The sequence below is a fragment of the Leptosomus discolor genome, chromosome 6, assembly GCF_034619465.1.
Source record: "Leptosomus discolor isolate bLepDis1 chromosome 6, bLepDis1.hap2, whole genome shotgun sequence".
NCBI classification, from domain to species: domain Eukaryota; kingdom Metazoa; phylum Chordata; class Aves; order Leptosomiformes; family Leptosomidae; genus Leptosomus; species Leptosomus discolor.
This window is the reverse complement of record NC_141396.1, coordinates 33,259,043-33,519,232: the sequence shown is the minus strand read 5'-3', so window position 1 is coordinate 33,519,232 and position 260,190 is coordinate 33,259,043. Positions and strand designations below refer to the sequence as shown.

Here is a 260,190-nt window from a genome sequence, read left to right as displayed (position 1 = left end):
TCAGAGAAAGATATGTGTGTGTCTATTTTTGCTGTCTTTGATTCTAGTTGGGCCATTCCTGGTATTTTCACTTAAATGGCTGAGTGGGGAATCTGGGGATTATCGTATTTGCATAATAGAGTTTGCATAGGAGGTGCTCCTTGCTTTGGATTAGGTGAATATTCAAAGTGTAATCATTCATGCTTGACTCCATCAGTTTTGCTTCCATCTTGGAAGAATGCAGCTATATTTCTTGAGCTATTATTGTGGGAAAATTCCAGAATATCTTTTTCCCCCTGAATTGGACATGTATGTTTAACCTTTTACAGCTGCCTTCTAGTGAGAGTTCGGGCCTTTTTTTGCTACAGCAAGAACTGCAGTATCTTTTGATCTTAGTAGGCCTGCTTACCTCAAGGGTACTTTCTGATGATTGGGGGGTAGAACAACAGTGTTTAATCTTTTTTCCAGTTTTTTTAAGCTCATAGGGACAGAGATGTATATTTGTACAAAGTTACAGGAAAACTCAAGTGTTTTGAGTTGAAAGCAGTGTACAGCAGTACAGCTACTTTTCTAATCTGATATTAAGTATGAAAGGAAGAGAAAGGGAAAAAAAAATGTTTCCTTGCCTGCGTTGAGGGGTGTGCTGTATATTTTGTAGTTCAAAAAAGAGTGCTTTTGCTGTTTCTTTGTCGTAGTAAAGGCTATGGTATCTGGTGGTCTACTTTAGCTTTTCTTGATTTTCTTGTAATCAAACTTGATTACAGTTAAGTAGTTCTACTATTGATGGATTCAGTCATTTTCTAATGGAGATTTGTTTAAAGAATCCATCATGATTTCTACTTTTTTGTCATGTTTTCTTATTAAAACATTAATTACTATATTTAATGTTCAATATTAAAGCATTAACCAATTCAAATTTATTGATGTCTTTGTTAATTGTAGTGAGTACTTTCTTGATACTGGGACATCACATTAACTGTCTTTGGACAGAAACAGAGAGTACAAAAGCAGGCGTAGTGTACTGTAACTGCAGTGTTATAGCTGAATTGTGAACTTTATATTTACAGTTGAATTGTGAACTTTAGATATCTGAAGATGATTGTATGCGTTTGTGAAAATTCTGTGCGTACTTGTTGTCATCCGTTGTGAAATCGGTTTTTGTCACCTTTTTATTGCATGCGTTCATTCGTTAACTTAGCACAGAGCTCACCTGTGTGGCACACTCAATAGCTTTTGTAAGTACTATTTGCTGTATCTGGCTGTATTGCCAAGTTTCTGGGCTTATATCTTAAAGTCTCAGTAGCACTTATCTATGCTTATACTGGGTTCAGTGTCGCTGAGTCTTGCTAAACTTATTGGTTGAATTCCCTTGTCTCTGTCTTGTTGTTCAGCTGCTATTCAGGCATATCTCTGCAACTGCATACTCCGCTCTAGTCAGCGCAGGCCTCTGCATGCAATATAAAGCATGCCATTCCATTTTTAACTAGTAAAATCCCTGTGTTATGATGGCTGTAAGTTCTTGGGCACTCGGCCGTGGAAGTACTTCAGTGAATGCTAGTCTCGCTGATCCATGTTACACTCTGTTCGTAGAGCCCATGCAGTATTTCTTAAAATGCCTTTGTTCTCTTCTCTCCACTGCTGCAAATGCTGAGCAATCAGTAGTTCTGCCTGTCTTCTTGTGAGTACCCTGCCTGGCACTGACACAGCTGGTGGGTCTGTGAACTGGATGAATGAGCTGTGTTGATGCTATCTGTCTTTGTGCATGTTGTTTGTTTTCTCTCTGGCATTCATCTGGACAGAAATGAGTCACTTGAATACTTTGGAAGACCAGATGAAAAGGGAAAGATGATGCATGTGATTGGTTTAATTTCAGGTTGCCTTGTCCAGATGGTATCCCCTTTAGATGGTTCTTTTGTATTTCTTCTGGTGCTTTATAAAAGAAAGCAAGTTCCCAGCATTGCAGGAGTTAACTTAGAAATTCTGGTAAACTGCTGAGAGCAGGAGAAAGAATAATGCATTGCAAAGCAAGCAATTTTAATAAGCCTAATCCTTCCTGTATGTAGAGATGCTGGCTTGGATATCAGTCTGTTTCACGTGCTTTTGAGGCCATTCCATGCCTTTCAAAGTATATAGTGTATCCTTCAGCTCAGAAGCAAGAAGAGGTTGAAGTCAGTTCTACATTTCCCAGATGGAGACTGAAGGTACGTATAAAGACCTGCGTGCAGGTTCACTTGAATGCAGAAAACACTAAACACAAGTATTGGGGGACTGAGATGGGGCAAAGTCTCTTCATTCTAGCCAGTGACCTGGTGGTAATGCCTGCCATGACAAACTGGGGGATTTTTGGGTGATATGGAGCAGAGTTGGAGTATTTACAGTGAAGAGTAAGAAGTGGAAGCTAGATATGGCTTGTGTTTGCAGAGTGGAACAGGATTAATTCCAAATTATTTATATTGGTAAAAATGCTGTGCAGTATGCCTCATTTATTATTTTTTTTTTTCCTTAAGGCTTGAACAAAATCTGGCATGTGGATTTAATGAAACCAGAACAGAAATCTGTGGGAGTCTCAAGTACCTGTTCTGTGACCATCTCCATCCTTTCTAACAAGGAGGGAAACACTGATGTCTAGTGGGACTGATTTAAACTTCACAGCATGAGTGCTTTTCTTTGTCATACTGGAAAAGAGTTGGAGAAATTACAGGATCCTCATAGAACATCTGAGTGTAGCCAGCTGTGTTCAGGGGTCACAGTATGGTAGAGAGCACTTCCGTAGCTTGAGATCCCCGTTATAATATATTACATGGAGTTTTATTTTGCCGAGTCACAGCGGGAAATGTATTTTTGGGGCTGACCTTCAGAAGTATACTGCTTCTACCTCATTTCTTCCTCAGTCCCTATAGTCACACTCTGGCTTTTCTCCTGTAGCTGAAAGCCCCTTCAATCCAGTGTGAATAAGCATTGTTGCAAACTGGGCTCTTACCATTCTGGATCTGAGTGCATTTTGACAGTTACTGCTGAATGAAACAGGTTGTTACTCTGTAGTCAATCTTAACGCTGTCTTGGTTGTCAACAGCAAAAAGTAGGTAAGAGATGAGATCAATAATGGGTACTTTATCTCTCTGCCTGGAGACGGGAATTTAAGATCTGTTGTGACCTGTCTTTTTTTTCATGCTTCCTAAAAATTGTCTTGATTTTTCTCTGCCTTTTCAACATATGCTCTCTACTTTTGCTTATTTTCTAGTGAGGGAAAGAAGGAATGTTAGTAATATGAAGTAATTTTGCAGTTCAGCTGAGATTAGTACCTGACTTTCTTTGGAATATGCAGATTTGTTAATCTGCATCATCAAAGGAGGCAAATTGGTTTGAATCACTTGTATGTGAATTTTTGCGGTCGTGGTATGAAAAGGGTTGGAGCATTACTTTTATTTTTTTAATAACTGCTCTCTTGGTGTTGTTATTCCCCTTTCTGTATACCTGCCTGCACAGGGACAGCCGCACCATGCATAGTTACCCTAAGGCAGCTTGATGTCCTCAGGACCTTCTGAGCCTTCAGGTGTCTCGTGTCCCATGGGGTGCATCCACAGCTGCGGACACTGTTGGGAGAGCCTTCCTCCACCCTTGGACCCTTGGAGCTAAGTGCGGAATAAGGTAGAAACTGGAGTGTGCAGGAAGCACAGGGTGAGGTCGCCTGAAACAGCAGGAATTTGCAGATGAAAAGGCTGGCTCAGCAGCCCTTTCCTGTGGGCTGTACTCTGCAGTGCTCTGCCGCAGCACAGTCTTGCCTGATTATCCTAAAAACTAAAACCAAACCAAAGTGCCATAACGGCCGAAGAAAGCGCCCGTTGATTTGAAAAAGGCACTGGACCAAACCCTAGATCTAAAAGTGTGTCTAATACAGATGTGTGACACTGATAAGTGACTGAAGGAGGATGTTAGGATGTCATGCTGCCATGATGAGCAGAAGGAGAATAGATGGACCTGGTTGAAAGGGAAGAGTGGTTTTTGAGGCTAATAGAGGGGCAGAGAGAAAATAGGACAGGTACTCAAATATCTTTTGACTAGCCCTTTCTGCCTAACTAGGACTACAAAAACAGGTCCCTACTGGTTGTGAACAGCCCTAAGCTGAATAACAGTAATAGAATTTGTTTCTCGTGCAGCAGTGCTGGCACCAGAAGGTATCAAAGCAAATTCCAGTTAGATCAGAGAACTGAGAGCTGGATGAACTTTGAAAAAACTGACTTGCTATAAAGCTAGAAGCAGACAGGAAAGTAGAGGGCAGTGCCAGATGGAGAAGTGAAGTACTTGCCAGTAGGGAAAGAAGAGGGGAGGAGTCCTGTGGGAATTGCTGGGATGGTCGGTTACCCCAAAGGACTGAAAGCTCCTGGAATTGGTGGTATGGAAGCCAGGACATCATTTCTGAGGCTGCATATGACCTTTGGCAATGAAGCACTCTTCTTTACTGAAATAGGTTATAATTTATGTATCAGTGTATACTTGAGCAAATGGAGGGAAGAAATTATTGGCAGTGAGTTTTGGGGTTACTCTCCTGCTGTTTCATATCTTGTAGATCTAGATCTGCAACTCTTGAACTAATCTATCAATTATCTAGGCCCCAATGTAAGTAAAAAATACAGCACAGCCTTGGCAGTAGAGAAACTGAAGTTCCTAAATATGATCAAATCCGCAGCTGCAGAGTTACATATCTACAAAATCTTAATTTTCACAGAAACCATAGGTAGAAATTAGTTTCTGTGAATAGGTGATTAAAATGATTAAAGTGTTTAAAAACAATACACTCTTGTGTTGCTTTTGCTTGTCAGGACATATTTCTGTGTAATTTTGAAATCATCCATTCACTTTTCCTGCACAGAGATTTGTGCAGCAGATTTAGTGAACTGTAACTGTCATAAGTTTTGTTTAAATTTATTTTCCTGGGTTTTCTTTCCAAAACAAGTGTTAGCCATGACAACATACTAAGGAATTAAACCTGTTATAATTTACTACATTCCTCACGCTATTAAGGAACTCTAGGGTTAGTCTGTCTGTTTTCTTGAGTGTTTAATTAAGGACGATTTTAATGCTGTTAGGTCCTGAAGATAATTAAGAGTTTGCAAGTTAACTGTTTCACATTGTGAGACTAAACCATCTCCTACTATTGAGTGTATATGTATTGACTCTGTGTAAATAAATTGACTCTGTGAAATAAATGTCTGAATTAAGAGGGGAACCCATCTTTTTGGCTGAAACACCCCAGAGCTTCCTAGAGATGTTCTGGGAATGCTGTGCCCTTGTTCCAGCAGTCTCCTTGATTTAAGGGATGATGTATTGCAAGAACAATTTATATAAGTCAAGATTGCACAGTAAAGCTTTGGCTTTTATGGTATATTATAGGAAACCACCTAACTGAAATGATAGCCCTTTGCACTAGAATTTATGTTAACTATAATTTCAGCCCAAATCCTACCTAGATTTTTTGGAAATCATGGTTCTTGACAGCAATAACCCTGCTAAGCTTTTCTGGAGCATAATACTTTTTTCTTTTTCTTTTCTTTTTTTTTTTTTTTTGAGAGAGAGAGAGAGATGTTACTAGGGAAATCTCCATGCTTGTGCAAATGTCATTACAGATATCAGTAATGTCCTGCCAGTTTTACCACTTAGCTCTACCCATCTGCCTAATCTGCAAGAGAAAAGCAAAACCAAACCCATTTTGGATTGAATACTATAGCACATTTTTAGCACTGCCAGCATGCAAGCTGGAGACCAGTGTGGAGACTGCTTGCGATAGGCTCTCATTTCAGAGTTAAATTGTTTCGTGCTTATTCCTATCTTTGTGTGCAAAAGGTCTGAGGGGGGAGACATACAGAAGCAAAATGGAAAGGAAAACATGAAGGAAATAATCAGTTTCTGTGAACACTGTCTCCCATGTCTACTGAGAGCAAGAACCCCTGAAGGGGTTTTACAGTTTGAACTTTTAATGTTCAATATGGACCACTTGTTTCTAGGGCAGGACCATCAGGCAAGGAAAGCAAGACTTTGTTTCTGTTCTGGTGTTTAACAGCTTGACTTAACCACCCTCCATTTTACAGAATGTTGATTTGAATAATGAAACAAATAATTATGAGCAATACCTGAAAACAGTTCAGATGCGCTAGGGGAATAACAAGGGCAAAGAGGGGACAATGTGAACAGAATACTTGTCTTTGCATTGCCTAATAACTGAGTGAGGGGGAAATCCAGCTTGTTTTCTAACGGAAAATGGTCCAGATTTCGGCACTTTTGCTAGAGTTAAATAGCTTGTTTTTTCCAAATGCTTTCACTTTACTTGGTCTTTACAAAACTGTTGTTTTGAAATACTTGGAATGTTGATTCTGAAACTTTTTCTCAGTTTCAGGTTCCTGTTAAATGTAAGAAGGTATCTCCGTTTTCATGGGTTACCTGTTTGAATGAAACTATAAAAGTAAGCTACTTTTTTTCCCAAAGAGTCCTAATCTTTAATTGATCAGAGTCAGGATGCCTCATGATAGTAATCAAATTTGTTCAAGATTTGCTAAAGATTTACTAGGGCAAGCCATTAAATGTTGAATAAACTATACAATGTTAGAACTTACTGTGACTGAGATAGTCTTTCAGGCTACAAAATTCACATCTTGAATAGTTTATACTGGCACAAGCAGCCAAAATTGTAGCCTGGTGGGTTTTGGTGTGTGTGCGTGCAGTATAATGAAAATATAATTAAAGTTCTTGCCTTCATTGTTTGGTTTGGGTGTTTTTGGTTTGGGTTGTTTGTTTGTTTGTTTGTTTTGGGGTGGTTTTTTTTTTTGTTAACATGCTGCCAGGTTTATTTGCTTGCTACTTCCTTCTTTTGCAAATCATGTTCTTTTGTCCATGCTGCTTTTTTAGCCATCTCCTATAATTGCTGGAGCAGCTTTCCTTTACCACTACAGAACTATGTTTTAGAGTTTTTCTTTGATATGAATGTCCTGTAATTTACAGGTGATAATGAACCTTATCCAAGCTTGGCTGTCATGCTATAGTAGTTTCATCTGCTGCTGACAGTACAACTTCTATATTCTCACATACTTTTCAGTAATTTTCTATCTTCCAAATTCCTGGTTTTAAAACTGTTCTCAAAAGAAGAGTTTGTAATGACTTGCCTTTTTTACAGCACTGCCACTTGCATTTATGAATTGCCACCTCTTACTTAAAATATATTAATGCAAGGAATCTTTCAAGATGTAATTCAGCAAACATCCATGAACCTTTGATCAGTTCCCCAACATACTTGGATTTGTTGAGGGCTAAGATTGGCACCCGCCTAGATCTTGTGGGTCAGCTGTTGTTTTTGTTGACATGAAATGAAGAAGTGAGGTTATTTCAGACTTAGGCAAGCAGAAGTGAGAACTGAGTTTGGTTGCAAATTCCAAATGGATGAGCGGGCTTCAAAATTAGCTTTGACATCTTCCGTGCCTTCCTGAAAATTTTACAATAGTTTCTAAACTGTATGGTCCCTCCAAGCCTCAGATCCCAGAGTTCAATGAAAGGCACAGCAACATTATTCCCACAGCGATGAAAGGAGGCAGGGCACTATTCTTTCCACATTTATACCCCGATATTAAAGTTGCCCACATGATGCTCAGGCTTTACTTTCTTCCTTCACAACAAATCCCAAAAAATAGAGCAGACAATAAAAGCCTGACACTTGCTACAGCTTTGCCATCCAAGTTGGCCTAAAGCTGAGGTGGGGGGAAGTCTCAGCAAAGAGCAGGGATTCAGCGAAGGCTTTTTGTTTGTTTTCTCCTCCCAAGTGCTGTGCTCAGAGGCAGGGTTCCTGGCTGTGCCTCTTCTGTTTCCAGAGCAGTTACATAATTACTACAGGACTTCAAAGATAGGTTAACAGAAGCCATTAAGGATGTTTTCCATCTCTGGACTTGAGAAACTTAAGGTGGTTGGTCAGCCTAACCCAAAGCAGAAAACTTCCCTTTAAGGAAAATAATTATTTTCTGTAAATGCAGCTTTAATTCACTGTTGACCTATTCAAATTTAAAATTAATCTCTCTTTGCCTGTTTTACTTCAGCTCTTTTTAACTAGGGCAAATCTGCTCTAACATTATTCTCCTTAGTGGTAGATGTATAAAATAATACTAAAAAAAAAAATACGTCTGCAACTTGGAGCAATGTCATTTTCTATGAGGACCCTGGCCCTGTATTTAAGATGCCATCTGGTTGTATACGAAGTCTATGCCAATTGGCCTCTTGAGCAAATTACAAAGACTTCTTTTAACAGCAATACAGGGCGGGGAAACAGCAATGAGGAGGAATATGGAAGAGGAAATTCGTGTGTCAGTTCACATACCTGTTAACTGTATAGGAATGCTTTGTGTGTTACGAATAAATTCCAAGCCTGTGTAGAGATATTTTAAAACAAACTTTCTCCAATGTCTCAACTATTTCCAAAATGAAAATTAAGTGTAGCCAAATAAGGATAGTTATTTTTTGTCAAATAAACACTTTTTTCTTTGACCTTCAAATCCTTTTAATATCCTTACAGATATTATGCCTCTTCTGAGGGACTTCTCATTACCTAAAAGTAAGCCCCATGAATCAATGGAGAAATAATCTTTCTCTGAGGCAAGACTCATCCCTAACAGTGCAGAAGAATCTGAAGAGCTCACTCCAAGCCCGGCCCACCCCTACCTAAATTGCACCCCACTGCAGAACCTTGGCTTGACCCTCAGTCTCATGTCGTAGTTGTGGGTCTGACTTGTGCAATCCCCCACTTCAAGGTAGGACTGCTTTCTTCTTTCAGGAATCGTTCTAGATTCCTGCTGAATGTGGTCATTCTTTCTCTTTAATACATGAGTTTGCTTTGGGGGGAAAAAAAACCCTAACCTTCTCCAAAACCTTGTGAATTCAAGGTAGAGGCTTCACTCTGTATCTTAGATGTGAGATGTAGTCTAATTTCTAACTGTTCAGGCAAAAGCTTTTCAGGTTTTAATAACTATTGTAAGGGGCAAGAGGATCAAAGCAATCTCTAGCCAGAAACTCTCCAAATCAGTTTAGACTAGACATGAACATGCTATGAGATTTCCAAGGCAAGACCCATTTATGCCTACTAGCGTGTACTTCAGTGTTCTCCAGTGACATTGTCTGACTGTCATCTAAATCAATCGCTTGGAGCTCTTTTTATGTATGTAGTAGCATTGGGTTTTCTAAGATTGAGGTCAGTGGGCTGGTGGTTTAGCCTCTTGCTCCTGATCACACTGTAAAGGTGGGATTGTCTGGTCTGAAACACACCGATAGACAATTTGCCGTTTGATGCTTTGCTCATATGCATGTTGCACAGGCTGTTTCATCCACTGTTTCTGAGACAGAAATTCCTTAGGTTAAAGGAAACTGATGCACAGTAGATACACTCTGTGCTTTGTATCCTTGGGGTGTGGGTGTTCTCTTGTGCCTCATTCAAATGTATCTTTTTGGCCTATCATACCAGTAAGTCTTATGAGCATCCCTTGTGAAATAAGGATAACGGCAACTGTCTGAAACTCAAGTGCTATAAAGAAACTTTCTCTGCCTTGTTCAAAAGTGAATGAATGTTTCTAAACATTGACTGCAGTTGTGGGGAGCTGATCATCTGAATGATTATGGCATGCCCATGGGATTCTAGCTGCTGCTAACAGTAAGCATCTGGTGCCTGATTTGTAGTGGGCAGCAGGTGTTCTGTAAGACTGTTAAGATGCCCCAGCCTGACCATGTTGTGTAAGAAGCGTTACTTGTGACAGATGTCTGGATGTCTGGTGTCTTCCTCCAGTGGCAAAAAGCCACAAGAGAATCGAAAGTAAACAAAATCCTGATGCTCACAAAATGATAGAGGAGTGCTGTAGGGCTTTGGACAGGACTTGCTATGTGGGTATGTTGCATTGGAAGTATCATTTGTAGCACTGAGAAGAAGAAACCTTCCTTGGCCTGTTTTCAGGACAGGGATGAGTATGTAACATGCACATATTCTCACGACCGTTTGTTTTTCTAATTTTTCTGTTTGTTCCACCACTTGCTGTACTGATTACTGGACAAGTTGGAATACTTCACTTCAAAGGAGACTGCGAAGGCTTCAAAGATGGATCTAGCTACATAATTGAGTTGGTAGATGATGTATGTCAGCGATGAAAGTCCCTCTAGGCTCAGCTATTACACTGAGGTTTGGAACCATACCAAATGCTGACCTGCACAACTCTGACTCCAGGTCAGTGCGAAAGCACAGCACTAGCAGATCTTGGGCTGCTAGCCTACTGAAATTCAGCACCCTGATCCTTTCATCCAGCGATCTTTGCCATATACTCTTTAAGTAGCAAAGCACAAAATCCAAATAAAGTTTAACACAGGTACAGCTAACATGCTTATGTCTAGTTTGCAAGGAAGTTACCAAGGAGTCCCCGAATTGGTTCAGTAAAGACATACTTTTCTGTGTTTGTACTTTTTTTGGTAAGGAGGCTCAAAGGTTCAGTAAACAGACAATGGTTTCCAATTCTCCTCACAGTCACTGGGGGGATGATTCACATAAACTTGGAGAGAGTATCACATTGCAGTGGCAGAACACACCAGATATGTTTACATTGTAGTTGTCAGAGCAAGTATATTTTAAGCTAATTTATTGATGGTAAATTGTCCAGGCTCTTTGCAGATGCGGTGAGATTACAAGTACATGAGACAGACGGTTGCAGTATAGTGCAGTATTTGTGCTGCAGAATACAAGGATTGATGATTTGGAGGCAGAGCAAGCATTAACAAGTGGAGGACAGGAGTTAGCAGGAAACCATGGTATGGATGCCAGGATTTCTGAGGGGTACAACAATGACCCACACCTGCCCAGCGCAGGCTGTTTCCTGCCTTGTCACATGTGAGCCGCTGCAGAAGCCTGAGGAACATGTCTGCGCAGCCCCTGCTTGCCTGTCCTTTGCAAACTATGGCGAGTTGAAGAGCTGGGCCTGAAAGCTGCAGCCCCATGTTGGACTTGTTTCTTGTCTTGACATCTTACATGACAGAGGTGTGATGCCAACTGGAGGAGGTAAGCTTTTCTTGGTTAATGTTTCCCTTTGGACGCAAAAGCCCACTTACAAACCATTTCTTCAGGAATCGGTTATGATTGAGAGTTATTGTGGGCCTGGGTATGAATGTAAGGCCTGGGTGTGAATGTAAAGCCTGCTTGCCATTGCTGAGTAACTCCGTGAGTGTCTGCACTAAATGCAGACTAAGGGTGTTTACAGTGGACAAATCTATATTTAGATGAGCCCTGGTGGCAGCTTAACATAGGCTTAAAATAAACCTCTTTTATTGGGGCAGCTTCCTTTCCCTTTTGTCCCTCTGCTAACTGAGTTTGTCTTGGCAGTACAAAATTAAAATATATAGGCTATCTGGGAGATTTTACAGGCATTTGGATATAAATCGCATCTCTCTTGGAGCACTTTTAGCATGTGCTGTATTGCCAACAGATCAATGCATAACTACAAAAATGCAGTATAATTCGGAATCGCGGTCTCAGCCTGTGAAGACCCAAGACCAGGCTAAGGGCAGTACTGGAAATAAAGCCACATCTTAACTGGCAGAATTACATTACACAGAAAAAAATGACAGCATTTGTGTTGAAATGAGAATGCACTGAGATGAATTTAGGTCACTGGCTGTTTCATACTGCTACTATTAGCCTCTCCATTTAATTGACAGAAAATAAATGCCTTCCATGTAGTTAAATAAGTGAGGGAAAAGCTAACTCAACTCATTTAATAGAGTTTAATACTCGAGAAGCAAGATGAAAAGTGTACGCCTGTACTCTGCAGAGTCTCGCAGGAATGCATTATGCCACTTCCTGCCCTGATAAATGCATGCTATTAAATTTCAGTAGTCGCTACTGGCAAGAAGTAGATGAATTGTCAGCGGGGAATAAGCAAACACCACTTCTGAGGAGCCGTCTCCAGTATTCATGCTCTACCCGGTGACTACTTCAACAAAAATACTTGCCTTTGATATGCTGAGATTGTCATCATTTTGTTCTGGTACTGAAGTAATCTAGTTGGCCCCTGTTTGCAAAGGCTATTTTACATAGTCCTTGCAAATTCTAAAAGCTGTCTGCAGGAGGGGAACTGAGGACTTCTAGAGCATCCGACTGACACAGTATTGTACGATTTGAGTCCCACTGGAAAACCAGTGGGTGTGTGATGTGGTTGGTAACGGCCCTCTCCGTGTTGTGTGCTCAACAGGCTGAAGCTGGTTCTGTGTAACAAATGAGTCATTATTTTCTTAAAGGACGTTCTTTAATGTATTTTTGTTACCTTATCATGCCCTCTGCCATTGCTCCGATTACTGCAGCCATCACCCGAGATTTTATAGCATGGGACGAGAAGGGACTTTCTGGTACTTGCTTTGTTCTAGTTCGTGCTGCTTTTCAGCAATACTAAGGATCCAGTTCTCTATTTTATGTCCATCCACTGCTGAAAGTACAAATGTGTCTAACCAATTTGCATCATATTCTTTAATAGATTGTTATCTAGCCTTTTAAGGCATGAAGCTAATACAAAGTAAAACTTAGAAAAGAGATCTGATATTCCTGTTTAAAAACAAAAAAGCAGAGGTAGCACGAACCACTCTGCCTCCCTGTAGTTAAGCAAGCACTTTATGTGCTCTATAATAGCACAGCAAGAGGTGCAACATTTAGAAAGGGGAAAGCTATTATTAAGTTATTTTCTGCAAAAGTTACTTGATTATTTATCTAGTGTGATTATTTTTTTTAAATGCTGGTATTTTCTCTAATGGTTCTCTAATGCAACCATATGTATTTGCGTATACAAGATTCACTCCTATATGAGATGGCTCTGACCCTTGCCTTTCTTCTGTAAGGAGTCTTCTGATCTATAAAGAAAATTGAATCCTTTCCCTAATGCAATGAGTGCATTCTGAGCTATCCTAATATAACATGCACCATCTTAACTGGGTTTTAGCTTTACTGTGAGGGACACTTAAGATCCATGCTACATGGGAAGATGGGGTTGAACAACAGAAAATTTATATCTCACTAAAAATAGTACTTCTGGTCTGTACTGGCATTGGTCTTGGTGAATTTATGGCAAGCCTAGAGGTCATGAGACCTATGCTGTAATAAAAGTATTGCTTTATATTCCCTGAAAGTGGATGGTCTAGAACAATGGAACTGATAAATTTCTTTGCTTGGAGATGCAGCACTAATTTTATTTCCATTTCACACTCTTAGCAGATGTGCCTTTTTCTGCCAGCACTTCTTTGTCATTTTATGTGCACTATTGTATTTTAGTTGAAGTATATGTGATTTTTAAAATAGCCTTAAATTATTGTTATTTTTCCTTAATGTTGCAATACATAAAACATTATTATTTAAGAAACCCAAATAGTTCCTTTATCATTTTAGAGAATGCAAATATGTGCGGCAGATCACATTACGTGAAAATTGTCATAGTTCCCTAGTTTGTTACAACAAACTTTTACTAAGCAGGTATACTTCTGAAATCGTCAAGAACATTCCTTGAAACTACATTAGTTGATTGTATTGCACAGCAAAAGTATTTAAGTGAGAATCAAGATATAAATAGTTTTCTTAAATAACTTTTTCCTGCAATCTTTCCATGTCCTTTTTACCTATATGGGTAGTGTAACAACAACAAAAAAATCCTTTCAGTCATGTAAAAGTAAAAAAAGAGATTATAGATCACAATTTTTCAAGGTAAATGACTGGTACATTTCTTTTGTTACAAGTTTTGCAGAAGGTTTGCTTGTAATGTTTATTTCGCGTGTATGTATAGATTTGAAGACTAACATAGAAAACTGATTTACAAGTCAGCATTTGGAAGTACGCAGCCCAACAGTTTTTGAGAAGGTGGTCAGACTGGTGGTGCAGTTCATCTGGACACTTGCTTCAGGTCTTGCCCGTGTTATGGGACCTCTTCAGAAGAGATTGCATTGCGTGTTGGCAGTGGGAGACAGACCTGGGGGGTGGGGGGCAGTTCTGCCGCTAGAGCTGCATGTCCCCAGATGAAGTAGGCCAAGTTCCCTATCAGCATAGCCAAGATGGCACCAGGGGTGTTTGTAGTGCTGTATTGGCATCTTGAGGGAAATCTGTATACCTTGCAGCTTAAGCAATCTTACTCCCTTTCACACAATTCTGAGAGAAGGTATGATGACCCTGCTTAATGTGGTCAAACAGCACTTGACAGGCCTATTCTGCCTCTCACATGAAGGGTTAAATTATAACTACTGAAATATTGCCTTTTAAGGCTGATGAAGACAAACGAGTGTCCTTTAGACTCTGTAAGTGCACAGGTATTTAATACATCTGCTTAAATTAAACTTTAGTCGAACTACTGATTGCTTTCCTCACCTTTTTTCCCCTTCAATCATTAATGGACATTTTCCACAGGCAAGTTGACAAAACACGTAAAACAACAAAGAACTTTGGACCTACTAGCTTGGCCCTTTCATTCCAGAGTCTCTGCTCCTACACAGATTGTGTAAAGACTGCATATGTACAAAAGGATGCTTCCCAATCTGGACCACAGGTTACAGGACAGTAGTTGATCAAATATTTAGAGCTGTTTCATGTTTTGAGATGTTCCTCCATTGCAGATTATGTACCTTCTTTTTTTTAAAAAAAAAACAACCCAAACCCCAGAAAAAACCAACAAAACAAAAAAAAACCCATAAAACCAAACTACTACAACAAAATAAAAACCAAACCAACCAAAAAATCCCAAACATCTCCCACTTTGCCCAGGGTGATAATTTCTTTTTCGTCAGTTTTGCGGTGTTCAGCACACCAACTGCACTCCTTGCCAGCAAGGACCTCTATTATATTTCTTCTCTGTACCCTCAGGAGCTGCTGCTGCAATGTCTGCAGAGTAGAGAACATTTCCAGATCATCTGCGTGCCGATACAGCTGCTCGTGACCTAGAACTACACACTCCGCAACCATTGCTTACCAAAAATAAGGTAACTCTTTAACTAGGTGCTGCTCTCGTCCCTGGCCATGCTATGTGAGTGCCTTTATCCTTTGGATTCTTAAACCCCAGAGGCTGGGGGAGGGAGGGGTTTATAGGCATTATTCAATGTTTTACTTAATTTTCTACTTTAAGTGAGGATTTAAGAATTCTTCTGGTGATGTGTGGGACAAAAGCATGGTTATGAAAGGTATGGTTATAGCACTGTTATAGTTCACTTGCCTTTGAAGACCCTGTAGGAAGGGTTTCTGAAGTGAAGAAATGAGAAGATTAATCAGTGATTTGAAATCTAAGCCAAATGGCAGTTGCCAAAATATTGTAGGCCAAGTAAGCAAAAACCCAGAGTTGGAGGGAGCTGCATTGCTTCTTACAAAACCAAGGACAAAGGAGACATGGAGGAGGGACTCTAGCCTCTTGTTTCTGTGGCTTGTTTTCACAGGTTTGTCTCGTGCCAGCAAGGTTGCCCTCTCAAGATTATGGTATGTGCTTGACTGGCATGTTCATATGAAAAGCGGAGTTAATTAAAAGCAGAGGTCTTGTCATCAGGAGGGCATCCATAGAAGTCAAAGCAATTAGGATCAATATGTATTCATTTAAAGTGCATTTTTACTCTCAAGTGGGGTTTCTCATTTAAGTCCAAAGCTGCCTGTGAGCTAAAGTCGATTTGCATCTACTAGGATGGCTTCCTCTGCATAAAGATCTAGTGTATTTCAGTGTACACTGTTAACTGATATGCCTTAACTCTTTTGAATGTTTCTGTGCAGATTAACCATTATGGATGCCAAGCTTCTTGTATGCAGTAGTCTAATGACTACACTCCTAACACACAAATATTCTTTACCATTTTTTCAGATGCTCATAACCAATTTTGCTAGAGTGAAATGTCCTGTGCTTAATTTTAGCTTACAACATTGGTTTTTAAGCTTCTGTAGAATTCAAAAAGCAAAATACATCAGGCACTGTAATGGGAACAGGAGCTTTATATGCACTCGTATGCAAAGAGGTTTTATTGTATTTATTAGTTCTGTATTGAAGTGTAGGAGACAGCACATCTTGAGTGGTTGTTTCAGAATGTTTTCACAACCATTTCAAAACTGTTGTTGTTTTCCAGCCATCTCTTGTGTGACTATGGAAAGATTTCAGTTATCCTTTCGATTTCAGCATGTGTCCTGGAGCCCAAGAAATGATCGAAGTAAACAGAGGCTGTTTACTATCTGGGCAGCTGTCTTCAGTCATTTGTTTCGGCAACCCAGTGCACGTGTGTTCCCAAAATACATGCTCTCTCAAAGAAATCTCTACCAGTACCAAGCTAGCCTTGCTTTTCCTAATATCTAAAGCAGTATTTCTTGATAGAGTTTAAGCCTACTCACCTCTGTTACTTGTCTAATGTGTATGCAGAACAATTAATTCCATTCTCTTTACAATAGCTTCTTAGAGTTCTTGAAGAATGTTACTGTGTTTCCCCTCTTCGTTCTCTCTAGGTTAAATGGCCATTTATTTCAGTTCTCCTCCTGGGACCAGTTTTCCGGAGCTCTGATAGCTGCTGTTCTCCCTTCCCTGCCCTTTTCAGTTGGCTGCCCTTTTTGACATAAGATACCCCAAATCGAACCATGTGCCAGCTGAGGCCTTCTCACTTCAGGGATGTCTTGGAAGTGAGTCTTGAGTTTTATTTCATTCTTAATCAGTCCTTCCAGTAGCAGGTATTAATTTTGATTTTTAAGTGAGCACTGTGAGGTGGATCTAGGCACTTTAAATGATACTTGAAGATCATGAACCTTTGTAAATATTGCATGGAGGAGTAAATCTGGACTGCATGTCTGAAAGGGGAGCTATGCCATACCTGTAGGAACTGCACAGGCTGTAAACATCTGTGATTGCTTCAGAGTTTTAGCTCTAGAAATATTTCAGCTCTCAGAATTTCACTCAACTCTGGGAATGTTCTTATTTCCACCTGCAGTTTCTGTGGGTACCTGAGCTGACCTAATTGGGCAGAGGTAGGAGCAGAGCTGTCATGGAACACACAGCCAGCGATAGAGCTTGGAACTTGCTGCGTGTTCAGTCAGCTTCTGCAACAGATTTTGCAGTCTGGAGGGTGAAAGCTACAGGTGGCTGAACTTGCGTGAGTTGGCAGCTACCTAGTCCTATGTCTAACGGCGCTGTACGTGCCGTGCACACTGATTTGGGCTAGGGCTGTAATGAGGCTGCCTCTAAAGGCAGCGGCTACGCGGCTCCCAAAGTGAGTTGCCTCTTACGTGAGCTAGCAGGCTGAGGCGGCAGTGCTGTACGTAGGCTGCCTGCATCGCTGCCGGCAGGGCGAGTTTGCGGCCTTTGGGCAGCGATGCTGGCGAGGAGCCAGCGCCCATCCCCGTCCTGCAGCGGTTGCGCTGCCTGTGGTGCCCGAGCAGGTCCAAAGCCTCTGCGGATGCCTGCGGGAGCTGCGGTCCTGCTCCGGCCGGTCGGGCTTCGCCCAGGCTTGCGAATAAAAGGAGCCAGGGGATGGTGGTAGGGGGCTTTACCCTGGCCAGGAGCCGGGCCCTCACCAAGGGCGGTGAGGGGGGGGGCATTCGGCGGGCGGAGCGGCGGGACGCCACGGTGAGCGCCGCGGCCCCGCCGCGGCGCGGGGAACGAGGGCGGCTCCCGCCCCGGCTCCGCTGGGCCCGCCCGGCCTCAGGCTGTCCGCCTCCCCCCGGCGAGAGCGGGGCGGAGGGAGGCGGCGAGGCCGGTTTCTGCCCGCGGAGCAGGAGGAGGGCAGGGGTCCGCGATGGAGGTGAGGCCGAGGGAGGAGCGGACGCCCCACGCCTGCCCGGAGGGGCGGGTGCCGGCCCAGCTGCCCGGGCAGCCCCCCCCCGCCCCGGCCCGGGGCTGAGGGCGGAGGCGGTGGCGGCCCCCGGCGGCTCCTCCCCGCCGCCCGAGTTACAACCGGTTCGTGCCGGCACCGGCCGCGGCCGCGCCCCGCCCCGCCGCGCCGGGGATGCGGGGCTGCCCCGGCTCGCCGGGGGCGGCTCCTGCCCCCCGCCCGGCCGCCCCCGCCCCACGGGCCGCTCGCTGCTGCCGGCGCGGGGCCCAGGTAACGGGGACGGAGGCGCCTCGGGGGGGCCGGGGCGGAGGGGGGCCGCGGGACGCCCGCGTCGGGTGCCGCCGTGCTGCTGGTGCGGGGAGCGAGGGGACCGGGCTGGCGGGAGCCGCGGGGTGTGGCCAGGCAGGGCCACCATCGGAGCTGCCGCCACCCATGTCGGCCTGGCCCGTGTCTCCGGCGGGAGGCCCTGCGGGGCTGTCCCGGCCCAGGGTGTCGGTGCGGGGGTCGGCCGGGCCAGGCCGGTGGCCCTGAGAGGACTCCGCAGGGGCCTCCACAACGCCCAGGCTTCGGGGAGAGGAGCTGGCTCAGGACCTACTGTCGCCCCTGGGTGCCGGCCGGGGCGACCGTGTCCTTTGCGGTGCCCATCGACGTGCAGCCCCTCGGTGCCTGCTATGAGCACGCTTGGGTGTTGGCTGCGGTACCTCCTGGTGCCTCTTGTGGGTCCCTCTTGGCAGCTGGTGGGCACCCAGAGGTGTCGTGGTATCAGCGCCCGCTGTGGGCACATGGCAGCGGCCACCTGTTGGCATCGGAGGCCGTGGCTGCCCGGAAGCGGGGCAGCATGGCGTGACCCTGTTTCGCCATGTGCGTGGCATCGCGGGGGTGATGGTGACCTTCAGTCACCTCTTGGCGTGTGTCACTGCGCGGGTGAGCACTTCCCGTCGAAACGGGTCTGGAGGTGGAAGGCGTCAATGTGTAACGCAGTCCACTGGAGCGGGGGTGTGGGCTGGCCCCCGAAGGCGTGGGGAGAGGCGAGGCAAGTCGGGGGCTATAAGAGCCCATCCGTCCCCACAGAGGACCTGGCCAAGGGGCACGGACCGGCTGAGAAAGCGGACACCCAGAGGAGCCCTCACAGGTTGTGATGTGTAAGGCGATGCATGCCGTGCTCTCGTTTTGCAGAGGAGTTCTTCTCTGGTAAATCAAGTTGGCTGGTAGTTCATAGCAGCACTGGCTTGTGTCTGCATGGATGCGTGCTAGCGTCTGATAGACAGTTAGGCTTGCGGGGGGGGGGGGGGGGGGGGGAGGGTCTGGAAACAGGTAGGACTGGTTTTGCTGAGCTGACAGATTTGTACAAAGGTGGCTGGTTTGTGTGCTGACCTGGTTGATGCTTCTTTATGTGAACTTTGTACAATGGAAAAACATTATTATGTCGTCGGTAAATTTTGTTCTGGTATTTGTTTTATTTTAAACCCCACACTTCACTCCTCAGGCAGAAATGGACGGAAATATTTATGTTGATCAGCCTCTTGCATGACATACGAAAGGGAAAGTAGAGGAGCATGAGAAATAGGTAGCCATGAATGCTGAGAACTGAGAGGGAAATATAAACAGCGTGAAAGAATTTAAAGACAAATGTTTAAACGTGGGGAGCTACTGTAGTTACACCATCAGTTAAAGTCTGATATCATCAAAGTACAGATGCATCTTTTTCAGTGCTTTTAATACAATGGCTACACTGTCATGTCAGTACGTATGCAGGTGCTTGGATAACAATGAATATGTTAAAAACAACTAATTCATCACTGGCACACTAGGTGTTTGTTACTTGCAAGCTAAGGGTAGCAGAAGCTTCAGATGATAATTGCAAGAACGTTGCCTGAAAAATAAATAGAAATTTACATGAAATCTAATTCGACGTAAAATGAAGGATATTAACATTCTGGCTGGTACCATCTTAATACGTACCAGTGCCTTGCAAAACTGGAATAGCTGAGTGTTAATCACACAGTGATTCTGCTGACATCGTCTTTCTTTATAGCTGCAGCACAGTTAGCCAGACTCCACTTACACAAATAACAAACTGGAAACAGTCGTATTGCTACTGTCTTTCTCAAGATTCCCTTTGCCACAGATTAATACAACTTTCTGTGCTGAGGGATAGCGTTTCAGTCGTACTTGTGTTCTTTAGACCAATCCTGGGTTTTTGTGCTTCTCTGTCATCTTTAAGCCAAATTTTAAGATTTATAGAAAAATAGATCAATATTGTGATAAAGCTGCTTAGATAAAAGAAAATAGTTGCAGCCAGACCCTTCTCTCTTTTCACATTAAAACTGCTGTTGTTCTGTTCCTTCTCTAGGGTTTCTCTTTGTTGTTGTTGGTAAAGGCTTTCATCAAGCAGCTCTCGTCCTCTGATTCTCATTCTCAGTGAGTACAGCTCACTGAAAAGGTTTTTCTGACCAAACTTCAAGTTACTGTTTAATTCTTTATGCTTCATTTCTTCATTTCAGTATTTTTGATGTAACTAGGTTTCCTGGAGTCTGAAACAACATTCTTAGGTTTTGTGAGCAGTAAGGTTTGTGAAATCATTCCCACCTGGATCTTAAACCCATGGTTGTTCATCCATTTCCAGGATCACACAAGTGTTCCTGGTTGGTCCCAAGAGAAAACAGAAGCTATTGAGCACTCTCTTCTGTGTGGGCTTCTGCTTCTTTATTTTTGATGATTGCATTTATCTGTACAGTCTGTGTCCTCATTCCACGCAGACAGAAAATAGTAAAAGGCACTTTGGGTCCCTCCCAACTTGATGCACAGATTTGATGCCTGTGCAGCCAGTGTTGGGAGTAGCAAAGTTCCTACTGTCAACTATTGTCTGTATTTATACTACAACTTGTCGTTTTCAGGGAAGCGTTAAATAATGTACCAATAAAAGGTGTATTGATATCCACCATCCCACCAGCAGCTTGGTTGGCTGTGATGTCTTTGACTGTGTATTGTAGCAGAGTGCTCTGGGGAATGAGCTTCTCGCACTGGGCTCTCAGCTCACAGCTCTCTTCAGGAGGACTTCATGCGTTCAAGGATGTTAGAACATACACTTTATTTTAGCTAATAGGCACAGAGCGGTGTGAGGTGAGGGAGCAACCTGCAAGAAGGAGAAGGAAAAGCCAGGACACACTGTCTCTTAAAATCAAGCTCTGGGACTTGGTAGATCTGTTTTCGCTTTGAGGATGATTTCTGGGTATAAAAATGACGGTGTTTTTCACTTTTTGCTTGACAATTGCAGACTGCAAATGGCTTGAAGTGTTTAGAATATAGAGGTGGTTTTGCTACTGAAAATTCTGTTACTTAGCTAAAAGATGCAAAAGAGATGTGTGGTGCAGAATAGGAGGCGTCAGGATGTAGAAGGTCAGCTCTTTTGCTGCCGTAAGCTGGGAGCAGTCAAAAAATCTGTGCAGACTTGCAGCAGATGAGGAACTGATCCAGAGATTTTTTTTTTAGACTTCCTATTAGAAAAGACTACATGACCTAAGACTATGAAAACTTTTTTTTGAACACCTCCAGGGATGGTGACTCTGCTATCTCCCTGGATAGCCTGTTCCAATTTCCACTATTTTTACTCCAGTCAGGGACAAAACAAGCCAATGATACTAATTTAATGCACAGAGAGATGCATATGTCAACTCTTTTGGTGACTGCATGCAGTTTAAATATTTTGTGTAGAAATACAGGGATACCCTTTTGTATAAAGGTGGTTGTTGTAGGAAAGTACCTATAAGCAGCTTTTTAATGCTTTGATACCTTACAGTATGGTATGATTTCTGTCTATCCCAGCTGTCACCGTTGCATCTCATGTAATAAAGGGACACTTACCAGACATTTGAGGAAATAAATCAGAGCTTACATTTATAACTGCAACATATAACTTTGTAATTGGAAATACTGTATCTTGAAGGACTGTCAGTATGTTAAAACTGTAAATCACTCCTCAAGGACCTAGAATGTCAACATTTCTTTTACGTTAGTAGACAATGTTTTTGCTATTTTGGGGCTCAAGGCTGCTGTCAGCTATAATTAATTGAGGGGGATCAGTGTTTCTCCCCTGAGATAACCTGGTTACTTCTGAAGTTCCTCTGAAAAGTCATTAAAAAGAACAAATTTAATGTGAAGACACTAGTTTTTCAGAGTTGTGTTCACTGTTGCAGTGATACTTTTGGTGCTCTTTTTCTGCAGGTAGAGTTGCCACGTGAAGTTACATTTGTAGGAAGCTGAAGGGCTTTTTTGTCAGCATCTGTAAGTATCTACCCTCAACGTAACATTTAAGTGCGTCTGTAAACTAGAACTGGCCTTTTTTATGTCTCTATAGTAATTATTTCTCAAAATTTTATACTGTAGCTTTTTTATGTTTTCCATGCAAATTCTTAAAAATTGCCCGAGCAAAGAGTACAAGGAGCTTGAATAACAGTTCTGTTATTGTCTGCTTGTTTACACTGTTGCTTTCATACAGCAGTAATTTTTTTTTCCATCTCTTGTGGCTTGTAAGTCAAAAAGGCAGTGCGACACTTTTATTTTCTGCTTTGCCTCTTGGAGGTCTCCCAGAGCAGAACTGTTACTGCAGCAGCCTTAATGCATAAGATGCAGTGTGAAGGTGGTGCTTGAGAATATTTTGTGAAGAAAACAGGGTAAGATCTTATCTGTTTTATTTCCTTTACCCTGTAAGATAGAAATTGTTGAGAATCACACGTCAGGTTAGTGACAGAGGCAGGAACAGAACATGGGTTTTGTAATCATCACTTCGGCAGATTGTTCCCTGTAGAGAGGGAGGGCAGGTTAGTTGTGTGCACAGGGACTCGCAAGATCATTGGGGTCATCCAAACTCTAAAGCAATTTAGGCTGGAAAGCTTCTAAATTCTTTACTGGATTTTAGAGGTGTTGGTCCCTACATTTACAAACTAGTCTTGAGAAGATGTGAGGACAGTAAGTTCTTTAAAGCCATAGATGCGTAGGTGATTGATCTTGGCATGCAAAGGAGTAAGGTGATACTTTCGCAGTCCAAAAGTGATTGCCAGGGAAGGGTGGTGAGTGCAAACTGTGCAGAGGGCAGACACTGTAACAGGTTATAGCAGATTTTTGTGTGTGTGTTTAATACTGTCATGTCTTGGCATATAAGCCACACCTGCACACAGTTTTAGAACTCACTTCAGTTACTAATATGTACAAAGCGATTTTTGGATGCATCTTTCCTCTTTGCATCACCGTGTTGACAGAGCAGAGTACTGAACTGTTACTATTTCCAGAACATCAGTCTTCCTCTTGCCCTGCCTCTCCCAGGGTACGCTATGGTGTCAAACACCTTGCTAAACTGCAAGGTTCTATGCTGAGATTACAACTAAGTAGAGATTTTTAAGGTGGGGTGTTTTTTTTGACATTGGACTAATATTTTTATACTTGTGAATTATTTTAAGCCCTAAATTATATATTGGGATTTTATTTATACTTGTAGCTTTTCTTGTTCTTCAAGCCTATATGCTTCATTCAGGATATCTGAGGTCTTAACAGCAGGTGACCATGTGGTTCTCTTGTTAAACTGTGGCAGATATTAACACCTGAGGTCTTCATGAAGCCTGTTTAACACTCCGAAAATGAAACATTCCCCCTTTCTGTAATACAGTGCTGATGTGTGTATGACTTACTAATACTTTGTGTACTGTTCCTGTGTTACACAGAAGAGGTGAAAGTACCAAATGGTAACTTAATTTTCATTGCCTGTATGCTGTGTTGCCTATATTTCTTGAAAGATTGTTGAAATAAGCCTCTGCTTGAATGTGTACTTCTCTGTACACATTCTGTTGCTTGGGTTAGCAAACCTAGGTCAGTCAAAGTTCTCATGCTCTGTTCTGTTTGTTTTCTGTTTGTTTTAACAGGTTCTGCCTGAACATCTGCACTCATCTGACAAGATGGTATTTCGGAAACCACCAGATGGTGGCTGGGGCTGGGTGATTGTTGTCGTTTCCTTCTTTACTCAGTTCTTGTGTTACGGATCACCGCTGGCGGTGGGAGTCTTGTATTTAGAATGGCTGGATACTTTTGGAGAAGGGAAAGGCAAGACTGCTTGGGTTGGATCACTAGCAAATGGAATCGGACTGCTTGCCAGTAAGTGTGGAAGCACTTTCTAATGGAAACGGTTCTTTCTAATAGATGCTTTCATCTGTGTGTGTTACTGGAATGATATTAAAAACAGCTGAAAATGATAGAATGAGGATGCTGCATTTTTGTTTTAGGTCAAGACAGGTAAAAAGATTGCATTTATAGTTCCACTATACATAAACCAAAATGATATAATGGTATAATGGTAAAAGAACAATAAAAATGTTACCCTTAGAAAAATCAAAATTATTGTATTTTAAACTCTGGGAAACTGAATGGTAATTTTGTTGATGGGATTTTTTTTTTTTTTTTTTTTTTTCAAATGAGGCTTTAAGACTAACGTTTGCATTAGTATCTTCAAAATCAGAGCAAACCGTTAGTCTGAAATGGTTCAAATGCTTTAAGAAAAAAAAGTCAATAAACCAGTTACTCATTTTTCAGCTGTAGAAGTAAACCCACCAGTTAGGGTGGGTGAGGGCTCTTTTCTACTGTTTGTTTGAGAAAAAAAACTCCCTTTGAAGCCTGGAAAGTTATGGATAACGGCATTAAATAAAACAACTTTACCGGAAGCTTTTCTTTAGTAAGACATTTTCATTTGGAGAGTAACAGCAGGGTTTTAGGGAAATAAAACACCGCTTTGAAAGTCCATATGACCATCTTGTTGTTTTAACATTCTGGGTGATATCACTGACTTCTGCTTTTCAAAGATTCACCATGGAAACTATTATCTTTTTGCTGAATCTGGAAGAAATTGTGTGTCAGCAAAGCAATTGCTACAGGCAAAAGCAATTATATAGCTTAATGGACAAAATGCAGCTCAGGATTCTGAAGAAATCTCACCTTAAAAGAAAGTTGATATTCAAATAGTGGTACAGACCTGAATAAAGACCACTGCTTTGTGCTATAACTGGCCAAATGCTGGTGTCACACTTGTGTTAGGGTTTTATATCTCTAGGCAGAACAGAAATGGGCAAAGGCAGGTGGATCAACCACAAGAAGACTATATTCAATCTCAGGGTGTAAGTGGGTGAAGGACTGTAGACTGCTCTTCCATCATACTTCTTTATTTTTCTGTTTTAAGGGCATTAACTCCTATTATTAATGGATCAAGACCTAAATAAACTTGAGTAAGGGAATGAAGTGTGTGGGGGGAAGGATTAATTAGATAGTTACTGGAAAAAAACTAGGCAGAAGGGGATTGTAAGAGAAGAGGTGAAGAAAAACCCTCTCCCTGGAGACCAGAAGTCGCTGGCTCACTCCTCTGACAAGAGCCTCTGCCTCCTTTCGCTCGCCCAACACCACTCTAGTTTCCAGATTTCTTAGTCCCCTCTGTCTTGCCACTGTGAGCAATTGTCAGTAGTGTGCTTCATAGCAAATAAAACCCCCTGTGACTAAATAATACAACAAATAAAAGCTACTATTGTAATTAATTTTGGTATGGACTCATGAAATTACTTGAAAGTTTGACAGGTTAGGAGGAACATTGTCTGCCAGTGTACTTTAATTCTTTCAGTTTGGGATCTGGAAGCTTAATAATCATTCAAATTTTTAATGCCTTCAAGGAAAAGTACCTTAAAAGAAAGGGCCTTTTAATTGCATTGATGTTATCAGAGTTGACTGAAAACAAAATAAATGTTCCCTGCTTTACCTGAATTGGAAGATCACACTGTCTTATCAAGCTGGGATCTGACCTTAATTGTAACTCTACTTAAACTTGTTGAAGGGGCACTCTTAAGTATCATAACCTCTACCTAAAACTAGTTGACAAGTTACAAGTTTTCATAGCAGGCCTTTTTCAGACCTAGTGTAAAGAACATATGTGTTTTCAGTGCAAAACCACTGATGTCACACATTTCAAAGTTAGGCCCTTTTCATGAATATAGGAAAAGAGTACTTGCTTCTGTTGCTATTTCTGCTACTGTAGGTTCCAGTATTACAGGCCAAGTGGGACCATTGTGTGTTGTAGCCTATGTTAAGTAGACAATCGCTAATTGAATTTTTCTAAATAAGCATATTTTCATGTATGTGAAAAGATATTATCTGTAGCTTAATAACTTAACAAACTCCTCAAGCAAGCTGATTTCAGCAGCAATATTGCATGTGTGAATGATAGCAACAGCACAGCTTTACCCCAAAGCCTTTGGTAGTCCCCTTGCCTTTTAGTGTTCCTACCTTGACTCTTCTTGTATTTGTTGTTCTTTGCTTTCTCCTCCTTTATTTTGGTTTCAAGTCTCTGATCGAGTTATCCAAAGACATATTTTCAAGTATTGGTGCTCTTAAAGCAATCCATATTGCATGCAGAAAATATTGTCATTCTCATTTGATTTAGAACATGTTTGTTTAGAGCATTCTCCATCTCTTATAACTTTTCTCAGTAGTTAATTCCCTCCTTAAAATTATGTAATCGTATGATACAGGTTGCTTAGTTTTAGTTTTCAGCTGATGAATAGTGTTATCTTTAAGTGGTATATTTTGAAGTGCCCTTGAATTACTGTGGTGTACATCTAGAGACTGCAATCAAATTACTTCTGAATTTTTCTTTTAAGCCTCTACCTTGATACAGTCTTTTTGCCATTTATACAAGAGACTTCCACGCTTTTAATGAAGGCTTTTCTGGTGAGCCATTAAGACACTTCTGTGAGCCCCCTCAAACTTAACATCACGTTTCTGAAGCTGTAGGTGCCAGACTGGAAGCAGAACGGCAGTTACAGTAGATTTGGAGCTACATACAGGAAATAAGTTAGCATCTATTTTCTTAAGGAAGATTTTTCTCACTGATGGCACTGAAAATCATATTAGCTAGCTTCTAACAGTGGAAGGTAGATCCAGTAGCTTTGCTATATTAGTACTGCAATTTCACTGAAAAGAAGAAAATGTCCTTATATGTATGCCAGCTGGCACAGAAAAAGGTTCTGTGTGTCTTCTCCCCTTCCCTCTGTACATGTAGTTGTAAACATTTTTTGAGGTAGCTGATGCTGATGAGTCCTTTCGCATTTGCTGTGTTGGTATCCTTCCTACAATGTTTACTTCTGACTTGGGTGAGAGCTAAACTTAGACTCGAGACATAGAAACCCAGTACAGCACTTCTGTCCTCTCACTCACAGCACAGATAGTGTTGCTAAGGCCAGTGTTCATCCCTGAGCTGGACTGTTCAGCTCATCAGCTGGAAAAGGCACCTGGTTGATCTCCTCCTTGCAAGATGACTTGAGTTATAACTTTCTGTGATGCAACCTTACAGTGTATTAAAAGAAATGTGCTTGAAAGAGTGAAAGAAAAGCATCAGGGTTATTGTACAGGGTAGCGATGAGACCTCCTTTACAGTATTAGGTGTCATAATGCTGATCAGGCTATAGTAGATGCGGCACATGACTCCATGGATGATGTAGGGCTTGCTGCTTAGAAAGAAATTGAAAGAACTTAGCGTGTTTCGCCTAATAAAACACACTAGAGGAGGACATTTATTATTTATTAAGTGGTCTTAATTTTGCATCCATTTGGAGCCTGAAATTAAATTTAGTCTGTGTTACACTTGTTAAAAGCAAAACAACAACCTTGGGGCCTGTAATTGGCGCTACAGCTGTTTATAATGAGAGTTGACTTCATGGTATTTGGCATAACAGGAGACACCAGCAATATGTCTCCCATTCCCACTTCCCTTTATTAATGGAGAAAGAACAAAGGGATGATTCTCCCTTTAAAGGCATCTCTTGTTAAATTAATGAGGTGTTTCTGCTGGTCTGAGGCATTCAGTATTAGATGTTTGAAAAGCTTAATTTTGTGTTTTCAAGCAGTAATTTTACAACTCTCAAAAAAAGCTTTGCAGCATCTACGTATTTTTTTGACAAAAGCCTTCCGCATAGGTAATCCCCACTATAAACTATGGAAGCTATAGATAGTTTGTGGGGAGGGGAAAGAGTGCCCCAAAGATTCCCCTGAAGAGGAGCCCAGTTCATTTAATAACTTTATTGGAAAGGAGCAGTCTTTTCAATCAGTTGGCAGTAGGTTGCTGTCCAGTGTAAAAAGCCTTTTTCTTATCTATACACATGTCCAAAGTGCAAACATTTGGAGAATATTGTATTTATTTTGATCAGGTTTTAGCAATGCATTTAATATGCAAAAAATATTCTTGGGTTCTGTCCAGTGGATTTTACATACAGTCTGTGAGCATTGCTTCTACTCTACAGTTTCAACAGGCCTGGGCAGATACTGACAAGTAGAGTGGGTCAGATTAATGCAGGTGATAAGAAAAAGAGCTCAGTTGTCCAGTATTGTTTGTTTAGCAAAAGGTTTTGTGTGTGTATGAGGTGAAGAAGGGAGGACACTTGAGACGAGTGAGTGGAGGAAGGGAGTGTTAGTTTGCAGAATTTTTCCCTTCATGTGAGAAGATTCAGGAAGAGAGTGTTAGTTCTTGATGTCCATTAAACAAGACAGCTTTGTACTTGTCAGGAGGTCAGAAGATCGTGGTAGTTATAAAGTTCCTGTGTGAGCTGCAGATGGCTTGTTTTCACATCTCAGGAAGGACTCACTGTCACATCTGGGTCTCACTGGGGCTAAAGTCTTTTATGCAAAAAATCCTTAATGAAATTATCGATATACAATTAATTCCTCCTAGGAATTCTTCTTCTTTGGTCTCCCTGCATGAAGATCTACTGTGGGAGCCCATCTTCTTTTTGCTGCTTCTTCCCATTTTGTCTAGGGATCTTCTTGACTGCTCCCCTCAGAGCCTGAAAATTGTATTACTGGCTGCCAAGCTCTCACAGGTCATGTGCAGAAAAGCAGCGGCTGTCCCTGTGCTGGCTTCTAGGTCTTTCTTCTTAAGAGTTAGCTGTCATTCTTATAAACTGGGCTGGTATCTTCTTTTGATAGAATTTTATCTAGTTTTAAGGTACATCACTTGGAAGGAAAAAAGCCCCAGCTTTTTATTTGTAAAAGAGGTAAATATTTATCAATGTCTTCAAATATTATTCTAACACCAGTGCTAACACCTAGAGTTGCTTGGCAAACTGAACAAAATGCTGGCTTAAAAGCTGTTTTCCATGCTTACTATTGAGGATTGCCACTGGGATTTTATTTTTATGTTCACATTATGGTGAGAAATACGTTATCAGTGGAAGAATATTTCTGAAAGACAGTCAGCTGATGAAAACCCTTATGTTGCCTGAAAAGCTGTTTCCTATGTGGCTGTATGTAGACTCCTGCGTTCTTCAAAACGGCCACTTTGAACGAAATCCACAGGGCAAGAGTTCACAGAGCAAGTCCATCCCACTCTGGGAAAGTTGGATGTTTGACTAGAATTAAATGCCTTGAACCCATTGTGCTTGAATTACTTGTAGAGAATGACATGTTTGTGTACAATGAACTCCTGTGCAAATACCATGGTGATAACCAAAGGTACTGTGCCTGGTGGAAAAAAAAAATGCCAGCTCTTTGGGAAACAGAGAAAGACGAGGAAAGCAAGGAGGCAGGGAAAGGCAGGGAAAGGAACAAAGATGCTGGCTGTCATGGGGGTTTTCACTTGTGACTTTTATTTTCTAGCAGTATGGTGAGAGGAGTGAAGGGAAAGATGGGGCTGTTTTTCTTCTCGTCCCAGAGACCTATAGTAACTATTTTAATACTTATACTGGTGCTCCTTCTTATAAACAGGGTCGCTGCTGAGCTGCCAGATCTCTTGCTGTGTGAGATGACACGTTAATACTGAGCTTATTAGAGCAGGTTCTTCAGTTTTGTGCAGGTTGTTTTCCATGTCAGAGCAAAAAGATCTCTGTACTTTCTGTTCTCCTTTGGGATTATTTTTTGTAAGTGGGATAAACTGGAAGACCATCTCCTTGGACCCTGTCAGAGATGCTTTTGATGGTGTTCTAGAGGAGAGTGTCCTCATGAGATTACAAAGACATGTTTTTCAGCTCTGTGTCTCCCTTGTTCTGGCTTGGGGTCAGAGGGTCCAACTTCACCTCAGATCCTCTAGTAGCAATCAGTGCGGCCTGTACCAATACCACCACCCCAGGCTGGACAGAGACCTTCTGAAAGTAGCTGTGTTGAAATATAGAGAGCAGGTGGAAGGGAAATAATGTTTGTTTTAGCAAGGTAGTGGGTCAGAAATAAAGAATAGAAAGAGTGCAAATTCCTCTGCTTAATTGAATTATGTTATCACTACCTAATGTTCTTTTAGTGTAGAAGAATTTTGTACATAATACGGATTCAATCCTTTGTTTATTTTTAAATCCCTTGGGTTTAGGAAACATACCAATTGCCAGTTCTAGTAATTAGTTCTAGGAATCAGCAACAATCTAACACTCTCAGCTTTTGTTCTCTGCGAGTTACTCTGCCCAAGTTATTCTGGCTGGATTTCATTCCCACAGCATGCTGACTCTTGAGAAGCAGCAAGCACTTATATCTTCCCTTTTTATAGTTTCCAAAATCCAAATAAACCCTACTACCCCAGGAGATTATTCTTCTTTAACACTGACTCTTTGCCTGGATAAGCCCCAATTCAGACTTGCTTCCCTTTATGTTCCCTAGGCAGATAGCTCTTACGTAGGGCAAAAGTTCTGACCTGCCTTGCCTTTGAGGATCATTTCACCTGCTAATGAAACTGTGCTCCTGCCTGCCAGAACTGCTTGTCCCATGGCTGGTAACCACACGAAAACCTTGCCTGCATTCCCAGCTGCTAGCTCCTGTCTGCAAACCTAGGCAAGCACCGTCCTCAGTTCCAACTGTTGTTCACCTCATATCACCTCTATGGGCTCACCTCCCATCTACTGGGAATCTGAGTTATGTGTGAATCAGGGAGCACCAACCTTAACAAATGGCAGACTCCAAAGTTACTGCTTTTGCAGATTGTATCAACCATGGAGTGTCTTTATATTGCTGCTAATGAGATACAAAGGTGGTGAGGGTTTTTTTTGTTGTTGTTGTTTAAATAATGTCATTCATCTGTGTATCTGACTTCTAATCTCAGGGTTGCTGAGTTTAGGATCTTGGGGCTAATATATAAATCTATGTATGAAAGTTTAGGACTGCAGGGTTTCAGTTGAGGGATTGTCTTTGCAAGCCAACTCCTTGGCTGGTTGCTTATTTATGCAGGGCACCAAGCGTGCATGCTGCTTCAGACTAAAAGATGTATTCCAGGTCACACAACTGAAAATAAGTGCTTGTTCTACAACTTCTTTGAGGGGAGAACTGGCTGAGTAGAGTCAGAGTATGAACGTTGCCTGCACTTTGATCTTGTTTTGAAGAACAAATCAACCAAGAAACACTAAGGGGGTAAAGAGAAGGAGAAACCTCTCCTGAACTTCATGAATGTTGCTCTGGACATTCTCAATAAAAACCTTTTATTTTCCGTAGCTCTACAGTAGAAACCAAGATAGGTAGTAAACAGTTATTTGGTAAAGTACCGACTAGCAGGTATTTAATTCCCTAGAAAATCAGGGAAGAGTAGTATTTGTCTTTATCTGGTATATAGAATCATAGAATCATTTTGGTTGGAAAATGACTTGAAGATCATCAAGTCCAACCATTATCCTAACAAGGCCAAGCCCATCACTAAACCGTGTCCCTAAACACCACATCGATACGTCTTTTGAACACCTCCAGGGATGGTGACTCCACCACCTCCCTGGGCAGCCTGTTCCAATGCCTGACTGCTCTTTCAGTAAAGAAATCTTTCCTAATATCCAATCTAAATCTCCCCTGGTGCAGCTTGAGGCCATTTCCTCTTGTCCTGTCATTAGTTACTTGGGCGAAGAGACCAACACTGGCCTCACTACAACTTCCTTTTAGTAGTTGTACAGAGCAATAAGGTCTCCTCTCAGCTTCCTCTTCACTAGGCTAAACAACGCCAGTTCCCTCAGCCGCTCCTCATAAGACCTGTTTTCCAGACCCCTCACCAGCTTTGTTGCTCTTCTCTGGAGCTGCTCCAGCACCTCAGTGTCTTTCCTGTACTGTGGTGCCCAAAACTGCACACAGTACTCAAGGTGTGGTCTCACCAGTGCTGAGTACAGGGGCACGATCACCTCCCTACTCCTGCTGGCCACACTATTTCTGATACAGCCGAGGATGCTGTTGGCCTTCTTGGCCACCTGGGCACACTGCCGGCGCATGCTCAGCCGGCTGTCGACCAGCACCCCCAGGTCCTTTTCCGCCAGACAGCTTTCCAGCCACTCACCCCAGCTACTCACTGTAGCGCTGCGTGGGGTTGTTGTGACCCAAGTGCAGGACCTGGCACTTGGCCTTGTTAAGCCTCATACAATTGGCCTCAGCCCATTGATCCACCCTGTCCAGATCCCTCTGCAGACCCTCTCTACCCTCCAGCAGATCAACACTCCCACTTAATTTTGTGTCATCTGCAAACTTACTGAGGGTGCACTTGATCCCCTCATCCAGGTTGTTGATAAAGATATTCAACAAGACTGGCTCCAAAACTGAGGCCTGGGGAACACCACTTGTGACTGGTCACCAACTGGATTTAACTCCATTTACCACGACTCTCTGGGCTCTGCCATCCAGACAGTTTCTAATCCAGCGAAGAGTGCACCTGTCTAGGCCATGAGCTGCCAGCTTGTCCAATAGGATGCTGTGGGAGACTGTGTCAATGCCAGCAGCTATTTCCTCTATGTAAGCGTCAGGTGGCATTCTTACCATGATTATGATCAGAAGTTACTATTTTCCATTTCAGCTTTACAAATCGAGATTAGTACAGATATTGACTTTCTGAAACACAGTTTTTGGACTCTGTCAAAAAATACCTGCTTGGTTAAAGCCTGGCTGATGGTCTAACTTGTTTTGGTACCTAAAGATGAAGCTTCTTTTCAGAACCTTTGTACAAGTTCTTAGGTGTGCAGTGACAGTGTTATAGTCTAGTATGTAGATATCATCTTGCATTTAAAGAATGTTTTGCTCACACTCTGCCTCCCAGCCCTGGTACTATTTTGTGGTCTTGATGTCAGTTTCTCCTTGAGCAAAAACCTTGCAAGCCTGATCTTGTATGTTTTTATAACCAGCTCTTTCAAAGAATCCTGTAAAAATAAATTGTTTAATGTAATTATATATTTAAATAATTATTGTAAGAAACATTTCCATACACTGATATTTTTTAGAAGTTCTTCCCGGTGCTGGTATTTACTAGGAATGTTTTTCCTGCTTTTTCTCTAGGTCCTGTCTGCAGTATATGTGTATCATCTTTTGGAGCAAGACCAGTAGCAATCTTCAGTGGCTTTATGGTGGCTGGGGGCCTCATGATGAGCAGTTTTGCACCTAACATATACTTTCTATATATTTCGTATGGGATTATTGTTGGTAAGAAACACCTTGCCTTCATATGGGGACTTAATCTTTATTATTTTGCATCTTGATTTATGAATCTGAAATGGGAAGCTGACTCATAGAGGCCATAGTAGTCTGGGAATTGACTTCCCAAGGAATACTTTGGGGCAGGGAGGGGTGTCGCACAGGCAGGCTGTTACCATGTAGTGCATGATAAAAGCAGTGTATATGTTCATCAAGGCTTGAAAACAGTTTGTCCCCTGTTGACACGATTTTTAGAGATGGAGAAGCTGAGGTTTTACCTAAGAGGTGGAATCAAGCAGGTCTTCTGCAGGTGTGAAGTGCCAGTCTTAAAGGAATAACAGCTCTTCTGGAGTTTTGCCATGAACTCATTGTAATTCGATAAATTAGAGATCCTTAGGGAGCAATGCTGTTCTTCCCATAACCTAAAATGCTGTGCTAGAGGAATGAAAGTGCTGTTCTCCTAGCAGGTGGTGACCTGCCCCTCTGTGCTGCAGAGGGCTGCTGTGGGTGGTTTATCAAATTAACTGTGTCAGGAATCCGGGCGCCTGGCTGACCAGCGGGGACCTAGCAGTGTGCTGGCTCAGGCACAGTGCCATGTGGATGCAGCTCTGCTGTTTTCTGGGGCCAGCCCCTGGACTGAAAGCTATGTAACCCTTCCGTGTAGCCTGAGCTGGTGAATTCCTCAACCCCAGCCTGCTCCATGCAGGTTCTGCAGCCAGGGATGGTCAGGGGAGAGTGAGATGGGACAGTGCAGGCGGCCTGATGGCCCTGTCAGGGTGAGGCCAGTGTGGCTGGCACTGAGACAGAGTTAAAAGGCACCTCTGTGCCCAGGATATGCTATTGTATTATCTGGGCAATAAAAAGGGGCATTCGTTTCTCAAAGTATGTTGCATGCTTTATTTCTAACTCTTTTTCCCAAGGGCTTGGATGTGGCCTTTTGTATACTGCAACAGTCACCATCACTTGCCACTATTTTGACAAACGCAGAGGCCTTGCACTTGGTCTGATTTCAACAGGTAGGACTTTTAGTTGTCGTTCTCTCTAACTTTTCAACTCTGATACAGCTACCATTACTGTGGCAATAAAAATGAGCCGATTATGTTTTTCTCAGTTATTTCCTGAAGTACTCCTTAAGTCAAAACATCAGTAGCAATGAACAGGTAAAATCAGGCTTCATTAAAAACAGCAACTACACTTGCAGGTGTGTGGTATGGGTTATCCTTATAGATGAGAAAAGGACATTCACTAAAATGAAAGCAGAATCATGAGTAGCTTGGGCTGTAAGCAATGGGTAATAAGAGGGGAAACTTTCCATAGAGTTCTCTTTTCTCTCTTCTTCCTTATACAGGATCAGAGGTAAGAAAGAGATTGGAGATGCAGGATATAAATGCTGGATGACCATAACCTCACATTAGCTGTATCTTTAAAGGAGTAGCTGAAGTTTGGGCTTATATTTTTAATGTTTTCCCCTTTCCAGTGTAAAAGGAGACTAAATTCTGAAATCTTCCAAAAGTTTATCCCAGCTTTTTGTCCATGTATGTTAAAGGGATCCTAGAGAAACAAACTTCTAATAATACAAGGAAAATTCTTTGAAGGATGCTAAGCAGTCTTTGTCATCTTCTCTCTGGGTCTTTAGGTTGTTTGATGTTGTCCTTTACACCAATAGGAATTGCTAATTAATGGACCAAGTAGGAAGTGTTAAAGAAGGCTGTTGTCCCATGCTTTGTTTTCTGTGTTGTATGGAGTCTCTCCTCTGATCTGTTTTCTCAAGTAGCTCTTAGTGAGGAGAGGCCTGGTCAATACACTCAGTGCTGTGAGGTATTAATGCCAAATCCATGCCACTGGAGTAAAGGGGAACTTCTGCAGAAATATTCCTTGGAATAATTTTCAGTGTTTTTTGTTGAGTTTCTGGGTAGTTTGCCTTAAAGCCTGATGTTATTAAGCCCTGGTTAATTTTAGTACCTGGAAGACAAAACAAGTCTGAATTTTATAATTATTTTTTCCTGAGTTTAGCACTAAATTATATAAATGGCTGTAATATAACCTAGAGACAGTCTTCAGCAAATAGTTTTTATTTAAAGATTGCCTTTAAATTGACTTGAAAAAACAATGCTCTGTATTTGTGAGTGGGCATCCATTGATAACAATCGACCTATGCTCACCAAGAGTTTTATCTTTAAATTGGTAGGATTGTATTATGTTCACAGTAATTGCTTATTCTTCAGTGTTTTGTTATCAATAGCCAAATTTCTCAAATGCATATTTGGCCCTGCAGAGCTTCAGAAATACCTTTGGAGTAAACTCACACCGTGTGAGCCCCCCTCCTTAAACACCCAGCAGTTAAGGGCTGTTTCTAGGAGGGCTCTTGATCTTTTCCTGACTTAGAGGAGGAAGGTGGCAGCAAGGAGGAGAAAGGGGAAACTGTTGGTGCGTGAAATTCTAACTGTGCTAACTCAAAATGGTACCTGAAGGGATATATGTGTCTGAGCACATGGCAGAAGGACGTCTGAATAGTTTTTTTGATGCTTTTCATCGGATATACTTGTTTCTAGATAGAAACTACTTGTTTCTAAAGTGTCTGCTAGTGTTAATTGTCATAAATTGTTCAGATATTTTGAAAGGGTTTTATTTTGTGGATATTCAACAGAGAGACCGTAACTTCAAGAGGGATTATAACTTACCAGTTCATTAGACTGGGGAGAGAGGGGCACAAACGACTTACCATTCCTGTGACAGTATATTTGTAGCTGAGGAAATGTAGAAGTTTGTTAATGTTGAAGAATGTTCTCAGTTCTTCAGTTTAAACTGATCTTATTTTCCTTTATAGGCTCAAGTGTTGGACTCTTTATATATGCAGCATTGCAAAGAGAGCTTATTGATCTATATGGACTGGATGGTTGTCTGCTAATAGTTGGCGCACTGTCTCTGAATATATTAGCGTGTGGCAGCCTAATGAGACCATTGGAGTCATCCAATTCCCCTCCATCAGAAAAAGCGTGTGTAGACAAAGTCCCAGATCAATATTTTGTTTACCATGAAAAAGAAAAGACTGTTGAAGAAAATATAAGCATCCTTGAAAAGGGCTACATTGATGAAAAATGTGCGAATATGCCTGATTACAAACAGGACAGCATTTTAAATAAGAATGTATTAAGCTCAATAAATGTAAATGAGAAAGACACTTATAAAAAGAAAGTTGTAGAACAGACAAACTTCTGCAAGCAACTTGCCAAAAGGAAGTGGCAGCTCTATTTGAACTACTGGGAAGAAACTGTGATTCTTTTTAAGAACAAAGTATTTTCAGCTCTCTTTGTTGCCATCTTGCTCTTTGATATTGGTGGATTTCCTCCTTCTCTGCTCATGGAAGATGTAGCAAGAAGTGCAAACATTAATGAAGATGACTATCATGTGCCCCTTATTTCCATTATAGGCATTATGACTGCTGTTGGCAAACTTACTTTAGGAATACTGGCAGATTTTAAGTGGGTTAACACTTTATATCTATATGTAACTACCTTACTAATGACAGGGGCGGCCTTGTTTGCAATTCCGTTTGCCAAAAGTTACCTTACATTAGCGATGCTTTCTGGGATTTTGGGTTTTCTGACTGGGAACTGGTCGATTTTTCCATATGTAACCACAAAGACTGTTGGAATTGAGAAACTGACTCATGCGTATGGGATATTGATGTTCTTTGCTGGACTTGGAAATAGCCTTGGACCACCAATTGTAGGTAAGGTCAAGGTAGATATTATAAAATATCTGTGTTCCACTGTGAGGGTGACAGAGCACTGGAACTGGCTGCCCAGAGAGGCTGTGGAGTCTCTTTCTCTGGAGATACTCAAAACCCGCCTGGACGCATTCCTGTGTGACCTACTCTAGGTGGTCCTGCTCTGGCAGGGGAATTGGACTAGATGATCTTTCGAGGTCCCTTCCAACCCCTAACATTCTGTGTGATTCTGTGAAAATGAACATGAGCTTGTCAGGACCAGACAGAATTAATTTGCATGCAAATAGTTCTAGTTGCTCGTAATAACAATGGAAAGATGAAATAAAAATCTTCAACAAAAATTAAAGCTTGTTTCGCTTGAGCTGGCCAAGATGATTGTTTTTTGGTTTTGGTTTTGATGAAAAGCACATTTCATGTCTAAGTGGTCAAACTGCATTTTAGATTTGGTCTTTTTTGGTGGGATTGCAGGGTGGGGCGGGGTTTATGATGTTTCTCTAACTTACAGTGCTGTGTTAAATTTAACTCCTCACAGATGCGCTTCTCTGTTATTTTCACCCTCAGGTTGGTTTTACGACTGGACGCAGGAGTATGACACTGCATTCTATTTCAGTGGCTTTTGTGTCTTACTGGGTGGATTTCTTCTGCTGTTGGCAGTGTTACCCTGCTGGAATGCGTGTACCAATCAGAGCTCAAAGTTGCCTCCAAATACTTACTCCTACAAAGTTGCATCTTGTGCTTAGGTGACAACTGAAAAACACTTTGTGCTTTTTTTATATTATATAGCAAAGTATTTTAGTAATTTTCCACTTATTTATGAATCCCAAAAATCCTCTTCCACTAGAAAAATTCTATTGTTTCATGTTGTTCAGTTCCTTTTTCTTCTTTTATTTCTTTTTTATTTTTAAGGACAGTCTTATTTTGTCTACTATGCACTGTATTTTCAGCCTTTGTCTACTGTAATTTCTTTTCACCCTGTAAGGGATATATTTTGCTGTATTATCAGCCATACTTTTTTTTTTTTTTAAGAGGGGTGGTGCGGAGGGGTGGAAACTTTGAAGCAAAAATTAAGACCTGTTCCTTGTAAGAGAAGGCTGGCATTTCTGTCACCTTTTGTATGTCTCCAAGTTGCACAGACTTTACAAAACAAAAATTTGCCTTATTAGAATGTAATACAGTGGCAAGATGCTTATAACATCACACTTAGATTAACTTTTTGTCTTTTTAAAGTTTCTCCAGTTTACAATGAAGTGCCAACTGGGGGAGGGAGAAGAGGGGGAACAAAACCAACCTTATGTTGCATAACTGAAGTGAACTTTATGACGAAAGTAAAGATTCTTACTATCACTGCAACTAAGAATTGTTTATAAATATTGCTCATTTTGTGAAGTCTCTTTATAAAACTGTTGAACCAAAACCTTTTAAACCAAGGAATAAATATGATTGTTGAAACCATGAAAAGAAATGCTGACTTGGTTATGCAAGTCCATAATCTTTAGATCAGAGTTGGAGATGTTCTTACAGAAGCCCGCAGGTGAGTGTTTCTAAGTAAGTCACCCGCAGTCTGGCAGTAGTGGGGGCATCTCTTGTTGCACAACTACAGTTTAGTAGGTTGAACTTGCTGTGGAGACCTTAGTAGTAGAGCTTTCAACAAGGTGGACCTGATGGAAAAAAAAAAGGAAAAAATCTGACAGCAGTGTCATCGTTGCTCTGTCATTTTTGGAATGGACACAGCAAGGCCAAAAGTTAGTAACAGGGAGCAAGAAAAAGCCTGGAGGAGGGGTAACAGAAGCGTTACAGGGGAAGCTGAGGTGGAAAGAGTTTGAACACCAAACAGGCCAATGAAGAGAGAGCCCCTGAAACCCACTGCCTGGATACTCTGTAGCTGCAGGCTATCTCTGTATATGTGTTAGCTTTTTGCTTTTGTTTAATCCAAAGCCCAAGGCTGGTGGGACTGAGGGGAGCGCTGTGTGAGGCTGAAGTCTTTTCTGAGCCAGGCTACCGCAAAGGCAGGGTGACTCAGCTAGCTCTGCACTGCCCTGCATGCCCTGTGCAATAGCTTTTACTTCCGTACCTGCTTCTGTGCCAAAGATGTGTCTGGTTGCTCTTGTGTAGTAGTCACAGAAGTTTTCTATCACGTGCTGTGTGCTTTGGCGTCTTGATGTAGGTTTAAAGTTTAGTGGAGCATGTTGGGAAGCCTTGGGTGAGGTAGAAGTTGTTAGTCCTGAGTTACATCCTGTATGGTTGCCTGCAAATACCCAAGTAGTTCTCAGCCATACTATGTGCCTCAAATATCTGCTGTGATTCTGGCTCATAAATAATCCTGAAGATAAAAAACAGGCATGTAATAAGCAACCTTTATTGTCAAAGTGCCATGCACAGAGTTACTGTGTTTGCACACCTCATTAAGCAAGAGCGATGTAATCTCTAAGTGGGGCAGACAGTGCAAGTAATGTTCCCTCTTCTGAGCCAAGGTGGGAGGATCCAGCTTGGATTCATCAATTTTTGCTGACTTCCTGGGATTCAGTTATAGTTGTTTGTATCAAAACTTGACAAAAATAAAGATGTTTAGTTTGTGTCTCTATATTTTTTTCCTCCATTTGTCAGCTGAGTATAACTACTGTGTGGGTTTTTTCCCTAGATTGCTTATTCAGTGCATGGGGAAAAAATTACTGAGTATTCGATATAGACATAAATGCAACTCCAGTTCCAAATTGAAGTCCTGAGTATCTGATGTGGATTTGCATCCATTTTGTTTGCTGTATGGCAGCTGTAGTCAGATTTCACTGCATACATATAATAGTAGTACGATGTTTTACACATCTCAAAGAAACTGGTGATACACTGATATAATCAGGGTATGTGTGCCTTCTTAATATCTTTTAAAGTCTCTCACTTCCTGCCAACAATACATTCCGAGTACTTTAAATGTGAAACTGATGTTAAGTTACTTCTCAGTCAGATTGAAAAAAAAAAATCAGCTGCAATTACTGTTAATGATTGGGCAATATGTAGAACACTCTTGAAATGGAAATGGAGTCTATTATTAGGCAGCTTAATATGTTTGGAAATATGACTAATGATCTGTGATAGTTTCCTGATGTAACCCTACCCATCAGTGAGGAAAGAGCCCTGGCTGTTGAAGAATTTTATATTGCCTCTGCAGGTAACGTGTTAGAACTCCTAGCCCTAGCTGAGCACTGTGACAATTCTAATCTTGACTTTAATTGATAAACAAGACCTAAGATTTAATGTTTTGCTTTTACTTGTCTAGTTTTGCAGGGTTTCTTTCCAAGAAGAGATTTCCAGAGATGTTGCAACTTGAGCATTATCTGAGAGCCTTTCCTTCTGTCTGCCACACTTCATTCAAATTGGCCCATAGGTTCAAATGTTTCTTGGAAGATGACAGGAGAGGTACATGATTTTCTATGCCACTTTTGCTTGAAAAGTAGGTCATCAGCATTGACAGCATGGTAGAGGTAGGTAGATGCACAGTTCTGCCATGTAGAATTAAATTCTGCATCCTCTTGAGTTTTGTAGTCCCTAACAAATAGATCTGGAACAGAAGGAATGAGATGCTTAAATAATTACTCTTTATTGGTCATATTTTATTCTTTTTTATAAATATTCTAGTATTTATTGTTTATTGTGGAGTCAGTCATTAATAGAACATTTATCTTATTGTTTGCAGATCTTGAAAAAATCTATTGTGGTTACCAAAACACAAGACAAATGAAATTGCTAACTTTTATTAGATTTAAAGTCTATTCTGTGCCTTGCTCAATTGGTGGTCTTTATGGTTAGCTGCAAAAGCAGATTACATTGCTTTGGGAGGTGTTAATTTGTCTATGTTGTGCTGATACTGGATTCCTACATCACATACTGACATTGGACAGTGTGCTCAGTAAGGGCTACAGATCATATACTATAAAAGTTGATCAAGATGTTTGCATAGCATTGAAACTGAGGTGGTTTTTTTATTGGAAAAGAATTTCACTTAAGGCCTTTCACAAGGACCTTTCACATATATATGAGAATATGTTGGTCAGAGCATGATACTGGTCAGATTAAAAATGGCAAAATGATAAATGATACAGAAATTAGATATGTCAAAGGAAATGTCAAAAGCTGCTTTCTCCTAGGAAAGAGAATTCCTCAGATTCAGAGGACCTATTTCAGTGATGTTTTGCCACAGACTCAATTATGCTTAAGAGCAAAGTTGAAGACTTGTCAGTCTTCTTACAGTAGTCTTTAGAAACATGTCAGGTTTCAAATCATAGAATAATTTGAGTTGGAAGGGACCTTTAAAGATCACGTAGTTTAACCCCACTGCCATGACACAGTAATTTCAAGTTTCTCTGAATAGCTCGTCTGTTTCTGCTTTGTTAGCTCTTTCATGGCTCTGTGGGGAAGGATTGGCTCCTTTCCTTTATGTCCTCATATACAGGCCTTACATTTTCTGCAATAGCTTCTTATGTTATTTTTTCTTTAGGGTGTCCATAGTTTTTTGCAACAACATTGTTGGTCAGCTTTAGCTATCTTTGTTTGATGTGTGGAGAATTTGCTTGCTTGGGTTTTTCTCATTAGTATTAAATAATCATGTCAGTCCAAATTGACTTTATTAGCCCTAAAATAGTTTCATGTTGCCAGAGCCTAAAGGCCGAGATGTCTAAAATGAGCAACTTGATGTAATTGTTGGCCAGAGCTATAGAAAGAGAATAAAATATGACCAATACGAATGCAGATCTCTCAACTTCTCTGCCTGCAGATGCTTGAGACTTCATTTAATGAGGAATGGGAGTCTTGAGCACGTGTGATGAGGAAGAGTGAAGGCAGGACAAATCTTTTGGCTACAGGGTCTCCCTGCAGTGTTTGCTTCTCTTTGGATATCCTGTGTCAGGTGCGGCTTTCGTGCTGTGTGTACTGCAGTAAGGTGAGAGGTGGGACCATCATGTGCCTGGAGCGCGAGATTTAACATGTAGGTACCTCCAGTCTCTTCACTTAGCGTGCGACAAGGAGGATCATGTATTGTTCATCATCGAAAATATACATTGGGAGTCTTCAAGGAAGCATCCCTGCACCCGTTCCTTGCTGAACCCCAGTGCTGCTGCAGAGGGATTAAGTACAGTGAGTTTTCCAGGACATCATTTAAAGTTGTGTTTTCTGCCAGTGGAAGTACTTGCTTAAGACATCCAACAGTGCATCACTGTGGGTGCTGCCTTGTAAACCTGCTCAGGGAACACCTGGAAATGCCTTTTTTTTTTTTTTTTTTTTTTTTTTTTTTTGTAACTGAGATCAGTTGTTTTTACATTGCAGGCTCACATGTAACTGCTAGCACAACACACTGTAGTGCACCACAGCACACGGGTGGGAAGGAGCTTGGAGCAATTCCTTTGTAAGCTGTCCTTGTGGTCATGCCCCTGTGTGGTGAGACTGCAGCAAACATTGTTCCCAGCTGCCTTTGGCTCCAAGCTTAATCTTACTTGGTCATGGTTAAACTTGCAAAAACATTTTCTTTTAGCTCAAATTAATGTTGGTTTTTTCCCCCCCTTGTTTCTCTCATTGCAGGATGAAAATCATCCGACTAAACTCTCTATCCTCCTTTCCTGGTGTCACAGCTCATGTTGAAAAGTAAACATGTTTTCAGTGATTAACAGAAATTAATAGGAGATATTGCTAAGTAACAAGATGAATACCCCTGTTTTGTAAATGGGCAGTGCTCTGACCAACTCTATATTTACAGATCGTATCTGAATTGTGTGGGTTTTTTGTGGTTATAACTTTAAAATTTTATATATGACTTGCATATCAAGTTGTGTTAGGTCACATTGTCTTCTGTTGGAATCAAATTACTTGACTGTTTAATTAAAATGTCCGTGGGTTAGAGTGGCTGTCTCCCTGCTTTGCATTACTTAGGGGACCATCTTTGCAAATCAGGATACCTGAAATCATCTGATGTGTCTTACCGTACAAATACTGTGTATGACGTTATGCAAGGGTTCATAAAAATCCTTCAATTAATTAATATTTGCTTGAAATAAAACAGGGTTATGAGGAGGTGCTGTCAGGGAGTAAGGAACAAAAAAAAAATACATTTATGAGACTGGGCTTGACAATCTGTTATCTTCCCAGGTATCAGTTACAGGTAACAATTGAATAGTCACTGTTTTGTGTGTGTGGATGACCATTTTGGCTACCAGAAAGATTCTTGTGAGAGAGAGATAGGGAAGAGGGAAGTCGCACTGACCACACCACTTACCTTGTTGCTTAAGAAGTAGGAGACTTGAATTGTATATGACAGACTGAATTACTGAAAACAGGGTTTTGTCATCTCACCTGGAACTGGAAAGGTTGATGGAACTCCTCCTGCCATCTCAGTTTCTCTGGAGGGAAGATCTCCCTTTTGAGCATCTTCCACCTTTTCTGAGTTTTCTATAATTTTTCTCAAGAAGTAGTATCACAAGACTGCAGAAGGCAGAGTTAATTTAACATAATAGACAGGAGCAACTAATTTGAAACAATGTTTGAATCAGTAAGGACCAAAGCTATTGAAGTTCTATGCCATTGGAGAAGTACAAATAAAAACCTGCCTCTGCCTAACTTACATGGGTTAGGGCAGTGTCCATGGTGCAAGAGGATGATGAAGCCTCCACTTACCATATTCCTTCTTTTTCCTTTTTTCATCCCTACCTCAGGTGCTGTGCAAGCTAGAGGCGGAAAGGAGGCAAGGACTAATCATGTTTTATTTCTTTGCAGAAAGATTTCTTCAAAGAGGTAATATTGTGTTGGAACTGTATTGTTTGTGCAAAATGGCAGTGTATGGTGCCAAAGATAATCAATTCAGCTAGAGATTCATAGGCCATGTCTACAGCTGAAGCTGGAAGATAAGTTTCCATCAGCTGTGGGAAACAGGTGACCAGCTTGTGGATGGAGCCTCATGGGACATCTGTTTTCCTGGGAGGATGATTTGGGCTGCAGAAACTAGCCTCGTACTCACAGCTTTTGCTAAAACTAGGCCAACAATTCAAATTCCTTATGAAAATGAGCAGATAGGGAACAAAGCATGATTAACAAAATTTTGTGTTGCTTTGTGTTTTGCTTTTCAGCTTCCCGTTTCTTGGAGAAATAAACCTGGGATCAGCCAAACTGAAAGAAAATTCTCCTTAGTTATTATTTCCCGATGACACTTAAATACGTGTTCAGTAATTGCCAGTCAATCAACTGAGTCGTGTTGCTTAACTATTGCTGTAATGCCTCAGCAGAAGATCCAAGTGCCTTTAACCACGTATGAAAACACCTGCGGCAGAGGCCGAAGATTCTCTGAGTCTGCACTCCAGTGCAATTGCAATGTTAAGAATACTGAGTTCTAGTGCTGTAACCCACTTTGAAGGGGAGAAGTTGCTGCGTAAGAGATGTAAATAGAGGATTTTTCTGATCTTTCTCCTTCAGACTGAAGAAAGTGAGATGAAGTGACCAGCAGCAAATGGCAAGGAAATCTGCATGGAAAGAAGAATAAATTCTCTTCTCTTGCAAATACAAGTTTTTGGCCCAAACTGCTATTCCCATTACTTCCTTTTTTTGTGCAAACTGCACCAAAAAGCAGATTGAATATTTGACTTTCTGGCAGGGATGATAAGAGTCTGGGGAGGAAGGATAGTTTTTCTTCCCATAATGTATTGCTTCATCTGTTTTTTCCAGTAAGCAATGCTGTGTACACTGGCATATGAACTCAAATAAGAAACAGTGGTCAGACTGCCTAGTTGCAGAACAGCCCTTATGCTTGTGCTTAGTTTTTCCCAGACAGAACCTTTACTGAGTTCAACTATACCTTCAGCTACTTTGGATATATTTTTTTTCCTCTCAAATTTACCATACGTGTCAAAGTTTGGGATTTGCTTTCAGTCAATTCCTTGAACAAGACAGTTCAGTAAATCAGCCTTATTCATGTGTGGTTTTGACTTCATGATATAGAGTGACATGGATTTTGAATAATTTGTAAGGCCTGAAAAAGAGCTTGACTTGCTTCATTACAATAGTTTTCAGCCCACAGCTATTTTTGCTGATGGTTCTGCTCTTTAGCAGCCACAGCAAGATAGTACCTTTAGATAATGAAGCAGTACTCAATTTTGAATGCTGACTTGTTTTCCCTGGAACAGCATCAAGAAAATGAAGATATTTAGGTGCCAGGTGGAGATTAGAGGAAGAAAATGAAATTCAAAACAGGAAGCAGAGAGAGGCAAGCTCCAATTCAACCTCTGTGACGTTTTACTCCAAGAGGAGAAGAGTATTGACAATTACTGACCTGTCACTTGCTGGTTACTTTCAGTTCTGCAAAACTGCCAAGGAAGACTGCAGCTTTCTGCACACTTTTCTAAAGCTTTTAAAAGAAAAATTATGCTAAAGAGTTTAATAGGCTGGGGGAAAAAAAATAAAAAATGGCAAGCAAGCAAGCAGTCTGAACATGTGCCTCCCACTGTTTCGTTGGGCAGTTCTCCACATGCCTGTAATTCAGCTGCCTGGAAATAGGCTCTGCTGAGCCACTGCAGGACACCAACGCATCCTTTGCCAGAGATGGGTGCAGATAGAGGGAAGCAAATCCAAGCTTGCCGGGTGGATTAATGTAGTGCTGCGTCTACAGTAACAAAGAGCCTTGCTGTGACTCAGGAGATATTTGCTCAGGCACAGCACTGGACTAATGTGTGCCTGGCTGATGGAGAAGGGGGCAGTTCCCTTGTGCCTGCCTGGTGCTGGCTGTGCAGACATACCTGTCTTTGCCCCTGGGCATCCACATCCTGAGGAGACCACTCAGTCAGCTGTGAGCAGAAATAAAACAAAATTAGAGGGGATGCTGCGGGCAGCTGACAAGAGCTTGCCTGGCAGGAGGGATTGTGGCCTGTGTACTCCCTCCATAAGCACAGTGAAGAGCCATGCATGTAGTAGCAGGGCAGAGCTGCTTTCTTGTCAGGACAGCAACTCTTCCTTTCTGATTATTTAGCTTGGTGAGTAGACATGGTTGGCAGTCAAAATATTGTGATGAGGGATATGTGGCAACCGTTCTGTAAGTCTGTACTATTGGCTTTTAGCAGCTAAGCTGTAGGAAAATATATATTGATACAGTAGCAATTAAAATAGAAATACTATTTTTTGTGCCTGATTTCTTGCCAATGATTACTTAATACTAGATGCATTTCTCCCTGTCTGTACTTCTGTCTTGGTTGTAGCTCATATTTCCATTTTTTCCTTTTGTTTGAGACTCACTATAGTTTCTCTACCAGCTCCACATACTTTAAAATGTGCAATTTTTCAGAACTTACTCATTTTTCAGTTTAAAGTGGCTCATGATGAATTGGAATAAAATATAAAAATGCCATGTGTCTAGGGTGGCAATGAAAACCTGCTTCAAAAGCCAGTAAGACAGGTTTGTCTGATGGAAACTCATCTGCTTGTATCTGGCCTTGACTGTTTTCTATGATAATTCAGGGATGCTTTTATGGGGAAAGCCGCACAAGGGTTGTAAAGGCTGAGATGGTGCAACCGATGCATCATAGTGCATTTAGCAAATGATCATGCTGTTCCCAAAATGATTACATAGAGAAAGAAAAAAAATGGGATAGTTTTGAGCAGTTTGAGCCAAGGAGTAGACAACATAATTCTTGTTTCCCTTCTGTTCAGACAAATCACTAGGGCTTTTTAGCATTTCCAGTCCTACTTGCTGAAGCTGTCAGCTCTGAAGTGTAAGAGGTCAGCACATACTCACTTGGCATGGGTTCATGGGCTTGTTGTGGTTTATCCTTTTTTAAAAAAAGTCATATAAATTGCAAAGTCAGAGCAATAGTGTTCCTACTTATGCCAGTGACTTTTCTCTGTGCTCCCCACCCAAAACAAACTGCTTTTCAAAACAGTTCTGAATAGTGCATTGGAGTCCTATATCCCCTGCTCCAACATTAGCTGCTTATGCTCATCTCAGTGCCTTCTCCTCCTCCCTCGGCTCCCACAGAGTCTGTCTGGCATGTTTTACCCCATGCTGTCCCCAGGCCCAGGGGTGGGGTGGGCAAGAGATGGCATACTACGCCATGGGTCTTGCAGCTGGGGGCTGCTGATTTGCCTGGCGGTGAGCTGCAAAAAGCAACACCATTAGCTGTGAGGTCCTGTGGGATGCTACCCCATGGCTGCCTCCTCCACCATGATGGCATTTATTTTGATATATGGGAAGAAAAGTCTTTTAAAGCAGCTGAAATTACCTAGACGTTGATTACATAAACTTGTTATGTCCAATGTTCTGGATACAACAGTTAGTTCGTAATCTTCCTGTGTCACCAGCATAATTTAGCAACTCCAGCAGAGCAATGCAGAGGGTCTGGAGTGTTTACTACAGATGAGACAAATTTAGTGATGTTTTCACAAGCTGATTAATTTGTATCTATGGTGTTCTCTGACCTTCTGCTGCACAGGAAGGGTTTTTCTTCTCTGCAGTTATACACTTGACAAAACAAGAAAAAAAAAGACCTAAACACTCTAAATACATCAAAGCATCAACACAATTAAAATCAAGGCATCACAATTTCTGTTTTAGGGTGACATTAAATACCAGAAGACAAACAGTGTGATTGAAACGCAGCATTTATGGTGGACAATGCTTTAAATGAAAAACATATTGATTTTTTTAATCAGCATTGTATGCCCGCGTGCCCTTGAAAACCTGCTTTTGAAGTTGTCACTGGATAATGAGGATCATGTCATGGAGCAGCTGGCTAGCAGTTGCAATTGTATTCCATTTCTTTGCTTCAGATCAAGCTTTATGTGTTTATTTATGAACCTCACAGTTCTACTCTGGTCCTGAGCATCCAGAGCTCAAAGGCTGCAGCTGGGATCAGTGGGGCTGCTTTCCCCATTGTTTACTTCTAATCCAGAGCCACTGCAGCCTCTCCAGCTGGATCTGGGCCATGGCAGGACTGCCCACACTGCATCCCCACTGCGGCCTCGCCGCGGGGCATGCGCCCCAGCTGCTTGGCTCTTACCCGCGGAGAAGTGCTTGTTTTCCTATTTGGCTGGATGCTTGGAAAGTCACGAAGCTGAGACACAGATCACTAGGTTAGCAGAACATGCTGCTTGCAGCTTTGAAGGAAAATGGAAATGAACCGTGAAGCCTCAGTTAATTATTTTTCTTGCTGCAATTCTTTTTTAACTGCTGCTGACAGTGGATTTACCTCTGCCCTCTCTCACAGGGATCCTGTGTTCCTGTTGTTCATAATGCTTCTGTAAAAAACCTTGTTTTCTAAGGAAGAAAACTAAACTTGTATGTTTTCCTTTCATGTTTGTCCTTTCTCTATCTTTTTGAGACATCAGCAACTCTTTCAGTAGCTGGAGGCCATGCCCCCAGTGAAGAAAGTACAAAAGCAATGCCCCATGCTCCCCCAGCCCCTCACACCACCCAGCCCAGGGCACTGCCTTTCCTCCCAAGCCTTTCCCTGGGTAGCAGGGCGTTGGGAGACCAAAAATTTTGATTCTAATTTAGGCACAGCCTTGAAGTCAGGGTGGCTGCTCTAAGTACCACACATTCTATTCAAATAGCTGAAGTCCTGCAGGGACTGACTTTGATCCAGAGGTTGTGAACGAAGGGTTTGAATTGCAGCTCCACAGTATGAGCAGCTATATGTTTAATTTGTGCTGCCTGCAGCCTTTTGCTCTTTGAACAACAGTAATGCGAGGAGAGATCATCTCTCTGAAGTGTGTTACTTTGTACAAAAGCAAAATCCTGCCCAGGGCTTAGGACTCCTTGCTGTGTCTGATGTTTGCAGGACCACCTCTCTGGCAAGCCTCTTGTGCCCTCTAGCTGTTGTAGGCTTTCTGGGGAACTGAAATGTCTTCATTTTCTGTAAGCCTTGATGAAGGCAGGTCTTGAAAACAAATTCTTCAATAATTGCAGTTAGAGGAGCAGTAGAGACCAAGAGGCTGATTGCAGTTGCTGCTCCCTTGTTTACCCTGTGATGATCTAACAGGAAAAAAAAATTACGCTTGCCGCTCAGGTAGAGGATTTGTTGCTTTAAAAGTATATTTGCCTAGAGTTTACATGTTCTGCTGAAGCAGGGAAGAGTGACATGTGAGCAGGATGATTCCTATGACATCCAGTAAGTTGGAGGGTGGAAATGTGTTATAGGGTGGGGAGCAGAGGGTTAGAGAGTTGTGGGGTTTTTTTGCACAGGCCTTTTTGTGAGATGTTTCTCTGCAGAGAGCAAGTTGCTGCCAGCCTACAAGCTCTGAGTGCCTTGTCTGTCCCAAAGGGACTAAGAGAAGGTGGGGGAGCTGCTCCAGCTGCCTTGGAAACACAGCAATAAAGTATGTGAGGGCAATGGAGGGTGGGAAAGCACCGTTTATGGTTGTTGGAGGTCAGTGGCAGGGCAGGGGATTTGAATGCAGAAGGGAAGGGATGTCACACACCAAAGTGTCCCCTGTATCCTCTCAGGTATGAGCACTGGACACCATACTTCTGTGACAGGGGGCAGTCACACCGTGGGATATGGGAGGACCAACACATTTTCTTCTCTTTTTTAGCAGTCACTTTTGTATGGAGCAGTGTTGAGGGGACAGCACTATCAGCCTCAGCACTGCCTGTGGGCCCGACAGCTTTGAACAGCCGTAGCTGGGAAGTGGCTTGGGTGGGAGGGATCAGGGCAGGAACAGGGCCCCTCAGGCAGCTGCAGCCGCAGCTGTGGTGATGGGCCCAGGTGGAGCACGTCTGCAGTGGTGAGGCCAGGCTGCCCCTGCCCGGGGTGGTGGGGAGGGCTACTGGGCAGGCACCAGCAGGTAGTCCGTGGGGTGGGCAGAGTCCTCTCTCTTGTTCTTGGGGGAGGCTGGACTGCTGGGCAAGGTGGCGTCTGCCCCCAGTTCAGCCCATGGGGAGAGCAGGCGAGAGGGCCATGGGGAACGGTGGTGCTGAATAGAGGGCTGAGCTCTGCGTGCCACTGGCCAAAATGGGCTTGGGGGGAGCTAGTCGTACTGTGGGAATGGTCCGTGCGCCATGGAGTAAAGGGCTTAAATGCCTGTTGGGCTGGCTGGCTAAGTCAGCCAGCCACTTCTGGTGTACAGCAGGATAAATGTGCAATTTTCTGAGGGCTGGAAAGCACAGATCTGGAGCTAGCAAAGGCAGCAGTGAGGAATTTTTGTCCAGACATGAACCCTACTCACTAGGGATTTAGCCATGTCCTGGCTGCACCTGGATGGTGGGGGTTGGCATGCCCTAATGTAAAAGCAACGATGTCCCCTCTGTGAGGTCTATTTTGTGACAGGGGGGCAGGAAAGCCTCAAATTGCAGGACAAGAAAGCCTTATACCTTAGCATCTCCAGACCTCATTGTGGGATGCTGTGGAAAGGTGAGTGGACTAAAAATCTGCACTAATTTTTAGGCGGTGTTCCACTTAAAGCCTGCTACTAAGGAAGAGGGAATTATCTCTGAGGGAATCTGTGCTGAACCAGAAGTCCAGCGTGTTGACAGATTAACTCCTGCTTTTCTAGTACTCCACCGAGGGAGTCTGACTCGATGCCTGTATTTCTTTTTTTGCCTTGTGTGTTTTGGTTTTGTTTTGTATGTACCTACAAAATTTGTATGAAGAATTTTGCCCAGTTAGATTTAACTACAACATTACTTGCTTTTTTGTGGCTTGTTTCCTAGGAGAGACTTTGTATCTGAAAGAATTGTAATAGAAGATGTTTGGCTTAACAGCATCTGCGTCTTCTATATTTCAAAAGCTGGATGGATCCTTGCTCATATGCTTGTGCAGGTGTTATATAAATATGTATCTATAATATGTATACACTGCCAGCCATCTCAAAATATTTTACTTACTGCTGCTAGCAGGCAGAATGGACAGCAGGTAGTATGAATATCTGCAAACCAGCATTGAAAAAACCCTACTCAAAAGTAAATATCAAGCATGCAATCAGCGTGCTTCAGGAAGCTGTGCTATTGTGTGTGTTAGGTGCTATGGAAACATCTCATGATGGTAACAGATCCGTCAGCTTGTGCAATGTGCCTCTGGAGGCAAGCGTTGGCTACAGGCAATCCCCTTCTACTAGCAGTTAATTTCTAACTTCGAGAAAATCTGGAGTTAAACTACTGATTAAGATGATGCCTAGCAATTATGCTATGACAAGTTAATTACAGAGGAACAGTTCGATGGCTGCAGTTAGCTTTGGCCAGACTGCATGGATTTGTGAGGGGAAGAAAGGTGATGTCTTCCGAGCAGCACAGCTGAAATACTGACCCTCTTTTGCAGTCTAATATGGGAGCAAGTGCCTCCCTTTCAATTTGCGTAAGTGAACTTAAATCTCGCTTCTTGAGTCCTTTCTTACATTCTTTCTTCTTTCTAACAAGGATGTGCTGCTTCCCCCAACCCAGCTGCTACATCTAAAGAGGGAAAGAGGAAGCATTTAGAGTAACATATCATAGATACTGTAGAGGCTTTTTTAACACCTTGTGGCTTATATATAAAAATGCTGTAAAATATGTTTGGTACATGCTAATATCTATTCCTTTTAGCTAATTATTAACACTTAAACATTAACATCACATTCTAAGCTTGCGTAGGTACTGAAAGAGTGAAACGGGGTCTAGGTATTTCAAGGCATGTTTATATGTGTTTGCCACGGTGGCGCAGCTGGATGTGGCCTCCTCGAGCTTGAACTTGCGGCTTTACTGAAGGCATGTGCTTTATGAGCTGAAAAAAGAGATTTTTTTATAGTGACTCAGCTACAACTTTGTAGGAATTTTTTTCCTTTTTCCTTCTGAAAATTTAGTAATAAAAATGTTTAAGAGGAGGCTGGTTTTAGAATGTGTTGGGATAATGCTGCAAAAAATTAAAGCCCCACTTTAAAACGAAATGCAGATACTGTTTAAATATTATTGACGCAGAGCTGGTAAATCTGAGTGTTCCCAGTCTGGACTTCTGCTCTCATTGGGTGGTGGAAATGGGGGCCCCCCCTTTCGCGACTGCCAGTGCAGCCTGCCTGATAGGGAAAGGAGGACAAACCAAAATGTAGCACCATGGGTAATGCCCCCTGTCGATAAGGCACAGCAGGAGGCAGAAGAGGAGGGAAAGAGGATGAGGGAACAAGGGCTCCTTGGCCAGGCAGTGTTTCTCCCTTTCTTAAATACGTCCCCCTGAGGCGCCACGCATGGGACTGAGGGTCTCAGCGGGCCTGGCTGCGGAACCTTCCAGAACCAACCGGAACCAGTTGTGTCCAGCGTGGGGCAGCCCTGGCCTCTGTTCACAGAGACCCCTCAGCCCTGCTGCAGCCTCTGGGCCCAGGCGCCCCATGCGATATCCCACATATTTTCGGCCTGCATACAAGGCACCTTCTCTGTCCTAATGAGATGTAAAAGCAGCTCACGAGTTCAGGTTGTTTGTGAATTCTCACGCATGTTTTTGCATCAGTTATTGGGGTAAGAAATTTGGAATAATGGGGTAGGCAGACAGGAACCCTTTACCAGGCTTGTGCCATGGCTGCTGCTTAAATTCATCTTCTGGTTCCTCCATGAATCTTGCATTTTCTATCTGCACGAGTTGGGTAGAAATTCACAAATTTCACAGGGTTGGAAGGCTGTGCACCAGCCCTGGACCAGCCTTTTTCCTGACTGTTTGGGCTCTTCTTGAGGAATGGGTTTAGCAACACCTCCCTGTCCTAAACAGGGCATCTGCCCTGACCTGGAGCACTGTTTTCTCTGAACATAGATGTGAAAGGGTTTACTAGGATTTATCCCATCACGGATCCTGTCTCAGGTCTACAGAGGAATCGTATTTGTATTTTAAGAACATGCAGAAGTAAAATCTGTACTAAGATGCTGTAATGAGGACAATAATTTTACCTAAGGCGTAGACCCTTGGACCTTAAAATAATCAAAACCAGTTTCTGCTTATCACTTGCCTGTTTTTATTCCCCAGAAATCATTATCTTCTATTCAAGTCAGGCATACAACAAATAAAGTCTCACCAGATCTACAGCTCAGCAGAGAAAGAAGGACATTTGGTGTTCCTCTGGAAACCCTCATACAGGGTGCAACACAATGTGGAGTTCCTTTTCTTGTGACACAGATGGTGGAGTACCTAGAAGTATTTGGTAAGTTCATGGGTTTTTCTGTTTGGTCTCTGAAAACTGTTATTCTTTGTTTCAGCTGTACTTTCCATCTGTAACTGCTGAAAAGACTATTTTTACAGTTATTATCTTAGAGGAGCTCGTGCTTTTTTTATTGAGATCCGGTTCTCATCACACAGGCATGGTAATGTAACCATTGCTTACTGTTCTGTGTTTCTTCTTGAACAAGTCTGGAGCGTGTCGGTATATTTCAAATCAGTGGCTCAGTAAATAAAATCAAGGAATTGAAGCAGAAATACAATCAAGGAGAAAAAATAGACCTTATTAATGATGGAGATGTTGATTCTGTGGCCAGTCTCCTGAAACTCTTTCTGAAAGAACTCCCGGTAGCTGTTTTTCCAGACAACTTCTGTTCTGACTTGCTAAAAACTTTTCAAGGTACAAAACAGACACCTTCCAAGCTTCTGTCCTTTCTCTGACAGTGACAGATAGTGTATTCATTGCACCTTCTTATAAGTAAGGATTTGTTTCCTTAACCCAAGACTGATGTTTAATTGCTTTTGACAGACTAGTCTTCCATTAACTTGTCTACAGTCTTTTTTTTTTTTTTTTTTTTAAAATTCATTAAGGTTTTTGGACTCCCCAACATCCTGTAGCAAGGCATTCTGCAAGCCATTCCCATATTCTTTGAGGAAGTACCTCTTCTGCATGCTTTCTTTTTAAATTGGATACCTTACTCATTACTGAAATAACATTTTTATTTTTAATCTGATCACCATCATAATGCGGCTTGTGCCTTTATATAGCCACTGTCTCACTTCTCTCTTTTCCAAGCTGAAGCCTCTTTCTCTATTTAGCCTTCCCTTGTACAAGAGCCTTTTTGTACATCCCTGTTCCTATTTAGTACTTTTTACCGGTTTTCTTATAGTCTTCTTGGACAGCAGTGTGTGGAGCAGCATGAAGCATTCAAAATGCAAAGCCCAGGATGAGTACGTACAGCAGTACACTGTCTAGTTCCCTATGCATGTCTATAATGGTGGAGCTAATGCGTTCAGACAATTCTGCCCAGTGATTTTGAGTGATAACTAATTCAGGCATTTGCATACAAATAAGTGGGTTTTGTGGGTTAGATTGCAGGTTGCTTTTGTTCAAACTTCATCTGCTAAGTGCCAAGTTATGCACGTGGTTTACAAAAAAATAAAATTACAAAAAAATAAAAAAAAAAAGGAAAAAAGAGAAAGGGGTCACTTGCATGAACTATGAAAGTCTGTGCTGAAAGATCTGCGTTTTTTTGCGAGCACCTTGTTTTGACAATCCTGAACAGTCTTGCTGTTTTTTGATTTGTTTTTTTTTTAATTTTTTTTTTCCCTCTCCGTTCCCTTTTCCATATCTGTCATTAATAGGTTGAGCGCCATGGGTCTTGGCCTTTATGACATTTATTTTTTAGGGCTAAAATGGCCCTTCAGGGCATGATTTGCTATTCACAATGTCAAAGCTATGCAGGTATGTCCTGGTGATCTATGGCAAATTTGAGCATCAGCTGCCAGTTATTGAACAGTACTGTAATTTCAGTTCTAATAACCAGGAGACTTTCTCATACTAATTTTGATCAAATAGAGTTGTTTGTGAATGCATTTTCTGCCTTGTAACTCTTCTTTGCAGAATGAGAACCAAGATAATGCTGAGTATCCCCAATTTAGATTTTTAAGCATCTCTTGTGTAACTACAGTTGCATATTTATAGAGCAAAAATGTTTTGACACTGAGAGCAACCAATTAGGAAATTAAGATGATGTGGGGCTGAAAGGGTACAATTTCTTATTCCTCTAAATGAGAATCATACAGCATATGTGAAATCTCTGGGGACAGCCAGGGCTGACAATCTTGTATTGTCCTTAAAGGCAGCTTTAAGGATTCAGGTATATAACTGTAATTCCGTTTAAAAAGCAGCATGTGCTAGATGACTGTCATAACAGGAAGACCAACAGAAACATTATATATAAAACTCAGTATCTGGAAAATCCAGGATCCTTAAATACTAATATGTGAAAATTGTTGTCAAAATGCAGTGTACAAATTCTTTGTTTAGGACATATTTATTCTTTACATTGCTCTAATATATTTTAAAACTTCCCTCTTTCTCAGATCTATAGTAATATCTATGATGAAATTGTGTTATTATTAGGAATATCTATGTAATAACTCTTTTTTTTTTTTTTTCTTTCCCCAGAGCACAAAAATCCACACAACAGAATGCATGGAGAACCTGAGACAGTTGCTCAGCTGCCTGCCCGAAGCCCATCAAAGACTTCTTCAGTTCCTGTCTGCTTTCCTATTAAAGGTTGCAACATAGAGTACAGTGAATTTCATGACTTTGGAAAACTTAGCTGTTGTGTTTGGACCTGCTCTGTTCAGGTGAGTACTCTCCATTTAGCTACTTTAAACAATACTTCTAGATCATACTTTACAATGATGCTTTCTGTCATAGCTATATGTCTAATAGTGGAGCATTTTGAAAGTTAAATGTTTATATAGTATATTATGGGCAGATGTGACAGATTCTGAGCTGGCAGACCACCACTTCTATCCTGTTAGGCACTGACTGTACAGGTCCAGCCTCAAGTAAGAAACCATCTGAAGAGAAGAGGCATGAGTGATGGAGAGCTGTTCAATGAGAACTACTCTTCTTAGCCAAGCTAAGTGCTGGCTGTGGAGGCTACTTAGTTGTTTGCCTTGATTCTGAAAAGCTAAGGCTGACTTTGCCCTTCTAATAGCATTTGATGTCAGAGAAAGGAATCTCTTCTATCAAGAAAGAAGTAACTCATTCTGCCCTTGCTACTAAAATGCAAGTTGACATCTGAGCAGAGGCCAGCTGATCTTGCAAGCAGTTAATGCTTGGCTGAAGCTAGAGAAGGTATGTTTGGGATGATGGTAAGAGAATGTGTAACTGGATGCTAAACAAGAAAAGTGGAAGGGCATATGTTATGCAAGTCAAGGTGGTGAGAAGGAACAGCCTAGAGTGATCTGATAATGGAGGATTTTCCAGTGAAGCTGGAACAATTTAGCTCTTTATCTTATCCTTCATGTTGACACTAGAGGATGTTAAAAAGTTTATACTTGTCTTATGATTTGTAAACCTCTGTTTTAGTGGATCATAGCCATTCCAGCTTAATGTGAACTGTAAGTCAATGCTGCTTTGCAAAATGTGTATGTGTCAAGGGCTGAGGCTGGACCGGCCCCTAACAAATGACGGACGCTCTCCATTAACCCCTCTCCCCTTCCAGAAGGGAAAAGGAGAGAGAACAAGGGAGAGAGACTTTATGGTTTGGAAAAGAAAACTAAAACAGTTTAATGAAGACAGTAACAATAAAGTATAATAATCAAAATAAGAAAATAATAAAATATATACAAATAAATATAAACCCAAAACTGAACCCAACCCCACTGATGATAATAGGTCAACACTGACGCTGCAGGGCTGGCACTGGGACAGTCCCAGGCTGGACTCAGCCGCAGACAGGAATCGGACACAGGGGCTGGATTCAGGAACTGGATTCGGGAACACATGGTTTGGGATCACAGACAGAAAAAAAGATGAAGTCCTCCTTGGATGTTGGCCATTGAAGAAGAGCGCTTAACCCTCGTGATCTCTCAGCTTTATACTGAGTATGACGTGTATGGGATGGAATACTCTGTTAGTCAGGTTTGGGTCACTCATCCGGTTCAGCCCTCCCTGCAGGTGTGACCTTTTTTGTGCTTGCGACCCTTTTCACTCCCAGCACCCCAACACGGAGTACAAGATTTAGCATTGACTTTGGTTGGTACAAGAACAAGTGTAAGCAAGGGCCTCTCTGCATCCCGTTCCTTGGTACGAACTATAAACATCAGGCCTTATCACTGCTAGGAGCAGTCACTGTGTGGAAAAACATGCTGCTGTTTCAGAAAGTGCAGTTACTTAGAAGAGACTTAACTGAAAAGTAAAATCACTGAACAGAATTAGTTCTGGTTTAGCTCAAATCAGGACAATATGTTAACAATCAGTATTTTCTATGCAGTGAAAAAAGGCCTTGTTATTTTTCACTTTTTTAGTACGGCAAGCCAAGTAAGTTATTAAAAATATATATTCAGCAAAATTGGTACCAAGCATATTAGAAATTAATGATAGGCTTTGTTTTGGGGAACTGCGTTCTTGAACCTTGCTGCTTGTTTCCATAGGTCTGTATGTTTGTGTCTGTTTACCTGCTCTGTGAGCTTGATGATGATACACCAGATATACCAGCATATAACTTTGCAGGTGATACAAATAAAAGGACTCTTTAGCAAAAGCACAGCTAGGGAGAAGAATCTAACAACATGTAGTGTGGCAGGAGTTATGCCACTCACTTGTGTTAGAATAGGCTTCACCATGGAGGATAGAAAGCAGTTGTGCAACCAGACTCCAAGTTCCTTAATATCTGCATGCTAAAATTAGTAAATAATTGTAGCCAATGAGGTTTACTTCCCAGTGTTTAGATTAGTTTTGTGGTGATACTTATAGCATAAACAAGTAAAAGGCTGATGCCAAAAGGCCTTCACCAAAAATCTCTCCCTTGACCCCCACACTAACTCAACAAGGACTGCACGGACTGTTACTCTTCTGCCGTCAGGCCCCCTTCACTATCTCATTGGGCTTCTGTGCATGCACAAACATGCAAGAATACTTTATTTTATTCCTTTATCTCCGTTCCCAAATTGTCTGAATGTGTGCCCACTGATTTCTGTATCTGAAGAATCCAGTAGGCTCCCTTATTGATTGATGAGCTGTTTCAGCTTTTAAGCATCCCACACTGTTTTGGGAGATGGTCCAGCTACTTCTGAACATGCCACTCTGTCTGGTTTTTAAAGTACACTTAGTGCTAAACTAAATGCTTGTGGCAATGACCTGTCTGAGAAGCCTTGAAAATGATCAACACCACATTTCCCTGCCAGTGACTTGTCACGACGACACGGCTACCATAAATAGGAGTATATGTGCCCTATGAACTTTAACTCCAGCTTTTTACAGTCATTCTGATCTCACCAGCTCTGGGATTAAAACCAGTAAGTCTGGAGTTCTTTTTTTATAAAGTGTATGACTAGTACTGTCCTTGGAGAGTTACCTCCTAGGATTATGAAAAATCACCTTTTTGGTAGTTGGGCAGAGAGGGGAAAACCTTGCAACTGGCATTTTCTCTCGGTGAGATTGCCGTACCACTTCCTGCTGATTGACCTGAGGTCTCAAATAATTCAGAATAAACCATTTGTATTGACCTGTACAGCAGCAAAATTCAGGGCAGTCTAATGTGGCAAACCATATCTGCTGACACTGGGAATAAAGTCATAAATATCCTTTAGGTCTTTCAGAGCAAGAATTAGTGCAATTAGCTGCCACGTTATGAGGTATGTGGCAGCCCGAGTGTAGGTTCATTGGAAAGTGAAACACATTGGGTAGTACTTGCTGTAGTTGTTCAGTCAGAACATGAAGGTTATGGAAAAAACAACTCTAGATCTAATCTGAAGAAATGTATACCTCGTGCAATTGTTGTAAATAACCTTCTGGATGTAATGTCAGCTCCACTTATGGCACTAATTCATTGCAGGCGTTAAAACTGTTCTGCACACATTCTGGCAATCTGCATTTCTGTGCAATTATTTCTTCATTCTTTGACATTAAACAAGTAAACTAGGTTGTTTGTAAGCCTTTTAACTTTAATTTTTTGATCTATTTCTATTCAAGTGTAAGTTCTGTCTATGATTATCATCTGTCTCAATCTGTTGACGCTTTTGTTTGTGGAGACCTATCATGCTTGTAGTTTCACTGAAGTGATTGAGTTGGAATATTCAGTAGTTGGAGTATGGAACACATATGGGCCTTGGGGACACAAAATTAAAATATAAAACTCACTGCTCATTATAACTTGCAAGCCTAAACTGCATATACTTCACAATTAGTAACTATAGTAATTGCAACACAAAAAATACAAGCCTTAGCACAGGTATTATATTGGAAGTCTAGTTACAGGGTCAAGAATACTCCTATTATTGTGAATTTTAAATGCTAGGAAACTAATATCACTGTTCCTGTGAAAACTGGATGTTAAATAAGGTGTCACTTCTCTATTTTTAATGTTGCAGCCCCTTACTTTAATGCTGCTTATATTGAATATTTGACTAAAATCATCTTCATATTGGAAAAATTCTGTTATATTATTGAGTATATATGCTTCCTGTCCCTGTTCAAGGTGGTGGGACCAAAGTGGGATATAGATATGTTATATCTGATATATCCATATGAAAATAAGGTATGTTTCACAAAAAGCATAATTGAATAAAATGTTTAATTTTACCTTAGTCTCCTTTGCAAATGAGTTCCTTCTGATTTTGTCTACTGGCCTTCCTCCCTCATGCTATTTTTTTGCCCATGAGACTGATCTAAGCTATCTTATCTCCACCAGTACCTTTCACATTGCTTTTCTTGTAGATTTTTGACCCTGGCATCTGCTTCTTATGAGAATTCAGTCTTAACATCTGCATGATGCAGCTTTCATGTCCTCCTTGTACGTAAGGGAACATACCTGTTAGGTCAGTTATCAGGCTGGCTACTCCCTAGATTTTCTAAGGTCCACTCTTCTGTTGGCTTCTACTGTTGATTTCTTTCTGTTCATCCTCTGACCTATTTATTTCTGTTGCCATTCATCTTTTATTTCTGTGCCATTCATCCTGTGACCTGTTCCATGTCCTGCTAGTCTCTGTAAATGCTGAGGAGAATGTGTTGCTTTGCTTTCGTCAGAGATCAGCTGATGTTACTTAAATTTCTATGGGTGCTTTGTTATGCCTCATTTTGGTAAGGAGATTTTTGCTACTAACCTCAGTAAGTAGTTCTTGCATGAGTCCACAAGGATACTGGCAAACCAGCTGCTTACTTCTACTCACTTTGACTCATTCTTTCTGTAAATTTGCAGCAAGCCTCTGCCAGGAGGGAACCTGGGCAACTTTGAAAGGTTTAGACTCTAGGAGACCAGTAGCTGATTCCTGATGATCAAGTTTTAATTGTTTCTTATTTGTAGTGAGTGTTCTCCTGTGTTAGATTTGTGCAGCAACTGATTACAGGGCTGTTATGGTGAAGTGCAGAATATACTTCAGTAGTTGTGCTCTTCCTAGAAAGATGTTCCTGGATTTAGTGTTGTATGAACATGGTTCACCTATTGTCAGCCTGGTAATATAGCTTCTGGTAGCAGCAGAAGTATCTGAAAAGGCAGGAAGTGGTTATTTTACAAAATTAATTGAAAGAAGGTGGCTGCAGAGAAAAATAAAAATGTATTTTCTGTATTTGGAATACAAGTCTGTTGCCACCTGTGAATATCAGTGGATAACCAGGCATTGATACTTGGAGTTGGCTGTAGGGACACATCCCAGAGTATAGTTGTCCTGGTTTGAGCTAAACCAGAACTAATTCTATTCAGGGATTTTACTTTTCAATTAAGTCTCTTCTAAGTAAGTGCACTTTCTGCAATCAACAGCATATTTTTCCAGACAGTGCCCGCTTCTGGTAGCGATAGCGCTTCATGTTTATAGTTCGTACCAAGGAATGGCATGCAGAGAGGCCCTTGCAGAGTTGGCCCAGGCCCCAAGTCCGTGTTGGGATGCCTGGAGTGAAAAGGGTCACAAGCACGTAAAAGGTTGTACCTGCAGGGAGGGCTGAACCGGACGGGTGACCCAAACCTGACCAAGAGAGTATTCTATCCCATACACGTCATATTCAGTATAAAGCTGAGAGATCACGAGGGTCAAGTGCTCTTCTTCGATGGCCGTCGTCTGAGGAGGACTCTCTCTGTTCTTCTGTCTGTGATCCCGATCTGTGCAGTCCTGAATCCAGCCCCTGTGTCTGGTTCCTGTCTGCCACTGAGTCCAGCCTGGGACTGCCCCAGTGCCAGCCCTGCAGTGTGGTGGTGACGTATTGTCATCAGGCAGGGGGGAGTTGGGTTCGATATTGGTTTTGTATATATTTATTTTCTTACTTTTAGTATTATACTTTCTTTTATTGTTACTGTTTCATCAAATCAGTTTTAGTTTTATTTTCCAACCCATAAGTCTGTTTCCCTTGTTCTCTCTCCCTTCCCCTTCTGGGAGGGAGAGGGGTTAATAGAGAGTGTCTGTCATTTGTTAGTGGCCGGCCAACCTCAACCCTTCACAATAGTTTAGATTTTTTTTTGAGATGAAATGAGAACTGGGCACCGTAGGCTGCTAGTAAGGGAAAGTGTGACGCAATGAGTAGGACAAGAGCTGTTTGTCTTCATGAACAACTTGTGGAGTGCTCCTCGCTTGTAAGGAGTTAACAGCTGGTAGAGATGGATTTGGGAACATATGTCTAAGTTAAAGAAAGAAGCTGAAAAAGAAGGCAAGGGACTAAAAATATTGCTTATATGGCCTGTGAGTTGAGGGTGTTAATGTTTGGGTGAGCGATGAAGAATCTCTTAGGATTGTAGTGTGCAGGAAAGGCTGTTGCTTGGTTGACTAGGTTTTACATGCAGGCTTGCTTTCTGTGGAGAAACTGAGTCTGTTCTGAGAAGAGTAGGAATGCAAGAAGGAGAACTGCTAGCCAGTCCTAAAGAAAGAAGGATGACACAGTAGCTTATGCTGTAAATCTGTCTACATTGCACCTGGCTATAACTCTGCTCAAACCACCTTCTTTCAAAAAGAGCCCAAGCTTAAGTTGGTACAGTAAGGTTACAAAAAAGAATGTGATTTAAATCAATTGGACTGGTGTGTATATGTCTCCTCATTAGTCTCCAGAGTTTATGACTTTTTTGTTTAAGTATTAATATTGTGCTGGGTAGAACTGAGTTGATGCAGCATGGCTAGAGAAGCTGGATTAAGGCAACAGTATTTATACAAATGTTCTCCAAGCTTCCAAATGGTTCACAGCTGGGAGTGGGTGGGTGGGGAATACACAGTTCCTTCTGGAAATGAGATTAGAATCCTATATAAAGAATCCTTCAACTTGAATTAAATTATTCCAACTTAGTTGACTTGCATGGATATTACAAGTTCAAATACTATTTACTAAAAAAAAACCCAACCCAATAAAACAAACAGACAAAGCAAGAAAGAAAGAGAAATAAAACAACCAAAACCCAACCTCTTAATGGGAGCATCTGAAAGTTCCACTGTATGATGTGTCACATGTCTCTGAATTTATAAACTATCACGCTGAAACAGTTTCTTACCTATGTTTTTTTTCCAGACAGTTCTGGTAATAAGACATTCTAGCCATCAAAGTTCACCTTCATAAACTGAGCTAGAATTAAACTACTCTTTTCCAGCCCCAGTGCCATGAGCGATGGCAGATTTCTGGGGCTTTTTTTGTCCTCTTCATCCTTAATTTTATGAACTTCATGTCTGAGTTATTGTCAGGTTCTACCTGTTTTGCTGTGCTGCCTCAAGGATTCATTGTGCTGTGAACCATTGCGTCAAACTGGAGCTCTGTCACTGTGAGGCTCCTAATGCTGTGAACCCACCAAATTAAGTTGGTCCCTGTGCCAAAAATTGCTGGTTGGAAGTGAGGCTGGAACTCTATTTTGTCTACTTGCCCAGCTGGCTGCTTTGCTGAATTATTGGGGGGAGGGGCTCCCTATGTGACTCATCATTAACCCCTGATCTGAGAGCTCTTAAACTTAATCCATCTCCTCTTCCCTTAGGATCCCTGTCAGTCCCTTGGCTTGTGAAGTACAAAGGCTTTACAATGGCCTTCTGCTGTATTTGCCCCAACACCATGAGATGCTTTTTGTTGACCTGAACTCTTGTTTCTCACAGAGACAAGCAGATGGCCTTCAGGTAAGAAAGTTACATTAATTGATTCAGCAAGTAATCAAAAGTGCTTCATTAGGTTGGAAACTACAAATGGAAATATATTTGCTTATACATAGTGTAATTAATGACTGTAGTTTGTTGCTATCAATATAAATATTCATTATATGCCTAAGCTAGAAGGGAAACACAAGTGTTTAAAATTCTGATTTTGAAAAAATTGCAAGTGCAAAAGTAAAAGGTCAAGAATAAAATCCCAAGTTGTTCTACTTTAAATATCTTAATGCCAGGCTTTGTTAGATCAAAGCCACTGGATTTTTCTTCGAGTGAAGCACTTTTTATTTTCTGTGTGTGTGTTTGGCTATACATTGGCAATGCAGGAAAGCAAGACCAGAAGGATGAACCCCCTCTCACCTTTCCAGAACTCACTGTGTATGTTTCAGCCTCTCCTTGGGCATATTATTTTCTAAAACACTGTTAGTACTTTAATTCCTTTTTTTGTCAAAAATATCCTGGTGGAAGAAATATGATAGACAAATGCTGGTTTAGGGACAGGGTCAATATAAGTCTTGTTTTCAGTTTGTGATGTGATGTATCATTGCTACTTAACTTGAAATTGACTTTTAGAAAAAGACATGAGGGGAATGTTGTAGCAAAACCTACAGTTTTATACTGCATCATGCAGTTATGACACATCCTTGTGGTTCATGGCTAGATTGATAGCAGTGTGCCAGATCAGGTGAAGGATCATGAAAGAGATTTGCATTGCATGTAATTGTAGATCATGCTGTTCATGTTTGTGACTCCTTGATTTCCTGGCTTCTTTCTGCAAGTATCCCTGTTAAAGAAAACCAGCAGACTTCTAATACAAAGTCAAATTCAGTATTTAGAGCATATTATATATCCCAAAATTAATGTTGAGACTGTAATGTTCCTCGGCACCGAACCTCTCTTTTAAAATAAATCCTGTACAGCTGTAGGTACAGAAAACAGAATACACTGATACAAGAATGTTTGTCAAATATTCCTGCTATGTCACAGGACATGCCCCCAAATCTAAAGCCAGGATTGTTTCACATAAAGGCAGTGTCGGAGCCTACGCCTCCAGGTCCTCTTGCCCTCTGAAGATGTCCTGTGTCACTACCACCTTTGAGAATTCCTGCAACTTATACTCATACAAGCATGCAAGATCAAAACATTAACTATCCTATTATATTTGTTTCTGCTTGCAAAACTAGAAGTGTCAGCAGCTAAAGGAAATTGGAAAGGTATTAGAGAAGCCAAGAAACCTGGCTTTCTATGGCAGTGGTTTTGTTTTAAAAGTGACTTCACTCTCTGTAATTCTGCAAAATGTCATAGTCTGTCTGGGATTGTGGTGATGTGGGAAAGAATTCTGCTGAAAAGATCCTTTCAAGTTCTTCAATAAAACCTCAGACAAGGCATAGCCATGAGGCACTCTCCTGCTCTGAGGTAAGCTTATGAAAGAAATCCCATCTGTGGGTGAGAAGGGAATTCAGTATTCTGTGGTTGATCTTGTTTCTGTAATTTCTGGCAGGAAACCAAATACACTGGATAGGTACCCTTCATCTTTCATAATATAACAATTTCTCAAAGTACATGAAACTGGAAACATCTAAGTTAGGTTTACAAACTAAGCACATGAAAAGTGCATGTTCTGATTCCAGCAAAGCAAGTAAAAAGTGAAATGGCAAACCTGACTTGGATCCCTTGTTCCTTCCTGGAAATGAAACTTGCTTTTATTGGCTGTTTCTCCATTATGAAATAACTTAAAGCATTTACACAGATACTTGCATTTGGAGTACTTAATTTCTGTGATTTTTGTTGTTGTTGTTGGGATGCCTTTTTTTTTTTCCCACTTCAACATTGTGTGTTACCCTAATTAATTGAGCTTTAATGAATTAAAACCATACCAATCTGGAAGGCATGCCATACAGCTGCCATAGGCTTAACCTTCAGTTGTGTTGTTTGTAGGCTGAGATGGGCAAGACTGATTGTTCCTGAGCAGAGCTCTTAGTGTCTTGAAGTGCCAGGAGTCATCCCACTTGCTCTACATCTGCAGGCTGATTCAGACTGACAGACTGGGAGAAGAATTTGCAAGTTTTTGAAAGGCACAAGTCTAATAGTTCAGAACTATTACCCTGGTCTGGACAGTAGACTATTCGCAGCCACCTATTCCATCTAAAGATAGTGGTTTAAAAGATGTATCCAAGCTACTATGTATTTTAGCTTGTCCTTTTTCCTGGTGATTGGATGTTGTACTTTTTTTTTTTTTTTTTCCTTTAAAATAGAGTTAGAATGTTGTAAAATCCTGCCAGGTTTTTGTGAGGTTATTTATGTTTGGTTTTTTGTTTGCTTGTTTATTTTTTATTTTTCCCACTAGCATTTAAGGTTGTATTATAAACTTCTGTCCTAGCTCACAAACTGCACCAGTACTCAACTGTTTTTCCTGTTTGGCATAAATCATTCTTTAAAAAGAGGTTAGACATTGTGGTGTTTGTTTTGACCTGAGGCGCCTCTAGACAACTGTGTTTAACCTGAACCGTATCACTGGCTGTGTTGGAGGTGTACAAGATTAGCTTAACTTCTATAGTATAATTAAATTATGAATCAAACTTTGCTGATAGCAATTTGTCATGCTGTTTGCCCTCATCATTTCTGAATCTTATGTTCTAGATAATAGTTGACTTTGGAATTTTTTTTGCATCTAGTCCAAGAGTGTTTTTTCATGTCTCCTTTTTGTACAGAATTCATAGATAAATCGTTCCTGAATTATGCACACTACCTTTGTCTTGCAAACAAACAGAAGCATGACATTTTGGGTGTGTACAAGCCACTGCATGTATCTCCTTTAAAGCATGGGATTCATTAGAAGAAAAGCCTACACCCTGAGGAAATTAGTCTCATTTCTTGTTTTCTTTTCCTCCTTTGTCCTTTCATGCATGCTTCACTATATATTAGCAAGGCTGCAGGGACTGCCTATGGATTGGATCCCATGTAGCTGTTCCCTACAGTCATGGAGCCCCATTATAAAGGGATTGCAGAGATCCAGGGGGCTGGGGAAGTGGGTCTGAACAGTATCCTGGACCTGCAGGTTGACCACAGACACGTCAGAGTGAATGTCTGAAACTGCAGTGTGGTTTGGGGTTGGTCGGAGCAGTACAACTAAATACTTCATGGGGACTTTATCTACCGAAATTATGGTTTTGTTGGGAAGGCCTTTGTGGTCTGGAGAGCTTTGATAATCTCAGATTTTTAGTCTTTTTCAAAGAGGAAAACGGATATTTCAGCATTAAACCTGTTCTGTCAGAAAATGTGGTGCCTTACTCTCATCTGAAGTTACCATAAAAAAGAATTGTGGCCTTCCAAATGGACTGTCTTCAGTTTGGAGGACAGCAATAATTTAACTGATGTTTTCCTTTGCTAGTCCCATGACAATGCTTGTGGAATTGGCTGAAACCTTTCAGAACGAACAACCAACCAACCAACCAACCAGACATTATCTCATGATCGAGTAAACTGAAATTTCTAGGTTAGACTAAATTGTCAAAATAATTTTTCTTGGGTAGGGGAACATAGTTCCAATTCTTATTTGTGGTTCTTAACCATTTTTCCTAAATTTAAACTGGTACAGGTCTTGATTACTTTCTTTCATTTAAGTTCTTTGCTTAGCAATAATAACTTTTAGTTAGGTTTAGATGTGAACGTAGCAAATCCTGGGTGTACAATGTGAACTGCAAGTTTCTGTAGGAATTGCTGTTACGTTGTGGAAAGATTTCTTCATATTATTTCCCATTCCACTGAAAAACTGTTTTCCCTTACCTTTTTAAATTTAGCAAAACATGGATTCATTAAACATTAAGTTTTTAATTTTGTATTTGAGTACTGACCAAACCAGAAGTCTGGATAAAAAAATACCATACATTGAAGATCAAAGTAGGACCTAGATCTTCACAAAAATTGTGGCCCATGGTTTGTAAGGATGTCTTTTTTTTTTTTTTCTTCTAGATAAACAGTGCAGAATATTTTACTGGCTGTAGGCATAACGATTTGATAAAAACTGCTGTAGCATGGGCAAGTGTGACTTAAAACAAGCGAAGAAGATGTGGCTGCAGTACCCATTACTCTTTCTAGGTCTTCAGTGCCAGAGACTTTCTGCTTGTCAGTGGGGGGAGCATGGCATGGAAAGAGTGAGGTCTGTGCCTGCAATCTGCAGCAGACTATCCTCTATACTGGAGATCTGTAACTCGGAAATGACAAGCTTGCCTGGTCTCCATTTTTAGGAAACTGCAGGGTGTGGAGGGAATGTCACTGATTTAACGTTTGCTCCAGCATTGCTGGGGGTTTCTCTTGACTTGCTGTACAAGTGCTCTGGGGCACCGCTGTCATACTTCAACCCCTTTCTATGACTTAGCAGATTTTGCTGCATTCTACTTTTCTCTCTTGCCCTTCCCCCTCATATGTAGACATTTATTTTTTTTTTTCTTTTTTTGTCTGGGGAAGGCTGCACTAGGACACAATATTGGCAGGAAAAGGTGTGCTCCGTGTGACATGAAGCGCACTGTAGGCTGTGCTTTACCATAGTAAGTAGCTTTAGCACAGAAGAGGGAAGCTGGTGAAACTGAAATCCTGAGATTCTTCACTGCAATCAATAATACAAGAACAGAGCTCAGGCAATCGCACGAGCTTATTACACTGATCACTGTCTGTCATTCAATAATGATGTAAAGTGTATGAGAGGGGAAAGTCTTTCTAAAACTGATCACTGATAGAGGCCTTTCCTGGCTTGGAAGATACATTTTGAAGGCAGTATGTATACAGAAACCAGCTCAGTGTAGACTTGTCTTTGTTATTCATCACTCTGTGAATGCCCATTTTCAGTTTTGCTGTGAACAGAGCGTATCAAAAGCTCCTACCATAGTCAGGCTTACAGAATTTATGTAGATTACAGGTTAAGGAGTTTGATCTGCAATTTGTGGAGGAGAGTAATACCTGATGTGTTCAGAGCAGCAACTGGTTGCTTTGCTCACTAAGATCAGCTACACTACAAGGAAAAGAATTGTAATTAATCAGCTAGTGTATACATTAGGATAACACAGATTTCTGCTTTCAGAGGATCTGGATGGTCTTCCTCTGATGTTTAAAAAATTTACCGCAACACCTAAACCTAAGACTTGCGGTTCTGAGAGTTTCAGGCATCTCAAGGTTGCAATAGAAGATGGAGCTGGCAGTGTATTCTTCCACTTGGTGTCAGCCTTGTTCTCTCTCACTCCAGAGCTGTTTGCTTTGAGCATAACCCTTTGATATGTCCTCAGTACCTTTCTTAAAACTAGGTATTACATTTCTATTTTTGTCATGTATCAGAACATCAGCCTGTTCCTTCCTCAGATAATTAACTGATATCAGAGAGGCATGAAGGAAGGGTATGAATTCACCTCCAAACCATTATGAAGTGCAAGCCTTTTTTATTTTATGCTCATATCACCTTCCTTACCTCAGCAGGACTACCAATAAAATCTCTTACCACTTTGGTACTCCTTTTCTTTGGTGTACAGGAGCAATTTGATTTATTTGCTGATGATCAGGGCTTTTTGAAAAAAACAATGTCAGAAGTGAAGCCTTTGATAAGAAAATCATCCCTTGGGAAATTAACAGTGTTTTTACTGAAAGGCTTGTGATATGTAACCACCAAAATATTTCATCCTTTTTACTTGTCATTGACTGTAATAATAAGGGGAAAAAAGGACATTATTTCAGACCTTAGTGGCTTTTCATTTCATGCAAGGTTAGGGATGGGAGTGGGAAATGTTTTCAGAAAAGCAGACAAGAAATATAGAGTAAAATACAAACCTGAAAAAAAATTTCGGTCAGAAAAAAAAATCGAAATAAGAAAATCCCATTTTTTCTTTAACTGTAGTTAATTGTAGTTCATTTAATTGTAGTTAGCTGCAGAGCTGTGCAACAGTGAATTTAATAGGCATATTCTGAATGCACAGATTCCCCTCAAGCTATGCCGCCGCCCCCGCCCCCAGCATTCCCAGACTGCTTAGTTCCTCTTTAATTAGTTTATTTCACCTATATTCTAGCAAATATGCAAACATGCTTAAGTGCTTAAACAACACAAATTGAGAGAAGAACAGGGCTAGCTAGCACTTATTGTAGTTGCATGCAGAAAGGTTTGGCTGAATCTTGAAGGCATATTAGCATGTTGTAGCCTAATACAGATTCACTCTCAGTTTATTTGGGATTTTGCTGTAAAGCAGAGACTGCAGTATTTAATTTCTTTGCTTCAAGTGAAAAAGGGAATGCATGTTCATGAGTCAGCATTTCTGCTAAATAGTTTCCAAAACTATCAAACTGAACACTGAATACTTTTTATTTTGCTATGAAAAAGGGATGAAATATGCCTGTAATAAAAATACAAATGCAATTGAGCCAAAAATATGAGAAACAAAAGGAAATGTATGGCGAAGTTGCATGCCACACCTGTTCCCCAGGGTGCATGGCTAGAAAACTTAGTCCAAGTAATCCTGATTTACTGATACACGTGGGGGGGTGGGTGTGTGTAGAGATATTTTGGAAAAAGTGGGAGGAATAAGTGGAAAAAGCCTGTAAGAATATTATGCAAAAGCCAATGTGATGCTTCAGAAAGTTTTAATAAGAGCAAATAAACACAACACCTCCATATGTGCTTTTTTTTCCAAATGCGTTTCTACTCAGTTCAAAGACCGTTTTTAATTTAAACAAACATTAAAGCAGTTTGGCGTTGCACACAGGTGTTGGCCTGTGCAGCTGATAATTTAGATGGACGATTGAAGCTGAGATTCTGTCAACAACCGTAATTCCGACCTTTGAATTTTCACTGACCATCTGCTGTAATGAGATGCTGCCCTATTCCCCGAGGACTGCAGATATGCGTACAAGGATCCTGGCTAGTAAAGAAATAATAGTGTGGGCCTTAGGCTGTTCTGCCAAGTGGTGGGGTAGTCAGCTGTGCCTGGAGATGGTCACATTAAAGGGTGCTGCTCAGGACTGAATTTTTCTACAAGATGTTAGGACAAGGAAATACTTGAAGGTCTGCTGCTGTTTGATCCAGCATTGCTTCCAGTATGCAACTGCAGCTTTGCCTGGGAGTTACTGGTGTCACTGGTCTTCATGCGAGAGCAGCTGTAGGAGCTCAGCTTTTGATTACTTTGGGAGACTCCTTCTGCCAACATCCATGCATGGGGAGCTGGGCAGAGTGGGGAGCCAAATCCACAGGTTAAAACCGACCTCCCCCCCATCTTGCCGATGGGGTGGCTGAAAGATGCAAAAATTTGCCAAAATAAGGGCAGCTGGGATCTCTGCCTGACATAGGCAGGAGAGGGACCATGCAGCAATAATAAACAGTGGGCTGAATTTGGATATATGCAGCACACTGTAACTCAAAACCATACAATACTTCTGAAAATATGTTTGTCTTGCACATTTTCACTAGGAAAGTATAGCAAGAAATCTACTCCTTAATTGCAAGGAATGATAGATGAACAGACTATTTCCTTGATTAAATATCTGATCTGCTGCTTTACTTTTCTTCCAACTCTTGCTTTCATGTCCTTAATGTTTAGTCTAAGCAAATTCCTAGCTATTTTGCTAGTCATTTATATTCCATAATGCTTTCCATGCTTAACCAAAATGCTGATTGGGGTGGGAGGTGGGAGAAGAGGAAGATAAGCTGTGTTCAAAATTTATATTAAATGGGCTGTGGAACAGTAGGGAGATGTATCTATTTAATTACCCTTTGCAACCACTAAGCACGGTTCGTGTTAGAAGCCTAAGCAACTTGTGAAAATTGATGTTGACAGACCAGCAAACTGCTGTATTCTAGATAATCAGTGAGCTCTGCATACCTTTCTTTTCACCTGTCCTTAGTAATTTGTTTGTTACAAAGAAAATAGTACCTTCTTTTTGCAAGCTGTAGAATAAAGACGCTTCTAGCAACTTTGTAGTTGCAAGTAAACTTGTCAACTAAAACAAAATCTCCCGAATCTACCTGGAGCATGAGTTATTTATTAGCAGCAGCAAGCAGTGTTGATTTTTTTCCCAGTATTCCTTATGCCCTGTATTCACATGGTAACGTCATTGTGCTCTGTGACCAGAGAGGGCCTCTGTATATGAAATCTGAATCCAGATCCGTGTAAATGTCATTCCTTATAAAGTCTATTTGTTTCTAATATCTATAGTAAATCCAGATCCTTGTAACGGTTATTCTTTATGAAGTCTGTTTCTAAAGTCTATAGCACAACAGGAAGAAGATTAATTCGGTTTTATTCTTAAAATACAGAAATACACTCTTTCTGAAAAGTATGCTCAGGGATCTCCTAAACCATGATTAAAAAAAACCCCAAACAACTTTGCAAAGCTTGGCTCTGATTTCTGTTTTTAAACCCTTTGCTAATACTGAGATGCATATTTCTAAATGTGAGTGCTGCATTTTCCTCCAGTGAAGCCTACTTTATTTCTTTAAAGGAGAGAAGTTCGTATTGAGTCAAAATCAAAGAAAAAAAAAATTAAAACCCTTATGTGCAGAAGAGAAGGGCAGCGTTTTTTATATTCTTATTAAGCTATCCCTCTTGAGAAGCTTGGCACTGCCACAGCCACTCTAGAAAAGGAAAAGAAACTCTTCAAAGTAGGATGTGGTAACTTCAATTACAAGACAGGTCAGCTCCTAAGAATACTAAGGGGAATGATGGATTTCTTCAACTTCTTCTTGCTTAATAGATTCTACAACACGTAATGTTCCCTTCTTTGAAATTTTTATATAGCATGGGATTTCTTTTTTTAATCAAAATTAACTGTAGAGTTGAAGGACTGCTGCTGTCCCTGCTTGGTCTTCAATTGTGGCTTCTCAATTAGTTGAAAGGGAGAGAAAAAAATTAGTAGAGGAAAATAGAAGAATAAATTAATTCTTTGGCATCAACTTACAAATGAAGAAGTCAAGAGTGGTGTCCTCACCTCACCCTGTTGCAGCTCTTCCACTCAGGACAAAATATTAGTTCTGGAAACTGCTATGAGGTCTTTAGGTATTCCCTTTTCCCCCTCTCTGCTAAGTTTTTTTTCTTAAAAGTGAAATGGTGTTATGTACTTCTTTGAAACTGTTGCTGTTACAAAGTAGAACAAACACTTGGCATTAGAGAGATTCTTTGTTTTTATTTCTTGTTGCTTGTTAAAACCAACAGGAAAAAAATTTCACTACTCTGATCCACTTCACACCTGGTAAACTATTGGCTTTTTGTCTAATATGACCCTTAAGCAAGAAGAGGTCATCTGTCTACAAACTTTATTGTATTGATGGAGGTGATGTAAATTGCTTCTCATAGAGAGGGATGGCAAGGTTTCTTCCTTAACTCCATGCATTTCAGCCTGGTTCTGTAGCTCTTGTTGCAGAGATATTTTTTTTTCCTAGCAAGGGAAGTTGTTGGAGAACATCCTAGTGTATTTCATGCTGTCCTTTCATGGGCTGTCAGTTGCTTTGGATAGAGATTGAAGGCCTTAGTCCAAATGTTAGAAGCCCTCAATGGGTCAGTGCCAAGCTATGCCACTGAAAGTGTTATTCCTGTATCACCTGTACTCTGATTTTTGTAGCTGATGTGGTGGAGCTCCCTGGGTAAAGGGATGCTGGAATGATCTTGTGGAGAAGAGAATACTATTCCTGAACCAGAGTTCTTTCAAGGCATTTTACAAGATGAAACATTTTACTTATGGCAGAGAATGTGGTATGCTCTTGACAAAAAATATCAGCTTATTGTTTTTTTTGTGCTCTGCGCATGCAACAGGCAACCTCCCACCATAACAGAAGCAGAGAATATATTCCATTGTGAATAATGCTATGCCAGTCTCATTACTCTAGGTGGTGCTTAGATATCATGGGCAGGTTGGAATCTCTTCAGTGAAGTGGAACAAACGTTTTGAATTGCATAACAGTGACTTCTTGACATTTTCACAGGGTATCTGCATTTTTTTGTCAAATACGCCCGAGTTGACAAATTCCATCCAAAAATGCTCGCCATGCGAGTAAAACCACATGAAGGTTTGGAGGCATGGTTGGGTCAGCCCAAGAAGCTTGTGTTGTCTGAGGCAGGTGTTCCACAGTAATCCTTGGAACACATTGTGAATTAGCCATGCACTTGGTTAATTCACTAACTAGTGGTGAAGTAAGGTTAATGCTATTTTGTTTTTATTAGTCTGATGCTAACAGATATTGTGCAGGACAACCCAGTGCTGTGCAGAGGTGCTAGTGCTAGCTCTACCTTACTTGGCAGGCTGGATGTGTGTGTGTGTGTGTGTGTCTGTGTGTATATATATATATAAAAATAGTAAATTAGCTGTTTGGCTGATGTAACTGCTTTCAGCACCTGTGCTGCTGTTGTCACTATGTGTTTGTTTCCTGGATACATACGTGTTCCTGAGTGTCTTATGCATGTATCAATTGTTTTTAAATGATAAGGTAAAACAAGTTCAGAGCAATTGGTTGCACTAGGGATGTGGCCAGGGAATCTCTTTCATGTACTTTTTTTTTATTTGTATATAAAGTGGAGAGGAGTTCAAAAGGGTGACTGCAGTCTCAACTGAATCTTTGAATAAAAGCTCTTAAGTGCCAGGAAAAATATTGGTTGAGGTTTCTTCTATATTGTCTTTCTTACTGAAGAAAGTATTAAAAACCCCCAGCGTCTGTAGTGCTTACAAAAATTCTTCTTTATCTTGCCCTTGCTGTTTTGAAGACTTAAAACCTGATCCAAAGTGTAATCCAGAAAAATATGTCAAGAGGATTTATTCATGAGCATACACTGCATTGACATCAGCAAATTTTTATTATGACTATCAGGTTCCCCATCTTGAAGCCTCATGCTAATCTTCTGGCAGCATTAAAGTTCACTGCTTTCCACTTTGAATGAATGAATTAGTGAAGTTTGGATGATTCCCTGATTTTGAAATTGTCAGAATTTTTTTAACAGGATGTTTTCAAAGGTTATTTTTGCCCTAGTTAGTAACAAATAGGACATTTGACTGCATTTCTGTGTTGTTTAAATTGAAAAAACATTGCCCATTTGGAAGCAGAGAAAATGGTAAATGAGAGCTATATTTATGTACTTATCTTGCCTTTTAGTTAATCTCCCGTTACTAGTGTTGAGCCTTTCAGGTTGCTATAGAAACTGCCACAGCCTCCAACTGTGCTTCCTTCAAGACTTAATTGCATTCTGAGTTTCATACACTCTCTACTAACCGCAGCCCTGGCAGACATGAGCACATTGCAGAATGAGTTGAATTAGTGGTTCAATATGATGTATGCATTTTTTAATGTTATGTTTCCAAATCCCTTTTCAAATTTTCCTTTGTCAGATGGTTAAACTCTTCTGTAACCTGTAGTGATACCACAGGGATGGATTCTCTGTTTGCTGCCGCTACATTTGATGTTTTCCAGTCTCCGATGCCATCAGAGTAGCTGCAAGAGTCACCTCTGTAAAGGCAGACATAGAAGTGTATACCTGCTATCTGAATAGCTCTGGTAAGCTTGTCCTGACTCAGTGCTCTCTACCACATGATTTTTGCTTGATCGGTGTGGGTCAAAGATAGTTAGTTTTTTCAGGCAGGCCTGGTGGGAAATTTCAATTCATCAAAGTAGAAACTGAGTATGGCTGTACGCAAGGTTCGATAAGGCTTTACTGGAAAGTATTGATTGTATCTTTGATGGAATTTCTCATCAAAACTGGACTGAGAATGTGTCTCATTCAACTCGAACAACCAAATCTCAGAAATTTGCTTTCCCACTCAGTTCTCAGCACGATTATGCTGTCAGTGCAAATACACGGTTCTTACTGATACTGTTCTGCTTTCAGTGAAGATGAACATTGGGAAACAATGGTTAACATCACTTTCTTCTGTGTTCAATGGATATAAGTTCAGAACTTCATAATAAAAAAAGCAATCCCCACTGTTCTCTTCGTACACAATAAGAGGAAAGAAAATGTATCACAACAAAATGAAGAGAGAAAGCAGTATATATATTTCCATTTCCTGTTAAGTCCTCTGTCTCAGCTCTGCTTTGCTTGTGCTTTGTGGGTAAGAGATGGGGAATAGGACAGACACACTGTGCACTGTTGCTCTCGGACCTCAGATGTTTCCGTACTTGTGTAAATGCTGCCCAGAGATGTATTTCTGTCCTCATTAGAAGCATTAGAGACACCCACGACTGGTGAATGGACAAAGTCAAACTGATGCTGGGAAACAGCAAAGTGAGAATTTCACCAACATGTCACTTTAAAATGTTCATGCACATTAAGTCATGCTGTTAGATACTGAACATCTGAAGGCAGCTTAAATATACCCATTACAACTTTTAATCTTTTCAAATATCCTTTAACATCTGAATCTTTGTGCTAATGTTTTTCAGTAGTTCACAATTTTTTCCCCTTTTTGTCATTCTCCATATGTGCTATGTTGCTTGAATTATGTATTGATGGTCCCTTATAAAAATCTTTGTAATTAAGTCAAGCAAGCCAAGGTAGCTTTTCTGGCCTCAGCCTTACTGCTAGTATCTCCCTGTGAATTTGTGCAGAAATTTGTGTTCTTTTTTAGATCTTTCAACAAATATCATCAATTAGGAAAGGTATAAATTATGACAATATTGTGAGAAGTAATCTGAAAGAGTGTAAGCAGTTTTGCAGCACTTTTTTTTTTTTACACTCTTTCTTTTCCTCAGATCCTTTTTCATTAACTACCTATTTTACACCTCTTGCAATGATGCAGTGCACTTCCTGTCTCAGAACTTAAATCTCTTCCATAACATCTCAACTTTCCTTTTTAGCTGCTCTGTGAGTTTGCATGTTAAAGAGAGCTAGATCTCCCTGCCAGCTCTGGCTCAAGTTACATTTCCTGGATTGCCCTACAGAATGTCAACATATACTCTAAAAATGTGTGTGCTGGAGGCCTTATTCAAGCATTCTAAAACCACTTACTTTGGGATGGGATTCATTTGGATTTGAATGTAAAATAAGTAATGTTTGTTGGCTCCTTGTCATTCTTGAGAAGCCAGATAGTTGCATTGTCTCCAAACTGTCTGTCTGCATGAGCTGTTTTCCAGGCAAGGACAGCATTTCATTTACAAAAAGCACAGCTTGCAATGACTCCGTAGGCGTTCAGAACAAAGACCTTGCCTATCAACTGGAAAGCCTGGTGTATGAGCATGTGGAGGGCTTGACATCAGTTACACATAGTTGCTCACAATCTTAGTAAAGAGAAAAGACTCATTAAAAGTCTGAGATGTGCCAATAGCAGGTTATTTTACTCTACTGTAGAATGTATTGCTAAAGCTTTTTTTCAAAAGCCATAATTTCTTATGATTTCTGTAGTTTACAGTATTTTTAGGCCATTCCTGTTGTTGATGGTATGTTAATGGTAGGCTGTTCTATAGGCATATGGCATCTTTAGAGTGTAGATGGCTGGATGTTTAGAGTATCTCTGGGGCCACTAATGTGCTCATGCAGTTCCAGTTAGGGAATGCAGCACTTTATTGAAAAGAGGCACTTACCATCATACTTTGCTTCTCATGCCTTGACAAAACTTCTCTTCAGGTACCTATTGTGCATTCCCTTCCCTATCCTGTGGGAGAAAACTGGCTCACAATCAGCTCTTGTACACTACCCAGAAGTCGGCAAAAAGTAGGGATGCTTCTCCTTTACAGCATTTGTGCTCTCCCTCTTGTTTGTCAGACCAGATGTAATGCTACTCTGGGATGTTTGAGTTGGAAGCCTTGCTGTTTCTGGGAGCAGGGAAGATAAGCCACACAAGATGCTGGCAGAAGTCAGGGGGAAAGATATAAGCCAGGTTGCTTAGTGGACAGTGGAACGTGTAATTAACTTTAAGCTCAGTGTTTTGGATAGGCAGAGATACTGCTGAAATGGTTCATACATATCTCAGGCAAACATCCCCATAGAAATAAGTCAAAGCACTGAGAATGGGATGCACCGTTCGGACAGACACAACGGTAGGGACAGACCGTTCAGCAGATCTGCTTTTGAGTTCTGTATCACTTTTTTGTTTAGTGCACTAAATACAACTTTCCTCTAGCACACACTGAGCACGATGGAAGATAACACTGACAAAATGTGGGTGGAATGTAGGCTCTGTAGGGCTAAACTTTTAAAATTCTTGAAATACAGACCTGGTAACTACTTTCATTGTGATTTCTGTCTGCTTACCCACCACTTGCACCTCCAGAAATCAATCCCCAGTGAAATTTCTATTTTCTGTCTTAACCCTACTCACCTCAGATGCCACTTAGCAGAAGGGTTTCACCTACGTGTTAATTAAATTGGTAATTTTGTATGTCCTTGCATGGCATGCAATGGAAATGAGCATGCACTCTATAAATATCTGTTCTTATGTAAACAGAATGACTTTTATTCACTTCTTCAGCTAATGAAGCACTGTGGGAACAAGGCAGTCAGAAGCTTGGGAATTACTCTACAAGGAAGAATATCTGTATTTTTTGGCAAAAGCTGCTTTATGCTGTAGGCTTCCTTGGTAAGGGCCAAAAGTAACAAGGTCTTATTCTGGACAGGAGTTTAAATAAATAGACACTGAATGTTTCTGTCTTTGAAGGCTCATGCACAGAAATCCCAAAGTTGTTTCAAAGAAGGCTTAATTTTTATCTAGTTACAGCCAGATACTCAATATTGGGGAGGGTGTCTAGTGAAGGAAAAGAGGAGTTGGAGTCCCAAATGGGGACTTAAGGAAAATTCTCTATTAACTACTTCCAGATGACAGTATGGAAATATTTTTTCTCAATTCTTTGTCTGTCAATTTCCTTAAAATAAAAAGACAAAACCAAAAGGCATAAGGTGACTGAGATGACTTGCTTAGCAATAATTTGATTTCTAGCATCAGTTGCTGTCAAATTTTTATTAAAATAGCTATAGAAGCAGCTGAATTGTCATAAATGGCCATATATAGACTACCTTTTTTGGCGGTTGAAGGCTGTAATGGAGGCATTAGATGGCATTAAATTTACAATAGCATAGCTTTTATAATGCCTTTTAAAAATTAAATGAGTGTATTAAATGAGAACTGTGACTCGGTGTTCAGTATCTCCAGTGCTGTGTCACGTGCATCTGAGCTCACACCCTCATGCATCCACCTGTCTGGTGTTTTCCTGATGTACACTGATGGAGGAAAGTGGGGACCTCTCTTCCCCAATGGCTTCTTAGCTGGACTGAACACTGATAGCTCTGTCAATGAGATATTAGCACCTTAGTTTCTGCCTCTCAAACAAATCAGTGTGTACAACGTTTGATGCTGTTGCTCTGTCTCAGGAGGTGCTACATCAAAGGTCTCTTCAGTTTCTTAAGACTGCCTCTGGCTGAATTTTATTTCAGTGTAAAGATAACATCATCAGAGATAAACATAAGGAAAAGATGAATGATCCTGTTTATTCTTGGGTTATTGTTATTTTCCCTAGACTGGAAGATATAGTTAAGAAGAATTTTGGAATGTAATCTTGCATACTAAAAACTGCTGCAGATTTGTCATACAAGAGAGGGCAGGAGACTCTGCCTTAAATCATTCTCCTTTATGCGTTATTCTTCTCCTTCCTTCATGAAATCCTATCTTCAGTCCTCTCTATCTTTCTGTTTTACTAAAACTATGAACTACAAATTTCAAATTCCCAGGAAAAATGTGACCCAATGTATCTTTGCAGCGCAGATGAAGCAGGAGCGTGTTTCTATTGGCCTATGTTTTCTAATTGCCAGTTCACAATATGTTTTTATATTATCAGAGGAAGTGTTAATAGGAAACCAGGGAATCACTGCTTAATGCATTGACCTGCACAGTTAGTCTTCAAATAAATCAGGGCAGCTACTCAATCTTTTGTATTCAGTACACATTGCAACAGTTTATGTGCAACAAGGTCATTTGCTAAGACGGATACACAAATGCAAGTAAAGGAAGTATCAATCTCCAGAATGAAACTGAAGGAAATTAGTACCGTATGTGCAGAACCAGTGACAAAAATGAGTCATTTATTCCCAAGTCCAAAAGTAAATTTCTGACTCTGTATGAACTGGTATTCTTGGATCCGGACATAATAAAATGCCACACGTATTTTGTTCACTGCTGAGAATTGCACCTGCCCACCTGAAAGACATTTCTGAGGTCTTGGAAAAGCCTGTAGGAATCTGAAAAGGGCAAAAAAAAAGCACAAAGAAAATCTCAATAATAAAACAATTAAAAAGGGATAAATTTTAAAATAATTGAGAAAATATTTAAATTAAGAAATAATCTTGATTCCCATTTCCTGAGAATGTGCACTGTGCAAGGAAATAGAAAGTAATTATTCTAAGAATACCTGTGGTAAAATCTTTAATTATAATCATTCAGACAGAAGTTAATTAAAAGCACATCTTTAATGTAACAGTATGGTTTTCCCTACATGCCACCATCTGGGACTGACTCTCTTCTGCACTCTCTGTTGTTTAACTTAAATAGTAACAAACAGCTGTGAATGTAGTTTTAATTTTCCCTTATCTGCTGATCTGTATGTTTTCCAAGAGGATGTTGTGTGGAAGGGTGTAGTCTTTCATTTTTGCAGGAAAAGAAATAGTTTCTCTCACTCTTTATTGGTGCGGAATGAAGTTACAAGAGTACCTGCAAAATTTGAATTTATATGCTTCTTGGGAGCTGACTTTAGCTGTGCTCCCTTTTTGCTCCTGTTTTCCACCACCGAACAGGTCAAGCATGCTGGGAAGTATCAATATCCCTGCTGATTGCCAATCTGGTAAGGCAACTTGCTCTATAAGCTGCTGGTCTGGCACTGCACTCACAGCAGCTGCTATGTTGCCTGAGCTCTGTGGGGTGTGATGTTTGGCTGTGGAAATAACGTAAGGAAATAAGAGGTGGGGAGGGAGATGTAAATACAGCCATGCAGTTGAAATCTAGTGATGAAGATGGTGTTTAAAATGCTCAGCAGGTTAAAACTGCTTTTCTTTAAAGAAGGAACTTTGGTAGTATTGCCTATCTGCGCGGAGAGCACTGACATGCTACCATGGTATTTTGGTAGTTAACTGTGGCATATGAAGGATGGCAGAAAGGACTTCTCTTGGAGTTTCTTCAGAAGTAGTTTAAGAGTTTCTCAAAGGTGGAAAAAATGACACTCATTGCAACCTTTCACAAAATCAGTGGGATTGGTGCATGCTCCTATTCCAGATTCTTTTCTGTATGTGATGTGCACTCCCAAATACAGTGGTGGGTTTGGATTTTTTTGCGTGTTTTTTTTTTTGTTTTGTTTTGTTTTTTAAGCAATGAAGTTTGTTTCCAAAGCATTTCTATGTCTCTTTTCCAAACTAGGCTGCACTAGATTATTGCTATTTCATTTAGTTACAGGCTTCCCAAATTAGAGTTTTGTTCATGGTGTTCAAAACCAAGTCAGCCCTGATACTTTTGGAGTTGCCTGTGTTTCTGGTTCACAAAATCTGGACTAGTAATGAAAACCAGACTAGTAATGAGATGCATCCTCTTTCTGTTCCTTGCCCTGAAAAAGTCAGTTGTGTTGTGCTGATGAGCACAGAAAGACAAATCAATTCTGAAGTTTATAGAAGAGATATTAGCAAGAACTTTTGAAAAGAGACTAGAAGGGAAGTGTTAGAACTCCTGCATCTTCAAAATATTTGTCTATCTTGCATGCAGTGTGCCAAAACAATTGTGCCCTGTGAGGTGATGTGTCAGTTGAAATTTGAGGTAGGTAGCGAGCTGACTTTCAGGCCAGCTTGAACAGTAAAGGAACAGGAAAAACACTTCCTCCCTGTCCTTTGTTATAAAGCTGTTGTGCAGCAGGCATTTGAAAGCTTCTCATGACAAGTCTATGAAGAGCTAGAAGTGCTAGGATGATACAATCAATGAATCTTATTGGGGAAAATAAACACTCAAAAGATGCTTTCTGAGCACTGCAATGAAGTGGCATTGCAGTGTTTCATATTGCAGATCTGAGTTTGGGCAGGGAGGAAGGATCCAGGCCAGAGCAGTAATGTAACATACATCTGAAGTGAGGTTTTACTATGCATCAAACAGAACAACAAAAAGTTGGAAAAATGATTATAGACACATTTAATCAGTGTAATTATAAAGCCTTTTTTAGGAGTTCAGTGTGTAACATCCTTCTTGCATGTGCCAGTATAAAGAAATGCTGAATTCATGGCTAGATCAGTTTCAGGAGTTACTTTATAATGCAGCGGATGATGCCTGGGTTTTGGCTGTGAGTGAGGTTTTTAAAGTTGAAAATGGCTGTTTCTGTTAAATGAATAAACATTTTAAAATTTTGGTCTGTGTGTGTTTTCACAAACCACCCACCTAATTAAACATAACAATATGCCATTACATTTTTATCAACTGAGGTAAATTTAGGCTGCAGCAAGTTGGTATACTATTATAATTCCAGAAAAACTAGACTTATCTGTTCTGGTCTTAGAATGAGAGAGAAAATACAGTCAAAACCTACAATCTCTGCCCCTGTTAATTTCTAGTATTCTGTACAGAAGATCCATTAGTAAATTCTGAGATTAGAGTTGAAGACTTAACTGATTGTGATCAAGAATGCTTAAATATCTTCCATTTCAAGCTGTATTTACACTAATCTGTTTCTTTCATAGTTTTATTTTTTTAAAATTCTGTTTTTCAACATCAATTATATTCCTTAGGGACAAAATCATGGATATCTCTGCTCAAAATGTCACAGGTTCTGTTAAAAACGTGAGTTCTCAATAGGAAGTGAGAATTGCAATAGCGAACACTAATGTTGCATCCTGATTAAAACGTAATTAGAATATTGCAATTGAGTAGTAAAATATATAGGTTACAGAGTTAGATATACCTCAGTTTCTTTCATGCTAAAATAATTCAGTTCAAAAAATCTTGTTGGTGAAGAAGGTGTTATTACCATGGCTGATTTATTTAGTACTTCCTTGAGGTTATATGACCTCAGATTATTAAATGGCTATCAAACATAATAATGAAATAGCTTTGAAAGAGAGTATTAAAACTAAACATTGTTAACAGTGTTACTAGGCATTACAGTATAATTGCAATAAAAGAAAAAGGAAACTGGCGTTTATAGTGATTCTTGTATTTTACATACTCAGAGAAGATTCATATATTAAAAAAATATGTGAGTGAATACATATATTGGTAAGCTCTGTTTGTATTTTGAATGCAAGTCGTAGCTCCCTGTTCTTGGAAGTGTCACGATATCTGGAGAGTAGCTGAACCAAGCACTGGTCAAAATATTGGCTCAGGTTTACTACGCCTATAAGAAGCCCATTTTGTTTTCTCCCTGTAGCAGGTGATCTCTCAGAAGTTATGTTTTAATAAATTACCACATGGGTTTGCTCACAGCAGCTCATTCTGCTGTGAATTTTGAGATACTGTTGTGTGGAAAATCTTGGCACCAGTGGTCAGTGTTCACAAAGGAGACAGAGGAGTCCTGTAAAATAAACTTTATTCGAATAAAGGGAGAGTCCACTGGGCATATCCTGTGGGGTCTCTCAGAATTGCTGGGGTCGTAGCCCCCTTTTTATCCTAATTTCCCAGCCGCATAGGACCCTCTCCCATTCCCCATTGGCTAAGGTACTAGGAAGGCACAGACTTCCTGATCCGCCTACTACATATACTACGTTTTTACCCCTTAATGTGTACCCCCCCATCATGCATCATATGCTTCATTATCATGTTATTATGCATCTCCTGGGCGGAGAAGTTAATATTAATAAGTCTATTAAGCGTGCGCACTGTTTCCTAAAGTTGCAAAGTTCAAACTTCCCTTGAAATTTTTGAGGAAAAAATTTTTTTAATGATTTTTCTCTTGCAAGTTGTCTTATCTAGCAGAGCTTTGTAGTCTGGTCCTTGGTTTCCATTGAGATTCACTAATTACTGAGATATATGGCACCTTTTGTTTTACGAGGCCTGCTGATTACTTAATAAACACATGACTCCTCCAGATAAACAGTGCCATGTACTTGCAAAACCACTCTCCTCCTTATCTATTCATTGTTTAGGTCTGTGGTATCTTGTACCAGCCTGGGTAAATGGTACTATATTTTTGTAAAGACACTCTCATAATCCTATCACTGTTTCCAGTGGCGGTGCAACCTTTCTTTGAGACTTTGTGTCGTACCTTCTCTCCCAACAGTGCTTTTACAATTACTTTCTTTTAATAGGAAGCCAGGAAAATATTTGTCATAGCAAAGTTTAGCAGAACAAATTCAAGGAGTTATGTCCAAAACACTATGGGGAAGATAATGGATTATAAGGGTGTGCATTTTTGTAAAGTACTGCCTTATCTTCAAATATTCCTGCCACTGGAGAGGATGAGTTTGGGGCTACCTTTTTGGTTTTTTATATTGGTAGATTCTGGAGAAATGTGTTCTCAATGGCAACATTCAAAGGAGTAGCTGGCCTTCTGCCACACTGTCAGAAAAGGGAGATGGTTCTTGGGGAAAGATGCATGGATGAAGAACAATTTACATAGGGCCAATTGTGGGAAAAATGCAGAACTGCTGAAGAGACCCTTTAATTTACAGTAGATTCCCCTGAAACTCTCTAAAATTAAAACCCCTGACACCTTTTAATATTTCTTTGTGGTCCATCAGGGGTAGGTAAAGTCATTAGTATACAGTCTTCAGATTGAAAATTACCCCTTAGTACTTATTTAGTGACTTGTATTTTCAAAGGAGCTTGGAAATTTCACTTGTATTACAAAAATTTGTGGTTATAGAAAGTGTGAAAGTTTTATTGTATACTAATTGAAATTAAGCTTTTGCATTGCAGTTTTTTACTTAAAATACCCAGAGATACTGTCAAACAAATGGCTTCTCTTTGGCATATTTTGCCCTCCACTCAAACATCAATATGGTCAAATACAATATGCAATGGTTTTGAGAACCATCCCATAGTGGTTTAGCTATTAGTGGAAGAAGGCCAAAAATCTAGAGACAAAGTCTAACTTTAAAATGGAAAGAAAAAAAAAAAATCAGTGTGTTTGTCAGATACACAGTATTATTTATTTTGCAGACCTGTTCTCCTTTTCTGTGGCTCCAGACTGCTTGGCTGCAAGGAATGCATTTTTAAATTGTTGCAAGAGTTGTTAACTAGAGCAATTTCTTACACTAACTAACTGCAAAGATCCCTGGAGAAATCTTTGTTCTTATGCAGAAATCCATGTGCAATTAAAAACCAGTTATGTATATTTAAGGTATAGTGAAGTAAACAATGAAGTTTTGTTTGCTATGTGTTGCTCATAGTTGTGCCACTTCTAGAGAGTTTATTTGCTTTTCTCACACTGCAAAGTTCAGGAAGAAAACACTTAGTACCCCTCATTGAAAAGGTTCCAGTTAAGACCATGCAACTTTTAAAAACTGATCATCCTAGGGGGAGTTTGAACAAAAATAATACTGGCTCTTTAACCTAGGGGAGCTGTAGTCACTGCAGAGGAAGAAGGACTCCTAAGTTCAGTCCCCAGGTGTTTAACAAAATATTGGAGCAAGGCCAGAATAAAATAAGGCAGCTGCATCTGGTGGGATGACATGCACTCACACACTGGAGTTTGCAGTCATTAGGGTAGACTCCTGGGGAGATGCGGTAATTGAACCTGGCTTTCCCATCAGAGCTATGGGAGCTGACTGGTTTAGGATTGTAGAATAATTCAGGATAGAAGACACCTCAGGAGATCCTAACCATCTGCCCAGCAGTAGTTTCCCTTGTCCCAGAGTGTCTGCAATGTTCAGACAGGTATACTGGTTTGGTAAATCCAGCACACAGTGGCGCTGAAAAGTGAGAACCAGTATACTTGGGGATCAAGATTAAAAAACTTGCAATTCCTTATTTACAGCTAGGGAAATTTATAGTGAAATGGGAAACTCTATGCACGTATTAGAGGAGGAGAGAAAAGAAAGAAAGTGAAAAAAGGCTTGGGGTTCCAGGTGGGCATTCTCACATGCTAAACCATTGACCTAGAAGCTGTTGAGATCATCTTCCTTTTCACCTGAGCATTATTAGTGTTAGTAATGTAAATTAATGGAAGTTGTGCAGTTTGCTACATGTGAAATTCCCCTTGGCAGGCACTAACTACTCTGTGCATGTGTGTAACATTTAGGTCTTGCTTTATTTAACAAGGCAGTTCAGTGCCTGCCAACTTACTTAGCGAGTGCTTAGCATATTTAGGTTCTTAAAGTTAAGCACAGCATAAGTGTTTGCCTGACCAGGGGCCTAGATCAGAAGTTTTCTATTTTTATGATAATATTTGTAAGGTTATTTGAGGTTTGAGTTAATGGAGGGTTACTTGGTTACCTTTTGTGCTTGACAAGTTCTTCCTGGGTAGCTCTGATAAGGTTTGTAGTGGCTGTTTCCTTACTACATGGTAACTACATGACAAATGTAATTACAGCAACACTTCTCTGTCTATACTACAAACTCATGAGTATTTGTCACGTCCTAATTTTCTGGATTAGGATATAGCACTGAGACAGGAACACAAGGTCTGATTCAAAACTCTATTATCTCTTAAAAAGAAATTAAAATAGTACCACTGAAGTCTTTCAAAGCTGAAACTTACTTCACTGTTAAGTGGCAAAAGCTCCAGCTGGTTTGGGGGGAGTCTTTCAAAATCCTTCCCATTTGGCTACTATAGTGTTTCTTACAGATGCACCCCAAATTCAGCTAAGACCTCTTATTGTTTTAAATTTGTATCTTCTCTTCGCCACAATGTTTACCAGCTTTAGGGTTATCATAGCTCTTAAACTGTGTAAAATTGCAGGTACCCTGAAGAGAAGGGAATTTAGTATATGAAGTACATGACATCAATGCGAAAAGCTACAGAGAAAAGTTTTCTCAGGGTGTAAAGATGACTGCACTCAGCCTACAGAAAGTTTGGGCTTGGGAAAGTATTCTTCTGAATCCAAGCTGAGGTATCTCTGTTGGCTTGGATTTATTACCATTGCATAATAGTAAACAGACAATGAACAACAAAAGCTTTTATTGCCCAAACAGGCTTTTTTTGTCTTCTCCTTTTTTCTTTTTGTTTTTTTGTTTTCCTCCTTTTGAGAGAAGTGCTGTGTACTGGTACGCTTTATGGTCTGGGTATTGTCTTAGTATGCTGCTTCTTTATTTGTGTTCCTTCTGAGCTGCTGCTTTATCATATGTAGAAAAGTGCCACTGATTTAGTGGTTATTAGAAATCATATTTTAGTATTTTAACAGTGATGATTTTTCCAGCTGTTTCTATTAGGATTGTGTTAAGTTTCCTATTCTCTCACATGGGCTGCTAGCTAGAAAATGATAGGGTGCAATCTTGACTATGACAAGAGTATTAAAAATGCTTAAATGATCAAAAAGTGTTTATCCTCCTGAAAACAGACAAGAACTGAGCAGTGGACCAAGGTGGTCTTGAATTGAAATCCAGCCTTGTACATTTTGTTTATTTCTCTACACAGGAAAACAACACAGAAGATAAAAAAAGAGACAGACTCACTTTATTAATGTAGGATGAAAGCATCTGTTATTTAACTGCTTCATAGGAACTTTTGATATCTCATTACTAATCCATATAATATAGTTCTATAATGTAATGATAGTTGGTTTGTTGGAGGAATAACATAAAAAGTGAAACTTCTCAAAGTCTTAACACTAAAGCATATCAGCTGTAGACAGATAAAAGAAGGGCTAGCAGGCCAATGTCACCAGCTGACCCCTAAACAAATGTCGTCTTGATTCTTGGGTGGGTTGTTTTTTGGGTTTTGGTGTTTTTTTTTTTTTTTTGTTTTGATTTGTTTTTTTCAGTATTCCTCTAATTTTTCATTCTGCTTATACATACCTGTATCATAGGTCACATGTTGGTATTTCCTAAGCTGCAAGGATGAACTGCCTAGCTTCTGGAAGTGTTTCATGGGTTTGCACTGGTATGCTACTGCACAAGTAGGCTGAGATACAGCGAGAGTAAATGTATCAATAACTGTGTGCACTTGCTCCTGGGAAGGGGATAGGACTGGCAGAGAAGTCAATATCTTGAAAACTTCTTTCTAGAGAGGGTTGGGCTGTGGAATGATTGTGCTTTATGCAGATGGCTAAATTTTCTGGAGAGAGAAAAACTGATGTCTAAACAAAGCTGAAATCCTTCACTGTGTTTCTGTCTTGGCTTTTATGAGACTTGCTTTTATGTAAGCAAACAATATTATGTTATGCCCCAAGACTAGGTTTCCGTACATCATTCTCCAGCATTTGACTTGTCTGAGCACAGGACCATAGCTTTGCCACAAAATTTCTTAAAGGAATATTTTCACCTGTAAGACTTCAAAACACAGTAATGCATTCCCACCCTTATTTGCATTTTGGAGTAGAAATAGATGGACTAAGCTAATAGCCACTGGAAAACTATGGTACGCATTCCAGTCTTTTTGATTTTGTGAGTTTTGTTCTGAGATTCCACTGAAACACCATAATGGAAGCCAAGTTTATTGTGCTCTGCAGTGAAAAAACTGAGGAAAAGATGTTATGGTTCAGAGCATCTTCAAGTATTTCCCAGATATTTTGTAATGCCAGACGCTGCTTAAGTATCCAGAAATGCAGCAGATTAATAAACCACATTAGTTAGGAAATTGCTTTCTGAGAGAATTAGGAAAGGTAAGTCAAGTTTTTAAACAAAGCTGTTGAAGCAGACAAGCTGGCATTTCCCAAAAGCTAATAAAATACTAGTAGAGCAATAAGGGAGTATAATGCATCATTTGGGAGACAAAAGTCAAGGGAAAAGATTTCAAAAGACATTTGCCAGCAGATAGGACCTCCCAATGTTGAGCCTATATCACCATTGAAATTACCAAGCACTGTTGAAGTAATAATCTGTTCTATGAAAGGTTGTCTTCTAAATCATACTGATTGTTTAGTTCTGGTGGAGGACTTGCATGTAGTCCTAACTCATTTCTGGATCTGAGATACAGTACTGTGTTCAGTAGATAATAGGAAATTTGGGCATTTTTTCTACATATGGAGTATAATGGAACAACTGGCAATTGTTTTTTTCTGATTATACTGAACTTAGTTCCTTCCTGTCTTACAGAGTTGGTAAGTAATGGTTTGGATGTTCATCCAGGTTATAAAACAGCTGAATTTCAGTATCTGCAATGAAAAAAAAAGTGTGTGTGGGAATGTATTTTATAAAAGCTGGAGCATATTAACAGGGAGACTGGATATGCTCAGATTCAACCCTACTGGAATTAGGGCATTCTGCTCAGGGATTTAAGTTCAAATCCCTTTGGGCTCAGAGTGGAATTAAAGCCAAGTTTTCTATCTTGAGTTTGTGCCATACATTTTGGATTTTGTCAAAAAAATAATCCTCAAATATTTTTTTGGGAATCCATCTGCCGTGACTTTGTCTTGCTAACTGAAATTTCAGCAGAAAATTCAAATCAAGTTTATGTACCCTGGGACAGCCAGATTTGCATTTCTCAGACAGCTTAACATTCACTGGTGTTCATTCTTTTACAGCCAAGGTCTGGTAAAGATCAGCAAAACGCAATTTTTTCAGGAAATGAATTTGAATATGCCTGTCTTGGAAGCAGTGCTTTATTATTTGTTTAAGAAGTGTTAGCAAGTGGGCCAGTTGCTGGTGTGAAGGCCCTCACTTGTTTTTTTTCGTTTAAAGAAAACTAAGCAAATGCTGTTGGTAAATATTCTCTTTGCAAATCCTCAGGCCAGTCAAAGGTACCAGGTACAAAGCTGTAACCCCAGCTGTTTGTTACTGTCACTGTTTTGGAGTGAAAAATGCATAGTAATTTGTTTCTGGCAAAACAGGATGAGCTAACCATTCGATCATTTAGTTTGAATTAAGGTGGCACATTCTTGTCTGAGCAGAGAATGGAGCACCTCAATGAAGTGACCTGAACTCCAGCAAGCAGAGGCACCACTTGCAATGGGTGACATTGTTGGTTTAAAGAAATTATCCAATGCCACAAAAAGGTCGCTTCTGAAACCAGCTCTTAGGTATGACAGTCTGCCAAGACAAATACTCATGAATACGTACGTAGAAGAGATAGCCACAGCGTCAGTCTGCCGTGATGGGAATAAGTATTCTAAGAAAACTCCTGGATGTACTGTGAAGCTTACTGATTCTGAACCAAAGTCTTGGTATTCGGTTACCAAAAAATCACCTTTTTGTTAAGTCTAAGCGCAATTAAGTGGTGCGCAGTTTCTCAGTAAGCACATCAGTAAAGACAGGTAACAGTACATGGCTGGGAAAGGACAGTAAATCTACTTCAGCTTTCCAAAGTTCATGGCTAGCTCTGAATTGAGGGCAAGACTAATTATGATGCACCTGCCCTCACATCACTGACGTTAAGTATGTCATTTGTTGTTTAGTACATCTATATGATGTTGCCAGTTTCTTTTATAATATAAGCAGTCTCAGACAAAACAGGATGATGCTTCCCTTTTTCAGTTACTTACTGCCTTTTTTCTATCCTGTGCTCTTATATTCTGGAACTTGTCCTGGTAATTTAACTTTTATCAATTTCCTTTTATCATGGAAAAGTGAGGATGACTCACGCTTCAGGTTAGCAAGCTACAGACTTCTGTTACTTTAATTTTGTGTAACGGCAGTTGTCCTTTGTTTAGGTGGTTTAGCGTTATGCTCTTTTAAAGTAAATCAGTATGCTACCACAAGATATGTATTAACTGATTTTCTTTTTTCTTTCATAGAGGCTTAATTTGATTGCATATACGAATCTGTCAGTTTGGGTCTGATATACAGAAATGTGTTTGATATATGTCTATCAATATGTGTAGACAGGCAATTTTAATCCCTTTAAATTAAGTTCGTTATTAGTGGCAAAGAAAAGTGTCTGTCTTGGGGGTTAGACTACTAACAGATATAGGAATCTAGAAATGTTGCAGGATGTTTTTCCTTAGGGAGTTTGACATGGATGAAGTGTGTTTTGAAGGAAGTGATCACAAGGCTGATGTTTCACTCCCTCCTTCACTCACCTAATACACTTTTCATAAAATATGCAAATGCACTGGCAATTTATAGTGAAAACCAAAGATGGCAAAATTGATGAGCAAAGGCAAATGTGTAATAAAACTTTCCAGAGTATTTTTTCTCTGATAAGATTTTATTCTCATCACACTTTATATTTTAAACTGAAATTTTTATCTTTGTTTCAGAAAAGTTCACCAGGGTTTGGAAATCTGTGGCTGTGCAGTAGGCTCGAGATACCAATGCCTCTTGCAGTACACTGGAAATATTTTTTTGGTGGTTTTTTTTTCCATGTAAAAAATACAGGAAATTGAAAATTTTGTTTTGATATTTTCTTGGTAGTGAGGTCAATGATGAAGACACATTAGTCAGCAAATGCTCTTGGCTTTGCTTTTGTCTCCCAAATACACTTTTTACATCCTCTAGGTGAGAGTTTTAAAGAAATCCACTGTTTTGTATGTGTGTTCACATGCATATTGATGTACACAAGCATACTTTGGTGTTAGCTAAAGTATTGTAAAATACTTTAGCTATTGTATTTATGTGTTGTAAAAAGCATGAGACTTTTTTCCTTTGGTTTTGAGCATAGGTCTTGTTTTTCTTTGGCTTTTTTCTGCTTCATATGAATTAAACCAAAACAAACCTGGTTAAGGGACAATGCATCCACACAGCCTTTTGTACTAGCATAACTAGATCAGCTTAGTATTACTTCCCCGTCGTGTGCATGTGCACCTTTGCTCCAGAGTAATGTGTAGTGTGGTATGTTACCACTGTTTCAGCTTCCTCACAGCTGTTTAGAAAGACCTGTTTTCATTGCTGTTACTGCTACTCCATTGTTGACATTAATCTTTTTTTTTTCTTTTTTTTACAGTAATATTTTTAACACTAATTCTTTCTGTGTACACAATCAGGCTGGTCAAGAGAAGGCAAGTCCAGTCATTTTGGGCATTGCCTGTAGGCACCTAGTGATAGATCCAGACTAAGCAGATGCAGTCACATTTTCTCTAATAGATCATCATGAATTATTATAGCTAATGTGACATGCTTTCCAGAGTCAGCTCAGTTCTGCTGTATCCATCCATGTGCATGTGCACTTTTGAGTCCTGTATAATGGTATAGAGCATGCAGCAGGGCATATTTCAAGTGGTTTTGATGAGAATGCAGACATAAATTATGGAACTACACTTTCTAAGTAGGTATTGTGGCAAATGTCAAGCTTTCGTTTCTAAATTATTCTCTTGGAAAAAAAAAAAAAAGGAAAGAGTTTTTGAGTGTTTTCCAAATGAAAGAGAATAGTTTTCATCCAGTCTCTAGTAAAATTAAATGCAATAACAAGTGAGATGCATGCAAAATCCTTGGGATGTGTTGCTGGCAATCATCATAAATTGTAGTTCAGTGGGTTCATTTTCATCTTTGGGGGTTTGACAGTAGAACTCTACAGAAGTTTTAGGTTACCATATTTTAATCTGCAAGTATAAATCTCTGAATTTCCCTCATTTCCCCTTAAAAGCAGTCATTAAAATTTGCTAACATTTTACCCTTTCTTCAGGGAGCATGACAGACTGAGGGAATGGCAGTTTTCCAGAATTTATGGCAAAGCAAAATTTTACCTTAATTGCTGTCAAGCAGGTGTCTGTATCTCAGTGTAACTATTGCTACAGTAAATTGAATGAGGCAAGTACTAATATCCCTGAAAGCTGAAGCAACTTTGAGGATCATGAGTCATATCACTGCGTGGGTGAAGCTGAAGAAAGAGTTACATGAACTGCTTCCCTATTTCTTAGGAAAATAGAATTTATTTAACTCAAGAGCTTTGGGTAGTCTATGTAAAAAAAAAAAAAAAAAAGCCAGTCCAGTTTACACTAGGGACAGTATTGACCTACAAAATTCAGAATTCCTCCCAAGCCTGAGATTTGGCTTGCTTTACTTCTGACTTACACAGTCCATCTCTCATATAAAACAGAAACGTTTCACTGCTGGCATACCTGGGCACCTTTCTAAACTGCTCTGGAAAAACAGGGCTGCATTTCTGATCCAGCTGGTGATGTATCTTGACAGGGATCTGAACAGGATCATCTTGGGCAGTAGATACTTTAAGAGTGAAAGGTGTATAAACCACCACAGGGAACCATTTTGTAATACAAAAGCAGGGCTTTTTTCCTAACTTGAGGTAATGTGTAACTATCTCTCGTTTGAGTGTTACGTTTCCTAGTATAACTGCTGCTTGTATTTCTATTCAGAAATGTTTTATGACGGTGTGTAAATTGCTAAGCTAAAGTTGCATTTGGTCTTAGCTCTTGATAGTTTTTCTTACAGGATAAAATTCTTTCCCAGAGCAGCTGTAAGCCACTTATGTCAATGAGAGAAAAAATGCTGGAGAACTGAGTCAAGAAACATCTTCCCAAGTCAAAGCCCTTATTGAGAAGAACAGATTTCAAACGTATGTTAAATATACTTTAAATTACAGACTTAGATTCCTCTGTCCGTAACTTCAAATACCTTTAAGCCTTTTTTTTCTTCTAAATTTTTCTCTTTTCAACTGTTGCTGAATCAAACAAAATCTACCCATGGTGTGAGAATTGCTAATTGGGCTTTCTAATTACCGTAAGATTTGTCAATGCTTTATAAAGAATGTTGCTGTTGTGTGCTGTAGTGATAGTGTGATTAAAGCATGTGCAAAATATATAAATAGTCAACTGTTTTTGCATGCACTATTCCTAGAGGCTATCTGCGGACCAGCTCTTGGCTTCAGGGATAGAGTCATTCTGGTGTTAATGGACAGTGCAAAGTCATGAGGAGCAGCGGGGAGGGAGAGCTGAATGCCTAGTTCTTTATGCACCATTCCTGCCAGTGTAAGCCGCTATGTTAATGCAGCCTGGTACTGGGGCTCTACTTTTGGAGCAGTTTCTTAACTTTAGAGGCAGTTAATGAGCAAATCTTTCTTCACACAGGAAGGGTATGAAAGAAAGTAATAGAATCATAGTCTTGTTTAGGTTGGAAAAGACCTTTAAGATCAGTGAGTCTAACCATTAATCCAGCACTGCCAAGTCCACCACTAAACCCGAAACACCACATCTACATGTCTTTTAAGTAACTCCAGGGACAGTAACTCAACCACTTACCTGGGCAGCCCATTCCAGGGCTTGACAACCCTTTTGGTGACGAAATCTAAACCTCCCCTGGTGCAACTTGCAGCCATTTCCTCATGTCCTATTGCTTGTTACTTGGGAGAAGAGTCTAACACCCACCTCTCTGCAACCTTCTTTCAGGTAGTTATAGAGCATGATAAGGTCTCCCCTCAGCCTCCTCTTATCCAGGCTAAACAATTCCAGTTCCCTCAGCTGTTCCTCATAAGACCTGTTCTTCAGACCCTTCACTAGCTTTGTTGCCCTTCTCTGGATGTGCTCCAGCACCTCAATGTCTATCTTGTAGTGAGTGGCCCCAAACTGAACACATTATTCAAGGTGTGGCGTCACCAGTGTCTAGAGCTGATTTTGTTTGCTGCTGAAACAAAGTTAAAGAGCAGAACTGCAACTAATTGAATTTATCTTAGCTTCCCACTGTAGCTTCAACACCTTACATTTTTCATGATTCAGGCTGCACAGGAAAGGTTGTATGCAAGGACTTTTACATAAAATGAGCACTGCCAATATAGAATATTTTACGTTTTGCTTTTATTTTTATGGTCAAATATGTTTTGTGCTGTATGTGGTCTGTAATTTTGAGAAATATTGAAGACCTGTATTGTCCATTGTCTTTCTTACTTCCCTGAAGATATATCTTTGAAATGGCTGAGCCTGGAAAATAAAAGATTATGTATTTTATTAACTCCTTTCTCAGAAATGGCACTTAAGATCTGTGATTACCTTCTAGTGTGACATTAATGCTGTTTGTGGCACTGCAGGACTATCAAGAGAATTTGAAAATTAGAGGATATGAATCATCATAAAAACCAGTAGTAATGTTGTTTTCCATGACTACTGGTCTGTGATGTAACTGTGGATCAGATCTTGCTTTATTACTGAGAACGGAAATTCAGTGGGTTGGGAAAGAAGTTCCCTGGTACTCCTTGATGCTTTCTTTGATACCACAAGCCATCTAGCTGTTTAATTCTATTAAATTATTTTCAAGTAATTGAGAGTAATAGCACAAAAGCCTGAAAAAACCCTCTTTGCACAGGAGAACAGGAATGTTAGTAATTTATTTCAACATATTGCAAAACATTTCCAGAGAGGAAAGACATGGCCAGAAAAGATGTTCCTTTTAATTTCTCTCAGATCGCCAAAGAAAGGATCATTAGGCCCGCTAATTATCAAATTTAATGAAATATTCTGAACCTAGAGTTTGAAGGCACTTCTAAACCACTAACAATATACAAAGCCTCTGATTTTGCCTTATATTTCATTAACCAATTATTAATTTGCTCTAATGTTTCAACTTCCCTGCATCTCTAGCATATTCGGTTGAAATGCTGTCTGTTTCGCTTTGACTTTTTTGTGATCTGAAGATTCAACTATGGTTAACTTCAAAAAAGTAAATAAATTAATTTTTCAGCTCTTCATGAAGTGAAATAATTTTGGTGGCTAACAAAAATGATATTTAGTGTTGTTTTTCACCATACAGTCCTGAACATTTGTGATGAACTATTTCTGGGGGTAATTAAAAGGATGAAGTCTATAATGTTTTGAAATAACCTATGGGGAATACTGTGGAAGCTCTTTCTAATTAATGGGGCAACCTTTTTGTTTTATCACTTAGATGATTTGAAGGCAAAGGTTTTCTTCTGCAGAGAAGGCTCAGAGAAATTTTGTTACTAAATAAATGTCCCAATACCCTCTTGTCACATGCCACAGGCTTTTGCCTTGAAGAAGTAAGGGAAATCATTAACACCCCCCTGTGAGGAAAAAGGACTTCTTTCAATATGTGTTGTGTGCAGTGCATGATCCATGCTCTAAGTCTTCTGTGCAGATGGCACAGCTGCAGGCAAGGGAGAGCATGGGCTGTGATATGCATTTAAATCTTCTTTTCCTGTTGAGTAGAGGATTAGTGCCCCTGGCACCACTACATGTAGCACCCATGCTTGACCTGTGGGTCTCCTTGGCACATGCCAGGTCCTTGGGTGTGCGGGAGCTTCCAGTTTTGGTCTCTTTAGGTTGTCTGTAGTTCACCTGGGTTTCCAGTACTTCTCCTTGGCACCCTGGGGTGCTGGCTCTCTGCACTTTGGATCAGTGCTGCACCTCTAACATTTCCAGGTGCCCTAAGGAAACTGATATGACTGTGTGACGTGTCAGTAGTGAATGCCACTTTCATCTTTTCTTCCGGGTGATACAGTGATTTGGTAGAGGATTGCTAACTTTGTGTTACTATTGTGATCCCATGCAGTGGGCCGTATAACCCATCCAGCTGTTACACCTGGCTCAGACAGGTTTGTGCATGAAAAAAACCCACCCAATATTCTTCCCACTACTTCACACTATAACCTTCATGAAAGCAAACTCTGAATTTCTCTTTTGGTTTCATTGTAATATGTTGAAATGTGTATGTCAGCAGCTACATTTTTCTTCCTAGATTTGAAGTGTGGTACTTTTCCATAGAAATAGCAGATTCCTGAGTTAATGGAAAATTCATGCTGAGATACTTCATATTGGCTAGCTTTGCATGTCACCTCTGATGTTTCTGTTGGCTGGCAAAAATGGCTGGTATTTTCTATTTATCAGTTCTTTTGACTCTTTCTCTGCAAAGCACTGAAAGCTAATAGCCTGCAGGTGGAAGACTTCAAACATTAAAAGGAAAAGATGGCTGATTACACTGAAAGCAAGCAAGCCTCCAATCACACTGATGAAGTGTTTTTAAATCAATTGTGTTACCTAGTTTGTTTTACTTGTTTGATGATTTTAAGAAATATTTTTATAACTTCAAGAAGACTGGTATGTGAATCATGTACTCTTTTAATGTGAGCACAAATGAACAAATGTGTTAGTTTTTTTTTATCTTGACAATTCTATGAAGCAAAAAATACATGATACAGTCTTGTTGGGTTTTAGATTCAGCATGAAAAAAGCTAGCTGTCTTTCAGAGAAAGCTGTGAGAAGTCTTGCTGCTTACATTTCAAGCTTGGTTGCTCTAGTGACTATACAAAACTGGTAATAGGAAAGACAATATCCTGACTGAAATTCAGACAATAGGTTTATTTTTGCTGTCTTATGACTATATAGTCTTCCTTCACCAAAAAATCTAAGAAAAATTTTCAGCTAAGCCCTTATGATTGTCGGCTTTCATCCTTTACCATTTGCAGATTAAAAGTGTAATTTAAGGACACAGATAAAGAATCTCATTAAAACTGCACGGTGCAGATGTTTTCTCACAGATGAATATCTTTGCAGTAAAATCCTCAGTGTGCCAAAATACTGCATTTTTTTCCGTGCTTCTCCCTTAAGAAAATCAAATCAATGACTCCTCTACCATCTGCCCTGAAGAGAAGCAGATTGATAGAGGTTTTCAGGGCAGTAGCCAGAAGGCCCTGCTCCCCCACTCCCCATTGTGTTTTGAATTCTGTACATTATATTTCTTTTTAATTCTTTGATGCAGGAAGTTTACTATCTTTTTCAAAATCACAATTTTGTATAAAAATTACTTCAATTTTTCTCATCTGTTCAAACAACTGTATCCCTTTGTAGTCCATAACATCCTGTGGGAATGATTTGCATCATGGTTTCTTGTTTTTCTCCTGTGTTTTATTATAAGAGGTTTGTTCAGAAGGGCAAGGACTGGCCTGAAAGGTGGCAACAAGGTTTTACATAATTAAAATGGTAAATTAGAAAATTTTCTGGAATGTTGTTTTTTGAGAATATTTTAAGCCCTCAGTCTGGTCACATCTGAGCACCTAGAAAGACCATAGACAATTTTACTAGACTTGTAAAAGTGTAATATGGCAATGCTGGGAAAGCAGGTGGTGCAAGTACAGTGTGGATGGAGTTCTGGATAATACCCATCTAAAGCATACACTCTCAGGTGTCATGAAACTCGAGAAAATACGGTGTAGTTTTGCAATGATGCTGATACATATCTTTGGGCTGCCAGATGTGGGCTAAATTTACATCTTGCTCCTGCCAAGGCTGTGATGTAGTCAAGGAAGGGTTGCATGAGCCAGAGGTGTGACAAGTGTACAGACTCTCTGAGCGTATGAGCTCCAGGATGGGAAAAGGCAGCCTTGTTCTGCAATTTAATATGTGTCAGAGAGCTTGTTTAGTCTCCCTTCAGCGGAGCTGAATGGTGTGGAGCAGGTTAATGAAAATATTATGAAGTGATCACCAAGAAAATAAGGGTTTCTTACAAATGTTACATCAACATCCCACTTCATTCTCTCTCTTTGAAATAACTTTGTCTGTCCATTTCAGTCTTTTTTTGAACGCATATGCTCAGATTGATGGCAAAAAAGCGTTTAATTTTCAAATACACCTTAAAAAGCATTTATTCTATTCTATATATATATATATATAATGCATCTATGGCTTGATTTACATGAGATTTTTGTTCTAAAGTTTTCTGTTCTATATGTCTACTCATATACTGCAGTCTGGTAGCTGAAATTGCTGTATAAAGTAGGTTAAAGAAGAGTTTTGGGTTAGCTGAACTAACATCAGTGTAGCTGTAGAGACCCATGTAAGCTATAAAAATCAAGTTAGGAGTTGATGAAATTCTGAGGAAAGGAACACATGCTAAGCTCTAGCCTCACTATGGCAAAGCAAGAGGTGCCTGTAGTTGAGTTAAGTAGTTTAAAATTAACTTGGCTTTATCTACACGCTGTGTTACAGTTGCAGCATGACCACAGCAGATGTGATTGCATGTTCCCTGGAAAGTTATGCTAGAAATACTAGAAAATAACCAAAGTATAAAACTTTATGTTTAGTTTTTTGTACTTTTTTGTATAAATTTACTTTTTGTGTCAGACTACAAATATTTTCATATCAATTGAGTGAAAAGCCAAATATGTACCAGTAACATAATTTGCTCTGCTTCACAAAGCTAATACTGACTCTGAAAGCAGCACCCTGACAATGCTTGAGAGGGTGGCAAAGTTTCTTTTGGAGAAAGCTATTTACTTTTATGGGGTTTGTTTTATTAGCAGAAATCTCTCCCCATTCAATTTTAAATTGGCAAAATGGTATTAGCTCCTTTATTGCCTGGCCATGAGACTTGAGACATTCATGCTTATCCTACAGTGAGTACTTCTAGCTATACAATATCCACAGCTATATAAATAAAATGTTATAAAAAGGCTGCCATTTTCACTTAACTTTAGGACAGATACTTGAGATTACATTTGGTTCCTATGCTGTTTTCTACATCTAGAATGCTGCTGGAATACCCCTTACATCTGTTTTACCTACCTCATTAGCACAGGCATCTGAGCTGGTCACTGGTTATTGCTCAGTGCCCTTCTGCTTCAAAAAATGATGTTCAAGAAAATTTTAATTTCTCATGAGGAGATGGCTATTTTTGTTACTCAATAACCAGATGTTTCAAAATTCAACTAAAGCTTTCATTTTGACTGTAGGAGAGCTTTAGGCTCCTTCTACAGGCTCCCTTTCATATCGTGACATAGAGCATAAGCACAGATTTATCCATCTACATCTCTTTTGGGCTTCTCGTCTTGTGTGTTCTTTATGTTGTTAAATCTTGCTAATCAGGACAAAAACTTTTTGGCAGAGAGGATCTTTCACATGTTCCTGCTGACAAGAAAGGAATGGTTTCATTAAGGAGGTGGTTCCGTTGTCTTTTTTGCATAATTTGAGAAATGGCATTTGTGAACTTTGATCAGTTCTGGCATTCGTTTTACTGTCATTCCTTATGGTAAATTTCGGTATTTAGACATATGGCAATACCTGCAAGGTATTTCCAGCTTTATCTTCTGTATGTAAAGGTCGATACAATTCAGCTTCTAGTGAAGCCTTAAATACTTGTTTAATTGCTCAAGTTATATTTTACTGTAACATCTTTTCTAATACTGTTAACATTATTGTGGTTCCTGAAGTTCAGATTCCATTAAGAACAACTGCCAGTTCACACCTCGGGTGCTGTTTTGACTCCTCGAGATCAGTATATCAATTCACACTGTAAGCATGATCTTCATGGCCAAAAGCTGTGCAACCTTCTCTTTTTTTAAATTTTTTTTTGCTTCCCCATTAGCTTCAGAGAGTACAGAAAATGGAGCAGAATGAGACCCTTAGGTGGATAATTGTCCTTTTGAAACACATGCGTAAGTGGCGTTAGTATTAATGGCCCACATAAGTAGGTATTAAGGAGCAAACAGTGTGTATGTTTTATGACTGTGATCAATGTCTTATTCTGCCTGACCATTGCCCATCAGGGAGGGTCAAGGTAGTGGTGGGGGAGGAAGGATAGTTTACTACTTCTATTGATTGTATTTTCAACCTGTTGGAAAATGCAGGAAATAAAAATTTTAGAGACAAAGATTTGAGGGATTATGTTTCCTTGTTCCCAGAGACTGAGCTCCATTTGGTGTGTGCTTCTGCTGGGAGATGGTCACTAGCATGAAAAACATAAAGGACGAAAGGAAAAAATTCTGAATATGCCTATATTTAGGCAATTTCCTATCCAGATTGACGTAATATTTTGTCTAGTTTTCTCAAGAACTAAAAATAATCTCACCATGACATGGTTCTCCCACAGAAAAGAGTCTTTCTTTCTGAACTGTTGCAAGCGCATGGAGTTTATAACCTGCTGAAAGTTCCTAATGTGATATCTAAAACTTAGGCAGTAAAACAAATTCGTGTTAAAAAAACCCGGACCTGTAATATCACAGTGGGGCAAGAATGTCTGATATAGGTTTATCTAGACATGCTGCTGTCAACTGTAGGCTGCTAAATCTTACTTGATACCAAAAGATGCCACATACATCTCCCCAAAGCCACTAAATTAATGAAAATAATCTCAGTATCTGACACACACACAGAAAAGGCACCCCTCGCTGAGACAGGCTGATGAATGGTGATGAATTAACCACACACAGTATTCTCTGAATTTCTGCCAATGCAATTTCATGAAATGTTTAGTAGCTGCTACCAATTATTGTATTTCTGTCTTGCTTAGAAAGGAAGGTGCAATCTTAGTTTGGCCTATGGATTGCCCAAGACAAGCAAAGAAAATTATATCCTAGCTTGCAAATAAATAAAGAAATAACAGGAGGCTGATGCCACTGAAGGTGTCAACACTTTCACACGAGCCTGCATAAAGGGACCCACAAGACCACAGTTACTTATGGGCTGCTTTGCAGAAGTGTTGAGGTGTCACGGCTGCACTGGTTGGGATAAGAGCTGCCAGTGCACCATCACTCCAATCACTTGCCCAGCTGGGTTAAGTGCCTGCACGTACATCTTTCCTGAGTCAGGACCCCTGAAACAGAGTGCGGAACATACTGATTTAGAGAGAATGTTCATCTAATGCTCTTTTATAAAGAATGCCAAGTGCTTTAGTGAGTTTTGGACTCAAAAACTGTTGGAGGGAGGATAACATAGGCTAACTCTTTCAGTTCTCCAGTGGCACGTTAAGACATGACAGAAGAACTTTATCAAAAGGTAGTGTTAAACAGTTGGCAGAAAATTATTTGTTTAGCTCAAAACCATTATGTTCCTAAGATTAATGAATTAAAGGAGAGGACTAGAAAAAAAGGATTCTTGCCTCAGAAATCTGATCTCTGAACAAAATGAAATGACAGTTTGCACTATTTTTTTAATATGGTTTTTCCATTTTTTCTTCATTGCAATATTCTGGATTACTTGCCCTGTCACTTGAAAACTGAATTTTGTTGGAGATTATACCCTTATTTATGTGACAGGTATAGTGTTCTTAAAAACTTGCAGCCCTCAGCTCCTTTGAACAAACTATGAGAAATAATTTGATAACAAAGTATTGAAAATTTTAAGCTTTTCATAGAAATATACAATGCAGCATACTTATTAGATATTCCACAAAAACAACATGAAAAAATTTGTAGGATTCCTTTCTTTAAAGATTACTGGGTTAAACATTACCATATGAAGGTATTTGATGATTTATTTTTCCAATAATATTAAATATAGTAATAACTGAAAAGATTCTCAAAAGAAACAAGCATGAGAGGGTAACTTTGTATGCTTTTCAAAAAGCAAAAATCAGAATGCATTAATGTAGTAGTAAATGCATACATGTAGTATATTTCAGTGTTTTGTGTGGAATGTAATAAGCAGATTAATAACAAAGCATTACACTAAAATAAATTAACAACAAGGTAAAATAAATAAATAAAACCCCTTGAAACTTACGGACTTGAATTCTGTCATACCTAGGATTGCCAAAAAATCTGTTACTATATTTTTGCCTCAGCCAGCTTCAGGCATACATCAACTGAGAAACTGGTGCTAAGCATGGACACTAGCCGCCTGCTATTGGTGACGGCAATGTGCCTCATCACTGATCCCAGAAAGAGTTCCATAATTCATTAGTTCAGCTTCCAGCTTTGGGTAACAAGTTGGACACCAGCTCAGACCATAAAGAATTTTTTTTTTTCTCACGTTTTCTGGGGAAAACCTTTGTTTTTGAAACAGCTGGCCTTTCAGGAAGCAGGCCAATACTTACTGTTGACAAGCCCTTTGCAAAGAGATTCTTATAATGAGCAAGGTCAAATTCAACTTTTTCATAGAAAGTCCAGATAAAAGTGTTTGCCAAATCATTGAGATGGGGAAAAACAATCCTTGAGATAGTATTGTCTAGTAACTGTAAAGTACAGAATATTGTGTGTATGCATTAATTTTTTTAGTGGTTCCTCCTCTTTGATTATTTTCTTGATCTGAAAATGAGACAAACAGAATTACAAGTTCATGACACAGCTCTTTGCTGTTCTTTGCTTGACCTGTTTCTCAGTACTGCCTTGGGTTATTTGTGCATTTTTTTTAATATGCTAAGTTCACTGTAAATCTCACTATTTCTTGAGCCGAGACAAATGGAAGTTGGCTGAATCACAATTAACAAGCCATAAAATTAACAAGCTATAAATTGCTTCTTTAATATTTGGACACACTAAAAAACGAATTTACTTGAGAACTTTAAAGTATATATGTAATAAATATAAGATAAGGCAAAGCATGTACTTGCACGTGTGTTGTCCTGGCTTCTCCATGATTTCTAGTTTTAGTAAAAATAGTTGCTAAAATAACATCAAGGCATGATTGGATGATACTGAGAAACACAAGTGCTGGAACTTAACAGTAAACAACTGACCTTGGGATAGTTTCCTTTGTCATTTTGTGTTCCTTTTCTACTGCTTTTTGAACACTTCAGTGTCCCACTAGGTGTGTAAACACAGCAGTCTGTGCAGGTGACTAATGGACAAATCAAAAGTGTGTCAGTGATGGGATGGGAGAGTCTTTTCCATAGAGACTGTAGCACCTAACTGCTGTAGGAAGTTATATCTGTAGGTGGTACTTTTGCACAAAGAACACATGGAAAACAAACTGTTTATCAAAAAATCCTTCTATAATTGGTATAAACATATATTGCATGTGTTCACCAACATGTCCGTGTTTACATAAAAATGAAATTGATTAAGGCCCATAAAGTGTAAAGGTCAAATTCAGAAAATGTTGACTTCTAGAAACTGCAAGGAAGAGGAAATTGCTCCAGTAATTAGGCAAGGTTAGGTTTGCTTAGCAGAGAGATTTGTTTGAAAGTGTGTTCAATGTTTTGCCTCCTGATAGAATTTCAGTGAGTCTGTAATTATGTGACAGTCACCACTCTGGCTTCCACTTAGAGCATGAAAAATTTACTTTCTTCAAGGTACTGGTAATGGAGAATGATACACTTTTAGAAATGTTTTCACAACTTAAAGACAGTACTGATTTTATTTCCCTAAGAAAAAAGTGATTTATTGCTCGTATTACATGTCATGGTCTCTGGCACAAATATGACCGTTAGCAAGCTGTTGCATCAGGGGTACATGCAAGATTATCACCAGGTATCAGTGAAAAATAAGTAAAGGCTGACTATATTAGGTCAGCCAGAGAGGTTAATGACTTCAGGACAACTGCAAAGGTTCAAGATGTCCATACTTGTTCTTTTTTTAAACAATGAGAATAGAAATAAACCCCAGCAAACACAAGACCAAATGATAAAAGATAATACTGCTACAGTTCATATGCTTTTGTTTGTCTGTTTATAAGGAAAGGCATTGTGATAATACTTGATAATGTGGAAAACAATCATCTGCATAATTCTGCATATAGATTTAGACATTTGTGGTACTCTGGGAGTTCCAGTATTAGTTGTGCTTTGTTATTAAGGTTGGCATAAACTTTAGCGTCTGAGCTGTGTGACAAGAGGATGTCCTTCATCACTTGGTATGTGTCCCTATTGCTTAGAAAATCTGAGATTTGTTTGCCACTCATCATGAGTGTTGATGTATCATAGAGATGACTGTTATTCCCCCATACAGTTTATCTCTGCTGATCAGCAGCACAACCTTTTTGCAGATATTATCAAATACAGTTAGAAAAACGTTGTTTTGTGCCTGAAGAGGTTTCTAAGCTCTGATGTACCAAAAAGGCATTGGTGATCTCTTGAGATTTTCTTTTCCTCAGTGTGTACTAAGTCCATTAAAATGGTCCTTTTTTATTGAGAACATTATGGCCTGCCAGATGTTGTCAATTGTGAGGTGTTTCCTTTATGTTATTACATTTTTGCTTCTATTTGTAAGAGCTGGTTAGTCCCAAATGCTGAAACAAGAAGAGAACAGCACATGCTGTGTTAAGGAAAGTTTTGCCATGCTTCAGAGCGGGCAGTGAAGTGTTTTGAACACTTCCAGAGGCAAGCTGGGCAGGGAGACCGCTGGTACACTGAGCCCTTGACCTCTTTGACCATCCAGAGGGACCTTTGACAGGTTTGAGAGATGGGCCCATGCAAACATCAGGAAGTTCAACAAGGCCAAATGCAAGGTCCAGCACCTGGGTCGGGGCAATCCCAAGCATAGACACAGGCTGGGCCATGAGTGGATCGAGAGCAGCCCTGGGGAAAAGGACTTGGGGGTGCTGATGGATGAAAAACTGAACATGAGCTGGCAATGTGTACTCACAGCCCAGAAAGCCAATTGCATCCTGGGCTGCATCAAGAGAAGTGTGGCTACCCCCTCCCTGGCAGTGTTCAAGGCCATGCTGGATAAGGCTTTGGGAAACCTGGTCTAGTGGAAGGGGGTTGGAGTGCAATGAGATGATCTTTAAGGTCCCTTCCCACCCAAACCATTCTATGATTCTAGTGGGAATACTGGTGGTGCTGCCATTTAGTCTGCAACATAGGGGGTTTGGTGGTGCTGGTGATGTGGGTGTTTGCTTGCTCCCAGGATGAGTTAGGGCTCTGGTGACAGATTCTAGTAGGTGATTTCTTTCAACGTTTCCCAAAGCATTATGGTAAAATGTGACATAGATCGCTATTTAGGAGACAAAATCCCAATGGTAGATCAATAGATCTGAACATCTAGCTCACTTAAGAGCTACTAAAATTTTATACCAAGCTGCTGTGAAACTCTTTGATCTTCCATGTGCTCATCACTTGCATAATTTTCTATCCTGAAGTCGTTTATATGCTCCATCGATCCAAAACCCACTAAGAAATGTGTTTTATTCCACCTGCGATGATGTAGCGCAGGCCCTACTGGTGATCATGATAGGTTTTAATGAAAAGTTAGGGAATAACTTGGCAGAGCAGAACTCTGAAGTTCTGCTTCATCAGTGACATCATAAAGCAGGAAGAATATGTGTAAGAAACCCAGTGTATGTGTGTGTCCATATGTATAAAGGCATCTTCCCCCCCCCCCCCCCTCTTTTTTTTTCTCATTTCAATATGGTGCCAAAGATACTGTGATGAAGTTCCAGAATAGTAAAGTAATTTTAGTAATTTCTTGCAGCTTCCTAGGAACTTCCATTTCGTTCTTCATTTGGCATTTTGCTTTTAGCTATTTTATTTCACATGATTGAAAGACTTTCCTTATATTAGTGTCTGTTTGAATGTCATCTTTGTTCCTTTTCAAAAGTGTATATTCTACTTTGTATTTATTTCCTCAGATTGGAGGTGTCTTAACTATTGCTGAAAACAAAGCTGTGCCTTGTCAACAACAAAATATTTCTTAGAGTTTATCAGATTTTGGAACAATAGTAGTTTGATTCAGCTTGTTGATAAATTATTTGCTATGTAATCAAATATTTAAATTTTCATTAATGCCTTTAAAAAACAATTAGAGGAATTTAATCGGAGTACTTCATAGTAATTAAGTTTTGAGTGTAAAAAAAGCAAAAAAAAAAAACCCAAACCCATTTTTGTCTTTTATAACATTTATAGTAACAGTAACTACCCAAATGTGATATTGATCACAGATCACAGGGACTTCAATCTTGCAACCAAATCTACTGCCAAAAAAATTTTTTTTTCAAGAAGTTTTAGAAAGCTTTGAAATTCTTGGGAATCAGTTGGCCTGAGTATTGAATGTGTGTAAACAAACAAAACATTTAAAATATTCATGTTAATGAAAAAAAAATTTCACAATAGATTTTGCATCTGTTGCTTTGACAAAGCAGCTGCTGCTTCAACCTCCATTGCCCACTCTGAAGCATGGCAAAACTTTCCTTAATGCAGCATATGCTGTTCTCTTCTTCCTTCAATACTTGGGACTAATTAGCTCTTACAAACAAACAAAAATCTAATAATGCAAAGGAAATATACACTACTCTTATGACAGTTCATAATGTTTCAGCCAAGTGCTCACTTTAAAGCCAAGAGAATAAAATGCAAGTACAATCTTGTTTTCTTCTCTCTGAATTGCTCCCTGTTTACTTCTCTCAATATGTCAGGCTGTTTTTCTGTTATATCTGCTGTCATTTACTTTGAGGTGTATGGTGAAAAAAGAAAAACTGAACTCTGGAAATGCTTTCTCCTGCAGTTTGCCTATTATGTTTCAAGCCATACTTTCAGTATAATTGAATGAATAGTTTCAGGGCAAGAAATAATTAATTTTAGTTAAAAACTCTCCCTTTTTTTCTCCAAAATGGACAAGGATTACAGTGTCGTTTCGATCTGCCTGCTCCACAAAGACACTGTCAGTATCTCTGGATTGCTTGCTCACACAGAACTGTGTGTTCCTGAAACAAGTCTGCTGTGGATGCCAGAAAAAACATTGAAAACCTCTTTCAACCTGGAGATGTTGGGCAGTGAGGAGGTGATAAAAATGGATGCCTGGCTTTCATGCAGTTACTACTATCCTTTAGCTCCTACTGAGGAAACTTTAAAATGGAAAGCATTGTTTTAGTTTGTAGTAGTTGTTTTGAATCGTGACAGGCTTTTGAGAAGAACGGAAGTATAAGTGCACCAAAGCAGAACAGAACAGAAAAAAATGTTTAATATATTGAATGGACAAAACTACAGGTTTTTGGACAGATAGTCTTGGAGCAGTACCAGGAACCTACAGATGCAGAAGGCCTTCCCTTAGTCCTCATTCCCTTTAAGCAGGTCTCAAACTCACAGCCCCCTGAACCCTGGAAGTACATTGCTTTTTGCTTCTCGCCAGATGATTTGTGAAGGTTTTGCCGGCCAACTAGAAAGCCTGTTGCTTGAAATCCTTTAAAATGCTTTGTCTTATCTGGTAAGATACACTCGGCTGAAGGAAAAAATGCACATGTTACAGCAAGTCTCAGAACTGTTACTGATTGTCATTGTTTTGCCCTATAGAAGAAGGTTAAGTAGCTCTGTGATGTTGCTATAGCAGCTGCAGTTCTTCTTGAGTGTCATCCTGAGAGTTACAAGGGCCACGAAGGCTACTCCAAAGACAGACAGTGATTAATGCTGCTATATTCGTAGACTCACTGATCTGAAAGAAACCTCAGGAGGTCATCTAATCCATACTTTTGCCCGAAGGCAAGGTAAACTCCACTTAAAACATTCCTTACAGACATTTGTCTAACTTGATCTCTCCACCAGAGATTGGGATTGAGCAACATCCCTGAACAATTTACTCTAGCACTTAACTAATTTGTCTCTTCTTTATCTTCAGCTACACAGTGCTTTTTGTCATCTGCCATAGTTCCTTAGCTTTTGTGATGTGCTTATTTGTGAGGCTTTAACTGAAGGTAAAATAGGGTGATTCAGACCTACTAGATTAGTTTAAAACATGAAAGTGAAGACCAAAAGAAAAGATATGTTTCTTTTGCTTAAAGTTAACTAAATGAGCTCTGCTTGACTGGGGAATGGGTTAAATAGAACCGTTTGGCTTCCAGCTACATTTCACCTAAAGAAATATGAACAAATTCTGCTTCTGAAGCACATCATGTTGAATAATTTAGGGACTCTGGGACTGTTTATTGTACATAAGGGTGTTGCAGGGGACGATATATCACTGGTTTGCATAGAGGTTTTCTGTAATTTGGAGTAGAATGTATTTTAGCAGAAAATAATGTATGCACGATGAAAATTGGTGGCTTTCTCAAAATAACAGATCAAAAATCTAACGTGGAGTTTGTGTTTGAATAAAATTAATCGACCCTACGCTACGACTTGAGAAAGTGGTTTATGGTGCTCTGACAGTGTAGTGGCCATAAATTAGCTGGATCAATTTCCCACAGAACATCCAGACAGACAAAACAAGTCTGCATTGCAGCATCTGCTAGCCTGGAGTATGCTGGGCACGTTAGAGCCCAGGGGTATGGCAGCAGTTCTGCTCTAGTTATATGGGATGCAACTGGTTTATGCAAAGACCTGTATAGCTCTGGGTACCTGAATGAAGTGTCAGTTGCCCTGAAGATGATTCGAGGCCATAGAGGACTCAGAGACAGATCATATCACCCTTGTTACATCCCACCCAGGTGGTGTGTTGAGCACAGCTTGCTGTAACATTAAATGACTTCAAAGCACATTTCCTCTGGTTTCACCTTTTTAAACAAATATTTAGTTAAAAACATTTATATCTGTTCATCAGCAAATCAATTTTATATGTTTCTCTGTGCTTGTTGCTTACGAGTGTTATGCTAAGGATTTTAGTAGTGGCTGGGAAGATAAGTCAAGATTTTCCATAAGGGAAGGTAAAGACACATGGAATTCATCCATATAATGTGAAATATTAAGTGAAAATGCCTACAGTACACCAAGCAGGAAGAACATCTCTAATTCACTGGGAATGGTTCATTAACCAAGACTTCTGATTTGTGTCAGTCAAAACTGAACTTCTACCTTGAGTTGGTTCTCAGTTTATGGCCCTTCTGTTTAATTTGTCAGTGTGTGCTGGATTTGACCTTAAAACAGCTTTATGCACACTGTTCTATTTGATACAACTGAATGCTATTAGTATTCTAATGAATACCATTACTTGCAAAATGATGTTGGTCCTGAAAGTTATTGCTAGTAGTAAGAGTATTAACTTATACTCATCTGAGGTAGTTGTATGTGGAAAAATGTTCATACAATCCTATTAATAAATGAAAACTTTTTTTTTTAAGTCTAACTAGCTTTTATCACATCCAGAAAGGAAAATGGGTGCAAAAATATTTTTTAAAATTTTATGGTAATTCTAATTTTAATTTTAATCCAAGTTCTTATCAAACAGTTCTGTAATTATTTCTAATTGTTCCAAACTCACAGAGGTTAAGTTATTAACTTTACTCCATGGAATATTCTAAAACTGAGAGTATTGGCAAACAGTCAGAAGATCAAAATAGGTCTATTTCCCATATAATTTGCATTAGTTTTAGCATAAGTTAATGCAAATAAGTATTGCACACATACTTATGCAACCAACTGATCATTTGCACATGCAGAAATCCAGATTAATGAATACACAAACAAAGGAGAAATGCAGATTGTGTTTTCTTGTTTGCGTATGTTACTGTCTGTGTATCTATTTCATAAACATTGAATCCTAACTATCTGGGGCACTAAGGTTAAAGAGCAGTCACTGGGCTTGATTCCATGGCTAGAATTACCAGATGGCTTTTTATGGGCATGCATATTTCAAACCATTAATTCAATGAAAAATGTAGTATAACTTCTACATTTTTTTTGAATGAAATGCAAAATAAAGCAAGCATAGTTACCAACCCAAACCTCTGCCATTGATTAATTAGATTTGCAGGTTTTCAGAGATCCTACAGCCTATTTTTGGATACAGCTGGAAACAATGTCAAGAAGCATGACAGTGTCTTTACAATGCACAGTAAGAATAGGTCACTCACAAGATGGCTTATCTAAACAGCTTAGTTTGCAGGGTCTATTACAGGTTTTGCAAAAAGGAAAAAAAAAAAAAGGGATTTGTGTATTTATAAATGCGGGAAAGATAAACTACCTCAGCTCTTTTCAGTGCTTTTTTCTTCTAGTCTAATATTTCTGTTATGGTAATTAATTCTTTCTGTGCTTATGGGAAGCTTATCAAGATTCAGTCTTTTCAATTTTCAGTCTTCTCTTTTTCAAGTTCAACATGAGACTGATTCCCCCATCTTTCAGTGCATCTTCCCACCCCACTTGAACAATTTAGGTTTTGTCAATCTTCAGGACAACCATGAACTGAGATACTTCTACCCTTTTCGATCTTCTAACAGGTTATGTTTCTCCTCGCCCCCAACAATTCATTAACTTTTAATTTGTTCAGTTGTAAGTTTAGTGCCATTTCTCCCTTTTTTACCTTGCTCTGAATCTGGTTTTGATCCCACAAATCAAAAGGCTTTTTTGCATACATGGTGGGTGGAACAAAGGGCTCTAGTGTGTTACTCACTTGGTGTCAGTAAACCCAACAGCATCAGCACATTTCTGCTGGGCACTAACTTTTTTTGTCCCCTTCAGTTCTCTTAGAATGATTTTTAAGGAAGAAACAACACTTTTTTTCATCACTTTGTTTATGGCTCCAGACCTTTTCAGTTTTGATCTTCCTTTGAACAGGACTTGGAAAGGAATATTCAAGCTCATATTCAACGGATTTCGCAAAGTCGTATTAAAACCAGTTCAAAGTAAATAATATGAAGCTCCATTCAAATAGTGCTGACATTTCCAATTTGTGTTTGCGTGAGTAGGAAGGTACTTTGTTATGTAGATGTTGCCTGTGTCTGTATCTGGAATGGGTTTACAAGAATGTTTTACTAGATTAATGACACGTTTTCAGATTATCAAAATTGTGTGGTTGTTTTTATTCTTACCATTGGGTGACTTCTTCCTGCTAAGGAATATGCCTTGTTGGCTGCTATGTTGTGACTGAGCCATTACAGGCACTAAAACTTGCTTGACTGCAGTCATCCACTGCAGATAATTTAGTAGTGCCACAGATGACAAAACTATTTCCAGCAGCTTTGCACCAAAGTCAGGCTAGACTTAACACAGCACTAACTCAAAACCAGCTTTTTCTTTGAGTATAGCAGGATGGGGAAAAGTACACACACACTCACATATACATCTCTGATTCTACTGAGGTGCCCAGAATGCTTCAACAGATCACTACATCTAAGGGTAAACACTCTTATTTAAGAAGCCTTGATCTTTACCACTACTTACTTAAGAAAACATCAGAATTGCAAGAATGACCTCTGTGAATTAATTTATCTGCCTGATGTGTCTGCAAGATCACCGTGTTCCTTGTGCTTCTGATAATAGAAAGAAAAGAGAGGCAAATAAAAATACAATCTAAAAAAATAATACTTCTTCCCTGGAGCAAAGTATGTGTGGAGAATGTGTTGAGATAAATGCAGCAATAAGGGTTTTTGTTTTGTTGGGTTTGTTTTTGTGGTTCTTGGCTTGGTTCTTTTGTGTTTTCTTGGTGAAAGGACTGTTGCCATCTAGAGCAACACTAATTATGCTGGATAATCTACTTGTTTTCTGAAAGCAAAAAATAAATAAGAAAGCATATGTTTTTTTTCTCGGATTTCCCTTTTCAGAGTTCTTCCTCACCACCTGGGAACCTAATTGTGTAACCTGTGTGCACATACACACACACACATGCATGCATGTATAAACATGTCTCTGGTGAGACCACACCTTGAGTACTGTGTGTGGTTTTGGGCACCACAGTACAGGAAAGACACCGAGGTGCTGGAGCAGCTCCAGAGAAAGGCAACAAAGCCGGTGAGGGGTCTGGAAAACAGGTCTTATGAGGAGCAGCTGAGGGAACTGGGGTTGTTTAGCCTGGAGAAGAGGAGGCTGAGAGGAGACCTTATTGCTCTGTACAACTACTAAAAGGAAGTTGTAGTGAGGCCGGTGTTGGTCTCTTCTCCCAAGTAACTAATGACAGGACAAGAGGAAATGGCCTCAAGCTGTGCCAGGGGAGATATAGATTGAATATTAGGAAAGATTTCTTTACTGAAAGAGCAGTCAGGCATTGGAACAGGCTGCCCAGGGAGGTGGTGGAGTCACCATCCCTGGAGGTGTTCAAAAGCCGTCTGTATATATGTGGTGCTTAGGGACATGGTTTAATGGTGGGCTTGGCTATGTTAGGATAATGGTTGGACTTGATGAGTGTTTTCCAACCAAAATGATTCTATGATTCTATGTGTATGTTTCTTCTAAATATGTATTCACAGAACCATAAACTTGAAAGACTTCAGTAGTTGCCTTTTTCCACATCTGTCTGTAGTGGTATACCTACTTATGAGGTCCTTTGCAAATCTTGCTCACTATCCTCCATATAACTAGCAGAGTAGTACATAGTACTTTGCTTCTCCTGTAGCTTTATCTTCTCAGCAGCACAGAAGCCAGAATGATATAAACCAAAATCTATACCAATGTAGAAATCACATAACAAAACCAATTTACAGCAATTACTGCCTAATGTCAGAGCTTATTCTTAGTGACATATAGGCAACACCTCTTTAATTAACGTTATCAAAGAGCTCAATTATCAGCAATTATGTGTTTTCAAAGGGCACCTGGCCTTCTCCCCAAGCATGTACTGTCCACCACATGATAGCCACTGATTAGTCCCTCAGGGGACAGTTCAGGTAACATTAGAAACAGATCTGTACTGAATTCCCTCCAAGCCTCTTTCTAGTTTACAAAACCTGTGTATGTGTATTTCTGTGCTCTGACTACAGGCAGAAAACACCAACAGGCTGCTCTCAGAGGGCTGGGCAGCTGTACCAGGGGTCCATGAAAAGGTCCAGTTTACACCACCCAAGGAAGTTGTCTGCAATATTTTTAGCCCAGCACAGCTGATCCCTTTGATCTGATGTGCCTGAATTGAGTATAAAGCCAGACAGACCCTTCAAGTCCTTGAATGTTTCTTTTTCATAGCTTGTTTCCTACTTTCTATTTTTGTTGCATTGCAGGAAAATCTAACTGGTACAGACAGATTATGAAGTATTAATGTACAAACTAATCAGAGATATGAAATGTAAAACTACACCATTATATGCCAGTTTCACCACAAACTACTTTATATTTATGAATTTAGATCATATTCAGAGAATTCTGAATAACCACTACTGTTCATGTGACACCAAGAATGATAACTAAAATTCAGAAAAAGAACTGTAATGAATGTAGTTACAAAAGTGTAAACTGTAACTTAAGACTCTTGTAGCATGATAAATAACCAGAACTACTTCTCTTTTGGAAACAAAAGAAAATATGGACAGTAGCACATGGATGTTTAGGAGTGAATTTAGTTTTACACTGCATTACTCTGCACATTTGAAATCTCTGAAAAAATAAAGATAACATTGCTTCTTACATCTGAAAAAACAAGGAATCTTCATTTGCACACACCAGGCACAACTGTACAAGACACAGGATCACACAATGAGTTTTTAACCCCAGTCACTGCAGTCAGTATCATTATACGTCTGCATCTTGGTACTCCTTTGCTGAGTGTTTACTATCAGGGTCTGTCAGGGTCAGGAGAGAAGTTGATGTCGTGAAGTCAAAATTGATGTAATATGGTTATCTACATGTCCTTTCCTGAACTTGCTGTGTACATCACATAAATATAAAATCAAGACAGATTCAACTTTTCACAGGCCCCCCTGGAGCCCCCTCTGAGCCATGGTAAAAGCCAACCAAGAACTGCATTTAGTTAATTTATTTCTGGCTGTCAATTCCACATAATATTTCTTTCCAGCCGTCTTACCTCTCATAGAGAGGAAAAGCTGTCCACATGGCAAGCAATTTTGGACAGGGAGAAGAGAAAAGACAGAAAAGTGTGTGGTTGGCAAAAGGAATGAAACTGATATCAGAGGACATAATAGGAGGGCATGAACAAAATCCAGAATAAATACAACAAACGACATAAGCAAACATTCACAATGTAAACCACACTTGTGATGGGCAGCTGGGGGAAGTCCATTTACTCCTGGGCAATAGCTCGTCTATTTGGGGGGGGGGGGGGGTGGGTTATGAAGCTCCAGTTGCTCATTCTCATTTCCACCACGAAAAATGTGTGGTAATGAATCCCACCATTTTCTTTCCAAGTTGTTTTTCTGAATTTCTATTCACTGTAATGTATAGTCAATGACATTTGAAAACCACTCATTCAGACCATTAACTTTTCCGATATCATGATTCATTGACAGCAGAAAAGTCTCATCAGTTATGTCATATTCCTCTGCACTTGTATCTCACTGAAATGCCATAAATAAACCACTGAATATTAGCAGCCACAGTCAGTGGTTAACTCCTGCCCAGCTTCTACTTTGCTGTTTTAATTTCTTCTCATAGCAAGTAGTCCTCCTCTATTTGGCTTCTATTTCTGTCCAGGCTCATGGTCTGTGCTAGTGTCCTACCACCTACTGTTTTAACTTACCAGAAGGACAATGTGCCTTCTCAGCACAGATGAAAGTTTGTTTTTCTGAAGTTTAAAAAAATGTTTATCTCTCAGCACATTTTTGTTTCGTTTTGTTTTTCCCAGCAAGCAAAATATTTTTCTGTTTTCTTTTAGATTGAGGGAAAGGCAGAGAAATTCTATTTCCCCCAAACATACATTCTCAGCAGATTATGTCTTTCAACACACTAAAACAGCCAGGACAGGACACAGCACACAGAAATTAAATAATACAATCCCGTTACGTAATATTCAACTTCGTGGTATAAAATGAGAACCCTACAGAAAATATAAGTAAATGGCACAGAGATGTCTTACACACATGTTCAAATTTACCTTCTCATTACTTAAAAGCGTATTCTTTTGTATAATGCTTGTTTGGGAAAGAGATAAATCTGTGGCAGGCACTGAAACACAGGGAGCACAGGACCTAATTTCTTTACAAAGCCAAGGAAATAGCCATATAACCACGCACCATCTATACTCTTGGCTTTTTATTCTCCTGCCGCACTGTGCACTGCTTAAGTGTGTGCACTTTTATCTTATGAGCTGGCTTGGTTCCCTTGCTGTGCAAGAAATATCCTGAGATAGCACTGAGCTCAAGTATGTCTGCAGACATACCCTGTAGCAGGGCCACTGGGTCATCTCCATTTCTTAGGTGACGGAGTTTCTTGCCCCAAATACCAAGATCTGAGTTCTGACATAGCCAGAACACAGGTGACCTACCATCCACAGCAACATGGAAGGGTCCTTACAACAGCCCATGATATTCATGGTGCCAAGCTTTGTAGCTCTTTCCAGCTCCTAAGGGGAGGTCCACTTCCAAGGATCAGACTAGATCTCACTTAATGAGACTTTGCAAAAAAGCTGTCTTTTCAGTCTAATTTAGAATGTCTCACGGGAGTCTCCAGAATCGGTTCAGTAAACTGCTGTAGCACACACAGAGGACAGCAGTCAGTCTTGAAAGTAAGAATTTTCTCTGGGATGACCTTGCTCAGCTTTACAACTGACCTCTTCTCACATAAAATTGGTCCCAATCAAAACTATTTGTGACTCAAGTATTTCCTGTATAGATCTGCTGAAAGGAAGCAGAGGCGTATGGGAAAGACATTTATGCAGGAAGCAGCTTTACCACTTTGCTATCTATTGCAATAGCTTCATTATAAAAGGGCAGTGAAAATTACTTTTCCCTTTTGAGGCATTTAAATCCTTTGTTGTAAAGCACTCTGAGTGCTCTTCATGACACCATCACATTTTCTAGCTCAAATGTCTGTCCCCTGACCTCTTTGATAAACTAGAAGAAATTGGTTTTTGTTTTACATTGTTCAGGAGAGAAGTAAAAAAAGAAAGATGATTCCATTCTAATTTTAATAATAATTCTCATGTAGCAGTTATGCAGTACCAATCAGCAAGATACTAGTCATGGGAGAATGTCTGTGTGAGCTATCCATTTTTGGAGAGAACCAGTGTCTTTAGAAAAATGCTCAGAAGCAGAGCCAGTGAAAAATAATAAATAATCTTTGAGCCCATGACTGTAATATCTTTCTTTTGGTAGAGATTACGAGGAAATAATGTCTTGCCTTTATATTAACAAAAATGCTGACAGTACTTATAAAAAAAAAGGCAATGAATATTGCTGTCTAAATGTAGGCATATTCAGGAATATTCAGAGCTACAGTAACTTCCCTCTCTTTTCTGATTCTTGAAGAAGTACAGCCTACATTTTCTAACCCAAATCCAGGCTCCCAAACCCACATTTAAGCACCTAGACAGTTTCAGACTAATTTTAGGTAGCCACCAAGCTAAAAACATTTGGCCAATACATATTATGCTAATTTTGTCTAGAATGATGGTTGTAAAGGCCCTGGGATTATGCCTAACACTACAGCTGTGTTGATGCATGCTCACTACAAATATAGAAGGAAAAAAATCCAATACATCCAAACCCAGCTTCAACAGTTATTAAGCCATCAACCCAGTTACCATCTCAGGACATATTTGTGCCCCTGCCACCACTCACCTTGTTTTTTCTGTTCCTCACAGATCATCTGCATTCTCTATACCCTAAAGCTCCTGGTTAAGCCACTGTAGATGGCAAAAGAGCTAATGTAAACCAGCATGACTATTAATATCTCCTACTAACCGCCACAGAAATGGTGCAAATCATGGCTTGATAGTGAGGTCCCTTACATGCTTGTTTTTCTCCACGACTCAACACTTGGCACATATTTAATTGCTTGATTTATACAACACACAATTATTCCGAGAGAGCCAAACAATGGCATTTTAAACTTCCCAATGTAAAAATGTATTGAGATAGGGCATCATGCAGAGTAGGGAAAAGCCATTCTCCAGAGCAGTAATAGTTCTTAATACAGCATTACTCATAGCTGCATGGAGAAACAGGAAAACTAGATAATCTATAGCCACCAAAAAGTAAGCATGACTCAATTCGAGTGACTCGTAGTTGTGACTAACCTGTTTAATAGCTCTCTTTCAAAAAAGCCAGCCTTTAAATAATTTCTGTGTGTTCTTTCTCAATTGCCTTGCATTCCATAATTTAAAAATGATTACCAAAGCACAATCACAGTGTAGATCTAAGCAAATCACAATGATATATAAATGTATCTTTAAATAAAGCATATAGTAAGTAACTTATGAAAGTGTATTTCTCTAGAATCTAGGAGATTATTTCTTAGTCAAACATATGGCAAATACAACTGAATACCAGACTGGATGGATGGAGGGTTGAGCCATCCTGCTTTCAGGTGCCTGCACACTGCCTGCAGGTGCTCTACAACTCATTGCTCATTCGCATTATAGTTTTGCACAGTGAATTTCAAGCAGAATAAAAAAGTAGCTGTGTCCTCTCTCAGAAGCAATGCAGCTGAGGTCAGGAATAGCAATGTTTTTAAGCAGAGCTTGAGGAACAGTCTGTTTGCACCTATGATGTAGAGTAGGCAAATTAATTTGTTACTAGTTCATTTTTACCAACAGTCATATGCCAAAGTCAAACAGCAAGTAGGCAGGAGAAAAGGAACCAAATGAAACCTGTTCTCCAAGTGCATTACCAAAGAAAGCTTTTTATTTTCAACTCTTACCACAAAGTGTCCTGTTAGCCTTTGCAACAAATGATGTTCATGTCCACCCAATGCAGTCAGCACTAACTGAAAAGGCTGTGAAATCAGCTGAAGAGACATACTGAAATTGCCCATAGTATGGTGCTGTAATTCATCTGCTATTCTACTCTATCATTTGGTGGATCTATAGAAGTACCACGTTTCAAAATTACACTTACATCTAAAACTACACAGACAATAAATCATCCATGTAACATTTCTCAAGAGTCTCTAAGCAGGTTTATCTGTTATTGCCACTAATGGGAAAGAGGATTAATGGGTATTATTATTATTTATTACCCTCCCCTTGACTGTAGAAAACCCAGTTGCTTTCCCCAAGTTGTTGCTAAAGGCCTTGATCTGAATCCCTACTTATAGCCTTAGGTGGGAGAAGCATGAGAAAGGGAACAAAAGGTTGGTGCTGTCACTTGAGGTATCAGGCAGTAACCAAGGACATACTAAATTTAATCCATACTGTAGAGAGCACTTGATTGATTGATTGACAACTGCTGTAGACCAGTCAAGCATCTCTCCCTGCTATCTGGGAGAAAATGTCCAGGTAATTTGTCAGAAAATTTTTACTTCCGTGTGCCGATGACCTGCTGAGTTTCCACTGTCCTCAGCATCCTCACTTCCTTGCTAGTGCACTGTACACTTTTCAACAAATCTGAAACTGTTTCATAGTCAAAAGTATGATTAACTGATTACAATTAATGCAGCAGTCATTGTGATAAACCATATAATACACCTTCAGGAGTTTCATCTTATGCATCAAAGCTGCAGAGGCTCTGTAAATAATAAATATGCTGATGCACACTTATCAAGTTCTCACCCAAATACCTTTTGGCTCACAGCAAAATAAGACTATAAAGCACTTCTTCAGCTTATTTTTATGAGGTGGTCATTTAGTTTTCTGGGGAAAATTATGTTATGCAAAACTGTATTACGCAACCCTACCTTTCATTAATATTTTGTTTGTTGGCAGAAGCCTGTCCCAATTTTCAAAATCCATTATGAACGTAGGTAATGATGTCCATGAGAAGCACGAGTCACAATACTGCTGCCACTCGAAATGAATAATCATCAACTTTTTTCATAATGTCCTCTGATCTGTGCAAAAAATGACTTGCTGCTTTTACAGGAAAACTTTGAGAAACAGTAAAACCGGAAACATGTGTCTCAGATTTAGTCTCAAAAAATAGTGACATTTTCCCATATTGGTTAAAGGTAGTCTTAACAAAATGAGATATTTATTATCAGTAGCAATCTGTTTACACACCAGTACAAAATACACAGCTAAAATAACATCAGGACATACTCCCTCCCATGGTAGTGAAACTACATACAGAACATTACATACATACAAAAGAATTCATAAGAATTTCAGAGACATATTGAGGAATTCCTGCAGATCTGAGTCAGCTCTCTGGCAGGCTTTTTTTACCTGTATTAGTCTGCAAAATGATGAAAAGTCACTGCAGGTACACTTGAGCTTAATTCTGTCATACAGTGAGTTACACAGAACTTCATCAATAACCGTGCAGTTTGCCTGTTCCAGAAGCATGGGCCTGAGATACAGTACATAATAGCTGAAGCATGCAGCAACCCTCACCTCCGACCTCATATATGTGTTTTCCTGGAAAGCTGCCAAGTTGTTAATGTGTTAGATGGGAGATTCCTCACTGTGGAGCTCCTAGGAGATTTGCAGCTGGATTAGCCACATGCATCAGAAAGTTCTGCTTTGCTGTACAGATCCCCTGAAATTACCTTGCTATCTCCTACATTTTTCTTGTATTCTTTTCACCTGCTTCATCTCCCACTTGCAAAGCTGCTGGCTTCCTCAGGCTCTCAGGAGAACAAATCTTAGAAGTTGTTACTTAAGGTGTCTCTTCAGAAATTAAAGTTTTTAAGGAAATATAAGCAGACCACCTGGTTCTTCTGTAAGTCATAAGGAGGCAAGCAGCAAGTCTGCTTCCAACTTGGGACTATTGCCTTCATTTTAAAGTGTCATTATAGCATTGATATAGACAGTACAATCCATTTCTTGGTGCAAAGCAGCTAAGCCATGAAACAACCAAAGAATCTTAAGAATTGCATAGTTCCCACAACTCAAGCTATCATCCAGCCATCTGTGTTTCTATATATGTTCCCACAGCGTGCAGTTTTCAGAATATAATTTTTGCTGTTGCTGACACAGTTGAGTTTATCATGTAGCTAGTCCATGCTGAATAATGATGCTTGGGCATCTCTACAGAGATTTTCAGCAAAGCGGTTAGGACTTCATAAAGCAACTTGGTCTTTAATAACAAAATTAGAGGCAAAGTTCTGTATTTCCAGCTCAGCACACTTCCTCAAGTCAGCAGACCTATATGAAGTAGGCTTATGCTAATTAACCAGGGCACCAGTAGCAATGTAGCCTTCCAGCGGAGATCTTAGTGTGGGGACCCTGCCCCAGTGATTACTCGTGTTCTTGGGAGGTTTCCCCATTGGCAGTGTTAGTGCTTGCTCAAGTGTGTGCACCTGAGCTATGGAAATGTAAACCAAGTGATGGGACTGAGGTGGTTTCCAAATCACAATTTCCAGTCTGCACAAAATTGTGCAGTTCCATGACTTTTTTCCCTTTTAAAAGAGCAGGGATCTGACTGATGTATGGCTGTGTCTTTTGAGCTACAGGGTAGATGTCCCTCCCCTGCTGCAAACCTGGGTGTGCTATGGGATTCATGGGCCCAGTGCTTAGAAGGCTTGAGTAAGGAAGTACATGCAGTTTGTTTGTTCACTGAAATATCTTCAGAAAGTACAACCCTGAAGGTCTGTGCAGTTGCATAGAGCTTTATCCAACCCAACATATATGCATCTGATGGATTGGATCATGACAACTGTGTCTGTACCTATGCTCAGCTCGACTCTCTTCCTGCAGGAGCTTGTCTGTGCATTTTAAGACATAGAGCAAGATCAGCTGAATGCTTTTTCCCCCGAGTCCATTTACTCAGTTGATGTGCTAATTAGGTCACTGGGAAAATAAAAGATATAGAAACTGAATTGAGTGCTCACCAACCAGCTCCTACATGTAATTGCTGTATTTTAGTTTAATTTGTCTTAAGCTGTTTTCTGATGTCTCTGAGAATGTTACCATAAAAAGACTGCACATCAAGAAAGCAAGTCAATGAACACATGAATATTTTGAGCTGCGGAGTGTAGCATTCAGTATTTATTACTACAGGAAAGAGGGATGTGACTTCTCACATGGCAGCTCCTTGGTTTATGCCTTGCTGATTGGAAAATAGCAAAATCTGCAGGGTCACTTTTGAAGAAAGCGCAAGGCACTGGAGCAAGCCACAGTGCTAACATTTTACTGCAGAATGATCCCTGCTCTTATTCCATAAGAAAGCCCTATGTGTTGGAAGAGAACAGACTTGCAGAAAGCAGAGGTGTGTTACTGCAGAGTCCCTCAGTTGTTTTCTGCTTAAATTAAAGTGTTTTGTTTTATGACCTCAGAAGTAGCGGTGTGACCTGTCAAGTGAGCATATATAATCTGCTCCTTGGAGGAGCTGAAGGTGTTTCGTCCATGAAAGCAGATGCTGTGTATGCATACAGGTAGGAGTGAGTGTGTCTCCTTGTTGGTTCAGTTTGAGAGGGAGATGAAGGACTGTTGGAGCACTTCAGGGTATTGCTGCTTGGCAGGAACAGACATACTCTGAAGCAAACAAATTGGCTCAATATTTTTATGAGTCTCTGAGCTCAGCTGATTATGGCAGGGACGACTTGACTTCATCCAGAGAGGCAGTAGAGGGGTGATCATTCCCACTTTCCCTTTATTTGGGCGGTGGAACATGAGTAACTTCTTCCAGGGCTGGAGCAAGTCGCCTTGGGCTCCTTGTCATGCACAACGTCTCATACTGCGTCTCTCACGTCCCTCCACAGCATCTAGTGCAACTCCCTTGTATGGCCTAACCATAGTGCAAAATGTAATTGCCTCTGATGCAGCAATTTCAGCACAAGCACTCAGGACTCTGTGGAATAACAAATAATAAAGAAAATAGTCTCGCAATAAATGCTAATCACACCCTTTGCACTGAATTTGTCATTAGATAGTAGATGTTAAATGCAGAAATACTAACTTTCCCAGAACTTTAGAGACTTTAGAGTTCTTTCTAAGTATGTAACCCTCCCTCTAAACACACAGTTTATTTCCCAATGGAAATTCTTCATTATTCTGTAGTTAAGGCTGAAAGGCCTCCTCATTTAACTGAGTCAGAAATGACCTTAAGAGAACACAGTCATTTACAGAGATGGACAAACTTTGGAAATTGAAGCAAAGGTTCTGTTCTGCGGGTGAGACCAAGCTGCCACAAACTGTGCAGGGATGCGTGTTTGTGTGTGTGTTTGTGACCATTTAGATGACTGTAGCTTGGCAAGCTTCACTATTGCTCCTTTTTTTCCTGGCATTTTGATCTTGATTGTTACACTCTCTTCTGTTCTCCTGAAGCTAGAACTACTTCTGCCCACTTCTGTCTCACTACTTCTTTCTTCTTTTGCAGTCTTCTGCAACTAGACCATACTGTCTTTGTAAAGCATCCACTGCCTGATACATGTCCATAGTGCCAACTAATGCTGTTCTGAACTCATGAACATATCATTTATACTGAGCATGTGTCTCTATTACCTGTGAAACTGAGCTGGAGGCTAAGTGATTCCGGTTTCAAACTTTCTTCTGACTTAGCAGTAATTCTCTTGATGATACAAAGCTAATAAAGAATGGAATTTCTGTGCCAGTGTGTTTGTCAGCCGTAAATAGACAACGTATTAGTCAAATTTTCAGAAGTGAACAGCAACATATTTCTGAATCCTGGTATCTCCAAAATATATGTAGGTGTTTCCTTTGGAGTTCTCCAACATTTTTGTTGTCAGTGGAAAGCTGGCATGTGATGTGTTTGTTGATTGACACTTGGCAAAAGAGGGTAAGAACAAAATTTGGTATAAAATGGGAAGCTACAAAGGAATTGTCTAGCTATAGATATGATATTGCAAAAATATGAATCACTTTAACGGTTCAGCATAAATCAGGAAAAACTGATTTAAAAAACTTTATTTTCAGAATTTCAGAGAGATGTATTTTAAATACTTCAAAATATAAAGTTCTCAAAAGTATATCTGCTACTCTGTGTTGAAGTCCAAAGCTTAGGTGTAGCATCATTTTCATTAGGACTTCAGGATGATGAGAGACTGACACATCATCTGAATGTGGTGATGAAATACATCAGGTGCTGAGAATTTTAGTATGTTCAGGAGTGGTGTTTTATAGCATTACAGGCCTAACCGACTTGAATGTCATTATTGAAAATAAGGAGGTAATAGCAGTATTATGTTTTCCCTGCACCTGGGACTTAGAGGGAAACAGAGATGCAGATTCAAGCATCTTTGGCTCTCCCTTGTAAGGTGGGGTAAGGCCAGGGGCTCTTTGCCTGCTCTAGTGTCCCCAAAGCACATGGATAGGATGCAGGTGAAAGGAAGCGAGGTCAGCCGATAGGCCCAAGCCACCATTGTTGGTAAAATAAACTTTTGCCGCTAAAGATAAATTACTTCCTTCTGGGAGGAAAAGAAGTAAAGTTATTGTGACTCTACTGTAGTTCCTCTCTCTGGTTCCCCCAGGAGCAGGATAGCTTCATCTGTCTGATTGGGAGATTAGCTCTGAAACAGGATCCTGGGTTTAGCTGGCCTTTACTTTCCTGTATTTCTTAGTACTATTCTGGTTTACATGAAATCTGTTTTTTATTGAGTGATTTCACAACCTTACAAGAAAAGACTATCCAGTAACACCAGTCAAGCACCAACTTTAAAAAAAGTGGAAGTTTGTGAGTGACCTGAAATAAATGTAAAGTGCAAAGTGCTGGCCTAGAAGAGATTTAGCAACAGCTGCATAGCACTGAAGTTCAGACAAACAATGGAAAAGCGATGACATTTTAAACTTGGTCCTAGTCCAAAGCATCCCTGTTTTACAAACTGGTCTTCAATCATATTCTGTTACTAGTAATAATAGCAAAGCCCTGCAGTGTGTTTGCACAGGGCATGAATTAGCAGAGAATTTGACCTTAACTTTTGCATGTAGAAACAGAGAAGGCACGTTTACAAGAGCGTTCTGTATTCGTTCCCCCTCTTGTGTCGGTATATGTAGCGGAGTGGGGATAAATACCCCTCTACTCTAACCAAGCTGTGATGCTTATCAATGTGATTTTATGATAAAAAGTTGTGATTCCCCCATTACACACTTCAAGTGCTAGCTGTAAACCTAGCCTAACCATTAAAAACCAAGAGCCAAGCACCTAAGCATTCTGAAATATACTTATAAAAATAATATCAGACTTTTTTTAATCGCCCTTTACTTTTTGAGCATGTTAATTGAGTTTTTGATTGCAGAACAGCTAGAAGCAGATAATTTGCACTATTATATAAATTGACATGTATATACAAATATGGAAAAGAAAAGAGCAAAACAGTGTGCAAGCAGGTAGGAAGGCTGGGAAGAGGTGAAGATAAACTGTTAGCGCTGCTGGTGCGAAAAGGAGAAATGGCCACGGCTGTGGCTCCTGGCAGCTGCTGCCTGGGAAATGTGTATCAACACCATGAAGTGGCACAAGCTACTGCAGGGAGAAGGAAGCCGCCACACTTCTCTGTATCCCTGCTCTGTGTGGTGCTGTGTCTGTGGGGTGCCATTGTCACTAACAGCAGTGCTCATAGGATGCTTTTGTCTGCATTGCCTTCTCCTCCCCTACCCAAACAAAAAAAACCCAGTCCCATCTCTGGTATGCAGCAGTGAGATTTTGTTAATTTTTTCTCCTGCTGTAAGATTTCTGGATGACCCAACAGTGTATTTACTAGATTTGAGAGGTGTTTTTCAAGGGGGAATTCCATTGCTGCCTCAAAACCAGTGCTTTACAGTATCCTGAGTTGACCCCTACTGAATATGTTACATCAGGTCTGAAATATTTTGTTGCAGGAGCACAGCAACCCATTTCTTTCACAGAAATGGTTTCATCTGTTGCTTGCTGTTAGCTTAGTAACCTTTTGCTACTTGAACTGTCCTTTCAACGGATTATTTTTTCATAGATTCCCTTGGGTTTTGGCCATGAGCTGAGCATGTAAGAGACTACTAAACAAGAAGAAAAAAAACCCCAGAGATCTTGGCTAAGCAAGCCTATTTAAGTAATAAAACCCCCTGTGTTTAATGAGCCAGTCACATAGAGCAAACATAGAAAGGACAGAATGCCAAGTACTTGTTTGTAAACCTAAGACTTTGCTAGCAGCACTGTTAAGTTATAAAAGCATATGATCCCTTTCTGAGCCTCGCAGACTACCTACGTCCCTCTATTAATTCAAAGCGCTGCTGGATGGGCTTTGTGAGTGTTGTAGGACTAATCCCTACGGTTCCTTGATTATGAGCATGTGCAGAGCAGTCGAAGGTACAGTCGTGCATGTAGAGCTAACACACAGAGACTTGCCTTGCAATGCCATGTTTGTGCATGTGTTCCTACAACCGAGAAGGATACAGGAAGCCTGCCTGCCTTGCTGACTTATCTGATGTTTTCTTGTTTCTGTTTCAGCATTCAGGATAATTCCTTCAACACGACAGCTTTAGCAGAGTAAGTGAACACTTTAAAGATGTCCTTATTTTTAAATAAGAATGATGGATTTAGTTACTGTAGAGAATAACTGCAAGCAGTACAAGCTATCTGTCATGTATTTTGATTCAGTTTTCGGTAATCTAAGTATATTATTGACTGTATGGGAAGTATTGCATGAAACAGCTGCCTCTACATGTTCTGTGACCATTTAGCAGTGAAATACCTTTCTTGGAGAATATGTTTTATGCACACCACACATGTTTGAATGTGTGGTTTTCAATGTAGGAAAAATCTCCTGTGAAAATATTGCTCGTTTCTGGTACTGACAATCTTGACAAACAGAAGTATGTCAGTTTTCTAAGAACACATGATCTGTACTTCCTGCAAGCATTATCAGAAAAGAAAATTCTTTGGAAAAAATAACTATACATTATTTAGACAGGCCAAGTACCAAATATGTCATTTCTTTGTAATCAGTTCCATAAACTCATTAGAACGCCTTTCATATATATCGTGATCATAAGGTTATATATGTTGATTTTTTTGTTGTTGTTTTACAGAGACGACAGAACAGGGCAAGGGGGAACATTAGAAAGAAAGGCAAAGATTTTAGGAGCTATTGTAAATGAAATGGTCTTTGATTTTTTTCAATTTAAACCACTACAGTTTTGGTGTTCTCAGTGTTATTATTTTGCATGCCTTTGATTGTTTCAAAAGCTTTTAGGGAAATTTCTTCAGCAGTAATGTGCCAAACAGTTTCTCAGAAAGGAAATTATTTATAGATTTGTTTGTGTATTAGGTGAGTTTTACACTGCTAAAATGCTTATATTTAAAAAAAAACCCCTAGCTGGACAGTGAGCTGTTTGCCTAAGTTTTGTGGGGACTGGATGCATTCTGAAACCAGGCCAAGTTGTAATCGTCTGAGCCATCCGCAAGTTGTCAGAATCACCACAGGATTTCATAGGGATCCAAATAATTTCCCTCTCTTGCTTTGCTTTATTTGCTTACATCGTCTTGCTTTATTTAGTATTTTAACTTAGTCACATTTTTTGTGTAATTGTGGCAGGTATAGAAAGATGTAACGGAAGTTAATAAATCATTAAGTAATTTTTTATTATTTTCCTCTGTCCCTGTTAAGGGATGAATGTGGTCAGTAAAATTCTGGGATGCTCCCCCTTCACAGAAGAACAACCAGATTGCAGATAGTATATTTTTCATATTTTTTTCCCCTTCCCTTTTCTCTGTCCCTGAGTACATCCATTGTTTCCTGTAGAGAGTCCCCTGGAGTGGCCTCTGTGGCTGCCTCACCCTTAAGGTTTCTGGGACCTGAAGGTGGTGGCCTTTCTCTGTGGTGCTTCATATGACCATTAAGTCAAGAGCCAGGATGGCATAAATGCTGACTGTAGTGCCAGCACTGCCCCTGGGGAGAGGGATGCAGACAGTGCTGTGCTGTGCCAAGCTGAGAGGCAGCAGCATGGCAGAGCTGGGGCTGGGCCAGGAGTTGCCTGAAGGGTGAATCTCCCTTATTTAAGCTGTTGTTGGTTTTGTTTCAGGGGATTTAGTTTTTAATCTTATCTTTCCAAATATAGAAGTTGAAACGTGTTTAGAAAACAAAGCAAATGAACAATGACATTGTACAAGCATTGTCCAAATGAGCAAACTTGGTTTCCAGAGTTGACTTCCCTAAACCCCATTTAGAGCTTCCCTCCAAAGCCTGTTTTTGAGAACTGTTGAGGATACACAATTCTTACTGATTTCAGCACTAGCTGTTCGTGCTGGCCATATCTGAGAACAGGTTACTTTTATTTAGCAGAATAAAGAGAGAGCTTGCCATGCAACTTTAGACATCCTCATTTGACAATTTCTGTCTTTATTTGTGGCAAAGGCAAAATCAGGGCTTCCTGAATAATGTAAAATCAATGATACAATACTTTCAGGAACATTTCTCCAACAAGGCAAGTTCCTGGGGCTGCTAAGCTCCCAGCAAGCCATGCGTGCAGCCTGGTTTGGAAGTTGTTCATGTGAACATCTCAAAGGTCAAGTCAGCAAAAGGGAGCAGTTTTCAAGTTGTACTGAAATGGATCCCCTGGAAAGGTGAAAACGGAAGTAAGTTGAAAAAGCTAATCCCACTAAACCAGAGATCTTTGGAAGAAACATAAAGAGACAATCTACAGAGTCAGAGCAGCAGTCCATCTAGACTGAGATCCCATCTCTGGCCTCTCTCTGACCCGTGCCATGAGATCAGTAATGGATGTACTTTTAAAAGACGTATCCATCAGTCAGTAGTTAGATTGGGCACTGAAGGAAAAGGATTCACATCACTGGTTTTGTCAAAAGACATACTTCCTGTCCAAGGTAATCTTCAACTCATATGGATTTATGACTTGAAGCTGCTCTGGCATATTCTCTGATTTTTAGGAATGAGTGAGGTGCAGCTGCAGTTTTTGGGTTGGTGGGAACTCTCTCTACTGCGTGGCCACAAGCTATCACAAAACTTATCAAACTCTTGACTGTTCCTCTGTCTGTTAAATATAGCTGAAGTTGGACAACGAGATTTACAAGGTACTGCTGAAGGGAGAGGAGTGGGTGCTTGTCTGTAGTGATATGTGCAGACAGGTGGCATGAACATATAAGCTGCATTTCTTAAAGAAGTCAGGGTAAAAACACTCTGTGCTTTAATGATGGATATTTGCATTATTTCATAAATTCATAATTTTAAAGCTCTTGCTACGGTCTTAACCTCAAGCACGGTCTTGTGTGAGTAAGCTTTCTTGGTTAATATTTATTCTTATGAAGAGAAAAAAATCTATTAACAATTTCAGAGTGTGTTGCTTCTGAACTTCTGTGCAATCTTTTTGTTACATGATGGACACGGTCTTCTCTGATTCATTATTGCTCATCTTTCCTATCTACTGCTATCTGGTTATTCAAATACATTTTTTCATGCTCACTTATGTTGTTTATAAGTTCTGTCTTGTTTTAGGACTTTTGTCAGTTGCTGGATGCTAAGTTAGTATCTCTGCTTCTCCAGATCACCTTATTTCAGCCAGCTCAGGGTTAGCAACCCCCAAGGCCCTTCCCCAAGTTAAGGAGTATGCACACAAGTATTCACACATAGACTTGGCTGATGGGCCTGTGCTCAGTCATCCATCGTCCCTCCAGAGAGCATTCCCAGCTGCCAAAATGGTCTTTCAGAACTGAGGGTTGCCAAGCGTGGTGACTTGTGAGAGGAGGGGCTGCGTGAAACTGGTAGCAGGGCTGCTTCCTCCCACCTCCTCTTCCTGTGGCACACGCAGGACGCAGTTTGTCACTTTAGGAGTCCCTGGCCTTTGGTGACTGTGGCTTGGCCCATGGTGCTCAGTATGCCTGGTGGCATCTTACCCTACTCTCGTGTCTGTGCTGGGAGCTCTGTCCATCCAGCTCTGACCTTGGCACTGTCTCCCCACAGTGTATTCCCTTGCTACGTTTTTCTCCCTCTGAAATTTTCCATCATTTTTTCTGTTCAGGTTCCTGGTTCATTTTGTACTGGGCTTCTTCCTTCGTACCCCAGTATGACCTGTCCTCACACCTTGCTGGTGTCAGACACCCATAAGGTAATTAGTGATAGACCGGAGGGGAGGGTGTGACTGGCACCTGAAGGCAAAGGCAACTAGATTTCTACAGTGAATGTATCCATTTTGTACATCAGCCCCTGTCTTCCATCTGTCATCCCACACTGTGTGGAGAACTGCACCTATTGCAGCAATGCTGCGTGATTAGGGGGGACCTGCAACTGTAGCTGTATGTCCCAGTTGTGAGCAGCAAATGCTTTCATCCGTATGCTGATGTATCCTGGAAGTATAAATACTTCAGTGTCCCTTTAAATATTTTCTACTGCAGTTTGGCTTTTGACAAAGATACTAGCAGAAGACTGGTGGGCTCTGTCCTAAGTGGGCAGCTCTTCTGAAAATTTAACAAGGCAGTGGAAGTCCAGGCTTCTTCCCCCATAATGAAGAGATTCCTCTACCAGCAAACTTCAAATGATCCAGGCCTGCTTAGTGTCTGTGCCCTGTGAGTACGAACAGAGGGGGAGGAGAGGACCCTGACTTTTCCCCAGAAATCATACCTAGAAAGGGTATATGCATACTTGTTAGCAGTGTATGCATATATATGAATGTTTATTTGAAGAAAGACTGCTTATAGACTTTGCAGTTATATTGCTCTGCAAAGTTCAGCCATGCTGCACAATGAGTGGTCAGCATATTTATCCAGACTTCTCTCTTGATTAGGCAGCCTTATGACAATTCTATTGTTTGTAACATAAGGGGGTGCAATTGATTATGATTCTTCAGGCATCTTAAAAAATTTTGCTAACTCGCTAACAGACTAGACTAATGATCATTTTATAATTTATTTGGGGATTCTTTTTCCTGCTGCACAAAGAGTGACTGCTCTACTATAGTTAATATTTTTGTGAGTCTAGGAGAAAAACACCCTTACCTAATTGTTTCTTTTTTTTTTTTTTTTTTTTTTAATATGAAGTATAATATAAACATTTAAAATGCAGAATTTCTTGTACTTTTCCTGTAATTATTAGAGTGACACCAGAATTCTTTATCATCATTATTTCCATCTGGCTGAAAATGATATACCAAATTGTGTACACTTAACATCTCACATCCTCTTCTTCCTCTGAGATTTAGACTATCATGGAGCATGCATGGGCATCAAAAGACCCCAACTAAGGTGCGAGAAGGAGAAATGTGTTTATACTTTGAGTTGCACTGTCATGTAATTAAAAGCTAAATTTCTGCAGCTGGCAGGAAATCAGCAATTATTTTGTATGTATTTTCAAGGTGTGACAGGGATTCAGACTCTGTACATGAAGATCAAGCAGGCAGTTCCAGCCCCAGGTATTCTACTGCAAATTTTGTCTGAAATCCATTGGCAACAAACAAAACTGTCAGAGTGCTTCTGCGAAACCATTAGAAAGAAACCTCTATTCTAAGGGAATGCAGAATTTCTGGTATATTACCTGCTGAGACTTAGTATTTTGGGGAAATGCATATTTGTCTTGTATACTTTTGTGTAAACAATTTTAAGATTAATTAGCATTGTTATTATCTGAGTAAATATATTATGGTCTGTGTTCTTAACTTCACATCATATTGCTTTCATTCAGATGCAGCTCTAATGCTAATGCATTGAATTTTACTAAAGCAGCCAGTACAGAGTAGTAGTAAGTGGAGTTTTGCAACTGTGCAAGGATGGGCTCATTGATGAGTGTCTCTGAAAAAAAATAATCCTTTAAATTGTAGTTTGACTGAAGTATTCTCAAGGTGTGTGTCTCTCATGGCTATGTTAGTATATGTTGATTGCTAGAGGATGCAACTTAACCTTTCAGGAAGTTTTTAAATCAGATGATACCTTAGAATTAGCAACACTTCTGCACATTGTTGAAATGCCTGTAGGATATAAAGCACCCTACCCTGTAACTGTAACTGCCTTGGAGCACACTTGCAGAAGGCATGGGCAGCAATGGTGTTTCACTCCATAGGCACCCTGTGAACATCCATCTGGATGCTGATGGGCCACAGATGGAAAGGGAGTTTGGCAGCTCGGAATCCTTAGGAGAAAACATTGAATTAGCAAGTTAGGCTTTCTAAAAAAAAAAAATAATCTAAGTGGCGTCTAATTCAACAGTCCTTGACTCCCTCAGTTGTGGAGATTTCACACCAGGAGAGAGGTCATCTCTCAGCTAACCATTAGAATTTTACTAGCTGAAGCTAACGTCTGAAATTCCACCTGCAAACTAAGCAACAGCCAGGGACTTCAGAGCAGTAATGCTGATCTGCTCATCCTGCCAACTAAGCAGGCAGTCTCGCATTCTGCATTGCAGTAGCTTTCTTAATGGTGCCAGGGACACGTTCCCAGTGGAAGGCATTAGACCAGCCTAAGGCTGGATTGACTAGGTGTGAACAGGACTAGCAAGGTCTTCTTGGGACAGGTTACACTCTGCAGGTTAGATTGAAAATATCTGTCCCAGATTCAGTGATTACCTGAGCATCCATGAGCAACAGTGTCTGTTTAAACCACCAGATATGCTGTTATACAAGAGGACCTTCTCTCAAACTGGGAGCACATGATAATTGTCTCTTCCACCCAAACACATCTCTGGCTGTTCAGACCCTGGTTTGTGTACCTACCACCCTCACTTTGCCCAAAAGCCCTCAAAACCAGAGACTGTCAGAAGGGAATTGTGACTATAGGGAGGAATTATTCTATGTGACAACATTTTTGTCAGGTTATAACCTGGTGTGAATCATTGGATTGGGAAAGGTCTTCTGCTGAAGCCAAAGAGTGCCTCTAAAACTAGGTTTATTTAAATGGCTCCACAGTTGAACATGTAATAATACTAACAGTAGTTTAGCTTGTGATTTGACAATGAACAGTAGCCTCTCAGATTCATGTTACTAACACATGCAGTTTGATGTGTAGACTACTCAACTTGGTAAAGTTAAAATGTGACAAGAACTTGTTGCTGTTCTTTCTTCATAATGTGTTGACAGGTGTCTGAAGTCCTGCCTGATGCATTTCAATTTTATTTTCCTACAGAGATGATGATAACAAAGAAAATTATCCGGACAACTTTGCTGTCTTAGAGGAATGGCAGCTGCCTTTGCAAGATACTCAGCAGCACAAGCAGCAGGCTGTAATTGACTATGCTCTAAAGCCTGAAATGGGCAACTTAAAGCTAAGAAAACCTAAGCCCATTGCAAAGCTGGAAAATGGAAAAAGCCATGAGGAAAGTCAGGTAAAGAACTAAACTTACCAAGGGTAGATTTACAGCACAGTGTCTGAGCAAACACACCTGAAATGCAAAGTGGGGGTCCCTGGTAACCCATGATGTGAATGAGACCACGCAATAATCTACCCCAATTTTCAGGGAGCTGGAGTCCTGGAACCCTCCTGTAACAACAGACAATTTCTTTTAGCTAGAGAATTGCAGAGAGTGGTGCGTTGCAACTGCTATCAGAAGTGAGCGGAGAGTACAGCTGAAGGTGTGCAAATCTCTCTCTTTAGATTTCCTGTGACTACTTGCACCAAATATAAATATAGCTTTTTCTGTTTTGTTTATTTAACTGAGGAGCTCTTGCACTGGTATTTTGGCTACCAATGGAGAGACTTTGTACTTTCCCTTTGTCTTTCTGGTTTTTCTCGTCTTTAAATAATAAATCTATTCCAATGCAGATTCTGGTACCAGTGTTCTTGCCAACAGGCTTCCTGGGTTGAGCTGAGGGGTGCAGAACTGTAGCTTTTTTAAAGGTTATAAAGGAAGACTAGAAATGAAAAAGCTTCTGCTGCTGTCTGTGGAGGTACATTGCTATGTAAACTCCAGAGTTACCACCTCCCAGCAGCTGCTGGAAGTGCCTCTGTTCTCCCCCGGTGCTTCCCAAGTCATGTGTGGAGTGTAAGGGCTAGACCTCTGGTCCAGATTTAACCCCTCAGCTAGAAATACTCTTATAACCAAGATGGTTGATGTTACCCTTGATAGCTTGTTGGCTTGCGGTAGGCACAAGGCCTGACATCTCTAAATACAGATATCTGTATTTACATCTCTTCTTTGGTGTGTAATGTATTTGGCTATTTTCTGTCTCTCCTCCCTCTTGTTTGTGGATAGAAATTTGCAGAGTGTTTTCTGAAGTGCTTTGAACCCGTCATAGACCAGGAACTATTTTGATCCAATTTTTCAAATTCAGGATGGTCATTCATCATTTTGGACGGCATGTCTTGACTCCTAAGTAAGGAATATCCTTTTGAATCCCAGAAGATAAAGTAAAAGCAAATGGCATCCCAATGGTATTATCACAGTCTCTTTAAGAATATCAGTGTCAACTCTTGCCCTAATCTTGCATGGTTTTCTGCAGTTCATCTCTGAGATGAAGTAATAACTGTTGATTTTTTGCAACTGTATTGCATTACTAGGAAATTTTATTTAGGCTGCAGGGAGATGAGGTGTGCGTATTTATCAGCAGGTAAGAAAAATGATAGGAAATTTTGCCCTATGAAGAGCAAGTGGAGGCGTATCAGGAAAAGGAGTCATGAGGAAGTCATAAAGAGGGCAAGATCTGTCTCATAGATAATCCATTGCTCTTTCAGATAGATTCAGGTCTCCTGTCTGCTTGCTCCCTGTGTATGTTTTGCCTGTATCTCTCACCAAATGAAAACTAACACAGCACAGATCTGCTGCTTTATTGTATTTTGCATGGCCTGAAGTGGTGTGGTGGGTTGACCCTGGCCAAAATGCCAGGTGCCCACCAAAGCCACTTTATCACTCCCCCTCCTTCTCTGGACAGGAGAGAGGAGAGAAAAAAAATAACAACAGGCTTGTGGGGTTGAGATAAGGACAGGGAGATCAGTCAGCGTTTACCGTCACAGGCAAAACAGACTCAACTGAAAGGAAATGTAATTTATTACCAATTAACTCAGAGAGGAGTAATGAGAAATAAACCCAAATCTTAAGACACCTTCCCCCCACCCCTCCCTCCTTTCCCAGGCTTAACTTTGATCCCGATTTTCCTCCCTTCTCCCCCCCCAGCGGCACAGGGGGGAAAACAGGGAATGGGGGTTGGGGTCAGTTCATCACACTGTTATTTTCTGCTGCTCCTTCCTCCTCAGGGGGAGGATTCCTCACACGTTTCCCCTGCTCCAATGTGGGGTCCCCCTCACGGGAGAAAGTCCTCCATGACTTCTCCAGTGTGAGTCTTCCCACGGGTTCAGTCCTTCATGAACTGCTCCAGCGTGGGTCTCCTTCATGGTGTGCAGTCCTTCAGGAACCGACTGCTCCAGCGTGAGCCCCCCTCACGGGGTCACTAGCAGCAAACCTGCTCCAGCGTGGGCTTCTCTCTCCACGGGCCACAGGTCCTGCCAGGAGCCTGCTCCAGTGCAGGCTTCCCACGGGGTCACAGCTTCCTTCAGGTATCCACCTACTCCGGCGTGGGGGCCCTCCACAGAGTGTAGGCAGTCATCTGCTCCACCGCCCATGGGCTGCAGGGGGACAGCCTGCCTCACCATGGTCTTCAGCACAGGCTGCAGGGCAATTGCTGCTCCGACTCCTGGAGCATCTCCTCCCCCTCCTTCTTCACTGACCTTGGTGTCTGCAGGATGTTTCTCTCACATATTCTCACTCCTCTCACTCACTGCAATTACTGCTGTGCAACAACTTTTTTTCACTCTCTTAAATACGTTATCAAGGAGGTGAAAAACGCTGTCGCTGATTGGCTCGGCCTTGGCCAGCAGCAGGTCCATCTTAAAGCCGGCTGGCATCGCCTATATCTGACATAGGGGAAACTTCTAGCAGCTTTGTACAGAAGCCACCCCTGTAACCCCCCCCGCTACCAAAACCTTGCCACGCAGATCCGTTACAAGTGGTTAACTGAAAATGTTGATATTTCATGGGAAACTTTTTGAGTATATAATCAGACTGCCATGAAATACCAGTGCAGCTTAGATCTGCAGCCTCTGGAAGGAAAAACAGTATCAGGCAGATAATTTTCACATGACTCAAGGCCTTGAATTAGGAAAGACAAAACTGGTCCTGGGCCCCCACACTGCCCATTGCTCCCATCTCTGGCATACTGGAAAAGGTAAGATGTGTAGGCAGCATTTTATCTCACCTTTGATTTGATGGGAGTACTTGAGGGATGAGAGCTAGTGTAAAGCTCTGAGTGTACTATGCAACATAAACACAAAGCAAACATTCCTCCATAACAGCAACTCCATTAATTCATAGAGGCAATTGTATCCTAGTACTGTTAAAGACTTTTGGATGGACATCGTGTATCTAGACTGAGTTCAGTGGTGCTTGCTGTAGAGGAAAGAGTTTACCTCTCGGAATGGTTTGCAGAAGGAAGCTGTTTTGGAGAGAGCACCCACCAAGCCTTTCATTTCCCATAGCCTTCAATCTGTGCTTGCCTTGCTGCATCTTCAGCCACCTCAAGGGCTTTTGTTCGTAATGAAGCAAGCATCTGGCTCCTGGCTTTGTTAACAGCGACTATGAAAAACAAGGCTCTGCTTGCAGAAGAGCTGTGTGAAAGGTTTGTTTGTGTGTGGGTTCTCATTGGGATCCTTGGTGTGTTTTGACCTCCCAAACCCTATTGCAGCTGTCTGTTAGCAGCCCTAGTTGTGAACTGGTAGCAATTGCTCCTCTCCATTTTGAAGCTGAAAGCAAAGTGCTGCTGTGTTGTTTCTAGTAGCTGTGGTTTATATCTGTATGGCAGGTTGTTATTGTATGGAAAAGTAGGCCAGACCGATGCTTTGAAACACTGTGCAACTGCATATACCTTCCTTTTGTGAAACCAAGCCACTTGATGAGATAAATTATGTACTTCCAAGCAGCTGATGTTGAGCTGACAATCAGCAATATCTGAGTACATGCTTTTATGAAAGAAAAGCATGATGCACTACATATGATGATTAAACTTTTCATCTTCATTTTCCTGAGTTTATTGATAGAGTGCTTTTTCATCAGTCTCCTCCTTTCCCTATCCTGGCTTCCCTGTGTCATCAGAAAGAAACAGTGACAATATTGCAGTGACAGTATCTCTTTTAAAGGTGTTGCTCTCATAAGCCAAGGAAATGTTTGCTACCTCCTCCTATGTGTTGTAAGCTTTTTCAGAAAATTGTCCCTTTAAACTCAGAATAGGCTATTGGGGGATAAATGACTTTGCTGCATGTGTTGGAAGGATTAAAGTCTGTTTGCCTGGGAATCAATTTTGTGTGCCTTTCTACTAGTGAGAACCCATGGGATTTCCATTGTAGAAAGGCCACTGAGAGGGAACTGACCACTGTGTTCAAGTAGAGGAAAGATGGCCAGCTTGGGGATTTTGAGCTTCACAAGCCTCTCAGTCCGCTGAAGTGTGATTCCTGTGCCCCTGATTTTTTTGACACAAGTCTGGTGCTGCGGTCTTGTAGCCTAGGTCTTCATGAAGAAAAGGTTACTAAATTTAGTGATGAATAACAGGACCAAGTCTAATAAAAGTGCAGTACGAAGCGACTTCACTTATCAGCTGACAAAATGTCACTGGAGTAAAGCTGTACCTTGGATATTGCATGCACTTATTTCTTTGGGGACAGGAGCTGGGTATGGGAGCAGCTGTAACCTTTCCAAAGTATGGGAAGGGAGGCAGGCTGCTGGAATGTGATTACACCGCTGTGCTCTAGTTACTTGGTTTCATTTTTCCTATGGTATCATGAGGTTCTTTAGCAATTCTGCAATGTTACCCTATAGAAAATCAGATTAATTATGATTTATTTGACTTCAAGAGGTGAGGAAGCATATCATCAGAACATACTCTGGGGAGTCAGTGTGAGAACAGATGGTGAGGAAGGGAAAGTCTGCTTTCCTTGCCTAATCCTTTCTCCTGTCACTCACCTTTGATGCACAGTCATGAATATAGATTATTAAATGAATCACGCTCAAATTTCTTACTGATAGTGAGACATGCTTATAAAACAACACTAAGCATGCTAACTAATAGGTAGAGACAGTAAAAGTTCAGTTTTAAAGTCATGTTATCAAGGTAGATTACTACAAAAATGAAATGCTGGCTTGACAATCAATGCCTAGAGATGGGAATGCTGAAAACTGCTGTGTGAAATTTTGTATTTTGAATATAAATTAAATGGGCAAATTGCATGGATTGCAAAGAACTTCCAGTAATTTGACATTAAAATTGTGGTTTTAAATGCACAGGAATAACAAAAACAGAGCTGAAGTTAACACATTAGCTACACAAACACAGGAATGTGTCAGGCAGTCTGCAAGTTCCACTTCAGTTTTTAGCTATACTCTGTTCATGTTTAAACCATACCTCCCATTGTGGATAAAATCTGTTCAATTAGCTGTCCATTAAATGTACCTGCCTATTTTCTTGTACAGACTGGCATTTTCAGAAGGGGTAGGAGGCACTTCTGCTCAGGACTTCAGTCCTGGTTATTTTCTGTATTGGCACAGCACCATGAGGTATGCCAGGGCTGTGGTCCCAAATGCTGGTACAATATTTGCGTGGTGCTTGCATTCAAAGAGAAACAGAAGTGTTTGTGTCTTGGGTAAAGCATATGAAGGATACAAGGCACTTTCTGCAGTCCAAGAGCAGATTAAGCTGCTGCATAAACACAGCAAAGGTTTGTATGCCTGCACTGTAATTCAGATGCTCTGACAGAGATGGGTTATGACGTGCTGTGATTTTTTTGAGGGAAACCGATTTTTAAAAAATTTTAGCTTGTGAAACAGAAGCTTATTTATCTCAACATGTGTATCTGTGATGGTAATTTTTGGCTGCTTCCAAATCCATGTATTATTTTGTGTACAAAGCAAATGTCACGGCAGTAATTATGCAGTGTTGAGACTTCTCAGCAGTGCCTAGAGATTTCCTTCTTCACAGACTGCTTACCAGATGTAGCCTCATTGTAGAAGCTTCACTCTGTAGTGAAGAAGAAACAAAAGCACAATAGAAGACAGCACTATACTGTTGGATGCCTTTGATACATCAGGAATGGATTTCATTGCTCTTAAATAGAGATTCCATCAAGGATGGAACACCCTAATGACATAACTTACAAACAACATCAAAGAAAAAAAGAAAAAGAAAAACCAACCAACCCTCCCTGCAAGTCCTCAAACATCAAGCCTGCAAATGTGTGCTTATTACTACATATCTTCTTGTCTGCAGCTTTTGCTTTCATCTAGCAGAAACCATCTTGAATTGCTGTGTTCTCTCTGCCGACATTGGGGAGGGGTATTTGTTGTGGAAGAGGCTTCTGCTGAAGCAAGTTTACCACTTTAACGCAGGTTTGGTTTTGCATCTTAACCGGACTTTCTTTGACTGATTAACTTGAATAGTACAACACCAAGAAGGCTTCAGCCATAGGATATGCTTGCTTAACTTGAAATGCACTTGTTTCACTCATTACATAGCACCCAAAGTTTTCTTTTTACCTGTATTGAGTTTTTGCAGTCATCTTCTGAAGCTAAATATGTCTAAGCATAAATGTTGAGGCTGTTGCAAGAACTTTAGGTCCTCTACTGGTATGAGTCAATGGCTGTTGCTTCTTTCAATATTTTCTTGTATCCTTGTTGTGGTTTGGCCCTGGCCAGATGCCAGGTGCCCACCAAAGCCACTCTATCACCCCCACCCCCTCAGCTGCACAGAGGAGAGAAAATATAACAGGCACGTGGGTCAGATAAAGACAGTTTAATGAAGCAAAAGCCATGTGTGGAAGCAAAAGCAAAAGAAAAGATCTTATTCTCTACTTCCCATCAGCAGGCGATGTCCAGCCACTTTCTGGGAAGTAGGGCTCCGGTACGCACAGCGGTTGCTCCGGATGAGAAATGTGAAATGAATGTGCCCTCTTCTTCCTGTTTTCCCCAGCTTATATTGCTGAGCAGACGTCATGTGGTATGGAATATCCCTTTGGTCAGTCTGGGTCAGCTGTCCTGGCTATATCCCCTCCCAAATTTTTACCCACCCACAGCCTACTGGGGAAATGTTGGGGAAATAGCCTTGGTGCTGTGTGAGCCCTGCTCAGCAGTAGTCAAAACACTGGTGTGTTATCTAGCTACCACTGCACAGCACGGTGAAGGCTGCATCTCAGGCAGACCCATTATAATCCTGAAACTCCATATGATCATATGATAGCATAAAAAACTAGAATTTGAGTCCTGGCTAGAAATCTCCCCTAATGATGCCACTATGGTCATAAGAAAGTCATCTGCTGAACTTCAGTGTCCTAACCTCTTTATCACCCCAGCCTACATTCTTCAAATGTACAAATAATACAAATTCCCAGCTTTGGTTCCAGAGGTTTTTCTGAGATCTGATGTGTAGTCTTCCTATGTGTCTCTGTTATTAAATCTCTTTGAAAAAGAATATTTTCAGTATGCATCACAGTGGTGATGCAGAATTCTTTCTTCCAGCTTTGCCATTGCCAATGTAGAAGTTACACTTTTTAGACAATATAGTGCTTTCTTTCTATTTTTGGTCACATCCAATACCTAGTAAAATGTGACCCTTACAAGTCCTTATGAGAGATTCTAAGCATGAATGATGAAAATGCCTGTTCTACCTGGAGACCATCAAGTCACTGAATACTTTTGGGCAGATAAAATAACCTGAACTGGTTCAATCCATCTCTGCTTTGAACTTTGTGTTGACCTGTTTTGTCCCCCAGAGCGTACCATCATTTTTATATAAGTAAGGGAAAATAATATTAAGATAGTAATGGAAAAACTAGAACAGCTGCAAAAAACTGCTGTCCATTTGTAACCCAAAGTGTTAGCATTTTTTGATAAAATGTCATTCATTCAATGCTAAACCATATTGAATAGACACAGGGAGAGGGGCAGACATCAGTCCTAGAAGGCTCTGAAGGAGACAGAGGGTGACAAAAGCAAAAGTAATGCTAGTCACTCGAGTGAAGCTTTCACTCCTTTTGCCAGAGCATCACCAGAGCTTCATAACATCTCATCTGAAAAAAAGACAGCCTCTGGTTTGGAGGTCTCTTTTGGAAATTTCCCCCTTGTGGGTAGCCAGTATGGTTGGAAAGCTTGATTAACCTCTGCTGGGTCAGTTCTACTGCGGTGATTGATACCAAAACAAACTACTTTAATGTTAGCACAGGCTCTTCAACTGGCAGGGGAGGTACTTTCAGCCCAGGGTAGGTCTACGCTGCATAAATGCTGTGTGGACATAGCCCACAGATGGACATGTGTGTTAGAGGTAGCACGTGGCTGATTCCTCCTAAGTAGCTTCCATCATGATTGTGACAGCTACCTCTTCCTAGAGATAGATTTCAATACTTTTTATACTCATCTCATAGACTAAGTAGGAGGAAATAATGTTCACTTATGCCACAAATATCCTATAGTTAAAACGTCGTCATGGAGAGGAAGTAAAATGTCAGTGCTTATTTATTTCACCAGTTGGTTTTGTTTTTTATTTTTACAAGATCCCTTAGTCCTTCATCATTAGTTTTGAGAGGTGGGCACTGAATATTTCTCCTGAGAAGAGACCGCTTGAGCAACTTTCTTATATTTAAGTTTCTATAAAGTTAACAATTTTATAAAAGTGTAATGTAGTTTTGTTTAAATACGATGTATTTAGACTGTGTACGTCTAAAAACTAGCTTCATTCATAAACTGTAAAGATAGAACAGATTAAGAAGGAAGTAAAAGCAGCCACAGTTTTTGTAAATGTAGAATGACCTCAGCCTTTCAAGTTTCCACCCAAACAGGCCTATCCAAACTTCTGACTTCCAACTAAGCTTTGAAACTGGAGCAAAACCAGAGATGTTGCTTTACCACAGAAAGAGAACACTATTGTTTTTCAAAGCACATTGTATATTTTAATTGTGTAAACTATTAGAATAAAATATTGAATGATAAAAGCAAATAAAAAAGTAGGAAAATTCCCACTTTGATTATTGCATTTTCAAACAAGTTCATTAACTTACCCCTTGCAACGCGAGGGAAATGTTATAACCGATTTTATAGGTAAGGAAACTGAGATGTGCTGAACACATCTTGTCACAGCCCTATGCCTCATTTTCAAAAGCTTGGAGTAAAATGCATGCCTTTCTAATTCCTACTTCCTTCCTCAATTTGTTGGACTAAATTGGCTTTTTTATTTTCTGGGTGGCAGGTTGGATGATGTGACTTTTTTTCCTCACTGCCTTTCACTCCTGCAGTAATAGTCTCTTCATAAAGCTATGCATATGCTAGGGAAGAGAAAGTTCAACAGGAAAAAGGAAACTGGTTAAACCTTACAAATCTTATTTAAGTGAACGGCATTTGCTTTTGTCAGCCAAAATCTTTCTGATGATGCCCAAGTAATAAAATATTACTAACATGTGAGTAAATAATTTAAAATTAAATGTGAATGTATACATAAGCAAAAAAAAATGTTGATCTCTGTGTATAGCACCTCTTAGCTCAGAAGCTGACATCTGTTATGTAACTAATAAAAGGAAAATGGGTTATAGTCTGCTTTGGTTTAAAAAAATGTATTATAGTGAAAGAAGATACACCTTTTCTTGTCTGTGTTTTCCTGTTGTTTCCAAATTATTATAAAAAAATAACAAAGAACCACAATCAGCACCCAGTCTCATGGACCTCTTTTTTTCTTAAAGCAAAATATTCAGCTAAGCCTGCTTGGTGCTGACAGGGAATTCAACTTTTTTTTTTTTTTTTTTTTTTTTTTTTTTTGGTGCAGGAGCTGGAAAGTGCATTGCCAGGCCTCTCAGAGTGTCAGGGGAAGGCTGTATCCTCAGCTAATGACTATGCACAGACTGTGGCTTTAAGATGCCAGGAAGCAGTTGTGAGGTTTCAATCAAGGTAAGCCTTGGGATAAGACAATGCATTTCACTTCTGGTTAGCTGTATGAAAGACTAATTAATTTGCTGCCTTTTGTGTAAAATATTCAGACTCCTGACTCTCATTGGCAGTTGTGTTCTGTATTTACATGGCTAGAGCTGTTTGGAGAAAGTGAAAGGGATGAAGATAAGAATGTAAATTTTGTCATTCTTTAAATCCCTTACATTTGAAGCAGGAAGAACATTGTCAGTTTGGAAACTTCAATTCCTCTGTGCCAAGTTTCAAAACTATCTTGGCACTTCTTTTCTTTCTCCCTCAGTGCTGACTTGCCTCAGTCTTTTTCAGAGCTCTGTTCTTCCTGAGAAATGGGAATGGGAACCCACACACCTGACTTTAGCATGGGTATGCATTTATGTATTGTTTAGACCCTGTGTGTTGTGGCAACTGTGCTTGTTCCAATGCTGTGAAGGGTACAGGGTGTTCAGGTCAGGTATTAGCTGAGTCCTGATGGCAGGTAACTCAGCTGGTGTTGGAGTAACTCAGCCCTGGTAACTATTGGAAGTCACAGTTCCTCCTTCGGTCCTTCATGGCTGTGCAAAAGGCTAAAAATGGGATTTCAACTCGCTCAACTGTCCCGATCTACCAGTGAAGGTGTGTCCTAAGGATAAGATTTAGCTCTCACTGGCAGGCTTGAATTGTGGAAATAAGATCACGCCCTTCACAGCCATCAGTTATTGGGGCACTACTTTACAAATTTCCCATGCTCAGGTGCTGATTTGGCCCTGCTTTGCTCTGCACATAGAATTTCAGGCAGGTGAGCCAGGTCTCTGCTCTTTGCTCTCTTGTCTCGAGGTGCATGACAGCCTTGGTGCTATGTGGCAGAGGCTCTGGCTGTCTTTGGAGGGACAGGAGCAGCAGCTGTACATTCCAGGGATGCTCAGTGGGTCAGGACATGGCTGGTTGCCATACAGAGCTTATTGTCTCCAAGGTCTGTTTCAAGTCAGCACTAGGTTAGTAGTGACACTTGCCATCCAATGGCAGTTTGGTGCTTTACGTGAAATGAACAGGTTGCCTTCAGCACAGCTTTTAGTTGGCAGCATTGTAAATTATATTAATTTGGGCTCTCACAGGAAGCTTTAGCAGAATGACCAAACATTTAATCAGCTTTCACAAAGAACTGCTTTCACCTTCTAATGCTTATATATGCAATCGAGACACTACATCCCGGAAAGTGTTTCTAATTAGCCCTAGGAAGCCTGCCTTCTCTTTTTCTGGCATTCTTTATGCTAGGAAAAAATCAGATGGATTTCTTGTGAGGAGAAGCGTAGTGTGTCTGGTATCAGAGAGTTAGACCTACCTAGTGGCGCTGCTGGTAGGAGGTCTGTGTATGGGTAATAATGTATATGGGTCTGTGTATTGGTTAATTTTGATTGATGAAAGGAACATGATGAAAGAAATGGGGACTTTAAACATAAGAACCAGAGCAGAGTGTGCATGAGTAAAACAGCAACCACAGCAAAGTCTCCTTGTCCACTTCAACAGTTTGGCCTTTTTAGTTTGTCTGGTATTAAACCATCATTCACTATGCTATTTATTCCTGTTTAACACCAGGGTAGCTCCTTAGGAAGCCTGCTGTCTACAAGTACTAAATCTGTTAAATAATAGTACCTGCATTTACCATGCTAAGAGCTGTGAAAGCATAGTGATCAAATCTCAGCCCTGGCCATGTCTTAATTTGATTATATTACAACAAAATGGAGGCGACTTTACTCTCAAATGAGGAACTTTAAACATGGAGTAAACATGTGTTAATCCATGGTCCCTGCATGGCCTCACACACACACTTTATTTACTTTAACTATCTTAACTCTCCTTGGAGAAAAACATTCCCACCACCAAGCTGGGGCAGGGGACTTTGAGTTACATATGCTGAAGACAGCACTATCAGTTTGAGGGTCACTGTAGTTGGTCACTCCTCTTAAGGGTCACCAGGAGCTTGCCCCATCCCTCTGCTCTCAGTCAGCTTTACAGGGCCAGAGCAATTGCATGCCCATGTCTCAGCTCATGCACATCACTGGCTGCTGCACCAGGACCACAGAACTGGCTCGTGCAACAGCCTGTGAAACAGCTGCCAGGGTATGACATAGTGCCTTGCTTTCTGCCTTCTCTGCTCTGGGACATGGCAAAGGTTAACGACTCAATCTTGGCAACAGGCGACAATCATAGCTAGTTTTTGACAGAATGCATCTGTTAGTCCCCCAAAACTTGAGTTTCACTGTCTTCCACCCTGTTTTTGCTAGGTTACTGGTAAAATTAGCAATGCTTTGGAACACTACATTTGCCTAGGATCCCTACCTTACAGACCAAAAGCTTTGTGGTCTTTTGGAGAAGAGGAGATGGCCACAGTGCTGCAGGGTAGCCACTGGGCAGGCTCCTCTGTCTACCAGATGTGTGTGGGGAGGACAGGAGAAGGATTTATTTCTGTCTCATACTAAGAAACAGAGTTGATTATTTCTGATGTGACTTGTTGTTACTTCTGCTTTAATTTAGTTTCTGCATAATGCTATAGCTCTGCCATTAGTCTCGTTGGAGCTTAAAGGTCTAAATGCCTCTGAACTGTACAGAGTTTTTTTAAAAATCAGTTGTAGCGATTATGGGGCAGCTAAAAACAGGATAGTTTTAATTTGTGTAAATATGGATTAAAAAATACTGAGATATGAAAAAGTATTCAGTACAGTCCCTGTTAAGCAGAGCTAACTAAATTCAGGGTAACTTAACAAGGGGTGTTCATAAACAGGTATATGACAGAGAACAGAACAGGCAATATAAGAGAAATCATCTACAGAAATATGACGAATAAGTATATGTGTGGATTGTTTTTTGGGGAGGGGGGGTGTACTGTCATTTTATGATAACCACTGAAACAGTGAAGGAAAAGTGTTAGTGGGATTTGAGGGATAGGGAAGAATAGACTTGGTGAAGAAGTTTACAGTCAGCAGAATGAGGGAATACTGTCTTGTCCTTGGCTAAGCTATACCTGACCTATGAATCAAGGATTTTAATTTCAACAGGTGTTTACCATGCATGATTTATAAACATCAGCGTCAATTTAGAATATGAAATGCCATCTGCATGGAAGGAAAACTTCACATTTTATTACAAGAACATGAATTTCTAATACTATTGCTAGTGATTCCATTGAATACTGCTCTAGTCGTGTGTAGTTGGATTTGGATAATCCAAATGTCACACTGTTACCTGAGTGTGATATAACCTGCACCTTTGTGTGATTAAAGTTATATACAGACCTTAGGAACAAGTGTTATATTAAAGAGAATTGCCTTTTTTTTTTAACAGAGAATAGAAAAGCCAGTATGGAACAATACATATCATTACAAAAAGCTGCTTTTACCAGTTGCCTTCGCAAAGGCAATCAGCAAAACTGATGTGGACTGCAGAGCTGTGTATGCTGTTACCTGAATAGAAGATGCTGTTTTCTTCAGATGCCTGTTACACAGAGAGGGGTTTGAAATGTGGAACTCCTGGACAGGGGGAACGTCAGTGTTTCAGAGAAGGTTGCATTCCAAGTCAGTGTGGGAACTACACTTTGGGGTTAAGTTTTCTGCTAAAGAAAAATTCCTGAAACTTCCCCCTCTTCCCCATTCCCCATATAAAATGGGAGTGGAGAGGTTTCATTTAATAGGACTCAGGTGGTCCATGGGTTGGTCCCTAGTTTCCGCAGAGGCTGTAGGTTGGCAGTTGCTGTCAGACCTATTACTGTTTTCCAGGAAAACTGGAAATGCCTGGAGCCCTGGCTGCTCTGGATCTTGGGCTCAGTCAAAGTCTCACAGGATTTCTATGCTCCCCGAGGGATACTAAGCTCTAGTGAGGCTTTCAGTGTTTAAGATTTCAAGGCAAGTAGCTTTTGAGAATGCAGTTCAGGTGGGGACTCTCATGGTTTCCATGCTTTCTGCTGAACAGCTACAACTCAGGGATGTGTGGGAGGGAGCAGGGAAGCTGCAGAAGTGCTGATGTTCCCATGCTATATGGCGGACCCGCGTAGGTGAGGGAGACTGGCTTCCCGCGTGATGCGCGACTGGCTTCCTGCACAGGCGGACAGGTGAGTAGGGACAAAACTTGGCAAGATTCCCTCCGAGTCCTGCCTCAGACCTGGCAAAAATTCATCACAACCAGTATGTGTCTGAGAATAGCTCCCTGTCAGCAAATCAGGATTTGCTGATGAAACATTGCTTTGCTGGGAAATGACTGACCAGTTCCTAAGAACAATTTCTTCAGGAATCTTGATATTAAAATACTGGTGTTGGGATGGGGAGAGGACAGAGGGGCAAAAAATACCATCTTACTGTAGCCCAAGTAAGGAGTGTGTCTGGTGAGTATGAGAGGCACTCGTAATAAGAACAAGCGTGGCCGTCCACAGCCAACCTTTACATAACTGCTGTGATTGATGTGACAGGCACTGCTACACTGGCTCTCTGTCTGTCTGCTTACTCCAGCATTCAGGGACTACCCAAGGAGTAGCCTAGGATGTATCCGAACACCCTTGGGCCCTTAATGGTGATGTTCCTTTGATTACAAGTGTGCACTTCATGTTCATCAAAAAGTCTGTGGCAGTTCTGCATGGCTTTGTAAGGAGTCATCAGCATGCTTTTGAAGCATTCCCTGGCAGCCCTGTATCAAGGTGGCGACTATGTTTGAATTTCATAATGCTTTTTGCCATTCGTGGAGGTCTCAGAAAGGACCTTTTTGTTTTCCTGGCACTGAGGTGTGTTGGTTGTGGGGTCTGCCTGTCCCTGAACTTGTGTGATGTAACCTCTGGGTAGGCTGAATCAGTCCTCTGATGCAGTACTGAGACTGCCCTTTCTGAGCTGTTAACCTGGTAGGCCACCCTCACGGTGGGAAGGGTACAACTGATTGCTAGACTGGAGACAGGGAAGGAATATTGGGCCAGGATAGACTGAAAGTGAATCTGGAAAAGGGTTTTCATCCCACAGCACAGTGTGTGGTTTGCTGCCAGGATTCATCCTGGCATCACTAGTGCATTAATTGGCCCAAGACACTGAGCCATTGTGGCACATAAACATGTAAGTCTCCTGAGGATGGGGTTAGTGTACTCCAGGGTTGGACTGGATTGAAACTTGCAAACTACAGAACATAATGCTGCTTTCTGGGTTTAGTCTGGGAAATAAGAAGAGAATTTGCTTAGGATATCTTTAAACATTTTTCCTAGTTTTTAAAATTATGTGGTTTTATTTGAATTTTATGCGATTTAGAGGTGATATGCATAATTCAATAATTCACATGTTCTGGTCTGTTTTTTAAACAGCACACTGCTCATGCAAATCGATCTTCCTATTAACGTCTGGTAGGAACTCTGTTAATGATAATTAGTATTTAGATTTATTTTTTTTTGTTATGTCGATGAGCTTCAAATGTACATGTTACTGGGTTGCATCTTTATCATCTGTGCCATGCAGAACAGGGTAATTCTGCCAAAGCCAGATTCTATAGGGAGGGTTAGAGATCAGGCTTTTCATATTGTGTAGAGAATGATATAACATATATTTGAGTAGTAGCCATGGACAGGATTCAATTTTTATTATTTTACATGATGCAAATTATAAAAAATAAGGGTTGCTTGCAATTATTCAAAATTGCAGCTAAGGCTTAAAATAATTTTAATGTACTCAGCACAGATGGAAAATTAGGGCTTGTTCCTGCTGCTTTTGAAGTTAATGGATATTTTATGATTGACTTCTAATGAGAAAAGGATCCAACCCATAGTTATTTAATTGTAAGACCTTTGTTGCCTCGTGACAATCAGATAACCTGCATTTGTCTAGCAGAGCAGTTAATCTTGGTGAAAACAAAAAAGCACACCTCAAAACTGTCTATGTAGAGTAGTATCAGCTCAGCATATATATATGACTGTTAATGCAAACGATCTTCACACAAAAATGGTTTCTCACCTCAATGATTTCAGCATCTCCAGAATCCAAAGAATGCAAAACTGAGAGCATCTTACTCCAGTATTTTTATTGAAAAAGAAACAGTAAAATGTAAGACTTCTGCATCCCTAAAACAGCAGACAAGAACATCAACCTAAATGAGACAGAAGTGGTACTTCAGGGATGCTGTAAAGTTTTTACTCTCCAGAGTGTAAGACTCATGAGTGATACAGCTATGAATTACGTAGAGCTTCATATAGCACCTGTAAGAACTGCTCCTAGCATTTAAGTTTTTGTTTTCATTTTTTAAGGAGAGTTCACATTTGCTGTGTATTATGCACCCTGAGTCATCCAAATGAATACCAGAAGTGTACAAAGCTGACACGTGTCCTTTTCTTCCTTTCCTTTATATCTAGCTTTAGTGCAATGCAGTAAATCACACTAAATATTTTTTTCATCATTAGTGAATTAATTCTTCAACTGTTTGTAGCCTTGCAGAGCCTTCCTTACACGTTATTAAGCCAAAATATAAATATTTCACTCTTTTCTATTAAATTAGTCCTTTAGGTCTCCTGATGCTTTGTCTCAGTTTTCTTTAACTCTCTTTTGCTGCTTCATACCGTTCTCTCTGATGCCTAAAAGCTAGAGATTAGTTGTTAGGCATGAACCTTTTTGCTTCTCTAATTCCATTTTCCTTCTGCTCTCTTCACGTTATGGAGACATTTGCTATTCGTTTTCAAGTGGACAGGTACATAGAGATGTAGGTAGGTGCTCGTACAACAGTCAGCCAAGGCACCTTGCTGCTTAAGCATCTCCAGAAATCACTCATTTCTGGTCATGTACCTGTGTATCTCGAGGGAGGTGCAGGCTGGCCTGTGAGACCTCCCATTCTGGCACTAGATGTACCACCACCAAAATGACTCATTTTTGTTCCTATGGGAATTGAACACCTTGGATCCTGTTTGGAAGCAAGTGGTTGCTTACCCTGGCATAGCTATCTAATGTGTCTATTTTGGTAAAAAAGTGGCATATCCATCATTTCAGTCTTTGAATGCGTCATTAATCTGTGAAGAACTACAACAAAGTCCTGTGTGTCTGTCTGTGCTCTTTTTGATGTCTCTAGCGACTTTTAAAACTATTTGGTTTTGCTGGGATGAGTCTGAGCACAATAGGTTGAAAAATATGAATTATTTTGTCCAACGGAATCTGGGTTTTGTGTTAGTTTTCATCATGTCTGTGAGTGAGTCTCACAGGGGCCAGCAAACATTGCCACATTTTCAGCAATGAGAAGTCTCATTCTCTGAGACAGCAATTGTTTTCTTGCTTCAGCTGAGTTGCGAGTCAGCTTGTTATACACCCATGTCAGGCTTTCAAGTTGAGAGTAGAAAGCCTCTGTTTGCTTTGGGGAAGGACAGAGCTGTGGTGTGAGGCTATTCAGGTTGCTCACCTAATCCGTGGGAAGTTTTGGGGGTTTTTTAGGCTTTAGTTTCGTTCCTTGATAGAGTGAATTTGTAACTAATCCTGAAGCTGGTACGTGTGTGGAGCCTTAGGCCATGACCATGAGGCCTGGATGGGGGACAGTTCTCTCACCAACCATGGTCAGATGGAAGAGATTTTTCCCCTTGCTGATCCAGGACCTTTCTTTCCTATTTCCATGTGGAGAAGCAGTGATATGCTGGGGAAAAACCAAATGTATGGACATCTCTGATGGCTGCAAAGTGACACTAATTAGAAAATGTGGTCATCTTTTTTACTCAAAGGATTTCTAGCTCCTCGTGAGAGTCCCTTGGGTCTTTGTGAAATTTGCAAAACAGAACTTAAGCAGAAAGTCGAAGATCGGAAGCCTGGAATACCATCAAATTTAAATAGGGAAAGATTTATTCTTTATGGCTCTGATACAGGAAAACTCTTGTTCCTGACTTAAAGCATGTGGGACAAATCGTGCTTAGATTTAAACATATGTTTGAGCTTTTTCTTGGCTTTAACCCTATTAGCTCACCAAGATACTGAGAGCTGATCATGCTTCTGTAGAACTTTTTCTGTGTGACAGAGTGAGCCTGGATTTTAATGTCATAGTTTCCAGGACCTCATTCACAGTTTAAATATATTATATAGGATTCCAGTAAAATCGTGCTTGCTTTGAATGAGACATAAAATACAGATGTAACTTTCATAGAAATGTTATTTTTTTTAATAAAACAACTTTATCCCATAACTTGTAATTTATGTACAGATATGACGAAAACTTTGAATTATTTGCAGCACAGATAAGTGATCTATTGAGCGAAAACTCTTGTTTTGTTTTGTAGAATAGATCAGAACACAGCCATTTCACCAAAAGAAGCAACTGAGCAATTTAACGGCTTAAATGAGGTAAGCTTAACCAAAAGCTGAAATATGAAGTTAAAAATTCTGCATTAGATGTTTGAGTTTTGTTAATTCTAAGGTCTTGGAATAATGCAATCACTTCGGAATCTTACGTTAGCTTTTTAATGAATCATTGTATTATGTTTTTGGAGAAAAGCTTAAAAATGTGGTACAAGACTGCTATAATATTTTAAAAGCCAGAAGCAAGAGATTTAAAAAATATTTTAAGCCAACTTTATGCCACTTTCTGTTTGTGCTCAGAAAAGAATTAAACATTTACTATTGACTGAGTGAAGTGGCATCTTTCAAGATCATTTAATTTTTTCCTCCTATTACAGCTCAAAAGTGTTCAGCTATCAATTACGTTTTGTTTAAAAACAAGGAGCTACGTCTTGCATAAAAAAACTATGAACAGTCCAATGTAATCTGAAAGGTACTCTTGTTGTAAGATGGGAGGAGGGGAGAGTTGGAGTGAAGAGGGGAAGCAGGGAAAGCCGAATAACACCTGTGACACTTGAAACAAGAGCTGTTTTCACAGGGAGTATGCCAGGAGGATAGTGTGAGAGTAGAGCACAAAGAAGCTGTTTGTGCGATCATGTCAAACAATGGATGAGCCTGGGCTGGATTCTCACGGTCAGCAATATACCAGAGGCCAAAACCAAGCTTCGCCATTATTCAAAATGGGAAACCTTATAAAGCATCTCGCACAACCAAAGTACCTGCATACTAGCCTAGAGTCTGCTTACACACTGCAAGGGCAATGGACAATACTGGACTTAAACAAGGAGCAGACAATGTTTTTAAGTGCAGACCAAGACAACAGAACAACAGAAGCAGCAGGAAAAAAAAGAGTTGGGGGGAAGGGAAGCCCATTCCTGTCAAACCATGGAAAAGACAGCTTTGTTCCTATAATGAGCCAGAGGACATCTATGTCTATTAATAGATGCCTGACTTTCATTAGGGGAAAACCGCAATGTGGCCTTTTAAAGGAATTCAGACTTAATCTTCTCCTTACAATGAGTTATTTCCTGCGTGTTTGTGTCATTGTTGTGCAGCTCACTATTGAAATTCTCAATGCTAACTAGTAAGGCACATTCCGTGACCGATATAAGGCAGTATACTTAGCCTCTGTCTAGCCAAGTAAGGCCCTGGGAGAAATTGTTTCCTTTGAGAAGCCCCATTGTAAATAATCACCAAAACTTCCATTTAAATTTCTTGCAAAGGACTCCTTGAAGGTTAAGATAAAATATTATAATAAATAAAATCAGTGTAAGATATTAAAACAGATAATTAGATCAGAAATTAAAATAAATTGATAATCATTTACGGGGAATGAGCAAGGGTTACATTCTGGTGCTTTCTTCTGCAAAATCTTAGATTGTATTGTGTTTCAGGTCTACCGCAAACCCAAATGGACATGTGTCACAAGAAAATAAATTCCCTTCTTGGATTAGAGAAAGTGGTGTCTCTCTTCACTGCTCACCCATGGCATTATACAGAGACCCAGGGCATATCTTGTTCTATCGTATTGTTGCTTGTTTGATCCCCATAAAGGAAGTTCTGAATTGAAAATGTCATATGCCTCAGGACACAAATATTGCCATAACAGATACCACAGAAATTTATTTACATTCACATAAAATATGCCTATCTTATTTTAACCTGAACTTCCAGATTAAAAAGCAAGGCTGATGCTATTTGTACAGCTGTTCTAATGTGACATATAAAAGCATTAATTTCCTCAGAGTGAAGAAATTGAACAGGTTGATATTTGCTCAGTTTCTTTTCTATATGAATCACTTCAAAGGCCATTAAATGCTGAAAGCTTGGATTATTCTCCTTCTCTGCCCCAGCTAATTTCTTAAATCCAGTAAATCCATAGAATAGCTGCCTTCCTGTCCTGGAGGGGCAGGAGCAGGTCCAGGGGCAAGGTGCAGACACCCTTAATATTCGGAGACACCGTGTGCGGGGCAGGGTGGTTTTGGTTTATGCAGAAAGCACCAAGTCTGAGCTTTGCTTCTCCTCCCTTCTCTCTGTCAGCCTCCAGACTGAGCCAAGGCAGGGTCCATGGGTGGGGCACACCTATTCCCTTTCCCTCTTCCCTCAGTTCTTCTTAAGTTTAACAGACCTTAGCATGTGTACAAGGATGAAGCAAAGGATGCTAATAATAGTAATGCTTTATCAGGGAAAGAAATTATTTCTAACAGCAGTGGCTCTCTTTTGGCTATCTGCTTTCTCTGCAGCTATGCAGTGAGCACTGACTGATTAGCAGGCTTGGCAGTGCCGTAGCTCTTGGTGCAATAAGGGAGAGTGTGGGGCTGCAGGGCTCCATTTGGCACGCTGTCTGCCATCAGGCTATGGGCCCCTGGATGTGCTGACCCACACGTCACATGGCACTGAACCTGCAGGGCCCCGTGCAGGGTCCTCCAGCTGGAAAGGGAGGTACTGAAGGAACCTACCGAGAAAAAGTTTATAAGCTATTTCAGGGGACTCTCACTCATTGCCACAGCATTTTGGTGATAAACTGGGAGAAATTTTCATTCAGTGTCCCATTCTTCAGAGGGATTTAGCAGTGTGAGTGTAGGTGTGTGGGATTTATCTCTAGATGTAAGAGGTTATCTATCATCTCAATAATTCCTTGCCCTAAGGACTCAACTCTTGATTTTCAATAATCATTGGATGGAGAGATGATCAGTGGGGTACAGTCTACAGCCTTACTTGTTTGTAAATATGGTTTCCTTACTACAGGCTGAGCTTCCCCTGCTAATGGCAATCCTTTTGTACTGCGTTTTTCCCAGCAGGCAAGAGTATGATACTTTGATGACTATGTTTTCTTAAAGCGTTAGCAGAAGTAACAAATAAGAGAGAAGTGCCACACTGTCTGTCTCTCTGTTTTCCTCACACTTCCTGTAAATGTCTTTATTTCTCTGTTATCTTTGATCTGGAATAATGCAGGATGATTTTTCTTGTTCTAGCAGAATTGGCATAGCTCATGTTCTTTGTATTGCCAGTTACTTTAAGAGGACATAAGAAAAGAAACCTTTGTCCAAGACAATTGTAATGGCTTCTTTCTCAAACTTGCAAAATACTATTTGTAAGAGGCAACAATATGGTTATTTTTCTGAAGAAACTTAAGGATCCATTTTAAATATTAGTATGTCCTTTCATTTACATTAGCGTGGATGAGGAATTACTGCATCAGATTCACTAGTGTTAGGCATCAGAGTAAAGCTGGAATGAGCATAAAGTCTGGAGTATTTGAATTGAGATCATTAGCTGATATAATATGTCATAGCTTAAATTACTTCAGTGATACTGGCTTTCCACATAAAAGCTTACTAAAATTTATGGTGGTATCCACCATGACCTAACATTTCCCTCTCCATGTATTTTAGCTGTTTGTACTTGCTTCTAACATGTTTTACAGCTTTTATATGGCCAAGAGCAGAGATGGCCCAGCTGGGCCCCAGTGGCAGGTCTGCACCATGGGAGAGTTTTGAGTAGCATATGCACAGGCTGGTTCACCTCCAGGTTAGATGTATTGCTGAGTGTGTGCAGTATAGAAAAGTACACATCCCCACCACTGTGTCAGGAGGCCTGCAGACACATCAGGGCTGTACAGGTACTGGAAAGAATTGGAGAATTAGGTGGAAGCTGGAAGTGGTGAGTAAGATTTCACATGAACTTGGGATGTTTGAGAAGATGAAGACAGAGATCAGACTTTATTTTTCTCTCCTCCTGCCTTCCTTTTGCCAGCAGTTGGTAGCATATTGACCTGCCCCCAGTGAGCCCCAAGGATAGAGAAACCTGCTGCCAGCTGCTGCTATATGGCCGTGTCCTCTCCCAGAGCATGTTCCTGCTCTGCTTGGGCTGCAGTTGCAGAAACAGGGGGCTGCACTGCTTCTGCCACAGAGTGGGAGGTCCAAGGCTGGCAGGATCCAGCTCAACTGCTCTGGCACTGCTTTTACTTCAAGCAGCCCTCTGAGAGGGGCAGAACAGGATACGCGGCAGGGCAAGCAGCAGGGTCATCCCTACCATTTACTGGGATGCTCCTGTTCCTCAGGAGCTGGTGACCCTGGGCAGCTTCATGTTTGGCCTTTGCTTAAAGCTGTGTCTTCTTACCTATGTTCCCATAAACTCATGGTGGCTTTTCACCTATAGTGCGCTGTGGCAGTACCATATTACTCAGCTGTGCTTTAGCAGTAAGATGAGGTTGGTGGCATACTCTAGATCCATGATCTCCCTGGTAACACCAAAATGATCAATTTTACTTACGCTTTTTCTCCCTATATCAAAGCCCTGTCAAGGGCACATTCACAAAATTATATAAGGTATTTATATTATTATTATATGATTTTTTTTTAGTATTTGCCAGTGAGTGGAAATATGCCATCCACCCACCTTCCACCGATGGGTGAAAAATATTGTTTAAAGCAAATGAATATAAACAGAATAAGCATTGCTGAAATTCAGTGTTTAACAGTGTAGTCTGTGTGAATGCTTTTATACTGAACTTGTCATGAATATTTATGTATTATAAGAAATAGTGATGCAAAGTAAATGTATTTTCTTGATACGGGATTTTTTTTTGTCAAATGCTTAAAGTAACAGTCCTTGAAGTTTAGGTATTTTTGTCAGTCATTCGGCTATATTTGCCTTCTTGATATGTTCTTCTAGTACGGTTGCCTGTGTTCTCCTTACTTGCGATCAGCAGTTCTCATGATAAGGTCTGGGCTGGGATCAGAGTCCTCACTGGTTTGTGACTGGTATAGTCATCTTTTGATAGATGACTTTAATGACTAAAATCCTGCCCATCTGTTGTAATAATTCCACAGCCACTTTGTTTGGGTCTAGCTGGGATGAGAGGCAGTGGAAAATGAGGCCTGTCATGTCATGAAAACCCTTCCCAAAACAGTGCCAAGGGTACAACTCAAGTCAGCACCCTTCTCTTGACAGGGAAAATTCACTGCCACTTGAAAGCTGTTGAAGGTGAGACAGTTTCCATCATTCTGTCTCTAACTGAAGAAAGCCCTGTAGAGGATTAAAGGGGAATTTGAAAGTACCTCTTAAAAGATGCTCAAATTGGTGTTAAAGAGCCTACTAAATACATGAAAAGCAGGAAGCCAGGTTACTGCTGGGACTGACATGTAAAATGGGCACTGAGGCGATATGGCTGTGAACAGAGAAGCTGAGTGAATTCGTTATACTGGTGTGTTCTCTGATAAAGCCCATGTTGGGGACATTTGCACGCTTTTCTAGCAGACAAGTCAAAGGAATCTGTGCTTGATCTTGTGATCACTTCTTTCCTGATATTATAGGATAAGATGTCAGAATGTGTCTTAACAACAGATGAGAAGAACTTAATTCTAAAATAAATGTACAACACAAGCCACTTTTTTTCTCACATATCTCTAAGATCAAGCTGTTTCTAGTAGGAATGGCTAGAGCTCCTGTTTGCTCTGGGACCACAAGAAAGGTGTTCCTGGATTTCCTTTTAGACCTAATTTGAGGCCAAAGTCCAAGTGTTTGTTTTGTGGAATGGGATATAGATTTTGAAGCACTCCTGACAGCACATAGACGGTCACAGTATCTAGTTATGGTGATCTTGTGCTTTTTTGAAACTTCCCTGTTTTGAGGTGTCTCCTAAAAGAGCTACTTTCTGCTCCCTTTTCATCACCTGAATTTTATAAAAGGAGTGAAAGAATTGAGGCTGAAGGTCTTCCCTGCTGTTCTCAGCCGAATTAGTTTCTTTTTTTTATTTTTTTACCTAAACCACTGACATCCTTGAGTTTCTAAAAGGGCTGTATTACAATAAAAATCATGCAAAGACATACTAAGCTACTCACTACACACGAAGGAAATTGTTACAATAAATAAATTAATTATTTTGTTAAATGAATAGTTTCAGGCCTTTGACAGAGAGGGGAAAGGAGCTTTTCAGGATGTAAACTTGAGGAATTTTTTTTTCTGTTGCAATTCAGATTTTTTTTTCAGAAAATGCTCTTCACAAATATGTACCATTTGTATGACTTAACATTTTACATATATTCTGTGTGTTTATTAAGTGTGTGTGATTATTAAGACAGCCTTGTGTGATTTTGTTTTATGTTACAAGCTGTATTTCCCTTGAGAGAGGGGAACTGAATGAGCGGGGCATCGGTAGTGACTCATTTTGCCCAGTCAGATGGTGATTAGGGCTTTCACAGCATTTACATCACAGCAAGATGCTTGTGTCAGATTGTACAGCTGAGTATTGCATGCAGCGTTAAGGATTACAATGAGAAATGGACCAAGCATGACACAGTAGCTGGAAGTGATGATGCTGTAGATAATGTGCCTTGTACTCACTGGTTTGTCTGCAGCAAGTGACAAATATCTGTTAATTTCACCTTAGCAGCAGATAGAAAATGATACAGTTGCCCTGTAGAAGCAGCAGCAGCCTACATAAAAGCTATGTCTACATAAAGAAATATCTCGTGAAAAGCCAATTAAAAAATATCTTTTCCAAGAATCCCATGAGAAAGCATGTTCTCAGTAACTCTTTGTTCACTGCCATGTACTGAACTCACTGGCTGGAGACTGAGATTTGGTTTTTTTATGAATGGTAAATGGGGAGGGACATAATGTCATCAGATCGTGATGTCAGCCCAATGAATGAAATACTTGCTTAATGTATTGCTTCAAGACAAAGAATAGGGACACCACCTCAGTTTGGCTTCCTAGAATAAATAGCCTTTTGCTGACGAAGTCCTCTTTCCCTCGTGTCATGAATAATCCGTGTAAATTGGGACTTAAATAACCAGAAGTCAAGAAACTCGTGTTTGTTCTCTTGCGCGTCCTCTCAGAGCTGCTAGTGGAACACCCCTTTGCAGGCGCTGCTAATGGGCTCAGTGAGTTGAAGAGCTACCGCTGTACTCTGTTGTTCTCTGTCTAGCCCAATGTTCTGTTTTTGTCTGCAGAATTCTTTGTTGAAGCTACAAGCCCTGGAAACTGATTTGTGTGCTGCATTTCTGCCAACCCAAGAAGAAACTCCTCAGCTGCCGGCACCCAAGGATCCAGCGCCTTCATCAGTCCAAACCAGTGTGCAAGCTGATGGGGCCAGTTGTGGAGGTGAGTGTTCATGTCATGATGTATCCTCATTTGCAATGATAAAAAAATCCTTGTGACTTGCAGTTTAATATCAGATTTGCAGTTCTCTGGGAAACAGTGCAGAGCTAAGGCAAAACACCGTTTCCTGATGCAAATGCTGTGTAATGTAGAAAGGGGTGATACTTGTTAAAAGAACAGAAATTAATGGCTATAACCTTCTGGTTTTCTGATTTTCTGACAGAGAGTCTTGCTTTTCAGAGAGGTTTTAAGAATCCTGACTGTTTTCTTTTCAATTTTAATCTTGGTTTTGGTTGGTTTTTTTTTTTTTTTTTTTTGGTGTTCAACTAAATTTACACTCTTTACTTCCTATGTCTGTATTGTGTGAGATCACCTGCCACATCATGTAATTCTATTTTTGTCATTCTTTTTGTCAGAGCAATATTACTTCATTTCTCCTATTATTGATTTTAATTTAATGCATCAGCAGAGAGATAGTGAAGGTGAGTTTTACAGCATGTGGATTTTAATCATTCATGAACCTGTATTATTACCCGTCTGGGCAAACTGTGGCGTTTTATCTCTCCATCTTTCCTCAATACGGAAACCAGTCCTTGCAAATAAATAGCCCTAAGGCTCAGCACTATTTTTGTCAATTCATAGCTTGTAGTCACAGGGCTGGTGGAGTCGTGATGCTCAGCAGAAGAGGAATCAGAAAAATAGGTCAAAGACAATGTGACTAATACATCTCACAGACAAGTGACATAAATACAAATACTTAAATCGTTTACCATGTATGGTCCAAATTAAGGCAGATAGGTCAACAATCCGTTTGCAATTGATGTTTTATGTCAAAATAAAGGCTGGATTCAGAAAAACTTAGTTCAGAAGCTGTTTGCTAGAATTTTCAGCAGGGAATAACAGTATGTTATTTACCTAAAAAAATCACAAATAGAAAAGAAATTACGAAGTTTGAGGTTTGCATTGCACACTTAAGGAAAATGGTTTGTAGAATCCAAATTATTATAAAGACAAAGGAATGTTAAAAGTACTAAATATCCTGGGTTTTAGCTAAAAAAATAAAATAAATAAAATGGATGCTTTAGCCCAGCCAGGCAAATACCGTAACAGCTCTTGGATACAGGAATGGAACTTTCACTGGTGCTAGACCTTGGCATGGATCTGACATAGAGACAGAGCTCATATTTGCGCTGCACTGGCAGAGAAATTTTGCAGCCCATCCAAAATCTGCACTGACTCTTTTCCTTTATGGCAGGGTGGGTTCTTCCTCCTTTTCCAGTAGTTTACTAAATTACTTTGTTTTGGTAGTTTCACAATCCATTGTTAGGATGGTTAATAATTTTTTCATTTGCTTATTTTTGCTGTGATTGGACTGTCTTTTAATTCATAGTTAGTGACCCCTACTTCTGATACCCTCTCTGTCTCCTATTTGCCTCTCTCCAGCTACACAGGCAAATACTGGATGATGTAGCATTTCTCTCATAGAGTTCAGAGCATGCTTGTCACTCCAGCAGCTCGAACTGGTACCTTAGTTAAAGCTTACATATCTAATTGATTTTAATGTACCCTCATTCCTGCTAACATCTGCTTTGTGGTTTGTGTGTTTTTTAATAACTTGTCATTTTGCACAGACAAAGCTAGTCCTAATTCTGTCTCTGAAATTACTACTGAAATCTTCTGATACATTGAGTTTAGGTACAGTTGTCACACGGGACTTTTGGCTATTTCAACTGGAACTTGGATGGAAGTCCAGAGATTTGTATCAGGCTGGGCACAGTTTTTAGAGGATGTGCCATATATACCACTTGTTTAGTTACTAGCCTTTGCTCAGTGAATCAGGCAATAAAATGTTTAATATTAATAATGTATGATTTTTAAACAAACATGATTGTGTAGTCTATTTAATTTCTTTTGTTTCACATCCCAGTCAACAAAAATTAGAAAAAAATACATTATATGCATGGGGAATGAAGCTAGAACAGACTAGTAAAATGACGGGGTATTTCAGTATGCAAATTTTAAGGGGTGAACAGTAACTCTTATCTCTCATCAAAGTCAGCAATTCCAGTTTACTTTTGAATATGTAAAAACTTGAATTAGAGCTGGCAAAGTGCGACCATAAATAATTGCAAGGGGATATTAAGCTAGTTTTTTTTAAGGGAAAAAAAAAAGCAGAGTGTGAGTGACTTGAGCAGCTGAACATAATGTTCTAAATGGCTTTTACATTAAAAATCCTAATACTGGCATTCACAGGCATAATGTGTTGAGGGATGAACACATTACATTGGTGTATTCTTTTTTATATACAGCAGATTTCAGTGTATTATTGTCTTACTTAAAGAACATCACATGCAGAAATACAGACTTGTACTATATGACTTGTCGTATGATCAAAGTTGAAGTCCACATCATGAAGCATGCTCCATATTATAAGATACTAGATCTTGGCTTGAAGTGCTGTGGTGAGCTCTTGTCACTATGGAGCTGGACTGAGTAGACGAGATGGAATAGTTGAGGCTAAGGGGCAACTTACTGGCTTGGCTAGAGGTGGCTTTAGTTCCCAGTTTTGGCAAAGATAGAGGCTAAAATTAGATCAGACTCATGAACACACGTAGATGTTTGGTCAGTTCGTGGGCTACTCTCAGGATAATGCTTTGTGTCTTGTTTAGGATCTAGAACTGAAATCAGGATAATGGCCCCAAGTTTTAATTAAAAATGGGGTTGGTTATAACTTGTCATCATCCTGAGATGTTCTGCTGTTATGATAATTGGGCCACATAAATGAATCAGTTTGAATGACTTGCTGGCCACTCCTGGACAGTACCTTGTAATGTAATGCATCTGTGGTAGGGTTGGGACCAAAACCTTTCTTGGGGCCATACCAACATTGCACTAGTTTGCAAGATTTCGCAGAGCAATGCTGTCAGGAAGTCCTAGTGCCAAGGGAATGGAAGAGCCCCGGCCTGTGGGAAATATTCCCAAATTCACCTGGCATGTAGGTTGTCTCCCTTTCATTTGCTAGCTGAATAAAAAACCTCCTTGAACTCTCTGCAGCTCTGTGTGTTTGGCTTTACAATGGAGTTGCTCCAGCCACTGCTTGTCCTCTGCATTTATCTTACAGGAGTGTTTAGTCTTGAACACAAGCCTTTCTTCCATTTCTGAGACTGGGTTGGGCCTAGTAAAATTGGCTGGTTGTAAATGTGAAAAGGAGCAAATGCCTCTGACCATATAGGTTATCAGCAGTACAGGCTGCCTCCTGCAAGAGGAGTACTTCTAGGTCCACAGAAAATCAGAGTTCAAGTGTTGGAAACATTTTTCCTCCACCTGTCATTCACAGTCTGGCTGATTTTTTTTATAACATCATTTTCCTTGCACAGTGAGGAGACTGCTACTTAATGTGACTATAAAAGCATTTATTCCTTTTAATAACAGAGCATGAGAAATAGTGAAACTACCCTTAGTCAACCTACTTCATGCTGATTGTACGTTTCTTGAAGTTCAAAGATGCTGAAATAAAAGGCAGGAAGCCAGTTTTTTCTCATTGACAGTATTTTTTTTCAGAAGTAAGACCAAACCGAAACCCAACCAAAACTATTAATTTTTTTAAGTCTTACAGGATAAGGAAAGATTACTTGTCTGAAAGGCACAACACTTGTGTTTGCAGAACACTTTTATTCCAGCCATTTTCGTCTACGCACATAATTTCCCATGACTAGTACAATGCTTTACCTTTGCTTCTCCTGGATGCCTTTCTGGATCTCTCTGTGGGAAGATTTGAATCTCATACACGATTTAGAAGTTTTGAGTGTTGCTCTGGTATCTTGGAGAGTTGAATTTGACCTACAGAGTATGAGGTACTTAGAGGAAAGACGCTAGGTTAGAATTAATAATCAACTACATCATCTCATTGTGAAAGTGCTTAACATAATTGTAATTGATGGTGCTGTTGGAGTAGATGAACTTATAGATACAAAAGTCATATGTCATGACAGAAAAAACTGTGATTATGCAATGTACTATTGGATTGTTGCCATAAAGCAAAACCAGTTGGATAGTGCCTGATAAAATGTCATTTTAGGCCGTTGTAACTATTATTTTTTAAATCAATGATTGCTTATGAAGGGCGCCATTCAGCGCTCGTTTGTCCCCACTGTCCCAATGCAGTGACAGGGATTTGTAGTTTCAGTATTTGTTGGGCAGAGGTCAAATAAAATGTCCCGTAAAGATTCCATTAAAATCCTGAAAGAAATACCCACTCACCATGGGAATGTCATGTCCAAGTACAAAGGTGAAAAAGGAAAGAAACTGAAGGTGAAAAAACTTCCCTAAACTTGCCTGCTCTTCCGTGAGTAAATCCATGTACAGTTTTTTTTCTGTGCAGTTTTAGGCTTTCATTGAGCAAAAAGAGTCTGTGAAATGTGTTAGAATGCATGCTATATTGCAAATAAAATACTGATCAGAAATAACACACATGCTGCCTGGAAATACAAAATAAATTAATTCAAAGGCTGTATATATACATGGTTTTAGAGGTAGCTGGTGTAAAGTATTTTGTACTATGGAAACTGATGTAGAGAAACCTGAGACAGAGCACTTTCTTTGCTTTAATGTATATTAACTGTTTTTTCAGGAGAGCTTTAACGAGAGCATAGTGTTTCTCCCTAAAAGTATAATGTGCTTTAAAGCACAACCATCTGATAGCAAAAATATTGACTAGGCTGAATCACCCTCACTCATTTCACCCACTGTGGGTGAGGAAGAAGATTCAATGGTTCTTTCTGTTAATGTACCCAGGTACAGCGAGGGGAAGATGGTATTCCCTGGAGACAGGCTTTGTAAGGTGCGCATTATTTTCCATGTTACCCATAAGCAGAATTAGTGTGATGAGGTTCACCAATTCCTGCTTTTTCAGTCCAGAATAAATCACTCCAATTTCTAGCTTGACCATCTCTATAAAACAAATTTTACCTTTTGAGTCACCTGAGGCAAGGTTTCTGTTTACAGTCCCAGACAATATTGACATAGTATCATAAGCACGACTCCTCCAAGTAGCAGTCACTGCACACTACCTTGAATAACTACCTTGAATGTTATCAGTTGTTGTTGTTATTTTCATATCTTGTGTTCTTTAGACCCATGGGTACATTACTTCAAACCTTAATGAAATTCTGCAGGACACTGTAAGCAGCACTGGAGGTTCTTAGCATCAGGACATATTATATTTTTGATATGCCTTTCTCTTGACCACAGGGCTAAATGCTAAATCACAAAATTAAACTTGTTCTGTACATTCATTGTCTTCTTCAGGGGTGTGGCTTTCAACAGCAAATAGATCTATGAAAATATAATTGATGCTACTATTCTGGGAAACTCTCCATCTTTATATTTTACTTCACAGTTTGCAAAAACACGCATCCACCTCCTCCTGCAGAACTCAAAAATGCTTTATTTTAAGCCAGTAACATTCCTTTCTATTTTCTCATCCTCAGTATTATGTTCATCCTGCATGTGATACTTTGCTGAACTATTTGCTGTTTACTTTGAATCCTTGTGCTTTGAATATTTCTGTAAGTATAGATCTGCACTTACCTAGGCAGCTGAATTCCTGGTGAGTGACCCTCAGTCTATATTGGTTTATGCTTTCCTTCTAGAGCCTGTGCCAGCCCACAGAGACTGGCAGAATGACATGGACAGCAGCCCACAAGAACATCACTCCCTAGGGACCAGTCGACTGCTGTATCACATTACAGATGGAGACAATCCTCTTGTGTCACCACGCTGTTCTATCTTTAGCCAAAGCCAGAGATTTAATCTAGACACAGAGTCTGCCCCTTCTCCACCAAGTGCTCAACCTTTCATGATGTAAGAAAATATATTTTAATTCTTATATATTTCAAATAATTTTTGTGCAATCCACGCCATTTGACTCCTCATGTTTTTTCAGTTACGGTTATGTCATAAACAAGAAATTTTCGTGTTGTAGCATATTTTGACATGGTTAATTTGCAATACCAGAAATATGATCTAGTGTTTTTTCAGTCATAGTGGAGTACACCATTCTTTGAAGTCTTTGTTAATTATAGTTAGCAAGGACAGTTTTAAATGTTAGTTAGTAATTAGTCTGATGAGTGAACATAAGATAGAGAGGGCTGTCAGGGTATAATACTAAAAATTTCAGCTGTAATAGAACTATAGCTTGAATCATTCACTAGATATGAGAGTGTCACAGAACATATGAAGTCCATATATGTGACCTCCAGAAACCAAGCTGTGAGTTTCAGACAGAAATCAAACTTTCTTATGTATATAGCTGTCAGCTGCATATGAATAATAATCGCATCTATTGATCTGCAAATGTAAAAAAATCAGGAACTAAACTGCCTTCAAAATGATGATTATTCAAGGTAGTAAGTAACTCCCTGAGCTTACTCTTACAAGTCATGTTGCTGCAGTCTCCCATTACAGCTGAAAGATTTGTGAAGTAAGATGTGGGTGCTAAATGTAAACATTGGATCAGGTTGTGACCTACTAGATTAAACTTTTGAAAAATATTCAGAAATCCCACAATTAATTGAAAAGAAAGAGTGAAAGACAGAAGGTGAATTCATTAGTATACCCTAGGGGCACTTCAAGCAAAAGCAATTATTTTACGCTTACTTTGTAAAACTAAACTGTCTCTGTCCTGTGAAAGAACCTAGCTGCAAATGCTGAAGTGCTAGGAAAGCATTAAGTGTGCCTGAAATAAGGCATGGTCCGTTATAGCCGGTTCTTTGATCCAGCTACTATGCTTTTGGCTTTTGCAGGCCAAGAAGTTCTTCTAGATGTAACTGTGAAGAGTGCAAAGAACCACAAACAGTAGCACAACTTACCAAGCATCTTCAGAGTCTCAAGAGAAAAATTAGGAAGTATGAAGAAAAGTTTGAGCAAGAAAAAAAATACCTGGTAAGATAAATTGAAAAGATAAGGTGAAATACTGCAAGAGGCAGGCAAGAATCCTAATGTGTTTAAACTTATGCAAAACAATGGGAGAAAGGGTGTTTTTGGTAAAAGATGAAATAGGAAAATCATCAATGGAGGAATATCTTTTTATCATCTTTCAGTGTATGCAGTAGTTCTGAGACTCTAATTTACATTTTCTTTGGAATACCTTTGTTGCAAAATATCCATCTTCTAGATGTGTGAGAAGCATGGATCAGTGAAACATGATCAGTGAAACATGACAGGCTTGTGAACCAAAATGATTCAAAAGGTGAAAACTACTTATTTACTTTGTAGAAGTCATTTGCTTGGAAACATGTTCTGCTGTGCAGATTCCGCCACTCAGGCAGACTCCTGTGAACTTCCAAAGCACAGGGCTCAATAGAAGCTGATGGCAGAAATTAGAGAAACAAAAATTGTGAGGGGGATGTTTGAGGTCAGTGGCATGCTCTATGCAGTGTGCAAGATCATTGCTCCTATCGAGCTAGTTTGTGTAATGTGAATTGTGCAGTATAAATATATCAAAACATCCATGATGCTAAGGATGTATACAAAATGAAACAGGGAAGTTTGTGTTATTTTATGTCTATATTACAGTGAAAATAAAGCAAATTGTGTATTACCTTGTAATCTCATCAATGACTGCAAACTGAAATGTGCATTTGTGAATTGTACTGTCCTATGGCCATCATATACTCTCTGGAGTAAAACTTCATACCTAGACAGTCATGGCAGTGTGACCAGAAAATAAATTGTTTCAGAGGTTTAATTTTGCAAAATCGTTCTGCTATTTTAAATATCTGAGTTTTGAAGATCCAGTGCAAATTGCTCTTAATTTGGAGGCATTTCTAAATGGAAAGAAAGAACTGATATACAAAGCTTTTGTTGTTTGTTGCTTTTGAAATCACTCTGTTGCACATGATTTTTTCATTTGATTGATTAAGCAGTTCAGTCGAAAATGTAAAATGCTGTTTCCCAAGAGAATCCCTGTCTTAAGCAGTAAGGGCTTATCCCTACAAGGGACAGAGTGCTTCAGTTACCATCCTGGAAATCAGTTAGGAAGTTGACTAACATCAGGTATTTGATCAGTCCTTTTGAAGTCACTGAGATTACTTACCCAATTAGTCAGGGACTTAAATGGGTTTTTTTTTAGGATCAGAGCCAAAATACTCAGATCCATGTAGCACTGTGCCACAATGGGGAGAGGTAAATCATGATAAATCAGTACCATGATTGAGCCAAATACTACGATACAATGCAGTTAGAACTATGGACATTTTTTAGGACACTGTGTGTGGATAGGCTTTTATCCATTTGTGTAATCATCAATTCCTTTTGTTTTATTCTTCCTTTTTTCTTTCATTCAGCCTTCACATGGTGACAAGACTTCCAATCCTGAAGTTCTGAAATGGATGAATGATTTGGCCAAAGGTCGTAGGCAGCTCAAAGGTACATAATAGCATGTTGGTTCATTTTATTGCTGAAGCTTTTGGAAGTGTGAGTGTACCTGAAATATTTTAGTGTTAGTTTTCTGACCTCAGTGCTCTGAGGCAATAAGTCTCCCAATGACAACAAAGATACTAGGTGATATGATTTGCCTTGGTTCCTGAAAGCAGGGATTAAAGTAAGCCAGTTCAACCCTCCTAACAAGGCTAAAAAGGGGAAGGAAAAAAAGATGTCATCTCTCCCTCATCACTATTAACGTTCATGAAAAAGGCAATGTAATTCTGAATGCTTTTATGAGTGTCTGAAATACAGAACTACAAAGTTAAAAGTGTCCTTGTAATAGTACAAATGTAGATGCAAAATGTTTCTTTAGGACTGAGCTCACTCAGCCAAAGCTTTTACGTTTTTGATCATAAAAGCAGATCTTTCCCTGATACTAGATTTGGTCTTGTATCTTGAGGGACAAGTTTTGCCCTTAACTGTCTGCATACCACTCTGTTAACATCTGTGGATGTGTCACGTGCTTGCCCTCAGGAAGAATGTAGTGATTGATTATTTTTTTTAAGGCTATAATCTTTTTTTTTCCCAATTATAAATGGATTCTTGCTACTAATTAATTTGCAGTCTTTCATCTCTGTTTTGGACATCGTTAAGAATGTAGATACTGAGGGTGTGATTGTGGTAAATAAAGAAGCAGAAACTCATCTTTCAGTAAATTTCTTCTGGAAAGTTTTCCCTTAAATACTGTGCTGCCTGATTACTAGATCACTATTATTTTTTTCCCTTGAACTTTGTGTTACAAATCCAGGAAGGGCAAATGAGCAGAAATGGCCAAACCACATCCTTGACTTTCTGAAAATGATCTCCCTGAATCAACCATTGCTTCAGCTAGCCATGGGGTCAAGCTTTCATAGATCAACCTCACCTTCACACCCAACATGTCTCGATCCTGTGAACACTCTTGATTTTATTATCCTGAATTAATGACACTGCTTTTAAGTGAAGCAAGACTCGTGAGGTTCGTGAGACAGGCGCAAGTGAAACAGAAAAACATTCAAGTGCTTGTAGGTCGTTCTTCAAGTTTGTAAGGCTTGTCCAGCCTTCCTAGCTCTGAGAGTTTACTAAAAATTATTGAGTTTCCCCTACAAATCTGTCCTGTATCCTCAGACTGTCACAGCTAAAACATTGTTACTGTTTCTGCACAGATTTCAATAAATTTAACACCTTTGGAGTAATTGGTCTCCTGCCTTGCCCAAGGTCCTTCACCAGCTAGGCATATGCTAGGAACAAAGCCTGGTTTTACAGGAGCTAACTCAGACCTTAATTCAATTTCCTTGTTGCTCTGTGCAGGTCCCTAGAGCTACAGGGTCCCTGGCTTGGTGTCAAGCCAATATACTTACATACTTTATTGCATCCGGGCAGGTTACTGACTGGGAAGCTAGGACACACTGTAACCTATATGTCTTCTGCTGGGTTGCTCAAGTGCCCTTCTGCCAAGCGAAGTCATTTAAGCAAAGTGGCTGATTCTTGTGAGGACCAGCTCAGCAGCCTGGCTGGGATGGCAATGTGGCCTCTGGAAGGGAAGGTTGTGCTCCAGATTGCTCTGGAGAAGTGTGGGGCTGGTTACGCAGACCTGGAGTACATGGCTCCAGCAGCCTGGCTGCTGGCATGGCAGGCTCTGTAGCACAGCTGAGCCTCCCCAGACCTTCTCAGGGGAGGGCCTTTGCTCTCCTCCTCACTTGCATAACAGCACAGAAGGGCAAGCAAGCAGAGCCGGCGTGAGAGTGGGGTAGGTGGCTGTGGAGGCGCTGCCTCTTGTCCAGGAAGGTGTCTGTGAAGGTCTTCATCTTTAGATGACAATCCCCATAGCAGTCTTGGACATGTTCTTACTTATCCAGACATCGAATCAATTGAGAGTGCATGGGTTTAGTGAGGAGAAGGGGGTGGGAGAGCTCTGCTTCCATATTCCCCCCCACACCAAACCTCTCACAAATATTCTCAAGTGTTGTTTAAGCCCCTTTCCTAACCTCACTCCCACTGAAATTCTCCACTGCTTCCTACCCAGACACCAACTCTTTAGCCCAGTGCCTCTTCAGTCCTCATCTCTTATGTCAAAGATGGGCTTGGAGGAAAAAGAGAAGTACATATGTGCTGTAAGTTTCATTGGCCCGGACACATCTAATCCCTTGACCATCAGATTTGCCTTTAACCAGCTAAAAGATACTATGTGTTGAAGTGAAGCAGAGTTACTTTCCTACACAACTGTGGTATGATAATTGTATGCAAAAAGTAGGGATATTTTCTTTCTTCAGAGGAAACTTCTTTGCAAATCTTTCTAATCTATTTACTTGCCAAGTGATTTGCCTTTCAGAGCTGAAACTCAGAATGTCAGAAGAGCAAAACTGTACCTCCAGAGCACCCCAAAGAAATGATCATTGTGAAAGCACGGGCACCTCTAAAGAGGCTGGGACACAGGAGGCCACAAGCATGGAACCAGCTCCCTCAGTAGAAGAAACCATGGACAGTGTATTGAGAAGATTAAAGGAGAAAAGGCAACACTTCAACCTTCCTGAGACTATTAAGGTATTTAACAAGTATGGCTGTTTCTTTCAGAACTTCATCATCTGAGGCAGATATTAGTGTGTAGCTGTTTCAGGGTATGCTGGCGCATGTGCATCCTGTATGTTCTGGCACTGCACTGCATTTTCTCTCTCACAAGATGGGAGCAATAGTGCAGTTTTCTGAAGTGACTTTTCTATGAGGAGTTGCACAGAAAAAGAGGTGCAGATTTTTTTTCCAAATAGTGCTAAGTGCATTTTGTTCAGAGATGCATGTATAAAGCTGTTTGCCAAGCAATGCTGAAACCTGCCTACTTGAGGCTGTGTGAGCAGGAAGTGCATGTTCCAGTGTGTTGAAGATGGTGACAGCAAAAGCAATCTTATCTTGAGTCCACAGAAACTGTGTAACTAAAAATGTTCCTGAAGTTATTTTGACAATAAAGGTCCCCTCTCGCCTGAGAAATGCTGAAAGCCTCTGCCTAGTTGATAGCACTGCACAAAGATCACACGGATAGCACAACCATCCAGACTGCTTTGCCCTTCTGATCTTGTACGTTTACTTGTGCTGACACTGCCTCTGCTCCTTCACGTTCTCAATTGCTCTGTTAAATGTAGGAGCAATATTCCATGAAACATGCTTGCTTGGCTGGGCAATTTATTTTTGCTTTTAAACTAGTACATATTTTAAAATTCTGCTGTACCTTCACACTGCTGGCAGATTATAGGGTCTGCCTAAAGCTGTTGTTCTGCAATACATATTGGCCATAAAAATACTTCTTTTTTGGCTATTTTTGCTGTCAGATGATGTTGTTATTCCTGATGCTATGCAGCCAAGCAAGACAATAAATTCTGTCCTCAAAGGTACCTAAAATCTAAATCTTGACAGTAACATTTAGACTCTGGCTAATGAACAAAAAACGAGAGGGGGGTGAAGGGGACAAGGAGGAGTGAAGAAGAATTAAATGCCAAACTATGTGAGAACTAAGAAATTATTCTGGGTGGATTTCAGTAGCAGAAAGTACTTAGCAGAGATAATATTTTGGTTTATTTTTCTTCTATTCTTGGTTCTCAAACAACTAGTTACTGTATAAAAACTAGAACCGTGAATAACAATGCTGTGCTTCTGAGATCTTGAGCTTCACATACATGACTGATTTTTTAATTGTTTCTTTTTATAAACTATTATTTTAAAACCTGAAATGGAAAAAGTGTTTCATAACCAGAACTCCTTTGTAAGAAAACAAAAAAATGACAACAAAACCACGCTGTTCTGTACTTAGTCCTAAAACCCAAACAGTGCAGACTGTATGATAATATTTTCAGTTGTTAAATATTTTTTTATGATGCAAGGAGTGAGATCAGATGACACCAAAACAGATGTCAGTGAGGAAATCTTGCCCAGAAAAACTCTCTTATAAGAGTAATTTGGGTGTGGGTCTCTGTCCCACTCATTTTTCAATTAATTGGACTTCTCCTGATTTTCCAAGAGAGAACCTCCTAGATCTGTGCAATGGCAGTGCTACCTTGAAATATTGTCACAGAAAATGCTGTACTGTAAATTAAATGTTTGCACAAATTAATATTTTCAGATTTTTTTTTTAAGATCTTATTTATTTTCTTCTTGTATTCTTGTAGAGAGAACTTGTGTTGAGAGAACTATCTGTTAGCAAATGTGTTTCATAATAGTTACACGAAACTGCTATGGAACAGAGGCTTCAAAAGGAATTATTATCCAAATTGATCAATTAAATCAAATTGATCTATTTCAGAATGACATCTTTTAGTAGGTCCTTAAGTATAACATTAAAAATTATTGGGTTTTGATTATGAGTCATCCTGGACTTTTAGGGGAGAATGAGGTTTATAGCACTGATGATGTGAAATGAATCAAGGATGTCTGCTGGTTACAGCAAAGATCAAAGTCTTCATTTCAGCTACATGCAACTTTGGTGTTACTGCAGATTTTTCTGATGTGCAACAATTTCTTTTGTGTCTAACATTTAGATCCTGTACCAGAATCTGAGCTAGATTAATAGTAAACTAATAGGAGCTAAATGTTTCTTTTTTTTTTTTTTTAAGATTTAGTTATTTTGGGCAAGGATAGGGTTTCCATAAAAGCCTGTTGAGTTCTTCCCTGAAGTTCAACTGTGGAAAGCCTCTAAGGTCCTGCTGAAATAAAATTGAGAGAATGCATTTCCTTGAGAGGTGCAGAGAAAAACCCTGAACCACCTAGATGTCTAAAGAGGACAAACCACAAGATCTGAATATGAAATAGCAGAATGTGGTTTTCAGAACAAAACACCCCTTCCACAAAAAAGTCTGTGAGTAAAGTTACTGACTGAGAAGATGTTGAGAAAATTGGGATTGGCCTGTGAATGATTCAGTAACCCAAAAAGGGATGGCCACCTGTTACTATTTGTGTCACTAGCTCTTTGTGCTGGGAGCTGGTGATTTAGTTAATAGTTCACCTCATTTTTAGGTACAGGCTTCAGGAAGGAAAAAAAAAAAAAAAAAAAAAAAAAGAAAGATTAAGACCATGAATGTAGGAGTTCAGGAGCCAAAAGGCAAACAGACATAATTTGAATCATATTACTCAAAAAATCACCAAATCCCTAAAACCGCAATCCAAAACCCAACTCCTGACTTTTAAGCCAATCCGAATGTTTAATGGCTAGGGATCTAGTGGCTGCCTTAGTCGCACCGAGGAGGAGCAGCAGCAGCCCCACAGTGCTCAGCTGTGGTTCACCAGCAAATGCGGCCTTTCACAGCGGGGCTAGTCAGACTTGGCCTGACCCTCAGCTGAAGTAAATGGGCATCATTCTATGGATGTGTCATGTCACTTCTTGCCTTCCTGTAAAATTTTTTGTACTATTTCTGTGTGAAGTGCTGCTTTGCAGTGACCATCACACCCGCCAAGGCAGGCTTGGTAGGCCCTAGGAACCTGGACACAGGGCCTGCATGGAGACAAGGTGCTGCCTCTGGGAGTGAGAGGCTTCCGCCAGGCCCAGCGCCCACTGTCACACTGCCTGTCCTCAGAGTTGGCACCTTCTGCCTGGACAAACCGCAAGCTCAAACGGCACGAGCGTTCAGTGCACTGACTAGGGAAGAAGTCAAGAGTATACGGTGCTTTGTGTACCTTTGTCCCAAGTTATGAAAACCAAACTACTACCTCGGCTCTATGTGTCGTCTCCTTTTCCTTTCTTTATATGCCACAAACAACTTTTGCCGTATGTGTAGTTTGAACACCTGCAGTCTGTCCCCCAAGGCTTTTTCCCTTTATGTATCTGTCCTCTCCTTATTGACCCACTTCCGTTCATCTTCTCCTTGGCTATGAGACAGCGTTTCTATTTAATTAGCATTGCACTTCATGCTGCTGTACACAGCCTACAGTCCTAAGCTGTCTCAGACAATTCTGTAGTTTGTGATTCCACCTGCCTTCTCTGATTTTGAAATTATTAGCCATTTCAAACTTAGCTGAATACAAACCTGTCTTGAGATTGCTAATAAAATGAGCTAATGAAATACGCCCAAATGCTAAACCCTCTTGAGATCGTTTCTCATGTGTAAAATCAATATTAATGATCACCCCCTGTTTCCTCCTAACCATTCAGTGGCTTCAGGCTTAATAGTTCTTGAAAGAATTAACCTCGTATTAATTGCAGGACTAGCAATAAATAAACAAATTAGCTACTTTATAATACTCCTGCATTCTAGTTAGCAGCTCTTCTCTTAATGTGAATGGCAGATAATTTTGGAGTGATTAACTCATGCAGACCTTTAAGGTAAAATGTGATTAGTGGTTCTGCACTGGTTTTGCATTTGGGCAGCAAACAAAACAGCTTTTGCTCCTGCTGAAGTTAATAGCAATGCACTCCTTTGATATAGAAGAGCATTACTTCTTCAGGGCTTGATGTAATTTTAAAAAGTAGACACTAATTATTAAAAATACTTCTCCAAGTTGTCAATAAAAACCCCTAGCCATCTAATTTCTGCAGAAAGCCACTCTGTTCCCCACCCCAACTCCACTGTTCTTCACATTACTTCATTGCAGTGGATGAGCTCTCCTCCAAGCCTCCAAACACTTGGCCCTAATTCATACAGATCTGTCGTGATCTGGCAGAGACTGTGGAAAATTACATTAGCTTCACATGCTCCTTGGTGTTCCAGCCCAGATAAAAACACGCAAGTGTCAGGGGCAGACCTTCCTGGGAAGAGCAGGAAAGTGAGAGGAGGAGAGAAATACCAGCTAAATTGTGCGTTCCCTGCAGCAGACGCCTAAGCATGTACTGGTATATCACCAACACTGACAAATTGCACTGTTGTAAAATCAACATTCTTCTTTCTGTGATTCATATTGTGATATTTGAACAGAAATAAACTGCTAGTGTTCAGCCCAGCAGAGCAAGAACCATGACTGAGGAAGAAGGCCCACCTCCGTTCCCATTGTCACTAAAGCACTGCACTTCCTGCAGCTTCCCCATACCTGCATACTGTCCAGCTGCAATTTCCTGCTGGATGATCAGATTTTTCTTCCATTTAATTTCAGAGAGAGCACTTTTTTCTAGTGTGCTCAGCATTTATGGGGTGTTCACCATAGTAGCACAATGATTGGATATTTAGAGATTTCATTGTCACTGTATCATTCCAGTCCAAAAAAGGGTTCTGTTTGCGTAACTGAAACTTTGTGTTCCTCATTTCTCACAAGCCAAGGCAAATCTCTTTCTCTTTCTTGCTGAATAATTAAAAAGTTGAGGAATGTCCTCTCTGCATTTTTGCAAGTTTCTGAGTATTTTGGCTAGAATATTTGTTGTTGTCAATTATTACAACTAAATCATACATAATATATCATGGGGAATGCTGTCTGTGTTTTATGAACTGGCCTGACAAATAGAAGTTAGTAACATAGAGATCTCATTAACTGATTTCTCTCTAGGATGGATGAGAAAAACATTTCTTTAGTTTTTCAGCTATAACAATTTTTCATAAATGTTACCTAAACATTGGAAAATGTTCTAAAAACTTACCGCACTGATACCTGTGGGACCTCCATGCCCACACCTTCTACTCATATGCTGCAGTCAACTTTTGTGAGCACACCTTTCCAAAACCCAACTGATGAGATGATATACCTCATGGGATACAATTTGGCTGTCATATTCAAGCAAGAACCACTGCTTGTTTAGCCTTTCTGCCAACTGGTATTCCCAGAAAAACCTTTCAGATGCAGGCTCTGATCAAGCAACACACAAAGCTTCTTGCCTTATTGACAAAGACCGTAGTTTGTAACCTCAGAAACTTTCGAGATAAGGATGCAGTGTTCTGTCAATAGCCTAATGCTGCTTCCTGACTTTAAGCTTGTTAAATTGCTTATGTAGAATAGTAATTTTGAAAGAAATCAAGAGAATCAAGTATTATATCTTTATATAATGACAGTTAAGAAAAATAAGATTTCAGCCTTTCAGTACATTTTCATTCATTCATCTTTCTCCAGAAGAAAAAGCACAAGTTCAGGCCTCAGGGAATCCACTTTGGCCAGACAAAGAAATACAGGGTATTTCCCCTGGTAAAGGCCCTACCTAATCAGCAGAAGTATCTCCACAGCTCTCATCAGCTTTGCACTAGGCCTTGAGAGGGTAACACATAACGTGGATTCATTTAAAACTTCAGTCATGTAGATTTGGACTCTGTTCTTGCTAAGTTAATGCCAAGTCCCCATTGACCTCAGTGTGGACAGAAACAGAATTCATTATTAACGTTTATCTGGAGAGGACAGATTATTAAACAGATACATACCTGTACCCTTGCCATGAAATCCTGACTCAATTTTATAAATAACTTTTTTAAATAGGATATGACAAAAAAGCAAATGGCTTTGGAAAAAATCAATCTTCAGAAATGTCTACTATATTTTGAGAGTATTCATGGACAACCTGTAAGTATACCATGGAAAGACAGGTACATTAAAAATTATCTAACTTCCCTAACAAATATTTTTGGACTCATATATTAAATACATTTAGATGAATTTTACATGATTAACATAATTTTAGTTATTTCAAACTAATCTTCAAGTATAAATGCTGTTGCCTGGTACTGATGAATTTCATTTATATTTTAAAAAATAAAATAAAAAGGCAAGTTTCTAGTGGTGCTGTATCTCTCTTCATGATTGGAAATTGCAAGTTTTGATGATAAAGGAGGATTATATATCCACAGCAGACCTGACTCATGCATACTGTAGCTCTGCTACGACGTATGAAAGGTTAGAATGCTTAGCAGCTGAGAAGGGTTTTATAGGGCACCATCTGAGACATGAACTACAAAAATGACATGGCCTGTCATCTGTGTTTTCCTTTATTTCACAGCGGCACTTAAAACTAGTAATTAAAATCCTTTCAAGGGGCTTCATTGCTGAATGTAGCGACAAAGAAAAAAAAAATTGCCACCATTGGTGAGATGATGATTTGAAAATTTGTCTGTACACAACTGAGGAATCCCTGAGGAAATGGGGAGTGGCACCAGCGTGTGTCCAGAAATATGCCAGCTGTTAAAATTATTGTGATCTGAATCTGATCTCGCTGCATCTTGGACAAAATCAATTTTGTCTGTCTCCTTTGGGCTTGGAACAAGAGCTGAAGGGTGGAGAGGATATATAGGAAGTGTATGAAGAAATTATATTTCCTAAGGAGGCGAACAAAATAGAAATTGAGTTAGTGCTATATAGAGGTAAAAGACACTTGAAGAATCAAAGATAGAAAAGAGCATGGGGTTCACAGAGGGTGTTCCTTCTCAAGATTGAAGCAGCTCTATAACCAGCTAAGAAAGGGGATGCTAACTGCGTAAGGAAAGAGGTGATCAGTGATACCAAGCCACCATGAGGGAATCCTAGGTCTGCCAAACAGCTCTGACTCAAGGCCCCAGAAAGCTCATGGACAGTAAAGAATTTAAAGCAGGGAAATGGAAGTTAGGCAAGACTTTTACATCTTTTTTTTGTTGTTGAAAATAAATAAGCAATCTGGAGATGCTCCACACAGAGTTGCATGCTTAAATAATCATGCCTTAGAGAAGCAAATTTTAATGTTTGTATGTATAACAATGTATTTTCCTGAGGGAAAGGGGTGAAGAGTCTGCATGCATCCCAGGCGCCAAGAACAAATGAAGAGTGAGGCCAGCAAGGCCCAAGCTCAGTGGCAAGCATAGGCCCAGTGCCCAGTTCAGAGCCGGAGGGGTCCAGGAAAGAGAGATCTGCTGGGGACGCTCATGCAGTTTACAAAAGCTGGGGGGCGATGACTTGGAGAAAGCAAATCGGTGACTGCCCAGGCTAACAAAACAGGTGCCTCGCTGCTATCAAAGGGGTGTCCCAGTGCAGAAAATGGATTTTCACAATACTCGAACGTTGACTGCCTCAAGATTCCGTACTTTAGATGTTTGAACTAGCAACCCATGGCATGCCTTGTCATGTAACAAATATCACACCACAGTCTTATCAGAACACTAATTTGAATGGAGTGTGCTGGGGATTCCAAGAAAATAATCAGAAATTTAGCCTATAATGCAAAAACTTTCGTGTGGGTTTTTTTGGGGGAGTTTTGGGATTTTTTTCTGTTGTTTTGTTTGTTTGTTTGTTTTAAAGCAATTAGCAAAAATCAGTTCCAGATGATATCACAGTTGTTGTAGAAACCTCCTTGGGAGTACAAAGAGCGAACCCATCAGAAAAAATTATCAAGTTGCTGCGTGTTCAGAGTATTACGACTACAGCAGCCTTGAACCACAGCGGAGAGCACTGGTGACGAGGTTTGCCCTGCTGATGTACAGTATGGGTGAGCGCCATCTTTAGCCAGACTTACCTGAGCAAAGACAGCCGGAGAGGGCCCTGACTAGGTTTAAAACAAAAACTGATCTAGTCTGGCTTGTTTTGGCATTTCCTGGAGCTCTTATGTGTTGCAACCAAATGGAAGAGATGGGGACTGGTAGGATAGGCAACCCATGAAGACTGGGGAAGAGATGTGGACTAGGTGGGATAGGCAAGCCCTGATGCTCTGCAGCAAAGCATGCCTCTAGAAATCATGCCTAACTACTCAATCAGCCAGGCATATGCGGTGTCATCAGCCTGGGTTTGTCTGCTGTCACCCTTACTCCTGCTGACCAGGTATTTGTATGTTTCTGAGCAACTCCATTGTCCATGCCGTCAGCCAGTCTGTGTCTCTTCAAAGCTGCTGTGTGTTCATTCATCTGAGCGTGTGTAGCTGGGCTTCAATGCAGCAGCGCAGTTGCAGTGCCAAAAGACAGCGGAATTGTACCCGGGGGTGCTGGCAGGCATGTGAGTTGAGGAGCAGAGGCTGATGGTGGACTAGTTTGCAAATGACTCTGTTCTGACATTTAATCACTGAGGAACATGTTGTTTTTCTCGTTTTGGTTTGGTTTGGGGGTCGGGTTTTTTTACCTTGTGGGATTTGTTCTTTTTTTTTTTTTTTTTTTTTTTTGCTTAATACAGTAAGTTTGTCTTCTGCACAACTAGTTTCCATAAGGTTTAGTTTTGTATTTACAAATATTTGTGGCTGGATCAGGCTCTTAATACCTGATCTAAAATAATAATCTCCTCCAAATGAATGCTCCTAGTGTTCATAAAAGAGCAAGAGCAAGCTAAATGAGCAGATGGTTAAACCCAATTGTGGAAGGCAGTTCCAGCGAGGAATGCCCAGAGTAATTCTGCACGGAGCCAGCTCACCCACCGAGGCTGTACAGCTGTACTCTCAGTGCTCTCCATCCCACTGGGCTGCTGAGTATATTGTCCCAGGCAGACTGTCACGTCACTGCAGCTAACCTGTTGCCACCGTTACAGCTACGTGAGCTATCAATGCAATGCACAGCAGAAGCACAGCTTAGCTCTTACATCTCTATTAACATCTTCAGAAGGAGACAGAGAATAGTTTACCCTCTGCCTGGGTGGTGTGGCCCAAGTGAGGAATCCACATTGGGCGTTTTCCATTGGAAAATTGTCATTTTCCTTTTTAGAAACTGTATGGATTAAACTAGTCACCATGAAATACCCATGGAAGCAAAACACACATCAGGTCATACTCTTCTAATGCCTTTCTCAGCTTTATAGGAGCACATGAGAAATTTATTTATTTATTCTTTATTTTTAATTTTGGAATAGTATATTTTGTTATGATTTCTCTTTAGGTAACTAAGCAAGAAAAGAGTCTCATGAAACCTCTTTATGACAGATACAGAATTATAAAGAAACTTCTTGCAACTCCATCTTTGATCACAACAATTGTAAGTTGGAAAGGATTCATGGCCATTGTCAAGAAAACATACTAAATGCTGTGCTTGGTTTGTACCTGTATGTCAGTTTGGAAGCAATAGAACTACCAATACTTGAAGAATCTGCTCATTGGTTAATACATGGTGTTGATATTTCAAATAGAGCAAATGCTCTGCAAAATTCAACTTTTAAGCGTGCCAAAGGTTGCAATGTATGGCAGCAGCTTCTGAGGCAATCGCTTCAAATGACTGCGTAAGAGATAAAAGGCTGGCATTAGTTTTCTAATATGGCTAACGTATGCAGCACAGAATGAAGCCTATCTCTTTCCATGAAGAGATATACTGTCACTAGATATATATTAGATATACTGTCACGATATCTAGCTTTATAGTTTATTGGCAATGCTTTTATCAGTATGTAGCACATACATATCATTTGTAATACTTTAATAATATATCAGTGTAATGTAACAGTACTGGTCTCACCGTGAGTAAAGGAAGTGCAGTCTGGCTACTTGGAAGTTAATTAGCATGTCTTCATTAAGAATACTAATCTAATACTAATTTGGATTGGGTTGATTTTAAAAATTATGAACTATTGCCTTGTTAGGTGACACTGGAGCTTTAGATTTATTTGAAAAATCCTAGTGTAAATCTGTACACATGCACACAGATATTTTATTTAAAATTTTAACTGATATTACCTTGCGTTACTTCTCAGGAGCTTTACTCCATGGATTTTTTTTTTTTTTTTTTTATGTTTAAGCCTTAGTTTCAAAAGCTCAGACTTTTTCTTCTAAGGATGAAGGAATGTGAAGAAGACAGCGACAGTAGTTTGGTAGTTAACGTTTGTAGCTATAAAACTGTGAAATCTCCACCTCCAACTCTTGATACAGTCAGAATTTCTGGACGTAATACAAAGAGTAGATGGTATATAAGAGGAGTACAAGTTCCAGCAAGGTTGCACTGCTTACTAAGTACAGAAAATTCTTTAAATCTTTGCTGCTACTTATAAAGGCTTTTGAGTAAACAGAAGGAAATTTCTGTCTGGAGATACTCAGAAGCAGGGCCAACTTCTGTGCTGTTTAGTCATGGCAGACAATACACAGTAACTCAGTGAGCCCCACAAGAGCTCTCATGAACACTCCCGTGTAGACCTGCGTAAAGCTTTCAATATATGTAATCTACTTTGATGAATACATCCAGGAAGTTAGCTCCTAATTCTTTATGCTGTCATCCTATTAATTGTTAGTACTGTAATGTAAACAACTAATTTTAATAATGCTTTACATTTTACAAGCAGGAGGAGGAAGACTCAGATGAAGACCATTCTCAAAGCAGCCATGCGTTATCATTCGGTCCAATATCTTGCCTCCCTGTCGATGAGCACCTGTGTTACTCTCAGGAGGAGAGTGAGCCTGCATATGTTTCACCTCTGGATGAAAAGAAAGCTTTCAGGCAAACAGCCTTGTCTATGTCAAATTTACATGAGGCAACAATGCAAGTTCTTTTTTTTTTTCCTGAATGTTTTAAAGTATTTCATGTAGACGTTGTAAATAAACCATGAGCCATACATACTCCATGGGAATATTCTGTACCAAAGAAGTGATTCAATGTTTTCTTATGGGAGAAAAGAGGCAGAGGATAGTTGTTGTTCGGGCAGCATACCTGTGGTTTGCACTACTTATTCGAACAACTTTGTGCCAAGTCCATGACAAAAATGGTAAAGGAATGCAAGCAGATAGAGAGGAGAAATATACACAGCGGTAGATATGACACTATGGCATAGTGAAGCTATGCAGACCTACCTACAATGGCTGCAAAATTTTAAGATATGACTCAGCAGTCATAAAACAAAGCCCAGTTCAGCCAAGCAGCACAGCCTGCTCCTGTGTGTATGTACTGGGACTGACTGTGTGAGTGATGTAAAAATGCCAGAGCCAAGAGGCATACAAACAGCACCAGGTGAGCTGAGTGAAGGATCACCCAATACATGGTCATGTGGGAGGCCACCAAATGTGTGTAAACTCCAGTTCTTCCTTGCATAAGAATAGTTATTAGTGTTTGGATGCCCAGAAAACTTAACAGCACCCTCCTACTCTCCATTATAAAATCAAAAAGTAAAGCCCTCCTCCTGAGCTGTAGTTTAAGAATTTCAGGTTGCATGATACAAAAAATCTCAAGACGGGCTTGGGCTGTTACCACCCAGCCTTCCAGGAACAGATGTGTTCTCATAGCTTAGGGGATGGTATCTTCTTCTTGTGTTTTGATTGGGAGGATGCACTTAGACACACAAATGAAGTTGACTAGGCTCTACCAAAACTGAAAGTAAATAAAAATGTCTTGTTTTTTCTCTGTAACCCAACTACGTATGCAATAGTTTGCTCACAAACACAGTGAAGGTATTTCTGTGCATTTTGTTATTACAAAAAAAAAAAAAAAACCCAGCTGCATATGTCACAATGGAAGTCTTTTTCTGCTTAAAAATCTTATTCTCCACATACCAGCTAAAGCATAGACTCCAAAAATGTTGATTCTGGGTACCACCGGCATTTCCACTGCATCACAATAACGCTTGGTAACAGCTGCTTTTAGGCTTGGATGCTGACATTAATTCAGTTAGCGAGCTGCAAAGCCCATCAACTCCATTAATTCCACACAGAATTAAGACCACTAGCAAGATTCAATGCTGAAAGCTTTTCCTCCGATGTTGTCCATAGAGTCTCTGCATTCACTTTACTAGAAGGGAGCGAATACTGGTAAAAGGGAGGGTGCACAACTGGTTATTGCATGTGATGGTACAGCCAGTTATAGCCATAGTTGGAGGGATGTGGTGGAATGTCTCGGGTCAGAGATCAGCGCGTGCTGTGGCCCACAGCAGCAGGCTGCTTATTACTGAAGCCGCAGCTTTTACAATACTTCCAAGCACATGGGGGTTTCATGCTCTCGTCTCTGTTTTACAGGCCTGTTCTGCTTGAACATCTCAAAGAAACAAAAGAAGACAAGAAAAGGCTTCGCAAGGCTCTGAGAGAGTTTGAGGAACAGTTCTATAAACAGACAGGAAGGTAAATAACCAGCTTGACAAAAGCCCTCTCCTTCTCCCCTTTGGGCTCCTATGCGGACATGTTTGTTTCTGCGAGGATGGGTACTCTTAGGTGAGCAGGCCAAAGGAGCTGCAGCTAGGGACTGGAAGATACCATGGAGGTGCCTGGTCTCTGTGGAGTTGGCCATCTCCCTGCGTAGTTCCTCCAGGATGTGGGCATCTCTGAGGGCAGGCTGGAACTGGGGATCTTCCAGGACATGCCTGCAACGGGTATAAACTCTGAGCTGAACAGAGGCTGATAAAGTCTTTCTGAGTATGTCAGTCTGCAAGGATTACACTTGGCAGTTGGGCTGTTTTTAAAAGGCCAGATTTAAAAACAGAAGCCACTGTTTCTTTCACTATAGACAAATACCAGCTACTTTTCACTCTGTTTATCCTCTTGCCTCCATTTAGCAAACTTGTTTGCTGAAAACTCTGGAGGATACGGGCAAGTAGTATTTTGATTACAGTTTTCAAAGCACTATGTAAAAACTTCTCTGTGTATTTGAGAATGTAGTTAGTTATGCCTGCATAGTTGACAAGAAAGAAAACTACCTGGCATATGAAAGTTCAGTATTTTAAATACTCTACTTTCATTTCTGTCTATTAGAGCTTTTTGATCCTGTTGAATTATCTTTAGTCAGCTACAGATAGGAAAAAAATATTAAAACATCCAACCCAATCCTCACTAGTTGTTGCAGAATTAATTTTAAAGACTGTTTCTCCTCTTACTCATAAAAGTGATGGCACTTTTATTTGCTTTTCACAGGAGTCCTCAAAAAGAAGACCGGGTGCCAATGGCTGAGGAATACTCTGAATACAAGCACACAAAAGCCAAAATTAGGCTCTTGGAGGTTCTCATCAGTAAGCATGACATTTCCAAAACAATTTGAAGTGAATGCAGTGCCGTGGTATTGTTCACTAGCAAAAAAACCCTAGCAAACAAACAAGTAATGAAAAAGAGGAAGTAATTTTACAGGTCTTGGTCTGCTGCACAATTATTTGACACACTGAGATTTTGGATGCACTTTACCAATTATACTAGCTGGGCTGAGAGAGGACAGCAATATGCAAGAATATTAAGCACGGGTGAGTGGACTATAGTATATATTTTTTCCTTTTGAAAAAGCCTTGAAGTGCACTGTGAGAATGTTAGAAATTAAAAGGACACTGAAGTATAGCAAATCCTCGTTTTGACCTGCTCTTAGTTTTAAAAAGTGTGAGGAAATGCTCTCCAGGTTTTTAGTACATGATAAACTACCACATATTTCTTTCTAGAATTAACATGCACTATAATTAACTATTAATATGGGTTCTCAGTGTGCTGATTCACTAGATTAAAAGAAACATGAGCTTAAAAGAAACGAAGGAAAAAACTCATGAACATACACTATCTTTCAAGAGAGAGTTGCCATTCACTTCCAGCAGCTTCAAAGAAAGATGCATACAAAGAACCAGCACCAGGATTTGGTCTAAAATTCTGGGAGCAGAGCAAAGTGATGCTGCCTACGCAAAAAAAGAAGGACGGAACATGGCTGCCAAATAGAACTATTGTTTTTTTTAGAAATAAAAGAAAGTGTTTGGCAAAATGAAATAGACAAGAGTTTACTGGGAAGGGATAAAACAAATGTACTGGCTGCTGTCCTTTTCACTAGTATTCACAGGACCTGACTCACAGTACTTAAAATTTAGTAAATAGATCGACTACATGCTAACTTTTATTTCCATATTAAAGGTTGCACTTTATTTTGCCTGACGCTATAACATTTGCTTTTCTAACTACCAAAGCTCATTTAGACGCATGCACTTTGTAAAATGTCAAAGTATTTCTTGTGTTATAAATTGCCACATATATATATATATATTAAACCGAGACTAGATTATTGCATTATGCTTCAGATATTTTTGGATAGATTAAGTACATGGTATATAATTGATTGTCACAGTTATCTGATAAGGATGCTACACTACATGTTTACTAAAAATAACATTATAGAAAAGATATTTTTCCATTGGAATTATGCATCTTTCTTAACTTTCAGAGCACTACACTTTGTAATATTAAGGAGAGTTTTTCACTATTTGTGATAGACCATTTGTGTGAAAAGTGGACTATGAAAAGAAGGCTTATCTAGGTTTTGTACTAGAAACGAGAAGCAGGGATTCTGGGAGATACCTAGCCCAGACACAAAGGAAGGAAGAATAAATCAAAACAAACGAAACAAAACAAAAATGCGACTTGAATACGTTGAATTATGTTTAGTGTTTTGCTTTAACTGTCATTTTGTATTGACCACATAGTATAAGCAATCTGTTTTCTATCTTGGTGAGAAAATTTTCTTTTTATAAAGCCTAATGTATACCAACCTTGTTTGTATTTATATTGTGTGTAATGGCTTGACATGATTTTGAAGACATACACATTTTCAAGTACTTTGGAGGAAAAAGTATGAATACTAGAAAAGGAATTTTTTATTTCTCAGAGGTTTGTTGTTTCAGTGTACTGACTTAATTTATAATGTAACTTTTATGAATCAGAAATGGTCTCCTTCGTAAATCTGTTTTAATTAAAGTCATCTAGAGCAACAGGAACAGATACAGAGCTATTTGAAGTTTACAAACTACATCTTTGATAAGGGAAAATGATTTCATGACATGTATACAATTGATATTAAAATGTAATCTATATATTCTATATGATTGCATAATATTTTATACAATGGTACAAATAAAATATTTTTCTATTATATTTATTATGTCGAGACACAGTTTCTGGTTTTAGTTAGCTAATATAAATAACATAAATAACACTGTCAAACAACACGTTGGAAGTGCTGACATTTCTAGGCTCTGAAATTCAAATCATGCTGCAATTACAACCTTTCATGCTGTTTGGAGTTATCCCAGTATTTGTTCAGTAGTTAAAATGAATGCATATTTAAACACCATTTATAAGCTGTTATTTTTATTTTGCTAAAGCAGTTTATATAGGATTTTGTTATGTTTGGCAAGAAACAGAAAACAATTTTTGCAGCATCTAGGTATAAATGGTTGCCAGAAAGAAATCCAGGACTTCTAATCTTTTAAAGCATCGGGGAACAGAAGGGAAAGAGGGAGAGAAGAAATACTAAAAACGCTATTGGAGATTTTGAAGACTCGTTTTTGCTTTTGGTGACAGCGGCATGTGCATGCTTCTGACAAAAATGTCTGACTATGGAAATGGGCAACAGAGGTTTGAAGGCTCCTACGTTAACGAGGGAAGTCTCAACGTCCAACACTGATATTGCAGGTCTTGCAGCTTGGATCTTTCTTTGCGTTTGCAGTAGACAAGCTCATTAGTTGGTGACCAGTAATTTCTGCAACTGTGCCAAGGGAGAGATCCACAGGATCGGTGTAAATTACTTCCAAAATAACATCCTGGGCATGATGGTAAACCATGACACCGTCTTCTTCATCACAGGTCAGAAATTTATTATCTTTTATATTTAGTTGAGGAAGGCGCTGCTTACAGAATTCATCTCCTGGTGATCCAACAGGGGCGATAACGAGAATGACGTAGTGGTAGGCTGTGTACATGCAGTAGAAGTCTCCAAAGTACAAGTTAGTGTTTGGGTTGAAGAGTTTTTCAGCTGCAATCTCAAACCTGTATCTTCCATAAGGTGAATCTTGTGGAGGCTTCCCAGTGTTAAACTCAGTGTTGCAGCTAAAGAAGATGCCTTCCAGCTTCCCACTAATCGGCGAGCCATGGCTGCCACTGTTATCCTTAACAGAGGGCTGCATAGCATTCCCATGATGCTCTCTACAAATGAACGACTCGTATTGTTTATTTTGTATCACATGTTAAAGAAAAAGTGGGAAGTTAGGATGTCACGCTGTTTGGTAATGGTACTGAAGGGACACAAAGGAAAACTGTTAAACTGAAAACTGTGGTTAGTGTCATGATCTTAGGACCAAGAAAATCAAGTGATGACAGACTCAGAAAGAGCTGGAATAACTCCTGTTCAAGGAGAAAATCTTTTCCAGTCTGGCTTCTGTCAGCTGTGAGGGTATTATATGCAGGCAAAGAATAGCACAAACAAAAAAGCCCCCAAACCACCAATGTCTTTAATAAGCTGATTTGTTCAGCCTTCCACTACAATGCTAACAATAAACACATTTCAGTTCAATCACACGTTTAAAATCACAAGTCAGTCTCAACACAATGAATATATAGTTTGTTAATGCACGTTTTTAGCACAGGCAGTACATATTCCATGTAGAAAACTGCCAGGGAAAGTTATTTCTGAATGATGTTTTTCAAAGAGCTTATAGGAAGGAATGTACTGTCTGCCACAGGTTTTTTCCCCCAAGTGATAATTTCAGGTCTAATTTGTCTACTGCTGACTTCAATCAGAGCAGAGCTGGGCACAGACTATTAGGCAATTTGGTTAGTATCTACTTTGGTTGGTATCCAGCTTCTGCAGTCACTAGTCCTATGGGGAAAAAATGTATAAGCCTAACTTTTTTGCAAGCTGAGCTCAATTTGGTTCCAGTGAACAGAAACATTCAATGTAACAAGTGAATTTTTAAAACCCTGAATCCCAAATTGCACCCAGCAGCATTAGGCTGCTAAATTTAGGAAAGCAGTCCAAAGCACCCCATCTAATCCTTCTTAGCCCCTGAGATTCTATGTATAACAGGACATTCCCCAGAATTTGTGCCCCACACACTTGTGGAAGTGTCATGGTGACAGCTTTGGCTCCCTCTGCACCTGGAACCATGTGATACCAGAAAGGGAAACATTCCCTTTTGTAAGTCTTGCAAAACACCAGATTTACTAGGGACCCTTTGAAAATGCCTTTATAATGGATTAAAAACGCATGAGGCTGTGGGGCTGTCTTACATGCTCCCTCTTGCTTTACTTTGACACCCCTCCCTCGTCTTTCCTCTCTTTTTTTTTTTTTTTTTTTCCTTCTTTTTTCCCCCTCTGAGGAGAGAGGAAACTAGCCAAGACTGTTCTGTCTGTGTTTAACTTTCAACAGCTCCAGGTAAAACGGTGCTGTGCCAGAGAAAGTTTTTACCAGGTTAAAGCGAGAGGCAGCAGTCAAAGCAAACAAATTCAGTGCATACATGCAAACCAGCCCTAAGTCAACTCAGTAATGTCGCCAACTGTGATTTTTTTCATTATTTCTAATCTCAGCAGCATATCTTAATTTGAGTCAGAGAGAAATTTCAAAAGTTTTCTGGGCCGTTCAAATACTACATCGCTATTGTCTCAAGCCCTGTTTCACAAGTTATTGATTGGGGTGGGGAGGTACAATTAGTATTTTACGACTGGAGTGATTACTAGGGTTAAAAAAAGAATCCGCTTGAATAACCACCATCTCTGCAACCCGAAAAGCCAGGTGTCCTGCAGTTCCATTTCTGTGGCAAGATACTGACATCCAGTGGCCAATTAGGCTAATTATAGGTCACTCTTTCCGGGGACCTGAGCTGCGCCATGGCGCTCCCAGCCGAGGTAAGCAGCAGAGTGACATGAACACCACTTACAAGCTCACACTTCAAACCCTACATTTGCGGGTTACTGCTTTAGCGCTGTGACAGTTGCTGGTTCGTCAATGCTGCTAGAGCTACTCTATAGGCTTTTCCAAGCTTGTTTACTAGTTATGACACCACAGAAGCCATTGGCAGGTGTGGTATGACAAGGAATTCTTCCTAAAAGGAAGCATGTGGTCAGGACTTTTAACAAAACATTCAGAAGGGTGCGTTGTGGAAGGACCAGCCCTTGTGACCATATTAGTACCTTTCTGATCAGAAAAGGTGACCATCAGACAGTTACAGGTATTCTAGCTTCATACTGACCTGGTAAAACACAGCTTTTGGTCTCTTTAGCTCACTAACAGAAGGGAAAACAAACTTGCCTCTATTTGTATTGAACCAAGAAAGAACATAACAGGAGGGAGGTGAAAAGATACAGTGCAATCAATTAGAGTCACATTGGCAGAACAAGGCCAAACTCACAGCTATAAATGCACCTCAGTGGCAATTTTCAAAGCTTATGAACACAAAGGCTGGTGCACTATCATTACATAGTTGAACACAAAGCTGTAGGAGAACCACAACCACCACAGGCACTTCTCTTCTGTGGTATCTAGTCCAGGATGGCAGCAGAGATTTAGGAGGCCGTCAAAGAGCCTCAACAACTGCAATTCATTCTCTACCTCCATTGAATTTTGCGGCTTTGTCACTATGTGCAATATAATAATTCTTCCAAAACACAGAGGGCAAGAGCAAACCCCGCACTCTGGAATATACATGACACTCCTGGAATTGAGCAGATACTCATGACTACAAAGTGGGAATGTTTCCAAGGGTGGTGGTGTCTGCTCTTTGGAGTTGGATTCCCTTGAGTTAATTTTTTTTCTTCACTAATTTTAAAAAACTTTCCATTCTAGACAGGTATTAGTGTGACACCCACATAAAACTGCAATTATGGGGCACAGCAGCAGCCCCATCTCTCAATGCATATTAAAGCAGCATAGTCAGTGCTGCCACCCTTCTGACAGCGCTGAAACAGATATCGACACACTGCTTACCTTCTAACAGTGGAAGGTTACCTCTGCATGGTGGCTGCTCCTGCTCAGTCAGCACACGAGCTTTGACTCCTTCTACTGAAATGTCTTCTATTGTAATGACGCTGCTGGTTGCGTGTGCGAAGGCACACTGGGTCTCCAATAGGAATAAGGAGTCTACCTCCAGCTATTCTATTTACTCATTACAACTGAAGCACAGTGTTGTAAAATGGTCTACGCACCATCCCTTCTCCCTCCCCACAACCTGTAAATTAACATTTGGATTGCAGAGGCCAAATTACTACTTTTGGGCATAGAAATGGCGTGGTTGTATGTGAAGACCAAGTATTTGAGATGGAACTCATATGCAGGCAAATGCCCATGCACACAGTTTTACACCCCTACTATTAGACATCTCACTTTAAATTTCTTAGTACAATATAAGTTAGTACAATATAAGTTATCTGGCTACTAAACACTCTGTTATGATAACAGACACTTTAATCAGGCTGGAGACCCTGTGAGTACTTCAGTTTCTGCTTCAAAACATAAACTTTTATTGCCTAATGGAAGTGTTGAGTTAAGCAAGGTGGAAGAAATGAGTTATATTTTATTTTTTCCCTTCTGAACTGGCAATAAAGCACACAGACATTCTGCTCTAGCTTTGGCACAGCTGCCTCCATTTACTTATTTTCATTATGCCCTTAATTTGCCAAAGAATTTTGCACATATTTACTTTCTTACCTGATATAATCAAAGTATTCTTTGTGCTGATTCCGATAAAAAACAGACAGTTTAAGCATACGGCCTGCAATTACTTCAGCTTTTTCCAATAGCTGTGTCAGGTGAACTTTTGAATAATCTGGAAAGAAAAGACAATCTGCTAGTATGGGGGCAGGAAAAACCACAATAGTCTCCAAAAGCTACACAAACATGCAGACTTAAAACTGAGAACAGAGCCTTGGTAACATACCTTGTATCATGCAGCAGCTATACAGAAACTATATAGCACAGCACCTGTTTCCAACAGTGGCAACAGACAAATGGCAAGAACATGCATGTTTGATTTTCCCCATGAATGCCCTGCAAGCCTACTTCAAATTTCAGCTCAGGATTTCCTGTGCTAGAGCTGGTTTCCTTGTATTTGGGACTGCAGAGGAACTGAAAGCTGCCCTCTCTGGCTTATACCATTTGATAAACTGTGTGCTACAACGTACCCAGTCATGAGCCAATAACAATTCACATAACTAAAAAAGCTTGCTTAGGGCCCAGCCTAAATGGCATCTCAGCTAACACAGGAGTCATAGAGAGCTTGCTTCAGCAGTCAGCTTTCTCACAGGCAAGCACATTGGCACTAGGTGATGAACATCCAAAGAGACATATAAATCAATGACGGGCTAAACTGTCCTCGAGACAGGGTGTTAGTGATGCTCAGGCTTTCCTGCATGCAGAGAAGGGAGAGCAGCAAAATGTTTTAAGCATGCTGTCTTAGGGACCTGCTACTCTGTCTATTCTCCACAGGTGCCAGTAGCCAGCAAAAGGCACCACAAAAGCGGCCCTGCTCCTTTCCTAGCCTGGGACAAGCGGTAGTGCCAGGCACAGCACTTCGGGGCAGCTAAGCTATGGCAGAACGAAGGGGCAGTCCAGCTGCTGCTCATTAACATGCCAAACCTGAGCAGGTACAAAGCCTAAAGTTAGAATTCCAGTTTCCAGGTGTGACTATTATAACTCCGCCAGCCTAGCTGGCACTGGTAGATGGCTAACCCACTCAGGCAGCAAAGTTAGCATCAATTGCAGGCGTTCTGTGGTGCATGTTTCCTCAGTAATATTACCTGCTGTGCAAAACTCGATGATTTCGCTCCACTCAGAAACAACATAATCGCCATCAACTTGCTTTGATGCTGTCTGCACTGCTACTGTGTATTCTGTTCTTGGGCTCAAGAACCAGTGCCCACGGACTGTCATAGGCAAAGGAACAGCTTTGGCCACCAGTTTAGTGGGTACATCCTGACGGAAATTAAAAGACAAAATAACACACAAGTCAGCAGTGCAACCAAACCAATCCACCACCCCTTCCTTTGCTGTTTTTGCAATGTAATCCCCAGCCCCTGGCTCTTCTGTGTAAACCTTGGTTACTTCTCACAGTCCATTGGTGCAGCAAAGTTAACAGCGTGGCTGGGGACAATGGTCTAAGGTCTGCTCTAAGAGCTACGGTGATAACTTGCATGTACGAGTTTATTGTTGGTTCCAAGTGACTATAAACTGATACTGTTATATATAGCCCAAATATACAATTCAGACTAGGGCCATTTGTGCTTAAGTATGCAAACAGAGAAAGACACACTACTGAGCACAAGGATATCTTAATTTAAGAGCTTCTTGTCCTCTCATTACCATTGTTTTCTTTCACTCAGTGTACCCAAACAAAATTCCTCCTGTCATCAATCAGTCTACCTATACTGCTGTTGATATCTTCCAAACCAAACTTCAATAGAGAAAATTTAAGGCGTTGCAGCGTAATCGCTTATTTTACATGTATCAAAATACCCCTATGTACAGGAAGGGCCAGAACAAGTCAAATATAGAGCTAGATAATTTGTGCCTGTCATTGCACATCTTTCCATCCTGCCACCGTTTCAGATACTCTGTTTTGCTCTTCCACTGCACGACACCATACTGCAACAAAGAATAACTGCTTGTTGTTATTGAAATAATTTCTACAGTACCGAAGACTGCATTTCAGATCACTAAGGTGAAGAAAAATTGAAGAATGGGATAGCTTGTGCTAGAACTGTGGGTGAAAGGACTCACGGTGGAGTTGAATCAAAGAATCACACACAGAATGGCAGGGGTTGGAATGGACCTCTGCAGATGACCTAGTCCAACCTCCTGCTAAAGCAAGTTCTCCTAGAGCAGGTCACACAGGATCACATCCAGGCAGGTTTTGAACATCTCCAGAGAAGGAGACCCCACAGCCTCTCTGGGCAGCTTGTTCCAGTGCTCTGCCACCTTCAAAGGAAATAAGTTTTTTCTCATGTTGAGGCGGAACTTCCTGTGCTCCAGTTTGTGCCCGTTGCCTCTTGTTCTCTCACTGGGCACCACTGAAAAGAGCCTGGCCCCATCCTTTTGACACCCGCCCTTTGGATATTGATAAACATTGATAAGATCCCCTCTCAGCCTTCTCTTCTCCAGGCTAAACAGATCCAGGTCTCTCTGCATAGTGTACCCAAAGAGCTGTGACAGAGTGACAGAGGTATTTACTTTTGAATATTTATCAGCAATCACAGAAAAGTAAGATGGCTGCTATGTGAAGAGTAGGCATTTTAGATAACATCCATAACTGTCCACCTATAAATACTAGTCCATAGTCATCCACCTATAAATATTAGCACAGTAGTCCCTTAATGAAAAAAAAGAAATAGAAGAGAGACGTTCTCTGTTCATGATTTGCAAGCAAGACCTGAAAGATTTTTTTTTTTTGCTTGTCTTCTATCATGGAAAAATATCTTTCTTCTATTGTTTTTCTGTCAGCAAAAAATATTCATTGGTTTCAGTATTAAGGAACTGTAAAATCAGCAGCTTGTGATATTCCAAGAACTGAAATACGACTGATGGATAATCAAGGGTAAGATTTTGTTGTCATGATTTCTTTTTTGCTAATTCTCATTTAAACCAAGTAACAGTTGGGAGAAACTTTCTCTGTAAAGCATTCAGTTGTACACTCTGAAATAAACAATGTATAGAAGATAGAGAAAAATTACAAGAAAAAATAAAAGAAACCCCAAACGACATTTAAAGCTACCACCCTGAAACTATATTGCAAAGGCATCCCATGGGACTGAGTCTGCTACTGCTAATGCAGTCAGCGGCTGCTACAGTCACAATCATTAGTCCTCCTGTCATCTTTTCTTTGGCAACGGTAACATCTGCCTCCACCTCGGTCAGGTCTCTGTGCCCACAACCTGGTGGTGAGTTTTGCCCCCATTAATCTTGTCAATTCTCATGTAACATCAAAAGCCTCATTGCCCCCATGAGTCAAAGTCTTACCTTCCAGCTGTCTAGCAGGAAACTCTTCTAACTGTACCAAAAAAGGGGCAATTACCTAAAACCACACTAAACAGAGGGGTTTATCTCTTGCACAGCTGGGGAGGAGAGGCAGATATGATGCTTTTCATAATCCTAATCTGCTAATCTGTTGTTCTTTCTCTAAGCAAACACTTTTTTTTCCTTTTTTTTTTTTATTTTCTTCTTTTTTAAGTCAGTTGGTATACTGAACTCAGGAAAAAATATTCAAATGTTCATGTTGAAATTTCTCTGGGGATTCTCAGTTTCTTGCTTTCATCTCTCTTTTGCTCAGCTCTCATTCCTGGCTGAGCCCCAAAGAAGTGCAAAGGAGATATATACCAGCTCAAGGAGAGACGGGATTCTGGAGTGGCAGATGACTGCTCCACCACCAGCACCCTCCAGACAACTCTAAAGGTACCCAGACAGTAATAACTTCCAAGAACAACCTGGAAGCACGGAATAACTAAGCAGCCAGGTATACGAGTCACACTACCTCTCTCCTTTTTGGGAAAAGATGCGTGCTTTGCAGTCCCTTTTCGTTGCCAAAGAAGCAACTTTCAATTTTCAGCTTTCTCCCATTTGAACTTATGCTTCCCTTTGCCAGGTCTGCTCATAGGACACATTGTGGGAACTCAGCACACTGAGGTTCTAATCCTAGTTTTGCTAAATATCATGGGATTTATCATACTTCCGTGTCTTGAAAAAGAGGGGAGGTATGAAAATTGCATTGAGAAAACAAAGCCTTATTAGAATTCTAGTCTTTACATACAACACAAACCTCCTCCTTCACAGATACGATGACACTAGTCATAAGTAATAAAACTCTATGCACCCTAAATATGCTGAACAAACTTTATATATTTGCCAACAGAAAAAGTATTGAAAGGATGAATCATTCACGTGTGCTCACCTGGGCACACAAGGAAAACAAACAGGCCTCTTTCCTGAGGTATAGCACCTGTCTATCAGGTTAAGCCTATGTGCCAAGTCACTTGCTCACAGCCATGAGAGCAAACTCAGACTTAACCCTCTCTACAAGTTAGAAAATAGTTTAAGCTGGTCACCTGGGTTTATCACCTGTGAGTGAGACAGGCACTTGCAGTCAGTGATTTACCCTACCTGTAAGCTAAGCAAGGATGATTTTTTTTCCCCTGAAGATGCCCATCTCCTTCCACAGCCTGACTGCTGGATGACTCCTGAGAGTAAGTCCCAAGGCTCTTTTCTATAGCTAAGTGGTAGGGCTCACTCGTTTCTTTCCAAAAAACTCTACCATGAGAAGGGGCAGTGATATCCTTCACCTTTATACAACAGCTTTGTTGTGAAAGCAATGGATGAGTGTGGGCTAATTCAGTTCCCTCTGGATGCAGGGAAGATTCAGTCCCTGGTGCTGCAGCTGCCAGGCAATCAGCTCCCTACTCAGCAGGTCTGCTGCTGAGCTTCAGCTGTCAAACTCATATAACTAACGTTATTGGGAGGAAGGAGGCTTGTCTCTAACCATACCAAGGTTAGAGCAAATTTTGAATTTGAGCAATTCTTAAGTTCTCAACAAAAGCTCATTCTAGAAAGTGTGTTAAAAATTACTTAGCACTAAAGATGCCTGAAGGCAAACGCATATGTGCTCTGGCACAGATAACAGTTAGAGTATTCAGTCTGTGCAGTTCTCCTGTCTGCTGTCTGGATTTCCATCATTCTGGCTGGGGGAAAATAAAAAACAAAAAAAGCCAAAAAAAAAAGCTTTACCAGGTCACTAACACAATTAGTACTGAGTAATTTTAAGTTAATCCTGACAAGACATCCAACTTATTAATCATTTTAATTGATAGAGTTTAGTCTCCTGTTCTTACAAAACCAGTTACCTCTCTCCCTTGACTAAATGCTTCATCACAGTAAAAAGCTAGGGAATTGCTGAGACAAACAAAATAAATCTAATGGCTTATCTTTATTACACTACCAATATCCTTTTTTGTCCCTCTCCATTTTAGCACTAGTTTCATCACTGTGATACAGATTTTGAAGTGTATATAGCATTTGATTCTCTAGGGTGGCTCTACCTTTTACAAAAACAATTTTTACAACTTTACACTAGTTTGCACATGTATGAAAAAACAAGTCATGGTTTAACCCCAGCGGGCAACTAAGCACCACGCAGCCACTTGCTCATTCCTCCCCGCTCCCAGTGGGATGGGGGAGAATTGAAAAAAGAAGTAAAACTTGTGGGTTGAGGTAAGAACGGGTTAATAACTAAACTAAACTAAAATATTATAACAACAACAACAATAATAATAATAGTAATGAAAAAGAATATAACAACCAAAAAAAAAGAGAAACAAAACCCAAGAAAAGACAAGTGATGCCCAATGCAATTGCTTACCAGCACTGATTGACACCCAAGCAGCAATCCACCCCTCCCAGCCAACTCCCCCCAGTTTACATACTGTGCATGACATTCTATGGTATGGAATATCCCTTTGGCTACTTCAGGTCAGCTGTCCTGGCCGTGCTCCCTCCCAGCTTCTTAGGCACCTGCTCACTGACCAAATATGGGAAACTGAAAAATCCCTAACTTAGGATCAGCTCTCCTTAGCAACAACTAAAACATCAGGGTGTTATCAACATTCTTCTCACACTAAATGCAAAACACAACACTATACCAGCTATGAGGAAGACAATTAACTCTGTCCCAGCCAAAACTAGGACACATGTAGATCAAAAATATGAAAGAAATTAAAGAATCCATCCCAGTAGGTATTTATATTGGAAGATATATCTATTCCTGCAGTATAAAATGGGAATTCAAATTCAAAGGCTGTCAGTCCACAAGTAATAACAGTAAGAAAAAAACAAACATACCTTACTTTATTTGCTATTGCAATTAAAAATGGGTCGTAATAAATGCCTATTACAACATTAAATTTGGTAGTGCTTCGCACAGTGGTTCCTAGCAGCTGCAACATCTCGGCCAAACATGTAAAATTCTCAATTTCAACGAGTAGTTAGTGATTTTTCATTACACTTAATGCGTATGTTACTTCCAACCACATTAAAAGAAAAAGTCAAATAAGGAAATGTGAAAATTATACACCTGCTATTAATAGAAGTCACAGGAAAAATACTCTCACAGTAAAGAGACTCAGAAATTGGTGGAAATATTTCCTGGTTATCCCACTGGCTTATAAACCAATAGTAATTTAGGTTTCGATAGAATTAGAGCACTCATATTTGTCTGGATGGTTATTTGCGCCTTCGCAAAACCTTATCTTTTAGAGAGATTGCCAACATTGTTTTTAAATTTGTAGATGATTGTATTGTTTCATCTTCTATCTCTTTCCATGTTTCTCTTGACATCTCAATATTTCAACTATAGTGAGGTCAAAGCAAATTTTGCTGGATTTGGTAAGTACAGATTCTGCAATGCACTCAATATGTCCCTGCATCAGTGGCTTGAGGAAAGAAGCTGGATGAATATTCAGGTCACAGTGCTGAATACTGCAAACTAAAATTGCTGGAAGCCTTCCTAGAAGTGCACTAGAATTTGTGACTCTTCTGTTGAAACAACGTGTTTTGCTCTCATGAGTCTGTCACTGAACAAGGACAGGCACAGAATACATAAATTGTTTAAATAATGACTAAGACCTAGTCAGGAATAAAAATGTCTGTCTTGCAAAACACTGTACAGGTTCCAAAACTGTTTTCAAATGAAATAGAAAAGGTAATGTTCAGTCCTCTATGAAACAAATTTATTCATGTGTACAGGCACATAGGCAAGAGACAGAGAAGGTATTTCGAGAAAAAAAAAAAAAAAGTCAATCAGATTAATCAAAACTCACCTGTGCTGCATGTCCAATACCTGTTCCCCACAGTCTGTCTTTGAAAGGTTAATAAAACACTGAGATTCATCTATTTAAAATCAAGGATTTCCATCTTGATTTTTAAACTAAAATTACCTTGTGTTTAAATTTGTTGGAATTCTTGTTTTCTTTCTTGTTGAGATCGATGAAGTAATGAGTAATGCGATCCTTGGATTTAGAATCCATGTCCCAAGAAATCTTGAAGGAATCACATGTGATGTTACTTATTTTGATGTTGTGTGGGACTGGAAGTTCCTCCATCTCTGCAATCCCACTATCTTGTGATTTATTCCCTGCATAAAAAATAAGCATGATTTGTTCAGTTAAAGACCTATTAGGTATCTGTTTTCTGTGCTCCAATACAATCACATCTCTGAACAGCCTTTCACAAAGTCTCACAGATGGTACTCAGAAGCAACTATGAGGTACAATTATGCACGTCTCAGTGTCAGTGCTGGGAAATATTGGAAAGGGATGAAATTCCTCACATGAATATGCACTAATAAGTCTGTAAAGCAGGTTGAATAAACCGGCTATTACCACAGCCGTGTGCAGTTGCAGTTTGAGAATAAGAAACATCTGAAGCTATCTGGTGCTACAACGTTTAGTTAAGATGCCAGCAACATCCACAGGTAACATAATGGCCCTATCCATACCTGTCAGTGAAATAAACACAAATAGAAATCATATTCATCCTAAATGTATTTTTCAAGTACAAAGTAAAACCAATCTCTTCAAGGTTTATACATGGTGTATGTATATACCGTCTCCTTCGCAATGAAACAATGAACAGCGATCACTTTGTTGAACCACAGTAAAAGGGACATGCACACCAATTTATTTTCTGGTCCTTATTCTCTCTATTCTATTTGCCCAATTGAGACCCTGAAGTTTCTTGGGAAGTTTCTTCTAATTTCTCTAAGTGCATATGGTAGATGAACAAATGACCATTGATCCCAAAAAGCATCACAGGCTCTAAAATGAGGTCTTCCCTTAGTTCCCAAGGCAACCTTGTAGTAGAGCATTCCATGAACATTAAAACTCAGAAACATCAGGTGATCTTGCACTACATAAGACACAAGTCAAAAGCAAACAAACAATTTAAAAAAACCCAGAAAGATGAGAAAAATGACTGGATAAAAAGGAAAAAATAGAGAATTTTATGTATGAGAAGTAGTGAAGAAACAGTGCATAAAAAAAATAAAAATCAAACATAGATAAGAATAGAAAGAAACAAAGGAGAGAAACAAGGTTAATGCCTGCGTAAGAAAGAGAAGAAAGCTTCCAAATTCTGTCCAGATGAGAAAGATCAGAAGCCCATGCAGAGATGTGAGGCAACACGTTGCCAGAATTATTTTTAGTCACATCTAAATACAGAAAAAGATAGTATCATACTTCCATCATAACTGACAAAAAACTGGACACAGAAGGTGAGTCTAGTCAGTAATACTAATAAAAATTTGACTTGGAAAACATTAGGGACATTTCAACCTCTCAGCATACACTGTCAAAGAATTACACCAACATCTCAATGCAGGAATATTAATGTTGGCCTTATTGTTCAAACTTCTCCCCATAGATATGTGAAATGCAATCACAGAGTCTGCAAAATTCATAGATTTCCAGCTAGTATTCTGAATAAAGTCATTTTACTGATGATTTCAAGAACCAGTAATAACACTTTTCTATTTTTGTCCATTTTATGCATTTACATCCAACAGGTTCTCTATTCTTCAAGCATCCTATTGCTTTTTCTTTTTTTTTTTTTTTTCCTTCTCAACTAATATCAAAGTCAGATGGTGCATGGCCTTGCTTAAAATCCTTCCCTATTTTTGCCATCCCCAATGACATTTTCAACAGCTGCACAGGCTGCAATAGACTCAGAAATACCAGTCATTACCGAGAGCTTTCCATTCATATGAAATACATGGTAAGTGCTTTTCCCAACACGAGATTTCAGAAAGCCAGCAGGGAGAAAATGGCATTGCTTTCTTTTGTAAGCATTTTGTATTTGAAAAATGACTGAAAGCTCTACCAGGTACAATGAAAAGGCTACATATGCTCGCTCTTCCAGGAGTGAGCCTCTGTATTTAAGCAGAAGTGATGCTGATGAGGTTCTCAGACCTCCTGGGGAGCTGGACAGACTCAGATCCCAGCACACTGAGTAAGTGAATAAAGACCTGAACAGACACGCAGTCAGGAAATCCAAGCCATATATATCCACAATACGTCAACGTGCAACTTCTCTGCAGCAGAAGCAAGCTTCTGTACTCCATACCATGGACCTTAGCCAAGGTAGTTTAAACTTCAGGAGAGATGTGCAAAGCACTAATGACCATTGACAAAAAGTAAGAGAGATGAAAAAAGATTTTGGAGCACACCAACGACAGCCAAAGAGCAAAAGTGCTTCTGTAAACGGTACTGTTTTGTGTACAATTGTTGGAATTAATGTCTGGTGTACATCTTTAGATATCTGTGCTCCTGATTCTTTTAATTTCTTTGCTGAAGAAGTGAATAAATAGTTTAAGTAAATGTCTAGCAAAAAATCTCCATGTCATTTTTAGCAACATTTTAATATAAGAAAAAAAGAAGCCACTTGCATTACTAAGCACTATGCTATCATTTTTTTGTGGTGGAACAAAATCTAAAATAAACACTTCAAGAGCTTTAAAGCTCTTGAAAATGGAAAAAAAAAATCATTTTACAGATGTTGAAATACAAACAGAATATGCAATAAGAAAGTAAAATACCTCACAATCATCACTAGCAAGCAATACTCCAGTTTCCCTTCTATTTAGAGTATGAAGTATCTGTGATATTTGTAATTCATACTTATATTTTGATACATATTTGAGTAGTCCTGAATGTCAAAATCCATTGAGTTGACAGGCAGTAACAGAAACCTGATAATGGTACACAGTATCAATAAGGAGGATGATGATTCAGTGAGTATTGATAAATGGTGACTTTTGAATAGCAATCGGTGTACCATTGCATGGGAACAAGGAAAAAAAAGGACAGAGCACAAAAAGCATTCTTTTGCTCTTAGATTTGACTGATCCTAGGAACCAAACATGCAGGTGACCAGCTTTGCCCACACAGCGGACACTCTAGCATTCAGACCACCAAGGAATTTTCAAGAAGCATTCTTTTGTAAAGCATAAGCTCTAACTCAGAACCTGGGTCCTGCAAAAACGAGTGTTTTTCAATGTTAGGAACAGCATTCTGTCCTGAGACCAATGGGAGTATGATGTATAAATGGGAGACGGAAGTGGTTGACATCACTGCACCACAAGTAGAAAGAAATCACAGAATCACACAGAATGGTGGGGGTTAGAAGGGAACTCTGGAGATCACCTAGTCCAAAGCCCCTGCCAGAGCAGGTTCACTTACAGCAGGTCACACAGGAACAGGTTCAGGTAGGTTTTGAATGTCTCCAGAGAAGGAGACTCCACAACCTCTCCCGGCAGCCTGTTCCAGTGCTTTGTCACTTTCCTTTGAGTTTTTCCTTATGTTCAGGTGGAACTTCCTGTGCTCCAGTTGGTGCCCATTGCCCCTTGTCCTGTTGCTGGGCACCACTGAAAAAAGACTGTCCCCATCCTCCTGACACCTGCCCTTTAGATATTTATAAGCATTGATAAGATCCCCCCTCAGTCTTCTCTAGGCTAAAAAGCCCCAAGTCCCTCAGCCTCTCTTCTTAAGAGAGATGCTCCAGCCCCCTAATCATCTATGTAGCCCTTTGCTGTACACTCTCCATTAGCTCCCTGTCCCTCTTGAACTGGGGGGCCCAGAACTGGACACAGTGCTCCAGATGAGGCCTTACCAGGGCAGAGTAGAGGGGGAGGAGAACCTCCCTTGACCTGCTGGCCACACTCATCTTGATACACCCCAGGAGACCATTGCTCTTCTTGGACACAAGGGCACATTGCTGGCTCACAGCTAACTTTCTGTGCACCAGGACTCCCAGGTCCCTCTCCACAGAGCTGCTCTCCAGCAGGTCAGCCCCAGCCTGTGCCGGTGCACAGGGTTATTCCTCCCAGGTGCAGGACCCTACACTTGCCCTTGTCGAACCTCATTAAGTTCCTCTCCGTCCAGCTCTCCAGCCTGTCGAGGTCTCACTGAATGGCAGCACAGCCTGCTGGTGTGTCAGCCACTCCTCCCAGTTTTGTGCCATCAGCAAACTTGCTGAGGGTGCACCCTGTCCCTTCATCCAGGTCATTGATGAATATGGTGAACAAGACCAGACGCAGTACTGACCCCCTGTGTTGACGAAAGGTCGCAATCACGACAAACTTATCTACACAATTGCAGATAAGCAGACACTTCTTTATTGCAGCGCTGGGAAGCACGGGGGATAGCTCCACCTGGTGTGCTTCGAAGTTATATCAAAAATACATCATTTTTTATATCCTTTTTTTGCAAAGTCACGGTCTTTAACATATTTTAACATAAGCATGCATGTTATGCCCGCTATTAATTTTGACATTTACAATGATTGGTCCACCCTATTAACTAACTTCATTAGTATTCCTATACTAATATAATCATTGGTTACCTTACTGATCAAGATCTCTGATATGCAAATTAGGATGGGGAGGATGTGAGGGTCTTCACTTTAACATTCCTTAGTTTCTCTGGTTTCACCACATAAGATAAGAAGACAAGCCAAGAATGTGTACTTTCACTCCCTGTACCTGTCTCCCTGCCTCCCTGTCCTTTTCTGGACAATTTCACAATTAGCTGCAGCTTTAGCTTTGACCTTCTTTGCAAGGCCTGCATCTGTTGTTTCTTAGCATAAGTGAGGTTTTGTATATTTCTTACTACAATGTAAACTAATATCAATACATAGCGTTAGTTATTCCTTAAAGCAATTAAGTCGTTCATTAAAAGCAATTAGTTATCAATGAAAGTAATTACCTATTCAAAATGCAAACTTGATTATAACACCTGGGGAATATCACTTGTTACGGACCTCCAACTAGACTCTGTGCCACTGACCAGAACCCTCTGAACTCTACCTTTCAGCCAATTTCCAGTCCACCCCACTGCCCACTCATCTAACCACACTTCCTAAGCTTACCTATGAGGATGCTATAGGAGACAGTGTAGAAAGCCTTGCTGAAGTCAAGGTAGACAACGCCACTACTCTCCCTTCATCTACCCAGCCAGTTATGCCCTTGTAGAAGGCTACCAGATTAGTTCCCTTCCCCTTGGTGAATCCATGTTGCCTACTTCTGATAACCTTCTTTTCCTCCACATGTTTTGAGATGACCCCCAAAATGAGCTGCTCCACCATCTTTCCAGGGAAGGAGAGTAAGAATATCCAGTCTGGTAATGTACATGCATCACTTAGGACAACTACATAATGTGGAATATTTCCACTACAATTTACCAATATTGTAAAAGCATTACAACTACTGTAATATACAGTCATGTAATTGTAAGACAAAATGGCAAGAATGGGCGGAATTTTCAACAGCAGTAGGGTTGAGATAAACTTGGAAGTCGTGTTTAAGAAAATACTACTATCTGCTGTTAAACTCAGGGTTCGACTAGGGTCTGATAATATTGTCAACCAAAGCACTTAAAAATGCTAGCTGCTACAAAAGACTGCTTAGCATCCTACCTGGTAGTTAGAACTGGTCTTCAGGTGTGTGGTAAGTGAAATATAGGTGTCATGGAGATCACAAACTGACAGATATAACTGACTAAAAAGGTAACAGATTTGCACCTTGCCCTTTTTCCTCTTGTGCTTTGGTGTATATTTTTAATTGGTTTTCATGCTGGAAAGCATGTCCTCTTCAAGCCACTTCTTTATACCAGGATCAATTTAAAGAATAGTTCATCATCAGGAAACAGTATGTTTACTAAAAGCAGAAATAGTAGCTGAACTTACTCAAAACCAGCATATAGTTGCCCTAAAGCACTCAAAAACTCCAGCTAAAGAAAGTTATTACTGTTACGGATGTGAAAATAAGTGGAGAAGGCCTTAGAACTGGCTGCTTTCATGTTAGTTACTTTGCCACATCACTGAAGTTAAACTGAACTTTCTTAGATGAAGCATCGCAACACAGACAAAAATTGAAAATGAAAGTAGAATAGGAAATGTTGCTCTGAACAGCTTCATATCAAATTAAAATAAATCAGCTTCCAATTAAAATGGCTACTTCATTTTGCACATTCATGTTGCTTCAACATTGGAAGCCACTGTGGGACTGGATAGAAACACTGCTTTCAGGTCTCTTTTGGGCAGAAACTTATAGAACAGCTAGTGGTCAAACAAACCGGGTCTCCCCTGCCAAAAAAAAAACAGGCATACCATCCCTGCGTGCTGCAGAAACACCTCTGTTTTAACAAAAAACCTGTTCACTTTTATGATAAGCAAAAGGGCCCAGTGATTCTTGACCCATATAATAAGCAGTCAAAGACCACTCGTGTGTGCATAGGTCACACTGGAAGCATAAGACTTTAAATTTCTTCAAAGCCAAAGAACAAATACAACACACCAGCTTTACTGAGATCAGCTGGAGTACTGCAAGATTAATGTTTTATGCTCCTATTCACAGGCTTATCTCTCTCTGCCATATCCAGAGTTAAATTTCAAGTTAAAATGTCTAATCAATTTTAAAGCAGTTACGATACTCACTACTGCAGCTGAGCCAAAATGCTGGCAAATGGGTAACAAACCGATTTTGTTTATATACACATAGACACGCTTAATTTAGTAACCTTATTTTATCTTCTACTTACCTAAATTATCTTCGAATGGGGAAAAAAAGGCAGAAATTCCCATTGAACATTCATGGCTTTCCTCTGTCACTATTGGAGACAGATGATAAGACTTGGAAATTTGTAAGTCCACACTGAAAAGACTTGGAAAAGGTTGTGGTTTTCTTTTTTTTTTTTTTAATTTGCCTCATCATTCAAACCAAACTGAACCATTACATCTGCAGCAGTGGAAGGATGGTGGGAAAGAACCTTAACGCAACCTCTGATTGGTAGTTACCGAGCATTCACAATCACTGATTTTTATAATTTTACAATACTTGATCTTTTTTTCCCTTAGTTCTAAAAATGCAGAACTTCACAGTAGGGCAAGGCAATGTGCCTACTGATTTTTCATCTCACAGACAAACAGTTTATGTTAACCACAAAAAGGGCTAATTTGTAATCCACCCTCTGAGCATACTTAGAGCTCACCAAAGTGAGTTTTATGAAACTAGACCAATAAAATAGTAACATTTCTGGGTTCCTGTGACTTTGCTTACAGAAGTTCTGACTATGATATTATCTTGGCAAATACATTCCTGCTATTAAGCATTAACAATGGAAGAAAAATAACTGAAATAACTATTTAATGAAGTTATAGAATCCCTATACATACATCTGTTATTTCCCATAGTTTGAATGTAATTCATCATTTGGAAACATCAAAAAGATGGGTTCATGCTCAAAGGTTGTATACCCAGACATGCTGCAGTAGAACTCCTAAGTATTCAGAACTCATGCAATTTGTATTCAGCAATCAAACCTCATCCTCTTTCCTGTAACTCCATCTGTAATACTAAAATGCTACCTTTCACAGCATTAACTATGTAGCTTGCTGCACTACACAAGCATGAAAAATTATACAGCAGTCAAGAAACAAATTCACAGAAAACAGAACTTGCAAATGACTGAATACAATGACATAATAGCCATCCATCAACAGGGAAAAAACTACAAATATTACAGCCATAATGAGTGTGATTGCTTGTACTCAGTGTGAAGTAAATTTGTGAAATATTCATTCAACTGCAAGGATGTCCATTAAATCTGGAGAAATTAAAAGAAGGCAGGGCTGGGTGAAATCCTCTTCTCTGCTGGAACAGTGAAAGTATCCCTTCAGTAATCATGGATGACAAAATATAGCCATCAAATATTACTATTTATCTGCAATTTAGACTTGGATACTAGGGGAAATAACATCAAAGTAATACAAGAAGGCTTCTCAGATTGCTATTTCCCTTTCATGGGGTTTAGATTCAACCAATTCAGGTATTTGTCCAATATCTGGACAAAAATTATTTATTCATTTTATATATGGAAAAAAGGTAAATATCTAACTGAAATTTGTAATAAAGGGGGGGGACTATTTGAACCATCACTAAAACAAATCCAGAGCTGTCCTAAGTCGTGGTGAAAAGTTACACATCCCTGAGGTGATTTAAATGCACTTCATTATCACAGAGCCCAAACATGCCAGGAGAGCAATCCACAGAAAAGAGAAGAAAGTAACAAAATGGCTTTTCCTTGCATTACTTTAAAATCTCTTGTTGACTGTGTTTCCTGCTAAGGCTTTGTCCTTCTGTCCCTCAAGATGCAAATTACATCAGCTTAATGAAGTGTAACTTGTATTTTCATTTAAACCCATTATGAACCCCCCTCAACAAGTATGAATAGATTTGCCTCTTTTGGCATTACATTGGAAAATCTCCAGGTGTACAGACAAAGACAAATCATCTGGTTCTGAGTTTCTTTGTAGCTCAGTGATAAATCTTCAGTGTCTTTAGAGTCATGTTGTGGGAAACATGGACTTCTGATGCTTTTGGAGAAGACATTAAAAAATCACTATTATACCTCTCCTAGGCTGCCAACATCATTGCCATGGATCTTTGAAAATATGTTCCCAAAGGATTTGTAAAAAAGAGTAGGGCATTTTAGGCTGTCAATTTGTGCTTTGTAAATCTCATGCTTCTCCTTGCATCTGAAATGGTTGCTATTAAGAAGTTTCTTTATCTGAGGATGAATCTCTTTGCATTTAATATGGTCTAGAGTTAAGACAAAACATAACACAATGTGAACAGTGGAATGCTTGTTAGTGATGGCTATTTCCAGTTACAACCCTGCCTTTCCCAGCTGTAAGTTACACTGATACATCCTAAGAGCTTACTAGTCTAGCTACCACATTCTCAGCTGAGGAGGTGACAGCTAAGTACTTGAGGACAGCAGTTTCTTAAACTTTGATTTCACAATGATTTCCAAAAAACATTTGTTCAAAACCTCGGTTTAATTTTCCAGAAGACATGCATATATTTTGAGATTTCAAATAAACAGTGTTAAAAGTCACAAAATCTAAAAATTCCCAAAGAATTTAATTGAAAACACAGAAATGTCACTACTTATTTAAGTCAAGGTACTCATTTAAAGCTAAGTTAAAATTTGGTAGGCAAACAGCAAAGTAACTAACAGGTCCTACTGAAATTCTATATGAAGACTGGCTGTTCTCTGAATTTACCTCTAGCAGCAACAAAGAAGAAAACAGTTCAAGACACTTTCAAAAAATCAGATCTTTCGACACTTGTATGATGAAAAACAGCTTTGTGACAGGAAAAAAAAAAAAAAAAAAAAGATGATGAAAACCTAGATGATACAAAACACATATTTTAGGGGGACTATGCAGACAATAAAGAAAACTAATCCTGGGTAAGATGCCAAGGTCCTGAAGAACCTCCACCTCTAACACTGACCTGTGGTCCAGGACTGAAAGTTTGCTACAAAAAAGAAAGCCTAGATTCAGTGGTAATTGTTCTGTTCATCCAAACTGCTGTTGTTGTCTGTGCTAACGCAACTCAAAGCAATAGGTTGCTGCAATTTTTTATGGCAGGTAAGACAAAGACACCTGGAAGATACTGAACTGACTGGGAATACCAAAAGCACAAGGAAGCCCGGTGATACCACACAATCAGCAACTGGAAGGTAAGCCAGTGGAACAGTCATCATGCCACTTCTATTTCACCACAATATTCTCCTACGCTGATGTAATTTCACTTGTCTTGTTCACATAGTTTGGTGTTTATCTGAGCTGCTGTCATGCAGACGATAGTGCACTAAGTGCTGCGCTGTACTGTCTTTAGAAAGACACATAAGATATTGACCCTGCAGTTACTTCTGTGAAGTGTCAGCTCCACGAAAATCTAGGAATTTGATAAGGGAAATGTGACTAAGGTTTGTGAGCCAGAAAATAAGCAAGGTGAGACTATACCCACATAGCACAAAGTTAAAAGCTAATGCTGGACCCTTAACACATTCTGGGAAGATACCAGAAAATCAAAAGATATGTAGATGAGGATGAGTGGCATAGAGGAATAAACTATAAGGTAAAGCAATTTTTGAGACCCCGAAAGATCAGCTTTACATTATACACAGATACCAATAGCACATGTAATAGAATCATAGAATCACAGAATGGTTTGAGTAGGAAGGGATCTTGAAGATCATCTAAACTAACCCCTCCCGCCATGGGCAGGGACACCTTCCACTAAACCAGGTTGCTCAAAGCCCCATCCAGCCTGGCCTTGAACACTGCCAAGGAGGGGGCAGCCACAGCTTCTCTGGGCAACCTCTTCCAGTGCCTCACCACCCTCACAGGGAAGAATTTTTTCCCAATACCTAATCTAAATCTACCCTCTCTCAGTTTGCAACCATTATTCCTCATCCTATCACTACACTCCCTGATCAAGAGTCCCTCCTCACCTTTCCTGCAGGTCTCCTTTAGGTACTGTAAGGCCACTAGAACGTCTCCCCGTTGCCTTCTCTTCTCCAGGGTGAACAACCCCAACTCTCTCAGCCTGTCCTCATAGGGGAGGTGCATCAGCCCCTTGATGATCTTTGTGCACCTGCTCAAGCAGGTCCATGTCTTTCTTGTGCTGGAGGCTCCAGAGCTGGACACAGCACTGCAGGTGGGGTCTCACCAAAGCAGAGGAGAGGGGCAGAATCCCCTCCCTCAACCTGCTGGCCACTTCTCTTGATGCAGCCCAGGATGCGATTGGCTTTCTGGGCTGCGAGCGCACATTGCTGGCTCATGTTCAGGCTTTCATCCACCAGTAAACCCCCAATTCCTTTTCTGCAGGCCTGCTCTCTATCCAAAAGCCAAGCAAAGTCTTGTAATACAAATCACATCTTTTTTTTTAAAAAATGTCCCCTTTTTCAGATCTTAAAATATATCCATTGGAGAAAACAGAAAGTGTTTTTCTCAAGTTAACTTTTTCAATATGAGAGACATTAGCTATGTTTGTAGAAGAAGAAAAGTTTGATGAGAGGGGATCAATTTCATAAAGAGCACCTAGGAACCATGACATAAGAAATCCTTTTACTGATACTAACAACTGAAAACAACTCATTTAGAAGCAGTAAATCCCATAAAATGAACATAGACACCTTTACACCTTCTGAAATGGAAAAATTTCTGCCTTTCCTTGTCTTGATAATTCAGCTGATTGATTATATATCAGCTCTATAAAGGTAAAATATGAAGTCTGTAATTCTGGAAAACTGATATAGACTGACAATATTTGACTGTTATAATTCAGACTGAATTCTCCCAGTTACTGTGGAGGCATTTTATTTCCTCAAAAATTCAGTAGGAGGGGGAATTCTACTTTCTGTATAACCATTAAAAATGACAGGAAAGTCCCAGGAAATTACATATTAGCTGCATACTTTAAATTTAACTAAGCAAAAATACAATATCATATTTTTCTCCTGAGCTCTGGAATGAATGGGTCCCTGTCCAACTGCTAGCTATACAAAATTGTTTTACAGGAGCAGGACAATATGTCCCTACCAAGCAAATAATTAACCTGAATATGGAGAATTTCAATGTTCACTGCAACACCTTGTTCAAGAGAGACAATGAATCACACAGAGGAAATACAATTACAACAACATTTATAAAATTATCAAATCAAGGTCATTATTTGTTAGGCCATGTAAGTTGGCAATTCTCCAAGACAGCTATTCTATTTCAAAGTTCAACTTGCTATCCTAACCACATAAGTAACATTTATGCTTTATTTGTGCTTCTTTTCATGTACAAAAAATGAAATGGTCTCAGGCTCTTAAATGTATCTCTCTCCTCTCCTCCGGAATCCTGGCAAACTAACTCCCAGTACAGATTTTTATATTTAGATAAGCATATTTAAGAATATTTTCTAAATAAGTATCCTTGTAAAACCAATTCCTGTAGTAGATAAAGAGAGAATACCTGGCTCTAGAAATCCTGTTAGACGGATAAACCCCTCTAAATCTTCTCCTCATTTCCTCCCCATGTCTGATACTACTGTTGCTCATTTTCTAGTAAGATAATGTGCACTCTGTCCAAAATTTTAATAATTTTTAAAATAAAGAATTACTTATTTATAACGATAATAAGTATATCTATATTTACTGAGTTTTTGAAATGTTGATATACATTCAGATTCTCTTGATACTTGGTTCTAACTCAAGACTTAATTTAGGTGTTATTTCCTAGTAATCTACACCATTGACTTCAGCAAAACAAAGAGAACACAACTAGACGTTGCGAGCACAATTGCGCCTTCAGCACCGCTGTCTTCTGCAGCAGAGAGGGTTCACCAAAACTGCGCCTACATAAAGCACCAAGCAATCTCCAGATTGTCTAGTTTCTGTATTAAAGAATTTCCCTCAGCCTCTTACAAAGGACTCAATTCTTTCTCCATCTCACATGAAAAACAAATGTACTTTCAAGTGGTCCCGTGATTCAGATCAGGAGCAGCCCAATATCTCAATCCTGTCACTGACAACAACAAACGTGCAGGCTCTTAGTTCCCACCGAGCAGTGCCCCGCTCTCTCCCAAGCCTCGTTTCTCACTGTCTGTTGTCAACTACAGGACAGAAAGCTTGTTCTGCAAGCAGCCTCTTCTTTCACAAAGATGGCTCAGAGACTCAGTCGCTACCTGACACAGGAGGTGTAGTACACAGCAGCTGAAGGACAGTGCATAATGAAAGAAAAGTATTCAGCACAGTCTTGAAGTTTTGCCATTTGCTTAAATACTAACTCAACTGAGATGCTCATTTGCCCTTAACAAATGTACTTGGCTATCATGCATTTTAAGATCTTGTGCAGATGGGACTTCAGGGGCTTAGTTTCCTTAGACACGTGTATGTTTTCCACTAACACCAATGGAAATATACAATGCAAGTGTGGCAAACCTGACAGCTAGCAGTAGCAAATAAAGAGTTACAATAGAGTATTTTGGAACATGATTATGCCATCAGAACTGCAGGGCTTTGGATTACAGCTCAAGCATTCTCCCAGTGGACACTGAATGCAACATTAGGTTCAACAGGAAATTAAGTGTATCTGTACAGAGAAGGCTACTACAATTAGTAAGCAGAAATCAAATAGTCCCATTATAACATTTCTGTGGAACATAAATTTTGGCTTAGATATGAAATTCTCAAGACTGGATTTGTTGGGTCATATGTACTCCTTCAAAGTTAAAGATAATAAAACCCAAACATTTCTTGGCTTTTTACAAATGACTGTAGATAAAGCAACAAGGAAAAAGTAGGAACAACATTCACTCCTGCAATAAGATCTCAGATGTCTGTGGAATTATACCTAGAATAAATTACACAAAAGATGCATCCTCAAATTCAAAAGCAAAGGCTACTGTCCAAAAGATTTTACACCTATGACTTTCAACAATGACCATATGCAATACTGATATGATGTTGTCCTGGGTTACAGTGTAAAATGTGCCAAAAGGAAAAAAAAAAAAAATTCTATTACCATCTTCAGGAGCTGTTGAGACCAGGTGGGGCGGTGCTCCCTGCCTCCCCCCCTCTGGACTATCTCCTGTTACTGGGCACAACAATGCCTTATCGCCTGACCCATCGATAACTCCCTCCTGGACTATCTCCTGTTAATGGCCCATCAAGGAACTGCCTCACGACTCCCCATCCCATTGTGAGATGCTCCGCCCGGGGAGGGGGGGGAAGGAGCCAAGCAGTCCATGCCAAATAAAAACTGAGATCTCAAACACCCTAGCAGCCTTCTTCCACTGGATTCCCAGAGGAGCTTTTCCCCCCACTGGAGTTCCAGAGGACAAGAGCTACCTACCTACCACTGGACCTTCGGAGGAAGACCAGACTCTTTTACCTGATTGCTGCTTCCACAGAACTACACCCATCGCTTCAGGAGGACTGCAGCCAGCATCTTATCGGACTGCTACTGCCACCCTAACAGGGTGTCAGGTTGTATTCCTGACTCTGTCAGTGTAAACCAGTGGGTTGTTTGTTTTTCCCTGCCTTGTGTTATATATATATATATATATATATATATATATATATATATATATATATATATTAGTAAAGAACTGTTATTCCTATTCCCCATATCTTTGCCTGAAGGCCCGTTAATTTCAAAATTATAATAATTTGGAGGGAAGGGGGTTGCACTTTCCATTTCAAGGGAGGCTCCTGCCTTCCTCCACAGACACCTGTCTTTTCAAACCAAGACAGATGTACTACTGCAGAAACCACTAATATTCTTACTATGCTAACAAAGAAGGAATTACTAACAAAGACCAACATCAGCCTGGAGCAGAGAGTCTCCTCAGGCTCACTTTCCATTCAGTGAAGAAACTGGATAATCTGAGTACCTACAGTCAGCTCTCACATTTAACTTTGCCCTGGAGGAATCTCATTCTTTTCAGAGACTAGAGAGGGAGGTCACAGAAGTTAAGAGCTAGCTGAAGAGACCCTTTGTAATTATTTCCTAAACTACATTTGTCAGTTCTCATGATGCAACAGCAACCTCTGATCATTTGCAAGATGCCCACCAAAGAGAAAAAAGAAAAAGAACATGAGGGAAAAAACTAAGTATTACACTGCAGCCAATTTCTGAACTCCCATAGCAAAGAAATCTACGTCTCACCAACTCAGAAATATTCTCTGGACTGATACTTTAAAACGGATACATTTTTCAGGAAAAATTTCTATGAACTTCTGTGTCAAATACTTTGGAGTTTTTCACTTATCCCCACGATATTTTTCTCTGAAAGCACTAATAGGATCAAACATCTTGGGACCATTTAAGCTTGAATGTGGATGAATTTATATCTTGCTAATTGCAATTATAGCTAAACTATTTCATAACTGTAATAATTTAATTAATTTTAATTAAAATAAATAATTCATCCACTTAAATCATTAAACTAATTTCTCAAAATAATTGTTTCCTCTTTTGTTATTACCGTAAAGAAAATTCCTCTTTTCACATTTTTACTACCTATAGGTTGAGGAGTGTTAACTCAGTATAAAGCTAAGCTAAACACACACACACACAGATTTTATTTTCTCTGTGCTAAAAAATATATGGGGAAATTATGAAAAAGGAGGAATTTCATTATCAGATAAAAAAAATGCAACTTGAAGGTAGTTAATAATCACATAGGTACACGTTTCTTCACTAAGGACCAGGAAAATGGTAAGATGCTGAAAAAACTCCTAGCCCAGAAGATCAAATTGACATGCCATCATGCCTACTTTTCCCGTTATCTAAGCAGTTCTACTGATCCTACTATGTTCTAAGGATTGACCAAATCTTTGTGGTAGAGAGCTAAGGGGCAGTGGTGGGATCTCCTTTTATGATCCATGAATATTGAAAACAAGTAAACTGAATGGGCCAGATAAGCTGACACTGAGTGCAAATAACACCACCAAACATCAGCATCTTGCTCCTCACCCTGTCTACTGAGAGACTCATATAGACAAGAAGACTTAAACCAATATACTGTTCCCACTAAAGTTGTTTTAGACTGTTTATACTAAAGCCATGGTTTTATTTTTTACTGTACCTTGTTGAAGCTAAGCAAGCTTCTCTGCAACCTTCTATGGAATGAGAACTGCAGTGTGGCAAAAATAGCTACAGCTGCACTACAACTCCTACTGGCACACCAGTGGTTTTCATGCCTCTGACCGTCAGGGCTAGGCTAGTGCAATTCTATCTTCTTGAAAATCAAACAGCACATTATAGTAGGCAACAAGCACTAAGCTACCACAGTATTTACTACTAATTAAAGTAATGCTCCCATTTTGTTCAGCACAGCAAGCTTACAGTACATGGGTGGCAAGTGGCTCTTCTCAGCATGTGTTGACTACAAATGCATTTTAAAACCAAATTTTAATTAAAATGAATATTTCTCAGCTGCTGAAAGGGAAAGAAGGTAAAAGGGATGTAAAAGGCTCTAAACCATCTTCTAGCTTAATTTAAATGTCATTTAAAAATTAAAACTAATTTTACATATAAAAATGAACATTTACATATATTGGAATTTGTGTATAATGCACACCTTCAGTTATACACTACATCAGAAACACTACTATAAAAGCAGATCAATTTCTCACATGTACTTTACTCATTTAGCAGGAGAAACCTCTATAATCAGATATCTATGCACCTTTATGAAACTCTGACTGTACTTCAGACTGTACTCAGACCCATTTTGTGGTGTATTTTCGAAGGATGCTACCTCAGTACTATTTTCCTGGAAAACAGGAAGTGACATTTTTCATCAGAATCCCACCCTGTTCAGTATTAAAGTGGCAGATTTTGGAGTGGGAAGGGACATGGAGCTTCTCATGGCATGGGATTTTTCTCTTCTGATGAATAAACAGTACAGCTGCCTCTGAGACTGTGGAAATGTCTATGTCTCCAAGACTAATGACAAAAGAAAACAGATCTCACAGATGAAGTCACTGACTATATGACTCTGGACAAGTTGTCTGGGGCCAGATTCTGATTCAAGTTATGCTGCTCTGGGTCACTGGCCTAATGGCTCCAATACTCTTCCTTTAACAAAGTATAACTGAGGGCAAAGCATTGGCCTTATCTTCTACTGCTTTTAATAATAACTGAATATTGGAGAAGTGAGTGGTCTTTCATGATTTGTGCTTTTACATGTCACTAAACAAAAGAGAGAGACAAACACTTTCATTTTAGTTTATTACTATGAACCTCAAGCTCCTACTTGTTTACCTCATTCTTCTTTGGCTGGCAACTACTTGTGCCATTTATTGCAGCTGTGTCTTAATCATACCAAAAATGTGTTCTCTACTTCAAGTTAAATCACGTGAGTTCAAATCTAGCAAGTAGAGGCAGCCTTGTATTCACATGAGCTTTAATTTGACCTGCCAGCTTGTCTGAAAACCGCAACTGCCTTGATCGCACAAGGATTTTCATTTCAGACCCACTTTTCTTTCAAGCAAAGAGAAGCCCAGAAAGGCAAAACTTGTCACTTGAAGGGCAGCAGAGAGAACTCAAGGCTGGGGAACACAATTTCACTACACATTTTTCTTGAGAAAGTAGGGTGCTCTTTTGTAACTCACTGGATACCCTGGCAGGCTACAGCATGAATGAGCATTTCTTTACTTCAGCGTATGGGTAATTGCTGTGTGCTTTTCACACAGATCTTTTGTAAGGAACACGATTTGGCTCTGTTTTACAGGTTTGTGCTTTTTAACTTCAGGAAATTCTGCTCTGTAACTTGTACTTTTTTTTTTTTTAATTTATTTTTTATGCAGATTTCAGACTTTCTCTCAGGCCCTAACAAATACAGTATACAGGGGTTTTGAGAGCTTTTTGTGGCAGGAGCTGGAGTTGTTCTGCTTTGTTTCATTTTTAGCTGGTTTCCTACGGCAACCAAACACAGCCAAGGTCTTTGGATGTGGGTCTGCCACTGGTTGACTGTTACTAACTTTTGAATGTCTGACAAGAGTAGAGAGCTCATAGGTAACTTATTGCTGCCAGTTTTGTTAAGGTAGGCAAGCATGCAGAAATGAAGGAGGACCCTGTTAAATACTCCCTATCAAGGGGAAAGCTATAATGAGCTCAAGCTTTTCACAGATACCAGAATACACAAATGACACAGCTATGAATACTCTTGTCAAAAGAAATCTTTAAGCAGAGTTTTCATCACGTTAGAATTCACCCCTCACTCAGACATCATATAACATATAGACTGTGTGCATTTATTAAAAGTCTTGACTCCAGTTCATCATTTTCCTGTCCTGATGGCATTTGTAACAGAAATCTCATGTAGATTCTCTAATGAAGATTGTCTAATGAAGACAAAACCAAAAGATGTTTTGAAGCAATTAAGTTAAAAGAAACCTATAACAATTTTGGACCATCAGATTCAAATCCATTGAGCGCCATGGTCCTCAATAGTTCCAGAACCATTTTTTAAAAAAGCACAGCTCAGTTGGATACTTTAAATAGTTTCCATTTCAAAGTCTTCTGTAGTTTTATCATTCAGGCTGTCAGTCATTGGATCATAACAAGTGATCAATCATGATAAGAAAAAATTGAATTACTACCTATGGAGGAATAGCTGCACAACCTACTACAAATTCACTAAGCCAGCCAAGTATCCTTGGGGATGTTACTTAAAAAGAATTCATATTTAGAGATGTTTTTCATCTTTTGGATTTACAGCATTTAAAAGCATCTCAGGTAATGCTTTCCAACTCACACTCCCTACTATATGAGCTAAATATAACAAGCATACTAAGATACACTGAAGAATTTAGTTTCACTGTATGGCTTCCGTCTCAAGCACTGCACTCTTGCATTAGGGCTGACAGCCTCACCAGGGCAGCCTAGGTGGTTTGCTGATGGTTTGCTCAAGCAAGCAACCCAGAAACCAGCTGAGCATTACCGAATATACAAAAATAGAAGGAAGAGAATAAGTATATTATTTTTCACATACGAGACCTGATTCTGCATTCCCTGCACTACAGTTATGAGCAAGCACAGAGTACCGGACATGTTCCTACTACACAGGTCATGCTGGGGCACCTGGCTACCTGATTTGTCAAGAAACTTGAAATTAAAACTCTCATACTCTAGGAAGGCTGCTATATGCAGATCCCTGTAAATCAAATATGATTTAAGAACTCCATGCTACTTAAACAGAATGACAACGTGAGGTACAAAAGTAACATATTCAATGGATCAAGGTTCCAAAGCATGGTACAAAGCAGTTCACAGACGGAGGAAACAAAGATACGTACCTGGAGTTTCAGGCACCTCCATCTAGGGGTGAAGAGAAATTACCCTCTACTGTGAGCAGAGGTGAAACAATCTCAACAAATTGTATGTGAAGTCTTACTGCTCAAATCTGTCCTTTCATGAAGGGTAAGGCGCTAGTTGTGTCATCAGAGCACAGGTAACACTGGCTAAAATTCCAGTATGTTCCACACAAGAGGGAGAGAACTTCCTTGTGAGGCAATGGATTCAGTGAGCAGATAGGCTTGGGGATTTTCAATTCCTGTCATTAGAGATATGCCTTAAAATTACACTGAAAGTGTAAAGGCTAGAAATTCATCGGAAACATTAGCACTCTGAAAGCCACATGTTTACTACTGAGCTTTTATGTTAAATTACCAGCATAAATTCCATCATAAAAGTGTGAGTGAATAATATTTACTTTATGTCATCAGATGCACCTTAGTAGCATTAAAATACAATCTGCTGCACACTCTGTTCTTAATTTATCCCTTGGTTCATATAAACTCATGTATAATTTCCCTTTACATAACTTGGATTAAAAGGACTAACGCTACAGCATGAATCACTCCACTGACACTTGTATACTAGGTACTTATGGCTGGCCAAGATTGAAAGAGCCTTTTAATATCTTTTTATCCTGCTGATTTTGAAGTCCATATGTCTTCAACTACTAGTACACATAGAAGTGAACTGCAAAAAAACCCAGAGTAATCTTCTAAAAATGTTATTTCTAGCCCAAAACTAAAGATAGACAAAATCCAGACAAACTGCAACTTAGAGAATCCCAAATTAGATGCCTATCTATATGAAATAAGATAGAATACACACTACAAAAGTTAGCAAAATACAGTAGTTGTAAGATCTTAATCATGCCGCATTATGAACACAGATTTGGTTTTACACAAAGTCTAATTGAAGCTAATGGAACAGCTCAGAGAACGAATTTATGGGATGCTTCTGACAACTGCAAACTGCAGAATTCTTCTAACAAGAGTGCATTGATATACAAAGCTTAACACGGGAATTCCTCAAACTATGCTTCTCCTAGAGTTGCCAGCTGTGTCCGACTTAACAGTATTGAAGAAAAAAACTCCAGATACCACTCTTTGAACTAAGAGAGTGCAACTCTGATAATACTTTCTGTCATTCTGCAGGAATGAAAGAGTGACACCAAACTATTTTTAAGGTTTCCCCTTTTTGGCAGCAGCTAGAACTGTCAAGGCTCAAAGAAACTGCTGGTGGGTTATAAAAACAGTATAGCTAATCATTGTTTTTGAAAACATCCATACAAAACAGCTTGTTCATTCAAGCACAAATAAAACAAGAACACTCTGTGAAAACAATGAAATAAAACTGATTAATGAATCAACTACAAACACCCCTGTGAAAATTGATCCAGCTACGAACACTACAACAAATTCTAACCAAACCTTCTGTGCTGAAGGAAACATTTTTTGAAGTCAAATAAAGGATGCTCCACTGTACAACAACACCCAGTGTGGAAATCACAGAAAGGGATCCTGGAGCAGAGCCTTCTTTAGCTCCAACATCATAAACATTGTATTTGTCCATACTTTTCTATAGCAGTGACATATTTTATACATGTATTGTGTATTGGCATTTTTTTTCCCAGACAAGTTTGTACATTTTTAAAGAAAGTAGTCCGCAAATAAAATGCTTAAAACTTATATCAAAAAAGAAAAGAAAACATGATTGCATGCTGTGTTCAGCTAGAATCAAATATAGCCTTCCAGGTCACATAAAGCATGAAAGGCCATGCATGCTGGCAGGATGGCAGACATACCTAGGGTACCAAGTGAAGAAAAATGAACTCAGACTTCAAGGACTTCTAAAGATTACCTCCTCAGTTGAAGTTAAACATGCTGGCACTACTTCAGCAGCACAAAGGGAACTGAAAATTACCTTATTCAGAAAAGCTGGGACCTCCAAACCTGCTATATAGAGGCCATGAATAACAAAAGCTGGAGAAAATTACAAGGAATGGATAACGGAGGAGATCCTTCTAGATTTTGGAGGGAAAAAAACGGAAATTAATGAGGCAGAGAAGTCTCAGCAAGGTCAGGAAGATAAGCTTCAGCAAGCCTTTGGAGACAATTGAACACAACAATGCCTGACTGAAACCCATTCAAAAATGAGTGACGAAACCCTACAGAACTCTAAATAAGAATGTGATATAGTCTCTCCTCCCCCTGCCTTCCATGACAAAAGCAATATTCTGCTTGTTCTAGAAGCTATGGCTCTGGGACCAGGGACTGCACTGGAAAGCTGCTGTAAAAGTTGAAGTGGCTTGTAGGGCAGACTCTGGTCTTGACCATACAGGCATAACTGCAGGGTAAACAGCGTATTCAGAGAACCAAGCTCAGGACACAGTTTACCAGAGGTGGCAGGGCCATCAGACCAGCAGGCTGAGAAGAAAATTGCTACATCTAGTTTAGGATGGAAGATGAAACAGATGAACAGGATACTAATGGCTTAACTCTCACTCAAAGAAAACAGATTTAGTCTTTGAGATTTGCAGAACATATATAAAATTTTAAGTGAGGGGTTGTCTTGGCATTCCTGCTTCTCAGATGCTGGAGGGAGTAGAATTTCTCTTCCCTAAATGATTCCTCCTGCCCTTGTACTTATTGAGAACTACTGATCCGCAGGGCTGAACATTGGCTGGCAGAGACTGATACATGGCAAAACAGCTAAGGAGTTCAGGTATCTACCAGGCTACCATAGAGCCCATGGCTAGTTCTAGGCTAAATAAGCATCTTTATGAATGATCTCGAAAGAGAGATTACATTTCTGTATTGCAGACAATGTTACATAGGAGCTGCAAGCACAAGATGGCTTAGAAACATAGGCAGATAATGATAAAATGGATTCTGTTACAGAATAAATAAAAGAATGCACCTGGGAACTATAATCTGAAACAAACACAAAGAAGAAAGGACATACACAGGAGACAGTAATGTTTAAAAAGCCTTAGTTATAACAATGCGTAGAAATTAACTACAAAACCGACATTATATATCTGAGTTTCAACCTAGCAATATGAGCGTATAGCACTGGGAGAGAACAGTGCTTCTGTATGTGAATCTGGCATGATCACACATCAAGCGTTTCAGCTGCTTTATAAAAGATCTAGAAAAGTTTCAGTGAAGAATAATTGAATAAATAGGGGCACAAATAGAATACCAGGTGAGATTTAAATAGCTAATAATACATGACTTGGTCATTGCCAGTCAAAATATTTAATATTCAATTACGCAGATTTGAGTGGCATAAAGGTCTAAAAGGAATGAGGAGGGAGGAAGAAGGAAGGAAAATAACTCTAAAATTTAAATAATACAAAGGAAGAATGGGGATGACTACATCTCTTGACACAGGGATGTTGAATAGTCAGTTTCTAGGAAAGCCTCCCTAGTTATTAGTGGCATCATTGCTTATGACATAAAACAAGACAGGATAAAATATTTGTAATATCAAGCTGGAGTCAAAAGACATAAGCAAATCATTAGTTTTCTTCTCTTCCACAATCCTAAATATCATTTATGAAGACTTTAAAACAGGTGCTTGGCTGCATATAGTGTTTTTCTGTGTCCTAACAGCAAGGAATATTACATGTGAAAATCTTAGTCTCTGCCAAGAATGTAAAGCTAAAACCGTAATAAGTATTTTTCTTTGTAACAAGAAAGCTTTTGAAACTACGTACTCGACTTTAGCTCCTACCTGAAACAGCATTATTACTTGCTACAAAAAAATATATTTTGCTATTTTTATGTTCAGCTAGGTTAGATGAAATTTTATGGAAGAAATAAATTTCTTAGTTGGCCATTGCATCATTCAAACCCTAGAAAAGTGATAGAGTTTGTGTTTTGAAGACAGCAAATTTAAATATCCAAACAGTAAACATGCCTCTGAATTTTGTGTGCTATTGAAATACCATAGTTACAAGCACCTCTCTGTTATGCTAGATAAGAAAATATGTATTGTTTATTCCTGTGCTCAGAACTCTCACAGTTTAAAAAAACAAACAAACAACTACACAAGTCCAACCATTCAGGACACTAAGAATTACTGTGAAATTTGTATCTCTCAGTTGTCCTTTGTGCGAGAGTCTACCTAGAAATTTAGGTTTCCCTGTCTCTGAGACTTACAGGATAACATTTCAGAAACAGCAGCGATTCTGCTCCATAATGCCAAAAATGGGATTTGAAGAATGCATCCAGAGACTTATCCCTTCTGTTTGAAAGGCAAATGTGTGCATGATATGGCCATGAAAACTCCCATTTACATACTCCAGAAATATCTTTCAGAATGCACCAATAAATCCAGCATCATGATAAACTTCTGAAATGAGTAAGAAAATATGAGACATGCTCAAATAACATGGAAAGCCAAAGATGCAAGTGTTTTACATAAGACAGAAATGACATCTTAGCTTGTATGATGTAATGCTTTTATACAAGCTTCTTAGATTGAACAATTTTGATGGGATCAAGTGTTTGGAAGGTGATGAAATTGATTTATGCAACTGAAACTGGCCAAGACACCAATTTCAGTTCTGATCCTGCTACCCAAATACTAGTGTCAAATATATGAAACAACACAGAAAAAACCCCAACTTTAAAAGCACTTTAGTGAGATTGTATAGTTCAGGTCGCCAATAGTTAGAAAATATCAGAATGATGCATACTTGAATAACCTTAAATTGGCCCCTTTGTTTGTTCATATTATGATATAGTCTTTAACTGCATGATTACATACTATTTTTTTCCACAAATTCTGGCTCATTCAGCATACATAATGAATAGTGTGTACATAACAAACTACTTTTCTTGTAACAGCTATTTGCCATTGTTCAGTGTGTAGTCCCAGGACTTATTTGCTACACATTATTCATATTCTGCTCTGAATACAAAATTATGAATTTCATCATGGGTTTTTCCATGCACCTCATGGGTTTTCCAGGCTACTATAGTGCCTGGCTGCTTAACAAACATTCATTACTTCATTTTGAAAACATCTCTGTGAGGGGAGGCAATAATACTGCTTCCATTTTACACATGGAAAGCTGAAGCACAGAGAAGTTGAAAGAAAGTTACTGACTTTCAGTGCCTATTTAAGGTGGTTAACACGTCTATTCTCAAAGCACTTAGCACTGTGCTTTGTGTTTTCAAAGTCCTACTCTCACCGAAGTCAGCTGCAGCTGTTGAGTCTCCACACCCCTGCAGCCCTGATATCATAGTTCCATTCTTTGCTGGCAAATGAACAAGGAGAATTTGGGGTCCTGGGGTCTTGGCTTGTGGTTTTGGAAGATGGCGTGTGCTGATATACACTTACCTCTCTCTGGCTGCCACACCAAAATACAGCCACTTCTGCCCTGTTCCTTGAACTGGTTCCTGTCCCACCTCTTCTTCTACTCCCCAGTCACATTTCAAAAGTCCTGTTCTTCATTCCTAAGGCTGTCCTTTCAGTCCTAGTCTCTTTGCCCAGTTAAGTCCTAGTTCCATTCCTTTACTCCTAACCTCTGTGGTCCAAACTGCCATTTTCCCCTCCACATTCTTGCACTTTCTGTCTCTTCTTTGCAGAGAGGTTTCCAGGTTTACTCTTCACAGGTTCCCAATTCTCATTCCATCCTCATTCACAGAATCACAGAATCATCCAATTCATCTAATCTGGGTGAATGCCCCAGCATCTTTATTTCCCAGTCATACTTCCCTGGGCACCCTGCCTGAACTTGGATTACGTCCCTTCCTCCTTCACCTTCTTTGCCTGTTCTCATTCAGGGTAATTTTGCCCGCTTCTGCCTTCCTATTCGATGTAATCCTCACAAACGCCCCCTGCTTCTGAGTCTTTTCTGTTCTTCCACCCTTGACCAGCCGCTTCCTCGGTCTCTGTCAAGCACCTTCTGGGCCGGTGTTCTTGCCCCTCTCCCCAGTCCATGCCTCGCAAGTTCCAACACCCTCGTTGAAGGTTTGTTGCTCTGCTTTCCTCCTGCCTGTGCCTTCCAGCTGCCTGTGCCCGCTGGAGGAGCACGGGAAGCGGTGACAGCGCCACTGCCATCGCTCCGGCAGGACCCCAGCAGGCAAAAGGCGGTATCTGTAGGGGGAGCGCTGCACAACCACAACGGGGAGCTTCAGGAAATTCGGCTGCTAAAATCTAACACTGTTCTACCAAGTCTATAAAAAGCACAGTTTTTTCCAAAGGCTTCTCATTTTCTTAAGTTAGATATATTTTCATAGAATTGGCCTGCTCATGACAGAAAGGGCATCCATCTACTAAAGGTTTAATCCCTAGGTAGGGCTAATACAAATTTTATATAAAGGTCACCAGAATTTTTAGCACAGATTAAACATTCTTTCCCAGCCTAAGTTTACAGAAATATGGCTGCAATGTTCAAACACAGCAAAGGAAAATAACAAATTATACACTTTTTCCTATACAGAAAGTGACTTCAGCAGAGTTCTAAGGAACTACATGTTCGACTGTGCAATACTAAGCTGTGCCAGTACACCCTACCCAAATACCTAAAATAATAACAGAAAATAACACAAGATGCATTTGCAAATGACAGATTTCTAGATTCTGCATATACCCCCATATGAAGTATAATCCAGTTTTCTGAATATAAAATGTTTCAATATTAATTCCCTCATCTTAGAAGACAAGAGAAATATTTTATCTGCATAAAAATTCCATTATTGCTTATGTTTATGCTGCAGCATTGCCTGCAATTCCAAACTAAGTGTGCTGCAGAATTTATCATAGTTGGATATGTAATGTTATCATTTAATTGTTTGCCTTTACAATTACTACAGCTTAGAGATCAAGGACATTTTCAGAATACGAATATCTAGCATATTTTTAATTCACTATGAGTAATATATTGATATTTAGCACAAAACTTTGATTACCCTCAGTGATGACAACATATCACCTTAAGAATGACATGTTTTACAACAAAGATACCCTAAAATAAATCCTAAGTATTTACAACATAAATGCACTAACTAAACCCATGTACACAATTAGGGATCTAAATGTGTTGCATGTACATTTGCACACTTAACCTAGAAGGATTAATGCCTTAACCTTTTGCTTGCTTGTTTTTATGTTCCCATTAAAACAAGCTTTTTGCTACATAAGTGCCACCTGTAGGAAATACTGAAGTTACTCAAGCATAGCCTGGTGCCAAATTAGGCACTGAGTTGCACATCTTACACACCCAATATAGGTGCCCCCTTCAGAAATTCAACCATGTATTGTAGGGAGCAATGCCCCTGTATGATAGTGGCTTACTTGATGAAGATCAGTTTGTAAAACCAGACCTACAGGAAAGTGGTTTTCCAGTGAAGCCTATTCAAAAGGGAATTAAAATTAAAGAGAATATATTTTTTTTCCATTTGCTTGTCTGTATGATACTATTCTGTAGATAATGAGCAGTCCTTAACTACAGTGTGTTGAACCAAATACAGTCTGCAATGATTAACATGGAGTACTTCACTACAATTACTTGGGGTAGACACATATGACAGACTGTAAAATGTAGCTATTTGCATTTCTCTCTACTATTAATAAAAAGAAATATACATAAAAAGTGTTTTAACAAAAGAATGGTCTTGCCTCCACTACTACAAGCATAGCTCAGCTTCTCTAAGCAGTGAGTTAGGCATGAGTGGATGGAAGTGCGTATTATATCTTAATTCAAACACCAAAAAATTCAAAGAATTTTTTCCAGTGCAGCTATAAAAATAATTACTGAAAAGACTTTTTAATGCCTTGTCAATTTCTTGAACATTTCAAGAAAAATGAAGAGCTTACAAAAATCCAGCATTTAAAAAATTAAGTCTGCCTACGTCAAAAAAGTGAAGTATTTCATCACATCAAATCTGTAAAAAAATAACTAGGAAAGCTGGACTGACTCTTTCTATATCCATCACCTATACAGTTATGCTCCAAGAATACATTCACAACAAGGAAAGAGTTTCATTAATTCAGCTGTACCATTCACTGACACAATATCTCCATTCTGTGTTATATTTACCAGGTAACATATATTCCACACCCAAAGCACATTTTGCATTAAAAAATGATAAGTTATTTTTGATAATTCAATGTCAAATGAGAAGATGAGAATAATCTCGTATACAAACACAAATTATATGTCACTCTACAAGAAAATATTTTTGCATTGTTCGGCTATCAGTTTTTCCGTTCAGTTTTGTCATTCACAGTTGTGCATAACAGTATCCTGCTCTTCTACCCCAGCCAGCTTGCACTGTTGCTTTAAGCACGTACATTTGTTTTGGCTGTCCCTCATCACCACCTTACGTTTATGATCGACCCAGATAACCTTTAACATCTGCACCTGCAACTCCAGACCCGAACTTCATCTCTTCGACGGTCTGGCTGTGCCTCCCGGGGGAAGGACGGCCGCTGCCCCCAGCGCCCTGTGGTCTCCCCCGGCTGCGCGGCCGCCCGGCCCGGCTAGGCTCGGCCCGGCCCGGCCGCCGGCGCGGCGCTGTCCGCGGTGCTGAACCGCAAGGCCCGCCGCCTCCCGCTCCCCCTGCCCCCGAGCCCCGATGTCGGTCCGCTCCCCGCCCGATCCCTCGCACAAGCAACCGGCAACAAGTTTCGCCGTCAGCCCACGCCACCCGGCACGGTCGCCGTGCATCTGAAGCAGGGGGACTGCCCCGCACTAAAAAGGAGCTGAACCCACCGGGGCCACTAGCCCGTCTCCAGCTCCGGCCCCTGCAGCGCCCGCTCTAGCTCGCCGTCCTGCCTCTCCCAGAACAACCTCGCGCCCGTCCCCGGTAGGGGCAGGGCTGCGCAGCAGGCTCGCCCAGGGGCAAACGCACTGCAACGCCAGGGACGGCTTAGGGAGCGGCGGGCTTCCCTCCCTTCCCTCCAGCGGGATGCGACCTTCGCTTTTTTTCTTTTGTTCTCAGTGGCAGGAGGGTGGCGGCGGGAGGGGTGGGCAACACTGGCACCTACAAATACACGGGGGATAACAAAGGACCATACGCCGTGGGGATTAATTTGCATTAGCATCCATGAGGGCAGCAGCATCTTGCGTCTGCAGGGATTAGCCGTATGGAGCCCAGACTTACCGTCCCTATCGCAGAGCTGAATCGCCTCCAGGCTCAGGTTCTTGATCACCTCCTCGCAGGGGCTAGTGGGGCTGCTCATAGTGTGCGCCAGGCGCGGAGCCTCCATCGCGCCCCTCGCCGCTCCCTGCTGTCGCGCCGCCGGGGGCTGGGGCTGGCCGGCTCCGCGGCGGGAGGGCGGGCGGTGCAGAGCCGCGCGGCAGCGCTTCCCGGCGCTTCCAGGCGCCGCCCGGCTCGGCTGGGCTCGGCGGGGGCGGGCGGGGAGCGGATTTGTCACCGCAGTGAGGCGGGGAGGGGGCAGAGGAGAGGCGCGCAACAAACGCACCCCAGGCGCCGCGTTTAAAGGGGCTGCCGCCGCGTCAAAACGCCCCCCTCCCCCACTGCTCCTTATGTAACGGCGGCGGCAAGCAGCGGCGCCGCGGCCCGCCAAGCTCCCCCTGCCCGCCGCCGGCAGCCTCGCCCGGCCCTTCCCTTCCCCGGCCCCGCCAGCCGCCCGGTCCTTACCTTCCCCGCGGCCCCTCACGGCCCGCAGCCCCCCGGTAACGGCCGGCGGGAGGCGCCTCAGCGGGCACGCGCAGCGCGGGCCCGGCCGGGCCAGGCGCCTGCCGAGGCCCAGCGCTGCCGGCGGCCCGGGGCCCGCGGGGAACGACCGCGCCGCCCGGTGCCACCCCTGCGGCCCGCCGATCTGCGCCCGCCGGCCGGCGCCGGGCACGGCTGCCCGCACCTGTCCCGCCCGGCGCCGCTGCGCGCTTATTTCGGGTCGGGGTTACCCCGTAACCCGGGGAGAGACGCACCAACGCAAAGGCCCGACGAGCCACGGTTGTTGATTCTCCCTTCCCCAAGCGCCCAGTACCCCTCAGCCGCTGTACTTGGATCCCACTGAACTGCAAGGGCCGCGTGCGTTCACTTGGATCCTCCAATTACCCAAGAATTTGTAGAAAGTAATACTAGCCGTTATTAAGCTGATGAGACAAGAAAAGCCGGCGGAGGGTTACAGATGGCAGGACAAGGTACAGGAACGAGTCGTTTCTGGCTGGCTGCCCTGCACACTTCCCTCCTGCTCTTTTTGTGGGAAGCAGAAATAACCTGCAGTGTACCGGTGCCATTTCTACCAAGCTTTTGTGAAAAGTAAGATTTAATTTTTTTTTTTTTAATTGGGGAGAAACAACTCCATCTCAGCAGTTTCAGGAACGAGAACGGGGCCAGAAAATGAGATAATTTAAATAAAGAGTAACAGGAGAAAAAACCAGCAGCCCCACATCACCAGTGGGTGTGACAGCTCAGCTCCCCCCTCACCACAGGCCCCCAGGTTGGACGAAGGAGCAGCCTCTGGGCCTCAGGGGCTGTGGGAGAGCAGCACTTCCTCCAGATTGCAGACTGACTTTGGGATCAACTGCGTTGTGCCAGGATGGGATCACCAGTCTCCAGAGAAAGTGGTTTCAGGCCATTCCTACCGCATGTTACAATAATAGTTCCTGGCACCTCTTTGTTGTTTCACTCAACCGAAACTGGTGCCATTTGACCATCAATTTTGAGACACCAGCACCGGCTGCTTTGAAAAACACTGCTTCCTTGCACACAGGCAGCTGACAAGCTTGAGGCCACGGTATTTCCTGGTCAGCATTGCATGCCAGCAAGTCCAAAGAGTCCCTGAAGCTCCCATTTCCCATCCTGGAGTCCCAAGACCACTGAGTCTCCTCCTAGTCCTCACTGACCTGACACGGTAGCAAGCTCCATGCACAGCCAGATGTTTGTCATCAGAGGTGGCTTCCCACTGGACTTTGAGTTTATTCTATTCTTTATGCTGGTTTCTAGGGACACTGATCTGAGGAAATGAGCTCAGGTGTTACCTTTCACAAAGCAACTGCCAAGTGCTGCTGCCTGGGAGAGAGGAACAGGTTTTAGGAGCCCTGACTCCTATCACGCCTTCAAAATCTGCAGTGAAACATGGGGAAAAGGTGAAGTGCTGAGCGCCCTTCCTGCACCGTCTAGTCTTTGTCCCTTCCCTTCCTCGCTCGTCCTCTATTTTTTCCTCCCCTTTGTCTCTCTGCTGTTTTTTCACCACGAAGGAAAACATGTGCAGAGGGGTCAGGCAGAGGAGGAATGGAATGAGTGGGACAGAAACCTAAAGGAGAAGAAAATGAAAAGGAAGCGATAACAAACAGGGAGGGAGAGTGTGAGTCAATGGGGAGGTGGGAAGGGAGAGGCAGGTATGAATGAACGCACAGACAGAATGAATGTAGAATCTGAGAGGGAAGAAATGGAAGTGGGTGAGACTGCATTCATCAGGTTTTAATTTTGGCTCTGACAAGCAGTCATTCCTTGCACAGAAGCAAAACCTTTCTCCTCGATATTGCAACTGTTCTTAGCACAGAGTCATCTCCTACGTAACACTGGAAAATTTCTTTCTCTGAAGATGCTGTATTTAGTCTCTCGGCCTTATGTTCCACATTCACTCCTTTCCACGATGTGACAGACTCTTCAGCAGCTCACACAATCTTGTTACTTCTTTGCTACAGCATTATATAAAGTCCATTTGAAACAGACCCTGTTCTTGAATACTGAGAATTCCCATTTTATTCTCTCTGCCTCTATTTCATACACCTTTCTCTCCTCTACTTTTCTTTCTATGCAACTGACATCAGGTTTTTAAGAAGGGATCGATTTTGCATAGCTCTTTGAAAGCAGACACCTTTGGGGGTGTTCCCATTCCTCCAAGGCCTCTCATTTCTCAGCTGCCTTGTAGCAATAACCCCTGGCTGAGCTATATCTATTTATCTCCCCACATCATTACGCTTTTTTTTCAGAAGAAAAGACTGATTAAAGCTACAAATACATAAACCTTTTCCACAGCTCGGCTTTTCTAAAGCATGAAACAGTCTGGACCTGCCTGAGACAGCATTTTGCTGAGTCACACTTCAGACTTCACTCTTCCTCCAGCCAATCACTACTCCCATCACCTGGGCTCAGGCTCAACATTTTTTAAAGCTCAAATTACTCCCAGATGTGATTCCGTGCAATCACTCCGTGGTGAATCTGGCCCTAGGTATTTGAGTTTCAAAGCACCTGATACTCTCTTGGTGCTTTTCTTACCTGAAAGACTTGTACTGTGCTTGTCCTAACAAACATAGCATTGTGTGAGGCACAAGTTACATTTGTGCTAAAGGATGAGAGAGTCTCAGCATATAATCACAAAGTTTATTCCATGACGGATTATCCCTGACAGTGTTTAGCAAAAAATGTCACATATCACAAATATGGGTCAACATTATGTAATGGGAAGTCTGCCAATGGCAGCACAAGAGTAGAGATAAGTGTCACGTGTTTAGAACTGCAAAAGCTTGCAAAGAATTTGCCACAACAGCAACCTTTCGCACTTTCAACATTTGAATAAACAAGATATTACCAATTTCTGTAGTTCAACAAGAGCGTGTCTGTTATTACTGCAACCTCACACAAAGAGAGAGAAGCAGCATTTTCTACCGTGATACACATACCAGGAAACATGAGCTGTGCCACACACCTCTTGCCTGGCTAGGTTCAGCAATCTCGGCTCTCATGCCTTAGCCTGGCATTCACAGCCCCCCAGGTAGGTCTCCAAGATCTGGCTGCAGGGCTACCCCTCTACAGCAGACAGGCAGAGAGGCCGCCAGCCAGCTGGAGACGTGAGCCACAACCTCATTCCAGCCATAAAAACAAGAGGAAAAGGTGCTGTGTGCTCCTGTCCTCCCCACAAACAAACCCACACACCACTACAAAGTTCTGTCCCGCCTGTGTTGCACTCTGTTTCGGGAAAACTGCTCTGCAGCAGCAGCAGAGTACAGCACAGAGCTGTAAGGCAACCCCGTTCTTCCTATTTGAAAACACTTTTGTATTTCACAGTAGCAGGTTTTTATTTGCAAGTTATAAAAGAAACCTCCTTTCTCAGACTTCAGCAAGACTCAGAGTTCCTGCTCTTCCTTCCCGCTTGGGAATAAAAAAGACTTGTGTTATTGCGCACTGGACTGTGCAAGCAGAAGGCAGAAAGGCTACAGACATAGTTTTCAGGAAAGAAAAACAAGGGAGGAAATAAAGACAGCTTTTTTTTTTTTTTTTTCCTGTTAATATGTCACTTTTGAGGAGAAAAGCAAAATATTAAAGGACAGATAAACAGAAGTGTCAAAAACAGTGCCCAGCATTTTGCGTCAGTCCTAAAAGGAGCATTGACTAAGCTTAGCAGCTAACTCCTGAAGTTTTATGAAAAACATTCTTTGCAATTTCACAGTCATTCTTTGTCTTTAGTGGACATGTCAAGAGCTTCAAGCGTGCGAAGGCATGTACTTGCAAAGTACTGTGTGCAAGATATTCTTGAAATACCATAGGACTGAAGTAAAATCCACACACTGGTGACAGATAGACAAACAGAAAGATATCAAGTAAATTATCATTTTATTAATGTTATTTATGCTGCTGCATTCTGAATTTCAGTTTTCTGATCAGCTTTATAAAGCCTGAATAAGCATTTAAGACAGACAAATTCTTTCATAGACAAAAATAATGTATTTGTAGCTTCATAAAATTTGTTGCCTAATGGGCACAAAGTACTGTTAATGCTTAGCATTGTCATTTATTAATCTGCTTTTCTTTTAAGTTTAGCCTCACTTTATTAGATCCATTATATCCCTAGAGAACAACTAAAACCTTCCATATTTCCTCTCTACTCTGTGCTGTTAATCGTTCTTCCTACTTTAGTAACCATTTTCACATTTAAGAGGTGCTTTATCCTCCAGATATTGGACCATATCTTGACCTTTAAAGGATACTACAGGCCACTTATCCTTGACAATGCTGACTGCTATTCAGATTTACATTCTGTCTACAGTTCAGTGGCCAGCCTGTGATACCTTTAAGTGAATTTTAACCCAAGCTGATTTGTTTTGGCAATTCCCTTAAGATATTACGTGGAAGAGCATCAATGCCTTTGTAAAGTCTTGATGCTATTCTGTACTCTACTAAATAATCTTCTGGCAAGAAGTGGAGGGATAAATGTTCTGATTTGTCTGGTGTAGTTTAGTGTAGTACACCTGTGTCATATCTGGGTCTCATTGTACTATTCACCTCCATAGGAATATGTTTTCCCCTTCTGATTTAATATTTGTACTGTTTATTTCGATTTGGAGCCATGCCCATAAGACAGTAGTTTCCATAGTTACTCTTAAATTCAATTTTTGAAGACTTGTGACATGCTGACACTTTGTTAGTCTCCTGATACTTCCTGAATTCTCTGTGGGGTTTTTTAGCAACTAGTTGTTTCATCAGTTCTATAGATATCCAAAGGGACACCTGATGCATTTGTTCAAGTGATGATATTTCATTATGTATTTCTTAGTTACTTTTTCCCAGCAGCTCACAATTACATCAATGATTTCTTAACCAAGCTATTATTCAAAGTTTAATTCCCTTCCCAATAAACTTCATGGCAAAAGTCCAATTAGTTTTAGTGGGAATAAGAACTGGTCTCAAAGTTTATCTCCTTATTGCAAATTAATTACAATTAGTATTTTCTTGGTTGAGTCATTTTGTGTTATTGTGCCTTCGGGACTTACAACACAGTCTCTTCATATTATCTTTAACCTCTTGGTGACAGTTTCAGTGTATCCTTGTGCTGTCACTGTTTTTCTCATGTGCAGTAAACTTGGAATATAAAAGCCTGTTTTGGTGGCCCTCCATTTTTCTGTTTGCAGTGCAGTTCATATTTTACTTTTACTTGCTTAAGTAGCCCACAGTGACCCATTCTCTCTTCAGTGTTTCCCATTTTCATTGGAACAAGACACACTTCTGCTGGCTTTCCATTACAGTATCCTCTTAGGTCTTTCCTACTGCCCTTCCCCTTTCCACAAAGGATTTTCTTAAACTCCCTTGACTGATTCTGTGAATTAGATTTTCCTCATAATACTACATCCTTTCATTGGATGACATCAAAACTCTTCACAGACAGCCAAGAAGGAGGTACAGTTCAGTAATACATAAAGTTAATAAAGCGACTGGTTCCTCAGTGTCATCTACTGATCTAGTTTTCTTATAAGAGCTTAAAGATTTTTGTACAAGCATAGAAGATGGTTGTTCTAGACTAATGTTGCTGCCTGCCAGCTTTTGTACCATCAAGATCTGCTGTGACCGAGGTGATGTGGCAAGACAGGAAAGACACCATTGTCTTACCCCCCACTGCCACCATGAACAGATAATTAACTGCTAAGGAAACAGAAGGAAAATTATGTTAAATGAATGAGAGGAGGAACACCCAGACATTCTCTCTCCTTGGCTCAGAGCCTGGATAGTGAGACTAGTCTTAAATTTTGCTCACTTGACTCATAGTCACTTTCTACAAGCTCTTATACTGTCTTTCAGATCTACGATTATTTAAGTATGTTCCACAATTAGAATTTCACAAGGAAATACATTAGAAACAGCAATTAAGAGCCGTGTTTCCCCTTTTTTTTTTTTGCTCTGGTAGGAATGTATGCCCACTTAGCACCCATATCCAGGCAGATTAGGTACAGAGAGTACACGAACAGACGATAAAGTGACCATTCGTTTATAGCACTGTTTTGTTAATAACATCCACAAGCATTTTAATTAAAACATGTTCTGCTCTGAATGATGTCCTATCACCGTTACTTGTGTTCTGAATATATGGCAGCCCTGCAGTATGTTATTTATTGGTATTACAGCAATCCTTACAAATTTCCAGTGACTGTACGGACAGTACATGCAGTGCCCTGGAGTGCTTAAAGTCAGTGGAGGAACTGTGGCATTCTGTGAGCCTTGAAGATCATAGAACTGACTCCAAAATCTGTTAGTGACTGATTCACTGCTCCTGGTTCTTAAACCAGGCTGCACAGGAATGTGGTTGCAAAGGCCATCTTTAGCCTAAGGAGCTTATTTGCCTCAGGATCTTTCCACAGCCAGTGGGGAGTGGTAAAATCCTCCCGCAGAGTGTCTCAACGGGAGCTCATTGTAGGTGCTCTAAGTTGCCCCAGAGGAAACGCTTTCTTTTGATTCTACAGGAAGCTGGGGGAGAAAAGCATCCCAAGACTAAATCTAGCCTTGGTGAATGCTCCCTAAATTATTCTTCTGTGTGTTTGCAACAGCCATCTCTGCTAATCTGCAAGTTATTCTGGAATGAGAAACAAGAACAGCAAACAAACATGGCAAACCTCTCTCTACTAGGCTAACATCAGCCCCTCACCTCCTTGCCCAAAGTTCAGGGGGCTTAGTCGACACATGCTCACAGGGACAGTGCTGGCTGCAAAGCAGAACAAATATTTATTTATCCAGGCACAGCTGCTGCCTAATGGCAGAGGTCTGCCTGTGGCTCCTGTGTGTTGGAACGCGGGTCTGTTTTCAGACTTGTCTGATCACTGCTCATCTATGACCTGATGAGCTCATGTTAAAAGCCCATCATCTGTAAATTCTTTTTCTCTAATTTCCTCTTTTTCTTGCATGCTACTTGCTAATCAGGTACTTACATGAGCTTTTTTTAACCAAATTTACTAGAGTTATTTTTCTATTTTTTCCATTTAATACCAATGTTTTTCTTCTTCTTAATTCTCTCTGTTCTTGTTTTTCTCCATTTTTAGCCTAACCTTATCTACTCCCGTCTGTCTCAATGGCAGCTTCTGATTAATATATGTCTGCATGAATTCAATTTAGCTGCTGACAGTACTTTTTTAGGTTTGACCACATGACATCCACCTGGTTATTGCTGGGGTGGGAAGAGGAAATGAGGTAGAGAATAGCAAAAAAGCAGCTTTCTGTGTTGAGGTGGTTGGTTTTATTTAGTCAAATTAAATTTTCTGGTGTCTTGTCCTTAGCAAAACTATTTACACTAGCTGCCACTAGACAAGGAAACTGTCTTTATGGATTTTGTCACTTATAATATATTCCTTGTCATGGGGTGGAAATATGAATTTGTTCATGTAAGTGACAGAAAAGTTTTGCAATAGCAGATCCAGTAGAGCAACAAAAGCAGTGGAGTAAGGTGGAGCTGTACAGTTTTGTACTTTTAATGCCAGTCTTCTAGATTAGTCCTACAATTTTGTGGGCAATAGCTACACTGCTACAGTTTATTTCCTTAAATTTTTAGAACAGTCACTACCCTTTTAACATATTTTATAGCTTCATCAAATTAATTTAGAGCTTGCACCAGCTTAATTATGTGCACATCTACAGTCATATAGCTAATGTCATACAAAAACTGAGCACAAAACTCCCTTAATTTCTGTGTACCACTAAACAGCTCCTGCCAGGAATTAATCAGCCCTGGTATTAAGGCAGTACCGAAACCTGTGCATATTTTTGGAGCAGAGCCAAATGATAATTTATAGTATAAACTAGAAACTTACTACTACATGTGTGTTTACATTCATAAAATTTATTCAAAGTATTCAGAAAAGGCAGATATGGCACAGAGTGAGCCTAAGGAGAGATGGAAAACTGAAATTCCTTAGCAACAACCAAGGTCTATTCACATTTGCCTAAAAGTGCAATAGAAATGAGTGCCACTGGCACTAAATTATATCCAAATCCTCCATTCTTTGCAGAGAGCTAAAGGCCTGAGCAAAAATGCTCCATGACCACTTTTTTATCATCTACCCCTTGGTTTTGTTCTTCCTTGAAGTTGAGGAACATATCGCTATAAACTAGGGAGAGCAAATGAAGTATAAATTGAGCTAAGCCGAGGGATAATGAGATTAGCAGCTATCAGACCCGTAAGCTATCTATAGCCTGACCACTAAGTCTTATGCCCTCGGGATTTAATAACAGGGCTATCACAAACACCAAAAATGCACGACTGGCCTCTACCTGAATTGCAAGCCAACCTTCCTGCTTCCAGCACAGGAGCAGTGATGTCCGATAAAAATGTGACAGCAAATAATTCAGGAAGAAAACACAGGAAGGTACTCCAAGATGTTTTCAGTGTTTCTTCCATGCTTACATGGGATAAGGAGTGCTTGCTGACAGATGAGACACACACTGGGAAGCCCAGCTGTGAAAGCAGAAGTTGGTCCCACCCACTCCTTTCACCAGGTAGTTCAAAACTACCTTCTTAATTAAAACTTGCAAAAAATGTTCTAAAAAAATATGCAGTGAACATGATGGCTAAATTGGGGTAAACCAAGCTATCTGGGTCTTGGTTTTATTTTGGTGCACAGTGCTCCAGCATTTGAAATGGTGCCATCTAGAACTTACAGGAACAGTTCTTATCAGCAATCACTATTAAATAGCAGTTTGGGCAAAGATGCTCACTCCCAATGTGTGGCTGTTTGGTTGCAGAAGGCAAATGCCTGGGAGGTGCTAGGAGTGTCAATACAGAAACAGGAGCAAGCAGTGGGATTAGACCACAGTTGGTTTGGGGTTTTCAGCACTCATTAAAATGACTGCCTGACAGCACTGTCTAAATGGAAATATTATGCAAGCTTTATGCAAACTGTGAATTCATCTTGGAGTAAAACCTCCTTCCTGTATCTTGCTGGGAAAACCTCTTTATCAACAAATATATTCAGATTGAAATAGATCATGTAACCAGTTTTAGAGAGGAAGTGTGTTTTTTTCCCTATTTTCTCATTTTGGATTTCTCCACCCTCTCTAGGGATGATGGTGTGAACTCCTTGTACTGTCAAACTCTCACTGAACTCAACAGAAAATTGCTCCTCTCAAAACACAGCTGAGCAGAGCAGCCAGCTGCCTCTCCTTCAGCCAGTTCCCAAACTGAGGTTGCAATCCCATGTGCAGCTGCAAGGCAGGCAACTGAGAGCGGGGTCAGTTCCCCTGTTATGTGGTGGTTCCATAGGCTGTGGGAGCAAAAGCTTTGCTACAACAATGATCGTGGGTATCTTCTTTCATTGCTTTTAAATTGTTTTCTCCTCTTCCTCTGCCTCAACTAGCCATGGAGTCTTATTACTGCTTGATCCATCTGAACCCTAAGGCAAAGTTTTCATCACTGGGCACGCTCCTGCCGAGAGAGTTTTGTATGAATTATAAAGTCAGGGCATTCAAATAGTACATCAATTCCCTTCCCACAGGCTGTCTTCATGAACGCTTATTCATCTTGAAATGATGGTACACTGAGAAGTCACTTAAGCTCTTAAGCTTCCCTGATCTCATGTCACAACTTCAAGAACAACCAAAAGGGAGAAGAAGGATGCACGGAAAAGCATAAAAACAAAAACTGTAGAGAGAAACATTTCTGTTGCTGCAACTGCTGTTAAATAGAGAGATCACTCGCTGCACAGATAAAGCATAACAGTATGCCCTGCGATACAGCTTGTAACAAATTTTGATTCAGTGCAACATTTTTGTCACCAAAGGATTATTGCTGAGGCGTCCTCCTTGTTTTGGGAAAGTAGACAGACAGACAGAAAGCCCCTCTGCATGCACCCTTCTAGAGACTATAAAGGAGGAGTAGCAAACAGCAAAGAGATATCCAGCCCTATTCCATTGTGGGAGGACTGTTGGCTATTTCTGACAAAGAGAAAACAGACTATCATTCTGGCAGAGACATATCTTAAAAATTATTTTTTCCTGTCATTATGTTTAGCAGTATTGGTAGCCTCTACAAAGCACTCTGGTATTTCAAAGATAACATTACTACACGAATGCTAGCTGTGCACTTCCAAAATGGCTAAGCAACACATTTCTTACAGCCTTAAATCATGTCTTCCAGGCCTGTTGGAGATCAGAGGGGTTTGCACTGGGAAGCAACTGAGTGCAAGTCACTCTTAATGTTCTACCTAAACAAAGAGCAGACAAACACTGGCAGGCTGGGCTGGAGCTGCAGGCACACAACACTTGCTGTGCCTCGTTTCAGAAGTATAGCATTGCTTTCCTTTCTCTCATGCCCTCTGACACATGCCAGAAAGCAAACAGGAGCATGGGAGCAGCTGACCACTTCTGATGCCAAGGCACTGTATGTGGTGGACTGTAACAGCCTGTGCTCGCCAGAAATTCTCAAAGAAAAGGAGAAGGCAGTGTTCCTCTCAGGCCTTGGCAGGGGGTGGGGGAAGGAAGGGGAAAGGAAGCCACTCTCTGTACTCTTTATCCTCTTGTGGGAGCTAAGCAGAGTAAGCCAGATTTGGGAAAACGTATGAATATTAGACCATGGCAGGTTGTCCCCTTCCACACAACACAGCAACTGTAAGAGTGCTGTCAGAGCCACAATGCCAGCTCTCAATGCTGAGTTCACACGGTTTGGGACAGTGGGCAAGACAGAGGCACAGGAGCCCCTCTGTGCTCGGGTGCAGTTTCTTCCCACAGCACAGTGCAGTGGCTGGGACAGCTGAATAAGCACACATGTGGCAGAAGTGCTCTCAAAACCTCTTTGCGCTTTTCCTCCCTCAAGTGCTTTCTCCTGTTTGCTCTCTTTGCTTACCAGTGGTTTCTGGGGGAAAAGAGAAAAAGGAAGAAGAAGAAGAAGGGGCAAATAAAACTTGCCATTTCCATAGATGACACAGCACTGCTTCAGGGATCCACAGACACATGCTGGTCATACTTCTCTCCATGAGGACAGATAAGGGACACACAGAGAAACCATAACTCTTAGGGGTGAGGAGACCAGCTTGACATGTACATCCCAACTGAGTACCTGACATGCACCCCAACTGAGTACCCTCTCCATGTGCTGCCCTAGCTCTGGGTCTGTTGGATCCCCGAGTGGCAGGAGGCCGGTGGAGAGAATGGACTCCACACATTTCCATCATTCAGATGCAGTTTATCAATTGTTTGAGGACCTGTCTGGGTCAAGTTTGATTCTATTTTCAGAGCTGCATAGTGACTGTTGATGACATCTGCCCACGATTAGCAGCAGGTATTGATGAGTACTGTAAACAATCGGTTTCCAAATGTACAGCCACGTGTCTCCTTTCTGCTCCAGGCAGCTGATAAAGATCCATTGGTGGTAGTTGCTGTTTAATATGGTAAATGATTTTGGAGATTACAGACTTCTCTTATGTAATCTCCTTATGTAAGGACTGAGAAAGAAAACATGTAAAGAGCAGAATTTGATGGCAAAACAGCAGGGGATCTGAAGCTCAACACAGGTATTGCCATCTTGAAAGTCTTTTCTAAATATCCAAAGCTAATAAAAAGACAACAGTAATTAAATTCACTGTCTTTCAAATGTACACAAGAAACTTAAATAAGAGTTGCACCTCACCACAGAATCCTGTGTGATAACCCACTACCTAGTATTTAGCTAACCAGATGTTCAGTGAAAGAAATGTGAGGTAACCAAGCAAGTAAGTTCTAATCCTAAGTAAAATCAAAACAAAGCTGAACAAAAAGCTCTGAAAAATGGAGCCTAGAGATTGCAAATGGAGTAGGCTCAGGTTGGAGAAGAACTTGTTCTTCTTTCTAACCAGCTACCACATGGTGACACATACTTTCTGACATTTTTTGCATGCTGATTTATGAAACCATGCCATACTACTCCATTCAGTCTCCTCATGTGCTGCATCAGCAGCTCCTGCTGTAAGTGTATTGCTTGTGGCTCCTCAGGAAGAGTGCATTCATTCATTGTTGCTCATTCCTCATAACTCGTGCTCGTAGTAGAGAAAGACAGAGGGAATGACTTATAATGTTTAAAACCTTGATGGCAGAGAGAGGACAGTGTAGAAGATAAAGAGAGGGAAAAGAAGCAATGGATGGATAGAAAATATGGAGAGGCTCTTTTGTCCTTTTCATTCATATTTATTGCTGTCTGCTCTGTTCCTTGCCTTATCTTCCTTTGCTGCATCATGTGTCATACTGAAAGCTTTAAGAACATTGTGCTCAGATAAAATGGCAAAAAGCCAACACATGCAAGAGCTGAACATACCAGAGAGATTAACAGTGTTCATGGGCGGAGGCTGTTTGTACTAATGTGAGAATACCTCAACAAGATTCATACCTACAGAAAAAAGGTCAAAATCAGGAGATGGTCTGTCCTGTCTTTACTTCTGAGTGTGAGGTATAGGGGGCTCACAGATTTACAAAACTCAGTAAGTGATGGAGGTTTTTCACTGCTTTTAAATGAGATCTTAATCGGTTCTTAAGAGAGCTGGGAGAACACCAGGGAAAAATCCACCAGAATTTGCTCAAACTTTTTTATTAATTCAGTTCAGCTGTGTTCAGTTCTTTCTATGTTTGTCCCTCATATACATTGTAATGAATGAATTTGCTGGTGACGAGACTCACATAAACTGAAATCATTATGCAGATTATTCAGGGAAGGATTTGGAATAATGCATTGGTAAAGACTGGATTCTTAAAGATAGAAGCAACTAAAGAAATTTCACCTCTGCCCTGTCGCTACACTAGTTACAAACAAATGGGCTCATATCTGTGGGTTTTTTCTGTTCAAAAAGCTGTAATTCTGAAAGTAGTTAACATTAAAATGTTTTTCACGCTGAACTTTATCAGCCTCTCAAATGGAAAACATAGCCTAAACATGCATGTTTATCAAAAACTTGCCATTTTTTTTTTTCTATTTGCATTTTTTCCTTAAAATGGAAAATATTGGTTGATGTGCATTTCCTTGGCAGGAAGGAGGCCAAACTCAAGGGAAAAAAGGTTAAAGCTCCTAACATTGGCCCCATTTACAGTGAAATATCACAGGCAGAGCAAATCCAAACACAGTACTTGCACCCATCTTCTCTTAAGCCCTGCAGAATAGCTCTGAAATGCAAGGTAGAGAGAATGTCCAAAAAGAGGGAAAGTATGGAGAAAAGAAAACCAAACTAGGGGAAGATATACTGCATGTTCGTGAGGGGAGACCAGTAATGACATATTGATCATCTGACTAGATTCAGTCAATTAAGAAAAATGAGACTTTCCCATGTTCATTACTGCATTGCTAAATGCGAGTAGAGGTGTTACTGCAGTGGCTGATGACTTTAGCCCTACTGAGCTCTCTGGATGTGTTGCTTAGTGCTGTTGCTGCACACAGCAGCACTGCGAGCCTCCTGCTTTGTTGTCCTGTGCCCAGCGAGTGAATCTGTGTGTGTGTCTCGCTGGTGCTATATATGCAACTGAATTCATTGTACTTCCAACAGACTCCTTGAGACAGTTCTGAAGAGACAGTAGCCCACAGTGTGCAGATACAAATTTAACTGAAATTTCTAAAGCAAGTTTTCTTTGTGGGGCAGACATTGATAGCAAAAAACCCAAAAAACCCAAAAAACCCAAACACCCCTGTTTTTAAAGCATTTTGCTGTCATCGCACTGAGAAACACAGAAATACGGGGAATTTCTGCTCAAAGATATCGTTTCTATTAACAATTTTATTTAAACTATCTCTGCAATTTTTGTAACATTCTTATAGTGCTCCTCCTCTTTCCACTTGCTATGTTGTTTTCCATCATAAGCAGTAAATTGGCTGTCTGGATCTCTTCATTCACTGTGGCATTAGGTACTTAAGCCTAAGGCGCCAATGTCTTTTGAAAGGTTGCACACGGTGGCAACGCTTTCGTTCTGAAGTTGAAGTGCTTCCAGGCACTGAATTCTGAATCTCAATTATTTCTTGACCTATGCTGACAATTTGCACTCTTTTTTTTCTCCACTTCTTCTAGGAGGGAGATATTCAGTTATCCAAATATTTCTTTTGGACACAAATATAGCTTAGTTGCAAAAATAACTGAATGTATATGAACAGCAGACCTTATTTATAAATGCTCTGTTCCATGTGTGATTGATTGTCTCCAGTAAGGATACTTAAATGTAGCTGAGCTATTTGTGTCGGAGGCAGTGGCCGCAGAGCAGTATCATTTGGCAGTCACCAGATAGCTGAGCTTTCTTTGTGCTCCTCTGTATGTACCCCAGCAGACATTATTATTTTAAAAGTCACAAATACTGCTGATTAGAATGCTGAAGTAACCGTTTTTGTCTGCTTCTGCAAATTTTTTCCTTTTCCTTCTGCACTGAAGTCATGGTTTTCCTTCTCCCCCTCTCAACCCTCTTTTGCCGAGTTGCCTTTTTAATTAATTCACCTAATAACATAGCATATGTAATATAAACATTTTTTTATATATAACACCTGTACATTTACCAAGTGAGGAATAGAAGGTAAGGAAAATTGTAAGGATAACATGTCTTACAAAGTCCCCTCTAAGACAGAGATTATGTTCTTTCTTCCCAGAGTGATAACAAGAAGGAAGTTCACTGACTTCGACACAAGGGTTGAAACAGAAGGATCCATCCCAATTAACCTCAGAGGAACAGCCCAGAAGGATTTTCACAGGAAGACATTCTAAAATGACACCTGGAACTCGACAACACTGTATTTCAATGTTGATTAGAATAATTAGTTTATACCTGTTATGACACTATCTCAAGTAATTTGAATATAGTATGCCCTGAAACTATGAACAAATAATTTGGCAATGATCTGGAGGAGTGCTTTATGTACAGCAACCCCTGAATAAAGTAAAGGAATCAAGTTATCAGATAGTCTGAGCAGCAGAAGCCCTGCTGCTTTAAGATACGTACATGTGGATGTCTATTTCTAGACTTAACTTCTAAACTATCAAACATGTCCCTAAAATAACATTAGACCAAAACACAGACCAAGTCAGAAGGGAATACTGGTGAACACCATCGCTATGTAGAGACCCTTCAGGTTTCTACTTAAGAGTAAATAGTTCCACGCAGCTACGTGTATGCAACTAGAACTGCTAAAAGGATTAATTAAGGCCTACTCATGTTTCATCTCTCCAATAAAAGTCCTACTGAGAATAATAAAATGTTAGATAGCAATGGATGATAACATCAGGAGTTTTGAAAGCATTCAAACAATGACACTCCAGAAGAGCCCCTCTTGAATTAGTACACAAACTCCAGATAAGAACAGTACTGCTGGTATTTTGGAAAGATGTTGGCATGTCATTTAGATATATTTTGATATTCTGTATTTCTATTTCAAAATATTGAAGTGGCCGTTGAGTTCTGAAAGGACATAAACATACTAAGAAATAAAAAGAGACACAATTTCAAGTCTTGAGTACACCCTTGCAGCTTATTTTGAAGGTCAGCAGGCAGAGACTATCTTAGATCTGAGATAAATACTTCTAAAGACAAAAAGTTACCAGAAATTATCTTCATCTCCACTTCTGTGCACTCAGGGGGGGAATGCAGCTCCCGTTCTTTGCCTTGATAGTAAACAGATCATCCTGAGCTGGAGCAGCACAGTCTGTGAGCAGGAAGGCAAAAACTGCATGTGTGGTTTAGGTACAAATGCTGATTATGGAAGATATTATCTTGTTACAGAGAAGCACCATGACATGGAGAGTCTTCTGTAGTTGCATGTTTCTATACTGACCTAAACAATGTGTCCTCCAGCAGCCACTGCAGAAACCCACTCCTTGGGTAGGATGAGAGGTATGACCTGTGTAACTGCAGGAAGACTTCTGCTCCATTACTTCTGCTCCAGCTATAAGAATAATTGTCTGCCATATGTACTGTATACAAGTGCTCATTTTAATTAAGGTTTAATCTCCTTGATCTCTGCACCAATCCTTGGTTCTCTTTCATAATATTCCCACAGACTACTTTAGGGTATTTTCTGGCATCAAAAAAGTCTTAACTTTGCTGGGTTTGCTCTGGTATGACAGGCTCCTGTGTATCCATCATCATCTTTTAGTTTCTGACAGAAATCTGCTAAATGAGTAGGGAGAAAAAAACCTCCAGTGTTTGAGCATTAATTGGATGAGAATGGCAATTTGTGGATTTGAGGAATAGCAAAGGTGCCACTAGAGTGTGTAAGTGGGCAGCTGGCACGGTAGCTTTTGCCAACATTCACGTCAATGTGGGAGTACAGCAATATGGTAGCTGTTAACATTGTACTTAATAAATATCTCATCATATGTGAAGATATGACTAGCCTTTTGGAGGAAGAAGCTGAGTACTCTCTGCATCTGTGGCAGGATTTTGTGTGTAATCCCAACAAATGCCAGCAGGCCTTCGTGGGTGCTTAAATACTTTACACATAAAATTGCTTTTTTGAAATCTAGTGTATAGGGAAACAGTGAAATAATAGTGAAATAATTCACACATTGAATTATTCAGAGAAACACAGTGCAATGCTCAACATGACACTTTTTCTCAGCTGACTCAAGCCATAAGGAAAAACACACAGGCCTGCTGTTGTCGAGTGCACATGACAATTTTTGTTACTGTGAGGTTTCTATGTGCCATATATATGTGCATCCATAAAAGGGAAGCACTTAAGTTATCTCCAACGTATTTTTTTTTTCCCATTTGGTAGTAATGGTGCTCATCCACTCTCCAAACTCTCCAAACAAGCTTCCAGGATGAGGATTCTACCCACAAAACAACACTCATGTTTTTATTTTTACATTTGCAAAATCATATGCTGTCTTTTATGAAAGTATTTAGGAATGTAAGGTGGTGGAGGAAAAAATGACAGTACTAAATGGTAGTGCTGTTTCAAACTAAAATCACTTATTAAAGTGCTTCGGCTACTATGGTGGACAAAAATGCTCTTATATGCATAGGAAATTAAGTTTTATAGTTTCACATGCAAATATAAGAAGGCCCATTTACACTTTCTTACTGAAAAGTTAATGACTTGCACATTCCCTAATAAAATACTTTCAATAATCTCATTAATGTGGCTATTTACATTAACAGTTATTGTCATAAGGATAAAAAAGGAAGATACTTTCTCCACCCCATTCCTTAAGCCTAAAAGCTTGAAATGTGTCTGTAGAGAAACACGAAACTGCAACATTTTCTCACACCAAAAACCAAAACACGAAATTGCGCCTTCTGAATGAAAATTAAGATCCTGAAATGTTGCTCTGGAAAGTGAGATACCATCAGACTGATTTTAGCAGCAGGCAGCCAAGAGAGACTACAGCAGAGGTGGGTATATTTTACTGCCAGAGTGGGGTCAGCCTGCTGCCTGAGAGGAGTGAAGAGCTCATAGGGATGGGCCAGCCCCAGGAAGGACAGAGGAATGGGGAGCCTGACCACCCCAAAAAGTCACCACTTCTCTTCCAGATGAAGACCAAGGCTGTATTGTAAACTGTCTCATTTATATTTACCTAAGAGGTGAAAGTAGAGCCTCATGCAGCCATCACCAGTGTCCTGGGTTACAGTGTAAAATGTGCCAAAAGAAAAAAAAATATATTCTATTACCATCTTCAGGAGCTGTTGAGACCAGGTGGGGCGGTGCTCCCTGCCTCCCCCCCTCTGGACTATCTCCTGTTACTGGGCACAACAATGCCTTATCGCCTGACCCATCGGTAACTCGCTCCTGGGCTATCTCCTGTTAATGGCCCATCAAGGAACTGCCTCACGACTCCCCATCCCATTGTGAGATGCTCCGCCCGGGGAGGGGGGGGGGGAAGGAGCCAAGCAGTCCATGCCAAATAAAAACGGAGATTTTGAACACCCTAGCCGCCTTTCTTCCACTGGATTCCCAGAGGAGCTTTTCCCCCCACTGGAGTTCCAGAGGACGAGAGCTACCTGCCGACCACTGGACCTTCGGAGGAAGACCAGGCTCTTTTACCTGATTGCTGCTTCCACAGAACTACACCCATCACTTCAGGAGGACTGCAGCCAGCATCTTATCGGACTGCTACTGCCACCCTAACAGGGTGTCAGGTTGTATTCCTGACTCTGTCAGTGTAAACCAGTGGGTTGTTTGTTTTTCCCTGCCTTGTGTTATATATATATATATATTAGTAAAGAACTGTTATTCCTATTCCCCATATCTTTGCCTGAAGGCCCGTTAATTTCAAAATTATAATAGTTTGGAGGGAAGAGGGTTGCACTCTCCATTTCAAGGGAGGCTCCTGCCTTCCTCCACAGACACCTGTCTTTTCAAACCAAGACAACCAGTCTGGCTGGACAGCAAGAAGTTGAGGGATGAATCTACTACTTGTTCTCTTGCAGGCTGTTTCCAATGTCTCAAGGACATGAGGGAGCCCCACCAGCCTGAGTGCATGCACTCACACGTTGCTCAGAGGTGGCCAAGGTGCATCACTATACCTGCTGTTCCCAGCTCTGTTTTCCATTTTTGAGCAGATACTACCTAGTGAGTTAAGTCTGGCTTGTAGCCAGTCCATGGATAGAGATCCTACCCTGTATGGTGGTGTATGTTTTGTGCATCTGATAATGACAGGATAAGGCTTAAGCCATGGCTGTACTGGCTAGCTGTCTCCAGCATGCCTTCCAAGTACCAAACAAGTCTTAGGAGAAATGTCAATAAGGAAATACTGTAAAATAACATTTTGTATAGAAAGTGCTCTGCCATGACATATACAGTATTATTTTGGACAAGTTTTCTTAATCAAGTGGTAAATAACCTTGTATAAGGACAGCTGGAACTTAATACCCTACATAACTAGCTTTCCAATTAAAATTTAAATTAAAAAAAAAAAATCAGCAAATCCAAGCATGCTGACCCATGTGAGATTCATGAAAATGGCAGGTTGTATGCATGAATTTGACATAGAGTGTGGAAAGCATTGAGAAATTTATAAAGTACTGTTCACTCTTTGTTTTGCAGTGAACCACTACCGCAGTGGGCTTTACAATCCTAAGGAGACATGAAGCAAAAACCACTTCAGCTGCATGGCAAAAGCACCTATTTCTCAAACTAGGTGCCAAAATAAATAGGCTGACATCCCACCCAGTAGAATAAATCATTCTGTACATATATAAATAAATAAAACTCCACTCAGAAAACAAGCAACAAACAAACAAGAAAATCTTTGTCCTTGAGCATCTGGGATCCAAAGCCATTCAAGTCCAAGAGAACAAATCATGTACAAGCTTTGTCACATGCTAAAGAGCAGGTCTAACAATCCCTTCAGAAGAGGACACCACCACTTACATCTTATTCCTGAATCACATATATGTACTCGCCTCCTCCAAAAATAAATTAGAAAAAAAAAAGTATTCATTTCATGGAAGCAGCCATAACCCTTTGAACAGATGGGAAACCTGATGGACTGAGATGCAGTGAATCCCTTACTTGCTGATCTCAGGAAGGAAACCTTTTGGTTTTGAAAGTTATTTTTAGATAGTTTTCCAAATTCATGACTTAGAAGAAGATCAGCAATGTAGAAGGACAAAATTTTAAGTTGTTAAACTCTGGAGACTTGTGGGAACAAGACAAAAATAATGAAAGCAGAGTGAAAATTTAAAGAAAAATGCACATCAGATTTGCCTGTATAACATGGGTATTCCTGCTCAAATCCTTCAGTCATTGCATACTCAAGATTGTATCAAACTGTTAATTCTACAAATAATTCTCCTTCTCCCCACGGCATCACTATTCCCTACTTTCTGTATATCTGAGCTTCTTTTTGAATCTCATTTTTCCTGCAGGCAGTGGGGCATGTTCTTCCAAGCTCCTCTGTCCTGGTTTCTCTGCTCTCTTCAGCACCTTCCTCTCCTAGTTGCTCAGCAATTTTCTAGTTCCTTTCCTCCCTCCTTCCAGTCCCCCTTGCCCCGGGACTGCCATACCTGGTGCACACGGTCACCGGCTGGGACCCTTGCTTGAGGAGCCGCCCTTGCTCACGCTGGAGATGGCAACTTCTCCGTGGGTCCTTCCCCTCACAGAGGGCTCCGCACTGCCCTCCTGGCGCTCCTCCCCCAGCTCCCGCCAGTCCCCTCAATCGGACACAGAGAAGAGGGGTTTTGTTGAAAGTTGTATTGGGGCCTCTAGCAGGGAATGGTCCTGCCCACTCTGGCCACTAGCCAAACACCAAAGACACCTGAGGGGGAGGGTCAGTAAGGGACCCAGGATGCCACTAGTCCCCTCCCAAAGTTAGGCGGCTGTAAGCCTTGAGCTCTGAAGGCAGCCTGCCTCACAAAACCCCTTTGCAGTCAGCGCTCCTGATGACCTCCCTCTCAGTATGTATACTCTCCCTGTACCAGAACTGAGGAGGGTGAGCAGGGAGAGGAGGTGGCTGTGCAACCAGGCTTCCCCTGCTGCCACTGTCATCGTATTTGCATTGCAGGGAGATGATCTGACTGCCTTTGTGGGGCACTCTGGCAGGAGCCCAGCAACCTTTCTGTGCCACTGCTCACATTGTACTGCAGGAGTATAAACACGGGCTTGTCCACAGCGCTCTCGACAGCTCTGGAGGAAATCCATGATTGTCCAGTCTCAAATAGACCTGAGAAACTGGGCTGCTTTCTGTAGATGAGCTATTGTCCTTATCCTAATTCCCTGTCTCTTGTAGGAATATGGAAGCTTGCCACTATCAGAGATAGGACAAGGGAATATGATGGGACTGCGATAAATATTCTCACTCAGAGTTTGATGCTACAAAATTGTCTTTAATGCTCCACTGTTTCTAAAGACACAGACTGGACAATGTTTAATATTTCCCAGGGCAATGACAAGGTGCCACAGGGATAAATAAATGAGGCGGAAAACACATCATGTTTGAAAAGAAAAAAGAAAATTACTAGTGTGAGAAGAAAAATTGTCTTAAAACCAGAAAAGACCATCTCAACCAATCCTCTCTCTACCCTCCAAATATTTAAAAGCATAAAAGATGTTATCAACACTCTACTCCCTCCTGTCTAATCTCTCCTTGACAGAGAGGATAATCCTGGAAAATGTAAAGACAAGATCTTGCATCTACCTAGAAGTCTTAATATCCTACTGATAGGCACTGTATACAAGCTACCAGAGCATTATGCTGACTTTGCATAGATTTGAGTGACTGCACAAACTTCAAGGCCTGAGAACACAAGAAGTAGATCAGAAAAAATATCAGCAAGGTTGCCCCTCTTGAGGCTTTGAGATCTCTAGACCAGAAAAAATCCCCTGTAATTCCTGAACTAAATGCATGGACTGGAAACCATCTGGCCTTCCTTGTTGAGCATTCTGCCTCCTATAGCTGTAACACAGGTATTGGTCTCGTCTTTTACAAATACTGGATGTCAAACTTCCCTTAGGCCCCACCACGTACAGACCAAGAGCTAATATTGCTCCTACAGTGTACTCTGGGGAAATTCCAGTAACTTTAGCAGAAGATGGTGTGTGTGTTATAGCCCCAAATTATGGTTTTTTTCATTTCCTCTGTCATCACTTAGGCAGAGTTACTTTGCCTACAAGGAGCGCCCTGCCTGAATGCAGAACATGAAATCTAGGAAAGCATAGGTGTGCAAACAGGACCTCCATCTGCTTTCCTTTGCCTGTCCCACAACAGCGCAGGCTGAGGGATGAAGCACACATGCTAACATCCTGTAAGATAGTGCTTTAGCTGTCCGTAAAACAGAACGACATTGCGTGAATAACCCCTTTTTCACAAAGAAAAAAGGCAGGATTCTCCTGCCGACTTCCCCATTGCTGCAGTGTGATCACAGCTGATCAAACTCTTTGGAAACTGATGTATATTATCCTTATTCTTGTCTTCAATGAAGCTAGAGAAATTTATACCCACTGAGAAACTAATCCTTACATACTACTGCAGCAGTCTACTACTGTACAAAAGAATATAGTTACAAAATTGCAATGCAAATATGGATATGAAAAGAAAAAGAAACTTTCCTAAGAGCTGTTACCCCATCAGATTTCTACAGGACAATAAAAACAAAGGCCACAGACTTTATTCTCGCTACATTTCTTCTGAAATTAACATTGTTTAAAACAAATCCAACCTTTATAATTTTTTCTTATCCCAAATTATTAACTATTTCCTATTCTGCATTTAATTTTTAATAAGGAGTTAAATATGTACTCTGATAAAAAAATCAATTTCCTTTTGAATTACCCAAATGTTAAAACTGCATTTCTGTGGCAAAGAGATGGCACTCTGAAGAACTGAGCCATCTACAGAAATCTTTTTGATAATAGTGTCCTTCTTTCAAATCCAAACATTTCCTTGATGTAGAATACAAATTGAGCTCTAGTTTATAAGTCAGCTAGGATTTCAAAGTTGGCCTTTATACTTTGCCATTAATTAATTCCGTCCAAGAAATTCTAACAAAGATACAAACAAAAAAGTTCTCTAAATACATTGCATAAGGCATTCAGAATATTCCAATTCATTCCCCTCCAGGAGCACAGCAGAGTCAAAGAATAGTGTACACAGCGTGTTTAGACTGTATAAAAAGCACTAGAAACTATAAGAATAGTTCAAACCCCATTTATTTAAAGCTCTTCATTTTAAGAGCTATGTAGAGTATTTGCTAATCAATCTACACTTCTGAGTTCTAAACAATTGCAGGCTTAATGAAGTGTACTTTTCTTCACTTTCAGATGCAGGAACAATGAGTTTCCTATTAAGTGGGAGGAAATGAAAGCAGAAGGCAGGAGACCCCTTCCAAAAATTATTTGATCTCCTGAGCAATTTAAATATTGAATAGAAAATCAGAAACTTTAATTTGCTATCTCTTTTTTAGGGGGAAAAAGATTTGAGAAAGAGACTTTCTTCCCCAATACACCCTATGTACTGCTTTAAGTCAGGTAGGATGAGTATTCTCTCTGGTACGATGAGGAAAGCCTTCCAAAATCTGGCAGTGAAAACTCATACAACTTACTCCATTTTTTTAAAAAAAATCTCACTTTGTTGTAACTATCACAACATAACTAAAACAGAAATTGAGAATTGAAGTCAGTGGTTGGTCAGTATAGAGAAATCTTTCAAGCTGAGTAATCAAAAATGGGTTTTGCTGGGGACTAAGCAACACAGCATGGAGTAAGAGCACAGCAGATATGTATATTCAGCCTGAAAGTAAATTAAGAGTTTTCTTTTTCTCGAGATTAACTTAGTCCAGCTTGTATAGAAACACAAAGGAAACTTATCCCCTAATATCTTTGGCATAAAACTTAGCAGCATTCACTCACCTGAAAAACAAATCTGGTAGACAAGGGAAGAGGAAGAGCCAGAAATGCTATGTCAGACCAGAAAACAAAGTGAAAAGTAGACTTTGTTGTGTTCCCCACTACCCCACAGTGCACAAATGCCGTCTCCCTCCCTGCCCCTCCTGGGACATTGTGACAATCTTTTACAAGAGGCCACAGAGCAAAGTTGATACCACACAGTGCTACAAGCACCATTAACTTCTGCAAGATTTTCCAGGCCCATTATCTCCTACTCTTAGCTCTTTATTCTTTGGAGCCCAACTCAAAGAGAACTAATTTCTGGCAGCTCCTTATTTGTGCTACCATCTTTTATGATCGTTGCTTTTGTGTAACCCACCTGATTATTTTCTTGAAATTTATTTACTCTGCAGTAAGACCTAGGAAAGTCCTACACCTACATCATTTATATGACTTGATTTCTAACACTTGATTGCAAACATACAGCATGAGAAAGAAGGTATTTGACATTCTCTTGGCTTTTCTTTAAAGGTAGACTACAATAACGGACAATTTTAATAAGGTTTAAGTTAGAATGACTTGTAGCATTTCCTATGACTGTTTCAGAAGATATAATGCCAATAAAGGGGAACAAAGATTAACTCCAGTGCCTATATGGGCATAGAGGAGCATATATCTTTCTATTTTTCTTTTATCATGTTTATTACGACTAAGGCTTACGAATCACTTTTCGATCTTGCAAAGTTTGAGGGGGTTTTGTGGTTGTTTTTAGCATACATTCTGGTTAGTGCAATCTGCTAAATATTCATCAGTACCCTTTAGGGACTGAACCACCTGCACTGAAAGGCATAGAAAAAATTTCTCTTACGTATTGTAGGAATCAGCTACTGGGAACAATCTAAACCCAAACTAAGAAAAGATTAATGACTTCCCTCTTTCCTCCCTGTAATAAATTCCAAATGCCCTGATTCAGCCTTCATGATTCAGCCTTTCTATTGCACCTGAAAATTGAAGATGCAACTAGAACCACACTGTGACACATGCCTGAACGTATTGTCCTCTTCACTTAAATATATCAAGTCCAAAGGAAGCTGATACCTGCATTCTCATAGCTCATCTATCTGAAGAGCTTTGTGGTCTTTCATTCAAGAATTTAGATTTTCTCTGAGGCATGTGGCTTAGAAATGAATCTGACGCAATATGAAGCCTTTTGTTGTATAATTGCAAAACTTCATCCTATCTTTCATATAAATACAAAAACTACCTGTTAGTTCTGCCTTTCACTCAGTCTAAATATCACTGTCATGTTGTGTCTTTGCAATGGGTTAATCTGCCTATACTTTGCACTTGATAAAAACAAGAAATTGTCGCTTGACTTATTGTTTGGAAATTTGGTATGCTGTCTCTATTTATGGTCTGGAAAAAGATAAATGACTTCAGGGAATATAACTAATAATCACAAAGATTTTGCAAAGGATAGACAAAACCATCAGTGAGTAGCAATGAATGTTGATTTTGATGGGACATGATCAAATAGGAGTTGTACCACAAGTCGGAAACAAGCTTAAAAGTCTTCATGGAACTGTGGTGGATTTTGATATTAACATGGGTTTCAGAGGAAAGAGGAAGTTCCAGTTTTCTTAAGGAAACAAATTCCATCTGATCCCACAGAGCTTTGCAGTGTATAGATAGATATTCAGGAATGAAAAGCAAGCTGTACTGTTTATACACAAAAAGCAGTATCATGCAACAAAAATCTGTGTTTTTATTCTGACTACAATTTATAAACTACATAATCTGATGTGGTGACAGATGAATACTTCTGCAGCATAGTGTGGGATGATTGCTGACTATGCTAAGAGCTCTGTAAGGAAGGTTTCTATGACAGCATTCTGTGTATCATTGGTATTTTGGAAATAACATCCAGTTTTGATCTCTGACTTCTACAGATTTTGCTGTTCCCATGAAAAGTTATATTTGAGCGGAAAAAAGCCAGGGCTGGCATGCATATTTTACATACAGCTGGGAATGCCTGGAAGTGATATTCCTGTGATAAACTGTAGAACTATGTGATAAACCACAGAGATATTTGATAAATGCACCTACTAAACACCTTTAATTACCTTTGCTGCTCTCTGGCCAGTAACCACTCTGTCTTGGGACCTATTCTGAAGTTTTATACTGTTGAACAGGTTCAGACAGTTGGCATTTCTAGTCTGCTGTCTACATTAAAATATAAACCTTTTCTTGAAAACTAATTCTGCCTCAAAGCCCAAGAGAAGTTAGTTTCGTTCCTGGGCCAAAAAAAAAGCTGTTCTATACATTAATACGTGAATGGCTTTTAAAGCACAGCATATTGCTCCACAGAGCTGAGGATGTGTTTAGTGCTGAAGGAGAGGGGAGAGTTGGGACGTGAAGGGCCTTAAAAATACTTCACATTCAGATGTTCATTAAAGTTGTTCCAAGTCTGTTTTTAATCTGTTTTGCAGCTGTCTTATTCCTCCACATTTGGACAGGGATTTTCCAAGGGGTCTGAAAGAGCTAGCTGCCCAGTTCCTATTGAATTTCAGTAGCATTCCACCTCTTAACTCTGCCATGCTTCTCTGAAGGCCATTAACCAGGAAACATAGCCTCTGTACATAAGTTTAAACTAACACTGAGTATCTGTGATTTTTCAAGAACAAGGCCAAAATACAGATCTTATCTGCAGCAGAGGTCATGTGTTACTTTCTATTAGTTTGGAACTGGGGACTTTTCTAAATCCACCTCTGACTCTGATAAAGCAAACTACACTACCACATTATGCATATCTGTCATAAGCATGTATGTACAATTTACATACAATAAAATACCTAACTAGTTGCAATCTTCTTAAGGAGCTTTTATCTTAATCCATTTGAATTTCAAAGTGTGGCTAAAATTGCAGGAGGATTTTAATTGTATACAAGATTTGAGCTTGGATAAGTGATCCATATGGATTTTTAATCTTTTGTGGGCAGCCAGTACTTCTTAATCAGTGTAAAAAAAATTCAACAATAATAACAAAGATTGGGTGACATTAAAAAAACATGGATTTTCTAGTATATTTGGAAGCATGGCACACAAAATTCCCTCTGATAAGGGAAAGAGGATGTACTGTTTCCAAAGTGTAACTTTTATTAATTGATTTGCCCACATTTTGTAGAGGATTAGGAGAAAAATCTGAAGATGTGGTGAATGAACAATACAGCATTCCTCAGCTACTCTGAGAGACAAAGCGACCTATTCACACACTCCATTCCTAAAGTAAACTCCAAAGTGTTCATCTGTATAAATGTCAGTCAGGAGCATTAGCCACTTTCGTGCCTGCTCCTCCATTTCAAGCTGCAAATAATCCAATAAAATATCCCGATGTATCCTTCCATCCTTACAAATGTTTATCAGTCATCCTCCACCATGTCAGGAGAGAAGTTTCACCGGGGCATGGCATAGAAACGAGCTTTTTGCTCCTGTTTTGCAGAGTGTACAGATTTAACTTGTGAAAAGCTTGTATGTAAAGGATGACCTGATATTCTTTGATAACATGTAACATGAAATTAGAGCTTCCACTGGAAAAAACAAGAGCAAGATGCACTGTTGGCGCCACAGGTAACCCAAAGCAGCACTTACTTTGCACTGAGCTATGGTACTGCCTAATGATTAACAAAGTCAGAATTTATCTGACAGACCAGGGCTAAGAGAAAGTCTAAGGCCCTTGGCCCAGCCCTAGTGGTGAGGGTACCACATGTGATAGTAATTTGTCTGTCTCTAAATCTACAGAAAGAGAAGGGGTGGGATAAAGTCCTGAGGAAAAACACACAGGTGAAGTAGGTAGAGGCTAAATTTATTGTAGCAACTTACTTTATCCAATGCTAGAAGAAAGCAACACTTAATCTTCTTAGGGTCAGGTAACATGCTCAAGAGAGAAGCTTGGTTCTGGTAGCTTTTTTCTTCCAAAGGAAAGGGCATGGGGGTTTCTGAACTTGTAGCCAGATCTACTTTGCTATTCACCTGATTTCTACCCACAAGTCTCGTCTTACAGATCTGTTCCATGTTCTTTGCATAATGTCTTAAAAAAAATTGGAGAAGTTTGGTCTGGGGGAAGAGGCACAGTCTTCCATTTTTAAGGAATGCTAGTAATGAGAACAGGCAATGGCAAAATATTGATGGGAAGACCCTGGAATCTATGTTATGGTCCTGCCTGTAGTGCTGACCTTGCTACCTCAGCATAAAGTGCAGAGCAGCACTCACTTCCCAACAAACCCAAAGTTTGTTACTTTACAGGAAAGAGGAAATGAAGAGGAAGAAAAATTGCTGCTCAATCACAGTCTTCCCCATTTTTCTCACCAGCCTTTTGTTTATTCTTTGAAAGTGGTTCCTATCCTTGTCTTAAACACAAGATAACCATTTTGATGAGAAAATGCATGCAGGCATTTGCAGACTCTTTGTGACAGAGCAAACTGCAGAATTTCCCTAGTAAGCATGCACTGTGAGCCCATAGAGGGCTTGCACTTTGTCCTGCATCTGCAGCTCCACGGACCGTTCTCACTCAGGATCGTATGTTATGTGCCCTACAAGTCTGGCAACTGGCTTCTCTCTGTTCCACAGTCCTCTTTGTAATATCACTTTGGAAAAAAACATCTTGAATAAACTCTGAGAAGATAGTCAAACAGAAACCTACATTTAAGGTTGAAATAACACCATGCCAATAACAAGTTTTGATGATAAAGTGTTCCCAACCCAGACAATCTGGATATACATCCTGTCCAAGCCAAAGCCACAAATAAAAATGAAGTATGGATTAACAAACTGTGAAGGAAGCCAAAGAGGATTTTAGACTTTTTACCTTTCTAGATATCCTGGCACTTGACAAGCTTTTGAGCTGGAGGAGACTGCCTTACCTACGCTGGCTGTCCTGCACAGGGAAGGTTGAAGGAAGGCTGCAGAGGGCAGGTAAAACTAGCATCCATGGCAAAAAGAGCAGCACATTTCAGCAGACTAGAGCATGTAAGTGTGCAAAGCATTTAGATAGCTTATTTTATAAACCTAAGTGTCACAAGAAAGTGAAGATAGATGTTATCTCGGGAAGAATATGTTGGCAGCATAGGCCCCGTTATTGTGTACTCAGCTGTTTCCCTAAAGTCAGAACCTTAAAAAAACTGCAAAGTATGCCAGTGTTTCTTCAGCTCAGAGATGAGATTCCCTTCTATCTTTTTTCCTTTTTCTTACCAATGAAAAGTGCAATGAACACCTGATCTGTAGGAAATACGCTGTAAAACCCATCTTTCAAATAGACGCGATTTTATAGAAGCTGGTAAAGTCCTATGGCTCCCTACTTCTTTTGGCTCCTCTGCCTGACTACAATGGGAGCTAGCTATGTAAAATCTGATGCCTACAATTCACTCATCGCAGCTAGTCTGCTTTTTTCTAAAAGAGAATAACATGCAAGTCTAATCAGAGTTGATGTAGATCAATATGAGCCTTTACTTTCAATATATTTAAAGGGACACATGATTTATTGATCTGTATATCAAATTTTAGCACACATATTTTCTGTTTTGCCTGCAGTCAGTCTGCTATAATGCATAGTGGATCTGTAGATCCAACCGTCATTCAGTACAAAACCAGAGTAATACCAGGAAGCTGGTTAAGCAACTATATTGGTGTAGGACACATTTATTTTATGTCACCTTCAAGTTGTGGTATGTAGAGATCTCCACTTGAACACAATGAAATAAGTTAGTGCCCTGAAAAAATTGTTAAATCTGAACATCCTTGCTTTCAAGGGTTTTATAACATGGTTGCTTACTGGACGTAAACATAATGTGCTATTTCTAGATATTTAAAAATAATTTAAAATTTAAAACTAATTTATCTTGTGGTGTTGATAATTAGTTGAAAACAACAAAGAGCTGATTAAAAAGCAAAGGCCACATACTGTGCTGCCATATATCTTTTGCTTAATATGCTTTTTTCTTCTTATTTTTTTTTTTAAACAGTGTGGTCTGATTACACAACTGACATTAGCTGACCACTAGAGTCAGGAGTTAGGTAGGATTAACCTCACTGGCCATGCATAGACATGTATACATTAGAGATTTAGTCTAACAACTGTCTAGGCTCCCTCTACAGTCAATGCGGTAGGACAGGCACCTCACTCTACTCCATCCTCATCTTGGGATCCTCTCCGATGACTAGCTACACCTAGAGGGATGACCTTGGTTACATACCTGAAATTTATAAAGCCAAATACAGAAGATATGGATCCCAGTTGCAGTGAAGGCTGTTGATTTTGCTTAAAATCAGCTTTGCTTAATTTCACGGGTTTGACCTAGCCCCAATACCTTGCTTCTGTGGTACATTGCAGCTAACTTCCGTGAGATCAGTGCATTCTTACAGTCAGACAACTGCAAAAGGTACTTGCTGATTCATGCCCTCAGTCAAAAAGATAGACCAATGTTCACTTGTTAAAGCTTGTATAAATCATATACCATACTTAACAGGATTAATTAACACAGTATTAAGGATAAAGAGCAAACCTACAGCTGTAGTGGCTCTAATGTATACAAGGGGCTTTTAGCACCTTTGATCTTTCCTATTCCCGGTTGAAGCGCAGATATATAATTCAGATTTATTTCCACTTGGAAACAAGGAAAAGGAACATGAAAAATAAGTTAATACTTATTAATAACAGTATGATTGTCCACTATGGAGGTGTCATCACCCGTTAATAATTCATTTTTTCCAGGGCATAAAGCACATCCATTATATGCATCCTGCATATTAGCAATGGTGGAGTTGGTGACAGAGAATACCAGAGAATTTTACTTTTACTATGTGAATAAAAACATGATCCTATGTGAATGACTCATTGCTGTTGTGTAAGCTTGTAAGCATCTTTGCATGAAAGATGAAGGCATTTTATATGAGACCACTTGAGCCAGTGCTGTCCTCTCAAGCTTAAGGACATTGTTCTGAAGAAGCAGACTTGAAATGCAGCAAGATTTGAGCTAATGTGTTACTGGAAAAGAAATCCACCAAAGATCAGCTAAGAAGTGTCCTTTACTCCAACACACAACTCAGCTTCTCCATGGAAATGCCTCTGGTTAAGATTTCTTTTTGAACTTTGGGTCCAGTTACGCAGCATTCCTGAGGGCAGGTGTGGTCGTTCTAAACTCATTTTAGGGAAGTGGTAGGTCTGAAACATACACCAAAGGGCAGTTAGTTTCATGGCAATATTTTTAAAAAGTTGTTCCAATAATAACAGATCAATCAATTTCTTCAATTATTATTTGCAGGCTTAAAGGGAAACCTTTTTTTTTTCCTGCCTTCAGTTTTGACTGAACTTGGCCTGTCAGGTCTGAAATGTGCTCGTATGAATCCTCCCTCACCACCTCTGCCCAGCATTGCTGCTGGACTCGCTGTTGGCAGCTGGGTGCACTGCCACTGTTTCTGTTGTTCTCTGGTTAGCTACATCCACTGCTTGGACTAGTAGGGAAGGAGAGGAGCTACCCTGGGAGCCCACAGATGCCCTGTCTGCCAGGCCCTTTGCTCCAAGATCCCCCTCTCTGTGGCTACTGGCTGTGCCCCCACATATGGCCTGATACATCCAGAGGAGCTTCTTGGCTCACAGGGCAGCACACATGCTTTGGGGAAGGTGCTGTGTAGGAAGCCTGTGAAGTAGAAAGGTCTAGAAGAGTCCCGTTTGTAAAAACTGGCACATTCTTTTGTCACAAACCTGAAAGTACACATGGCCTTTATAAACTTAGGGCTATTATTTCTGGCACTAGTTCCCACTCTCTCCCCAATCCAGGAAACTGCATGAGCAGGTACTGCACAGATTTCAGCAATCAGTCAAACAGGAAAAATCTTGCAAAAAATTATCATCTCACATACACAGTCTTGCCTAAGGTATGAGACAAGAGAGATACTACAAATTTGAGAGACAAAACTTGTTTAACAGGCCCTTATTCTTTAGTCATCCAGAACAATGTGTTTCTCTGTTGGCTTTGCTTCCCCGGGCAACTATGCTGAAGCTGGAATACTTCCTTCATGCAGCCCAAATGCTGGTTTCCATTTTGTAGAGCTACACAATTCAATTTGCTTCAGTGGTTCAAAAGTTCAATAGGGAAGAGCTCCTGTGGAGAGGAGAGTGCGAGTAGCTTGCACTAACAAATGGGTGCTTGCCTTGGAAAACAGCACGTCTGTTCGCATGCAATCAAACTGCAGGGTGCTAAAGCATCCCACTGACAGCGAGCCTCACAGGGAAAGTGACTTTACAGACCTTTGATGCACCAGGAGTAACACAAACAAAACCCAGAAAAAATATTTTGCTATTTAAAAGCTAATTTTTATGTAGTGTGTGATAAAGTCTATTGCACCAATTCATGGAATCAGGAGGGAAAACAGCACCCTGTTTTGAGGAAAGCATTCGGATGTAAAATCAGATCTCAGCTCTGTGTTGTTGTGACAGGATAGAGACAAAAGGATACGTAATCTTCATAGCTAAGAAAGCGAAAAGAAAAGCTCGTAGCTGAAAGAGTCCCAGCTGCCGCATAAGGACAGTCACAGTGTGTGAGTCTGAAGGGAATCACCCATGTCCAAATCCATGTCCAGGGCAAAAATTAGTACAAAGGCAGCAGTACTTGGGAGATTTCAATTATTGCGCCTTGCTAAGGTCAAGCAAAAGTCTTTTAAGCAAAAGTATTTTCAGAGCAAATGTATAAAGGTAAAACATACTATTCTTTTTCACAAAAACAGCAAGTCATAGCAGTGTTATTCCGCAAGTGCTATACATCAGAAAGAAATACCTTCCTCAAAAAATAGTGTGTCCTGCCCTGCTCTTACTGGAGTCAGAGACCTCACCAAGGGAGAAGAATTAGACCTACACAATAAGCACAGATAAGAATTTTTCCACACCAGTCTACTACATTTATACGGCATGTCTTATCATTAAGGGTTTGAAAGATATTTAACATGATCTGCAGCGTTAACAGGACCATTTGGCTACGAATATATACAAGCTTCTCTATCATACCACATCAACAGCCATCCCCTCTTCTTGGAAACGCGTCTTTATGGTGGGACAGGAGAGCTCACAGCACGCAGGCACACCACTCCAGCAGGCAAAAGAGCCTTGCAGCAAGTCCTCCCAGCATGCACGCTGACAACTCTGCCCCCAGCACTCCCACTGGCTTCTCAGAAAGCACCCTAGCAACCTCACCATCTTGAATTTTACTTGCCAGGATATTTCACATATAAACCCTCAACACATTCTCCTGCATGCACCTCACTGCTTGGGTGAAAAAGCATGTGTGTGGCTGATGTTAGCCCTGCTGCTCTGCAGCTCCTGGAGGCACTCAGGAAGGGACAAAGGGAGGGCACTGCACAAATCCATGTTGCCTGGCAGGCTACGATGTCCTTGGTGCTATATACTCCAACTGCCCACTCAGAAATACTGGAACCCAGCTAACCATAAGACTTTTCTGAAGCACCTCTCCCTGGACATCATTTGTAGAGGAACTGCATGGAACAGTACATCCTGGGGCACCATGTTGTGCTTAAGCTACCAAAGAAGCTGCACAGCCTGCTGAGCTTGAGCAGACTCAAAGAAATGATTTAGAGCTGAAGTTACCTGTAGGGCACTCCCAGGCTTTTGAGCCCTGTGCTTAAAATGTCTGGTTATAACCTCTTCCACCCCCACCCCCCCCCATAATAGGAGATAATTTGAATGATGAAGCCAGATGCTGGTGGAGAGTATAGTGAGGTCAAAGTGTTTTATACGTTGTGGTTGAAAAAAAAAAAAAAAAAAGAAAAAGTCATTACTAAACTCTGCAGTTAAAGAAAAAGTCATTACTAAACTCTGCAGTTTACATAAAGTGCTCCTAGTGTTATTTTTAAAGGCACGCACAGTCCTAGAAATGTTCAAGTTGGGTGGTCAGTATTTTTATTTCAGTCTCAAGCAACTGGTGGAAAATAGGAACAGACAAGCCATGAAAGCTTAAGTCTAGCTTTGTCTGCTTTTCTGGCAAGAAATCATTGCTCAGCCTGAAAATGCTGCCATAGTCTACAAGAAGAAAACTGTGGATGAAAAGGTATCTTGGAGTATGTGTCAGTTTTAATGTATAAGGCCTTTATCATGAGGCAGAACAAAGAGAAAAGTCGAAAACCACTGAGGGTATTGTAGCATTTTCTTCCCCCAGACAGTAACAAAACCCCTGCATGTTGCTATTTGTGGTTTATTATGTATCTGTGCATCGGGAGCATGTGAATTTTGATTTGTAATTGTTTAGACACAGGACAGGAAACATGAGACAAAGACAGGCTTTGTTTCTGCTCTGAAACTGCCTTTTTTGCTGGTCTGAGATTGTTGAGGAATGACCCTCAAATCCTAGAATGATACTCTGTGTTCTCACATCGAACAAGCTGCAAATACACTAAGAATGTCAGAAGCCACCTTTATCCACTTTACTCACTTTCAACCTTTTCCCCCACCACTTTACAAATGAAAAAATAAAAATGTTTCTAACAGTAAGGACAGCAAAGCCCTTGAGAAATTACCCAGGAAAGAAATGCAGCAGTGTTTAAAGAGAAGCTTAAACACATACCAGAAATGTGTTTAAAGCTGTAGGAGCACAGCTGGAGCTGTTACTTTGCAGCTGGGCAGACAGAGGACAGCTGTAAGGGCTATCAGGGCTGCACTCGAAGGTGAAAGAGCCCAATATTTCCTCTTGTACCTTCACCAAGGCAGGAGCTTTGGCTTGTATGCTGGGGTAAGGCTCGGAACTGACAGCTTCTGACCAGCCTAACCTGAAAATTTAGCTCTACCAAAATGTATTTTGCTCATTATAACAATAAAAACCTAGGGAAGATTAAAAGGAGAAGAATTACCACTCAGCATATCTCATGGGGTGTTCAAAAAGCTTTGTAGGTTCAATCAGGTTCAAATCAATTTTAGCTACTTTGCTGACAAGATTGGTTTTCCTTCGTACTACTTCAGTTGTACCTCAGTTACTTGTCTGCATAGCGTGCCATCTCCCTCCAGGGCTGTGTTCCAAGAAAAAGAAAGATTGTGCATGGGAAGAACTAAAGAACTCTACCTCTCCTTCAAAATCTTACATCTGAAGACCTGATTGCACGCAAGAGGTGCCTAATGCGCACAGGCAGCCATTTTCTGCACTCACAAACACAGCTATAGCTGCTCAGTTTCTAGAGTTCAGCTGTGGTCGATTCATCATAAATACTGCTGAGTTCCTTCCTCTGCCTGTGAAGGGACAGGTCTGTGTCCTCATTTTCACTATTACGATGTTTTTGAAAAACTCTTATTATTTAGTACTTTGAAAGCATGCTGTCTCTTCAAGCATAAAATGTTGGCACTGATGTTAACTGTGGGGTTTTTTGTACAGTAAATTGATAAGATTTTCTTTAAAACTATTGTTCTAAATACAATCAGACATTTCTGGCTCTTAGATTGTGTTCATTTTGGCCTCATCACAGCTAAAATTCTGACTTGAAGCCCATATAAATATTTGCCCTTTCAGCATTTATTTGGATTCTAATCATATTCATAGGATATGTTTGATTGCTTTTTTAAAGAAGTACTCATATATCAAATAGGTCTCTCTGCTACACGGTTTTTCCATGAATCTCTGTTTTGCAGAGCAAGATATTATTGCCAGTTTTTTCCTGCAACCTCTATAAACATTTACTTTACTGTCCTATAATTGCTTTAACATATATTTTCGCGCATGAGCTAACTATTATCCATTAATTTTATTAGCAGAAAGATTCTTCATAATGTTCAAACTCCATAAAGTTGTACACTCATTCTCATGTATTTAAATAACCCAGTCAGTCTTAGCAAATTCAGTACTGTCCTTTGCAAACAGATTAACATCCTGTTATCAAAGTGAGCCTTGCAATGAAACCCTAACAAATTTTAGGAGCGTACTCCAAGCCTATTCAGGAAAGACCAATTTCAGCCTTGAAGCACATGCATTTCTAACACTGGTTTCTCCAGCAATAGTGTTTGCATTTTCACATATGGGGGCAGATTTTGGCTTCAAATTTGGGTGAGATTTGGCTGGCAAATTAACATATGTCTGGTTTACAAAAAAGGAGCTAATGTTTTTCTGAACAAAAACAAAATTAATTTTTGGATTGGCTTCACCTTGTGGACTGCTTCTCCCCACATTCACACATGTGATTTGGTAAATGCATTTTGTAGTGAACTAACTCAGAACAATTATATAGAGCCTTTTAACTCAGTATTGCTGGTTCAGATGAGTAATTTTTCAGTATGTTCATAGTGGCAGGCGTTCCCTTTTCACAACATGTGTAGCAAAAGTTAGCATTTACTGTGATGTGAAGCCTCACACTGCAGTGCTGTAATGTCTCTGAGTTAGGAAAAGGCAAGGGAGGGGAAGGGACAGCAAGCACCAGAGAGCTCCCAGCCTGCGGCAAGGTATCGCTCCTGATCTGCATGCGCCATGTGTGGTTTATGTAAGATGTAGAACATTGTTTGAGACCATTTATTTTAAAATACTGACACAGAAATTTATCACAATTATCATGAATTATTGCCCACCTTGCCAGTTGCTGCAGTAGTCAGTGAATGGTTCTGGAACTATGAAATAGTCTCAGTGCAATGGATGGTTAATTGTGGTGAGGACTGAAACACTGGAAAACCTACAGTATTGCTAATTCAGTTCAGCTGCTCTGCAAAAGCACTCATGACTTTGGTAACCTGCCTTTGGGGTTGAAAACGCAGGGCCTTTCTTTAGACATAAATGCCAAAATTGAAACATGAGAACTTATATCACAAATATCTTTTGCCGTATGACACACATGCTTCAGGAGCTATCTGAGATTCTCCAGTGCATCACTCAAAATATTTTTCGGTGTCTGCTCTGAAAATACATTTTTAAAAAGCCTAAGTATACATTGTCAGAAGACACCCCTTTTTTACCACAGCTTTGAGGAGAGGGGGAAGGAATTTATCAAAAGCATCTTTAAAGGAAGCTTCAGAAATTTTTCTAACTTTAGAACCTTTTTGTTTTTTTCCAGAAAATAAAATCGTGTTTCAGCCAGTTCAACTTACACTAGCAAAATATGCTGGAGTTCATCATTATACCCAAATAGTGAAGTTTCTAGTGTTCTATTCTAGAAAGATATAAATAGAGGGGCAGAAGGGAAACAAGCAGATCTTGTAGCCAGACGTGCTTATTAAAGGCTCCAGAACTGCATCCAGTGTTTTTTTGTCAGACTAAAACACGTTATGCTGAAAGGCAGTCAGTAAGGCACTGGATACTTCAGCAGAATATATCACTTTCTATGATATCTTGTTCCAATTGTAAATCGCTGTTACTGTTAAATATTCCTGTCTTACTACTTGCACTCATCTGGCTGCACCTTCCAGCTGATGATCCTCCCCATGACTTTTTCCACTAGATTCAAGGGCCCATTAGAACCCATTAAAGTATTTATAAGTGGTAATCATGTCGCCCCTCAAGCCCCTTCCTTATAAACTAAATAGACTGAGCTCCTTAAACCTCTCCATAGAAGGCATTATTTCTAGCCCTCGAATCAGTTTGGGAATACTTACCACACTCTGCTGTTTCCTAGCTGCTGCTTTTTTTTTTTGTCTTTTCTCCCTTTTTTAAACCACGATCAGATCATCTTCCCCAATACCAATTTACCAAAGGTATAAAACCCAGCATCACCCAATTTTTCCTATTTATTATGCGTCCTTTAGCCATCTGTGGATTTTTTTTTCCAGTGCTGAACACACACTGGGAGTTGCACATGGAATTTTGTCTTAGCTGCCTGTCACATTCAGCAATAGGCACAGCACCCCTTTCCATACATGTAGCTGGCCATCCTTGTTCCTATAGTTGGATTCTTCGAACAAATCAGTTAATCAGTTTAGTAAGTGGCTCGGATACCTTTGATATCCCACTGTGGTATCCCATTTTTAATGCTTACTCTCAGATTATTGAGACACTCTCCCTACCATTTAGCCTGTTCATCGTTTACTGAAGCGCACTTTACAGGTTTGATGTTGCAATGCTAAGTAATAGAAATGTATGTCCCAGTCAAAAAGTAAATTTACCTCAGAGGCTGAAGTCAGGTTTGCCTGACCACATTAATTACACTCCTATTCTTCAGTTCTCTCTCAGAAAACTTCTTCCTAAGATTTTTCTTGACTTTCTCTACAAAATGAGAACTAGTCCATTTTTTGGAAATGTCACTAAGCAAATTCCCTGCTTTTGCAGAATGATGGTTATGCTCTTGCAGAATGATGGTTT

General features: G+C 40.3%; 3 protein-coding genes across 3 annotated transcripts; 2 read left to right on the top strand and 1 right to left on the bottom strand.

Moving 5' to 3' along the window:
• The first annotated feature begins 23,738 nt into the window (after positions 1-23,738).
• SLC16A9 (solute carrier family 16 member 9) lies at positions 23,739-37,683 on the top strand. The gene is made up of 5 exons (XM_086467144.1): positions 23,739-23,934; positions 33,079-33,222; positions 34,134-34,229; positions 36,041-36,946; positions 37,505-37,683. The coding sequence occupies exons 1-5, from the start codon at positions 23,739-23,741 to the stop codon at positions 37,681-37,683; spliced, it is 1,521 nt and encodes a 506-aa protein (XP_086323270.1).
• A 13,536-nt stretch (positions 37,684-51,219) lies between these two features.
• FAM13C (family with sequence similarity 13 member C) lies at positions 51,220-180,493 on the top strand. The gene is given in 23 exon segments (XM_086466674.1): positions 51,220-51,249; positions 52,879-53,057; positions 53,259-53,467; positions 55,259-55,263; positions 55,265-55,443; positions 62,745-62,880; positions 86,384-86,430; positions 124,455-124,493; positions 129,311-129,367; positions 131,070-131,268; positions 140,726-140,847; positions 149,102-149,165; positions 156,119-156,269; positions 156,683-156,748; positions 161,918-162,128; positions 163,070-163,208; positions 164,612-164,693; positions 167,062-167,273; positions 173,097-173,180; positions 176,435-176,530; positions 177,819-178,018; positions 179,482-179,583; positions 180,370-180,493. Coding segments are annotated over 23 exon segments (2,733 nt in total).
• Positions 180,494-182,864: 2,371 nt separating this feature from the next.
• On the bottom strand, positions 182,865-222,151 carry PHYHIPL (phytanoyl-CoA 2-hydroxylase interacting protein like). The gene is made up of 5 exons (XM_086467050.1): positions 222,046-222,151; positions 194,161-194,357; positions 187,984-188,158; positions 186,896-187,013; positions 182,865-183,399 (listed from the first exon to the last, which is right to left on the bottom strand). Exons 1-5 carry the CDS (start codon positions 222,149-222,151, stop codon positions 182,865-182,867), a joined length of 1,131 nt encoding a protein of 376 aa, XP_086323176.1.
• Between the last annotated feature and the right edge of the window lie 38,039 nt (positions 222,152-260,190).

Bases quoted from the DNA above. Each gene is read 5' to 3' on its own strand.
- SLC16A9 (XM_086467144.1), top strand. From the start codon at position 23,739: ATGGTATTTCGGAAACCACCAGATGGTGGCTGGGGCTGGGTGATTGTT. The intron at 23,935-33,078 runs GTAAGTGTGGAA...CTTTTTCTCTAG, and splicing joins TGGAATCGGACTGCTTGCCA to GTCCTGTCTGCAGTATATGT. The intron at 33,223-34,133 runs GTAAGAAACACC...CTTTTTCCCAAG, and splicing joins TTCGTATGGGATTATTGTTG to GGCTTGGATGTGGCCTTTTG.
- PHYHIPL (XM_086467050.1), bottom strand. From the start codon at position 222,151: ATGGAGGCTCCGCGCCTGGCGCACACTATGAGCAGCCCCACTAGCCCC. The intron at 188,159-194,160 runs GTAATTTTAGTT...AATTTCCGTCAG, and splicing joins CCAACAAATTTAAACACAAG to GATGTACCCACTAAACTGGT. The intron at 187,014-187,983 runs GTAATATTACTG...TTTTCTTTCCAG, and splicing joins CATCGAGTTTTGCACAGCAG to ATTATTCAAAAGTTCACCTG.